The 255,737-nt window shown below is 40.7% G+C and overlaps 5 protein-coding genes and 1 long non-coding RNA gene across 10 annotated transcripts; 3 read left to right on the forward strand and 3 right to left on the reverse strand.

Annotated features, from left to right (window-relative positions):
* Nucleotides 1–4,102: 4,102 nt before the first annotated feature.
* txnipa (thioredoxin interacting protein a) lies at nucleotides 4,103–10,552 on the reverse strand. 2 transcript variants are annotated; one of them, XM_080443141.1, is made up of 6 exons: nucleotides 9,992–10,552; nucleotides 8,341–8,416; nucleotides 8,074–8,221; nucleotides 7,242–7,601; nucleotides 6,039–6,347; nucleotides 4,103–5,244 (listed from the first exon to the last, which is right to left on the reverse strand). In XM_080443141.1, exons 1-6 carry the CDS (start codon nucleotides 10,242–10,244, stop codon nucleotides 5,197–5,199), a joined length of 1,194 nt encoding a protein of 397 aa, XP_080299267.1. In that variant the 5' UTR covers nucleotides 10,245–10,552; the 3' UTR covers nucleotides 4,103–5,196. The 2 variants fall into 2 exon arrangements, with proteins under 2 accessions (XP_080299267.1, XP_080299266.1); XM_080443140.1 differs by lacking the exon at nucleotides 4,103–5,244 and adding an exon at nucleotides 5,454–5,542 and having other exon boundaries at nucleotides 6,001–6,347.
* A 12,743-nt stretch (nucleotides 10,553–23,295) lies between these two features.
* On the reverse strand, nucleotides 23,296–39,308 carry polr3gla (RNA polymerase III subunit GL a). Of its 2 annotated transcripts, none has more exons than XM_080441453.1 (8): nucleotides 39,183–39,308; nucleotides 37,427–37,577; nucleotides 35,093–35,222; nucleotides 31,965–32,033; nucleotides 31,597–31,653; nucleotides 31,201–31,277; nucleotides 27,586–27,711; nucleotides 23,296–23,845 (listed from the first exon to the last, which is right to left on the reverse strand). In XM_080441453.1, exons 2-8 carry the CDS (start codon nucleotides 37,547–37,549, stop codon nucleotides 23,756–23,758), a joined length of 672 nt encoding a protein of 223 aa, XP_080297579.1. In that variant the 5' UTR covers nucleotides 37,550–37,577; nucleotides 39,183–39,308; the 3' UTR covers nucleotides 23,296–23,755. The 2 variants fall into 2 exon arrangements, with proteins under 2 accessions (XP_080297579.1, XP_080297578.1); XM_080441452.1 differs by having other exon boundaries at nucleotides 31,201–31,280.
* Nucleotides 39,309–52,474: 13,166 nt separating this feature from the next.
* LOC308096032 lies at nucleotides 52,475–62,472 on the forward strand. The gene is made up of 13 exons (XR_013934102.1): nucleotides 52,475–52,525; nucleotides 54,435–54,658; nucleotides 55,257–55,329; nucleotides 56,275–56,389; nucleotides 56,866–56,894; nucleotides 57,188–57,234; nucleotides 58,125–58,166; nucleotides 58,745–58,797; nucleotides 59,142–59,178; nucleotides 59,508–59,556; nucleotides 60,503–60,549; nucleotides 61,489–61,553; nucleotides 62,219–62,472. It is a non-coding gene; the product is annotated as an uncharacterized lncRNA (long non-coding RNA).
* A 6,611-nt stretch (nucleotides 62,473–69,083) lies between these two features.
* On the forward strand, nucleotides 69,084–177,458 carry gatad2b (GATA zinc finger domain containing 2B). The gene is made up of 13 exons (XM_080441363.1): nucleotides 69,084–69,235; nucleotides 145,590–145,863; nucleotides 148,483–148,637; nucleotides 155,186–155,315; nucleotides 158,777–158,908; nucleotides 160,973–161,101; nucleotides 162,825–162,992; nucleotides 165,777–165,980; nucleotides 166,232–166,412; nucleotides 167,009–167,211; nucleotides 169,116–169,226; nucleotides 171,626–171,866; nucleotides 174,867–177,458. The coding sequence occupies exons 2-13, from the start codon at nucleotides 145,591–145,593 to the stop codon at nucleotides 174,998–175,000; spliced, it is 2,061 nt and encodes a 686-aa protein (XP_080297489.1). The 5' UTR covers nucleotides 69,084–69,235; nucleotide 145,590; the 3' UTR covers nucleotides 175,001–177,458.
* Nucleotides 177,459–197,799: 20,341 nt separating this feature from the next.
* chtopa (chromatin target of PRMT1a) lies at nucleotides 197,800–212,165 on the reverse strand. Of its 3 annotated transcripts, none has more exons than XM_080443233.1 (6): nucleotides 211,792–212,165; nucleotides 207,288–208,273; nucleotides 206,988–207,141; nucleotides 205,881–206,055; nucleotides 201,256–201,426; nucleotides 197,800–199,899 (listed from the first exon to the last, which is right to left on the reverse strand). In XM_080443233.1, exons 3-6 carry the CDS (start codon nucleotides 207,129–207,131, stop codon nucleotides 199,685–199,687), a joined length of 705 nt encoding a protein of 234 aa, XP_080299359.1. In that variant the 5' UTR covers nucleotides 207,132–207,141; nucleotides 207,288–208,273; nucleotides 211,792–212,165; the 3' UTR covers nucleotides 197,800–199,684. The 3 variants fall into 3 exon arrangements, with proteins under 3 accessions (XP_080299359.1, XP_080299358.1, XP_080299357.1); XM_080443232.1 differs by having other exon boundaries at nucleotides 208,188–208,273; nucleotides 211,803–212,164; XM_080443231.1 differs by having other exon boundaries at nucleotides 208,188–208,273; nucleotides 211,792–212,161.
* Nucleotides 212,166–220,325: 8,160 nt separating this feature from the next.
* Nucleotides 220,326–245,707, forward strand: snapin (SNAP associated protein). The gene is made up of 4 exons (XM_080442479.1): nucleotides 220,326–220,460; nucleotides 224,988–225,034; nucleotides 239,058–239,176; nucleotides 244,806–245,707. Exons 1-4 carry the CDS (start codon nucleotides 220,336–220,338, stop codon nucleotides 244,911–244,913), a joined length of 399 nt encoding a protein of 132 aa, XP_080298605.1. The 5' UTR covers nucleotides 220,326–220,335; the 3' UTR covers nucleotides 244,914–245,707.
* Nucleotides 245,708–255,737: the final 10,030 nt, after the last annotated feature.

Genomic DNA, 255,737 nt, shown 5'->3' on the forward strand with positions numbered 1-255,737 from the left:
TGTCATGATTGATAGGCTCAGGGACTGGGTGGGTGTTACAGGGACTGCTCTGGATTTATTCACCTCTTACCTCACAGGTAGATGAGATTTAAAGTAGCTGTAGGCCCTCATATGTCAGAATCTGTCCCCCTCTCCAGTGGTGTGCCCCAGGGTTCGGTTCTTGGACCGATCCTTTTTGCACTTTATATGCTTCCACTTGGTCATATCATTGACAGTTTTAAAGGCATATCCTACCACTTTTATGCGGACGATATCCAGCTGTATTTTTCTTTTAACCCTGACAGTCCTGATGATTTAAATTTAAATTTAAATGTATTGCAGGGGTGTCTGTCTGCCATTAAGGACTGGTTGGCTAACAATTTCCTTCAGCTCAACGAGGCCAAAACTGAGGTGCTTGTTGCTTCCGTATCGCTCCTAGGGTGGCTAACTGTATTGGGTCCCTCAAATCTAATGTGCGCCCTAACATTAGGAACCGTGGTGTCATTATTGATCAGGCTTTGCACCTCGACACGCACAATAAAGTCGGTGACCTGCACATGCTTTTTCCACCTCAGGAACATTGCTAAGCTCAAGTCTATTGTCTCACACAACGAGTTAGAAATGATTATTCATGCCTTTGTTTCCTCTCGTCTGGACTATTGCAACTCACTTTTCACCTGCCTCAGTAAAGCATCCATAGACCGCCTCCAATTAATCCAAAATGCTGCTGCCAGACTGTTAACCAGGTCCAGCCGAAGGTGTCACATTACTCCTATCCTGGCCTCCTTGCATTGACTTCCTGTTGCTTTCAGGGTTAATTTCAAGGTCCTGGTGTTCACATATAGAGCTCTGCATGGTCAAGCACCAGCATAGCTAGAATGGTATGTGCCGAGCAGGACCCTAAGGTCAGCCGACCAGGGTCTGTTAGTCATCCCTCGAACCAACTACATAACCAGGGGCGACAGAGCCTTTCAGTCTGTAGCTCCCAGACTCTGGAATGCCCTTCTGCAGGCCCTGAGAGCTGCAGCGTCTGTGGGTATTTTCAAGAACCACCTGAAAACACTTCTGTTTGGACATGCTTTCGCAGAATATCTTTGATTTTCTTTTTATTTCTTCTCTGTAATATGTCTTCTGTTTTTGTTCTGAGTTCTATTGTACAGTTTTTGCTGCTGTTTATTTTTAATTGTTGTATTTTTATTGTATCTAAAGCACTTTAGAGTTTTCTCTGTGAGAAGTGCTATATAAATAAAATGTATTTACTTACTTACTTACTGCGACAACTATTATTATAACTAACCTAGTCTCCATTGCTTTGGGGGCATTGCTGTCACTGTACATTTGCACATACTTGTATGTTAAAGTAGTCCTCATTTATCCACCCTCACTATTAGGAGCAATGAGCGCTTTTGGGGGCAGTTGCCGGTGGAGCAGTTAGGGGTTCAATGTCGTGCTCATGGACACTTCGGCACATAAACAAGGGCCGGGGTGGGGGGGTTGTTACCAGGGACCTTCTGGTTCCCAGGCGGCCTCTCTACCCACTTATATAGGATGGCCTTAGCTGGATGCTTACACAGCCATCTGTCTGCTGCATACCACCGATTCTAATTTATATTATTTAGCTATCTCTGGGACCCCCAATCCTGTTTATCCTGTTTATTTAACACTCTCAGAGTTACAGACCTGTAAGGGTCCATTTGGTTCCATTTGTACACTCTCAGAGTTACAGACCCGTAAGGGTCCATTTGGTTCCATTTGTACACTCTCAGAGTTACAGACCCGTAAGGGTCCATTTGGTTCCATTCGTACACTCTCAGAGTTACAGACCTGTAAGGGTCCATTTGGTTCCATTTGTACACTTTCAGAGTTACAGACCTGTAAGGGTTGATTTGTTGATTGAGAACCAGTAGACTACACGCATGGAGCAATATGCTTAAGAACTGTGCTCTGAATTATTAATTATATTCATATCATATATACTGTATCTCTCAAAGATTCCTACATTTTCTGTAATTTTCTACACATGCTCAGTTTTTTTAAGATCACATTTGACTGATTGTTGTCATCACTTCTATTCAGTGAAACAGAGATGGTTGTTGTCTGGTGCTGATGCCACCGCCATATATATTGTGTGTTGTACATATATTTTGGAAACACGCAAGAATCAAAGGTAGGCGAAAGCAGTGGTGGAAAAAGTACTTGCTTAAAGGGATAGTTCACCCAAAAAAAATCTTTTTTTCTATGGATTAGTCACCCCATGGAGACTTGAATTCATGGATATTTTTATTTTTGTCACATTCCTAAGACAAAAATGTGATGACCAATGGACCGGTAGGCAGCGGTTCCGGTAGGAGACACAAAGGAGACTCTTTGTGTCTCCTACCGGAACCGCTGCAGGTCATCAAATTATTGGCTTAGGAATGCGACAAAAAACATTAAAATAAAAAACGATAAAAATATCCATGGGGTGGGTAATCCATAGAAAAAAAGTCATTTTGGGGGTGAACTATCCCTTTAAGTAAAAGTATCAATACTGCAATGTCGAAACAGTCTGTTACAAGTAAAAGTCTGGTTAATAAAAATTTACTTGAGTAAAAGTACACAAGTATTGGCATCAAAATATACTTAAAGTACCAAAAAGAAAGTACTCATTGTGCAGAATGTCCTGTTTCACAAGTTATCTTATGTCTAAAATGTATGAAAAATCTTTTAAAAATAGCAGATCTACAAGCCCACAGCACGTTGCATAGTTGATCGGCTATGTAGATCGGCTATTTTCAAATAGCCAAAGTTTAAATAGGGCTGAAGTGATTAATGTATGTTTTGTAATAATAATCAAAATCTACAAAGTAACTAGCCACTAAAGTTTTATAATTGTGGAGAAACAAATACAATATTTGCATCTGAGATGTAGTGGAGTAGAAGTAAGTATTGAAAAATGGAAATACTCCAGGAAAGTAAATGTACCTCAAAATTGTATTTAAGCACAGTACTTGAGTACATGTACTTAGTTACTTTCCACCACTGGGAGAAAGGGCAAATTTCTTCAAACCATGTGTGTCATAATTTATAGAATGTTTATATGTAAACAAGTTTACATTGGCTTGGGAACTATCAGCAAAATTTCTAACCTTAACCCTAACCTCACAAACACTATGCCTAAACCTAACCTTAACCCTAACCTCACAAACACTATGTCTAAACCTAACCTTAACCCTAACCTCACAAACACTATGCCTAAACCTAACCTTAACCTTAACCCTAACCCCAAACCTCTGAACTCTGCTGTGTACAGGGTGAAGAGAAGGGGGGCCAGCACAGTCCCCTGAGGAATATCTGCAGCACAGGGGACTGTGCTGGCCCCCCTTCTCTTCACCTTGTACACAGCAGAGTTCAGACACCTGAGTTCGGAGATGTGCCACCTGCAGAAGTTCTCAGACGACACAGCCATTGTCGGGTGTATCAAGGGGGAGTACAGGAAAGTCCAGTTCCAGCGTCGTCTTCTACGCTGGTGTGCTTGGGAGGCAATGCCAGACAGAGAGATACAGTCAGACTGGACAGACTGATTAGGCGGGCTGGCAAAGTTATAGGGACTGGGACTGAGCTTGAGTCTGTGGTGGCTATGACAGAGAGGAGGACCTTGGCTAAGGCATTGTCCATTCCGGATGATGTCAGCCACCCACTGCACACAGCACTTTACGCACAGAAGAGCAAATTCAGTAATAGGCTCCTATCACTGCACTGTAGCACGGACAGATTCGGGACAGATTCTCTTTCATCCCAAGGGCCATTAGGCTTTATAATGAAGCACTGGGGGAGAGAGGAGGGAGGGGGAAGGGGTTAACATTTTTTTACCTTGGTTTTTAACCTCTTATAACTGATAACTCTATTCAAAATGGCTTATGTGCAATTATGGTATGTTTGGCCAATATTTACTCTTTTTTTTTTTAACATTTAACTTTGGGCAATTGCATGCCTTGTATGTTCCTTTTAGTCACTGTGGATAAGACTAAATGACGTACATTTCTTGAAATTATCATACACCAAGAAAAGTATTAATTACATTGATTACATCCACAGCAATTGTATGATGATTCTGATTTTCAAATGAAAGAATTGTCAATGATTTTGTTCAAATCTTTATTTTATAGAAAACTCACCCATAGGGTTTCATACAAAAATATTTATATACAAAGTTTAAAAGATGCATAGCATAATGTCTACATTCTCAACAGTGAGTCCATTTAGTGGAAGAACAATAATGTTTGGAGTTAGCAGCTCCAATGAAATGCTTGTGTTGAAAAGATTGCTTTGCTGAAAAGCTCACGTAAGGTGCCTGCTTGTCTGTCTGCGTGGAGGAGTGTGAGGTTTGGCACTTTGTAGTGTCAAAGATCTGTGGCTTTTTACTCCGTTGCTTTGTAATAAAACTTAAAAGTTTGAGGTCTTAACTATTCAGCATCAGAAACATTGTTCATAATGACACACAAACAAAACAGAAACTTGCTCGTAGGCAGTTTTACAGCAACGAAAATGCATCCATTAGAAAGTGCAATACCATATAGGAATCAAACATAACTTGGAAAAAAAACAAAAAAACACTGGAACTCAAGAATATACGGATGCTGCATGGTGAGGCCCTTAATATCTAAGGAAGACATATTTAACATGCAGTAATTCTCAAACGCAATCAATAATCCCTTGACAAAATGTTCACAACATTCTGACATATATTGCCATGTATCCTTTTGAAATCAACACAAAAGTAACAAGAAAGGATGTGCTGGCGAAAATCCCTATAAGAAAAATACAGGGCTCATTTTGGAATGGCGAAAAATTGCAAAGAACAGGCAGCCCTTGGAAAAAAAAGTCATGGAGTGTTCGCATTGGTTTATGCAATTGACAAGCGCAGCCTCGCAAGTCCTCAAGTCCTTGACTTAAAAACGACGAGGTTCCGGAAAGTAGCATCGTATTGACACACAGTGGCACGCCTGCAGAAGAGCTCAGAGCGGCGGTGTTTGACACCGGCCAAGATGGTGGAGATTGATGAGCGATAGCTTGAAGAGCACAGGCAGAGAAGACCTTGACCTCTCGTCTTTTTGACGTCCAGCATGGTGTGATCGGGCGTCACAGCGTCCATTCAACGCGTCTCTCAGTAGTTCGCGGATCTTCTCTCGGGTCGTACGAAGTGGTGAAGTGAGGAGTAGTTCCCTGACAAGCCGTTCAGCAGACTTGGAGCATGCGTGCGTTCCCGTTGTACTCCTCGTCAACCTATAACCACGACAAAAGACAACAAAAACGCTGGTCATATTTGTTCGATTTATTCGTTGGGCCTGTCGCAATTATTACATAAATCGCTTGATCACAATTATTTTTGCGTCATAATCGTTTCCATGTCGAAAGAGGTTCATACATATTCAAACATTTTCAAAAATGGTGGAAATGGTAGATGCTATTTCCACAAAACATTTTAAACAAATGTTGAGTATACAATGATTAAATATGGCCTATTTTAGCATAGTAAGTTATTTATTTTGATATTGGTATTGGTAATTGTCGGTCATGGTTTCTAAACAAAAACTGCACAGTGCAGATATAACAAATAACTAATAAATAAATGCCTAAAAGTTAATTTTTAAGTGCCAATAATAAAAAAAATTATAATCTTTGAATATATATTTTTTAAACGAAACATTTGTAATTTGCCTCTGGTGATTCAACACATGCCTTCTAAATCAACAGTTTTTTGAAAAAAATGTTGGATGCCGTTAGACCCCCATCTCCAAATATTTTGTTCCACCCCCAGAAGTTGTAGAGTTAAAAATGTTCGCTTTAAAGATATTTATATTCAAAGATTTGCAAAAAAATCTCTTCCACAGATCTACAAGTTCTTGTAGATCTGCTATTCTTGAATAGCCAAATAAATCTTAAAATGACACAGATGCGTTCCCGGTCTTAAAGGGTTACATTGTAATCCATGTTTGTGACAGCCCTAGTCGAACAAACAAAAAATAAGGACATTTACACGGTGACGTCTTGGCGTGCGTGCGGGCGGACCCTTTTACCTCGGTGTAGGCGGGCGGGGGTGGGAACTGGAAGGCAGGGGCGTTCATGAAGATGGGGCTGTCGCCGTCGTCGAAGTCGTCCAGCAGCGGTGTGAGGGGCTGGTCCAGGCGGCAGTCGCGCGTCACGTCGCAGTAGCTGGGCGGGTTGGAGGGACAGCGCAGGGACACCCAGCTCTGCGAGGCGGTGCTGCTGACCACCGAGCCGTCCTGGCTGCTCACGCTGTTGCTGCGGCTGCCCAGGCCGGCCGTGCCGATGACCAGGGGCAGCTCCAGGATCAGCTTCTCGCTGCCCGGGATGTGGATGTAGATCTGGGGAGGGAGGGTTGGCGTTAGAGAGATTCATTTATTTTTTATGATTTTTTTGATCAATTAATGCCCTACTTGATCATACTAGAACGTCAAAAGTAGCAGATCCACAAGCCCGAAACGCGGCACGAAGCGACGCGTTTTGAGCTTGTCGGTCTGCTACTTTTGCCATTTTTTTTTTTGAATCCTGAAAAGTAACAGTTTTGAACATATGAAGTTTCCATTGGACAGAGGCGATGTGTCAGTGCATTAGCCCCAGTGGATCTTAAACATTTTTCATTTCAAGGACCCCCAAATTCATATGCAGTATATTTGGCCACGGACCTCCCCATCTGAAAATATGTTGTGCCGGTGACCCCCATGTTAAGATTTGTGAGCTTGTAAATACAAGCTGTGAGCTTGTAGATTTTCATATACAGTAGCTGATCTTTATACAGGGTTTAAGTGGTTAAACTGATTTTGATGCTATATTAACTAATTTTGCTGGGATGGATGGATGGATGGATGGATGGATGGATGGATGGTGTAGATATGTCAATGCTTCAGCCCATACTTATCAATCACCCCATGTGTTGGAGGCAGACATTTTCCGAAATGTTCAAGAATTGTGTAAAACAGTGAAAATAGCCCATCTAGAAGCTCACAACATCAGCAGCTTGTGAGCTCGTAGATCGGCTTGTAGATTGTCTATAACTTGTAGATTAATAGCTTGTTGATCGGCTATATTTCACTATTCATAGGGTTTAAGTGGTTAATTCATATTGTATTTCTTGTAAGTTTGGGACCCGGGGGGGGGGGGGGGGGGGGCTTCCTAGAAATGCTGTGGAGTCAAAAAGTAAATGTACACCACTGGTTGTAGACTAGGCTAAAAACTCTCCAGAAGTATATGGAACTCACCATGAGGGCGTATTCCACACGGATGATGTTGCAGCCAAGCATGGAGGGCTTGATCTTGGGCACTCGGATGCTCTTGCCCTGCCAGGCGTCGCCCATGCCCGAGATGATGTGGTTCCCGCGCACCGACGACAGCTTCTGGCGGAACACCTTGGTGCGTCCGTTGGCCTGGTAGATATGCTTGGAGATGATGGCGGCCTTGGGCACCACGATGCGCGAGCAGGTGTTCTCGAACTTGGCGTTGATGCAGATGTCCTCGCCCTCGCAGAAGCCCTGTCGGTCGATCTTGGCGTTCAGGGACACCTGGCCGTCCGGGATGAACATGCACGTGACCTTCTTCTCCTTCATGCCGCCTGCGGGAGACTGAACCCAAAAAAACACCATTCCGTCAGATGGCTGGTTTAGCATGGACATGGCATTGCTAGCCTCACGGTTGCATGTTTGTGTTACTTAGCTTGTTTTTCCTTGTTAGAAATGTAACTTAGGTAGCATGTTATTTAAACAGATGCTAGGTCCATTGTTTACCTGGTATCCTATAGTTTCAATGAACCAAATGGACCTCAGATATAAATAAATACTGGGGATTTTGCCCTGTAGTTTGGGGTCTCAAAAATGATATGTGTTTGGCCATGGACCCCCAAGATTTGCAAAAATGTAGATCTGCTATGTTTCAAAAATAGCAGATCTTCAAGCTCATAGCGCGGCACTCGCTGCCGCGCTATGAGCTTGCATATCTGCTATTTTTTTATAGCCAAAGAAATCTTAAAATGACACAGATGCATTCCCGGTCTTAAAGGGTTAAATTGTAAATTGCAGCGCATGTTAGGCAACTCACCAGCAGGTCGGGCGTGTTGACGTCCAGGGGCTCCTCCACCTCAAAGTGTTTCTTGCACTCCTGAGCAGGCTGACCGGGCCGTTCCATCAGGGCCTTGACATAGTACTGGACGTAACCGAACTTACCCTTGTAGGAGGACACCAGCTGCCTGCCACGCACAAAACAAAAACTCCATTTAACAAAAGGTCGAACTAATGACCATCGTAGGTTTGCGTTTGACGAGGGGATATTGTTTTGGATGCAATTGCTATAGTGTCAGGGACTTACCCTTGCTGTGGCAGCTCGAACCCGAACATGTATTCATACTTGTTGCCTGGCCTCAGGATGACCGAGCCGTCGGAATCTGCCACAAAAACAATACAAATATGACACTTCATTACAATGGTGTACATTACAATATGTTTTTTTTGGGGGGTATTTCTTTCTTTACAACAAGAAGTCATAGTCCTATCGTTTAACGTGGCATTTAGTTTGAATCAATGTTATGTCCACATCTTAAACTTTTTTGTTTTATTTTTGTTTGTTTGTTTGTTTATTTTACTGTTCCATACTCTTTGACTTACTCTTTTAGCAGTTTTATCTTATTATTATTTGTATTTGCTATTTTCATATGAAGCCATTTGGGCTGCATTTTATGAGTGAAATATTATTATTATTATTATTATTATCATCATCATTACAATGGCGTTGCATTGCTATGTCAGGGATTGCCAAGTAAGGTGAAATGTCAGGTTGCTGCTCCAACATTAGATAAACATTTGATATACTGTCCAATGAGCAATGACACAGTTGAACTTTGGCCAAAAAATGCTTTCAAAGCTAGAAGTGCCCCCCACTGACACCAACACCACGCCAATGTTTACTTCACTTGATACTTGAGTCTTCAACTGCAGCTGTTAATTTATTACATGCATATAAAATAACCTCCTGATATATTACTTGTTAATCTTTCCATTTGCAAACTCTGGCAAGGGTACCAAGTGGAACCATATGGACCCACTTGTACCCTTGCCAGAGTTCAATTATAAACTAGATGCACATTTAAACAATGTTATTTGATCTTAAATAGTTCAATTATTACCGCATACATTATGAAATAATGTGGGTTTCATCTTTAAGTTCGAACCCATGCAAATGAAACAATGTTTTATGTATCTTAAAGAGTTATATGATGCATATTTAATTCATAACATATTGTAAATAGGTTCATTTGGTTCCACTTGTACCTTGACAGAGTTAAATTATAAACCATATTTTTCAAATATGATGCATATTTCATAACATATTGTTAATCTTAACCACTTTTCTTGATGAGTCGAATACACAGGACCACAATGGAAACAAGCCCTTTAATAGGGCTTTTTTTTATCCTTTTAGCATCATTGTATAATCGTACCACTGTACTGTTTGCAAACTGTTGATAAAGTATTCAATCAATCAAAATCCAGTGACGGAAAGTAACTAAGTACATTTACTTAACTACAAGAGGTATTTGTACTTTACTTGAGTAATTCCAATTTCCAATACTCCACTACATCTCAGAGGCAAATAATGTACTTTTACTCCACTACAATTATTTGTCAACTTTAGTTACTAGTTACTTTTTAGATTTTGGTTGTTATTACAAAACCACTGCAGCCCTATATTTCAGCCATTTGAAAATAGCTGATCTACAAGCTCACAATGCGATCTGCTTTTTTCAAAAGATTTTTATACATTTAAAAACTTGAAATGGGACATTCTGCATTTAACGAGTAGCCTACTTTTACTTTTGGTAGCCTACATCAAGTACATTTTGATGCCAATGCTTTTTTGCACAACTCAAGTAACATTTTGAATTTCGGACTTTCACTTGTAAACACAAGTATTCTACATTGCAGTATTGATACTTTGACTTAAAGTAAAAAATGGGTCGTACCAGCAGGCTGATCGTCCAGATGAAGGGTCTCCTCATATCTCAGGTACTGCATCTCCTCCCTGCAGCGCTGCTTGCCCTTAGCATACTCCACCTTGGCGACCCCCAGGCCCAGGACCCTCAGGGCGGACACCCGCGTCACCTCGGCCACCTCCACGCGCACCCTGCCGGCCACCTTGTCCCCGGAGCAGTAGAACGTCTTGCTGGGGTCGGAGAACACTATCTCGAACGTCTTCACTCTCTTCATCGCCACCATGATGACTGCTTATTACAAATAATAATAATGGAACTGTTGCCCCCGCGACCCGACTCCTGATAAGCTGATAAGCGGTTGAAGATGGATGGATGGATAATAATAATGATAATAATCCGACAAAAACAAAGGCTTGGAGAAGTTTCCTAGAGGAAAAAAGAAAATCCAAATTGTAATGCGATCAAAAGATAGAAATGATCGGATGTAATAAAGCAAAGCTGGATAACAATAATAACCACTCCTTATTATAATGAGATCAAAAGGCTGGTTATTATGTATGATAGCAGCGTGTGTCCATTGCTGTGTGTGTGTCAGTGTGTCATAAACAACCACGGCGCTCAGGCTGGGTTTTTATACCAGGACGTGTTGTTGATCACACACACGGCCATGCTCGGCGCATGCACACCGCTCCCATTGGTCGAGGAGCGGGTGTTTGGCTCGGCCGCGGCCAATCAGCGCGCAGGAGCGACGCGTGGACACCGCGTGGCCGCGGGCTGGGCTGCGATGCGAAGCTCTGCCGCAGCTGTCTGGGTGGTGGTGGGGGGTGGTTGGTGGTGGGGGGCGTCTGGAAGATTTCAGACTATATACCTCGAGGACAAAATAAATGCTACATACTCAAGTAAATAAGCAGTGGTGGGGAAAAGTAGGCTAGCCTACTACATGTCTTTAAGTAAAAGTATCAATACTGCAATGTAGATATACTCTGCTACAGGTAGAAGTCCTGTATTCAATGTACTTTACCAAAGGTAAAAGTAATCATTGTGCGGAATGTCCCATTTCACAAGATCAAAATGTGTAAAAAATCATTTGAAAATACCCGATCTACAAGCTCACAATGCTTTACATTGCGACGCATTGTGAGCTTGTAGATCTGCTATTTTCAAATGGCCCAAATATAGGGCTGAAGTGGTTAATGTATGTTTTGTAATAATAATCAAAATCTACAAAGTAACTAAAGTTTTCAAATAATTTTTGTGGAGTAAAAGTACAATATTTGCCTCTGAGATGTAGTGGAGTAGAAGTAAAAGTATTGAAAATTGGAAGTACTCCAGTAAAGTAAAAGTAGGCTACCTAGTAAAATTGTACTTAAGTACAGTACTTGAGTAAATGTACTTACTTTAAACCACTGTAAACAAGTATTAAAAAGAACAAATTACATTTCACTACTGTATAGAAATGCACAACGAATGTGAAAATAGCCCAATCGACAAAGTAACATGTCTATCTGCTATTTTCGCTATACTTTTGAAAAATAGGGTGGCATAATAAAAAAAAAGTTTGGGACCCAAGAGAAAGCTTTTTAGACTAAATACCTTGAGTGTATTTCTGCTCTGAAATAGGTTTGCACTACACTTTTATCACTTAAGTTTTACACGTATCAGTTTAATGTGCGTTTATTGCATGAACTTAAAATTGAGTTAATCATGCTGTAACCTTGAGCACATCTTTGCAGAGTGTATTTAATACTTAACACTAACAGGACTACTAAGTATTTCACTTATCAGTGTTATGTTTCTTAGAGGACGATTGTTTAAAAATAATAAGCAGCAGAAAGACAAAAGACTCTCCTTGAAGGTCAAAGCAGGGCTGAATGTTTGTGACTATATAAAATATAGTTTTGTTTTGTTTTTCGGTTCTGAGACATTCCTAATGAATAGAATTATACAACTTAATACAAACCATTTGAATATACTGTATTAAGAAGACTAAATATTAGTTTGTTTGTTTGTTTTAGGTTAAACCTGCATAAAGAAATAAGTCATAGATGTGTTTGTGCTTCAGAATTGTGCCGCAGTGTATGCAATGCATATACTACAGTATACTTGAGTGTTGAATTTGTCAAATCTTGGGGTGAGTTTAAGTGAAATAGCAGCATTATTGTTGTGGACAGGGGGACAGCTGTGGGTGTGGACATGTCTCTGTAGTGTAAGTGTAACTAGAGTAAGTGTACAGTAGGTGTAACTAGAGTAAAGTCATTTCTCAGAAGCGCTAAAGCAGAGAATAGCAGTCCAATGGACCATTAGGCCATTTTGGGTAATGAATGTAAATTGTGCCTACAGTAGGCTACATCAGTGGTGGACAGTAACTAGTACATTTACTTGAGTACTGTACATTTTTGGAGTATTTGGGTTCTTTGCAAGCTCATGACTTTCACTCTGCTAGGAAGGGACTCTTGCACCCAAACGTAAAAAATATATATATAATTATGAATTAACCACTTTTCAAATATTGTGGAAATAGGCGATCTACAGGCTCACATTTTTTTAATTTTCAAAATTTCAACACATCAATGCATCGATATTGAATAAGTCAATCAGGCTAAATGGGGCCTTTCGCCCTCATTGTAGCTGATGTGCTGTAAAGATGAACACACTAAACTTTAGGATACTTCAAAGAGACAATACCATGTTTAGTAAACAATATGTGAACAGTAAGGGGGGAGGCCGGAGGGTTATTGTGTACTAGAACAGGTGGGCTTGTTGGAGACAAGCCTACGCGGTTGAAATAGTAGAACACTGTGTGTAAACACATTCACTGTCCACTGGGGTTCAGGTTGCATGGAGGGGACAGTTCAGTCTATTTGAGGATGTTTTTTGGGAAGCTTTGTCCAAAACAACACCAGCTGCATGCAGCATGTCCCCAAAAGAGAGTGTCCAGAAATCACATTGACATTCCTTTACAGTGTAAACAGAGTTGTGGGGGCGGGTGAGATTTCACAGGAAACCAGAGTTCACTTTGTTCTCAGTCTTGAACTTTAGCCTAATTTTCCTCCCGAAGAGAAATGGTGACACCTAGAGGCCTGTCATGCATTCAGCCTTCAACGTCACTGTTCAGCAGGCTTTAGCGCCATCTGGTGGGTAGAATGTGTCCAAATAAAAATACCAGTTGAGTGAAACCCGACTATACCAGCGGTTCCACTGACTAGGTAGAATGGCATGGACCCAATCTAGTCTAGATGGAAAGGGGGGTCCACGCGCATAGGGTGGATTTTTTGACGCCACCTGTTTTTTCTTAATCCTTGAAGGGTTTATTTTAAGATTCTGCCAGGTACCAGGCTGAAAAAATTTGCCATGGGGTTCATTTTTAACCCTTTGTTACACATATCCTACCCAAATCCGAAAATGGAAAAAAAAAGGAAAACAGAATAACTATTAAAATAAACAACCTACAGGGACAAATGAACACATGTTTCCATACAATTAGGACCCAGGGAATTCATTAAAATTGTTATTATTAAGATTCAAGCACATCTTGACTCCATTTAGGGGCAAAAACTGCACAAAAATAGCTGAAAATGTTCGGATCACATCTATATTTCTCTTTTTAGTAAATCCTTTAGGTGGATTTTTCCTAGCCAACTGATTTTTCTTGATCCTTGAAGGGTGTATTTTAAGATTCTGCCAGGTACCAGGCTGAAATAATGTCCCATAGTGTTCCTTTTTAACCCTTTGTTACACATATCCTACCCAAACCCGAAAATGGAAAAAAAGAGAAAACAGCATAACTATTGAAATAGACAACCTACAGGGACAAATTAACACATTTTTCCAGACAATTGGGACCCAATGAGTTCATTAAAATGGTTATTATTAAGATTCTAGCACATCTTGAATCTATTTCAGGGCAAACATGGCTAATAGTACACTGGACAAGTTAAATTAGGTTATTATTGGAAATAATAATCTGAACAAGATTCTCTACAAGCTGTTATGCATTATATTGTTTGTGTAATCAAGGCCCAAACCTATTTAAAAATATATTCCTCATTAAAAACTAATGTAATGGCAGTTATTGAGTTAGAAGATACAGAGACTGCAACTAATCATCATCATCATCATCATCATCATTGCCGAGAAAAATCTGGTTTCAGAACAAACCACTCCACTGACACATGCCTTCTCTATTTGAACGACTCTATCAAACAAGATGTCGACAAGGGCAAATATTGCGGCATGGTCATGCTGGACCTCCAGAAGGCCTTTGACACCGTTAATCACTCAATTATGATCAATAAGCTCAAAGCAATAGGTTTTGATGATACGTCAGTGAACTGGATGAGATCCTACCTGGAAGGGAGGGAGCAAGTGGTGGAAGTAAACGGCACCCAGTCCCCCCCCTCCCTGTGACTTGTGGTGTTCCTCAAGGAAGTATACTAGGACCTTTACTGTTCCTGATATATGTGAATGATATGTCATCAGCCTGCGACTGCAAACTGTTCCTGTTCGCAGATGACTCGGCAGGTTGAGAAAACTCTCAGCTCTGAACTCAACAAGATCTGCATCTGGCTCTCTGACAACAAACTTTCACTACACCTGGGTAAAACTGAATCCATCCTCTTTGGGTCCAATCCTAACATTAGCAAGGCAGAGAGTTTCACGATCAAAGTGGGTGATGATGTCATCAAAAGAAAGGATGAAATTACCTACCTGGGCTCCATCTTGGAGGCAAACCTCTCTGGTAACAAAAACGCAGAAAAAGTGATAAAAAATGTCAACCAAACAACACGCTATTTGTGGAGGATTGATCGTCTAGTCAGTAAGAATACTCTGAAGATTCTTGCAGGGGCCCTCATTCAAGGTCATTATGATTATGCATGCACTTCATGGTATCACAACACCTCCAAGGCCTTAAAAACAAGGCTCCAAACATCCCAAAACGTAAGGCTTTTGTGATTGAGGCTACTTCTTGGCCTCAATCACAAAACCCATCTAACCCCTGCTCATTTTGCTAGGATTGGATGGCTTAGGGTTGAGGACAGAGTACAGCAACTTGCTATGGGCCTGGTCTTCAAGATACACCACAACATTGGGATCCCCCTGTATTTGTCAAAATACTTCCAAAATGTTAATGAAGTCCATGATCATAACACCAGAGGCAGCTCCACAAATCATGTTCAACCCAGATTTGGCTCAACTAAGGGAATGAACTTGTTCTCATGCTATTCATCAAAAATGTGGAATGCCCTACCAAAAGGAGTAAAGGAGTGTAAAACCCTACTCACTTTCAAAACTGCCCTAAAGATACACCTTCAGGAGGCTGCAATTCGAAAATGGCCCCTGTCTAAGTCTTAACCTACCACCCCCCCTCTTTCATTTTCTTCTTTTGTATATTTTTTTGTTCTCTCATCATACCAGTAACCTGAAAGCTGATTGTATGACATTCTGTATAGTAGTGTGTATATCTGTCTGTCTCTTATATGTCATCATGATTTGTGTGCATGGGGTTCTCATCTTAAACAAGCTGCGTGCTTAACTGAGTCTTCCAGTTTAGTAGACCTTGTATTTTGAATTTGTACTTCCATGTACTGTGATTCTCATGTCTTACTAAATAAAAGTACATCAATCAATCAATCAATCATCATCATCATCATCATCATCATCATCATCATCACTAAAGAGGTAATTCTCCTCTTCATACTGATACTCTCCATCCTCCTCATCCACATTATTGTTGGAGGAATCTGCTTCTTTCCCAAGAGCTTCTTGCTTTTCTGGGCCAGAACCTCCACAAGAGAAGGAGGGAGGATGGGTCCAATTGTCCAGACAGGCTCTAACACCCCCTCATCCATCGTCTTCTCCCAGGCCACTCGGATACAGCAGAGAAAGAAAGAGAACTATTACTGGAGTGCAGGAAGGTCAGCCTCAAGCTCAATGCCAAGAAAACAAAGGTACTGACAGTACGGACAAAACCATTGCCACTGTGGACGGGACGGTGCTCGAGGCAGTCGAGGACTTCCGACTTCAAATATCTCGGGCCTGGACTGCTTCAACGGAACAGGACCTGAAGGTCCGTAGGGGACTTGCCTGGAATGCCTTGCATGGGATGAGGAGTGTGGAAATCAGACATGGGAGAAGACCTCAAGAGGCGGCTGATTGTAGCTACAGTGGAGCCAGTACTGCTGTATGGGGCTGACTGCTGAGACCTGAACCCTCACAGTGGAGTCAGGACTGCTGTATGGGGCTGAGACATGGACCTTCACAGTGGAGTCAGTACTGCTGTATGGGGCTGAGACATGGACCCTCACAGTGGAGTCAGGTCTGCTGTATGGGGCTGAGACATGGACCCTCAAAGTGAAGTCAGTAGTGCTGTTTGAGGCGGAGACATGGACCCTCACAGTGAAGTCAGAGACCCGCCGCAAGGGTCCATTTGGTTCCTCTCAGGGCGCATGCGCACGCAGCGACCAGCAGCGCGAGTGTAGTTTGGTTTGTTGTTGTGTGTTGTTGTGTGTTTTTCTGTTGTTCTACGTCTTTTTTGTCCAGGCTGACAACGGAGCCTGTGGTGCATCATTAAGTGCATCATTGAGTCAACTTTCTGACAAACTTCCCCCCAGTGTGGCTCGTATTTAGCCTAGATCTGGGGGACACGGTCGCCGACAGGAGATACAGAGATCTGCTAACGGCTAACGGCTAGCCGCTAAACTAGTCGGAGCTAGGCTAACAGAGGGAACTTTCTTCTCACAGAGCCTGAACTCTCTAGCCCTAGAGCAGGAACACTCTGTCGGATCGGACCTGGCCTGGATAGAGCCATGGATCTACTCGCCCTGCTTTCGGCGTTACTGGTGTTTCAGCTTACATGGAGCCTGGGACACTCACTGCTGTCTCCCAATCGGCCAGCTCGAACCCAATACACCACAGAATAGCTACTTCGCTGGAGCAACATTCAGGAGTCACCCGTGGACCTGATCCGGCCGAACCCTGCGGAACTACTGACACCCTGCGACCCTTCCGGAGCCTGTTGGACGGGAAAACGGGTCAGAAAGCGTGGGAGAAGAGGAGGCACTCGCCTGCGGAAGACACAGCCCCTTTCTCGCATTCCGCTACCTTCCATCATCCTCTCCAACGCGCAGTCCCTCCGGAATAAAACCGATGAACTGCACGCCCTAACCCGCTGCAACCACGACTTCAGGGATTCCTGCATTCTAGCCTTCACGGAATCTTGGCTATCCGAACGCGACTTGGCCACCGATCTGGAGATCGATGGCTTCGGAACACCCTTTCGTATGGACCGGGACGCCTCAGTTACGGGCAAGTCAACTGGTGGGGGGGTATGTTTGTATGTTAATGAGCGTTGGTGCAATGTTAAATCTGTCATTGTTAGAGAGAGTTTGTGTACCCCTGACGTTGAACTGCTCTCTGTCTCTCTGCGGCCAGCGTATCTGCCGAGGGAGTTCCCACAGATATTTATTACAGTCGTTTATATACATCCAAAAGCTAATGAGGCTAGCGCCTGTAAGCAGATTCTCAGGGTTGTACAGAAACTACAACTAATCTCCCCTGACGCACCAAATCTCATCCTTGGTGACATGAACCATGTGTCCCTGAAAAAGACTCTCAGAGACTTCCATCAATACGTAACATGTCCGACTAGGTCCAACAAAACCTTAGACATGTGTTTTGGTAATGTCAAGGACGCATACAAATCTGTACCCTTCCCGCCCCTGGGGGCTTCCGATCATAACTGTGTGCACCTTTTTCCCGTTTACCGCACTGCTCTAAAACGTGGTAAAGTGCAGAGCATCCGCATTAAGAACTGGAATGATAACAACGCCTGTGAGACCCTCCGGGGCCTCCTTGAGAGCACAGACTGGGACATGTTCTCTGAGTCCTCTGCCGACATCAATGAACTGACGGATGTTGTTACTAGCTGGTCTTTGTATTGTGAGAACATTGTTATTCCTGAGAAAACCATCAAAGTGTACCCAAACTCTAAACCATGGGTATCTAACTCCCTTAGATCTCTTTTGCAGAAGAAGAATAAGGCCTTTAAGGAGGGAAACACAGTAGAACTGAGAAGTATACAAAAAGAAATTAAAAGAGAGGTATGGGCTAGTAAAAAGATCTACAAGGAAAAAAATCGAGAGCCAACTTAGAGGAAATAACCTGGGCTCTGCCTGGGATGGTATGAATAACATAACCATAACAGGGCTGAAAGAAAATGGCAGGAAAAAGGTCATATTAGCCAATTACAACTGTGACCAGCAACTGGCTCAGAGCCTCAATGATTTCTATGTCAGATTCGACACCCATGATTTCAGCGGAAATCACTCTGAGATCAGGAATAGACTTCTGTCTGCCCCCCCCCCCCAGATCTTTCTTTGACGAGCAGGATGTGATCAACTGCTTCAAAAAATGCAACCCTCGTAAAAGTTCAGGCCCGGACCACATCGGTGGCCGCTTGCTAAATACCTGTGCTGAACAATTAGGTCCCATTTTTAATTATATTTTTAAACTATCTCTTAGCCAGCAGAGAGTACCCTCCCTTTGGAAACGGTCCACTGTTGTACCCGTAGCCAAGAACAGCAAACCTAAAACACTTAACGATTTCAGACCCGTGGCTCTTACTTCCCTGGTCATGAAACAGTTCGAGAGGCTCATCAAGTCAGAGCTTGTGGCTAAAACTGAGAGCCTTCTAGACCCTTTTCAGTTTGCTTATAGGGAAAGCAGAGGTGTCCAGGACACAACTGCCACTCTTCTCAACCTAGTTCTTAAGCATCTCGAGGGCAGTAAAAAGCATGCCAGGTTGCTTTTTGTTGATTTCTCTTCAGCGTTCAATACGATCCAGCCCCATGTTCTGGCTGAGAAATTAATGAACACCTTCAGGGTAGACCCATGCCTGGTGGGCTGGATCCTTGACTTCCTAACTAACAGATCCCAATGTGTAAGGGTGAATGAGACAATGTCTAGCTTTCTGTCCACTTCCACTGGTTCGCCACAGGGCTGTGTTCTTTCCGCTTTCTTGTTTATTTTGTACACGGATGACTGTCGCAGTAATCACGACAACCGTTTTATCATAAAATACGTGGATGACTCAGTCATTGTCAGCCTTCTAGACAATGACGAGGTCGGACATGGTCAGGTCACAGAGGACTTCTTGTCCTGCTGTAGTGACGCGTTCCTTGAATTGAACATCTCAAAAACAAAAGAGCTCTGTATTGACTTCAGACGTGGTCCCCATCCCACCCAGAACACTGATATCTGTGGCCAGCCGGTGGAAATCGTACCCAGTTACAAATACCTGGGCACGATTATTGACAGCAAAATGAAATTTGATGTAAACACTGACATGCTGTGTAAGAAGGGACAGCAACGCCTTTTCTGCCTAAGGAAATTAGCCAGATTTAATGTTGACAGAGACTTGATGAAACTGTTTTACAGTGCCTATGTACACTCTGTTATCTCCTTCTCTATCATCTGTTGGTATGGTAACCTCGCCATTAAGGATAAAAATTCTTTAGGAAGGATAATGAAAACTGCCTCCAAAATCACTGGCATCCAACTGGAGAGCCTCGACCCCTTCTATAGCAGACAACTGCTCTTGAAGACCAGGTCCATTCGACAAGATAGTGCACACCCACTCGAGCCAGAGTATAGGCTGTTGCCATCTGGCCGTCGTCTGAGTGCCCCTGGTGTCAAAAACAATAGATACAAGCACTCATTTGTTCCTGCCTCAATTCGGGCAATCAATGTTGCCAGGGACCGATAGAGGATAATGTTACTGATGGTGATGGTGATGATGAAACAAGCACTTTATGCAGGCACCTTATATTTCTGAATGTAGCCCTTTATTTTATCCTATTTTATCTTATCTCTTGCACTTTAATGTGATGATGATGATGATGATGATGAAACAAGCACTTTATAATTCCTATTTTATCTCTTGCACTAGATGTGCCCAGACCTATGTTTTTATGCTATGGTGTTTCATGTCTGCTGTTGTCCTGTACTGTCTGTATGTTTTAAACCACTACTCTGGCTGTAAACCCAATTGCCCTTCTGGGACATTAATAAACTTGAACCTTGAACCTTGAACCTAAATGGTAAAATGGTAAATGGTGCATTTATATAGCGCTTTTATCCAAAGCGCTTTACATTGATTGTGCCATTAACCCATTCACACACACATTCATACACCGATGGCGGAGGAAACCATGCAAGGCACCAACCTGCTCATCGGGAGCAATTAGGGGTTCAGCGTCTTGCTCAAGGACACTTCGACACTAGCTCTAGGGGAGCGCCCCAGCCCGGGATCGAACTGGGAACCATGCGGTTTTCCAGTTCACTCTACCCGGCCACTCCACCCCTGAGCCACTGCCGCCCCAGTACTGCTGTATGGGGCAGAGACATGGACCCTCACAGTGGAGTCAGTACTGCTGTATGGGGATGAGACATTGACCCTCACAGTGGAGTCAGTACTGCTGTATGGGGCTGAGATATGGACCCTCACAGGGGAGTCAGTACTGCAGTATGGGGCTGAGACACAGGGGAGTCAGTACTGCTGTATGGGGCTGAGACATGGACCCTCACAGTGGAGTCAGTACTGCTGTATGGGGATGAGACATGGACCCTCACAGTGGAGTCAGTACTGCTGTATGGGGCTGAGACATGGACCCTCACAGTGGAGTCAGTACTGCTGTATGGGGCTGAGACATGGACCCTCACAGTGGAGTCAGTACTGCTGTATGGGGCTGAGACATGGACCCTCACAGTGGAGTCAGTACTGCTGTATGGAGCTGAGATATGGACCCTCACAGGGGAGTCAGTACTGCTGTATGGGGATGAGACATTGACCCTCACAGTGGAGTCAGTACCGCTATATGGGGCTGAGGCATGGACCCTCACAGCACAACAGGAAAGGGCCCTGGATGGAGTCTACACAAGAATGCTACGAATGGCACTTGGTGTCACATGGACGGACCACATCAGAAATGTGGTCCTCTATGGGGACCTACCACGGATCACAGACAAAGTCAGAGAGAGAAGGATGAGGCTGGCAGGGCACTGCGTCAGGCACCCAGAACTAGAGGAAAGCAAGCTGACACCATGGGAGCCAACCCAGGGCAAAGCCAGGAAAGGCAAGAAGCACCACCTACGTAGATGCACTGTGGCACGACAGCTTAGCTAACAACACTGTAGAGCACAAGATCCTGATGTTAGATTGGAGAGTGTGGATGGCAGTGATCCAGGAGTCCCGAGTTGGTGTTGGCTAGACCACACTCTCACATTGCATCGCACACTCATCATAGGGGTTGGGCCTCTCAAAGATTGGTTGGTCTGAAGGTGGCATGCTGTACATCTGGGATCAGACAAACCTTGGGGGGAGGCAGGAGTTCCAGGTCTACTTGATCAGCACCCACCATTTTCTTCAGCATTTTAGTCCGCACAGCATTGACTGACTTTATACGAGCATGGTCATACATAATGCATGTGAAGGACTCCATCTCTTGTGGAGCTGGCATCTTTGGGGAAGTCGGGACCAGCTCTCTTGAAAGCCAGCTCTGGTAGCATCTCCGGAGGTGTGAGCTTAAGGCTTCTCATCTTGGATGATCTCTCATAGAGAGGAAGTGTCCTCTCACTGATACTCTGATGGCCCTCCTTCACCTCTTGAATCATGATACTCCCAGCACCGTTTAAACATTTGAGCCATGAACATAGCCCTGGGGGGGGGGGGGATCTGTTGATGTGCTTGTTGATGTGTTGATGTGCTTGAATCTTAATAACAACAATTGACTGGAAAAATATGTTCATTTGTCCCTGTAGGTTGTTTATTTCAATAGTTATGCTGTTCTCTCTTTTTTCCCATTTTCGGGTTTGGGTAGGATATGTGTAAAAAGGAACACCATGGGACATGATTTCAGCCTGGTACCTGGCACAATTTTAAAATACACCCTTCAAGGATTAATAAAAAACAGTTGGCAAGGACAAATCCACCTAAGAATTTAGTAAAAAGAGAAATATAGATGTGATCCGAAAATCTTCAGCTACTTTTGTGCAGTTTTTGCCCCAAAATTTGTCAAGATGTGCTTGAATCTTAATAATAACAATTTTAATGAATTCCCTGGGTCCTAATTGTATGGAAACATGTGTTCATTTGTCCCTGTAGGTTGTTTATTTTAATAGTTATTCTGTTCTCCTTTTTTTTCCATTTTCGGATTTGGGTAGGATATGTGTAACAAAGGGTTAAAAATGAACCCCATGGGACATTTTTTCAGCCTGGTACCTGGCAGAATCTTAAAATACACCCTATGCGCGTGGACCCCCCTTTCCATCTAGACTAATCCCACACAAGTGTATATAATAGATGTATGTTCATTATTACTGGTGATTTATACTTATAGATAGAATACTGTAACGACTGAACCCTTGACCCGGAGGTAGAGATGTATTCCTCAGTCAGATGAATAGGCTTTATTCTCCAATAGAAACTTAATAGCATACCTGGGATAGTGTTGGACAAGTACTCAACCCCAGTACTTGAGTCAAAGTATCTAGATCTACAAGCTCACGCTTGTCACATGGTAATGCAGTGTGAGACAGTGTGCAACGACACTGTCACAGGATCATGTATAAAATAGGGGACTGATTTATATGGTCTGGTAACGCTAACCTCCTGGAGGACCAAAACCTGTGGCGATGGGGCTTTTGCTGCCCCAACCCTGCTCTCAAAACCCACTTTTTTTGTGAATGAAATGTTATTTTGTCCAATCAGTATAGTAGCAGAGTATGTTAATACAACTCACACAATTGGGGTGGTTGTATTTGGTCTCTCTGCTCTTCTACCGAGATATTTACATCCTGTGTCTAGGTTGAACACAACCTTTGACACAATCCTGGTTTGACACACATTTTTACTCCCCAGAGCAAGCAGGGTAGGTAAAAATGGCGCTTGTGCAGGAGACCCGGGTTCCAATCGGGGGTAGAACAGGAAAGTTGCATAGTGCAGTTTTGACACTATGTGACAATTCGTTTTAGGTATTGTAAATTAATGTTGAAATAAGTAGCAACCATCAGCATTTCAATCCAATAGAAATGTATTTATAAAGCACATTTAGAAACAACAAAACGTTGACCACAGTGTTGTAAAAAACAACAATAAAATAACAGTTTAAAAGACAAAAACGGACAATAAAAAAAAAAAAACATAGCAGCCTGGCTGTGTCTTTGATCCCAGCTGTTCCTGTTGTGTACAGCAGTTGTTCGCAAACTTTTTCATGTCAAAGACTGATCTGTCAGGGTCCCCCATAGAAGATTTGGGTTAAAATGCTTTTTTTTCTCTCCAAATAGCAGATTTACAAGCCGCCAGTATGCGCTACAAGTTCACAACACATTGCGATGTGAGCTTGCAGATCGGCTGTTTTCAAATAGCTGATGTATATGGTTAAAGTGGTTAAAATTTACCCCTGGGGCCCCCACTTTGAGAACAACTGCTGTATAGCATTGGTTCTCAAAGTGGGGTTCGGGGCCCCAGCAAAATCACAGCATCACAATCATTTTAACCACTTTATCCATTGTTGGCTATTAAAAAATAGCAGATCTACAAGCTTGTATATCTGCTATTTTTGAAGTTTTATTTAGAAAAATATAGAAAATGTTGGAAGATTTTAAATGTTTTTTTAAACATAAATCTTCTCTTCTGGGGGTCCCTGGCACAAAACCTTTTCAGATGGGGGTCCGCGGCCAAATCAATTTGGGGGTCCTTGACGTGAAAAAGTTTGAGAACTACTGGTGTATAGGACCTCAGGAGTAGGTGGCCTCATCCATATTGTCATCACTGTCTATGTCAAAGTCCTCTCCGTTGTCAAAGTACGACATGATGTAGTCTGTCTCCTGCAAAAACAGAACAGCAACAACAACTAATAAAACAGTGAGCACCAACGGAAGCAGTTATAAGGCTGGGAACCAAAGTTACACACATTTACACACAATAATTAATTTACTGCCTATTAAAAAGGTAGGATAGGTGATATTCCTTTGTTAAAATAATGCTAAATACAAATAGCTCTATATTGTGATAGTAATCATTGCTATAGTGTTTGTTCAGTAACAGGAGTCTCAATGTCTCTGCGATGACACAAAGAAAAGAGCAGACAAAATTGGAACTGGATCACAATAAAATTGAAGAAAAATGGGTACTCTCTCCTGATTGGTTGAAAATGTGCAACCCACCTGAAAATGTATTTTCTATTTATCAAAGAGCTGGAGAGACAGGGAGACCCCTGTTACTGAACAAACTCTCTATAGCATGATTACTATCACAATATAGAGCTATTTAACAATGTTACTGAACAAAGACTAGTAGGGGGTTTTCAACAGGTGGTCCGTGGGGATATTGCACGTGGTCCCTGATCATGCATTCAGTATTGTAGGAAAGTGAAGATTATTATTTTTTATTTTGGAGAAACTTAGTAACTTGGTATTTGAGGACAGAGGAATTAAAGACATCATCATCATTATCAGTGGTCCTTTGAGGAGGCCATATTCTTCAATTCCAAAAGTACTTCAATGCTTAGTAACTACAAAAGAGGATCAGCTCATTGCCATGTCCACAGACTATCAGACTCAGTCAAGATAGTCTGAACACAGTCCCTTGTGAAGTTCTGGATGAGTTGCCAAGGCAGAATTCCCAGAGCTTACAGTAAAAGCAAAATGTATTTGACCTTTGTGTAACTACATATCTCTGTGACAGTAGTATTTTCATGCTGGCATAGGCAACCTGAAGAATATGTACAGGGCAAGGTTCGAGCCAGAAAATGACATGAGACTCCACTATAGCCAAGAAGAGACAGACATGGACCACCTGTAATCATGTCATGGAGTTGAGAAACAGTTCACTCAATGACCTGGTGACCTAAGATGACACCTCAATGCAGTTGACAGCAGTTACTGGCAAGTAGGAGGTCAAGAACTTCCACAGAAAAGGGAGTTAGAATCTCAAGAAGGGGAAGTGTACAGTGTCGTTATTAGGACATGTGCCCATGTAATAGCATGTGTCTGCTCACTCATACATAAGTTACGAATCAGTATATCAGTTAACATGAGTTAGAAGGCTGGATAAAGTAAGAGAAATTCGCAAAAACACTCAAAAACGCTCTGCTAAACTATATTTCAGTCATTATTTAAGAACATGTGTCCATGGACAATTGGTTGAGAAACAGTCTTATAAAGGGTTATGCGTATTTTATTTCTCATAACTATAATCATACAGAGTTATAAGCTGATTATAATGCATTATAGACTTGGGATGCATAGCAAGTGTTACCAAAAACAGTCCCCACCCAACACAACGGTGGTCCCCGGGTTGATTCTTAGTCAGGGTGGTGGTCCCTGGCTCATAATAAGTTGAAAACCCCTGCTCTATAGCAATGATTACTATCACAATATAGTTCTTTAACCTTTTAACTGATAAAATGATAAAATATCACTTACCCTACGTTAAATGTATAATTATTTTGCTGCTACATGACACTGTGCTGCATTGATACCTAGTTAGCTTGCCGTTAAGACTAGAAGGGTTTCATATTACCGTTGCTGTCGGACAGATACCTTGTATCTCCATATTTAATTAATAATTGAATAATTTAAATGAATGCCCTACGTTCTCGTAGTGTTTTGCAGAAGTAGCTAAACTAGCCTACAAGCTCACAAGCTGATAACGATTGTGAGCTTGTAGATCAGCTATTTCCGCTACATCTGGAAAACTGTGAAAAGTTTTAATGTGAAAGTGGTGATGTGTCTTTGTGAGTTTTATAAATATTGAACCAATGAAAAGTAAGAGTTTGTGACTAAATAATATCAACATTGGATCCATTGGAACGCAGGGTTATTTTTTTTACATTTACTTAAAAGTAACCCTGGACATACAAGGTTTTGACCTGACATAATAAACAATGAACTGAACATATACAGTAGCTTATAGATGAACACAGAGAATAAAGTGGGTGTTTTGGGGGTTTAAGGTCAAGGGTGGCCAATTAGAGCTCAACTACAGGTATGTTGATCTCTAAAAGCATTTCAGCTTTAGTAGGTAGTACAGTCATCATCCGTATTTACATCTGGAAACTTCCGTCTAGGACAGGCTTCAGACGCGCCTCCTCAGAAGACTTGGCTCACATTTAAAATATTGATTTGATGCTCATATTAACCTTAGGAAGTATTACGTTGTTTCTTATTTTCACATGAATTCCATAGGGCTGGACCACACATGGACAAATGACATCAACAACTTGCGACGGGCATTGCCCCTATTGAGTGAAAGATTTTTAGTTATAGAGGACAATTATAATGTATAGAGGCATATTTGGCTTATTAGCCAGGGATCATTTTAAAGGCTCTGTTCCATTCTGGTCATATCAGGGTGCTGATATTGTGCATGTTGGCTCACTGGGAACACTCTGCTACCAGTGGTCACAAAGCTTGGGCCAGGGACCCTCATGGTTCCTTGAGGGGGTTCCAAATGGCCCCTTACGGGTGTGTAACTCTGAGAGTGTACACATGGAACCAAATGGACCCGTAAGGGTCCATTTGAGAGGGGGGCAGAAGAACTGTATATGCAGCAGTGTTCATTTTGACAGCAAATATTTATTTAGTTTTAGTCATAATCTTTTGAATAAAATCTTATTTTTGTCATCTGAAATGTTTTAGTTTTAGTCTAGCTTTAGTTGACTAAATATAAGATTTTAGACGACTAAATCTGCAGTTGATTTAGTCAACTAAAACGCATGTTGGTGTGCCGTGATGGCGTCGTAATGCCTGATACTTTTATACTGTGTGCCGAAAATAGCAGATCTACAAGCTCACAACTTGTCTTAGTTCTACTGGATCTCCTCTCCGCTAGTCCCTATACTTAGTCATCATTGCTGAGTTTTTATTTGGTTTTCGTCAGTGAAAAAAGGTAGTGGACGAACATCTTTTTGTCATAGTTTCAGTAAATTAACACTGATGGGCAGGCGGAGGTGTGAGCGATATCCTTCTCCTCTGCATCGAAATCCCGGGACCGGTGGGTTTATTTTTGGATCGTCCGTTCCCACCCGGCAGCAAAGTCAAAATGTCCCGCCCCCCCGTGGGATTAGCGTTGGCAGAACGCAAAGACGGGAGGAGGAGGAAGGTCAGGAGGTACGCTGGAATGTATTAGCAGCAGCAGCAGCTTTGTGAAACATTCAATCCGGGGACGCACGCATCTCTGTCATTTTTTTTATTTCTTTGGGCTATTCAAAAATAGCAGATCTACAAGCTCGAACATTTATAAAATATGTTGTTCCAGGGACCAAGGGATCAAATATTTGAGTTACAAATGTTCGCTTAAAAAAAAAAATCCAAAATTTGCACGATAAAAAAAAATAATGCAGATCTACAAGCTCATAGCGCGGCGCAATGAGCTTGTAGATCTGCTATTGTCGAATAGCCAAAGAAATCTAAAAGGACAGAGATGCGTTCCCAGATTGAATGGGTAAAAAAACAACAGGACAGCTTGACCTTCCTTTATGGTTTTGTATTGTGTGTGTGTGTGTGTGTGTGTGTGTGTGTGTGTGTGTGTGTGTGTGTGTGTGTGTGTGTGTGTGTACCATTACCTCCTCCAGCTCCTCTTCATCCAGCTCCTCCTCCTCGGCCTGCTCTTCTTCCTCGTTGGTTTTCTTCTTCTCCTCCTCGTCCTCGTCTGCAGAGTTGGCCGCCATCTCCTCCTTCTTCTCTAGAGTCTGTGTGGGGGCGGGGCAGGAAGTAGAGAGGACAGAGGCAGGAAGCAGTAAGCACAACGACGATTTGGTGTCATTTCAACCACTGGTTCTCAAAGTGGGGTCCAGCGACACCCCAAGGGTCCTTGAGCTAAATGATGACTAGTTAGGAACCAAATGGACCCTTACGGTTCTGTAACTCTGAGAGTGTACACATGGAACCAAATGGACCCTTACAGGTCTGTAACTTTGAGTGTACAAATGGAAACAAATGGACCCTTATATATAAATACACTTTTTGGCCAGAAAAGAAAATATTTCACCGGAATTAAAACCTGTTTTTGGTTACTCCACAGTGCCCTCTACAGATATGGTCAATGGAATTTTCCTATTGACCAGATTCTTCCTTCCGGTGAATTATTTCCTTTTCTGGCCAAAAAGTGTATTTTAGACGTGAGGTGGGGGCTCAGAGTGTTCCCACTTAGTAGAATAGGCTTTCAACTCCATTAAACCGTCTTTGTTTTGGTGAGTACCAAAAGTGTATTTTTTATTTTTACTACAGACGAGAGGCTGCGCTACCGCGGTGCGAGGGGAAAGAATGGAAAGTACCATAACGTTAAGGAGAACTCCTTCCAACGCTATGGACCAGACCTAGACAGGGATAACTTTGTAGCTCTTGTGTCCTCTGATAAGCGATTAACCCTTTCACACTCCATGGCTTTTCTCGAGTAGCCTAATGTTATGCAAAGCAGCCAGGTTGAGGCCATTGTTTAAGGTGTTAAAGACGGCTCGCCCATGACGGTGCGTTGTTGTGTTAATGATTGACGGCTCGCGGGCGGCTGACGGTGTGTGCTCGCGCGTGCATGTGGAGCACGCGCGAGCCCCCAGCCCCCATAGTGTCAGAACTAAGGGGTCGCCGACCCCCCTAGCACCCCCTTCAGCTCACCCCTGCTTACAGGTCTGTAACTCCTGAGAGTGTACACATGGAACCAAATGGACCCTTACAGGTCTGTAACTATGAGAGTGTACAAATGGAACCAAATGGACCCTTAACACATTGACTGCCTGAGTTTTTTATCCCCTTGCCAGCGTTTATTACCTTAAATAGACAATCGTTGAAAAGGCGTGGAAGCCACGTTGTGTACACAAGGTAAAACAAAGAGTGTCCGGGGGATGGGGGAGGGTCCCGTCTATCCACTGGAACAATAACATTTCTACCACGATAGGCCATTATGGAGCAATCGCCCGTTGAAAATGTCTGGTTTTCATTAACGTTTTCCTAACGTTGGAATGGCTGGAAGTGACGTTTTTTGGGATGACGTCAATCCATCTATTCCTTCTCTGAGTGTCGAGGGATCATTCCTAAGTTGTGTTAGAGCGCCCTCTTGTGGAATTTTTGATTGTTTTTGTTGAAAGAACGCATACTTGCGTTCTTGGCAGGTTTGATTGATTGATTGATTATTTTATTAGGCAAAAGATGTAAACGGCACAACTACATTTGTAATACTTTGTCTAAAAGGTCCGTCCAAAAAAGTCCTTGCGGCCTTGTTTCCATTGGGGTCCTTGGTATTCAATTCATAGACATAAATGAGGTAATGTGTTAAAGGTCTGTAACTCTGAGAGTGTACAAATGGAACCAAATGGACCCTTACAGGTCTGTAACTCTGAGAGTGTACAAACGGAACCAAATGGACCCTTACAAAACCCATAGTTTAAATACTTGGATATCGTGTTGTGCTATGGGGAATTTGTGACGGAGGTATGGAGGTTTTGCCCTTTCTAGTGATAGGTTGTGTTGTGTTTATGAATGGTCACCAAAGAGAGATTTTGTGTTCCTGGAAGTTTTTGCCTGCATTTCACTCACTTCACTGCTGACGGAATGAAGCTGGGCTGAATGCCATAAACAAAACTACATGAACTAAATATATGACATCCAGATGTCTGACCAACGTCTGTAGCCAATCACAGTAGCCAAAATAGTTTGGCTTGTCAAAACATCTTGGAAGCGCAGAACACACAAAATCAGCCCACCCAAGCTCTGAACATGGTAGTGTGTAGCAACCAAAAACATTTCTGTTCTGTTCTGCTGTTGTACGCATTAGGCTTTAGAGCAGTGGTTCTCAAACTTTTTCATGTCAAGGACCCCCACATTGACACTTATTGGCCCGCGGACTCCCCATCTGAAAATGTATGCCAAGAGAAGATTGTTACGGCTCTAGCAGTGATTTTCAACCATTTTAATTTCAAGGACCCCCAGTTTGACATGCATTAGGCTACGGACCCCCATTTAATGGCATTTCTATCTCTGGGACCCCAATTTAAATAGTAAATTCAATATTAATGTAACTCTTAGAGTGTACAAATGGAACCAAATGGACCCTAACGGGTCCATTTGGTTCCATTTGTACACACCCATAAGAGTCAATTTGGTTACTATTATCATTTGGCTGGGGACCCCCTGGAACTCGCTCAAGGACCCCTGGGGGTCCCCAGACCGCACTTTGAGAACCAATGCTTTAGAGGTCTGTAAATTCTGAGAGTCATGGGGGTCCACAGAGATTAAAGCTAAAACAAATCTCGCGACTGAAAATCGTTGTGACGCTAAGTCCCAATCTGCGATTTGTGAAACAGCATAAAAGGAGCCTCCCACGCTAGCTGTTTGTCCTAAACAATTAACACAACACAATATGTAGAATTACGAGGTTTAGGTATTATCATTCTAAACCTCAATCCTTGCTGTTCTGTTGAAGAACCAGTTGAAAAATCACAGATTGAGGCTCTAAACTTCGCCTTTATGAAATACCTGAGACCATAAGTAACCCTAATCCCTAATGATTAAGTAAACCCTAATCATTAGGGTTTATGGAGGATGCTTCTGAACATGCACTCTATTGCTAGTTCGACCAATTCAATGACTGAAATCGGTCGTGGCGACTGAGACATTTAATCCATGGGTCCGTGGCCTAATGCAAGAGTTCCCAAACTTTTAAGGCTGCGACCCCCCAAAATAATCATATTTGAACTGGGGACCCCCCACCCTGACAAGCACTTGGAATTGTAGGCATTACATTTAGTTTGACTCGGTTCCACAGATAAACATTGTGAAAATAGCTGACTTACAAGCACTGCGAGGCGGTGTGAACTTGTAGTTCGGCAATTTTCACAATGTTTACCTCTTTCTTACGAATGATTTGACAATTTGGCCAATTTGGTATTAAAAAGGTCTTCAAAGTCCTTACATTGTCACTTTAGAAATGTGCAGATACCCTGTATACACTTATACTGTATGTTGGTTTACTGCTGAGTGAGAAAACAATGTTGCACATTAAGCTAATCATCTGGGGACCCCCCAAAATCATCTGGGGACCCCCCCCCTGAGGAAGGAGATATATACTTCGGGAGAATATGCGCTGGGCGAGCAACTTCCATTAAAATGAGTGGGCAGGGATTTGCTGTGCTCTCTGCAGTTGTAATATAGCTCAAAGCATTCACACGATTATCAATGAAACCTACCTCCAGTTTGGAAAGAACCTCCTCTTTTGCCATGATGGATTTCTTCACTGCTTTGACTTGAGGTGGACACACTGGACCTGCTGAAATAAACAGACAATTACTAGGCTTAAATTGTAACTTTAGAAACGTGCAGGTACCCTGTATACATTAATACTGTACTGTGTGTTGGTTTGTTTACTGTTGAGTGAGAAAGCAATGTTGTACTTTAAACTAATAATCTGGGGACCCCCCAAAATAATTTGGGGACCTCCCTGGGGGTCCCAAGCCACAGTTTGAGAACCACTGGCGTAGAGGAGTCAGAATGTCAAAAGATTGACTGAAGATGTGTGTCTACGTACATCTCGCATTGTATTCAATTCAAATGACAACAAACTCTACAAACGTAGCAATTCTTACCTTTTCTCTGAGACTTTCTGACTTTGATACAAAGCTCTTTGGGCAACCGACTCCAGTCTGAAACAAACGCACGCACGCACGCACACGCACACACACACACACACACACACACACACACACACACACACACACACAGAGTACAGTTTCAAATCCATCAGTGGTCATCTAGTGCCCTCTGTTAGCAATTCAATATAAGTGAATAATAAAACAAGTTGTCATGCATTTCCTATGTTCAAAGAACAAATAACACACATCCTCCGTTGATTGCAGCTGTGAATAAAAATTGGAGCATTTAAAAGTGAGTTGCGAGGCCCGCACTTGTTTTTCATGCATTTCCTATGTGACGTGTTAAACTTGTCATTCCTCACCTGGGCTCCATTCGATGGTATTGTCCCTGGGCTCTCCGGTGTGGTATTTGTCAGAGTACCGAACCACATCTGAAAACATATAAATATCTATGTTAAGCAAGGGATAATCAACCGGTCATTATTGAGCAATAATGACACAAAGGGTGAATAAACCCAAACACAAAGGGTGATCTAAATCAGCGGGTCTCAAACTATTTTGGCTCATGTCAGTAGGTCGGAGAGGCTTATTGTCGGTATCAGCCGAGAACGCGGGAGTCTGTCCCCGTTACAATACACTAGACCCCTGGGAGATGGATTGCTGAGGTGGAGCGCCACACCTACTATCAGCTTTACCTACTTAGCTACCCCGACACAATGCACCATGACTCATGGTACCAACTTTTTCATCCACGACACCCCCGACTTACATTGTTACATTACAGCACCAGTACATTTATGTCAAATTATGCTACGTAAATATGTAAATCTTTCCCCCAAAGATACAGTATGTCACAGAGTAAAACTTGAGAGAATATCCATTTCCCTTAGGACAGATTGAAAATAACTTTATACTTTAAACCAGCATTCCCATTCTGGGGGGAACATTTGCCAAAAATTGCCGATGCGTTGTGAGCTTGTAAGTCGGCTATTTTTGGTGAAGAGATTTTGTGTACATTGAAAAAGAACGCACCAAGTACAGTGCAACTCACTCAACTCAAGTATAGAGAGGGTCTAAGTGGTTAAACAGATTTTGATCAATTTCAAGTATTCTGCGGCACCCCTGGACTGGCGTCATGGCACCCTAGGGTGCTACGGCACCCACTTTGAGATACCCTGATCAATAATGACCAGCTCCCCGTTGATTATCCTGCTTATTACATTACAAAATTCTTGAGTGTATTAGCTATAAATTGTTGTTTACATGGCTTGCCATGTGGGAAGAAATCAAGCAGCGCAGATTGATATGAGCCAGGTGCTCTAAGTCTTTAATTAGACAGCAGTCTGTTATTAAACCTGAGTTTACCCGATTCTACAAATGCCTTCTAAAACAGTAGTTCTCAAACTATTTTGTAATTCAAAAAATAAATTATATTCAAACACTTTCAAGGTTTTTCAAAAATTATCAAAAATAACAGATGTACAAGCTCGCAGCGCGGCACGAAGTGACGCACTGTGAGCTTGTACATCTGCTAATTTTTAATAGCCAACGCTAAAATCTAAAATGACATGGATGCTTTCCCGGTTTTAACACTTTACCTGCCAATCACGAGTATAACCGTTGATGAAAAATACACCCGTTTACTGCCATCAACGAGTATAACCGTCTTTTTTTTTTTCAATTTATCCACACAGAACCAGAGATATCACGATCCAAGATTTCTAGCTCCATTCACTCCTTGGTTAACTTATTACTTTAAAATCCTGTATCTCGGCTCCTGTGTAAAAAAAAATTAAACACTGGCACTGGGGGAAGTAAAATAAAAAAAACCCTCTGGCAGGGAATGTGTTAATGGGTTAAGTTCAGCAGTCCTTGTACAAAAATAACCCAAATAACCAATTCTGACCAATCAGAATCAAGCATTCAACCAAGCTGTGTAATAAGCATAGTTATAAATGCCTCAAAACAGCAGTAATAACTAAAATAGCTTAATGCACCAATCCATAAATTGTGTGTCTCTCCTGATAGTGAGAAGTAATTGCAGCAATATTTGAACTACAATAAAGGTGGTGGCACAGCTAGTGTCCAACTCATAACGGTACCTGGTTGTTTTAGAGTTTTTCTGATACCAGTATCCGATACTGTCTAAAATGCTGGTATCGGTATTGGCTAGTAGTATTCCGATACCATGTAATTTATCACATGAGATTTCATTTACAGTCATATTTTGAATTGATGTTGCACTACTGCTTTATATTCTTACTATACAATTTACATTATTTTACCAACTTGTAGCTGAACTTTAACTATTATTCAAGGATGTTTTATTTATTCCTAGATCAGTGGTTCTCAAACTTTTTAATTTCAAGGACCCCCATACTGTAACTCTGAGAGTGTAAAATGGAACCATTTGTACATTCTCCTCAGAGTTACAGACCTGTAAGGGTCCATTTGGAACCCCCCCAAGGAACCCTGAGGGTCCCTGGACCCCACTTTGAAAACCAACCACTGTCCTAGATTCTTTTTAATTACACAATGGTATCGGATCGGTACTCAGTATCGACCGATATGCAAGTTATGGGTATCGGTAAGGAGAAAATGGTATCAGTACATCTCTAGTTGGTTTCCAAACTTTTTTTTCCTTTTAGCCCCCCCTGCTTTTCTAAAATGTTAACCACTTAAGCTCGGGCATACTTCTGCTACAACGAATAGGAAAAATCTACAGTACCAAGCTCACAACCTGCCTGCATTGTATTTTTGAATAATAATGTAATGTAAATTAATGTTCACCTATAATGCCATGCCTGTGCTCAGGTAGCGCAGTGATAAAGTCCCTGCCCACCACCACAGAGGCTGTGGGTTCGAATCCACCGTGGTGCATCCGGCTTTGTCGGGGGTCTATGCGAACACAATTGGCCCGTGTTTTAGGGAGGGAAGCCGGGCGGGGAGCCTGATACTGGTCATTGCACATACTCCTACAGGCTCTAAATTAAAGATAATTAATAAATGACATGCCACTAAATAGCAAGGCCAGGTTGAAAGTGTTTTAAGTGTGTGTGTGTGTGTGTGTGTGTGTGTGTGTGTGTGTGTGTGTGTGTGTGTGTGTGTGTGTGTGTGTGTGTGTGTGTGTGTGTGTGTGTGTGTGTGTGTGTGTGTGTGTGTGTGTGTGTGTGTGTGCGCGCGTGCGCGTGTGTGTGTGTGTTGACTAAATAATAACTCCATTGGAACACAGGTTCTTTATTAAAAAAAATTCTCCATTTCCTATAAAGTAATGGTCAGATGTCCAGTACCTTTCCTGGGTGTAAAGGAAATAGGTTACATGTTCAGTACCTTTCCTGGGTGTAAAGGAAAGAGGTTACATGTTCAGTACCTTTCCTGGGTGTAAAGGAAAGAGGTTACATGTTCAGTACCTTTCCTGGGTGTAAAGGAAAGAGGTTACATGTTCAGTACCTTTCCTGGGTGTAAAGGAAAGAGGTTACATATTCAGTACCTTTCCTGGGTGCAGCTCTTCTGATGTAGAAGGGCAGGTTCTTGCAGGCAGCTCTCAGCTCCTGCTTCAAAGCCAGCATGTACTCGACCTCCTCTCCGGTCTGTAAGGGGACAGCCTGGGCTGTCATGGGCTGATGGACAAAACACACACACACACACACACACACACACACACACACACACACACACACACACACACACACACACACACACACACACACACACACACACACACACACACACACACACACACACACACACACACACACACACACACACACACACACACACACACACCTTTTAAAACCGTGTCCCAAACATAGTGTTGGAGAAGAAAAGGAGGGGGGGAAAAGATATAACGGTTACTTAGTTGTGTTTTAACACATTACCCACCAAAGACGCAGATCATCCGCGTTCTATTTCATTAGTGCACTTGCCCGCCAAGAACGCAGATCTGCGTTCTAATATCAAAAAATATATATTTTTTAAATTCCACAAGGGTAGCCCTAACACAGCTTTGGAATGATCGATCGTCACTCAGAGATGAAGTAGTCGGATGTGACGTCATTCCAAAAAAACAGGAAGCCATCCACCCTGACTATGGGATTTTTAGATTTTTGCATTGAAAACCACCCGTTTTCAGCAGGCCATAGCCCCAAAATGGCTGCTCGTGGGGCTGCTCGTGGTTGGAATGTTATTGTCCCAGTGGATACACGGATCCCTCCGCCTACCCACGGAGACTATTATTTTTGTTTGTTTTTTACACAACGTGGCTTCCACGGCGTTTCAACAATCGTCTATTTAAGGTAATTACGCTGGCAAGGGGATAGAAAACAATGTTTAATATCAAGGCGGGTAATGTGTTAAGAGAGCTGTCAACATATATTCCATATTCAAACACATATTCAAATATTAAACAGGAACAAATGTAAAAATTTTGATTTGAATTAGAGATGTCTGATGATATCAGCCCCCCTGATATAATCGGACGATATTAACCTAAACATTTAAAGGAGAATTCCGGACAAATTAAGTGTTATCTTTCATGTCTCGTTACTCACCTAGCGACGTAAAAAGTGGCGTTCTTTTTTTCCATATATTCCCCTGTCGTCATTTTTTAAACACCCTCCGTTGTTATAATGGGAGCGTGTGGCTTAGTGAAGTTTGTCTATTATAACCGACGCAATGTTATTTTTTTCTCTACTACGATTCATTGTAGAGTCTCATGATAGTCAAACATGCGCTGAAAATTCCTGCGAGCCTGCCGTTAACACATTGGGTGCCAGAGGTTTATTAAAATATTATACGTTGAGTGCCAGCATTTCTTCCATCCACTTGCGTTATACATTTCGTGCTGTGAGAAGCCCCGACGAGGAAGTGCATGTAAACAAAGCGTGCGTGCGAGACGGCGGAGGGTCCCGACTAACGCCTGGAACAATAATATTTCCAACGCGACCCTCCATTGCAGCGTGATCGCCGATCGAAAACGGCTCGTTTCCACCACATTAAAAAGAAATGGAGATATTAAGCTTTTAATCAAGGAGATAACATTGAAAACGCCGACCGGAAGGATTTTTTACATGGAGCCAGATCCAGCCTCTTCTTCTCAGAAACTCCTTGGGTGATGTCAAAGTTTCGTTTTAGCGCCCCACGTGGCCCACATGTATAAAAATAGAATTGGGTCAAAAACGGTCCGGACCGTTTTCGGCACTTCTCGTTTGGACCCTCAAAAACGGTCCGGACCGTTTTTGGCATTCAATGTGTTAATGGCGAACGATTTAACACTGGTTGCTTGTTTCCAGAATCTGGCAACACGAGTTGCCAGGTTCTGGAAAGAAACAAGCATCCAGTGTTAAATCGTTCGCCATTAACGGCAGGCTCGCAGGAATTTTCAGCGCATGTTTGACTATCATGAGACTCTACAATGAATCGTAGTAGAGAAAAAAATAACATTGCGTCGGTTATAATAGACAAACTTCACTAAGCCACGCGCTCCCATTATAACAACGGAGGGTGTTTAAAAAATGACGACAGGGGAATATATGGAAAAAAAGAACGCCACTTTTTACGTCGCTAGGTGAGTAACGAGACATGAAAGATAACACTTAATTTGTCCGGAATTCTCCTTTAATATTGCAAAATATCTGTATCGGTTTTTATTTATACATTTGAATTGTCCCTAAGAGTAAAACTTCCTTGTTGTCACATTCATGTCTGCTCTTGTATCTAAACCATTACCATCACCTATGCTTATTAAAATGAGGTTATAGAATGATACATGTAAGGATCATTAATTTGAGGTTTAGTACTTACAGGGAACAGGTTTAGTACTTACAGGGAACAGGGGTGTTGGTTTGATGGCAGTAGGAGGTAGAGCTTCTCCTCTCCCGATGCCCAGATCCTCCAGGTTAAAGGTCATGTTGGTTCTGCCACGCCCCCTGCCACCACGTCCAGCCATGATGATACGGATCAATGATTATGCAATACTGTAATGAAGAACAGAACATTGAATGATGATATTGTAATGGAGGAGTGTACATTACATAACATTGTGCAGAGGAATTGTTAACTCAATGATACTGTAATGAAGGAGTGCAATTTACATGATACTGAAATTAAGAATTCTAGTCAGTAAATAGTAAGTACGTTGGTTGGGAAGGATTATTGTCAGTATCATCAGACGTGGGAGACTTGTAACTCGCCGTTACAATGTGCTAGACCCCTGGGCGATGGATTGCTCCCAATACTTACAGCACGATTTGCCGCACCCAATACGTACTAGTCATTCACTGAGTCCGGGATCGAACCCATGACCATGGGATCCAAAGGCAAGAGCTCTACCGACTGAGCTCAGGTCACAAAAGGGTGATGCTTTCCATTACAAAAATGGCATTATCTTTTTGTGAAATGTAGAAGCTTTTTCTCAACATTAAACTGATGCAACATTGCAATACAACACAAGTTTGACCAGTTTACGTGTTATGAAACATTGTTTCTACATTCAATCCAAAAAACATCGAACACAACCCTCAATTATTAATGCTCATCTTGTAGTGTTTTCCTACAGTTTTACATTGAACAGTGGTGTGTAAACAAAGTACTTTCACTCAACTAGAAGTACTGTATATTTTGATGCCAATACTTTTGCACTTAAGTAAAACTTTGAATTACAGAACTATTAGTTGTGAATATTATCTAAATTGTGATATTTTTAAATTTATACAGTGGTGGAAAATAACTGTACATTTACTCAACTACTGTACTTAAGTACAATTTTGAGCGGAAAAAATCTTCTCTTTTGGAGGTCCTTGGCACATATTTTCAGATGGGGGTCCGGCGTGGGCCAATAAGTGTCCATGTGGGGGTCCTTGACATGAAAAGGTTTGAGAACCACTGATGTAAACACATCATGCGTTGTTGGCAGTGGTGGAAAGTAACTAAGTACATTTACTCAAGTACTGTACTTAAAGGGATACTTCACTCTCGGGCCGGGGACACATTTAAAAAAAATATTAAAAATAAATGAAAAAAGTTATGGAAAATTCATGGCCCCCTCACGCATTAGAGTGTCCTACTAATGCGTGAGGGGGCCATGAATTTTCCATAACTTTTTTCATTTATTTTTAATAATTTTTTTAAATGTGTCCCCCGGCGGGAAGTGAAGTATCCCTTTAAGTACATTTTTTAGGTATGTTTACTTTAATGGAGTATTTTACATTTTCAGTACTTTTACTTCTACTCCACTACATCTCAGAGGAAAATATTGTACTTTTACTCCACTACAATTATTTGAAAACTTTAGTTACTAGTTACTTTGCAGATATTAGTTATATTATAAAAATATGCGTTAACCACTTCAGCCCTATTTTTTGAAGCCCTATTTTTTGAAAATAGCCAATCTACAAGCGACGCGTTGTGAGCTTGTAGATCTGCTATTTTCAAACATTTTAGTACTTTTACTTTTGATGCCAATTTATTTATTTTTTTGTGGTATTGCTACTTACTTGAGTAAAATATGTGAGTAGCCTACTGGGGAAACTAAACTAAACAAGTACAGATCACTAAACAGCTAAAGTGTCACGTGTCCTTACCGTCTATGAAGGATGATAATCAATAACCTATAATATATACTATATCATCTATAATATCTAATAGATGAAGAACTGCGTGTGTTTATTCACAGACAGCGGATGTTTTCGCTGACTGATCCGTCCTCATCAGACATCCGACTGGAAACGTCATAATGCTTATGGTTCCGGCCACTAGGGCTGTGACCATTACAAAATGTAAGTTGACGATTAATAGTCAGTACAATTTTGAGGTACTTTTACTTAATTGTCTATACTTTTACTTCTACTCCACCACTACATCTCAGAGGCAAATATTGTACTTTTACTCCACTACAATTATTTGAAAACTTTAGCTTCTAATACTTTGCAGATATAAATTATTACATTATAAAACATACATTAACCACTTTAGCCCTATACCAAGGCTATTTTCAAACATTTTAGTACTTTTACTTTTGGTACTTTAAGTAAATGTTGATACCAATACTTTTGTACTTTTACTCAAGTACATTTTTAATTCCAGACTTTTACTTGTAACAGTACTTCTACATTGCAGTATTGATACTTTTACTTCAGTAAAACATTTGAGTACTTTTTCCACTACTGTTAATAGTCATAAAGTAATTACAATTAACGATTTAATTGTGTTTTTGGCGTTGAACATTGGAACATTAAGAATACAAATAAAAATTCTGTTTGCCTTTTGGGCTTCGTAATCAAACATTGATCAGGACAGATATGATAACTTAAAGGGTCTACACCATGAAAATCACTTTTTTCTTGGTTTTTTGTATTTTTTTGGGGTCCCCAGTGTCTCTTGTACCCAAAAAATTCAGTCATTCCTTCTCATTTCATGGATTTCCAGAATGGGCGTGTCTGAACAGGCGATCTCAGAATGGAAATGTTCATGATGTCACAAACATTTTTGATGGCAAACCCAATGTTAAATGAAAAGTGCCCGAATCGCTCCGAAACTTTTTCTACCCCCCCTAAGTGGGGGTCTACAAACAAATACTTCGGGCTCGGATTTTGGCTCCGCCCCCCGGAAGTGGGTGAAACAGGCACCTCAAACACTTGGTGGAATTGTTCAAAAATGTTCAAAGTGTTTTTTTTTCGATTTTGTATTTTTCTTAGATGCTTCTTTTTATGCAGAATCTTTCCATTTTTAGTTTTTTTTTAAATAATTTTTTAATAATTTTTAATAATAAAACAGACAGAATTGCTCAGTAGCCCCCCCCTGCCCAAGAGGACGTTTTGGTATTGCAGCTGAAAGTGCTGTATAAGCCAGAGACAATTGACTTGGGATGAGTATATCTGAGTGATGATTTAGGCTCAAACCTTTTGAAAAAGGTTTGAGGGACATACACCATATGATATTAAATATCAAATATATTTTTAAAATTCATGGTGTAGATCCTTTAAATATACAATTATGACGATTATAGCCAACCTACAAGCTCCCAACAACGCATCGCGACCAATCAAATTCTTTATATATAAGATACACATATTTTCTGTATGGATATCTAATTTGGAAGATGCTTAAACTGTTAATCCATTATTCTTATGCATTACAGTTCAATAAAGTTGTAAATAATATCCAATAAGAGAGAATATCTGACAACAACCAAACAACATTGCCATGAATCAAACATTGTTTTATTGTTCTGAAGTGTATTGTACACATAAATACGTTTTGTTAGAAAATTTAAATGACAAAACAGAACATCAATTTAAGATAGAGTTCACATGTTCTCTTTTTGTCCACTAGAGGACAGTGTTTGTTGTAAAATCTGAGTTTGGTTACAGTAGTAGCTATAGTGCATTATTGTTGTCTAAAATGTACAGAAAATTTAGTTAAAGGTAGAGTAAGTGATATTTATTTGGTTAAAACAAAATGTTTCTGTTAATAGGTTAAAGCTCTATATTGTGATTGATTGATTGATTGAAACTTTTATTAGGCAAAAAGAATGTAAAACATCACAATTACATTTATAATACTTTTGTCTAAAAGGTCCGTCCAAAAAAGTCCTTGCGGGCTTGTTTCCGTTGAGGTCCTTGGTATTCATTTCATAGACATACACATAGTGATAGTATTCATTGTTATAGTGTTTGTTCAGTAACAGTGTTAAATAGCTCTATATTGTGATAGTAATCATTGCTATAGAGTGTTTGTTCAGTAACAGTGTTAAATAGCTCTATATTGTGATAGTAATCATTGCTATAGAGTGTTTGTTCAGTAACAGTGTTAAATAGCTTTATATCGTGATAGTAATCATGCTATAGAGTGTTTGTTCAGTAACAGTGTTAAATAGCTCTATATTGTGATAGTAATCATTGCTATAGAGTGTTTGTCCAGTAACAGAGTTAAATAGGTTATTGTGATAGTAATCATATGCTATTGCAAATCGTTGCTGTCCGGGATGAACCAGCTAACTCAATTTTTCCGCTTTTGCATTTTTTTCCCATAAATCAGTGCTATTGAACATTACGGCGTAATATACGTCTGTGTGTTGGTAAAAAAAAATATTGAACCAATTAATGAAAAGTATTAAAAAGTGCTTCTGACAAAACCAGCTAACTCCATTGGATCCTCAAACTTTCTGCTAAACCAGCGACGTCCACCAAAGGGGGGTGGAGTTAGCTGGTTTAACTGACTCCAGGCTCCACCCCCTTTTGACCTCCAACCTCATTGTGAGCTTGGAGGTCCATTCAGCTGTTCTTATCAATGATGAACAAAACCTCCTAACTCCATTTTTGTTTTGTTTTTTTCATTTCCTGAAAAATGAACATTTTGGAGTTAGCTGGTTCCTGCCGGACAGCAGAGAAATATTGTCCCCCAGTGTCTATACCTGCCCCCCCACCCCACTCTATTTTAGCTCTACGCCAAAATTCTGGTGTAGAGGTGGCATCCCCATTTAGGGCATGTCATTATAGGCGAAAGAAAGTTTTTTAGTTAAACTAGAGGATCTACAAGCTCAAAATATGTCGCATTACTGCTTTTGCGTGACTAAGTATAAAATAGGGCAGGGGTCTTCATCAGGGGGTCCGGGCGGGATCTCTAGAGGGTCCTCAGAGTTACTACATTGTGGCCCACCACATTTTTGTGTGCTGGGAACGTTTTTCAAACTAATTAAAATGTTTAAAAATACACGTTAACATGAATCCAACATATTAGCAAAAACAAGGTGCTGAACAAACAAACAAAACATATTTAACATTTTTAAAAACATTTAAACATTTTGAAAATAGCTACAAGCTAACAACGCATCCCAATGAAACGTGCTGTGAGCTTGTAGATCTTCTATTTTCACTACTTTTCTGCAACACTCTTGTATGATGAAGTAGGGCATTAAATTATAAAGAAATATAAAAAGTTGAAGTATGGAGATATAAGGTTTCTGCCTGACATCAACGATATATACATTTATTAATGTACTGTAAGTGTACAAAAGCAATCTATCTCCAGTAGTGTAGATACATATAAACAGCCAATGCACTGTGGAAAATGAGGACTATACAATTTATACCTGATAAATAAATACATTTTAAACTGTTGGCAAGTTTGCATTTGTCAGATGCACAATAAATGTGCTTCCAGGTTCAGGTTGTGTGATTTTGTCTTAAGTCCTCTCCTATAGAAGATATCTGTATTTTCTTTCTTTATCATTCAATTTATGTAATTTCTAAGTTTCTTACACTCACTGAGCCAATGCTCATCCTTAGAATTCCTACATTGGTTAAATAACAATTTCTTGACTTAATGGCCATTAAAATATATCATTAATCCATGGTTCTTTTCTAACTTTAATATCCCAACTACTTTAACGGGGGCAAGTGATATGACCTTATATGGGGCTGTGGGCACCTCGTCATATGAAACATCACACAAAACCCCCTTTAAGTGTGCTCACCTGCTGAACAAACCTCACTTCAACACAAACTATTGTTGCAGAGAACTAGAGTGATAATTCAAAGTCTGACCTCACAGAGAGAAAATGGAAATTACTAATGAAATGGACGGTTTCGTTGACGTTCCAGAGCTCCACAAATCGCCAAAAACCACGACACCCACCTCAAGAGCCAAACGGGGGCCCTCAAACCGGGTCGAACCCTTGGAGAAAGTAGAAGTCTATAAGATAGACTATGACCGCCTGCTGTCCGAGAACGAGGCCCTGAAGGAGAGCAACGCCAAGCTCACCCAGATCATTCTGAAGAACAGCGAACTAGAAGAGGAGAAAGAGGAGCTGATGGCACAAAAGCAGTGTTTGACCCAGGAGTTGAGCTTGGCGAGCAACAACACAGATGAAATGGACCTCTGGACGAACAGCAAACAAGAGAAGATACCGGAGCTGGAGCAGCAGCGCTTAGCCAGGCCGGGACATGGCGCCGAAGAACCAGACATCTGCAAGAACTGCAAACAGGAGCTGGCTACAGAAAATAAGTCTTTGGCTGCGGAGCAAAGCTTATCTTCCTCGTTCAGCTTCGCTCCAGGCAGCAGCACGGATGAAGCAAACATCTTGAAGAAGAACAGACAACTGGAAGAAGAGAAGCACGACCTGTTTGCCCACTTGTTTTCCTATTTTCTAGTGTTCCTGTTTGCCCTCAACGTTTCGTTTATTTGCTTGTATCCCGACCAGGCCATTCAATTCATAGAGGATGTTATGGCCATCACAATGACCAAGTTCCAGGAGGTGAAAGATTACCTCTTACATATCTTGGAATAAAAAACGAATAATGGAAGCTGCGAGAACCACCAATGTCCTGGAAAGGTGCATGCAAACCTATCTGTCTTGGAGAAAATGTGAAACTCAAAGACACTCGATAAATAAAGAGCTCTTTGGAGATGATTCAGAAGAGCTCTTTGTCAGTTTCTTACAGCACTGGTTCTCAACGTCGGGTCTGTGGACCACCCAGAGGTCCAAATGGACCCTTACTGGTCTGTAACTCTGAGAGTGTACAAATGGAACCACATGGACTCTTACTGGTCTGTAACTCTGAGAGTGTACAAATAGAATCAAATGGAATGAGAGCACGGTCAAAAACGAAATAACAAAAACTAAAGTGAAATAAAATAACAAAAACTAAATTAAACAACTGTAAGAATCCAAACAGCTGCTCAAAATGTTACTTGCACAGTGTACATAGACAAGTGAAATAGACACGTGATTTTGCACAGTTGACACTGCTGCTAAATATATCATAACTGTATTAACAGGTTTATCATACCTGCCGTTCTACCTGTACTTTAACTTTATTTATGTTATGTATCATTTTTATTTCTTACTTCATTATCTCCAGTGTTATTACTTTTGTATTAGTATGTTTTATTTTATTATTATTATTATTATTATATTATAATTTGGTTGTGAAAGCACAGTCTTTGTAGAACAGGTCCCACCAACATTTTGCTGCTTATACCTGTATGTAAATGACAAATAAATCCCTCTTGAATCTCTTAGCCACAGAGAGACAGACAGACAGACAGACAGAGTGCCCAGAGAATGACACCTCCATGAATTCAACCTTACTGTGTTCTTATTCAATAAATAATTGATTTTGATCTGATCTGATCGGCTGACACCAGAGCACATCCAGGGGCTGGCAACGGAACAATGTGACAGGACTGTTCAAATGAAGGAGGTGCTGACAGAGATGACCGATGTTCCGATGTTCTCACAGCTGTCAAGACTGTTATTAAAAAGTCACAAATGGACTTAGCAGCAAACTGTATCACCGATGAAGTCATCAAGGAACTCGCTGGAGAGGTCATTGCAGAGTTGAGGCACTACAGACAATGAACAACAAGGCATGATCCTTCACCAGCAAAACAGTCCTTGATGAAGAAGATGGTCAAACTAAGGCTGCAAGTTCCAGACACTCATTGCTTACCGGTCCTATGGTGTTCCCGAGAAGATGGTGCAGATGACAGTGGCAAACTATAGTCGGACTCGAGCCACGGTTCTGACCCACGACGGTAAGACTGCAGATTTCGAGATACTGGCGGGCATCGTACAGGGTGATACCCTGGCCCCTTCCTGATTATTGTTGCGATGGGCCATGCCCTAAGACTTGCAATCAGTAGCAGGGAGGAGACAGGGAGGTTTCACACTGGTCCCAAGGAAGTGAGTATTTCCCACCATGATCACCAACCTCGACTATGGTCTGGTCTCTGACACAGCTGAGAAAAGAAGCGAACTAAGTATAAATAGAGTGCAGGAAGTTCAGCCTCAAGCTCAATGCCAAGAAAACAAAAGTAATGGCATTTAACACGGAGGACAGAACCATTTCTACTGCCAGCTCGAGGTAATCGAGTACTTCAAATATCCGTGCCTCGACTGCCGTCGACAGAACAGGATCTGAATGTCCAGGGGGCACTTGCCTGGAATGCCTTGTTTGAGGATGAGGAGAGTGTGTAAATCTGACATGGGAGATGGCAGCTCCTCATGGCTACAGTAGAATCCGTACTGCTGTACCGAAACAGTGCAGCAGCATGGCCATGGATGGCGTCTAGACAAGAACGCTATTAATGGCACTGCTCACTGGTCTTTTTGGCCTGTAGGCATCTTCCATTTCAGGAGCCAGAGAACTTGTTGCATGGCTGCCAGGGTCTTCCCGAAGATTACCCTGTAGAAGAGTGTACAATTGGATCCAAATAGGTGTGCCCCAGACATTAGATAATATGTAATGGTTTGGCTACTGTGAGACTGAGATTGAATGGTAGCATTGAAACACAGGGATGCAGGGACACAAAACCAGCGGTGAGGATTCTGCACCAAGATGGAGGGGCAGGAAGGAAGCAAAGGAACATCAAAGGAATGGGGCGATCACTAGAGCGTTTTTAAAGCGTTCTTTAAAACATGCATAGATAAGTAAGGATGTCGGAGTGGCTTATTGCTGGCATTAGCCAAGAACGAGGGTGTCTATCCCCTTTTCAATGTGCAACGTTTTCTCAACTTTTCAGTGCTAGGAGCGGGATCACATCCGTTCCTTCCTGTTTTGATCGGTAGATGAGTTAGGAACTGTGGGATGCAAATGCGGATGAAGGTTTGGGCTTCGACTCGAGACTCAACGTCTGCTTGAATCCATCCATTATTTGATCATTTTCTGATCACCTGGTTACGCACGCAGGTCCACTCTACAGGTGCACCACACTGTTCTGCCCGGTGTGCTGTTCTGGCAAGGCGTTTTTGAGGCATCTGCAACTGTAACTTGTTTTAGTGTGTTCACCTCTAGACTGCATCTGCTAACCAGAAGAAGTTTAGGAAACTAAGTGCTTTGTCATCCGGATGGTTGACCTCCTTATCCGAACCCTTCATGAAGGCCTCAGGGCTGTAACCTGTCCTCCCTATTCAAAGATCTTTTTTGTTTGTTTTTGATTTGTGGCCGGGTGTTGTCTTTTTTTTTTTTATTATGGGGGAGTTTACACATAATTTTCTTTTAGATAGAGAAATGGGAAATGTATGGTAGAGAAAGAGGGGAGACAAGCCTTACACGACAGGGGTTGGATTCAAACCTGTGTTCCTCACGACCCACAAGATTGTAATGATGCAGTGCATTAACATACAGGTTTACAAAATAAGGGTTGTGGCCCTCAGGGTGTAGCGGTGAGGGCGTTTGTGTAGGAAAGGAAAATAAAAAACAATTATACAAATATTTACAAATTCAAAAATATGAATAAGTAAATGTTCCAAAATAGCCAATCTATAAGCTCATGCAATATGAGCTTGTTCTGCACTGGCCACGGACTCCCATTACATACTTATTTTTTTATCTCGGCCCCCATACCTGTACGGATCCATTTGGACCCCTGGTAGTCCCCGGACCCGACGTTTAGAAACACAGTATCTTACAATAAATGCACCTAATCTCTGTATGTATGTATGTCTGTAATCCACATATCTCGAGAACTGTTCAACCGCCCGACTTCAAATTCGCCACACGTCACAGACAACCCGAGGGAGTGCAGTGCCCAGCGTCGAGTCGGCCGGATAGGAGGTTGTCCAGAACCGCCAGGGAAGGCTCTGGCTGTGGCCCAAATGAGCCAATTGATTGCCATGGCAACCCCAGCCTAGGCTTGTTTTGGCAAATTTCACACACCTGTCAAATTCCCCACACCTGCTATTTGATTACTTAGTCAGTCCACTTTCCACAGTCAGTTTGCACTCTTCAGACATTCTCCACAGACGTTTACCACTGCACAAGGACTTTCCATAACTGCCCAAATATGGCCATATACTGATAACATCAGGAATCTCCATATATCGGCATAAAAGGGATAAGAACAGACATATATAGAGATTTCCATGTATGGGCATTGTGGTAGCAATATTTATAGACTGTCAAATGTATGTATTATTGTGTATTTGTCTGCCTCCCATTCAATCTCTGTCAATGCTAGTCTGCCACTTTCCACACCAATGTACTCGACTACAGCTGTCCATCTTAACAGGTGACATCCCCCACAGACTGCTACACCTATAGTGCATATGTGCCATCTATGGAAGACTTCTGTTACTATTTGTGTGTCCTTTATCTTTAGCACATCCTTATAAGGGCATTTAGAATAGCATCTCTGGTAGAGTGGACACTATAAGAACGGTCTGAGAATGAGTTTGGTGCTCATGAGGGCTTCTGTCCCATAGGCCAGGGCCCAAGGTCTGGCCATGGAGGCCAGAGCTCTGTTGCTGTGAATGCTGTTGCTCTGCTGAATCTTCCTAATAAAAAATGGTCAACATTTCTCCCTGACTGGATATTCATATTTTCCATTATAGCATGAAAGGGACAAGACAGACAGACAGATACAGAGATCTCCATATATGGGCACAAAAGGGACACAGACAGACAGACAGACAGACCGTTAAAACGGGTGCTATGCCAGCGGGTATAACAGGCATTACATTGCAAAACAGGACAAATAATGGCAACGCCACATTAACACACCTGCATCAGACTCAACAGGATTCTAGAGCTTTCAATGAATATTTTTTCACTTGCTTTTAGCATGCCCCTCTAAATTAGGTTACTGTTATTTTCCTGAACCGTTTACTTTACAAAGTTTACAGTCATTCAAAGACAGTGTTTATTCATCCGTTTGCCTCCCATTTCGGTAAAAGAAGGCAATACGTGACGTGTGTTGACCGTTCCTTCTCTACTCTACATAACTTTGCAGCAGCAGCTCAGGAAGCCCAAAATCCTTAACCTAACTAATAGTAAGGCGGAAATTTGATACCATAGTGCACTTGGTGATACAAGCGTGACATTTGGCACAGATGTCCTTCATATGACCCTAATTGATAATCAACCTCTGGCCACGCAAAAATCCTAAGATTTCAAGATGGCCACCACCAGTTTTCAAAATGGCTGCAACTGGACCAACATTTTGGACTATATCACTTTGCTGGGGCTGTAAATCTTTGATTTCCCCCTTATTTTAATATAGGAGAATATGTTCTGAAGGTATTTCTACCAAGTAAGATAAAAAAATATATATTAGGTTCCAATATGGCGGCATATTTTCCAATATGGCTGCCGATAAATTGCATAAATGTACATTCACATGAGCTTGTAGCACATGTATTTGTATTAATTACCATACACAGATTTGGTAGCTTTTTAATGACCTAGGGCAACAGACTTTTCAATATGTTCACCAATAAATACAAAAACTTATATATATATAGGGATATTTTCTCAAACAGGTGCTGACCTTTTTCTCTTTCCGTGGAAGGACAAAACTGTATGGCATCTTCTGAACGCATGAAAGAAGCAAAGACCTGATGACTTTGATCCAATAGCTGATGCATTTTCATGAAGGGGGATCCATCTGAGGTCCAGCTTTTTCAAGCCAAGTCTTTGTGTCTGGGTAGCTCAGTCGGTAGAGCTTTCACCTTCGGATCACATGGTCAGGATCAGTGTATGAGTAGGTACGGTGAGTGTGGCGCTCCACCTCAGCAATACCATGGGGTCTATAAGACCCCTGCGTTCTCAGCTGATACTGACAATAAGTCTCAGACTTACTTAATATGAACAAGTGCAACTGCTATGACAACAACGTCAGTATCTGAGCGGCGAATCATGATGTGTCAGATGCTATCCTCTGCAGCTCTGCCTCAGATACTGACATTGTTGACATAACAGTTTCACTTGTTCAAAGACTTGGCTTGAATTAGCTGTGGATTGCCTTTGGAAGGAGGGAAGGATCTCAGCTGGATCCCCGTTCATGAAATTGCATCAGCTATTGAATCAAAGTCATCAGGTATTTGCTTCTTTCATGAATTCAGGGGATGCCACACAGTTTCGTCCTTCCATGGAAAGGGAAAAAGGTCAGCATGGCAGACAACTTCTCCAAATTAGGTTCAACACCTGTTGCAATAAATGATAAACATATGCAGGTCATTGAGGAGTTCATAGTACTCATGTACGATAGAACTTCATAGAAGTAGTTCCTACAAGGAAGTGAATGCAAGTGAAGTGCATTCCAAGTAGGACATATATGGGGCCAGTCACTCTTGTGCAGTCCTGTTTGCCAAATTATGCCAGAAGCTGACACGATGTGGATGTAAAAAAGCATGTTCTGGACACTGCAAATGCTTTAAGTTTGGACTTATCTGCACACCCCTCTGTGGTTGCAGTTGCTAGTACACTGGCCTGTCACTTGCCCAGCCAGCCACCATTGTAAATGAGAATGTGTTTATAATGACTTATAACAAAACAAAAAGTAAGCACTAAGCTTTACCAAGCTAATAAATCACTTTCAAATGTTCCATAAATGGATTCTGTGTAGGATAATGAATAAAAATTGTACTACAAGCTCATGTGATGTGGATAAACCATAAGCAGATGCACATTTCTGCAATTTATCGGCAGCCATATTGGAAAACATGCCGCCATATTGGAACCTAATGTTATTTTTTATCGTACTTGGTAGAAATACCTCCAGAACATATTCTCATATATTAAAATAAGCCCCAGCAAAGTGATATAGTCCAAAACATTGGCCCAGTTGCAGCTGAAGTATATCTTCCAGCCATAGTCATACATAAAATGAGCCAGAAATCCACTTATTTAATTAGTACACAGAAATAGTAAAATATAAGTCTGCCAGATATTTCTTAAAAAGGCAGAACAGGTAAAGGGTGGGGGGTTCCTGGCCATTTGCATTGGAAAGTCCACCTCAGGGACAAAGACAACACCTCTCTTTGGATAACAAAAGAAACATGTGTTTACCTCTGGACTACAAGTTTTTGTTCCATTGTATTCACTTCGTTTGAAGCTCAGTACCCTGTGGATCTATTTAACATGTCTGTGGGAGCCATTGTCTCCCACAACCCCGTTTTAAGAACAGAGATACAGACTCAGTTAAAACCTGGGTTAAAATACAGAGATACTTTTAAAGATGTTATTATCTTTTGGTGAAAATATATACTGAAGTTAAAATGAACAAAAGTATTTAACTATGGCCTGTGTAGTTTTAAGAAGCCAGGAGAAGTAAAACGTATTCACTTTGGATTGATGCTGTGTCATTAAAGCCTTTAAAGTTAACTATTGTTTACAGATGAATGGGAATGTAATTCTTGGTATCATTCTAAAGTGTATAATGTGCAAAGTATTAATCTAATAACAAAACTTCATTGGGAAATATGGTTCTGTACTAAAAGCAGATATTGCTGAAGTGATTTCCATACATTGTGTGACCTAGAATATTATGCGCAGTAGCGGTCCGCTCCGGCCACGACGGATCAGCTCCTGATTGGTTGAGAAAGAGGCAGAGGAGGAGCTTTTGTTAAGGAGCGTCTCTTTCGAATCTTTTGTATAAATGCTTGTTGTTTTGTGAGTAGCGTGTGCTGCTATTCTGGACCTATGCAGTAACCATTCTTGATTCTCCTTGTCGACAAATAAAGAAAGGAGAAAAACCTTATCACCTCGGATTTGATGTCTCCTTTGTCCTAACACTCTCACTAGAGGCTTGCGGTTTTCCACGGTTTAATCCACGGTGTTTCCACACATCATATACATCACAGCCATTTTGAAAACTGGTGGTGGCCATCTTGAAATCTTAGGATTTTTGCGTGGCCAGAGGTTGATTATCAATTAGGGTCATATGAAGGACATCTGTGCCAAATTTCACGCTTGTATCACCAAGTATGTATCACCACTATCGTGTATTGAAAACGGCATATTCCCGCCTTACTATAAATAATAACTAACCTTAACCACACCAAACCCATTCCTAAACAACTTAACCCAATAACATGTAATCAAACCCCCCTAACCTCGCGTCACACCCACCTGGCTGCTTTTCATTCCGAATTAACCATAGGCAGTGCCATCTATTAGAGAGTTACGCCAACTCCGTTCACTTCTTCGGGCCAGGTCTTCTACATACACATACATTGGCGAATAGTGACAAATCCCTAAACCGAAAGTTCATGGAATGCATTGAAGTCGACGGCTCCTTGTCACTATTTCCAGCTACATGAACCACGTGACCGACGCTGTTTCTGACCCCTCATTGGCGCAACTCTCTAATAGTTCAAGGCTCTGACCATAGGGACTTAAAGGAGAATTTTGGACTAAAGTTTTCTTACCTTTTCTATGACGTTATGATATCTTAGGATGAATGGTACAGTAGAAAAATGTCATAACTCCACCCCTGAGCCGCCACAGCTTAAAAGGTGCGCGGATAGGCCTTAGGTTAGATCACATATTTTAATAGCTTTTAAAAAAAAAAAAAATGGTGAGATCTGACGTTCATAGTGACAGAACACTATGCAACCAAAAAAAAAAAAACAGAAGTCTCGCTAGACGAGATTGAAATCTCGAGATTTCAATCTCGTCTAGCGAGTCTTCTGTTTTTTTTTTTTTTTTTTTTTTTTTGGGACTGTGTTCTGTCACTATGAACGTCAGATCTCACAAAAAAAAAAGAAAAAAAAAGCTATTAAAATATGTGATCTAACCTAAGGCCTATCCGCGCACCTTTTAAGCTGTGGCGGCTCAGGGGTGGAGTTATGAAATTTTTCTACTGTACCACTCATCCTAAGATATCATAACGTCATAGAAAAGGTAAGAAAACTTTAGTCCAAAATTCTCCTTTAACCCATGGGATCTGGTATAGATCCCGCCTTGCCATATCCGGTCATTTTCACGCACACATACAGGCAAGTATCGTTTCCGTTTCCGCTTTAGATCTAGACCGGATGTCAGCAACCCCCAAAGCCTAAATCGCTAGTTGATTGGTTGGGGGTGCTTGTCTATCATTCCAACGTGGCCCCGCCCTCCATTTTCCAGTATATACGTCCTCGTGTGCACAGAACTGACTCTTCCTCCTCAACCTCCGCGCTGGTCAGTCTGTCACCCTGAAGGTAACGTTATTATTATAAAGAACATAAATTATAAAACACAATTAATTATTCTATTAAATGCATTTGTACATGGGTGTTTTAACCTGGAGTGAAAATACCAGACGTACAAGCTCACAACGCGTCGTGGGGGCGAGTCGTTGTGAGCTTGTACGTCTGCTAACTTATGCTACATGCGGGTTAGCACGTGGTTTGCGACCGTTGGCTGCTAACGTATAGCCGTTGGCTCTATAGGGTTTAGCCGTTGGGTCGGCCACGCGCCATGGTTAAAATGGTTTAAATGAAGTAATTTGACAGCATGGCATGGCGTTGCATGTTTTATGAAACTACCTGGAAACCTAAAGTACTTAAATGTTCTTAATATGACATGTTGGGCCTTCGTGAATATGACCGTGTTGGGCTTGTGTGCTAAGCTAGTTTGCCCTGCCTTCATGAAAACGGACTAACTGAGCTACACACTGCAAGTTACTTGTTAAAAGGAGCCCTGGCTAATACGCCTTAGTTTGTATGCCTTAATACATAAGAGTTGCCCACTATAACATTTGTATTTATTTTATAAATGGCTCATCTGTAATTCAATAGGGTAAACTCCCGTTGCAAGTTGTCATTTGGTCTAGCCCAATGGAATGCTTATGCTAACAAAGTATTTAACATATTGTTTTGATGCTCATATGAACCATAGGAAGCATTTAAGAAGTTTTTTTTATTAGCACATAACATTCCATAGGCCTGTACCACACATGTATGACATCCTCAACTTGCGACGGGAGCGGTCCCTTGAGTAAATTTCTAAAATATTTAATTTTATTTTAATATATAAGGCAAATATAATGTATTACGGCATATGCCTTATTAGCCAGGGATCCTTTTAAAGGTATCAAGCTACTTTATACCTAAAATGTGGCAAGGACGACGTGTTATAGCATGAGTAATCTCTAAACGTGATTGCTTTTGTAAAACTACCAGCTACTTGTGGAAGGAAACCACTTAACAACTTTATCTACGTCATTGTGAAGCTACTGGGAAATGGACCTAAAGGGATAGTTCACTCTCAAAATGACTTTCTCTATTGATTAGTCACGCCATGGAGATTTGAATTTATGGATATTCGGTTTATTTCGCATTCCTAAGCCAATAATTTGAGTCTCCTCTGTATCTCTTACTGGAATCGCTGCCTTCTGGTTATCAAATTATTGGCTTAGGAGTGTGACTAAAAGAAAACAATATCCATGACTTCAAGTCTCCATGGGGTGACTAATGGATAGAAATAAAGGATTTTTTGGGGGGTAAACTATCCTTAAGCTAGTATCTTGGCTGTTTATAGTCATGTCACTGCCCAAGCCATGTGCTGTAGCGTTGGGTAGGTCTGTCTAGTGGTTAAATGTAAACCATGCCAGTGTCATATTGAGTGGAGGTTCCTCTTCAGTGGGTACGTTCCATGCTTGCATTGGCTATATAACTTCAGGTTTTGCTTTCACCACTGCACTGCCAGTTGCTGGATGGTGACAATGAGACCTGATACATGAACACATGTGGGACACTTTGATTCTCAACCTTTTCATTTCAATGTCCCCCAGTTTGATATGCGTTAGGCCGCACTCAATTTGATGTGATTTTTTTCTATCTGAGGGAATCCAATCTAGTCACATCCTCGGTGTTCAGCTTAACTCTGAGCGTGTAAAAGTGGAACCTAATGGACCCTTATGGATCCATTTGGTTCCACTTGTACGCTCAAATTTGTAGTGTCAAATTGCGGACCCCACATTGAGAACCATTGATGCTTTCATTTCTCAGGAAATGACCTTTAGGTAGAATACTGTGTGAAGTTGAAGCGGTGTGGTTGCTTTTCTTCAGTGTTTAGCCTCATTGTGGTGTATATGTTAATCTTAAATGCTGTCTTTTTATTTCACAGGTCAAGTGTCCACGCTGTTAATCCACTGAAGACTGTTGCTTTTTTTTAATGTTTGGAAACGTTATTGGACTGGGATGCCATCCCACAGCAAAATATGGCTAGGTTGGTAACCAGCATGAGGAGGAGCCAAGCTGTTGTGGCTCCCTGTGGGAGAGCGCAATCATCCAATCCACCAAGCAACTGAACTTTTTCTTAAGAGTTCAGTAGCTCCTGGGACAAACAAGGTCGGTATTGATTAGATGATCACTTGTAGGGAATTAAATGATGTACTGTAATCATTGCTAGCCTCTCACAGCCAGACCATCAGATCTTGCATAACCAGCCGATCTTGCATAACCAGCCGATCAGAGATCTCTGCCTACTAACCTACATCTGGGGGGGGGGGGGGGGTCTAAATTCAAATGACTGCATGGGGGAATCTATATAAGACTTTAGGGTGTTTATGGAAATGAAAGGTTAAGAACCACTGGTATTAGTATTGTACTTTGTCAGCACTGCATGGTATCTGCAGCCAGTTGCTTCATCATCTGGTATGTTCATAAGTCGGTGCTAGATAAACTCCGCATTCGCATCGTTGGTCTCCTTACCTCTGCAGTGTTTGGAGTCCTGGTATATCTGTGGAAACAGGGTTAACAGCTCATTGGAATTGGACATCTCCATTTTAACATTCAGATGTAAACATTTTATTTTCCACTTTCAGACACTTCACAGCCCAAGAAACGTTCTCCACAGCTCTCTTTGTTTACATTTTAAACTGCTGGCATTTCTTCAGATTTTAGCCTCCATGTGGCTTACTTTATTCTTAAAATGTTACGTTCACAGGATATGGAGTTTTGGTGCCCAGGCTGTTTTCATCCCCTGGAGACACGTAGCTACAGCCGCTGGGACAAATGAAGTTAGTATTGTATTGTCTAGACCAGTAGTTATTGTGGACAGTGGAATAATGAGAATTAAAATGCAAAGACGGTGAATATGTGGGCCTTTTGTTTCTGACTGGGCCATTAGGGCTGCTAGCCTGCTGCAGTTAAACAAACAAATACATTTAAATTAAATCAATTTAAACCTTTTTAAATTACTGTAGCAAAATGGCCAGGCTACAAGCTTGCAACGTATTGATGTAGGGCCATGTCCGTGTCACTTTGTTGTATAAAAAAATATATATTTAAAATAACCACACTTCTCAATTAATCAAAAGTTATCGCTAGAATAATGCTACGAAAATCATAGTTGGAGCCCTGTGGTCATGTCCATTAGTGTTGAATGCACAGCACCAGCTGAGGTCTTGACTGGGTGGGCCTACAGCATGTGCACAGTGCACAGAACAATTCATTCTCTTGCAACCCACTGCTGTGCTGTTCTCCTCAGCAGTGTTACTTATGAGACTGGACAATCCACCAATCAATAGAAATATAATTAACCCAAAGGTGCTGTAAGTTATGGATTTTGTGTTAAAAAGTTAAAGCTCTATTGAGATGGTAATCATTACTATGGTGTTCAGTAACCAAATCTGTTCACCTGAGGAGACTCCTGTTATTTAACACAACAGCATCATAAAATGAATACTGCTTGTGTACAAAACAGGTGCTAATTGTCATTCAGTTCGGTGTTTCTCAAACCCCCAGGATTTCTTGAGGTGGTTCAAGGGGGTAGCAAAATGAAGAACAGTTTAAACCGTTAAAACATTTTTATATTTCCTTTATAGGAACATGCCAGATCTACAAGGCATCTCATCCCAGTATGTAGTTAGCTCTGTTGTTTTGGAAATATTCTGAACAATCTTTAAATTGTGAACATTTGAGTAATTTTGAAAAGTATTAACCACCCAGCTCTTCTCTTATAGGAGTCTCTGGCATAAAGTTTATACAGATGGGGGGCCTGTGGTGATCTGCATATCAATTTAGGGGTTCTTGACATGAAAATGTTTGAGAAGCCCTGCCTCAGAGCAAACTGCAGTGGTAAGTTGAAGCATCAAGTACATGCAGTATACACGCTACAGCCCGACCCATAACAGATATTTGAAGCCGATCCGATCAATTACCAACGTTTTGTCAAACTACTTTCTAATAATTTGGGGGGGCCTGGTTTATGTTTCTGAAAGTCCATAAAATGACTTCGATCCATGTTGTGAAATGGTTTAAATTAGGATTTATTTTGCATTTGTGAAATATTTGAAAAGAATTGTATGGGAGATTTAGGCTTCAGCTACCTTGATACTTGCCCTGGACACATTTTGGCATTAAGCAAAAAGTCAAATAATGGGTGAAGTATGGGTCGGGCTCCACAATGCACATGTTATGATGATTGGCTTAATATGTTCAACTGCTCTGAAGTGTGAATGAAAGTGGCCTGTCTGAACCAAGTCCTCCTGCATCAAGTTATGTATGAATGTTGTCTTCATAACCTAATGTCCTCATGATGTGTGTCCCTACAGGAGAAGAACATCATGTCATACATGTTCAGGTAATAAGGCCATGCTACCACTGTACATGAGTTTTATTGTCCAGTTCTTGCTGTTGAGGTCTATCCCGTCAACCCTTTCATTGTGGGGTCTCGGCGTTGGAAATGCCTCAAAGAGAAAACCTGTAGTTTCGCTTTACCTTCATGGGCACTGCCATTGTCCTTGTGGGATATGACTGCAGAACAAATCTTTACCCCATAAATAATACTGTTTTATCAAAAATGTGCAGAAAATACTGAAGCAAACGATGTAGTGAGGTAAACATTGTCTCCTGTTTCGTCAAATGTGCTTTTAGGTCCTTAACAAACAAGATCATGTTGTTGAAGCGCAGTGATTCCACTGGTGAGTGATGTTCATATAGTCCTGTCCCAATGCTGGTGTAAGGAAAGTAAATGGTGTAGTATTTATCAATTCTGATTACTGATTCCCCATTCCATAATGGTAAAGTATAAATGTTTAGATGACAATTATCCTCCTTAAGTGTTATTGGTAGTATCTGAGATGGAGCTAGTGCTGAAATGTTGTCCTGAAAATGCTGGTGTCTAAATTAACCCATTACTATTGTCCCTGTAAACTAATGTTGCATCAACAATTGTCAACTTTAGGAAATGTATACTCTGGGCCATATCTTGCACCGCAAGATGGGGGCTTATACCTTACTATTTTGAAAAAGATTTTCAAATGTATTGTATTTTATAAAGTAATCAAACAATTTCCCCTATAAACTGTTACATTAAGATAAGTAATGAAACCCTCTCATACATTCCCCCCCCATGATGACACAATGGAAAGCAGTAAAAGCTTGTTGTAAGCTTTTATTTAGAGGAAGATCTACATTAAGATTTTTGTCAATACAGATTCCTTAGCTTTTATGGGTACCCAGGAACCCTAGTTGTATATGCACTGCATGGTATCTGCAGCCAGTTGCTTCATCATCTGGTATGTTCATAAGTCGGTGCTAGATAAATTCCTCATTGGCATCGTTGGTCTCCTTACCTCTGCAGTGTTTGGAGTCCTGGTATATCTGTGGAAACAGGGTTAACAGCTCATTGGAATTGGACATCTCCATTTTAACATTCAGATGTAAACATTTTATTTTCCAGACACTTCACAGCCCAAGAAACGTTCTCCACAGCTCTCTTTGTTTACATTTTAAACTGCTGGCATTTCTTCAGATTTTAGCCTCCATGTGGCTTACTTCCAGACTTTAACATTTTATTTTCCTTTTTCAGACACTTCACAGTCCAAGACAGGCTTTCTCCACTGTATTGAATGTAAGTTATGTGCCTTAACATCTGTCCAGAGTTCTGTGTGTGCAGAGAGAATAGCTGACCTACAAGCTCACTAAACATACAATTGGGGCATTTTAAATATTTTGGTCATTTGTACAATTGTTTTGGTCATATACCAAGGCTTTTAGGACACTCAGTTCCTGACTCGCTGTGGAAATGACCATAAAGTAACTCCAGTGGGTTTCACCAGCACATCTGCTGAGGTGACCTGCTGGGTACATGTTCAGTCTACTTCACACATGTTGTATGAAAAGACTAATTTTTCACAAGCTCTTAATACTTTTCATGGTTCAATATTTATAAAACCCACACATATACAACCTGCCCTATTTTGGGCATGTCATTATATTTGAAATGTTTCAAAATGACATTGCATGTGAGCTTGTAGATTTCCCCCCTTTTTTGCTTTTGTGTGACGCTGTCATACGACGCATTATAAAATGGGGCACTCATTTATGACAAATTTAAATATTAATTATGGAGAGATACAGTTTCTGTCCAACAGCAATGTATATTGTGTGTATGTGCTTTGTGTAATGAAAGTGTTTTTTTTTGTTCAGGGGTGAGCTGACTGGCTGCCAGGGACATGAACATCCTGAAGGGACAGTTGAAAGTAAGCAGTGTATGTAGGATCTACAATGTATAGAACTTGTGGATCATTTATTTTTCTTATGTTGCATTTGTGAAGTCTTTGAAAAGAACGGTATGGGAGATTTGGGCTTCAGCCACCGAATACCTTGACTGATCCATTTTAGCTTTAAGCAGTCAATGGGTGACATGGGTCGGGCTCGACAATACACGTGTCATGATGATTGGCTAAATATGTTCAACTGCTCTGAAGTGTGAATGAAAGTGGCCTGTCTGAACCAAGTCCTCCTGCATCAAGTTATGTGTGAATGTCACCTTCACAACACAACTGTCGCCTTATGTCCTCATTCTGTGACTTTGTCCCTACAGGAGAAGAACCTCCTTCCACCCTGAAGCATTTGTTCAGGTAATTGATGTTCACGCTACCACAGTACACTAGTTTCACATGTTTTGATATACTCTGTAAGTACAGTTGTTGCTGTTGAGGTCTATCCCGTCAGCCCTTTCATTGTGGGGTCTTGGCGTTGGAAATGCCTCAAAGAGAAAACCTGTAGTATCGCTTTACCCTCATGGTCACTACCATTGTCCTTGTGGGATATCACTGCAGAACAAATATTGACTCGTAAAGTAATGGTGTTTAACATGTAACTGTGCAGAACATACTGAAGCACACATCCCCTAGACTGTGTAGTGGGGTGAACATTGTCTCATCCTGCTTGGTCCAATGTGTTTTAGGTCCTGCTCACAACCGCAAGATCCTGGTGCCGAAGCTGAGTGACTACTGGTGAGTAATTTTCATTTCTTGTAGCAATGCTGGAGCAAGTAAAGTAAATGATATAGTACTGGATGTGTATCCTTCTACTTGATTCAACGTTACGGTTCCATAATGGTAAAAGAAAGTAAAGCGTTTAGATGACGAATACATTTTCATTCTTCAAAGTGTTACCTGAAGTAAAGGGTGTTTACTAGTACAAACTGTATATTAGTAGTACCTGAGACGGAACCAATGCTGGAACCATTTGTCTTCAAAATACTGGAGTTTAAAGCTGCACTGGATCTATCCTGGATTTGAACCCAGTCAAGTCCTGATTTTAATTTTTATCACGGCGTCTGCCTCCTTGCTCAGGGGATAAATTGAATCCTAACCATCAGGTTAAAATTTGTGTCAGATCCTGTGTCTAGCTAATACATGACCTTTTACACTATCTAAATGTCTCCATAGAAGAGCAGGGAGACAAATGCGATCACCCCAATTGTATAAGTTGTATTGTATCAATATACTCTACCATTTTATTCATTTAAAAAAGTAACACTTAACAAACACAATTTCCCCTATAAACTGTTACATTAAGATAATTAATTAACACCTCATATTTCTTTCCCCATGATGACGCAATGGAAAGCAGTAAAAGCTTGTTGTACGCTTTTATTTAGAGGACGATCTACTGATCTAAATTAAGATTTTTGGCAATTCAGATTCCTTATTTTTATGGGTACCCAGCAACCCTAGTATGTATATGCACTGCATGGTATCTGCAGCCAGTTGCTTCATCATCTGGTATGTTCATAAGTCGGTGCTAGATAAATTCCTCATTGGCATCGTTGGTCTCCTTACCTCTGCAGTGTTTGGAGTCCTGGTATATCTGTGGAAACAGGGTTAACAGCCCATTGGCATGAGGCTTTTCTCAATTTTAACGTTCAGACGTAAACATTTTATTTTCCTGTTTCAGACACTTCACATTTCACAGCCCGAGAGACTTTCTCACAGCCGTTGAATGTAAGTAATGTGCAATCCCATCTGTCCAGAGTTCGGTGCTCGCTAAGAGAATGGCAGACCTACAAGCTCACAAAACGTTAAACGTATGCATTGGGGCTTAAGAGTTCATTATGAATATCTTTGTCATTTGTAAAAGTTTAGTATGAGTGTTTTGGTCATATACCAAGGCTTTCAGGACACTCAGTTCCCGACTCGCTGTGGAAATGACCATAAAGTAACTCCAGTGGGTTTCACCAGCACATCTGCTGGGGTGACCTGCTGGGAACATTTTCTTTCTACATGAGGATTACTAGAGGACTAGACAGTTAAGAAACCTGCCTACCAGTGACTTCATCGGTAGGCAGGTTTAGTCATTTAACCGTTTCAAACTAATGCCAGAACAATGGCTTCCATTTTCAGCATGCTAACTTTCCAGGAGGAAAGGCTGTTTCTATTTGCTTAGAATCAATGATGGGCAGGATTGAACATTTAATGAGGACAAACAAGGTTGAAAATGGTACTCTTTTAAGACTTTTCATTGTTCAATATTTATAAAACCTACACTCAACCACTTTCAACATGGCCTCCCCATTTCGGGCATGTCATAGGTGAACATTTTCAGAATAGTCTATGAATTTAATACCAAGGCCCTCATTGGAAACAAGTCTGCAATGACTTTCATGAACGGATCTGTTAGACAAAGTATTGTAAATGTAATTGTGCTGTTTTACTTTTTTTTGGCCTAATAAAATATTCAATCAATCAATGGCTTTTAAAAATGGCATTGCAACATGATGTGTGCTACTAGATCTGTTTTTGCTACTTATGTGTGGTGGCAGTCATATGACAAATTGTAAAATAGGGCACTAATTTATGACGAAACATAAAAAGATGAATTATGGGGAAACTGTCTATCTGACGTGTGTATGTGCTTTCTGTAATGAAACTGTTTTTTCTTAGGGAGTGGATCAGTTGTGAGCTTATTGGCTGCCAGGGACATGAGCCACATGAAGGGACAGTTCAAGGTAAGCATTAATGTATTGCTAGCTTGTAGATCTTTCATTTTCAACTTAGTGGATCACTTTCAAAGGGAGTCATTCAGTTTTGTGGGCTGACTCTTTACGCAGTGATCCTACAACAGCAGCCTCTGTAGAACATCTACAGGCCTGTCCTTAATGGTAGTCTGATATCTACTGAGGCAACACTAAGCTAATAATTCTGTAAGTGATATTGTTTTGTTTAAACTGTTAATTTTGTTTTTGTGATAGTAATTATTGCTAGTATTCAGTAACCCTGTCCAAACAGATTTTTCTGTTGCGTTGCCAATTTCATCCAAACATGAGAGAGAATCCATTATCAGCTTCAATTTCACATTATACCAGTTCCAATTTTGTCCATCACTTCCAATTTCACTATTGTTTATTAGATGACTGGAATTGCTATCTGACCTGATTTTCCGCTAAAGAGGTGTAGAGACAGGAGACTCCAGTTATCAAAATAATCTCACATACACCCCCTTTAATTAAAATGAACTGAACCTTTTATTTAACAAGTCCTATTCAAACGGTCTACAATGTGTTGTGAACTTGTAGATGGGTCAGCAATTTTAGTTTTAAAGGTACAAACAGTCTGAAGGAAACTTAGTGCTCATATGAATGAATGTCTTAATGGTTTCTTTTTACTTCAACAGCTGACAGTAATTAAGCACTGTTGGAGGGGAGAATGAAGATTGCCTCCAGTTCGACCTTTGAACTTCAGAGGAGTGATGTGTTTAGTGAAGGATTTTGTGACATTTATACTTCTATTTTTGATGCATGTGGACACATTTTGAAAAAGAAATGTGACATATTTGAGTATTTTTATTTATGTTAATTATGTACTTAAGTATTTTGATGCCAATACTTTTGTACTTTATCTAATAAAAATGTGAAAACATGTCTTTTACTTGTAATGGAGTATTTCTACATTGTGATATTACAACTAAGTTAAAATGCTGAACTACCAATGGTATTGGACTGCTATTTTTGCCAAATGTTTTCTTATGACATGGCCAGAGTAATGGTGCTTGGCTACCTGCTACTCTAGTGTGTCAAACCAATGGATTCATACTGTTGGTGTTGCTGTAGGGGGGAACCTTATGTCCAAAGCTGTTACTCAACAGGAGGGGTTTTATTTAGACTAGTCAGAAGCGCTTGTTACTAATACTTTCCATTAGTTAAAAACCCACAGACGGGCTGTACCAATTTCAGTTTCACACAACACGTCGCAACGAGCTTGATCTATGTTTTTCTTGTTTGAGTATGGAGATTGGAGGTTTCTGCCCAATAGCGACAATATTCATAAAGAAACTAAAGTTGAATTATGGAGATGACAATATTCATAAATGCCAGTATTGAGTAGAGCTTTTCAAGATGCCATATCTTCACAACACATGAGGACTGAAACTTGGCTCAAACTGTACAAACTGCCCACATTGTAAGACTAGAGGTGAGACCAGATGAAGACATGTTCTCCTTTTGGCCACTAGAGGTCAGTGTCAGTTTTAAATTCGGTTTGGTTACAGTGGTAGTGAGTTTTAGTTGTGTAAAATGTACAGATTGGTGTGCTTAAAATGTTGATGAAAAGAGATGAGTGCTGTTGTCTGAGGATCAGATGTTGGGGTGTTTCCACTAGTGGAAAGTAACAGCCTATATTTACTCTAGTACAATTTTGAGGTATTTTTTTTACTTGTGGTTCCATTTTTCAATACTTAATACATCTCAGAGGCAAATGTTGTACTTTTTACTCCACTACATTAGTTATTTGAAAACTTTAGTCTCGTAATCTTCAAGATTTTATTTTATTCTGATCTCCTTACATTCACCCACCAGCATGGGAATATGTAGCTCAATGATTCTCAAACTTTTTCATGTCAAGGACCCCCAAATGAACTGTCAAATGTATTTGACCGCAGACCCCCACCTGAAATCATTTTGTGCCAGCGACCCGTACAAGATTTATACAGATACAAAATATTCCACATTTGTAACATTCCTTCAATTCCTTCCAAATTTTGGGAAAATGGATGTACCAGCTCACAACGTGTTGCGATGGGACACGTTATGAGCTTGTAGATCTGCTATTTTCAAATAGCCGATGTATATAAGTTGTTACACTGATTTTTATGCTCTATTAACACATTTTGCTGGGTACCCCCTAGAATCCCCTTAAGGACCCCTGGGACAGTGTCAAGGACACTTTGACACGAAGAGGGGGATCGAACCGAACCGCTGTACCTCCAGAACCTCAACACCACCTAGTAGAGCAGGGAGAGACGGGACATGACCCAATAATAAAACAAAAACTTGAATAAGTGTCATGTTTGATGTCGCTCCCTAAAGCCACTAGAGGGCGCCACATAATGCCACATAATGCTTATTATGAATAGGGGATACCAATTATGAGTGATTGCAGTTGTAGAGAATACCAGTGATGGACAAAGTATGTACTTGAGTAAATTCTCAAGTACTTCAAAAGTAACAAATTACAAAGTACATTTTCTTTTTCATATCAATATATTGCTGTATTGAAATGTAGAACATTTCGCCCAAAATGTAAGAATTCAAAATCTGAAGTTCTTCAGACTTTAATTATTCCTTTTTTAAATAGCTGATCTACAAACTCAGATCGGATTTTTTACTGTATTTGAAATACGGCTTGCAAGCACGTGACTTTCACTGATTGCGCTACATGTCAAATAGAAATATTGTACTTTTGTACCCCTTTTGTACCGTATTTTATACCTAGGTTTTTGAAAATAGCCGATCTGCAAGCTCACAACGCGTCAGGACATTTTGTGGCTTGTAGATCTGCTATTTTAAAACATTTTAGTACTTTTACTTTTGGTGCTTATATTTGTAAGTATATTTTGATGCCCATACTTTTGTACTTTACTCAAGTAACATTTTGAACACAGGCCTTTTACAGGTCCTTTGTACTCAATTCATTGAAACATTAATGACAAATATACACTACTATGCAAAACATCATATAAACAGTTTGAAAATAAGAATATGTAAAGTAAACAGTTCGAGGGGGGGGGGTAGCCTTTGACATTAACGGGCCAGGTTCGAATTGCAGTCACCTGTAAGTGCTCTTTTAGAGCGGCTTTGAAGGAGAAAGGAGAGTAGGGATTTGGAGAGTAGGGATTTACACTCCTTTACGACTGTTGGTAGGGTGTTCCACATTTTTGTGGCATAGCAGGAGAACAAATTTAGCCTCTTGTTAGAGCCAAATCTGGGTCGGACGGGATCAGTGGAGCTCCCTCTGGTGTTGTGATTGTGGACTTGATTGACGTTTTTGAAGTAGGTGTCTTTGTGGTGTAGAGTATCTTGTGGAACAGGCCCATTGCAAGTTGCTGTACTCGGTCCTCTACCCTCAGCCATCTGAGTCTTGCAAAGTGAGCAGGGGTTAAATGAGTTGTAGATGTTAGGCCAAGAAGTAGCCTTACCAGTTTGTTTTGGGATGTCTGTAGCCTTGTTTTTAAGGCCTTTGTGATGTTATAGCACCATGAGGTGCATGCATAGTCTAATTAACCTTGGATGAGTGCTCCTGTTAGAGTCCTCAAAGTATTCTTACTGACCAGAGAGGAGATCCTGTACAAAAATATTGTTCTTTGATTACTCTATTTGCCATTTTATCACTGGAAAGATTTGCTTCTAAAATGGAACGTAGGGAGGTAATTTCCCCTTTTCTTGTGATAAAATTGTCACTCACTTTTATTGTGAAGCCGTCGGCCTTGCCGAGGTTAAATTTAGACCCAAAGAGAATGGATTCAGTTTTTCCCAGGTGTAATGATAGTTTGTTATCAGTGAGCCAGGTGCAGATTCTACCGAGTTCAGAGCTAAGGGCTTTTTCAACCTGCAACTTGTCCCTGTCCGAGACCAGCAGAGCTGAGTCATCCGCGAACAAGAACAAGTTGCAGTCACAAGCTGATGTCATGTCGTTTACATTAGGAACAGTAAAGGCCCTAGTATGCTTGGTTGTGGAACGCCACAGCTCACTGGGAGGCAGGGGGACAGGGTTCCGTTCACCTCCACCACCTGTTCTCTCCCCTCCAGATGGGATTGCATCCAGCTCACTGATGTGCTATCAAAACCTATTGCTTTTAGTTTATCAATCAATATAGAGTGATTAACGGTGTCAAAAGCCTTCTGGGGGTCCAGCATGACCATGCTGCAGTATTTGCCCAAGTCCACCTCTTGTTTGATGTGGTCAGTGGAGTGGGATGTTCTGAAGCCAGATTGAAATTCGTACATTAGCTTTTTTTCAGCAAGATACTTTTCAACCTGTTCATAAACTATTTTTTCCATAACTTTCAAGAACTAAGAATAGAAATAGGGCGGTAGTTGCCGGGTCTAATTTGCTTCCTTTTTTGTACAGTGGGGTTACTCTCGCTATTTTGAAATCATGGGGTCCCTGTTTGATGGAGAGGTTTACTATGTGGGTGTTGATTGGAGCAATGGAGGTGGCTGAGTCTTTGAGAAATTTGGAGGGAATATTGTCATGGCCTTGTTTTGTTGAACGGCGGACGGCGCTACATCTTTTAAACACCTCATCTGTTGTCACCATGGTGAGTTTAAAATCATCTTTGTGTACACCTTGATTTTTGTAGAATGCTTGGATGTGCTCTACACCGAAACGCCCTGAGTGGGAGGGCAGTTTGTTAACCAGTGTTGTGGCTATGGTTGTAAAGAACATGTTTAAGCGATTAGCCACATCCACATTACTAGTAAAATGTCTAAGTACTTCTTCCACCACTGCTTATGCGTGTGTGTAGGCTTAGTATTGCAGTCCAGCGTTTATGTGACCATGTAGGACAGTAGGAGGGATGGTGGCATGGTGTTGTTCATAACAGGCAGGTTGAACTGTCCACAGCCCTCCTCTGAGACAGAAATAGTGGCAATACCACAATAAAGAAATACTCTGTCACAAGTAAAAGTCATATAATATTACTTGACAAAAAGCACCAAAGTCTTGGCATCAAAATATACTTTAATATATCAAAAGTAAAAGTATGTAAAGTAAGTATTACACCGCTGCCGGTTATGCAGATCATCCCATTTCACTATTAGTTTAAGTTAAGTTTTAGTTAAAGGGATATTTCACTTTCAAACTAATTTTGGGTCATTTTATCGTCTACTCAGACTTTTGGGAGCACCCCGGACAGTTTTTAAGTTGCTTGATTCAGTATTTAGATATTTGATATTCATTTTATCAGACACGCCCCCTTCCTATACAAACCCATTGTAACTTCAAACTCCATTTTAGATTTAGATGTTAGATTCATCGGAAACACCCGTCCTTGTTTCTGAGACTAATGTTGTCCTTCTAATACGTGAGGAGACCGTATTTTTTCAATTACTTTTTTCATTAATTTTTTGGGGAAATTGAAAAAACTAAATACAATTAAATAATTTAATAAAATAAATGAAAAAAATTATTAAAAAAACACGGTCCCCTCACGTATTAGGAGGGCAGTATGACTCACCAGAACCAAGGACGGGTGTTTTCGACAAATCTAACATGGTTAAACTGGAGTTTGAAGTTACAATGGGTTTGTATAGGAAGGGCGCGTGTCTGATAAAATGAATATCATATATATATATATATATATATATATATATATATATATATATATATATATATATATATATATATATATAAATATATATATATATATACTGTACTGTATATACTGTATATATATATATATATATATATATATATATATGTATATATATATATATATATATATATATATATACACTGAAGTACAACACTCGAGTAAATGTACTTCGTTACTTTACACCGCTGCCGTTTAGCTCCCATCATTTTGTGCCCCCACCCACCGTTCCTCCAGACACAGACAACACTAGTATAATACACCTTCATGGGGGCGCGTCCCCGACACACGCACGCGCGCGCACACGCTTACACACACGCACGCGCACGCACGCACGCACACACACACACACACACACACACACACACACACACACACACACACACACACCCACACACACACGCACACGCACACGCACATGCACAGCCGCCGAGCAAGCCGCGCGACCAATAACCCGTACTGTCTGCGCCCCCCCACACACGGGGGGGCGGGGGGGGGGACGACGACGATGAACGCACGCACGCATGCACGCGCGGCACCGGGGCCCTCCACCAATCAGCGCCTTTGTGTTGCTCGCTGTGCTCTGCCCGCCGCCAGTGTTGCCGTGTCCGCTTATTATAAGCGACTTTGGGCTTATTTTTCAGTTAAGTTGCTTATAAATATTGGTAGTTGTGGGTTGCGTTTTTTTTTGGGCTGCTTTCTAACCAGTGTAGTTACTTATTTGGTCTTGCTTCCTAATGTTGTTTTAAACAAGTGTTTCTTACAAGTGTTTCTTTCTCTTCATTTTCCAGTCAAGGACCCCCAGATTAATATGTCTGCCAACACTTAGCTCCTGCAGGAGTCTCCTTGATTTCGACCACGTCTACTGATAATCTCCTGGATTTCGTATCAAACTCCCAGAAATCACCAGACCACAGGAAATTACATCTACTATGTTAAACAGTTTATGGGGGAGGACCAGACCCCCGCTTGGGGGGTGTGGTGGTCAGTGCATGCCATCATACAGAGATATTAGCTTTTTTAGTAATGAATGGTTATTATTAAAGATGGGTCTTACATTGCTTCAGTTATCAAATCAATTTCTGTATAGGCCTACTTTTAGCGTTTTAAGGAGGTTATAATGGATGAAATTGTACCCATCATGTTCCAATGCTAGCTAAGCAAGCCTGATAAAAGTAGCCTATCAAACTCACAAAATTCACCAAAACACAGGAAATTACATCTACTCTGTTAAAAAGATGGAATGGGGGGGGGGGGGGGTGATCACCTTAAAGGGAGAAGTGATAATGGGGGGTGATCACCTTAGGGAGAAGTGATAATTTACCAGTGGTGTAAAGTAACATTTACATTTACTCAAGTACTGTACTTAAGTACAATTTTGAGGTACTTTTACTTTAATGGAGTATTTCCAATGTTCACTATTTTAACTTCTACTCCACTACATATATTATTTGTACTTTTACTCCACTACAATTATTTGAAAACTTTAATTACTACTTTGCAGATATAAATGATTATATTATAAAATAACCACTTTAGCCCTGTTTTATATGGCTATTTGAAGAAGAAAAAAATGCCGATCTACAAGCTCACAACAGATCTGCTATTTTCCAACATTTTAGTACTTTTACTTTTGGTACTTTAAAGTATGTTTTGATGCCAATACTTTTGTAGTTTTACTCAAGTAACATTTTGAACACGGGCCTTTTACTTGTAACAGAGTACTTCTACATTGCAGTATTGATACTTTTACTTAAGTAGAACATGTGAGTACTTTTTCCACCACTGTAATTTACCTCCCCTTTGGTCTCCTGACAAGTGGATTTTCAGGCCTGATTTTTTTGTGCTTGTTTCTCTCGCAAAACCTGGCAACTCTGCCCGCCGCCTCGCCGCTGCACGGTGCCGTGCTGGGACACAGCTCCATGCACGCACAGCGGACCGTTCACCCCCCAGTAGAACCACACTGCTGCTATACAGCACAGCGGACACACGGTGAAGCCGCAGCCCGGAGCGGAGCGCACCGCGGGGGGAAGGCGAGATCAGGTGAGTGTCGGGGATCCGCGCCGAGGCCTTTGTTATCACAGCCCCGGCGTAGCCTTCAGTTCAGGGACTGCTCTGACTCTGGCTCTGGGGGAGACGTTTGTCGGCTTTATTTAGCTGAATTACCCGCTAAACACCCTCCGAACTTTGTAGTCAACCCGGACCTGAGTTGGTACTTGGATCGGTATTTCTCCTCTACACCAAATGTCTTCGCCAAAAAATAGCCGATACACAGCTTGTACATCGGCTATTTTTTGGCTAATGTCCCCCCCCCCGGAATAAGGAAGGATGCTGGGGTTCAAGTGGCCATTGCCAAACAATAGAATAAAGCTTCTCATGGTCACAAGTGATTTAGTAAGAAAAGCAGCCATAGAAGCAGCCATCAATCTCTCTACCCATCCATCCATCCATCCATCCTTGCATGCATCCAGGCATGAACCCACTTCACTCTCCATTTAGCACAATCATAGAAAAGGTCTCGAGTGTGATTGGAGTAGTTGTTGCTGCTGCTGCGTGGTGCGTTGTTTTATTGCGGTTTATTGTCGGCGTGGATGATGTTGTAACGGCCAGTCAACGTGTGTGGAAACATTGTAGCGATATCTGCTGCTGCTGCCTCCAAAATCCGCGTTTTCATTGTTTCATCCGGTCGTCTCTAGAGGCTGCTGCCGAGACCCAGACATCACACACACACACACACACACACACACACACACACACACACACACACACACACACACACACACACACACACACACACACACACACACAACCCTAGCCCACTTATAAATGTCAGTATTGTAAACGTTTGGCCAGGCATGTATATAGTGAGTGTTTTAGACAGGTAGTTTATTAATTTACATTTTTTAAAACAGAAGGCTATTCTGGTGCGAACGTGATATTTCGGGCTGTGAGCTTTAATGGTAGATACGCTATTTATTGTTTTGTTTTTTCGCCGAATCTAATTTGGTGTAGAGGGAAACAAGTAGGTTGTACTAGTGCAGAGCCCTGGGGGACTCCTTGTCAACTCGTTCTAACGGGTTTAAAGTGGTTAACTGGTGGTAGTGCTGTGCTGCTGTATATGTGATTGTGTGTGTGGAGCAATTAGAAAGAAAGAAAAAAAAACCTGTGAAAATGCATCAGCCATTTATGTAAGAGAGCTCTCTCTCTCTCTGTCTCTCTCACACACACAACTTGTTCCATATGCAGGGTAAATGGCTGCCCACACTCACCTACCTAGTGGGGAGTATAAAGCTATTGATGGTTGATTTGCTGATAATGGATTCGTGGATGTCTGAGTCAAGTTATTATTTTTTTTGACTGCCTTATTGTTGGCTTCCTGCAACAGACAGACATAGACAATAGTTCATTTATCACACTGTTTATTTTATTTTATTTATTTTTTAGCATGAGTTACTTCATAGAGCCAGACCTCAGCTAACCTACAAATACTTGCTTGGAGTTATTATTATTATTACGGGAAATTCTAATTATTCACGTTAAAGTATTTCTAGCTGGTTTCATGAATAACCTTTTAGAGGCATATGTAACAGTTTGAACAGAATTGGATCTAGAAACACTTGTGGGGAACTTCTGCACTACACACATTTTCAACCTTATCTTCATATAATTGGTCCTCTCTAATGCTCATTATAAAATGGCTCCATTACTGTCTGCTCACTCCGTTTTGCATTGGTAGGCTGTGGACAGTTCAGTTTTCAATCAATGTACTACCTGTACTGTTAATAAGCATGTTAATAACATATTCAAACAATCAATCAATCAATCAAAGGTCTAAACTTATCTTACAATAAATGCATGGAATCTCTGTACGTACATACGTACGTCTGTAATCCACATATCTCGAGAACCGCTAGACCAACGACTTCAAATTCTGTCCGACTTCAAATTCTGTCCGACTTCAACAGTCAGCTTGCACTCTTCAGACATTCTCCACAGACGTTTACCACTGCACAAGGACTTTTCCATATGGGCACAAAAGGGACACAGACAGACAGACAGACAGACGGTTACAACGGGTGTTGCATTACAGGATGAGGCATGCATGCATTCCTATTTGCATCGTTCCCAACTTCCATCGTTCCCGAGTAGGCCGGTCCCCAGCGGGCACTGGCCTGCTCTAGTATTCAGAGTGACAGCTCAATCAGAATGTAATGCCTCATGTAAAACTCATGAAGAGAATATCCTGATCCTGTCTGATCTGGAGGAATGTTCATTCTGGTTGAGGGGGGTGGTATAAACCTTTTGATGTTCACATCAACAGGAAACTATCAGCGTAAACACTTATTCCTGTTGTTTCTCTCTGGTTGGTTTGCCTCTGGTTGGAAAATCGACAGAAAACCCCCCGGGGGAGAACCACTTTGTGCATGTCAAAAGTAATATTCCGATTACCTGCTTTGAGGCATGCAAACGAGTATTACTTTTATTTAGTGTCAATGTAAACAGTTCAATATATCAATATAGCTCACAGTCGCGTCTGGAGTGTTAATGCAACTGCCATTTAAGGGTTAAATCAACGGTCGGCAACATTATATTTTAGAAGTGGTCATTCATACACAGCAATTGGACTAGCCCATCCCCATTTATTTCTCGTTGTAAGGCTTTTTACCAGGTTGCCAAACCTGGTCTACATCTACACTCGCTAGTGGTAACTTTTTCCTCATTGGCTGGTCCTTTTGTCCTTTTGCGTGACTTTTGCAAGACCTTTTCCTCATTGGCTGGTCATTTAGCCAATGAGGGCTCAATGTCCTCTCAGAATATGGGATCTAAAGACGACCCACAATACTGTGTTTGGCCACTGTATGTATCTCTATGGTCTGGCGCTGTTGGGTGAAAAAACAGTGTGGTCGTCGCCACCAAACAAACTATTGACTCGACTCCTCATACACACACACACAGCGCCGCCTCCAACAGCGACCCAGAAAAAACAACACAACGCACACAAGCCCTTACTGAGGCACACAAACTAATTTAGCTCCGTTCATAAACTATTTACTATTTACTGCCATTTTGGCCGTTTTTGTTAGTCCGCAAGCGAAAGGGTACAGGACCAACATTTGGTTCCGTGCGGGGACGCTGGAGAGAGCAACCTGGTATAATATGACTGAGTCATATCTTGTTTCTTTTTTTTTTGGTAAAGTTTTTTTGGGGGCTTTTATGCCTTTTTATAGATGGGACAGTAGACTGACAGGAAATGGGGAGAGAGATGGGGAGTGACACGCAGCAAAGGTCGTCGGGAACGGGGTTCGAACCCGCGAAATGCTGTCAGGCTGGCATTGCAGCCTAGGGTGCCTGGACCGCAACGCTGCGGCCCAGGCCGTGAGGCTTTCTTGAAGAGCTAATTTTTAATCCTATGAAAAGTGGGGCGCAACTTTCCTAATTAACTGATGTTTTTATTATGGGATAATAGTTGATAAACTTTCACATTAAAATACTGGGTTAATCCATTTGTAACTCTGAGGGGCTACAGGATTTTTGGTTTCATTTGGTGTGTGTGTGTGTGTGTTTGTGTGTGGTGTGTGTGTGTGTGTGTGTGTGTGTGTGTGTGTGTGTGTGTGTGTGTGTGGGTCCCGGCATTCATCAATGAGTGTGTCTCTCATTGATGGACTCACGTCCCCTTCAACCTGGTGTGTCTGTTATGGGCATGTTCTAAGTAAAATGTTTTCTTCAAAAATAGAATCTACAAGCTTGTACATCTGCTATATTCACTGCATGATGAATAGACTTGAGTTGTCACAATTATGATATTTAGCTTGACAATAAATTGTCAGACAAATAATTGCGATTAACAATTAAACCATATAAATAAAATTCAATTTCTGTTTGGCTTTTAGGCTTTTTGAACAAAAATTTCACCGATATGAAAAATAACTTACAAATAATAACTTACATGCAAAGACATTAACAACTTTATACTTATAAATGTTTACAATTGTGGAAAAGCTCAAACAAAAGGACTTGTTTTAGAGTGTTATTGACTTGTGCGTTGTGTAGTCAGGTTGTGCCTGTGAGGTTGTAGATTCATGTGTCTAGGTTTAAAGTGGTTTAACTGATTTTGATGATGTATTAACACATGTTTCTTGGGGACCCCCTGGAACCCCTTCAAGGACCCCACTTTGAGATCCTCAAAGAGGATCCTTTTGAAGCCCTCAAGCCCTGCAGTGATGGTATAAAAGGAATGGGACAGCACTTTAGTAGAGTCCGTTATTCATGACACTTTACATCACTTTTAAAACTCTTACTGCCCTTATTTACAGTCATTGTTTTAAAGGAGAGATCAGCCCATTTGAAGTGTTATCTTTGATGTGTCGCTAATCACTCACCATCATTGAAAGGGACGTTGAGTTATTCACAGACGCCAGGTTCTGTGGAAGAAACAAGCAACCAGCATCATCTCGTTCTGCACGAACGATAGCTCGTTCGCGACATTCAGTGCAAGTTTGAGTTATTATAGAGCCCGACCGATACATCGGTGAGCCCGATGTATCGGTCATTTTGGACCCCGATGTCAATATCGGACATCGGTCATTATTTCCCCCGATGTTCCGATGTTTTTGTCATTAATATTTTCACTGATTGTGCAATTGCTGCGCAGCTGCGGTAAGGTGTTTATATTTATTTATGTGAAATCCACAAAGATTGCTCGTTTTTCTCAACAATCTCTCAATAATACTGAGAGAGATTAAAGTTATCTACCACTACAATGCCTTCCAGAGAGACCTATAAACCCAATTAATAAATGATATGAATGACTCGATGCGAGGCTCGTTAATTTATGGCTCATGATGCAACGGTTAGGTGTATATTTTTATGGGCAATTGGGCATAGGCTACTACAATCTTCTAAGCTACTTGTATATCGCTAAAGAAATATATATTAACGTCTGTCTGAGTGAGACGTTAATTTAACATCTCCATGCTGTTTCTGAGCGGAGGAGTGCTGCTTGGCAGTCGCACGGAGAATACCAAAACTCCCGCCCCAAAACACAGTCGCCCTAAAACACAGTCGCCCTAAAACACAGTCGCCCCGGGGCAAATCCGGCGGTATTCACAAACGTAACTTCAGTAAACTATGCCTAAACCTACCTAACCTTATTTCTAAACGTAACCCCAGTAAAACTATGTTCTAACCTTATCATCAAAGAACCGTGGGTCCGCGAAAAACAATGGGGGTGAGCGTGATTTGGGGCGAGTTTCATTTACTTTCACTTTTCATCAGACGCGGACAAGATGGTCAGTCAGATGAAGGGATTCCTCTTACAACTTTGTAAAGCATTACCCTTACCTTGGGCTGTTCATTTTGCTCTCAGCAAGACTTTGTTCATAACTAAAATACAAGGAAACCGTTTTGTTGTGCTCAAAGCCTCAAGCCTGAGTGACTCAACGCTCAAGTTTTACAATCCCATAGTTTAGAATAGATCCTATAGTCCGAAGGGACAGTTGTGGGGTTTATTGGTTGTTGTTGGTTGTCAGGGCGATTTCACAACCAATCGATGGACGGGCTCTGCATGTGCACACGTCTGTTGAAGGATGCGGTGACAGCGTCATGTCAATGTAATATGAAAACTAAATCAATTGACCAATACCCAAATCCTAAATTTAGAAGTGCACTACACTCCTTATCATTATGTATGAAAATGTTTTGAAAATAGCAGATCTACAAGCTCACAAAGCACTGCATAGCAACATGTTGTGAGCTTGTAGATCTGCTATTTTCAAATAGCCAGTGGTGGAAAAAGTACTAAAATGTTTTACTTAAGTAAAAGTATCAATACTGCAATATAGAAATACTCGTTACGAGTAAAAGTCTGGAATTCAAAATGTACTTGAGTAAAAGTACAAAAGTATTGGCATCAAATTTCAATCAATTTCAAGTTCTCAAATGTATAAAAATCTTTTGAAAATAGCAGATCTACAAGCTTGCAGATCGGCTATTTTCAAATGGCCCTATATAGGGCTGAAGTGGTTAATGTATGTTTTGTAATAATAATCAAAATATTCAAAGTAACTAGTAACTAAAGTTTTCAAATAATTGTAGTGGAGTAAAAGTATAATATTTGCCTCTGAGATGTAGTGGAGTAGAAGTAAAAGTATTGGAAATTGGAAATACTCAAGTGAAGTACAAATACCTCACAATTGTACTAAGTACAGTAATTTAGTAAATGTACTTAGTTACTTTCCACCACTGCAAATAGCCAAAGTTTAAAAAGGGCTGAAGACTTGTGGTTAATGCATGTTTAGTAATAATATTATTAATTAAAATCTACAAAGTGACTAGTGAGTTTTCAAATAATTGTATTCATGTTTATTTGTAATAATGTGATTGCATTTTATTTAAATGTTCTCAATCTTGTATTCTTAACTTTAATGAAAAAACTAAGTTTATACGTTTTTATTATATATTATAATATTTTATTTAATTACAAAATATCGGTCAAAAACATCGGCAATCGGTGGTCCAGTACTCTCAAAATCGGTATCGGACCCAAAAATCTGGCATCGGTCGGGCTCTTTGATGAGACTCCACGATGAGCAGTAGTAGAGAAACAAGAAATGATGACTGACAGTCATATTATACCAGCTGCATGCTGTATTTTGCATTTGAGGGGGTCCCTGGACCCCTTGGGGGGGGGGGGGTTAACAGCAGGCAGCTCAAATTTCGAGCATGGGGGACCTACAGGAAAAAAAAAAAAAAAAAAAAAATACCCAGGGGGTCCCTGGACCCCCCCCCCCCTTAGCGGTCCCTGGAGACCTTTGGGGGTCCCTGGGACCTACAGAAAAAAAAAAAAAAAAAAAAAATACCCAGGGGGTCCTTGGACCCCTTGGGGGGGGGGGGTAACAGCAGGCAGCTGAAATTTCGAGCAGGGGGACCTACAGACAAAAAAAAAAAAAGTACCCAGGGGGGTGTGTGTGTGTGTGTGTGTGTGTGTGGCTTAAAGACCAACTCGATGCAAATTTCGATCTCGATGCAAATGAGGCAGCAGGGTCTCCCCATTGGCTTAAAGACCATCTCGATGCAAATTTCGATCTCGATGCAAATGAGGCAGCAGGGTCTCCTCATTGGCTTAACTTCGATCGCGATGCAAATGAGGCAGCAGGGTCTCCCCATTGGCTTAAAGACCATCTATGACTCTGAGGTATGGCTGTGTATAGACCAGCGGCTTTGCAGCAGCTGGTAAAAACTAACTTTGCATCGGTTATAATAGACGATTTTCACTCTTACACGGGCTCCCATTATGCCAACGGAGGGGGTCGACAGACTGGACGACAGGGGACTCTCTGGAATAACTCAACGTCCCTTTCAATGTTGGTGAGTGATTAGCGACACATCAAAGATAACACTTAAAATGTCCGGATCTCTCCTTTAAAGGCTGTGATTGTTGATTGTTATTATTATATTTACATAATTCTGTTCGTTTTAATTAGTGTTTAGATTAGGGGTTGTAATATTATTAATTTAAAATTGTATTTCCATATTCTGTATTTACTTTTCTCATTTCTTATCTTGTGTCCCTTATTTTTACTAAATATATCACTTCCATTGCATCTCCCTTTTAGAATGGTGAGAAAGCACTATACTGTTGACTTTCTAACCGCGATGCAATACTAATTTGCATACTTAAATGATTGACGTTTGGAGGATTCCCCTCATTCCCTCAGTAGTAGTAATGCTATGAACTGTGGGTAATTCCTTCAGCCAAAGTCAGCATCGATGCTGACTTACGGAAAGGGTGCATAAAGGGCGCTGCCTAAGCCCTCATTGACTTATCCATTTCAAATGGAACAGCCCTCAAGCCCTCGCAGACTTCAAGTGAACGCGCGCCTAAGTCAGTGCGGGAGCGGATTGGAATTGGGCCAGTAAATGACTATAGCTGCTAAATGATGGCTAATATTGTTTATTAAGCAGGATGCAGGTGACGGTGAAGAGTATATAGTGTACTGTAGACCGGAGCTATAGCTGTCATGTTCAAGTTCAACATTGGGTAACATTGTTTTCTCACTCAACAGTAAACAGACCAACATACTGTGTTTACCTTTTTAAAAATAAATTGGACAAATTGTCAAATATTACGTAAGAAAGAGGCAAACATTGTGAAAATAGCCGATCTACAAGCTATTTTCACAATATTAATCTCTGGAACCGAGTCAAACTAAATGTAATGCCTACAATTCCAAGTGCTTGTCAGGGTTGGGGGTCCCCAGTTCAAATAGGATTATTTTGGGGGGCTGATACATTTGGGAACCCTTGCTGTACAGTAACTTTAGTGTGGATTATTTCATTAAGTTATAGGTATCATCCAATCCAATCCAATCCACTTTATTTGTATAGCACATTTCACAACCAGGGTTAAGGGTTTACAAATTGCTGTACAGAAAATCATGCAAAATACAAGCTAAAATATGCTAAAAACACAGAAAACACCAGCAAAACACACAGAAAACAAATAAGACATAGACCACAGAAAACTCTCAAGCGGGGTTAAAATGCCAAGGTGTAAAGGTGTGTCTTAAGCCGAGATTTAAAAGTCTCAATGGTGGGGGCCCTTTTAACATGGGGGGGAGCGCATTCCATAGGGTGGGGGCTATGGCAGCAAAGGCTCGGTCGCCTCTGGTCTTTAATTTGGTCCTTACTGTGACCTCGAGACTTAGCTGGCCAGCAGACCGCAGTGACCTTGGGGGGGGTATAGACCTTTATGAGGTCAGAGAGGTACTGAGGTGCCAAGCCATTCAGGGATTTAAAAACAAACAATATTTTAAAATCAATTCTGAAGCGAACAGGTAGCCAGTGGAGTGAGGCCAGCACGGGCGTAATGTGCTCACGCCTACTGGTTCCTGTCAGGAGGCGTGCCGCAGAATTTTGGACTAGCTGCAGGCGTGCCAAGGAGGCTTGATTTAGCCCGACATATAGCGCGTTACAGTAGTCCAGACGTGTGGAAATAAAGGCGTGAATGTAGCGCTCAAAATCATTGAAAGACAGAACTGATTTAATTCGGGCAAGCAGTCTCAGATGATAGAAGCTGGAGCTGACCACAGCATTTACCTGTTTATCTAATTTGAGCAGATTGTCAAATTTAACTCCAAGGTTGGAGACAACAGGTTTCACATAAGACTGTAGGGGGCCCAGATTGGTGGGTATAATGCCAGGACCACTAGGCCCAAACACTATGACCTCTGTCTTTTTTTCATTGACACTTAGAAAGTTAAAAGCCATCCAGGTTTTAACATCATTGAGACAATCTAGAGGTGGTGTCACAGAGCTATTACTTTCCTTCTTTAAGGGCATGTAGATTTGAGAATCATCTGCATAGAGATGGTATGAGATGCCATGCTTCTTAACTCATTCACTGCCAGAACTTTATTTTTTTGCGTTTGCCCACTGCCAGAGATTTTTAATTAAAAAAAAAAAGTACTCAGGAGCCGAGATACAAAATGTTTAAGTTTTAAGTTAACAAGGAAGTGGATGGGAGTCTAGATCTTCAACAAATCATATCTCCTTGGTCTTTGGGTTAAAAAAGAAATAAATAAATAAGAAAAAAAAAAAAAAAAAGTCGTTTTAGTCGTTCTTGGCAGAGGGGGCTTAAAGGACAAAAGTCGTTTTAGTCGTTCTAGGCAGGGAATGAGTTAAAAATTAGTCCCAGGGGGAGAAGGTAAAGGGAGAACAGTATAGGTCCAAGGATTGAGCCCTGGGGGACTCCGGAGAACAGGGGCGTGGAGGATGACACAAAATCTCCAAATTTGACTGAGAAACATCTCTCCGATAGATAAGACCTAAACCAGTCTAGGGCAGTGTCTGTGACACCAACACACTGCTCCAAACGGGAGATTAGAGTCTTGTGATCCAGGGTGTCAAAAAGAGTTACCTTTGTCAGTGGTCAATAGCACATCATTGAATACCCTCAACAACGCTGACTCGGTACTGTGAAATGCTTTAAATCCAGATTGAAAGACATCAAAAATATTGTGTTCCTGCAAGAAAGACTGTAATTGAAATAAAACTGTTTTCTCAAGGATTTTAGAAATGAAAGGAAGCTTTGAAATTGGTCTGTAGTTTGCCAAGACAGAGGTATCGAGACTGGGGTTTTTGATTAGTGGTGTCACAACTGCTGTTTTAAAGTATATTGGTACAACACCTGAGGCCAGACTGCTATTTATGATGTTGTGGACACTAGGCCCAATGGACTCCCAGACCTCCTTAAAGAGGTGAGTGGGGATAGCATCAGTGGGGCAGGATGAGGTTTTGAGTTGCATGACCAGTTCACTGAGTTTAGAAAATGACACAGGGTTGAAATGATTAAATACAGTTGTGCAGGTGACAGCCAGAGAGGGGTCTAGGGCAGGGGGGGAGATGTGTGCTCTGATGGTTGTGACCTTATCTACAAAAAAGCAGAGAAAATCCTCACAGACCTCAGAAGATGCCTCCAGACAAGTAGGTTGGGGAGGATTTAACAGCTGGTCAATAGTTTTAAAAAGAACACGCGGTTTATCCACATTTTTGGAAATAATATCAGAGAAATGCCTTGTTTTTTCAGCTTTGACAGTGCTCTGATAGTTTTTCCAACACTCTTTTAGAATTTCATGTGACACATGGAGCCTGTCTTTCCTCCACCTGCGCTCAGCCTTCCGACACTCTCTCCTGGCGGCGTGAGTGGTCTCGTTTAGCCAAGGCTCCGACCTGGGTCTGGGGCGCATGGCTTTAAACGGCGCAACAGTGTCGAGAATGCCAGTACAGGTGGATAGAAAAGAGCTTGTAAGTTGATCAGTGTCTAAGACGATATCTAAACCATTTACAGCCTGAGCTGCACTAGTAAAAGCAGAAGAAAAGAGTACAGCAGTGGCGGGTTTCAACACACAGCGCTGGCGTGCGGGAACGCAAGCGTTAAACGTGTCACAGGGGAGTACAAAGTCGAATGTGACAGGGAAATGATCCGAGCCAACTGGAGCACAGACCTGGACATTAGAAATAGGCAAAGCATGAGAAATGACCAGATCTAGCGTGTGCCCAAGTTCATGTGTAGGCTCAGTGACATGCTGAACAAGGTCAAAGGCATCGAGTACATCCAAGAAGTCTTTACACATTGGTTTAGAGACACAACAAACATGGACATTCGTGTCCCTAACAATTAGCAGTTTGTTGTACTTAATCCGTACACTGGCCAAGAAGTCAGATAGTTCCTTAGAAAAGTCCTTATTGTATTTCGGCGGGCGGTAAATTACCGCACAGTGAACCGGGTCGGAGCGGCGCAGCTCAAACAAACTCAATTCGAAAGAAGAAAACGACAGCGGTGCCAAAGGCTTACGATAAAGACTGTTTTTAAAGATAGTTGCTATTCCTCCTGCGTGGCCTGTCATCCTAGGATAGTTTATAACAGTACAGTCAGGAGGTAATAGATCGGTGAAGGCAGCAGACTCACCCGGCTGCATCCAGGTCTCCGTCAGAAACAGAAGATCCAACGTGTGTGAGGAGAACAAATCCTTCAGGATAGAGGTCTTATTCCTGATCGATCTCGCATTTAGCAAAGCGCATCTGGTTGTAGCGAACACCGGGGCATCAGCCGCACGAGCCGCCCGGCTCAGCGGCTTGAGATTGCCGTGGTTAGCTCCACCAAGACGCCGGGGGCGAGGCAGAACAGAGCGCAAGCCATGGAGCTCTTCATACGGATCAGTAACAGGTACCAGCCAGGTACGGACCAGGGCTGGGGCTCGCCGGGAGATGAGGCGGCGGATACAAGCTCTATAATCCTGGGGAGCGTTACGGGAAAACTGAGTGGGTTCGGGAGCGATCGCAAGCCAGGCTTTGACCCAAACTAGCCGGCTTGCTCGAGTCCCTCTTCGCCTGTGGCGTTTTCGCCTCCGGGGCGGCGGATCCTTGGCGTGCAACAGGTAAGCGGGGATGTCTGCAAGGAGGTGCGGGGGAACAAAGTTTCTTTGTTCATCCTGGCCGAGTTCCACCAAATAGTCCACGGAAACCTTGATTTGCAATAACTCCAGACGGTCATAAACCAGGAGAGAGTCGATGGTCCTTGTGACAGACGCACACAAACAAACAAACAGCAGGAGGGCACACAGCCTCAGACGGCCAGCCAGACACACCGGCGCCATCTCTCTCGTAAGCCTGAGAGCCTGATCATATTCAAAGTGTACAGTATAGTATAGTAGATATACGGTAGATTGGATAATTTCATTAATAGCATGGATCTTCAACAGGGTATAGAGTTACTACAGGGGGACCGCCAAATCTATTTTATTTTCTTTCTTTTTTTTGTGAGGAACTTTAACATTAACCACTTGAACCCTAGCATACCTATTCATCCTTATTCGCCAAAAATAGCAGATCTGCAAGCTCACTACATGTTGCGCAGCGACGCGTTGTGAGCTTGTATAGGTTACATTTTTTTGTACAGAGCCAAAGGTCACGTTTAGTAAGTATTGAGCGTTGAAGTGGTTAAACATGAATCCAATAAATGAATACAAAAGATAATGAAACAAATAAAAAAACATCAATTTACACAACACTGATGATAGTGCTGTCAAACAAGTCTATGAAGCTATCTATTAAATAAATTAATCTGCAACACAATTTATATACAATATGTAGTGGGGGGTCCCTGCTTCATCTCTGTCTCAGCTAAGGGGTCCTTGGCCTGAAAAACATTGAAGACCCCTGAGTTATAGGTATCATATTCAAAGCGTGCAGTATAGTAGAGTTTATACAGTAGATGTGAGTATTTCCCTGTTATGGTTATCATGTTCAGTGTAGTCAGTGGAAAGCTGTTGCATAATCACAGCAAAGGTTGTCATTTGAAATGAAGAGAGAAGAGCTATTTGTTTGTGTTTGATAGGAAATGGAGAATTGTGTTAATGTGTAATTAACTCTTAATTAGAAAGAGTAATTTGAGAGTCCACCCAAGTGGTGGTGATGGTGTGTGGGGGGGGGGGGGTGTATACCTGAACACACGCTGATAATTGATTTGCACAACATTAATGAATTGGTGTAAAATGCAGAAATAAACAATTGGTTGAGCTCCAGTTATAATGTGACTCAAATCAAAGGCGTGAAGAGGAAACATGTCTTCACAGTTTTAGTAGTCTCGCGAGCCAGACTGTTGCCCCCACAATGTTCAAAAGCTTCCGTCATACAATCTGGAGCAATGGAAGCTCTGAAAGTGACCCGTGGATAAAGCGGATGTGACGCCTCCTCCCCGCTTCCGTTTCGTCTTTACAGTGGCGCAAATTTGTCATAATATAAAAATAGAAAATGATCAAAGCCTACATATCTTGCTGGAATATCAGGAATGGAAATTCTAAATTTAAATGTAAAGATATTTTAAAATCTATTTTCGGAACTGAAAACAGATGACGGCTTCCTTTCTCTGCTTTCGGGAGGTGTAGTTCCAGCCTCTATAGCATTCGGAGATGTGGAATAGTTGTCTGGCTACACGAGACTACAGTTTTAGTAGTCTCACACGTATCTCTACAGCACTGGATAGGGCTGGCCAAATATATCGAAACCGGAATTTTGAACATCTGACCGACTTAATCTTGCTCATTTATGTGAATTGATTAATCGAGAAGCAGGTTTTTTTGTGCTATTATTTTGTAATTTCTTACAGATTGACGTGATTTTTTTTTGCTAATTAATACAGGTGTGCATTGAGAGCTTGACTTGCCCGTTGGTGTCCATGACACACAGTAAAAGGTTTGAAAAGCCCAGTAGAGAATAGAGTGATGTTTATGAATAAGCAGCTGTACAGAGGATGGCTGGACTGCCGTGTTGCATTTAGAACAGCTTGTTTGAAGATGGGACACTCCAGACACTGAGAAAGAAAAGAAAAAAAGACACACATGCATCTCTTCAGGGTTTTGTTCAGGTAATTGTACATTGCCTGCATGTCATAGGCTATTGGGAGTGCATGCAAATCCAGCTTGATTTAAACATTACAAAGTCTACATGGCTGTCTTAATGACATGGTTATAAACAGCAGCTATAAGGCGAAAGGGCCAGAGGCTCTGTGCATAACTGTAGTCCCAATTAACATAAAAAGGTAGATGACGTTTTGGGGTCGTGGCCGTGGGCGCCATATTGTGGAGGGGGCTCATAAGGTGCATGCGCATAATTCTGTGGGTATGCGCCGCAGCAGCTTGGAACTTAAGTAAAGATCCAGCTCAGTGGCCTTGTGGTTAACTCATTCAGTGCCATGCTTATTTATGGAATTTTGGCTCTGAGTGCCACAAACATAATTCATTTAAAAAAAAAGTGCTTAGGAGCCGAGATACAGCCTTTTTTAGTAAGTAGTTAAACAAAGAGTGAATGGAGCAGCATATATTCAAATCATCATATCTTGGGTTCTGAACCTTAAAAAAAAACAAAAAACAATATATATATATATATATATATATATATATATATATATATATTTTTTTTTTACGTCTTAGACGTCCTGTGGCACCCAGGGCTATTTAGACGTCCTGTGGCACTGAATGATTTAAGAGTTAAAGCTTCGAACTTGCCTCGCGTTATATTTTTGTGCAACTCCATTTAGGGTTAGAAAACTAGGCGAGGACGCGCTGTGATTGGCCAGTACTTTGCTGTGATTGACAGTTGGGAAGTTCCCTTTTGCAGAAGGTTGTTCCTGGTCAGTTTCTCTTTCTCATCGATCGCTTCGTTTGATTGGCTCAGCAGCAGATTTGATTTGTTGTGTGTTTTAAAGTCTGCTCCAGTCTATAAGCCAGACACAACTAAAACGTCTGATTTCAAACATGTTGTTGAAGACATGCTTCCTGTCCCATGCACATTGATTACAGTGGTTCTCAACTTGGGGTTACTATAGCATCAACATCAGTTTAACCACTTTAACTCTACACAAATATTGTATGGGGGTCCCTGGTACAAAGTATTTACAAAGGGACAAAAACATATTCATTTTGGGGAAAAGGTTTGTGAGCCGCAACAGTCCTACTTCGGTTTCGTCTTTGCAGTCGTGCAAGTGTGTTTGTCCTACTGTAAATCAAATTAGTCGAAGCATATTGTTGCTGTCGGGCAGAAAAGATTCGACAGCATCAAAAGTAGCAGATGTGCAAGCTCGAAACCTGTGTTTCGAGCTCACAGATATGCTACTTTTGATGCTTTTGAATTGGAATCCTGAAAAGTAACAGTTTTGGACATATGAGGTTTCCACCCGACAGACGATATATAGCTTGTTGCTTTGCCGAAACGGAAATTCCAAAATATATTTAAAAAAAAGTTTCTTTTTTTTATATATTTCCGTGAACGGAAATGACGAACAGCTTCTGCCATCGGCATTTAGTTCCAGACTATGTAGCATTCAGAGATGGTGGAATCTGGCTTGAGAAACTATAGCCTTGTTAACACTGTGTGTGTGTGTGTGTGTGTGTGTGTGTGTGTGTGTGTGTGTGTGTGGTGCTTATTAAACCCCACGCAGTAACAATCAGACTGCATGAATGGCTCCCTGTGAAGTTTAATTACAGACCACCCCCCACCCCCCCTCTCAAACATTTCACAGACATCAGAGGAGGAAGCTCCACAACGCATGTGTGCGCGACGTGATTGGCAGGGTGACATCACATGACAATCATGGGCCTTGAAATCTGATTGGTTGGCTGCCCGGTACAGTGATCCGTCAAGATGTGTGCAATATAGAGCGTGCCAACGCGTCGTCACCACGGGGGGGGGGGGGGGGCGTGGCATATATAGCACAGACATGTTTGTTTTGGGCAATGTTAAGTCAATGGGGTCTATTCCATGAAACCTGGATTAGGGATAAACCGGGTTTAATCGGCTATCCTGGCTTAAATTATCCAGGAATCGGTTTCACGAAAGCTGAGTTAGCTCGGCAGATTAACTTAGCCAGTAAACCTGGATATGCTTATCCATGATCCTGTTTCACAAAAGAAAATTGAAGCAATCCTGCCTTAGTTACCATGGCAATTTAGCTGTGAAGTTAGCCTGGTCCGGACCAGGCTAACAGCCAAGCTTTATTAATCCAGTGCCTTGTTCTTCAAGTTTTGTGAAATAGCTGTTAGTCCAATGACTCCAATCATAAACCAATGAGTTTTTCCACACTTATTCAATTCTTATGCGAAAATCAAAGATCTACAAGCCCGAAATGTTTTTGTCTTATGGCGGCCGGGGGTCCCCGGCCCCCCATGGACCCCCGCCCCCCCGTGGACCCCCGCCCCCGTGGACCCCCGCCCCCGTGGACCCCCGCCCCCGTGGACCCCCGCCCCCGTGGACCCCCGGACCCCCGTTTACCCCAGACCTCTGTTGGGGGTCAACGGGGGTCCGGGAGTACACGGGGGCCGGGTACTCCCGGACCCCCGTTGACCCCCGGCACCCCGTTGACCCCCGGCCCCCCGCTGACCCCCGTGGACCGGGGACCCCCGGCCGCCAAAAGGCAAGCTTTTCACTTGTAGATCTTCGATTTTAGAAATTAGAAATTAGAAAATTATTCTAAGTGTGTAATTATAATTCCAACATTCACTTAAACTCCTTATGTTTAAGCCTAACTGAATTATATATTTATGGATTTGTATATAAATTAATTGCATATTTTTGGACAACTTGTGCATTTAATTTGTCTGCAATACTTTGCCACGCTTTCTCCCTGGATCTAAATTTATTGCGGCTGTGTTTCCTCTCTTTGCTTATTATACATTTTACTTCCTTGTATGATTTCATGAGCTGCTGCAGTGCTGCTGTTCAGCCACAGAGAAGAACACCGCTCTGGTTTTGGGCTCCATGATTGGTCAAGTTCAAGGATTCTGCTATCGACTTTCATGGTCTTTTATAGGAATATGTGAACTCACATTCAGCCTGGTTTAACGATCCTGGCTCGACAAACCTCTCCTTCTCAGCCCGGCTTGGCGTTCGTGGAACTGAATAAACCAGGCTGAACAGCGCAGGCTTGTCAAACCTGGATTTGCCTTTCAAACCAGGATAATTTAATTCCGCTTTCGTGGAATAGACCCCTGGTTTATACCTCTCAAAGATGTCCGCTGCTACCAAAAGACACTTGTTGACGCCCCCTTCAGGATTTTTGGCACGCTCTATTGGAGGTGTCCCCTTAGTCAGACCCATTGACCACAATGACGACTTTAAACATGTAGCAATAATGACCAATTGATCGAAAATAGCAGATCCACAAGCTCACAACACTTCGCGACTGCGACGTGTTGTGAGCTTGTACTATTTTCGGCGCAGGAGTGGTGAAGTTACATGCTGGTTAATAATTGTAGTGCATGGTGAGTGACATCGTTAAAGGTAGTGTCAGGAGAGAGAACCCATTTATCAGCTTCCGTTATAAAGTGCTCCAGTTGAAATATTGTGATTGTCTGCTCATTTCTTTGTTTCATCACTTCAAATTCCACTTGTTTATATCCTGTAGCCTATGAGTTCTCTCTCCTTATTGGATAAAATTGGTATCCTGAACTGACAATGTATTATATGTTTATTAAAGAGTGAGGGGGAGACTCGTGTTACTGAAAAACACTGTGTATCAATGATTACTATAGCAATATAGATTTAACACTTATTTTAACAAAATAAAAATGTATTGCACTTTTTAACTTACCCGTGACCTCTGGGTAAACTTGTGGACTTTTAATAGAACTTCAGTAAAAGGCTTTAACCAGAGTTCATGGGGAGATAGTGGTTCTCAAACTGCTGATGGGGACCCACTGGTGTCCTTTAGGGGGTGCCAAAGTTAATGATGTATCAAAATCATTTTTGGCACTTTAACTATATTTTGTGCATTTTGGAGTCCTTGACGTGAAAAAAACTTTGAGAAGCCCTCGCGTTAAGGGGCAGTAAGTACTTTTCTTTTGTAGTACGCTTGTAGTTTGACCTGCGTTGACCACAGGCGTCCATCTTGACTCGACTCTCGACTCTCACAGTGGTCAGTGAGCTCGTTCTTGCCTTGAGACATTGTTCAGGGATAACCCAGCTAATTCTAGCTTATATAATCACACATGTGCTTTTGACTTTGATCAGTCAATTATTGCAGTCGATCGTGTGTGTGTGTGTGTGTGTGTGTGTGTGTGTGTGTGTGTGTGTGTGTGTGTGTGTGTGTGTGTGTGTGTGTGTGTGTGTGTGTGTGTGTGTGTGTGTGTGTGTGTGTGTGTGTGTGTGTGTGTGTGTGTGTGTGTGTGTGTGTGTGTGTGTGTGTGTGTGTGTGTGTGTGTGTGTGTGTGTGGGGCATATGGAGCATATGGGATGATATGAAAATTGTATGTCACAATTATGTGGCAAAAATAATCGTCCCATACTTGCTGCAGCTGCCATGGACCTGCTGGGTCACGTGACCGGTGTGGAAGTCGTGTTTGTCATAAAGTCACCAGTGATGCTCTTTGTAGAATATGTCTTAACCCATTAAGACCTGAGGCCGATTCTACAAATGTCTTCTAAATCCTAAGTAACAGTTTTCTGAAAAACTTGTGTTGCTTTATCAGTGGTGCTCAACCTTTTTCATGTCAAGGAACCCAAAAATGTATTTGGCCACCGACCCCCATTTAAAAATATTTAGTTCCAGGGGACCACAGAAGCAAATATTTGAGTTAAAAATGTTTGCTTAAGAAATATATTTATTCAAAGATTTGCAAAAAAATAAAGTTAAAGTTAATACTAGGCGCTCGGGTGGCACAGTGGTAAAGTCCCTGTCCCTGAATCCACCGTGGTGCATCCGGCTTTGTCTCATCTGTTTATGAAAGTAGGTAGCTGTAGCTGATATATTGCACTTTTACTTTAGCGTTAATACTCTTGGTTGCTTGTTTTAGAAGAGAATGCACTTAATGCTTCTGGTGATTAGTAGTTTTGTTCCCTACCTATGTTGAATGCACTTATTGTAAGTCGCTTTGGATAAAAGCGTCTGCTAAATGACTGTAATGTAATGTAATGAACGTCTACACAAACGCAATTGGCTCGTGTTCGAGGAGAGAAGCCGGCGGGGAGGGTGATAATGATACTCCCACGGGCTGGGGCGGCACCTGTCAGCAGGGAGTGTTGGGCAGGAAGAGTAGGACGAAGGCTCTACGTCCTCCTGGTGGGGGCTCCTCACTGGCAGGTGAGTAAGTAGAATACAACAGCAATTGGCATAACGACTAAATTGGGAAGATAAAGGGGGTAAAAACTTAATTGGCTACTCAAAACTTAGAAGAAAAACAAAAAAACAAACCAAACATATGTACCGTATCTATTCAAAGATCTGCAAAGATTTTCATATTTTTTCAAAAACTAGCTGATCTACAAGCCCAAGCTCATTATTTTTGAATAGCCAAAGTATAAAATATAGCTGTCTAAAGTGACACAGATGCTTTCCCAGATTAAATGAGTTATAGCGTATGGAAATGAATTCAGAACCTGTGAAATGCATTTTTGTACGGAATGGTTACGGCTTAGATCTTGTAGCGGAAAGATCCATTAGTGACACGTGGTGGTGTTGGTGACACTGATGGTCCTCATTGGTGACAGAGAGACCGTGGTCTTCGTCCTCATTGGTGACAGAGAGACCATGGTCTTCGTCCTCATTGGTGACAGAGAGACCGTGGTCTTCGTCCTCATTGGTGACAGAGAGACTGTGGTCTTCGTCCTCATTGGTGACAGGGAGACCGGGGTCTTCAACCACATATGTGACAGAGAGCAACATAAGTTTTTTTTAAAAACTGCAGATCTACAAGCTTGTACATCTGCTTTTTTTTTTTTTCAAAGTTCTTGAAAGTGTTTGAGAACTGTTGCATAATTAAGATTTTTTTAACACAAATCTTCTCTTCTGGTGGGTCCCTCGCTCAAAATATTTTCAGATGGGGGTCCGCGGCCAAATCATTGTGAGTGTCCTTTGCACAAAAACGTTTGAGAACTACTGATTTAGAAGATTTTGAATTTGTATAATGGGTTAATTGTGTTTTTAGCATTGAACATAAACATACGTGTGTGTGTGTGTATGTGTGTCATCTTGATCTGACACACACAGGAGGACCTGATGCAGAAAGCCATCTTTAACAGTAGATCATATTGTGATCAAGCTGAATGATGTGTTTTATGGGTTGAGATGAATACCATCTGATGGGGAGTCCTGGTGTGTCGTGGTGTGTCTGGTCAGTCGTGGTGAGTTCTGGTGAGTCCTAGTGTGTCCAACAAAGGTCGGTTAGCCTCGGGACTCGCTGTCAGGCATCCGAGTCTTATTTGGTACGCGCCTTAACTACTGAGGTATAATACATTTAAGCTGCTTGCAGATCGTCTATATAACAGGGCACGCGTGGCTAAAGTCAGCCACGGGTACCTTAACCTCCTCATGCCAACATTCAAGCCCCATTTTCATATCTCCTCTCTCTTCTTGGTCTCTTCTGCATGTCTCAAGTTCCACCACCCCCCCTCCCTCCTTTCTTTCTTCTTTTTCCTTTTCGATGTTTAAACAACGTGCAGTACGCCCCACCCTGTGGTCTGAAGTTCCGCACTGAGCCCTTTTTTTTTTGTCAAGGTGCCAGGTTTAAAAAATCAGCGCCTCACAAGGAGTATATTTTCCCCTCTTTTCTGGGCCTGAAAAGCACAGGGACTCCTCGATCGCCCCTCCCCCACTCTCTCTCTCTCTCTCTGTGTCTATGGTGTGACGCTTTTTCTTACCACTAACGGCTACATATTAAGAGATAATTCCATACCCTGAGGTTACAAACCGGCTTAGACTGGCTCTCTTGCTGCGTGCGTTTTGACTGCTCTGTACCCTGGGTAAAAGAAAAAGGAAAAAAAAAGAAGCAAATTGTGTCTCTGCCTTTTTTAAAGGAACATGAGGCTAATTTACAGGAGTGACACAGTGTGGCTGTGGCCTCTGAACGACACAAAGACGGCACATTTCTGCCTGTTTAATAGACCACTAAAATGTCACTTTAATGCCATTGTCAGTCAGTACGTTGTTACTTTCGGGCAGAAACCTTTGTATGTCCATATTTCAACTTTGTTATGTTTTTTTTTTTTTTAACCGGGTAAACATCTGTGCTATTTTAGATTTTGGCGTTGGCTATTCATGCTTGTTAGCAGAATCTGTCTTGAAAGATTAGGTGGTCCCTGGTACAAAACATTTTCAGGTGGGAGGTCTTTCAGGTGGAACTACTGATTTAGAAGGCATTTGTAGAATCGGCCTCAGGTCTTAATGGGTTAAGTTAGTGCTAGAGATGTCCCGATACCATTTTTTCCTTCCCGATCCGATTCCGATACCACAACTTGCGTGTGGGCCGATACCGATACTGATAACGATACCAGACTGCTTAAAACAATTATAATAAAATATGATTATTATAATTTTATAATATAATTTTAACGACTAACCTTACATGATATGATTGCTGTCATCAGGTTAAACCCTTTGTAAAACATTAAATAATAAGAACATACAGAGAATGAATGCCACAGAACTTTTTCTTTTATTATCCAACTTTTGAAAGACATTTAAAATGTAAACATTAAGTTTTAAGCTGTTTGTTTTGTTGTAACAGTTACAACAAACAGTAGTGCAATGGCATTTGTAACATTCAAAGTGAGCATCTACTCAGTAAACAAAATAAATCTGTATCCGTTTGCTTCAAACAAGTTGGCTACACATACTGTAGAACTTAGTACAGGAATACAGTTACTTAGTGCAACAATAAAGAGGTAACTGTACGTTCACTTTGAACAAGTAGGCTACAGTACACTACACAATTGAAGTAGCTGTACAGGAATAAAGACATAAATACTCCCTGTTAAAGTGCAACTAAAAGTAAAATAAAAGTAGTTTCTTTTTTTAGAAACACTAACATTCAAAATAAATAAAAATCACAAACATTACAGGGTAAAAAGAAATAGCAGCATCTATGCTAACCCTACACACTGTAAAAAACAAAAACCTTCACTTCAAGTAGGCTTACACATTGTGTCTATAAAGCAGTACTGCTCACAATTCCAAGAGCAATGGCAAGTTCTTATTCAAGAAGATGATCATTTCTGCTCTCTCTCCATCTAGCCTGTTTCTCTTCGCGTCGATAATGTTTGAGGCTGCACTGAACAGTCTCTCGCTATCCACACTGGTACATGGAGCACAGAGAAATTTTGCAGCAGTGGCAGCCAGGGTGGGAAACTGTAGTTTGTTGTCTCTCCAGTATTGGAATGGGCTGTCTGAGCGTGGGATGGTTTGCTGTGACAAATACGTGTGTATTTGAACCTGGGAGCTTGTGCTGCCCCACCTACCCCCCCATGCTCCTGGAGGATTTCCTCAAATGCACTCTTCAAGCCGCTCTTTCTGCCACTGCTGCTTGCCTCAGCCTGTGCTTCCATACGTGGGGCCTTCTGTGCTGGCTCTGCTGCTACCCCAGTTGTCCTCAAAGACTCAGACTGCTCCATCTTCTCCACCTCTTTGGTCAGTGCATCCTTTGCATGCTTGATGCTGTCTTCACTTGTGAAGTATCTGAAATTACAATAAGAGATACTAAGTGTCTAAACAAACAATAACCTCCTTCTAAGTGTAATGATTCATTTTGTTGTAATTATTTTTATTCTGTCCAGGAGGGGGCACTCCTCATTTGCTTTTGAAAATAGCTGATCTACAAGCTCACAACAAGCATTGTGAGCTTGTAGATCAGTTATTTTCAACAGATTACAAATGTTGACAAATTTTATCTTATGGGGTTGCTGGCACAACACCTTATTCAATGGCCAAATACATATCAATGTGGGGGTCCTTGACATGAAAATGTTTGAGAACCACTGGTATGGGGCATTATTACGAGTGTAATTAGATTTAAAATGCTTTGTTGCAATGGAGTTTGATTTCAGAATTCAGAACTTTATATACTTAGCTAGTATCTATTGATGGTGACAAATAACTTAATGCAATATGATGCTGTTTAGCCATTACTCATGTGTTAAATAAATATTAATATTAATAATAATTACATACATATTTAGACTATTACATTATTGTTAGACAATGGACATACCGGTCTTTGAAACGTGCATCCAAGAGAGTGGCAACTGCATACAAGGGCTCCTTTTCGACATGTCCAAATCTTTTATTGACAGCCTCAAGGAGGGTGGTCTTCATAGTCTTTATACCCGTGTCCTCCGGGGTGTCTCGGGCAAGCACCCGTTTTAGCGCGGTAACGAAGGGGATAACTTCAGCTGCAGTTGAGGTGGAGAAGCTGATCTGTTTGGTCAGTTCTTCAAATGGTGCCAGAACGATCGCGGTTTTCTCCAGCAAAGCCCATTGGTTGGCTGTGAGGGTCACTGGCAGTTCGTAGTCAGCTCCATATGATGAAATGGATCTCTTCTGCTCCAACATACTCTCGATCATATAGAACGTACTGTTCCACCTCGTTGCCACGTCTTGGTGCAGACGCTTGATATCCATTTGAAGCTCTGTCTGGACCTCCGCGAAACGTGATGTAGCCAGTGGCGAGTGTTTGAAATGCCCAATAATTTTTCGAGCATTCGCCAGCGCATCTTTAACGCTCCTCTGTGACAGCAGTCCTTCATTCACCACGAGTTGGGTCGAATGGGCAAAACATCCCAAACTCGCCACTTTCATTTCCTCCATTGCTTTCTTCATATTGCTTGCGTTATCTCGCAAAACAACGTGAACTTTAGCCTTGATGATGTTCCATTTCACAAGCATCTCTTCCATTTTTTGGGCAATAGTGATGCCACTATGTGACCCAGGGAATTCACTTGCGTGCAGCACAACACTTTTTTTTTTTCAATAGTATGTTTATTGATTTTTCAAAGACAAAACAAGACAAGACAAAACAGACAAACAGCTCAGCTCAGATACAAAGGAAAAAGGACACGGATACAAATATAGATTCCAAATACTTACAGTGGACCAAACAAAAATATAACACAATATATATATACATGTTTGGTGCTTGACATTACATAAATGGGTGAGTAACTACCCCAAGAACAAAAAGGAAATACAAGAAATACAGATCACAGTACATATATCCACAACAGAAAAGATGAAAAATAAAAATGAGAAACAAAAAAAAATAAAAAAGCAAGGACAATTCAGACATTATATCTCAAGGTCAGCGGTATCACTCCTGTTAAGGAACCCTGTCGTTAAAGTATCAGCTAGTTGAGGGCCAATAAAGTGTAGATATGGGTCCCATATTTTATAGAAGGCATCGGTTGTGGAACGTAGGAGGCAGGTTAAAAATTCCAACGGCATGCATTGCATGATTATTTTGTGCCAGTCTCTTTTTGTTGGTGGTTTCTCATTAATCCAAGACAACAGAATATTTTTCCTCGCAGCGTAGGTTAGAAGATTAAACAAACGTCTATGAAACTTGTTAATAATCTTTTTATCAGGAAGTCCCAGAATCAAACACATGGGGTCAGGTTCGAACTCCATATTGAAGATCTCATTCAACTGCTGCACAACACCCAACCAATAATGTCTAATCTTATGACATGACCATATACAGTGAATATAGTCCCCCTCTTCAATCTTACATTTAAGACAGAGATGTGATAGATTAGGGTTCATTTTATGCCGAAGGCTAGGAGAGATCTGTAATCGGTGTATGGTTCTTAGCTGAATCGACCAGGCTCTATTGCACACAGAAAGTTTCTTTGCATTTTCAAATATTTCATACCAAATTTCGTCTGCAATTTCAACCCCGAGATCTCTCTCCCATTTCCTCTTAGTATCCAGGGTGTTAACAGTCGTATTGGATCTTAACAGGCCATAGAGAATGCTAATAAAACCCCTTGTAAAATCCATTATCAATGCTCTTTCAATTGGAGAGGTGCCTATGTTAGTTGAAAGAGTTGTGCGCCTGAGAATGAAATCCCTCACTTGTAGGAATCTGAAAAAATTGCTGCGAGATAGACCATATTTCTGTTGTATCTGATCAAATGACATGAGTATAGGACCCTCAAACAAATTCCCTAGTGTTGTTATACCACCATCTTTCCAAGAATTAAACCCAAGGTCATTAAGGCCAGGAGGGAAGTCTGGGTTCCCCTGAATTGAGGTGAGAGGTGATGTTATTTTGGCTCGGCCCTCCAGGAGCCTCGCCACCTTCCATGCCCTAAGCGTGTTGGAGACAATTGGGTTTTTACAACATTTCTTCACTGTTTTAGGGTCCGTGAGAAACAAGAGATTCCGGAGGGGACAATCACACTGTGCAGCTTCAATATCTAGCCAAATTGAGGGCTGGTCACCCTTCAACCAGGCCGCTATAAACCGCAATTGTGCAGCTGCCTGATACCATTTTATATTGGGAAGATCTAGTCCACCCTCAGAGCCAGACAGTTGTAATTTTGAAAATTTTAATCTGGGCCGTCTGCACAACACTTTTAAGTGCGTATGTGGAGGTGTCCACCCAGTGTGCTGTTAAACTAATCATAGAAATTGGGCTCACGCCTGAGCTCCAAATGTCGGTGGTAAAGCTTATAGCCTGTACATTATTTAGTTGATCTGCAACGTATTCCCTAACAGTATTAAACAGCTTTGGGAGGGAGGTTTCTGTTAGATAATGACGACTTGGTAAATTGTACCTTGGCTCCAAATGTTCGATTAAACGGCGAAATCCAATGTTTTCAACAACCTGAAGGGGCTGGTCATCTAGAACAATGAATTCTATCAGTTTCTGTGTTATCTGTGTTGCTTTTGGGCTATCTTTGGCAAGTTTCTCCCGTCGTTCAAATGAGGCTTCCAAACTTTGCTGCTGCTGTGCTGGATCCTTTCTTTTTTTCGTGTTCTCGAGGTAAACATCGTGCTCTTTTTCGTGATTTTTCTGCAAGTGCTTAATCAGGTTGCTGGTCTTAAATTTGGCGACCTTTGTGCCACCCCTCGGAACATCCTTCTTGCAGACTGTGCACTTAGCTGTTGTGCTGGTGGGGTTTTCGACTGTAAAATATTGCCAAATGGCCGACATTTTCAACTTTTAAACTCAAACTACACTCTCCAGTCTCCACTAGCAGCACCGGCGAGACCGCATGCTGCGTTGCATTTGTTTGTTTCGCTGGCGCAGCGTAGGCATCACGTGAACAAAAAAAAGGGGGAATCGGATCGGTGCATAGACTGGCGTACTCGCCGATTCCGATATGACCAAAGGACATATCGACCACATTGCCGATCTAGGTATCGGTATCGGGACATCTCTAGTTAGTGCCCGACTTTGTCGTACAAGACTGCCGGGGAAGAAAATCTAAAATAGCATATCTACAAGCTTGTAAATATTGAACCAATGAAAGGTATTAACAAGAGCTTGTGACTAAACACTAATAACTACATTCTTTTTTTCTTTCAATTTCCTGACAAGTAACAGTTTTGGACATAAGGTTTCCACGCAACAATATGGAGGCAAAGTCCTGTTGGGTTTACTCATTGCTAGCAAAACAAGGCAGATTGTGTACCTTTAAAATAACTCTTTAAGCTTTCTCGTATCCAGTACTTGAGTCAAAGTATAGATACTCCTGGTCAAATATTACTCAAAAGTGAGAGTTGCTCTGTCAAATGTGTACTTGAGCTAAAGTACTGGAGTACTTGCTTTTCAAAATAAAGTATTGTCCAGCTTGTAGATCTATTAGTTTCACTATATTTAAAATAGGGCTTAATTATATATTGAAATTCTTTATTAGGAATAACCCCTTGAGATGCAGCGTCTCGTTTTTTATCCTAGGCACATGATACACTGTATACACATTTTCCAAAAAAAGACCGCTGACAGGATACAAATAACAAACAGAACAAACAGACAAGACAAGAGAAGACAACAAAACAAAACAAAACACATAAAACAACAGAACACATAAAGCATAAAATGGATCTTTAAATCAAGACAGAAAGATCAATGTCATGAATGTCAAAAATGTCATGATAGTATACAGTATATTTAGAGTGATTAAAGGTTAAATGACAATGTTAATGTTATAGTTATTCATTAGTTAAAGACATGTACATACACTCTCAAAATAAGAAGACAGCGTATTTTTGAACAGATAAAAAGATTAAATGGAATGAATATTTGCAGGTAGGTTATTCCAATCAGAAGGAGCTTTGAACATAAAGGCTTTCTTGGCTGTTGCTTTTGAAAATGTAGGAACAGTAAAATAGAGCTGGCTGGAATGCCTCAAGTAATAATTGGAAGAAAATTGATCCACATATTGTTTTAGATACTGTGGATATTTAAAATGAATACATTTGAAGATAAATTGTAACCAGTGGCGCTGTCTTCTTACAGTGGGAGAGGGCAGATTCAGATTTTAATACATTAAACAATGATGAGTTGTGAAAGAACATCCAAGAAAAGTCTGCATAATTTGTTGTAAACTGTATTGAGAGGAATAAGATTTGGGTTGGATGCTACCTGATAGACAACATCTGCATAATCCATTATAGGGCATAGCAGTGGCGGCCATTTTCTGGTTCCACTTCAAAATAGTCAATGCATTTTTCCCATTGACATTTCCAAAAATATTTATATCAATTATTTTAAGCCTAGAATCAAGCCATCCAGGGTCCTGGTAATCTCTCAAGAACAGATTCTGCTCTGCGTTGGAATCTGTCGTGAAGGTTCGTCATAACGTGTACACACTGGGCTACAAGTGGGCGTGCCTTCAGATCAGGAAGCAGGCCCCGCTTTACCCAATCAAATGTAGTGGGCGGGATTTACGTGTCCGCCGATCCTTCCCCACTCGAAACCAACCAAAACTCATTTAACAATAGCGTCCGCGGAGCAGACAAAACAACGAAAAGATATTCACATTTTAACTTGCTCTTTCATCATAGAAACAAGTGGGCTTATAACCAAAACGATCCATGTTCTCTGGGAGAAGTGGTGTTGGTGTTCCGTGTAGAAATATTGTTAGTGGGAATAAAAACATGGTCGCACCACCGGAAGTGAAACGCTGAAGGCAGACCAAAACCCCGGTTTCCTTGCGCACGGGTGCTACGTCGTCTTTGTCCCAGAGCCAAGTGAGATAGTACAAACAGCAGAGGGCGCTGTTTTTCCTTCTCATTTGGCTCTGGGTTCCCAGATTGGGGTCCTGGTGAATCATGACCTTAAAACGTTTGATTCTGTGAAAAAACTTTTTGAAAACGGCAAAACAAAGGGTATTTATTAAATATAGTATATCATATAATTAAATATAAAATAAAATCACAGAAAAAAAATGTTTTATGGTCATGATTCACCAGGACCCTGGATGGCTTGATTCTAGGCTTAAAATAATTGATATAAATATTTTTGGAAATGTCAATGGGAAAAATGCATTGACTATTTTTGAAGTGGAACCAGAAAATGGCCGCCACTGTATGCCCTATTGGTAAGATGAGTTGAAGTATGAGCTTCTTTCTAACAGAAAAAGTAAGACTAGTAAGTACTTTCTCCCTTCCTAGAAATGTAGTGGAGTTAAAAGTACAATATTTGCCTTTTGAAATGTAGTGGAGTGAAGTCTACTACTTTACTAAGTATAAATAGTAAAGTAGTACCGATACTTAAGTAGTAAGTACGGTACTCAAGTAAATGCACTTAGTGTCCACCACTGGTATGTGTTATGAGATATCAGTGGGTGGAAGAGGTAGATTATACAGTAGACTCCAGCAGAGTGATTTACTCATGTGTTTAAACCTGCGTTGGCAAATAGTTGGTGTGTTTCATCTGTGAAACCAACAGTGACAAGAGGGACACTGTGACACTGCGTCTGGACTCGGAACTCAACCGTTCTCATTAACTCTCAAAAGCCTAGAATTATCCATGAGAAGATACAGTATTTTTTGTTTTTTATTTAACCTTCATCTAACCCATTAAGACCTGAGGCCGATTCTAAAAAGGTCTTCTAAAGCAGTGGTCAAGATAAAATGTATCCCCTGAGTAAGGCTCTATTATCTCAATGGAAAAAAAATCACGACTTGCGCAGGAAACCGGGTTCAAATCCAGGGTAGAAGAGAAAAGTTACATAGTGCAGCTTTTAAGAAAATGAAATAAACGTCTGAGAGATTGCAGCATTTAGAGTCATGAAGTTTTTAACCACTTAAATCCTCTAGTCTTGTAATTGTGATTCTCTTTCATATGTCCTGTAACAGCGACACGACTTGTGAATGGTCAACCTTTGTGCCTTATTTTATTGGGAATAACCCCTTGAGATGTATCATCTCGTTTTCAAGGGGGTCCGCAAATTACATAATACAGAATTCATACATTTAGACACAATATTTAACCACAGTTTAAACAACATCCACCAAACAAAGAAGACAACAGGACAAAATATACAACGTCAATACACAGAGCACATAAAATGGATCATTGCTTAATAGATCTGTTATAATGATTTAGTCAAAACATGAACAGGTAATCTCAACAATTGATAGATGTTATTGACCGAATATGAACAGGAAGATTGTTTCAGTCAGAGAGAACCTTTTTTATTACATTTTTTTAATCCCACGATTTTTGTTACCCATTTTTTCACCCAGTGCCAATTGCCTAAGTAATCCTGGGCGCTAATCTCCCTCTGCCACCCTGGGAGAGCCCCAAACTGAGCTCATGCCTCCTTCAATGCATGAGGACTGAGGAGTGAGCAGGCCGCTTATCACCTGACAGGGGGGAGTTTTTCCGGTAGGACGTAGCGCGTGGAAGGAACACGTTATTCCAACCAGTTCCTTTCTCCTCCATCAGGCGCACCGGCTGACCTGGGGGAGGCAGTATAGAGACCAGGATTACTGCATGTTTTTTTTTAGGGTACCTACCATAGGGGATACGGGGAGAACATGCAAACTCCACACATAGAGGCCCTTTCGCTAACCCCAACTAGGGTATGGGCACTGAGGTTACATTTAGTTTGACTCGGTTCCACAGATAAACATTGTGAAAATAGCCGACCGAGGCGTTGTGAGCAGCGGGGCCTCTGATTGGCCTACCAAACGTCCCCTTCTGTGAAGCACCTGGAAGTTTTCCAGCTTGCCCTGCGGAAGCGCGCCCGAGATACAGACGCCTCAGAGCCGGAGGAGGCGTCTACCTTTATATGTCTATGCCCAATATGGCTACTGTGTATAGAGCTCATAGAAGCTCATTTCCGGGTTCTCTTAAAGCAGTGGTTCCCAAACTGTATAGCCCATGTGCCCCTTCTACATCTCGACGTAGATGACGCGCCCACAAAGCCTGACAACCTAGTCTATTTATTTCCGTATTTTCGCTTTAATCAAATTAATAAGAAAACTTTGAGCCTATTGAGCTCTCACATAAACACTGTTTAAACACCGGTACTTTTTCAATCGCTAGTTTAAAGTCTATTTTAAATCATCATGACATGAGTTTATTAAATTATGGTCCCAGTTGTTTACGATTTCAGTAGATGGCTGAAGTTCAAAGATGGCGGATTTCAATTCGAAAAAATTGCTTCAAAACGGTCTGTAGAAACCAATGGGTACAGTCTATGGTTGTGAGCTTGAAGATAGGCTATTTTCACAATGTTTGCCTCTTTCTTACATAATATTTGACAATTTGGCCAATTTGGTATTGAAAAGGTCTTCGAAGTCCTTACATTGTCACTTTAGAAATGTGCAGATACCCTGTATACACTTATACTGTATGTTGGTTTGTTTACTGTTGAGTGAGAAAGCAATGTTGCACATTCAACTAATCTCCTGGGGACCCCCCAAAGTAATTTGTTGACCCCCCTGGGGGTCCCGACCCCCAGTTTGGGAACCACGGAATTACGGTATGTGAGGACATACACAGAGACATACCCAACGTCCTAAAAAAATCTGAGTCAATAAATGAAGCTAGAAATGTCCTACTAAACACTCTGCTCTTAACAGCCAAGTGGCCAGTGGTGGAAAGTAATAAAGTACATTTACTCAAGTACTGTACTTAATAAAAAAATTCCGGTGCTGGCTGCTACAATTTTTTTAATACTTAATGCTTCTACTCCACTACATATCAGAGGCAGATATTGTACTTTTTGCTCCGTGACAATTATTTGAAAGCTTTGGTTACTAGTTACTTTATAGATTTAGATTATTAATGCAAAACACACATTCACCAATTTTGCCCTATTTTATACTTGGGCTATAGAAAAATAGCCAATCCAGAAGCTGGATTGGCACACAACGCGTGACAAATTTGAGTACTTTTACTTTGGTACTGTAAGTATATTTTGATGCCAATACTTTTATACTTTTGCTCAAGTAACATTTTGAATACTGGCCTTTTACTTGTAATATTTTATATGTATTCTTATACTTTGCCAAAAATAGCAGATCTACAAGCTCACAATGCGTTGCAACGGCCTGCGATGAAACCGTAACCACAAATTATGAATCGTGCTCAACAGTGCCCCCTTGTGACTCTCCATAGCAGAGAACGAACACACACCATGAACATCACTGAAGCTTATAGTCCATGAGCCAGAGCCCCAAAATTGAGCAAAAATTATCGAAAGAGTGGGCAAAACCAAACCTATATTAAATTGTTCATAGGGTCAATACGAGTAAATAAATATATGATAACCTTTCCACAGGAGCAGCTTTTTCATGGTTATCACACATTTTGTTATTTTCCCCATACGTACATGACAGGTGAAAAAATGACAAAATTTAAAAAAGAGTTATCATAATGAAACTTCCTGAGTTGATTACTTACATGAAGACAATGATTTATCGTATTACAAGTTTTCTGAAATTGTATATTTAAATATGCAAATTAGGCATAGGAAAATATGCCCAAATTTGCATAACTTTCCAGAATCAACATTGGACAAAGCCAGAGTCAACATACTTATTTCATTTTGTTAAGATGTTGGATTCAAAGGTTTTTAACGAGGGAATATTCAATATCTGCTCAATTTTGGGTCTCTGGCTCATGGACTAAATGCCTAATTTGCATATTTAAATATACAATTTCAGAAAACTTGTAATACGATAAATCATTGTCTTCATGTAAGTAATCAACTCAGGAAGTTTCATTATGATAACTCTTTTTTAAATTTTGTCATTTTTTCACCTGTCATGTACGTATGGGGAAAATAACAAAATGTGTGATAACCATGAAAAAGCTGCTCCTGTGGAGAGGTTATCATATATTTATTTACTCGTATTGACCCTATGAACAATTTAATATAGGTTTGGTTTTGCCCACTCTTTCGATAATTTTTGCTCAATTTTGGGGCTCTGGCTCATGGACTATTATGACTAGATACAGAATTTAAAAAAAATATATTTAAAAAAATATGTATTTATATGTTTTTACTACTAGGCTACTAACATGTTTTGACCAACTGGTCTTCATCAAACCTACTTGCCCTGAACATGTTGATTGATTGATTGATTGAATTAATTTTTATTAGGCAAAAGAGTGTAAAACAGTCCGTTGGGGTCCTTGAATTTATTTCATAGACATATATAGTAGCAACCAAACAGTTCAAATCAACATAAGAAACAGAGAAAAAAATACCACTATGTACAAAAAAAGCATCATGAAAAATAAAATAAAAGTATATACAAAAAAAAGGGGGAGGGGGGTCATCTGTCTACAGGGAAACTGGTACTACCTCCTCTTATGGCCTCCAGAAAGATGCGTTTTTAGGGCTGTTTTGAATGAGCCCAACGAACTGCATTTTTTGAGGGATGGGGTTAGGCTATTCCATACCTCGGTGGCCGTGGTGTAGAAGGAGAATTTGCCCATGTTTGTTTTATGGGTGGGTGGTTGGCTTTTAATACTTTTTGTAAACATGATTAAAGTACATTGATTTTGTGCCCTCCCCGTTATTTTGAGTGCTACAGGATCCACAATTGGATCCTGCACGGGTCCAATTGTGAGAACCCGCGCCCGCCCCGCCCGTCAATAATCAGATCCGTAGACCGACCCGTCACCCGTGATTATTTCAAAATACGAACCTGACCCGCCCCGCCCGTCAAATAATGGACCCGTTGTCCGCCGTGATTACATGCAGAAATAACTTACATAATTAAATAACTTTATACTTAAAATAATAAATTAAATGGTGGAAATATAAATTTCCACTAATCTTTTAACATGTTTGAAAGTATATGAACGTTTTTCAACATGGAAATTGTTATAATATGAAAATTATGCAAAAAAATCTCAACTAATTGCGATTATGCAATAATTGTGTCAGGCCTACCCAGATAGTGAGGAAACGGTCCCATGTTCATGTCTGTCTGTCTGTCTGTCTGTCTCAGTCACTCCGGGCTTTGTCTCACAACTTCACGCTCGTGCCCACCGCACCCTCCCACACCTGCAAATCATGTACACGTTGTGTACGTATGCACACACACTCACTCACTCACTCACTCACTCACTCACTCACTCACTCACTTCCTTTCTTTTTGCCTGCTCTCACTGCCCCACCCCCATATTCCTTATGCCCTCATCCCTAAGACACACACACACACACACACACACACACACACACACACACACATAGCCCCGGGGCGACAGCAGAACAGGAATTGATTAGTGGCACGACTTAAAAATAGACAGGCCAGTTGTCATGGCAACGGCCACAATGAGCTGTTGTCTTGTTTAATGAACACCAGAGCTGTCTGTCTGTCTGTCTGTGTGTCACTGTGTCTGTATGTCCGTCTGTCAGTGTGTCTGTCTGTCTCTCAGTGTGTGTGTGTGTGTGTGTATATGTAACTGTGTCTGTCTGTCTGTCTGTCACTGTGTATGTGTGACAGTGACATTGTTGTAGTCACTCTCACCTCAGTGTCTCGTGGCTTTACAGAATGGAGACCAGGTGACTCTGTTGGAGCAGGATTGTCACGGTTCTCTAAAACACTCACATGGCCCGACTTTTAGAGTTCAAGTTGTTTTATATGTTAAAATACGTGTTTAAATGGCTTTGTTGTGATAGCTATAGAGTGTTTATTTGTTCAGTAACAGTGTTAAATAGCTCTATATTGTGATAGTAATCATTGCTATAGAGTGTTTGTTCAGTAACGGTGTTAAATCGCTCTATATTGTGATAGTAATCATTGCTATAGAGTGTTTGTTCAGTAACGGTGTTAAATCGCTCTATATTATGATATTAATCATTACTATAGAGTGTTTGTTCAGTAATAGTTTTAAATCGTGTTAAATCGCTCTATATTGTGATAGCAATCATTTCTATGGAGTGTTTGTTCAGTAACAGTGTTAAATAGGTCTATACTGTGATAGTAATCATTACTATAGAGTGCAGTGATGTTGCTAGATTTTCTATGTAATGGGTCCCGGGGCCCATAGGTGGTCATTCAAATGAGTCCCATGTTTTGTTTTTCATTCTATCGTTCTCTTTGATCTCCAAGGGTTCTAATTATAGCTACATTCATGTATGTTCAAATGATCAGAAAATTAAACAAAATTTTAACTGTAAAAGAAAGTGTGTGTACATTATATCCCAATGCAGTGGTTCTAAACTTTTCAGGGGGTAACCCCCAAAAATAATCATATTTGAACTGGGGACCGCCCAAAATAATCATATTTGAAGTGGCCACACTGAGAAGCACTTGGAATTAGGAGTTGAGGCATTTAATTTGGTTTGACTCTGTTCCACAGATAACATATTGTGAAAATAGCAGATCTACAAGCTCGTATTCCTTTTTTAAATAGGCGATCTACAAGCTCACAACAAGGTTCCATTTTTATAGTCTTTGGTGTGACCCGACCGGGGAATCGACAAACCCCGAGCTCCCAATCTCACAGCAGACTCTCTATCCACAAGGTCACTGAGCTGAGCTGGTTATAAATGTTCAGGTCGGGATACCAATTGCATCCAGTCAGGAGAGAGAACTCAGGATAAACAAGTGAAATTGGAAGAGATGAAAGAAATGACACAATTGGAACCGGAACACTATAAACTGGAAGCTGACAAAAAGGTTCTCTTGACTGATTGGATGAATTTGGTGTATATAAGCTTTAAAAAAAAAAAAAACACTTTCACTACCAGCATTCCAGAATGACCGCAGAGTGCATCCATTACACTCTCTCTCTCACTCACTCACTCACACACACACACACACACACACACACACACACACACACACACACACACACACACACACACGCACACACAACCTGCATTCTGTTGCTCACAGCCAACCAATTACAACTCTGTTGCCATGGGCGCCATCTTCCTAATTGGTCTCATTAGTGTCAGAAACTGGCTGTTAGCAAATGAGTAGCAGCCTGCCTGCCTTACGCGCCGTGTGGGCAGATCAAACCCTACGTCCAATTAGTGAATCAGCCAATGAGCTTAGCTGCCTCTGCCGTGGCCACGCCCAGTGTTGGAAAAAGTACTCAAATGTTTTACTTGAAGGAGAATTTTGGACTAAGGTTTTCTTACCTTTTCTATGATGTTATGATATCTTAGGATGAATGGTACAGTAGAAACATTTCATAACTCCATCCCAGGTCCGCCACAGCTTAAAACGGATAGGCCTTGCGTTAGATCACATAGTTTAATAGCTTTTTTTTTAAAGTTTTTTTTTAGATCCGACGTTCATAGTGACAGAACACTATGCAAAAAGAAAAAAAAAACCTAAGTCTCGCTAGACGTGATTGAAATCTCGAGATTTCAATCTCGTCTAGCGAGACTTCTGTTTTTTTTTTTTTTGACAGTGTTCTGTCCAAGTGTTCTGTCCAACCTTAGTCCAAAATTCTCCTTTTAAGTAAAAGTATGTATACTGCAATATAGAAATACTCCATTACAAGTAAAAGTCCAGAATTCAAAATTTACTAGTAGATGTAGTGGAGTAGAGGTAAAATTGGAAATACTCAAGTAAAGTACAAATACCTCAACATTTTACTCAAAGGGATACTTCACTTTCGGCGGGGGGAAACATTTAAAAAATATATTAAAAATAAATGAAAAAAGTAATGGAAAATTCATGGCCCCCTCACGCATTAGAGTGTCCTACTAATGTGTGAGGGGGCCTTTATTTTGCCATAACTTCTTTCATTTTTTTAATATATATTTTTAATGTTTATTTTATGTGAAAGTGAAGTATCCCTTTAAGTACAGTACTTAAGTAAACCTCCAGTAGGTGTGCCCAATTAGCTGGAGCCTGTTAAGTCCTCCACTCATGAATAATTTCAAATTGTCTAGGCCTGTCACAGTTATTCCATAATTGTCTAATTGCAATTATTTGAGCTTATCGCAATTATTTCGCGTAATCGTAATAATCGTTTGTTTCCATGTTGGAAAATGTTCATATATTCTCTACCATTGAGCTAGTAGAACTGGCTATTTTCCGCAAAAGCTTTCCCCACAATAACAGAAAAACTAGAAAATACACTAGTATAGAGCCTTGAAGGGATACCATCAACCATTTAGGGTTTAAGTGGTTAAATGCAGTTCTTTTATGCATATTTTCTCCACCTCTGCACAGTTTTTGCAGATTCTAATCTGATTGTCAGTGCTGGGTGGATCTCAATCCATACCCCTCCATCTACATTTTACATGTGACAAATGTTATAGACATGTTTTCTTGTAAACAGACAAGACAAAATACAACCACCCCAAGTCGCACATTACCCCAAGTTATATTGTATTAACATACTCTACAATGCAGATTGGACAAAATGTCATTGTATTCATACAAAAAAAGTTTCATATTGCCGCTTTAAGTGGTCAGATGGCTGGACTATAAAAAATCCAGTACATTAGCGGAATGCTGTTCCATATCTCTGTCTTGTCTAGGAGGGTTCGTTCTATAGCATCTGGCAACTTTTCACTCCTATTATAAACAATGTGACTACATAGGAATTTGTGCTGTGTCAGGCAGTGTGGAAGCAGTTGTGGAGTCATGTGGGACTAGTTTAGCCTTTTTTCACTTTAATATGAGTTCAAATGTTTCCCCCCAAAAAATACTTAAAATAGCAGATCTACAAGCTCACAACACGCCGTGCCGTGACACGTTGTGAGATTGTAGATCATAATTTGTTATGATCATATAATTATACAGTCTAGATTGCCTTACTGTTCAAACTATCTCATAGAATGAAACAGTCTGGGAACAACTCACCCAACTACATTTCTCCACAGGCAGTGCATGGTGCAAATCCTTAGGACAGTTGTCTTCAACAGGGGGTCCAGGACCCCTATGGAGCTCTCAGAGATACGGCAGGGGGGCCGCCACATCTTTGTGTGATAGGGATTTTTTTATTTTATTTTTTATTAACTCATTCAGTGCCACATGACGTCTAAGACGTCATGGCCTGAGCGCCCTGAGCGCCACGTGACGTCATAAAAATAAAAATAAATAAAAAACTTTTTTCTTCTTTTTTTTTGGGGGGGGGGGGAAATTTTTTCAGAACCCAAGATATCATGATTTGAAAATATTCTGCTCCATTCACTCTTTGTTTAACTTCTTACTGGAAAAGGCTGTATCTCGGCTCCTAAGCACTTTTTTTTTACAATGAATTTTGGCTGTGGCACTCAGAGCCAAACTGCCATAAATAAGCATGGCCCTCACATCCCTATTCTGGTGGGAACTTTAGCCGAAAATAGCAGATCTACAAGCTGTGACGCATTGTGAGCTTGATGATCGTCTATTTTCGGTGAAGAGGTTTGGTGTAGGGGGGGGGGGGGGGTCAGACCAGGTACAGAGCCAAAGGTCAAGTTTACAAAGTATTGAGGATGTAAGTGGTTAAATGTCTGGAAACACACATTTAACATGAATACAATATGTAGTGGGGGGTCCCTGCTTCATCTCTGTCTCTCACCTAAGGGGTCCTTGGCCTGAAAATCGTTGGCCTGTTTGTCAACACAGGTACCAGTAATTAAACGTAACTTGGAGCCTAATTTTACATCAAGATACTCAACCCACAATGCATTCATTTCTCCATATACACAGATGTGAGACCAAATATACACATTCTAGGAATACAGGAATATATATATTGTACATTCATGAATGTACTATATGACATGCATCTGCCCATATTGATGCATTTAGTGTAGTTTGTTTGAAATTGTAAACAATTGCAACAGGGTAAGTGAAATTGTAAACTAAAATATTTTTGTATAAAGGGTAAAGCTCTATATTGTGATAATAATCATTGCTATAGAGTATTTTTTCAGTAGGTAGTACCTATCTCTCCAGCTCTTTAATAAACGGAACATTACATTTTCAGACGGGTTGCCAAATTCAGCCAATCATTATAGGGTACCCAATTTATCCAATTAAATTGTATAGTGTTCCAGTTCCAATTTTGTCGGCTCATTTATTTGAGTCATCACTTCCAATTTCAATTGTTTATCCTGTGTCCTGTGTGAGTTCTCCTGATTTGATGAAATTGGTATCCCGACCTGAAAATCAATTTTCTGTTTACTAAAGAGCTGTAGAGGCATGGAGACTCCTGTTACTGAACAGACACTCTAGTTAAAGCAACAATCACTATTACAATATAGTTATTTAACACTTATTTTAACCAAAACATATCACTTACCCTACCTTGGTGGCAGTGGCTCAGGTGTAGAGTGGCCGGGTAGAGTGAACTGTAAACCGCAAGGTTCCCAGTTCGATCCCGGGCTCCCCCAGAGTTAGTGTCGAAGTGTCCTTGAGCAAGACATTGAACCCCTAATTGCTCCCGATGAGCAGGTTGGTGCCTTATATGGTTCCCTCCGCCATTGGTGTGTGAATGTGTGTGTGAATGGGTGAATGTAATGCACAATCTATGTAAAGCGCTTTGGATAAAAGCGCTATATAAATTTACCATTTATCTTTTAATTTCAAAGACCCCCAGTTTGGCATGTATCAGGCCACGGGCCCCCATAATTTAGCATGCAATAGAGCATGCCAATTAGATTTTCTTTTATAATTATTTTCTCTAAATAGGGCTTAAATGGTTGAATAGCGTACTAGTAGTGATGATATTTCATTGAACACATAATGCCAGGTTTGAGGTTGTAACAGCTCAATGCAGCCGACAGACCAGGGCTTCTCAAACCAGATTAATATGTATTTGGCTGCAGACCCCCATTTGCAAATAGTTTGTGCCAGGGACCCCCATACAAGGTACATTGTTGTTGAAAATATCAAACTACAAGCTCACATCACAGCCGATGTATATAGGGTTAAAGGGTTAAAGTGATTTCTATGCTGTATTAGCTCATTTTAATGGGGACCCCCCCGGAACCCCCTCAAGGACTCCCTGGACCCCACTTTTGAGAACCACTGTTGTAAGTGATGTGTCAGCAGCAGAGCGTGAATCAGTTAACGGTTAACACAGCGTTTATATTTGTCTCCGTACCGTACAGCCGTCACCTTATGTCGTCGCCCCCCCCCCCCCAAAACGGAACCCTGCGTGTGAAATGCAATAGGCTCTGTAGAGCTGACTGGCTCTGGGTTCAGATGACAGCTCTGGACAACATGATCTTGTTTGGTCTTTGGCACGTCACATGACGTCATTCTCTAATGCAGGGGTGGGCAACTTTGTAGATGGTGAGGGCCACTAAATTTCCATACTCACTCTGGGGGGCCGCATTGTTTATCGGCACTCTCGCCAGTAGTACCCCATTACCAGGGCCGGACTGGGACCAAAATTCAGCCCTGGCATTTTGGTCCGAACCAGCCCACCAGGGAGGGGGGGGGGGGTGGTTTCACTGTTTTAGCCCAGCAACACTATGTTAATTATGCCACTGCTGTAAAGCATCCCAGCCCAAACATTAATGTAACTAATAATTGGCCGCGCGACCCGGTAATGACCGTAATAATCATAACACAGGAGCAAAAATATAAAAAAAAACAATTATAACAACTATTATTCGTTGTAGCTTTGTTTTTATTTTGCATTTAGTAATGCTTCTATCAACTTACTACAGCTGTACTGCTAAACAAAACTTCACATTCCTGAGTATGCCTTTCAGAGTATTGCTGTAACCTTGGCTTAAAAATATACAAAAATGAACACTAGAATTATAATTAATAAGGCTTCTATTAAAATAAACAAGAGCGCGCTCTACTGGTGGACTGTTGTAATTAAAATGGTTCATGGAAAGTTGCATGTTTGGAACAGCTGAAGGCAATAGTTCACCATTTCGGATATGTTTAGATTACTTTGTTTTTCGTTGTGATTTCAAAAGTGCAAAAAAAAAAAGGGGGGATTGGGCCGCCAGTTGCCCATCCCTGCTCTAATGCAAGGGTTCCCAAACTTTTCAGACCGTGACCCCACTAAATAATCATATTTGAACTGGGGACCCCCCAAAATAAAGCGGTTAGGTGGTGCACGCACATCCGAGAATTGCAACGGGTGCTGGATCCAACTGAATAAACATGAACAAAAGAAAAGAGTCCGCACACCGTCTTAATGCTCCCGGCAATTTAATGAATATAGCGGTCAATAACACCCCCCAAAATAACCATATTTGAACTGAGGACCCCCCAAAATAATCATATTTGAGCTGGGGACCCCCTACCATGACAAGCACTTGAAATTGTAGGAGTTGAGGCATTAAATTTAGTTTGACTCAGTTCCTTTGTAAATGTGCAGATGTTTGCTGTTGAGTGAGAAAACAATGTCGCACATTAAGCTAATCATCTGGGGACCCCCCAAAATAATTTGGGGAACCCCCTGCGGGGGCCCTCTTCTCTCTTCTCTTGAGCTACCTCTCAAAACTCTAAAACAGGTTTTTTTCAGGCCAAGGACCCATTAGCTGAGAAGGAGATGAAGCAGGCCCCCACTACGTTGTGTACAATTTTGTTGTAGATTAAACCTTTTCATAGATTTCATAGACTTTCATCAGGAGTTGTGTAAATTCATGTTTTTTTGTTTATTTCAGACATTTACACTTAAACCCTTAATTCTTAGTAAACTTGACCTTTGACTCTGTACTTGGTTTGCTCCTTTTTGCCTCTACACCAAACCTCTTTACCAAAAATAACCGATCTACAAGCTCACAACGCTGTAGATGTGCTATTTTCGGCTAATGTTCCCCTGAGATAGGAATGCTTCATGGGTTCAAGTGGTTCATGTAAAAACGAAAAGTAAAAAAATAAGAAAAACGGTTTCTATCACACAAAGATTTGGTAGCCCCCCTGTAGTAACTCTGAGGACCCGCTAGGGGTCCCGGACCCCCTGTTGAAGACCCCTGCTCTAATTTCTGCCAGTGTGACACAGACAATGTTTGCATCCCAAAGCTTAAAGGCATACTAACTGTTTACATAACAAAACAATAAATACAATTTTACCCATCATTTCACACTATACCCTCAGTTATCAGCCACTGGAGTAGTGTGGTGGTGTTTACCTGCAGAAACACTTAACAAAAAAGTGTACCCGTCGAAAATGGCTTGTTTTGACCACTGTACAAGTTTTTCTCAAGATCCCATCATTGGGGCGGATGCACGTCCATTTTTTGGGGCCTACGTCATATCCGTCCATTACCTTTTTAACTCATTGGCCGCCATTATCGCATTAACGCGATCTAATAAATAGCGCGCTTGGCCGCCAGGATCGCGTTAATGCGATCTATGGTCTTTATTGATCTTTATGCTCTGATCACGCTATTCTGTTATGAATCAGGCTAAGTTTCAGGTTCCACTTACTTCAACCACCACTGCATCCGGTTCCATGACTTGGGTTCCGTTTTCGGTTTTACATTTCCCCCCCGTCATTTTCGACCATAATAGGGAAACAAACGGTTTTTCACACGCTATGAAAAACGATCGGAGACCTCCCCTCCTATAATCTATGGTCTGGGTGACGAACAGTCATCCCCGTTGTGTATCACAAAGTAATTTTCGCCGATAACAGAATCTGAGACATTTCACTTCCGGTTCATGTGTTTCACTGTGTGAGTGGGTCTGGGAGGGGGCGAGTGTGTCAGCGAGCCGATCAAGCTTGGTATGTGCTGCTCTCTAGTGGTGGAACGATCAAAACGATTCAAGTGTCAAGCTAGTATTTGAGCTGGGGACCCCCTACCATGACAAGCACTTGAAATTGTAGGAGTTGAGGCATTAAATTTAGTTTGACTCAGTTCCTTTGTAAATGTGCAGATGTTTGCTGTTGAGTGAGAAAACAATGTCGCACATTAAGCTAATCATCTGGGGACCCCCCAAAATAATTTGGGGAACCCCCTGCGGGGGCCCTCTTCTCTCTTAGACTTTCTATATGTGAATTAAATAACAAAATAACGAAACAAAAAAACACGAAAATCGCTGGCAAGGGCTGCTATGAACGAGGTTTTAACTCTGGCAGTCAATGAGTTAAAGGGTCCTAGGATCATTCCTAAGTTGCGTTAGAGCGCCCCTTGTGGAAAAATAAATACATTGAAAAAAACGTAGATTCTCGTTTATGGCACTCAACGGGTGTATTTGCAAAATGTAGATTCTCGTTTTTGTGTTAATATGTGTTAATTAGCTTTTGGAGGAGCTGAAAACGGGGAGAGAGGAGGAGCGAGCATACATCAAGTGTATCCTTCATTGTCTCCTTTTGCAGACGTTGTTTTCATTGGGAATGTGTGATGTACAAATTCTTCTCTACATCAGTGGTTCCCAATTATTTCGGGGGGAGTTTTCTACCTCAACACGAGTCAACAGTAAACAAACCAACATACAGTACAGCATAAGTGTATACAGGGTAACTGCACATTTCTAAAGTGACAATTTAAGGACTTTTAACACATTCATTGCCAGGTATTAATTAATTAATTAATCCGCCACTGCCAGCGGTTTTACCATATTTTGACGATCCACAGATTTTTTTTCCACCGCGGATGTAAACAAACGATGTCTCGGTGGAAAGACGAGTCTCTTCTTTCCACTGGAAAAAAAACCATTGTGACCGTTCTGTAGTTATCGGCAGTTGAATATAGCTTGTTTTCACCAAAAACCCAATCTGAGAAAAGAAATCCGAGATAAATGTATTTTTATAAATCTGATAACATTGTAGCAGATGGGGTGAAAATGTTTTAGATGACGTCCTAAACGTCCGGGTGTATCCTCCTCTCGAAATCAAGGCATCATTCATAGGTTGGCGAAAAGCACCCTCTAGCGCAGAGGTCTTCAACAGGGGGTCCGCGGAGGTACTGCAGGGGGTCCGCAAAATTGTTGTTTGATTAAAAAATATTTTTGTTTTTAAAAACTTTAAAAACTTTTTATTTTATTTTTCTTCAAAAATGTCAATTTGTCCTTAAACATGACATTTTAATAGCTTAGTATTGAATGCACAATAACATGGTATGTTTATACATATTTTGTAGAGAAAGGTCAGTGGCGTCAGTTGGCGTCAAAAGCTAAGGTATGGCAAGGTTATGGGTTGCCAACTCCCAGAGATTAAAATAAGGGACACCTATCCTTTTTGTTAGGGGGTCAAACCCCCCAAAACCCCCGAAATGCATAGAAAACTATGCATTATACCTATAACACAATTCAAACACAATGGCCTTACACCTGCATTAGGCTACTATTCATGATTTTTTTCCCTTTCTCTTCTTTTTTTTTTCTGGAGCCAAGGTATGGCACCTGCCATACTTTGGCTCCAGAAAGGTCCCCCTGAGAAAGGTCCTTTTGCACACCTACTGGGACAACTCGTGCGTATGAATGAACAGGCAACCATTTTTCATGTTTATTTATATAAAACACAATTTTATACATAAATATACGATATATGTGGTAGCCTACCCCCTATCCTACGAGGTAGGGGGTCCCTGCTCCATCACCAGATCATTTTGGGGGTCCCTGACCTGAAAAGGTTGAAGACCCCTGCTCTAGCGTAATCACTAAAAACTCCGGATGGCACGTAATATTACGTCATTCGCGGTCATGCACATCCGCAGTGAACTAGCAGGAGAAGCTCGCGTTGCAAGGAGTGGAGGAGGAGTGGTTATATCGCAGGTGAAAGTGAAAACATGTCTAAAAGAAAGACATTTTGAGACATTTTTTCACTTTTCACCTGCGATATAACTACTCCTCCTCCACTCCTTCCAACGCAAGCTTCTTCTGCTAGTTTACCGCAACCTTTTTTTATAAAACGACTCCGTCGACTCTGCATTAAACCCGCAACTCTGAGTCGACTCAATAAATCAGGGGACAGCCCTAGTAATATAATAAAATAATAAAATTAAAAAGGCTTAAATGGTCCGGGCTGCTCCAGTGGGGGTCTGCTCATAATTCCGACGTCCCATTATTCCCACATCCCAATAGTCCGACAAACGTTAAGTTAGTGTGAGGTTAGGTAGGGTTAGGGATAGGGTTAGTTATAATGGAGCCAGTTGGACCAACGGGAAATGAAGCGTCGCCACCGCTTCATTTCATTTTTATTTAGTTTTCAACACAAGAAAAGGGTAGTCGACAAAAAATTAACACTGCACCAGAAGCAGCACAGCAGTTATGAGAATACTATCACGATATAGTGCCTTAACCTTTTAACCAAAAAAATAAACCTTTTGTTTGACCAAAAAATATCACTTGTCCTCACTTGCCCTAATCGTCAAGTAAAACGTCATGATGGTGACAGCCCAAGCCATCAGTAGACATGACCCTGTGTGACCCGGCTGTCACTAACCCTGATAGTGTGTCACCACCTAAAGCTCCGTAATGTCACACCACACATGACACTGTTGATCCATATGACACACACAAAACTTAATGTCTCTAAAATGTACACAGATTATAGAGTTCTTTTAGATTAACAATATTACATATTTCAAATTGCCTTGACAATGACTGTGGACCATATTGGGAGTAAAGCTGACCCATATATCGTCACTGCCGGGCAGAAACCGCTTATCTCCATATTTATAACTTTTTGTGTTCTTTCGTATATTAATGCCCTACTTGATCATATGACAGCGTCACACAATAAGCTTGAAAAGCGTGAAGAGATGCGCTTTGAGCTTGTAAATCTGCTACATTTGCTAATTTTTTATTTGATTTGTGAAAAGTAACATACATCGGCCTTTTTTAACTTGTGTCCCAATTTTTAACCCCTTTCCCTATTTTGGTCATGTCATTATAGACAAAGATTTTCATAAATGTTCATAAGCGTAAAAAAAAGGGTGGGAAAAAAGTATTTTGGAAGAGTTTTTGAATAGGAATTAAGAGGTTACGTTATAATAAAGTTCACTTCATGTGTATTTTATATTGACTTGTTTGCTTGTTCATTGTCTAATCCTCCTAATTCTCCAAACCTCTATCCGTCTGTCTAAACCGCATTCTTTCTGTCAGACCGGGTTATTATCCTCAGTGTGTTCAGCAATTGATCTGAAGTTGCACTTGGGCAATGATCATTACCATGTGCAGACACTCAGGACTGATATTTTACTAATGATACTTTTCCCAAATTCAAGCTGTTTATTAGCGTTTTTTGGAAACTGTTTAACTCTGTTGTTACGGTTCCCCCAGGCTACAGTATGGGATGTACTCTGTTAGCTCTTGGTGCTGCTAACAACGTTGGCGCCGTGTTTACTCATTGACATCGATACAAGAGCACAGCACAACGGAGCAGAGCGTCGGGTCCGTGATGACATGCAGCAGAGCGTTGGGTCCACGGACCCCCAAACGGTCCGTGACGCATTCGCTGGGGGTCCGCGATTCCGGTTCTGCGGACCCGAAGCATTCGCTGGGGGTCCACGACTCTGGGTCCGCGGACCCGAAGCATTCGCTGGGGGTCCTCGACTCCGCAACGACCTGCCTTACGGCTGCAGAGAAAAACTTCTCTGTGAATCACAACGTGTGGACCTGAACTGTGTGTGTGTGTGTGTTGTAACTGTCGCAGCTAAGTAGACATCGACCAGGAACACACGCCTTGCCCATACATAACTAAAAGTCTGCAAATACTTTGCCTGCGCACTTCCCCGGGTAATGCAGCATTTGCTGGGGGTCAACCTGCCTAAAAAATATATAGGAAGTCAGCACCATTCACCTGAATGGTGCTAATAGTTGCCACTACTACTTTGTTTAGGCATGTTCAGCAATATAAATGCAATGCATGTACACGGCGCATAACCCAAAGTAAAATACTGCAAATACTTTGAGTGTGCATATCCCCGGGTATGGACTAGTTACATTTAAATGTTCTTTTCATTTATGTTTATTTATTTTGTTTATTATATGCTTAACTCTTTCAATGCCATGCTTATTTATGGAATTTTGGCTCTGAGTGCCACAGCAAAATTCATTGTAAAAAAAAAGTGCTTAGGAGCCGAGATACAGCCTTTTTCAGTAAGTAGTTAAACAAAGAGTGGCACACGGGGCGTCAGGCCACGTGACGTCTTTGACGTCATGTGGCACTGGATGAGTTAAGTGCACTTTGGTGTGACCATTGTTATGGCAGACCTCTGAACAGTGTTTGTGCCACATTTGGTGTGGATTGGAGAAATGGTGCGCCTGTGGCCCCCAGGGGCCCCTGGCATGACTATTGTAATGACAGACCCCTGAACAGTGTTTGACAAGTGATGAGGATTGGAGCAACCTTTCGCCTCGCAAGTCTGTATGTTACGTTTGTGACGTCCACCTTCCACCCATTAGGTCATTTTAATATAGGATAGGATAGGGGTCAAAACATGGATAATGGGTGGTCTAGGACCGGTTCTACCGAAGATATAAAATTATTTAGGAAGATCCGCCACCCCAATTTTCGCCAGGTGTGAAATGGTACACAAAGTCTTTATTGGTGCTAGATCTCGCAAGAGTGTGTCGCTGGGACAGAGAAAAGGTAGATAACGAGGTAGATTCTCTCCTGGTGTATCTCTCTGGAAAAAAAGCCATTTTAGTGAATGTTGGGAAGATTGTGTGGCTTGTGGCGATTGGGTCCAATATTTGGTTCAGTGACCATGGGGCTATAGAATCGTTCAGAAGCTGTGCTCACGTTCAGTACTCCCATTGGATTTAAAGGTAGGGTAAGTGGTTTTCTTTGGTTAGAATATGTGTTAAATAGCTCTATATTCTGATAGTATTCATTCCTCTAAAGTGTTTGTTCAGTAGTCTCCTTGTCTCTCCAGCTCTTTATTAAACAGAAAATGTATGTTCAGGTCGGGATATCAATTTTATCCAATCAGGATAGAAAACTCAGGGTAGAGATAGGCTACAGATTAAACAATTGAAATTGGAACTGATTGCACAAATAAATTAGCAGATTTTTCTGGGAACTGGAACACTAAAATTGAAGCTGATAAATGGGTACTCTCTCCTGATTGGCTGAAATGTTGCAACCCACCTGAAAATGTATTACTATTTTCTGTTTACTAAAGAGTTGGAGAGATATAGAGCTTTAACCTTTTAACATTTTTTTGTTTTTGTTTTAACCAAAAAATATCACTTACCCTATACCTAATAGACTCCAACCTACTTCCGGTCTCCTAAAGAGGTGGGGCCACCTACGTCACGCAGATACAGGAAGTAAATGATGACAGATGACGGTTCTTGCTCTACTAATTTTCTCTGGTTCTATGCTAACCAGAGAAGGGCATTATTTTTCTACCTGTTGGTCATGTCAAACACAGCTCCCTTTGTGAGGTGACGAGGGTCTTACGGAGGTGACGGCAGCATGGCCGCCATTTTGTCTCCTGACAACCTGCTCCATGTGCTGCCGAGGAGCAGGAGGAGAGGGGAAGGATTAATGAAGTGGATTGTGGGTAAATCAGCGGCGGCGGATCGGCAGAGCTGCAGATTTTTTAGTTGGGAGTTTGGCCAAGGATAGCATGATGGCAGAACCCCCTCCCCTCTCTATCCCTCTCTAGCCCCCCCTTCTCTTTACCTTTTCTGGATTGGGGCATGCACTGGAACATCTTTAAAGCGTTCGGCTGCCGTGTTAAGTGGTCAGATGGGTGGGCCGCGTGCATTTTCAGAGCGTGTTTATTTTAATGATCAATCGATTGTGTTCCGGCTTGGATCGACGGAATTAACACAGTATTCCTGTTTACCGGTATCACAAAACAACTCATTTTTCAAGGTTTTAAAGAAAATAATAACTTGTAATTATTTCTTTTTTTTAACATAGGCCTTTATATATATTTATATTAATGTTATATTATTAAAATCTTAGTGTTTGAAAATCACTGCCTTAGAGTCAGGGATGGCATGACGGCAGCACCCCTCCATACCCCTCTCCTCTGCACCATAGAGATAAGCCTGGCAACAACACACACACACACACACACACACACACACACACACACACACACACACACACACACACACACCATGCTTAAAACATGTAAATTATATGATGGGATGCTCTGTGCCTCACAGCCTCACACCGTGTGTGTGTGTGTGTGTGTGTGTGTGTGTGTGTGTGTGTGTGTGTGTTGCATCAGCCAAATGAATTGTCACGATCAGATGATGCGTGAAATGAGCTGCAGATTCCACCGTACAGCCACAAACGCCTTATTACTATTACTGTACCTTATTACTATCATTATACCTTATATACCGTACCTTATTACTATCACTTTACCTTATATACCTTACTACTGTACCTTATTACTATCACTTTACCTTATATACCTTACTGCTGTACCTTATTAATATCACTTACCTTATTATTATACCTTATTACTATGAATGCACCTTATTACTATCTCACTATACCTTATATACCTTATTTCTACTCCGTATTATACCTAAATAATTAAACTGGTTTAAAAATGATTTTAAAGTGTTTAAAGTTTGTGCGTGTGTGCACGCGCATGTGTGCTTAACCCATTAAGACCAGGAACGCATCTGTGTCATTTTAATGTCTTTGGCTATTCAAAAGCAGATCTACAAGCAGATAACGCGGCACCGAGTGCCGCGCTATGAGCTTGTAGATCTGCTTTTTTTGTATCGTGAAACATTTAGCAAATCTTTGAATAATATATTTTTTTAAAGCGAACATTTGTAACTCAAATCTTTGCTTCTGGGGGGTCCCTGGAACAACATATTTTGAGATGGGGTCCGCGCTCAAATAAATATCATTTTGCTGGTCCTTGACATGAAAAAGGTTTGAGAACCTCTGATATTATAGCAACATAAGTTTTTTTTAAAAACTGCAGATATACAAACTTTGTGCGGCACTCGGTGAGCTTGTATATATGCTATTCTTGAACAGTCAAAGAAATCTTAAAATGACACACAGATGCGTTCCCGGTCTTAATGGGTTAAATAATCGCAGAAGTTTATTTCAAGTGTAACTTTGTCATGTGTGCATTGAGCCTTTTGTGTGCGTTAGGTGAGGGTGTTGTGAGTTCTGGTGTGTGGGTGGGAGAGGTGGAGGGTGGGGGGCATACAGAGAAAGTGGACGTTTTTGTAAGCTCCGATCTGATCGACAGGCAGCGGTGGCATGCATATAAAGAAAATGGTGTGTGTGTGTGGTGGGGGATGGGCGGATGGTTGGATGGGGGAATTAAGGCTTGGCATTATGACAAGCTAGAATGTCAGGAGAGAGGGCTGGCGCCTTCCTTTTTAACCTACACACACACACACACACACACACACACACACACACACACACACACACACACACACACACACACACGCTGACATACTTTTGGATAGGATGGCGCACGCTGTACATAAAATGCATTAAAGGCACAATAACAGCAGTGGAAGCTACACACACTTCTGTTAGGACCCTTAAACTGGGGGCCCAACAGAAACCTCCAAGATTGTGTGTTTATTTTTACAACAAGTGAGGGTGGGGGGATGGGGGGGGGAGGTGTTAGGTAAGGAGGCATATTTGGGGGGGGGGAGTGGGGGAGGGGCACATAATACACACACCTCTCCTTTGTGGCGCGAGCATACACACACACACACACACACACACACACACACACACACACAGCTGTAGCAGAATGCAGAGAGAGGCCCTGTACATCCCTTCATCATTCTACCCCCTTTTTTGGAAGGAGGGGGGTAATGCCTAATTTATGTGTGTGCTTGTGTAGATTTGCGTCACATCTTCGTTTTGCTTAAAGGGCCCAGAACACTTTGGTAGAGGTCTGGGTTGAGTTGTTTCTGTTTATTTCACTATTTGAAGATCCGGATCTGCGGATCCAGTTTTCTTCCTAATAAAAATGGCAAAATCAACAGGAAGTTGACATTTTTATAAAAAATAAAAAAACAATACTAGGTTTTGTGGTGTTCTATATTGTCAGAATCAGCTTTGTTTGTGATTGTTAACGTGCTAAATGAGTGAGTGACATTGAGAGCTGTTTCACCGTATGATGAAAGGCAACGAGGAGAATATTTTGAATGATCAATTTTTAATCAATGGAGCAATTATTTTTTATTTCTTGTCCACCTTTGGAGTTACATCATGGCAAGGTAACTACACAAACCCAAACCTCTACCAAAGTGGTCTTGCCCTTTAAGCCATGCCCCCCCCCCCCCCACACACGCTTACAGATCATCACTCTTTTACAGCCAAATGTCGGGTAAAAACCTTTTTTTTTTTCATACGTTAGCGCCCTACTTTATCATACAAGGCTGTCGTGCAAAAAGGAGTGAAAATAGGCGATCGACAAGCTCACAACACGCCGCGACGCTGCGTGTTGTGAGCTTGTCGATCGGCTATTTTCGCTATTTCAAAATGTTTTTTTAAATAATCATTACAAAAAACGGAACCGTTTTGGACGTACAAGGTTTCCACTCCCAACGATATATCCAAACCCCAAAAGTATTTACAGGTATTGTGTGTGTGTGTGCGTGTGTGCACGTCGCTGTAGAATTCTTTTTTGAGTTTGAACTCTCTCTGGTGCTGCGACCGACTTCGGACAGACGAGAGGCTCAAATGTACGTTATAGAAACGTGAAGCGGTGACAAAACCATGTTGTTCTAGTCTCAAATTGTTCCTCCCTCCCCTCTCTCCCCATGCCTCTCGCCGTCTGCTTGCGTCTGCGTGTGTCTCTCTCTCTCTCTCTCTCTCTCTTTCCCCCTGGTTGCTGCTGTGTTGGCTGGCACTGTGCCCAAAGCCGCCAGGCTGTGTGTCCTTGAGTGCGCGTGTGCAAGGTTTTTTTCTTTTCTTATGTGTTTGTGTGTGTGTGTGTGTGTGTGTGTGTGTGTGTGTGTGTGTGTAAGAAGCCAGGGCTTGGGAAGTGGAGGGAGGGGTATGTATTTTTTTGTGTTTTTGCCAGAGTGGGAGGGGAGGGAAGGGGGTGTAGGCGGGGGCATCGGGTTTGGGGTGGGGGGGGGGGTAGGCGTGGGGGCAAAGGGGGCTCTATAGGAGAAGAGAGCCACTGTTATTTTTTCTTGCATTAGCAGCTGACTGAAACAGTCATTATATTTTGTAAAAAAAGACGAGATGGGGGGAGGGGAGGGGACCGACACACACCGCCAAGCCCCCCCCACCATCCACCCACCCCCTGATTGGGGGGGGGGGGTTGGTGGGCGCGGCCGCCCACCAACCCGCCCGCCCGCTGTGCGGCGCGTCCGCAGAGCCTCTCTGCCTTCCTTCTCCTGTCTCTCATTAAGGGGAGGTGGAGACACAAGCGGAGAGGTTGCACTAGGGTGTTAACACTCCTTTTTGTTCTCAGCAAATGGAGACCGCCGCTGTGACTCTCTCCCCTCGAAGCCTGATGTAGGCTTCGTCGTGCGATGGTGTTGTTCGCCCCCGCTGCCCCCCAAAATAGCCGACGTACAAGCTCACAACTCGTGAGCTTGTACGTCGGCTATTTTGGGGGGCCGAACGGCACTGTCGCGCGGCGGACCACAAATTATGCATCTGCCTCCGCAGTGCCGCATCACAAATGAATCTCAGACGTACTGTGTGTGTGTGTGTGTGTGTGTGTGTGTGTGTGTGTGTGTGTGTGTGTGTGTGTGTGTGTGTGTGTGTGTGTGTGTGTGTGTGTGTGTGTGTGTGTGTGTGTGTGTGTGTGTGTGTGTGAACCATCAATCTCCATGATTCAGAGAAAAGGGGGGCAACAGTCTCGCCATCATTAAGATAATTGTCCTACATTTCGTTTTTGTCTTCTTCTTATAAGAAAAGAAAAGGAAATATCTGCTTGAGATGTTGAATGTTAGAGATGTTTTTTTTTTTCAGAACGACAGTGTCGAATAGATTAGGATGGTGCCAGCCAGCCAGTGCACAGATAATACCAAGAGATGAGGGGAGGCGATACAAGCGGCACCACAAGGAATAATCCGCTAATAGGGAAGTGATTAAGCGATAAAAGGAGGCCAATTAAATCTCTATTTGAAATTCCAATCGAGGGATGCCTCAGTCAGCGACAAAAAAGAAAAGAAAAAAAGAAACCAACTACATTTTGGTTTAGGTCTGATGGATGGATGGATGGTTCGTTCTAGGTTGTAGGTGCATTATGTATAGTGCCCTAGCCGTAGAATACGACTCTCGTAGATGTATTTTATGATTCTTACATTTTCAGAGAGTCGTAGACACTATTCCCCATGGCCAACTGAACTTTCAGCTCCTAGCCTGTCCGGGGTCCAAACATGTACAAATGCAAAAATAAAGGTGCTTACCCCCACGCCCCAAATGTTAACTAACTGTCAGGAGTTCTAGTGCAATGTAATAATCCATATTCTTCAATAAAGAAGTGTTTTAATGCCGTCTGTGGCCGATTCTGTCGGAAATTCACAATCGGCGGTAGTGACGAAGCGTATCCGTAAATACAAAGAATTTAAACAGGAAGTCAACGAGGGGCGGAGAAGACGGACGGCTAAAAAAAGGGCAATTTTCTTCGAATTTTCTCATTATGCTTTCAACTACGCGTCCCTACCGGTTGGAAGGTGCACTTTGATACATTAAGAAAAAAAGAAAATGGCCGTGATGAGATTAAAATGCTTTTTATTTTATTGGGCAGTGGTGGCCTAAAGGTTAGAGGAGCGCCCTCGTTGCCGGAAGGTTGCCGGTTCGAATCCCCGGACCGGCAGGAAAAATCTGGGTGGGGAAGTGAATGTTCACCACTTCCCCAACACCGCTGAAGTGCCCCTGAGCAAGGCACTGACTGAACCCCAACTGCTCCAGTGGAGCTGCTTAGTGGCCAACAGTATAAGACTGTGGTTGTACTAGTCAGCTCCCAGGTTTTAATGTGTCTGTCTGTCTGTGTGTTTCTATGTGCAGGGCGTTGCTGAAAATGAGCACTTGTGCTCAGCTACTACCCTGGGTAAATAAAGAAAAAAAAAAGAAAAAAATTGAACAATACGGACGATACGGGTACTTAGACCTGGGCGCTTTAACTTTTGCGCTTTGGGGTAAGCACTTTATATTTGAAATCTGAACGTTTATTGAGATGTACTGGTTGTAAATGTAAGATGTAAAAAAAAACAGCAACAAGTAGCGCATGACGCTTGTGACAGACGAGCGCCATGTGAACCATGGCTAGATCAAGAACGCTCATCTGTTAAATTCGGCACAAGTCTTCAGAAAACGAATGTAGCCTACAACCAATTTAGAATTTTTATGCCATCTTTACTAAAGACACATGTGGAAACGTGTGGTTGACTTTGCCATACAACGTTCGGAAACGGGTCAAGAAGACCCCGCAGCAATTCTGGATGAAAATGATGTTCGTCTGATGCGCTTTGGTGATGTGGATCTGACTATGACCAACAGCAGTGAGGTTTCTGTCTCTGCCTGACTGTAATATAGGCAACAGTGTACAGTACAGTACAGGCCAGGGTGTGAGCGTGTTTTGAGCTACAGTCTGATTATATTGTAGCCTATTAGCTACTGTATGTGTACAGTCAGCCTGCACGTGAAATTCAATCATTTATTCTGTGCGTAATTAATACCAAGCGCAAGCGCCAATCGTGCATTATGCTACATCAAAAGTGCGCGAGTGACATCTCCTCATCTGTCTGCATTGGTGTGTAAAGTAACTGTACTCAAGTACTGTAGGCTACTTAAGTACAATTTTGAGGTATTTTTTACTTTACCAGAGTATTTCCAATTTTCAGTACTTTTACTTCTACTCCACTACATCTCAGAGGCAAATATTGTACTTTTACTCCACTACAATTATTTAACAGCTTTAGTTACTTTGTAGATTTTGATTATTAATACAAAACATACATTAACCCTATTTAAACTTTGGCTATTTGAAAATAGCCGATCTACAAGCTCACAACGCCTGTCGATGCGACGCACTGTTGTGAGCTTGTAGATCTGCTATTTTCAAAAGATTTTTGATACATTTTATACATATGAATATGATACCTTGTGAAACGTGACATTCTGCATGAGTAGCCTATACTTTCTACTGTAAGTATATTTTGATGCCAATACTTTTGTACTTTTACTCAAGTACATTTTGATTACCAGGACTTTTACTTGTAACAGAGTATTTATTTAATTTAATTTAATTTTACTCAAATAAAACATTTGAGTACTTTTTCCACCACTGTCTTATTATTAATTATTATGACATTATTTTGCCATAAATGAGCATGCCTTGATTCATAGACTATAAGTGTTGCTCTCTCTATCTCTCCATTTGGTATTATAATGACCATGTGCGAATGCACGATGACGTCATCATTTCTCAAAACCTCCGAATTACGTGTCCACACAGATCCACTGAACCGGATCTTTTGGAAAACCTTCACTTATTTATCCGTTTAGAAAATTCTCTGTTTTAGCAGCCAAAAACACCATTTAGGATTACTGTAATTATAGTAAGCTCACATTTCATATAACACACACCATACACTAAGAACTCCTGTAACTTTCATTAGCCCCCCAAAAAAAAAAAAAATGTACATACGATATATATCACGGGACGATATATCGGCACACCCCTAGTTCAGTGTCTTGCACAAGGACACTTCGACACTAGTCTCGCGTAGAGTCTCGCATAGCCAAACAACTATTCCTCAATCTCCGAATGCCGCTGTACATGGAGCCTGGAACTACACCTCCCAAAAGCAGTAAACTGAAGCTGTCAACCGTTCGTCATTTCCATTCACAAAAATATATTTTAAATGAATTGAATTTCCATTTCTGATAAGCAGCAAGATATATAGGCTTCTATTATTTTTATTTATATTAGTACAAACATTGCGTGGCTGTAAAGACAAAACGGAAGCGGGGAGGAATTGTCACATCCTCTTTATCCCGGATCATTTTCAGACCCTCCGTAGCTCTTGATTGTGTGAACATTGAAGTGAACATTTTAACACCCATTTTTGCTTCTGGTGGTCCCTGGCACAAAATATTTTTGAGATGGGGGTCCACAGCCAAATACATATAATTTTGGGGGTCCTTGACATGAAAATGTTTGTTGGTTTGGTCAGTGGTTCTCAAAGTGGGGTCCGGAGGTCCTTGAGGAGGTTCCAGGGGTTCCCCAGCTAAATAATTGATAATTAGGAACCAAATGGACCCTTGCAGGTCTGTAACTTTGAGAGTGTACAAATGGAATCAAATGGACCCTTATGGGCAAATTGATGCTAATCTGGGACATTCTGTCACTTTCATTTAATATCTGTAGACAATCAGAGGTAGAGCATGTTGGCTTTAAAGGTATATTTCACTTTCAAACGTGTTTGGGGTCATTTTAACATCTACTCAGTTTTTTTTAACACCCCAGACAGTTTTTAAGTTGCTTGATTCAGTATTTAGATATTTGATATCCATTCTAACAGACACGCCCCCTTCGTATACAAACCCATTGTAACATACTAGAGGGTCGGGGCGCTGCGCGCCACTTTCCGCTGCGCAGGGCTTTGTGCTTGTTGGTCCCTCCGTGTCCCTCTCTCTGTATGTATTGTGGAGTCTCGCTAGGAGACCGCCTGGCAGGTAAGCGCCGCACCATGGGGAGACAGTGGATGAGAGGCAGAGAGAGGACCAGAAGACAGCGCTGCAGCCTAGGCCGCGTCATCGAGGGGCGGTACCTTCCAATCTACCTCCTCGATCAGCCCCAACTCAGCGCACCTGTGTGACAGGCCGGGCGTTGGCTACAAACACTCTCTTCTCTCTCTCTCAGTAGTACTGACTCTCCATGGTGAACAGACGGGCGCCAGGCGGTAAGCGAAACACTCCACTATTTCCCTTCCTAAACTCTGTGTTGTTAAGTGAAATGACCGCTAAAGCTTGTGTCTTTTGTATGTTATAGGCACCGTATGGAACGTTTAAAAAAGACCCTATTTTGATGACAGAACGGGGCCTTGGACCTGGGGAAAGGTCTTCCCCCTAAATGACCTAACGGTGTAAACAATGCTCTCTGAGCTAAAGGTGTGAGCCGGCGCTTCACTGCCCCCCCCCCCTTGAAACCGTATCAAACAATGCCTGAATAATTGATGCCTGAACTGAGCCCCAACCCTGGGAAGAACCTTTGTTGACAATTATTCACCATGCTTAGATACTCACCTGTTATGATTTGAAACGTTATGCAGTGACTCTGTGCCATTCATTGAATAAAACACCCATATTTGGGCTTGTACCACCACTGTCTGACTCTTGGCTTTGATCGATACCCCACAGTATTAACTCTTTGACTGCGGACGACGCGATAACGCGTCAAGTGCTACTTTGTCCAGTTGGCCGTCGACGCGTTCGACGCGCTGGACGCGCGTTCATTGTTTAATCTCTGATTGCGCTATGCTGCTTAATATTCAATGTTATTCTCGAGTTCCACTTACTTCACGGACATCTGCATCCGGTTTCATGACCTGGATTCCGTTTCCGGTTTTTGATTCTTTTCCCCAGTCATTTTCGTCCAAAATAGGTAAATAAACGGTCTTTCACACGGTATGACGGACAAACGGACAGTTTCTCTTCTATAATCTATGGTCTGGGTGACGATCAGTCATCGCCGTCGTGTATCACATCGTAATTTTGGCGATCAAAACAATCTGGGAGGACGTCACATCCGTTTTCATGTTTTTCCCTGTCTAATCTATCAAGAAGGGTGAGAGAGACCCAACGACCTGATCAAGCAGTCATGTGCTGCTCTCTAGTGGCGGATTTGTCCTGGGTCTTTATATTATGTGCCCTTAAATTATTTTCATGAGAAAAATTCAAAATATAAAAATAAAAAAACACGAAAATTGCTGGCACTGGGGGAGTACTTTATGAAAATACTCTGGCAGTCAAAGAGTTAACACAAGAGAAAAAATAAAAATAAAATACATGGGGGCCCCCCTGGGGGTCCGCGGACCCCCTCGCGGAACCCCTGGGAGTCTTGGGAGCCGCGCGAAACATCGCGGAACCCTTCAGACCCCATATAGATCCACCGTCTTGCTCCGTGTGGCTTTAGTTTTTTCATGAACCTGCTTGCTTGTTTCTGGCGCTTGTTTTTCTCCAACCTGGCATCCTGACTGACTGGCGAGTCGGTTAGGGTGACTGTTAGAGGCGCGTAGACGCTGCCGCGGGTAACTAATTATGTATTGTTTGGGAATTGCATGGCACGAAAATGAAGGCCATATTAGCGTGAGTGTGGTGGGATAGAGACATGAGCAAACAAAAAGGTAAGCAAGAGCGGGGGTTGAAGCGAAGGGCTCGCGTCTGTTGTGAAGCTGGAAAGATTTCAATGGCGGGCGCGTCGTGTTGGCTCGGGGTGCTTTGGTTTCGCTCGGCGGTGCCCATGCTAAAGGGAACGAAAGGGTGTCCCCGTAATGTGGTCAGTTTGTGCTGGGTGCAATTAATTATGCTCCGATGAGGCAAATGTGTACCGGCAATGAAAAGTAGCCTACGCCACCCGTAAATTAGTCGTGCACGTTGTGGCTTGTCTTGTAGTGACATGTGATATGTTGTTGTTGTGTTTAGTCCGAAACAATGCGAGGGGAAATGAATGCTAATGGAAGCTGGGACTTTTGTCTAATGTATAATAGGATGTCCTTGGTTCTGGTGACTGATATTGTCCTCCTAATGCGTGAGCAGACCGTGCTTTTCAATTACTTTTTTCTTTGTTGGGGGTGGGGTGGAAAAAATGTGTAATGAAAAAATAAAATAAAATAAATGAAAAAAGTAATTGAAAACAACACAGTGACAAGGAAGTGTGTTTTCAATGAATGCATCATGGTTAAAATGGAGTTTGAAGTTACAATGGGTTTGTATAGGAAGGGGGCGTGTCTGATAGAATGAATATCAAATATCTAAATACTGAATCAAGGAACTTAAAAACTGGCTGAGGTTTTCACAAAAGCCTGAGTAGACGTTAAAATGACCCCAAGCATGTTTGAAAGTGGAATATCCCTTTAACCCATGCACAACATTGAAGCTGTTGGCAAGAAATTCTACAGAAGTCAATCAAAAGCTTCATTAGAACAAATGTTTATGCCAGTAGCTAGGCCTGTCACAATTATCAGATAATCTAAATTGCCTAATAGCAATTATTTTGCATAATCACCATAATCATTTCCATGTTGAAACATTTTCATACTTTTTCAAAATGTTTCCAAAATGTTTTTTTTCCTTCACAGCACCAGGAGATATCATTTTTCGAAGATTTAGACTCCCATCCACTTCCTGGTTAACTTCTTACTTTAAAAGCCTGTATCTCGGCTCCTGTGTACTTTTTTTTTTTACTATGTATTTTTGGCAAAACATGCTATTTTCAACTGGCTGCAACTACAGTATGGATTGCCGAATGTTAATTTTTTTTCTTCTCGATTCTACGAGACCCCCTGTGAGTGTAATGAGAGGATCACCGTGAGGACGGTGATCACAGATTTTCTTTTTTAACGATTGAAAAAATCGTTAAATACGTTTTAAAAAACCTCTGGCACTCAATGTGTTAATGGTAAACTTAAATGGCAATTGTGACAGCCCTACCAGTGGTTTGATTTCAATGACATGGCTCTCGTCTCTCGAGACATGACGAATGTTCAAGTGCTTCCGTCATACAGTCTGGAGCAACAGAAGCTCTGAAAATGATCTGGGGGTAAAGCGGTGTGCCTCCTCCCCGCTTCCGTTTAGTCTTTAGTGTAGGAGGTGTAGTTACAGACTATGAAGCATTCAGGAGGTGTAGTTCCAGTCAGACTCTATATAACATTCAGGAGGTGTAGTTACAGACTCTATATTATGGAATGCCAAACCTGCCGTATCTAGATATAAATACATAAATAAATAAATAAATGAATTTATTAAGCAAGAAATGCTAAAATAAATAAATAATTGTGCAAAGAAATATGCAATTAAATATTGAAATGTATTCATTTATGTGACCATTTATGTATTTATTTATGTATTCATTTATTTTTATATTTATGTTTTTATTTATGTTTTTAATTATTTATGTATTTATTTATTCATTTATACATATATGTATTTATTTATGTATTTATTTCCTTATTTATTTAATTATTTATTTAAACATTTAATTATTTATTTATGTATGTATTTCCTTATTTATTTACGTATTTATTTATTTAATTATTTATTTAAACATTTAATTATTTATTTAAACATTTAATTATTTATTTAAACATTTAATTATTTATTTAAACATTTAATTATTTAATTATTTAATTATTTAATTATTTAAACATTTAATTAATTAATTATTTCATGCCGTATTTCATTGACGGTATGTTAATGAGGGGGCGTGTCTTGCCGTCCCATTCAGGCTTTAGCAATCAAACCCAGAGCGATCAAACACCAAAAAAATAACTTCCAGCCCATAGAGCTGGTCAGTGGTCAAATGTATTAATATTTTGTTGATGATGATAACTGCGTTTGTGTTCATAATAATTTGGTTTGATTTGTTAAATTAACAAATAACAATGAAAGCCATAATATATTTAAAAATATGAAGCAAAACTAAATAATATATAACAATAAATAAATGCTTGGGGATAATCCCCAACATGTTCAAAAAGGAATAGGAAGAAATGAAGACGTATTTACTCCTACCCCCTTCGTATATATCCTTCCTGATTCATATAAACAAATTTAAATCTATATCATAAATCCTATGATATCTGTATAAATTAAATATATATTTCAAAAAATCGTATACATATGATATTTACACACACATATTTATTACAGAGAAAACAGAACCGAATGTTTGTGCAATCATCACACAGTAGCCTACTGTTACTGTATGTATATTAAACATATATTCATCTGCAGTCATCCATCACACAGTTGTTCTATTAACACTTGCATGACTAAGCCATCAATATGACCGATTTTGAGAATTTAAAGTGGATTATCTTCTCTCATGAAGCTCTGAGAAAGTTCCCCTTTCATGACTTTTCCTAAATATTTGTTTCAAATCATCTCCGTTTTTTTTTCTTTCTGAAACGTATTATAAATATGAAATATATACCATATATGTGAGCGGGTACAGTGCTTTAGGCAGCAAGGGGGCATTTTTCATTTTTCATTTTATTACAGATTGTTGAAGTACAGAATATAAGCTTTCATATGATGTATCATTCATTGAAATTGGAACACATTTGAAGAAGATGTGATCATTTGAATCTTGTCATCTTTAATAGTCTAAACTGAGATAATCCCTTGTAAAGAATTTCCACTTTCTAGCACCTCTCAGCTCCAGGTAATGGGCGTGAACAATGGGTAATTTATTCAACCTAGCCACTCCTCTAACCACTCCCCCATTTTCGGATTTTTACTGTGGAAAGCAACTAAGTACATTTACTCAAGTACTGTACTTAAGTACATTTTTTTAGGTATTTTATACATAGGCTATTTGAAAATAGCCGCTCTACAAGCTCACAATGCGCATTGCAACGTGTTGTGAGCTTGTAGATCAGCTATTTTCAAACATTTGAGTACTTTTACTTTAGGTACTTTAAGTATATTTTGATGCCAATACTTTTGTACTTTTACTTTGCTTGAACGTAACATTTTGAGCACAGGCCTTTTACTTTCTATATTGTGGTGTTGCTACCACCAAGTGCTTCTTCCACCACTAAATTTGACCCACTGGTAGTCGACTATAGTCGAGGTTTACCTACTAATGATAAAGACACGCACAAGCTAGGTCCTGGATTAACTCCAACCTGGTGTTTGCACTCTCCATTTACAACCCGTACATCTACAGAAACGTTCAGATTTCAAATATAAAGTCCTTACCTCATGACAACGGATGTTACCATTCACTTCGGGTGGGTCTAAGTACCCGTATCTTCCATAAAAAGCATTTTAATCCGATCGGCGGCCATTTTCTCATAGAGTTATAACGTATCAGGAGTGCAATACCCCCCCCAACCGATACGGCCGGTTAGTTGAAAAAAAAAACGGAGAAGGCCATCAATCGGATCAAAATGCTTTTTATTTAACAATACGGAAGATACGGGTACTTATGAGGGCCCGTACATAATTATAACACCCGTGGTCATGAGATAAGAACTTTATATTTGAAATCTGAACGTTTATGTAGATGTACGAGTTGTAAATGGAGAAATGCAAACACCAGGTGTACGTTCTGCCATGACGCCTGGCGACGAGCTAACAATGCTAAAGCTCCTAGCCTCGTTACTCCACTGTTGTTTTGGCCACATCTTCAGTGAAATACTTCCATACGAACGTCGAGCGGCCTGTTGTTTAGCTGGGGCTGACCTCACCTAGCTGCTGTGTTCGCTACAATCTTATATTGTTTATACAACTAGATTCTGTCCCGAAAAAGACTAACGCAAATGGCCGCTTCCTAGCCCTGGTCCAGAGCGTTAGTGAGATTATTTGTATTTACTCCACTGCGCCCTCTACAGATCTGGACAATTTGAATTTACCATTAACCAAATCTGTAGAGGGCACTGTGGAGTAAATAAAAATAATTTCCGTCTTGCGGACATTTTCTGCCCAAAAAGTGTATTTTACAGAGTAGCTGGGGTGCTGAGAGGCTTCCCACCTCCGAGAATAGACTTTCAACAACACAAAACAGCCTTTGTTTCAGTGAGTAGCGAAATGGTTTTGTTTATTTTCACTACTCTTGAGTCTTCCAGGGCGTTAGAGGGAACTCACTAACGCTCTGGACCAGGGTCCACCGTGGTGAAGTTAGTTTCAGCCTCAGTTTGAATATTCACCCAGTGGATATTACTCCAGTAAAGTAAAATACCTCAAAATTGTACTTAAGTACAGTACTTGAGTAAATGTACTTAGTAACTTTACACCACCACAGAGAGGAGCGAAACTGATGGGCGGGGATTAGGCTTGTAACCGGAGTACAATGCCTAGCTATGACCAATCGAAACCTCTCGGGTTAGCAACTCTCTACCAAACTCTCCGCCCACAGGACTCACAAACAGGCACACAGACTAGCAGAATAGGAGCCTACTTTACTATACAAATTTAACCATTTAATGACGTTAAAATGGATATCTGTTGGGATTGAAAGCTTGCTCGACATTCGAACTGTTTTAATATGGAAAAAAACGAAAATCAGCCAAAAAAAAAAAAAAGTTATTTTGCTTAGTTTCTACCGTTTCTCATCTCGCGAGTTGATGCCCGAAACACCAGGCCTGCTCACATACACCATCCCAGCCGTTATATTTCGGCTAAATTGACCGCTCTCACCCTCTCTCCCCCAGGGAAGAGCAGTTGACACCTCCAGACCCCCCGCAGAGCGGCCCGTAGACGAGCAGACTCCCTGCGAAGCAGCGAGTCTATGTTGCCATGTCTGCTTACTATAAGCGACTTTGGGCTTGTTTTTCGCGTCTTTCTATTATTATTAATATTATAATTATATATATAATTACATTATAATGGTAATACTTTTCTACTCCACTACAGCTCAGAGGTAAATCTTGTACTTTTACTTCACTACAATTATTTGAAAACTTTAGTTACTAGTTACTTTGCAGATATAAATATCTTTTCATACTTGTTTAGATTAGAGCTTCATGCATTTTTATTAGGTATAGATTTATATAGAAAGGTCTAACCAGGGACTGGTGTTGCAAATTAGCCTCGGCTATTACCCCATACATGCCTCACTGTTTTCTCAGGGCACAACGACGCATGCAGTAACATTTTCATAGACCTGACTGCTTATTTCTCTCGCAAAATTTGGCGACCCATTTTCCACTTTCCCTTTCACTGCAAAGCGGTGGAAAAAGATAGGATCTACAAGCATACAGCTTGTCACGCAGCAACTGTTTTATGCTTGAAGATCAGATATTTTGCGCAGGATTGAGCACATTTGAGGAACATAGCATTGTGTTCACTTGTTGCACTGAGGGAGGAGACGCGTTTGTCAGCGACGTGGACAGCTGATAGAATGAGAGCTTTACGCTCAGACAATAATGTGAATATTATTATTATGAATAATAATAATAATATAGGTTTGTCACTGGGTTGTTTACAAGTTACTATAGTTCGCTTGCTGCTACTAAATTTAAAGCAGCATTACATGACGGTCATATTATGACAGTCATGACGAAACTTCAAACTGTTTTTTGCACTTTCTCCATTTACAGCTCGTACATCTACATAAACGTTCGGATTTCAAATATAAAGTTTTTATTCCGTGGCCACGGATGTTATAATTTACTTCGGGTGGGTATAAGTACCCGTAACTTCTGTATTGTTCAATAAAAAGCATTTTAATGCGATTGGCGGTCATTTTCTCATAGAGTTATAGTGTATCAGAGTGCAATTACACCTCCCAACCGATAGGGTCACGTAGTTGAAAGCATGGAGAAAATACGGAGAAAATGGCCACCGATCGGATTAAAATGTTTTTTATTGGACAATACGGAAAATATGGGTACTTATGGGTTACCCGAATATAATTGTAACATCCCTGGCCATGAGGTAAGCACTTTATATTTGAAATCTGAACGTTTGTGTAGATGTACGGGCTGTAAATGGAGAAAGTGCAAACACCAGGTGTAATGTTACGTTGTAAACAACCACCACCAAACCTTTTGTTAACTTATAACTCGATCTCTTTGTGGTGAACGCTTGTGTCTCTTCAAGTTGAAATAAATAAATAAAATAAAGCATTGTGTTTTGTTCTCCACATCGATGTAGCGAAAATGTGTCCATATCACCTCTTCTCTTTCTCCCGAGCCCCGTGCAAAGCATTTTACCTTTTTATTTTGTAAAGTTTCGCTATGAAATCTGAATCCTCCTGCCATTCATTTGACGGTGGTGTGACTCTGTGTGTGTGTGCGTGCGCGGCTGCAACTTTAAAAGGGGGTGTGTGTGAGTGAGGAACAGCATGCCCTGCGCTGCGCATCAGAGGAGACAGGGAGTGACAAAATCATATAATAAATATATGATATAATATTTCGTCTCGTCTTTGTTCGTGAACTAAAATGACCATAGATTTTAGTCCAGTCTTTATTTAGTGAACTACATTTTTTTTTTTCGTTAACGAAATCAACACTGCATGGAAGTAAAAATGAGATCCCCACATACACAAATCACAAATCATGATGACATATAGGAGACAGATAGAAATACACACTAGCCTACTGCTTCATTTTCTCAGGGCACAACGCATGCAGTAACACTTTCATAGACCTGCCTGCTTATTTCTCTCTCAAAATTTGGCAACCCATTTTCAACTCTCAGCTTTTTAGAAGACAATGGAACCCCCCACTGTTTGGGGGAGAAAGTGTGAACTAGTCTGGAACACAGAGGGGAGACAGACAGTGGCCAATAGGATAGCCTTTTTCAGGCATGGTGGAGGATAATGAAACCTCAGTCATGCGAGTGTTAAATAAATTATATTAATGTCTATGGCTGTTTTGGACGACTGGGCACCTGGACATCTGGGCACTATGGTACATGTGGGCACCTGGACAACTGGGCACTGGGGACATGTGGGCACCTGGACAACTGGGCACTATGGACATGTGGGCACCTGTACAACTGGGCACTAGGGACATGTGGGCACCAAAACCATCTGGGCACTAGGGACATGTGGGCACCTGGACAAGTGGGCAATTAGGGGTGGAGACATCTGGGCACTAGGGACATGTGGGCACCTGGACAACTGGGCAATATGGACATCTGGGCACTATGGTACATGTGGGCACCTGTACAACTGGGCACTAGGTACATGTGTGCACCTGGACAACTGGGCACTGGGGACATGTGGGCACGTGGACAACTGGGCACTATGGACATGTGGGCACCTGTACAACTGGGCACTAGGTACATGTGGGCACCTGGACAACTGGGCACTGGGGACATGTGGGCACCTGGACAACTGGGCACTATGGACAACTGGGCACTAGTGACATCTGGGCACCATATTTTTGGGACGACTGGGCACCTGGACATCTGGGCACTAGGGATATCTGGGCACTAGGTACCAGGCAGCGAATCTTATGCAGATCAGGGGGTAATTGGAATGAGTCCATTGTCTAGACAGGCAGCGAAGTTTTGTGGTATTTATTTAGCTCTCCAAGATGAACAATATAGAAAAAGGATGTTGAAATGTTTGCACATTATAATCACAACACTATAATAATAATAATAATAATAATACTAATACTAGTACTACTAATAATAATTACCATTATTATTGTTATTATTTTATGAATTACTATGAATTCTTTTGTATTATTATTATTATGTATTATTAGTAGTATTAATAATTATTATTAACATTAGGCCAATACATGTATCCACACAGCTTACAGCATTCAGTAACACTAGGTATAACTGCAGAATTAAATAACCCCTGTAGGCCTATTAATCATTAGCCCAAAGTGTATAATTGTATTATCTAACACAATAATTATTATTATTGATTATTGAATATTGATTATTATTGTTATTATTATAAAAAATAGGCCAACACATGCATCCACACAATAATGAATATGACCATTCAGTAAAACTGGTATAATTGAAGTAACCTGTTAAATATGTATTCATTATTAACCACCCACTATGTATAATGAAATCTTACTGCATGTCTTCATACTATCATAAAGGCACACAGTTGCTCTAATCCACACCAAACTGGGAACAAACACTGTTCAGGGGTCTGCCATGACAGTTAGTCCCAGCAGGGGCCACGTGTGCCCACCACAAGCCCCAAGGGGAGGGAACCCATGGGGCCAGAGAGGCGCACCATTGCTCCAATCTGCACAAAATGTGGCAGAAACACTGATCAGGGGACCACCATGACAATAGTCACACTAAAAATGCACATAGATGTGGCACCATAACAGTGTTACAGCAGTGTTTGACTCAAATGGCTATAACTAGTAGTCTGTCTGTCTGTCTGTCTTGCCCTAATCTTTGCAAATGCATTATGTATTGTATTTTGTGTCCATGATAATAATATTTCAGGTAAGGGGGTGCCTGATTTATCTCCATCTTAGCTATGGGAGTCCCTGTTTCATCTCTTTCTCAGCTAAGGGGGGCCCTGCTTCATCTCTCTCTCAGCAAAGGGGGTCCCTGCCTCAACTCTCTCTCAGCTAAGGGTTCCTTTCCAGGCGAGGGTCCCTCGCCTGGAAAAACGTTGAAGTCCCCTCTACACTTATGTAATATTACTAGAGATAATATACAAAGGCAGTCTGATTGAATAAATGACAGTAATAATGTGTGGGTATACTTTTGTGTTTTGTAAATGATTGATATGCAGTTTGGGTCCCAAGAGTCCCTTCCTTCCTAGAAATGTAGTGGAGTCAAACTGAACAAACTAAACTAAACTAAAGTAAATGTACTTAACTGTCAACCACTGAACAGTATTCCCATTAAAATACAAAACTCCAATTGATTAGATTAGGGTGTATTGTGTATTAGGCCTACTATATACATTTATAGAGGATGCTATTGATCTTGTGGAAATGTCAACAGTATAGTAGGCATGTGTCGTAAAGAGAAAATTATCATTGTATAGCTTACAATGTCTGTTTCAGGTGCTACTGCATATAATACAATATGCGTGCTATGATATGATATTTGAGAAATGAGTAGCCTAAAGTTTAGTAGATCTACAAGTTTGTAGATTGTCTATTTTAAAATCTATCTATCTAAAAACTTTAGATACTAATGCATTTTATTTGTATAGCACCTTTCATGACATGAAATGCAGCTCAAAGTGCTTTACAGAGCAGGAATAAGCAACAAGTGCTTTAAAGAAACAGTACAAATGATTAACAATACAGCAACAAAGAAAAGCATATAACATTAAAAACATAGCAAAAAAGAAACTGTGAGGAACCCTCTTAGCTGAGAGAGATTGAGCAATTTGCAGGTTCTTCATTTGCATTCAACATGATCAACATTAATGTGTAAAGTGTGTTGGGGCGTGTTATACAAGTTGGCTGAATTGTGATGAATAGGCCAGGTAGATAGACCATTAACAGTTAACTACTACCACCACACACACACACACACACACACACACACACACACACACACACACACACACACACACACACACAGGCCCTAATCCCGCTGATTCACTAACGACAAATTTAAGAAAATGACTGGTTATTTTATTCCTTGATTAAATTGCCAATACTAGATATGCAACATTCCCATTTTTGCAAAGATTAGGGCAAGACAGACAGACAGACGGACAGACTACTAGTTATAGCCATTTAAGTCAAACACTGCTGTAACACTGTTATGGTGCCACATCTATGTGCATTTTTAGTGTGACTATTGTCATGGTGGTCCCCTGATCAGTGTTTCTGCCACATTTTGTGCAGATTGGAGCAATGGTGCGCCTCTCTGGCCCTATGGGTTCCCCTTGGGGTTTGTGGTGGGCACACGTGGCCCCTGCTGGGACTATTGTCATGGCAGACCCCTGAACAGTGTTTGTTCCCAGTTTGGTGTGGATTAGAGCAACTGTGTGCCTTTATGATAGTATGAAGACATGTAGTAAGATTTCATTATACATAGTGGGTGGTTAATTATGAATACATATTTAACAGGTTACTTCAATTATACCAGTTTTACTGAATGGTCATATTCATTATTGTGTGGATGCATGTGTTGGCCTATTTTTTTATAATAATAACAATAATAATCAATATTCAATTATCAATAATAATTATAATTGTTAGATAATACAATTATACACTTTGGGCTAATGATTAATAGGCCTACAGGGGTTATTTAATTCTGCAGTTATACCTAGTGTTACTGAATGCTGTAAGCTTTGTGGATACATGTATTGGCCTAATGTTAATAATAATTATTAATACTACTAATAATACATAATAATAATAATACAAAATAATTCATCGTAATTCATAAAATAATAACAATAATAATGGTAATTATTAGTATTAGTATTAGTATTAGTATTATTAATATTATTATTGTTATTATTATTATTATAGTGTTGTGATTATAATGTGCCAACATTTCAACATCCTTTTTCTATATTGTTCATCTTGGAGAGCTAAATAAATACCAAAAAACTTCGCTGCCTGTCTGGACAATGGACTCATTCAAATTACCCCCTGATCTGCATAAGATTCGCTGCCTGGTGCCTCAGTCGCTTTTGAGTTTTTATTGTTGTTGACAAATAGCCACTACAATAGTGTTATTATAGATAATTATATATAAAACGACATACCATTTAAAAAGTGGTACAAACCAATTTTGGAACAGCATACCACTCCCAGGATCGGTGCATACCGGTTCGGAAAGGCACATACCGTTTTGGAAAGGCATACCATTTAAAAAATACGGTATATGCCATTATATAAAACAACATACCATGGTATTAACCTTAAAAAGTGGCATAAACCATTTTTAGAACGGTGGTTGCCCAGTTGCCCACATGTCCCTAGTGCCCAGATGGTTTTGGTGCCCACCTCTCCAGGTGCCCACATGTCCCTAGTGCCCAGTTGTCCAGGTGCCCACATGTCCATGGTGCCCAGATGGCTTTGGTGCCCAGTTTTCAATGCGCCCACCTGTCCAGGTGCCCACATGTCCCTAGTGCCAGTTGTCAAGGTGCCCACATGTCCCTAATACCCAGTTGTCCAGGTGCCCACATGTACCTAGTGCCCAGATGTCTCCACCCCTAATTGCCCACTCGTCCAGGTGCCCACATGTCCCTAGTGCCCAGTTTTCCAGGTGCCCACATGTACCTAGTGCCCAGATATCCCTAGTGCCCAGATGTCCAGGTGCCCAGTCGTCCCAAAAATATGGTGCCCAGATGTCACTAGTGCCCAGTTGTCGAGGTGCCGACATGTCCATAGTGCCCAGTTGTCCAGGTGCCCACATGTCCCCAGTGCCCAGTTGTCCAGGTGCCCACATGTACCTAGTGCCTAGTTGTACAGGTGCCCACATGTCCATAGTGCCCAGTTGTCCACGTGCCCACATGTCCCCAGGGCCCAGTTGTCCAGGTGCCCACATGTACCTAGTGCCCAGTTGTACAGGTGCCCACATGTACCATAGTGCCCAGATGTCCATATTGCCCAGTTGTCCAGGTGCCCACATGTCCCTAGTGCCCAGATGTCTCCACCCCTAATTGCCCACTTGTCCAGGTGCCCACATGTCCCCAGTGCCCAGATGGTTTTGGTGCCCACCTCTCCAAGTGCCCACATGTCCCTAGTGCCCAGTTGTACAGGTGCCCACATGTCCATAGTGCCCAGTTGTCCAGGTGCCCACATGTCCCCAGTGCCCAGTTGTCCAGGTGCCCACATGTACCTAGTGCCCAGTTGTACAGGTGCCCACATGTACCATAGTGCCCAGATGTCCATATTGCCCAGTTGTCCAGGTGCCCACATGTCCCTAGTGCCCAGATGTCTCCACCCCTAATTGCCCATTTGTCCAGGTGCCCACATGTCCCTAGTGCCCAGATGGTTTTGGTGCCCACCTCTCCAGGTGCCCACATGTCCCTAGTGCCCAGATGGTTTTGGTGCCCACCTCTCCAAGTGCCCACATGTCCCTAGTGCCCAGTTGTACAGGTGCCCACATGTCCATAGTGCCCAGATGGTTTTGGTGCCCACCTCTTCAGGTGCCCACATGTCCCTAGTGCCCAGATGGTTTTGGTGCCCACTTCTCCAAGTGCCCACATGTCCCTAGTGCCCAGTTGTCCAGGTGCCCACATGTACCATAGTGCCCAGATGTCCAGGTGCCCAGTCGTCCAAAACAGCCATAATAGACATTAATATCATTTATTTAATAGAACAACTGTGTGATGGATGACTGCAGATGAATATGATATGTTTAATATACATACAGTAACAGTAGGCTACTGTGTGATGATTGCACAAACATTCGGTTCTGTTTTCTCTGTAATAAATATGTGTGTGTAAATATCATATGTATAAGATTTTTTTAAATATATATTTAATTTATACAGATATCATAGAATTTATGATATAGATTTAAATTTGTTTATATGAATCAGGAAGGATATATACGAAGGGGGTAGGAGTAAATACGTCTTCATTTCTTCCTATTCCTTTTTGAACATGTTGGGGATTATCCCCAAGCATTTATTTATTGTTATATATTATTTCGTTTTGCTTCATATTTTTTAATATATTATGGCTTACATTGTTATTTGTTAATTTATCAAATCAAACCAAATTATTATGAACATAAACGCAGTTATCATCATCAACAAAATATTAATACATTTGACCACTGACCAGCTCTATGGGCTGGAAGTAATTTTTTTGGTGTTTGATCGCTCTGGGTTTGATTGCTAAAGCCTGAATGGGACGGCAAGACATGCCCCCTCATTAACATACCGTCAATGAAATACGGCATGAAATAATTAATTAATTAAATGTTTAAATAATTAAATAATTAAATGTTTAAATAAATAATTAAATGTTTAAATAAATAATTAAATGTTTAAATAAATAATTAAATAAATACATACGTAAATAAATAAGGAAATAAATACATCAATAAATAATTAATTGTTTAAATAAATAATTAAATGTTTAAATAAATAATTAAATAAAAAATATACGTAAATAATTAAGGAAATAAATACATCAATAAATACATATATGTATAAATGAATAAATAAATACATAAATCATTTAAAACATAAATAAAAACATAAATATAAAAATTAATGAATACATAAATAAATATATAAATAAATAAATACATAAATGGTCACATAAATGAATACATTTCAATATTTAATTGTATATTTCTTTGCACAATTATTTATTTATTTTAGCATTTCTTGCTTTATAAATTCATTTATTTATTTATGTATTTATATCTAGATACGGCAGGTTTGTTATTCCATACTATATAGCATTTAGGTGTAGTTCCAGACTATATATAGCTTTCAGGAGGTGTTGTTCCAGACTCTATATTAAATTCAGGAGGTGTAGTTCCAGACTATATATAACATTCAGGAGGTGTAGTTCCAGACTCTATATAACTTTCAGGAGGTGTAGTTCCAGACTATATATAACATTCATGAAGTGTAGTTCCAGACTCTATATAGCATTCAGGTGTAGTTCCAGACTCTATATAACATTCAGGTGTAGTTCCAGACTCTATATAGCATTCAGGTGTAGTTCCAGACTATATAGCATTCAGGCTCTATATAACATTCAGGAGGTGTAGCTCCAGACTCTATATAGCATTCAGGAGGTGTAGTTCCAGACTCTATAGCATTCAGGAGGTGTAGTTCCAGACTGTATATAACATTCAGGAGGTGTAGAATTCTCGATCTTCATCTTTTATTCATGAGTGGAGCTGAAAGTTCCGTTTTGAAGCACTGCTTGCATTTCCCTCATCTCTGTGTGCTTGTGTAGTACTGTGTGTAGTACTGTGTGTAGTATTGTGTGTACTGTGTGTAGTACTGTGTCTATTGTGTTTTTCCCCCTAACTAATTAGTTAATTGTTTCCTGTCAGGAATTTCATATTGTTAAAAAGTGTGTGATTGATCATGTGTGAATGTGGTTTTAGGCTTGTTAAACTTGAACACATTTCCATGTGCAGTCCCACCATAGCATCATGGCAAATGACACTGATTTGCATACAGGATAGTTGAATAGTCTTCTTCAAAGATGTGTAAATCAGTTAACCCAAATTATTGTTCCATTTCACTTTATTTTCATACAGACTATGTCAATTAAATTGAGCTGTAGCCCATTGTTAAACTCAACTAATAACTAAACCCACCAAATATATATACCCTGTCAGAAGAAAAGTAACTCTTAAAATGTGAAAAATATTGAAGAAACTCAACTCAACACATCAAGTAACTACACCGCCAGGAGGGTGGAGAGTCTAGGACGTGTGGAGTGTTGTCCAGGGTGTTTTAGGGAAGGGAGAAGAGTCTAGGATGTGTGGAGCGTTGTCTAGCGTGTAGTTCCAGACTGTATATAGCATTCAGGAGGTGTAGTTCCAGACTGTATATAGCATTCAGGAGGTGTAGTTCCAGACTGTATATAGCATTCAGGAGGTGTAGTTCCAGACTTTATATAGCATTCAGGAGGTGTAGTTCCAGACTCTATATAGCATTCAGGAGGTGTAGTTCCAGACTCTATATAGCATTCAGGAGGTGTAGTTCCAGACTCTATGTAGCATTCAGGAGGTGTAGTTCCAGACTCTATATAACATTCAGGAGGTGTAGTTACAGACTCTATATAGCATTCAGGAGGTGTAGTTCCAGACTCTAGTAGCATTCAGGAGGTATAGTTCCAGATTCTATATAGCATTCAGGAGGTGTAGTTCCAGAATCTATATAACATTCAGGAGGTGTAGTTACAGACTCTATATAACATTCAGGAGGTGTAGTTACAGACTCTATTTAACTTTCAGGAGGTGTAGTTACAGACTATATAACATTCAGGAGGTGTAGTTCCAGACTATATATAGCATTCGTAGATATTATTATATATATTATATAATATTAACAATTATGTTCACAGACATAAATACATAGCTTCTATACTGTAGAGATAGATACAGACAGACATATAGATAGATAGATATGTAATCTATTCTTTTTTATTAGCCTTGGATCAAGGCTATCATAGATGTATTTTATTGATTTTGACATTTGCATATCTATACGAAAGTCAGACTCTATAAAATAAGTCTATGATAGTCTTGAACCAAGGCTAAGTTTTCATGTTGCTGTTCTATCATGTCATGTGACATCCGGTGCAGGCTACAGCTGCTGTGGACGGCTGTGTTTCCCAAAAAAATGCAAGTGAGTAACTTGTAGGACTACTGCTGATGAACTATTTTCAGCAGTTTCATGCAATCCTCATTTTCAACGGTTTCACCATACAAACGCAGCTTTTCTTTTTCAATTATGTTGGGACCCCTCGCTGTTTGTTTGAACGCTGAACGGTAACGGTAACGTTGTGCAATGGAGTATAAGTTAAGGTATAGAACTGCAACTCATAGAATGTGCACTCGCTGTAGCTCAAACTATACGATCTCTCTGAAAAGGCAGATCGTGGAGACTGGATTGTGGAGACTGGATCGAGTTCACCGGTTTTATCGTCATATTGACCACCAGCCGACGTGTATAGGTTTAAAGTGCTCATGTGTTAGTCGCTTCTTTTGGGCTTGTTTTCATAGACCTGGTTGCTTATGTCTCTAGCCCCCCCCCCCCCCCCCCACACCTGCACTTTGTCTGAATGTTGGATGGACGCTCTTCCGTCTTTAATTGGGACCATTTCCTCACAAAGCGCTGCTTTTAGCCGCGACGTGGTGGGGGGTGGGTGGATGGGGGGACGGGGGGACGGGGTGAGGTGGGAATAGAAGCTGTAATGTCTGACAAACATTTTGACATCTTATGATGGGCATGTGCTTTTTGTGGAACGCTGTGTTGGTAGCTGGCAGCTTGTGGAGTATGAAACGGGGGGGGGGGGCGTTGGGTTGTCTGTTTTGCTTTTGTTTCGTTGCAGCTAGCCTGTCACTATTATTACATAATCGCCTAATCACAATATGTATTTTGCATAATCGTCATAATTGCTTCCATGTTGAAATGTTTTCATATCTTTGCATTATTTTTTTTTAAGAATTGTGGAAATAGCAGATCTAAAAGCTCAAAACGCGACACGATGTGACGCGTTTTGAGCTTCTGCTTGTAGATTGTCTATTTCCACTGTTCATGTTTTATTTTATTTATCTTTAAGTGTAAACTAAAGTTATTAAATTATGTATTTTGTTTTGTTTACAAAGCCTAAAAGCCACAAACGGAAATGTTTTTTTTTTATTCATAACGTTCCAATGTTCAACGACAGAAACGCAGTTGAACCGTTAATCGCGATTATGTGAGCGACAATTAAATCGTCAAGAGTAACATTTGGTAATCGCGGCGGCCCTATGTGTTGCAGCTGAAACCGAGGTGTCCTCTGCCTGCCATGCTAACCAGCAGACCGCAGCGCACTGGCACACCTTGATAGTAATGCACTTAATCTGAAGCACGGCATCTCAGCTGACTGGAATACAAATGTAGCACACTCCAGGGGGAATACACACACACACACACACACACACACACACACACACACACACACACACACACACAGACAGAGACACACCCATTGTGTGTAGTTCTGTGTACGTTTGTGTGTGCGTGCATGCGCCTCGGGCCATGCAAGGACGCGGCCAAGCATGCATAACCCGAAGCAACCAGGCATGCACGCACGCACGCACACAACCACTAAGATCACATGTATGTGAACTTACCTCCATGCATTTCATCCACAAAATTTAACTCTGGACACATGGAACCCACCTGACACCCTGCCGAAAATAGCCGATCTGCAAGCTCACAATGTGTCGCGAAGCGAAATGTTGTGAGCTTGTAGATCTGCTATTTTCAACACACAGTACCATTACATGACGAAGTAGGAATCAGGATTTTACATGGCGTGCACATACACAAAGAAACATCATTCATATTGCATGACGTATTCATATTACGTATGAGCAATCGTTAATGGCTTTTTTTCCTGCCGTGTCATTCGCAGCGTTTAGCTGGCATCCCCGCCTGCCAGCGGGCGTTTTGATTGGTTCACTGCACAGTCAGCCTACTTGACTTGACCAGTCATATGACTCAGCTGACGGCTTTAGTGAAGACATCTTTGGTTGCCATCCGAAACGAAAAGTCTTCCTGTTAACAGCGATGGGGAAGCTCAGTTATCTACATGTTGTTCCCAATGGGACAACAGTGTGGGGAATGCTTCGGCATCATGTTGTCCCTATTGGGAGTTGGGACAACAGTGTGGGGAAAGCTTAGGCATCATGTTGTCCCTATCGGGACAACAGTGTGGGGAATGCTTCGGCATCATGTTCTCCCTATTGGGACAACAGTGTGGGGAAAGCTTAGGCATCATGTTGTCCCTATTGGGACAACAGTGTGGGGAAAGCTTCTAGCATCTACATGATGGGACAACAGTGTGGGGGAAGCTTAGGCATCATGTTGTCCTATTGGGAAACCACAGGCCATCTATATGTCCCTAAGTGGGTTTGGGGGGATGTCACGTATACAAGGGGCTGAGCGCTATTCTTAGCTGCGCACAAGTCTTTTTAACCCACTTCCTCATGGATGCCTTCATCCTCGCTCAGGATGGCTGTGTCATCATCGTCATCGTCATGGTCTGCTAATTAATTCATGTGATGATCTCTAAAAATCTTTTTTCAAGCATGAGACAATTAAGTTTTTCGTGTGCGGACCTGAAAGAAATGGTCCTCATCATAATAATAATAATAAATGTTATTTGTAACACTTTATATTTGACACCAATCTCAAAGTGCTACATGGCATAGAAAGTCAAGAAAAAAGATAACAAATGAGAACAATGAAATTAATAAAAGTCAGATCAATGGTAAGAGACCCCCTCCCAACTATACACAGCTAAGAAAAAGTTCAAGTTTAAAAATACACTAAGGCATCAATAAGACACAATTGACTACCTGGTATCCTATAGTTTCAATGTACAGATTGCTATTTTGATATTATATTGTTTAGACCAATGCAAGGTTCTTGGTTTACCTGTGGTCCTAGTTTACTGAGGCACTACACTGTCTCTCTGCATTCTATGTGTGTTTACCTTGCTTATTTTAAGTTGCTCTGGATAAGAGCGTCAGCTAAACGCCTACATTGTAAATTGTAAAAGCAGCTGTAGTACTACACATCCTGATAGGATATAGAACTAGCAGTGCTAGAGGTCCTGGTAGGACATAAATCCAGCAGTACTAGAGGTCCTGGTAGGACATAAAACCAGCTGTACTAGAGTACTATCTATCTCTCTATCTCTCTATCTATGTGTATGTATATATATATAGATAGATAGATAGATATGTTTTTCAGAAAACTCTTAGACTTTGTGGTTCTCAAAAATAGCATACAGCACATAACGCTGCGAGCTTGTACATCTGTATTTTTTTTACATTTTGAAAAATCTTTAAAGTGTGAATAATTTTGTAATTTTTTACACAGATCTTCTCTTCTGGGGTTCCTGGCACAAAACATTTTCGGATAGGGGGGTCCGCGGCCATTACATATCAATGTGGGGGTCCTTGGCATGAAAAAGTTTGAGAGCTACTGATTTAGAACGCATTTGTAGAATCTGCCTTTAATGGGGTTAACGCTGTTCTTACCGCACGTTGCTTTATGTTCTTCCCAGGATGGAGCGCATGTCAGAGGAGGTGCTGCGTCTCAACCTCCTGAAGCGAGGCCTTGAGGCGTCGGACGAGCGAGAGGAGGCGGCGCTGGCCAAGCGCCTCAAGATGGAGGGCCACGAGGCCATGGAGCGCCTCAAGATGCTGGCGCTGCTCAAGCGCAAAGACCTGGCCGACCTGGCAGCGCTGGAGGGAGCCGCCGCGATGGCCGGCGCCTTGGCCGGTGACGGCGGGAAGGGACCCGGGTTGAGCAGTCACCACCACCACCACCATCAGCAGGTTAGTAGAGTTTGGCCTTTTTTCCATTCGTTTTTATTTTTAATTGGTTTTGACTTTGGCCCCGTTTACACGACAACATGCTCTGCAGAAAACTGCAAAACATTTTACCAGGTGTGTCTTCCATTACACGGCAATGGTGTTTTGGGGGGTTGATAGCACATAAGAGAGAAACCACCTCCCAGAGTGGAAATCTTTGAAAACACTCCACCTCTGTGAAACTGTCAGTGAACGGGGCAAAACCTGTGACGTCACACTGCCACCTGCACACTACAGCGTTTTCAATCACTTCTCTGTCTCTGTCTGCACGCAATTTGTTTATCGCACAACACACTTTTCTGCAGGTGTTGCCGTGTAAACATAGCTTTTTAGTTTTCCATTACAGTTAAGTTTCATTTAGTTTTTAAAGTTTGCCTGTTCAATTTTTTTTTTTTTTTTTTGTATTTTGTATATTTATGTTTAGTTTTGACTTATTTTTTTTACGTTTTAGTGTTATTTTACTTTAATAAAAAATTGCAGATCTACTGTTGCGAGCTTGTAGATTTAGATTTTTGATTTATTTTACAACTTTTGACAACAGGGCTTACTTTTTTTTTTTTTTTTGCTCAGTCGAGTGAGTTTTTGTCAGTTTTGTAAACACAATACAGTTTCATTTATTGTCTGTAAAAAGCGTAATTTTTTGTTTTATTTTAGTCAACAGAAGAACCTGCGTTTTAAAAACAGGATTCTCTACTGAGCAAGAAGACGGTCTTTTTGCTCAGTAGAGAAAACTACGTTTTGGTCTTGGACATTCATCAGGCATCTGGTGCCTGAGGAAGGTCCAGGATCAAAACGTTGCCTTTTTAATAATAAACTACTTGATTTTTGTGGTAATTTCATGAGTTTTAGTTGAAGGAGCACTTCACCCATTTTCAACCTTCTCTTCATATAATTGGTCCTCACTAATGCTTTGCATTATCTCCTAGTTCCTTTGAGATTTTTTTTTTTTTTTAAGAGATGTCAAAAGACGTCTTTGGCACTCAGGGCTTACTATAAAACAGCCGTCAAAAGACGTTATTGGCACACAATGCGTTAATGGGTTAAGAGAAGTGGGGCGGAAATTCCTCTGAAGTGTCATGTCGCGCGACAACGATTTCTGATGACAACAACACAGGTGATAGGCCCCCTCACTTGTGGGGCGTTATATTGTCAATTAGATGGGCGGGATAATCACATTTACTTGTGTTTGCGTGAAGTAGGTGGACGCTTTTTTAGGAGAGCGGAAGCTAGTGATGTGTGGGTCGGGTTTTTTCATGACCCGCCCCGCCCCGCCACGGAACCCAACCCGCCTCAACCCGCCCCGTGACCCATATATAAATCTATGGCTCAACCCGCCCCGTGACCCGCGGTGGGGAAAAAAAGATAATCATCATCATAATAGCTCAGATTTATATAGCGCTCTTTTAAGTACCCAAAGTCGCTTTAAATGTCTACAGTAGCACAACATTGTCATGGGCTAAATAAACAAGCATGTTGTTCAAAATAGGGTTTTCTTTTTTTTTTTTGCTTGTGAGAGCGGCTGACCCGCTCACCCGCAGCCCGCATAATTGCCTCTGAAATCCTGACTCGACCACCCGTAACCCGCGGGTTGACCCGCGGGTTACGGGTCGGCCCGCTCATCACTAGCGGAAGCAGTCTATTGATTCCAATGGAAGAGTGAACGTGAACACAGCTTCTGAACCATTCTTTAGCTCCGTGGTCATTGAACTAAATATTGGACCCCATCGTCACTCACAAGCCACACAATCTTCCCAAGATTTTCATTCTAAAATAGCTTTTTTTCAGAGAGACAAATCAGGAGAAAATGTACTTTAATATCGACCTTTATTTGTCCCAGCAACACACTCGTGGGATCTAGCACCAGTATACAGAGGACATTCGCGAGACTTGCCGTCAGATGCCGGCGCCCACTTAGGAGACCATTTGTTGGATTTGTGTACCATGTTGCCTATAGTGGCTCCAATCGGGATGGTGTATCTTCCTAAATTAACAATCTTTGGTTCAGCTTGGAAAGACTTCCTGGTTGGAAGCTCTTGGGTTTCCTACGTCCTACCTCCTCATTGATGCTTTCTAATTCTATTTCCTATGTCCTTCGAGCAGGAATAAGAGACTTGACACGAGGAGAAAAATGGCTGACCGAATTCTACTTCCTGTAGGAGCTAGGATGTAGGAGATAGGACAGAGCAGACCTGAGACGCAGCCTGTGTCTCATTGGTGGGCTGTGGACAGTTCAGAAACCTGCTTACCAGTGTCGCGCTATGAGCTTGTAGATCTGCTATTTTTGAAAAGATCCTGAAAATGTTTGCAACTCTTACTGTACATATTTTTTTAAGTGAATTTTTTTTACTCAAATCTTTGCTTCTGGAGATCCCTGGCACAAAATATTTTTGAGATGAGGGGGGTGCGGACCCCCCTCAAAATACAGGCCAAATACATTACAATTTGGGAGTCCGTGGCATGAAAAGGTTTGACAACCACTGACCTAATAGAAAAAAACTATGCCATCTTGGAGCAACTATATGAATATACGTTGGAAATGGGTGAAGTTGTCCTTTAACTATAATGACCTTGCATCATCCACAGAGCCTGATGGGCGCGGTGGGGGCCTATGAGGAGAAGATGAACGGCAGCCTGAGGCTGGGGGGTCACGGGGGTCATGGGGGCCACGGCGGACCCAGCAAGAATGGCAAAGAAAACATCCTGGATGAACCAGTGGACATGAGTGCTGGCAGGAGATGGTGAGAGCGCTGATATCAGCACTAATAATAATAGTAATCATAATAACAACCACACACACACTCTGCTGTTCCATAATCTTTCCATTTGGTTCTAAACCTTTCACAATTTTTTTCAAAAATCTTCCACTCGTTCTCAATTCATTAGCATGAATCCAACATATTAATATTAGAAAAGATGAACAAAGAAACATAAGAAACAAACATTAATTTCCACAACACTGATGATGATAGTGCTGTCAAACAAGTCTATGAAATCTATGAACAAGTTTAATCTGCAACACAATTTTATACAATATCTAGTGGGGGTCCCTGCTTCATCTCTCTCTCAGCTAATTGGCCTGAAAAGCTTTGAAGACCCCTGGTCTACAGGATAAACATTAAAAGTCATAGGCATCACATGCTGTAGCAGGGAACCTTTAATCCCAATTCATACTTTCACGCGCCCCAGTGTTAATTTTGTCGACTAAAACTATGACGAAAAATGTTAGTTTACTACCTTTTTTTCACTGGCGAAAACTAAATAAAAACTAAGCTATGATAACTAAAACTAAGACTAAATATATTGACAATTTCATCAACAAATTAAAACTAGACTAAAATGTTAGGGAGGAACTAGTGGAGAAGAGATCCAATAGAACTAAGACAAGTAATTTTATGTTTGGTTGTGCTCGGGTGTTGCGCTCTGAAAATAGCAGATCTACAAGCTCACAACATGTTGCAGCGCGACGCGTTGTGAGCTTGTTGATTTAAAAATAGACTAAAACTAAAACATTTCAGATGACGTAAGATATCACTAAAACTAAATATTTGTTTTTCAAAGGACTATGACTAAAACTAAATCAAAATTTGCTGTCAAAATTAACACTGACTTGCCCAAAATAGCCAACCTACAAGCTCACAACGCACCGCAGATACGTTGCTTTGTGAACTTGTGGTTTAGCTATTTTCAGTACACCGTTACACGACAGAGTGTAAATGTAGCTTTGGGAAGTGATGTATGTGTCTAATGTTTTGTGTCTTATCCATAAATCCATCAGTTTGTATCCATGTGTTAACACATAGGGTGCCATAATTTTATAATAACAGAATACGTTCGGTGCCAGGAATCTCACCGTTGCGTTCCATTGTGCTGTTTAAAGCTGTAGACTCCATGACGAGCGATCCATGGGGAAAAAAAGCATGCCTCCATTTTGCCCGATGGGCCTGGCTAAAGGCTGGAACGATAACATCTTTCACGCGGGTCACAATGGCAAAGCGATCGCGGATACAAAATGTTTCGTTTTCCCCCAAAACGCAAAACGCAGAAATTTAGAAGCAGGGCTCCGCGCATCATAAATAGGCATAATTAATAGCCTAATTTGTTTTATGTAGGCAACAGTGTAGTCACTAACAACAGTTAATAATTAAAACGGCAGAGTGACAAAAGTTGTAAACTACTGGTTACCAAATACTCATCTTTCTTCAATCTAACCAAGATTCAATGGGTTTCGCACATGTAAGTTGAGAACACTATCCATTCTGCTACCACTACTACAGATACTACACTGTGCATTTAGCAAGACTGACTACACTAATGTTCTAATCAATGCAGAAAGCAAAACATCGGACATATCAGTTTTAAACGTCATGTTGTATTTGATGGGGAGAGTTAGGGGTGTCAAGATACACTAATTTCATGATACGATACATTATGTTGGGCATATGATATCGATATGATACATTATTAATGTTCTTTTCTCATGTATCATCAACATTGGCCATCATCTTTAGTTTAAAATAACTTTATAAAGCACTTTAAAAAACAATTACAAAGTGCTTTGTACACACAAATAAATACATTTGTGCAAGCTTAAGGGAGAAGTGAAGTTCTCATTAACTATAAACCCATTGTTTCAGAAGACAGATAGACACTAATATAACAAATATAATATAATATAACACTGCATAACTATAAATTCCACAAACCTCATATTTTTGTCATCTGGACCAACCAAGTGCAGCCTAGTTATTTCCAACAGCTAAAAAAAAATCTATAATACCAGATACAGTTTAAAACCGTGTAAACAATCTTGGATTAGATGTAGGCCTATTTGAGAGTGCAGAGGCATAATTGCTTTGATGCATGTCACATTAACGAGCGTCAACGAGCATCAGCTGACACACTCCCCTCTGCAGTGCTTTAAACTGAAAGTGACTGGAGTCTGTTTCATTTCTCTCCAAAATACCTTGAATATGATGGAAGACATGATTAATAATTACTGTGATTATGATAAGCTTTACATTTCATATCATACACCATACAGGAAGAACTCCTATAACTTTCACCGGCAAATGACTATGTATTAAATTAGTTTATGAGGTGTTTATCATTTATTAACAAGGTTACTTTGACGCGTTAATGAGCTTGTACATCGATTCATTTCAGTGAAGGAATTTGGTGTAGAGGTATCCCGGTCAGCTACTGAAACTATTCAATGTTTAAGGGGTTTAATGACTATTATTTTGAGTGAAATAACTTTTTGTTCATGTAGACATACTGGATTATCATAACATATTTGTCATTTGACATATCATATGTTTGCCTGGATTCCAGTCTGTTGTTGGCACAGCGTTAATTTTCACAACACATTTTGATCTAGTTTTAGTCATAGTATTTTGAATACAATTCTGTTTAGTTTTAGTCATCTGAAATGTTTTAGTTTTAGTCTAGTTTTAGTTGACTACATATAAGATTTTAGTCGACCAAATCTACAGTTGATTTAATCGACTAAAATGCGTTCTTGGCTGGCCTTGATGTGGTCGTAATGCCTGATTTATAATTAGCTGCGACACCCGCACGCAACCAAGCATAAAATGACTTGTCTCAGTTTTACTGAATCTCTTCTCCACTAGTCGCTCCCTAACATTTTAGTCCAATATTTATTTGTTGATGAAATTGTCAGTATATATATTCGTAGTTTTAGTCATCATAGCTTAGTCTTTTTTTTTTTTTTCGTCAGTGTAAAAAGGTATTATGTTCCGTCATAGTTTTAGTCGACGAAATGAACACTGGCGCCACAATAGAATGTCACAGAAAGGAAAGTATGTCGCGTTATAATGTCCATAATGTGCACCCTGGTAGAAACTAGGAATATCTACTGTAGCAGAACTCAGCGTCTGATATTATTAACTCCTCTATGTCTTAGGATGAGTCATCGTAACACACAGAAAGCTGGTCTAGACCAGGGTTTCTCAAAGTGGGTGCTATGGCACCCTAGGGTGCCGTGGCGCAAGTCCAGGGGTGCCACAGACTACTTTGATCATTGGAATGTATCAAGACCCTCTATACTTAGTAAAATGGACCTGAGTTGCACTATACTTGGTGAGTTATTTTTCGATCTACACCAACTCTCTTCGCTTCACTGGATCGTTGGGGGAAAGATTTGCATATTTACATACCGTAATAAGACATAAGGTTCTAAAAATGTACAGATGGTAGAGTTAAAGGTTTCATGACATTCAATAATTTTTGTTCCTTTTTTTTATGATCTCAATTTCACCCAAAAAAACTGAATTTTGAACATTCAGTGGATTTTCTGTGGTCTGGGGTTTTCTGAATAATTAGGCGTGGGATAAAAGTGCTGGGATTGGCCCCTGTACTTTGACAAGCTCTCAGCTTGTAGATCAGCTATTTATACTACGTCTGACAATTTCCGTTCCATTTCCTCAAGTAAAGATTTTGGACATGTGCGGTTTCTGCCCGGAAACAGCAATATATACTGGTGTGAAAGTGTTCCAACGCTGCACCAATGGTTGCAAATCTTATAATGTGATTAGGGCTGTCAAAAGATTATATTTTTTTAAATCATAATTAATCCCAGTTTAGCTGTGATTTATTTGGATTAATTGCCATTTGTAAATATGCCCATTTTCTCTGTATATTGTCGTGGGAACAGAAAGATAATTGAGGGCAGATACATACATATATATACATATTATATTTGTTTATTAGGGCAAATCTAAAAACCAATTGTGCAGCCGTGGTTGTGCTACTGAAGGAAAGATGGATACTAGTAAGGTTTATTAACTAGCCCAGCGATTTTCAAACTTTTCAGGCCGTGACCCCCCCAAATAATCGCATTTGAACTGGGGACCCCCCCAAATAATACAATTTTGTAATGGTATAGTAATTTTTTCTGTCTTTATTTTTATTTGTTTCATTTCAGAGGTAATAACAAAGTTCTTAACTCATTCACTGCCAGACTTATTTCTGGCCGCGTTTGCCCACTGCCAGCGATTTTTCGATTTTCTTACTTTTTAAGTATAGTCACAGAATATTTATCTCCATTATGATCGATCCCCTTATGGTTTGTCAACGAAGTCAACGAGGTCATCACGACCGTGTTGACATTAATTGTCTGCCTTTGAAAATAGCATGTCTTGACCAAAAATACATAGTAAAAAAAAAGTACACAGGAGCCGAGATACAGGATTTTTAAGTAATACGTTAACCAAGAGGTGAATGGAGCAGCAAATCTTCGGATGACGATATCTTGGGTTCTGTGTGAGGAAAACGAAAAAAAAATCTGTTTTTTACGTCAGTGGCAGCATTGGTAAACGGGAATAATAAAATGTTTTACGTCAGTGGCAGTGAATGAGTTAAAAGTCCTTAAATTGTCACTGTAGAAATGTGCAGATACCCTGTGAAATGTTGCTGGAGTGAAAATACGTGAAACTTAGTAGGACTGTGTGTCACTATTATAACATAATCGCCTAATCGCAATTATTTATGATAATGGCAATTCTTTTTGCACAATCGTCAGAATTGTTTCCTTGTTGAAAAATATTCATACATTTAAAAAATATATATCTATTTATTAAGTATAAAATGATCAAATCCAGTGAGCTAATAGAGCCTGACTGCTTGCTCAAGGGATAAATTGAATCTTGACCATCAGAAACGACTCATATGTCTCGAGGGCAATAATCGATGTGTCGATTGATTTTTCTTTTCTTTTTTTTGCTGCGCAGCAGTTAAGTGGAGAGCCAAACTGAGCTTTCCTTTAATTCATTCATCCGTCTACTGTCTGTCCCCTTGCCAGCGAAAACAGCGATTTTACTGTACCTTTTCAAAAATCATGGAATATTTTCCGTGACCTCCGTCCTCACGGAGATTGGCTCATTACACGCACAGGGTGTCGTAGTAGAGGGGGGGGGGGGGGGGTTTGGGGGGAAATGTCCGGTGAGCTATGGCCGTTTGAATGTGGCTTGTTTTTTTTTAAACAAACAGAAAAACAGCAGAAAGCCGAGAAAAATTTGCTTTTATAAATCCTTTAACATGAAAGTTGCCTAGCCTTTTTTTGTCATGATCACATGATTTCTGGGTGTACTCTTCTTCAGTGGTGCTTGGATCATTCACAGGCTGCATCGTTTGGTAACCTCAGCGAAGAGTGCTCGCCCTAATACACGGTCGCCCCGGATCAAATATGGCGACCGGGCACGGTGTATTCTGGAAATGCCATCAGCTCACGGAAGCCTTTCCCCTCAACAACGCTAATAGTAGGCATAATATCTTCGGCTATCATCTTGGCTGTCAAATCAATGATCTTTTCACTGGTGAGGTTTCACGGTGAAGTCTGCCATTCTGTTTGCTTGGGTGAAGGGCAGGCGTTGGGACCAGGTGTCTTGCATTAATGTGATTTGACATCACTGATGTTGACGACGAGTGATACGCATACTTTGTGTTGCACAATTTGAATTTCACTGTTTTATCGTCAATCTTGACAAAATCATCCCACGCCGCACTCTCTTACGTGAAGCTGCCCAAGCAGGACTAGTCGGTATCTTATTCATTAACCACTTAAACCCCCCAGCATCCTTATTGTGGGGAAGACTTTCGCAGAAAACAACAGATCGACAAGCTCACAACGCTCACAACTCAATTTCTTTGTATATTTTAGTTATTTGTATATATATATTTTTTTACAAAGCCTAGAAGGCAAACATAAATACATTATTTATTCATAATGTTCCAATGTTCAATGCCAAAAACACAATCTAACCGTTAATCGCGATTATTTGTGTGGCAATTTATCGTCAACAAAAATGTTGACAGCCCTTGGACTGTGCAGTCTGAATGTCCGCACGCTGTAGCTCCCTGAAGTGCATGAAATGTTCCCATCATCCACACGTGATGTTTTGGACTTAATGCTCTAGTTCAAACGCAGCTATATAGAGACAGACACCACATAGTTGTGTCCCTAAAGACACAGTGTCAATGTCACCTCCTCTACCAGGACATGTCCTGTCCTCCATGACAGTGGATCTGAGAGTGTACCATGTTATGTTGAGATTTAGTTTACTTTAAATCAGGCATAACAACGCCGTCATGGCCAGCCAATACATGAAATGACATTTCAGATGACTAAAATATGACTAAACTAAATGGGAACTTTAATCAAAAGACTATGACTAAAACTAAATGGGAACTTTAATCAAAAGGCTATGAACTAAAACTAAATCAAAATGCTGTCAAAATTAACACTGGGTCCCATCTCTGTTTCTTCCAGCGAGGCGGAGAGAGAAAGACGTAGCCCGTCCCCGGACGTCATCATTCTGTCGGACAACGAAGCGTCCAGTCCCAGGAGCACGCCGCGGCCAGAGGACCGCCTGCACCATGCCAATCTGGACATGTTCAAGGTACCAGTAGTGTAAAGTAACTAAGTACATGTACTCAAGTACTGTTCTTAAGTGCAATTTTTAGGTATTTACTTTACATTACTGGAGTATTTCCAATCTTCAATACTTTATACTCAACTGCACCTCAGAGACAAATATTGTACTTTTTACTCCGCAAAAAAAGGGTACTTATTATATTGTTATATAATTAGATATTCAAATATGTTTTGATTCTGGGTTTGTTTTGTTTGCAGGCACATACAACAGAAAATGTACACAGGCCGATCTACAAGCTCACAATGTGTCGCATTGGGATGCTTTATGAGCTTGTACTGTATATCTGCTTGTAGATCTGCAAATGTTGGCTCTTTCAAAAACTTCCACCTATAATTACATGCTCAAAGATAGGAAGGCCAGATTGAAAGTGTTAACAGAAAGCTGTAGCCAAGGCTATGATCTATGCCATGTTTGACACAATTCACACACGTCACACGTACCATGATAAATGATACACATGGGCTGAAGATCTCAACACGCCACATTGGAAAACACGCTCTTGAACTTGTTGTGTTTGATCCTGACAGATATGTACAAACAATACGGTAATGTACACGCACATTTTGTCAACAAAAAACACCCATCAATCCATCAAAGGTGGAATGCTGGAATGAGTCACAAACACTGTTTTATTAGAGCAGTGGTTTAAAACAGTGATTCCCAAACGTTTTTAGCTCAAGACCCAAAAGAGAAATGCGATGTCTCCCCGGGACCCAAACAAGTGAAAATAGCCGATCTACAAGCTCACAACACGTTGCGACGTGTTGTGAGCTGGTAGATCTGCTATTTTCACTACTTCTTAAACATTGTTTTACTTATTTGCGACGTGTTGTGAGCTGGTAGATCTGCTATTTTCACTACTTCTTAAACATTGTTTTACTTATTTATGGAATTTGATTTTATATTCGATTTTTTATTTTGATTAATGAAATACTTAAAGGTAGGGTAAGTGATATTTTTTGGTTAAAACAAAAAGTATTTTGTTTAAAGGTTAAAGCACTATATTCTGATAGTAATCATTGCTATAGAGTGTTTGTTCAGTAACAGGAGTCTCCCCGTCTCTCCAGCTCTTTAATAAACAAAAAATACATTTTCCGGTAGGTGTCAAAATCTCAGCCAATCAGGAGAAAGTACAAATTTTTAAGCTTAATTTTTATAGTGTTCCAGTTCCAATTTTGCCTGCTCATTTCTTAGTGTCATCACTTCCAATTTCACTTGTTTAATCTGTATCCTGATTGAGTTCTCTATCCTGATTGGATAAAATTGGAAATGAAACTGAAACTGAAACGAGAATATAGAGCTATTTAACACTTATTTTAACCGAAGAAAATCACTTACCCTACCTTTAAAAATGTTTCATTAGAATTTGAATTGGTTTAAATTTATGAAATGTAGTTTTTAACATGGAAGTGAATGTGGCTGTTTTTTTGGCGATCACGTGAGTTGCTGCTTCTTTGCTTCACTGGGAGTCAAATGGTGACTCATAGGTTAGCGAACAGCGCCATCTAGCGTAAAACCACTGAAAACACAAAATCTCGTCATTCTCCTCATTGGCGGTCTGAGCCTTAGCAAAATATGACGAGAAATCTTGGCAGTTGGCAGTCAAAGAGTTAATAGTTGTTTCTTAATTGATGAAAAGTTGTGATACATTTTTTTAAACTTTTAAAAATCTTTTAAAATAATATTATATATGTTTTAATGTAGGAATAAAAAAGGGGATATTTACTCGCTACCCATAAAAATGTATCCGCGACCCTTAAACCACTGTTTGGGAAACAGTTGGGGTCTTCAATGTTTTTCTGAGAGAGAGATGAAGCAGGGACTCCCACTATATATTGGATTCATGTTAAATGTGTGTTTTCAGACATTTAACCACTTAAACCCTCAGTACTTTGTAAACTTGACCTTTGCCTCTGTACTTGGTCTGCTCTTTCTTTCCCTCTACACCAAACCTCTTTGCCAAAAATAGGCTACAAGCTTTTGCCTCTTTGCCGAAAAAAATATCTGCTATTTTCGGCTGATGTCCCCCCCCCAGAATAGGGATGCGAGAGGGTTCAAGTGGTTAATGTAAAAATGCGGCCCCCCCTGCAGAGGACCCCCTAGGATTTTACTATTTTGAAAAACGTTTTAAAATAGTTCAAATAGCCGATCTACAAGCTGTCTTTTGAATACAATTCTATTTAGGTTTAGTCATATTTTAATCATCTGAAATGTTTGTTTTAGTTTTAGTTGACTAAATATCATGAGATTTTATGACATGAAAATGTTTGATGACCACTGTCTTAGATAAAGTGATGTCATAGACATAGATAAAGTGATGTCAGAATCAGAATCAGAATCAGTTTTATTGTCACATCACAGGTTTACAAGGTAAAGAAGTGGGTGAAATTCGTTTTTGTGCATCGTTCCCATCGCAACGTTAATTTCCATAGAAAGAAGAGGGGGGGGGGGAGAAGAAGAGGGGTGGGGGGCAAGTGGGAAGGAGATCAAAACAAGAGAGCAACAGAAGGCCAGACAAGTTATCTACATATTTACGTAGATTTACGTATTTATGTCATAGATAAAGTGACATGAAGTGTGAGATCCACATTGGAGTCACACTGTTTCTATGTGGATCCTGAAATCCTTTTTATATAGTATATTTCAAATAGTGGTTTTTAGCATTCGAATTATTCGACCTATAAGTATTCGAATATTCGATTAATCGATTTGATTATAGAAAATAACATAATTGTTTTTTGCGCATTTTGCAATGGCATTGACGACTCGACTCAAGGAATGCGAGTTGACGTCACACCAGAGCTCACAGCTGCGTGTCTGCTGTAGAAAAGCCACTGAATCCTTCATAAAAATACCTACTCTAGGTGTGTGTCTGTGCTGTGTGGTCAGGTTGCTATTCAGTGAAATTTGGCATTATGACTTAGAAGTCGTATGTATGTACCAAATGACCATATTCAGTTTGTCTCTGTATTGTCCTGCTCTCTATAAACCTCCATAACTGCACAATTCAACAGCAGTGTACAAGGTGAATAAACCGACAGAGCTGGGGAGGAAATATGTATTTGTGAATTAATTTATTTTCTCATAATAATAATTAACATTTTGGTTTTATTCTATGAAGTCATTCATCCCAAATTCCATAAAATATTGCTATTATAAAGCATTTATTTGCAGAAAATAACTTGTCTGAATAAGTGTTTTTCACCTTGAAAGTTTTCATTTAGGGCGGGTTCTGAATTCTACAATAGAATGGCTATATTTCCATCCATTCCTTTCGTCGCTGCGATGAAAGGAAACAAATCTGCTACTTTTCGGCTTTTAGGCTTATGGTTAAAATGCCCCAAAATGGCATTCATAAAATCTACGTCCTAAAACATTGATGTCCTCACAAGTATAGTAATACAAACGTGTATGTGTGTGTTCAGGGTAAAACGGGCGAGGAGCGGCAGCAGGTGATCAAAGCCCTCAGAGAGGAGTTGCGTCTGGAGGAAGCTCGCCTGGTGCTGCTGAAGAAGCTCCGACAGAGCCAGCTGCAGAAGGAGAACGTCGTGCAAAAGGTGATAGCCTCCTTCACATGGTGTCACGGCTTGGGATGGGGATCGCACCAGTGTTGATTTTGACAGCAAATTTTTATTTAGTTTTTATGTAGTCTTTTGAATAAAATTCTATTTAGTTTTAGTCATATTTTAGTCATCTGAAATGTTTCAGTTTTTGTCTAGTTTCGTCGACTAAATATCATAAGATTATAGTCGACTAAAATGTATTTTGTATGTATTCTGATTTTACACTTGGTTGCATGTTGAAAATAGACGATCTATTAACTCTTTGACTGCGTAACGCGTGAATAACGCGTCAATTGCTAGTTTGTCCAGTTGGCCGTCGACGCGTTAGACGCGTTGGACGTTCATTGTTTAATCTCTGATCGCGCTATTCTGCAAACTCTAGGATTCGAGTTCCACTTACTTCACCCACACTTGCATCTGGTTTTATGACGCAGATTCCGTTTCCGGTTTTCTATTTTTTTCCACGGTCATTTTCGGCCAGGATAGGGAAACACACAGTTTTTCACACGGTATAAAAAACGAACGGAGAGGTCATCTTCTATAATCTATAGTCTGGGTGACAAACAGTCATCGCCGTCGTGTATCACATCGTAAAATTTTGCAATCGGAGAATCTGAGAACACGTCACATCCGGTTTGACGTATTTCACTGTTTGGCTCTGTTGGGGGGGGGGGGGGGGGCAGCGAGTCAGCGAGCTGATGAAAGTGTCTATTTGCTGCTCTCTACTGGTGGAACCATCGTATGTGTTCAAAACCGCAGCTAGACTTACTATATGAAAATTAAATAACAAAATAACAAACAAAAAAAAACACGAAAATCGCTGGCACTGGGGGAGTACTTTATGAAAATACTCTGGCAGTCAAAGAGTTAAGCTCACAACGCGTCGCATTGAGACGCGTTGTGAGCTTGTAGATCTGCTATTTTCAGACCGCAACACCCGAGCGATTCAGAAGAGAATGCACTTAATACTTCTGGTGATTAGTTGTTTCGTTCCCTACCTATGTTGAATGCATTTATTGTAAGTCGCTTTGGATAAAAGCCGTAATGTAATGATTCAATACAGATATACAAGCTCATAGCACATGAGCTTGTAGATTTGCTATTTTTAAAAAATCGTGTATACGGTACTTTTTTAAAGTGCAATTGTTTTACTCAAATCTTTACTTCTGGAGGTCCCTGGCACAAAACATTTTTGAGATAGGGGCCCACAGCCAAATAAATATCAATGTTTTCAAAATTTTAATTGGGTGAAGTGCTCTTCTAATGTTGAATTCACACCAGCAGTGTTGTGATGCTGCTGTAAGATTGTCAAAAGTTTTGACCCGGAATTGTGCGAGTTGAGGCATTACATTAGGGCATTCACGAATGCAATGATTTTTAGCATTCGACTTATTCAACCTTAAATTAGTCGAATATTCGATTATTCGCCAGTGAAATATCATATTTTTTTCATCCAATACAAACAAGCATATTATCATTAAAATGCTGTGTTGCAGTCTTGAAAACAATCAGCGAGTAAAGGGTTAACTAATAGACAGGGCTGTGAAAGACAGCTGTGCGTTCTGATTGGTCTAAACCCAGAGCAGCTGTTCCAGGAATGGCAGATCTACAACTTCACATTGCCTCACGGACGGACGCGTTGTGCGCTTGTAGATCTGCTATTTTCGGTACAACACCCTTCTACTATGGAGCATAGGATAACATGCGTTGCTGCTGCTCTGCGTTGCTGCTGTTCTGCTCTGGTTGAAAAGAAACGTGGCAAATGTATTTATTCAGTTCATTTAACTTGGAATAAGTCAGAAAGGATAGGCTTGAACAATCATTTTCTATGTTCAACAACAACACACCACAGTATATGTCCATCCTTCGGTCCGGTCGTTTACAAGGCTATGATGCCGTATCAGTGGTGGAAAGTAACTACTAAGTACAATTCTGAGGTATTTTCTACTTTACTGGAGTATTTCCAATTATAAATCATTTTACTTCTACTCCATTATACCCCCCCCCTGCATATCAGTGTGTTAACAGTAGGGGGTGCTGTTGTGTTTGTGTCGTCAGGTTCCGGTGGTCCAGAACACGCCGTCCTCGGCGCAGCCCCCTCCCATGCACAGCTCTGGTGGGCTGAGCAAACTGCCGGTCCGTCCCGGAATGCACACCCCAGAACCCCAGAACCTACGCACTGCACAGGTCTCTGTGTGTGTGTGTGTGTGTGTGTGTGTGTGTGTGTGTGTGTGTGTGTGTGTGTTTGTGACCATACTTGTGAGGCCCAAATGACCCTCACAAGTATACTGTAGTAGAATTTGAGAAATAGACATTGTGAGGACCGTTTTCCTGGTCCTCACAAGAGAAACGGCTGTTTTATGGTTGAAGGAGATGTGGGGAGTTAGGTTTACAATTAGTAAAAGATTCAGGTTGGGATTAAGATTAGACATTAAGAGGTTGGGTTTAGGGGTTAACGTTATGCCTAATGTATACTTACTGTAGTTGCGCATCCGGGTCACGCACCAAAAATAACAGATCTACAAGGTCACAACATGTCACAGCGTGACATGTTGTGACATGTTGTGAGCTATCTGCAATTTTCGGCTTTAGGTTTAGGATCAGAAATGTTGAAAAATAACATTTATAAAGTCGTCCTAGCCAAGTGTGCGTTTCTTTGTTCTGTGATCTGCACATCCCCCTCCCCCAAAATCCATACCTTTTTTTTATTGATCTTCATTGTCTCATTGGAGATGGAGTGTCTGTCTGTCTGTCTGTCTGTCTGTCTCTCTCTCTGTCTCTCTGTCTCTCTGTCTCTCTGTCTCTCTCTCTCTCTCTCTCTGTCTCTCTCTCTCTCTCTCTCTCTCTCTCTCTCTCTCTCTCTCTCTCTCTCTCTCTCTCTCTCTCTCTCTCTCTCTCTCTCTCTCTGGTCCCCCTCCCCCCAAAATCAATAGCCTTTCTTTATTGATCTTCATTGTCTCAGAGTGTGTGTAAGTGGAGGACCACTGTATCCAATCTCTGTCAATTCCCAGTTCCTTTACCAGGCCAGTTAAAGTGCATACTGCCCCCTGGTGGGACAGTGAATCCTGCACCATATATAGATTGTTTTAATGCTGATGGAAGTTGTAAAAAATATGTTCAGCTAAGACAATATACATGAAGAAGATGTCAGAAACTGTGTCTTCCATGTCAGGAACATTTTGGGACAGTTGACATTGAAAAGCTGCATGAAGTAACATGTCACACTTTGGGACATTTCACACCCATCAACAATGAAATTGTTGCCCACATGCCAAATGAGGTGTGTGTGTGTGTGTGTGTGTGTGTGTATCACACACACACACACACACACACACACACACACACACACACACACACACACACACACACACACACACACACACACACACACACACATAGCCTGTTCATCTGTACACCCCCCCCCTCTCTCTCTCTCTCTCTCTCTCTCTCTCTCTCTCTCTCTCTCTCTCTCTCTCTCTCTCTCTCTCTCTCTCTGTCTCTTATCAGGCCAAAAAGTTGTCCGATTTGTAAGTGAGTGATGTGTGATTTGTAAATCATAATTACAGTATGTATTTGTACAATTTGTGTTTTGGATTCCTTTACTAAATAATGCCATTTGCTCAGACTTAAGTGACTAACTAATGTAGATAACTAATGTGCCTCTATTCCTATGTCACCTTCACATTTTTTGATTTTGATGCACCTATTGTGTCCTCTTTTGTGGTGTATTTGTATTGTATTCTAGTATATTATATTAAGAGGTATTGTTATATAATTCTTCATATTTTTACTAGCTATTTTAACTGTACTACTACTTCTCGACTGATTTGAACGGTGCTATATCAATAGTTTATTATCATTATCACATAACTGCATAATGAATATTAATATTGAACCATGTGTGCCACAGGGTCACACGGTCATCCGGTCGGCTCCCAACGCCACGCTGCCCCCCATGTTGCTGTCACAACGGATCATCGCCCAGAGCCCTGCCCAGATGCAGGGCCAGCGGCTGGCATCCAAGCCTGGCATGACCCGCACCTCTGGTACCATGGGCAACGCTGTCACCTACCAGCAGGTACAATGCTACGGCAGTGTCAATTCCGTCAACTGAAACTATGATGAAAAAACTGACATAAACATAATTACTAAAACTATGACTAAATATATTGACAATTCCGTCGACGAAAAAATGAAAATGATGGGGAGGGAATTGATTGGCTTGCCCGTAGTCCACTGTTTTCATTCTCCGATTTTAAACGGAGTTAAACCACAAGTTTGCTGTGCAGAATCTACACTAGGTGTCATTGAGTCGTTCTGTTCAGAACATAGACCAGGCTGGTGATGCCCATGATGACATTTACAAAGTTGTAGTTAAGGGGTGTGACTTCTAAACATTGCATTGAATCCTAAAATTGTAAGGAAAATAGGAAACGTTAAGTTATAGTAAGGTAATTACTTGATACTGTAGGTCTGAACGTTGCAGGCGTCAGTGTGTGCATGGATTCAAGTTCGCAGTCGCCACGACTGATTTCAGTCATTTGCATTCTATAGAAGCCAGCATGTCTTCTATGGAAGCATGTTGCGCAGCGAAAGTAGCAAAATAGCTCTATATTCTGATAGTACTCATTGCTATCGAGTGTTTGTCCAGTAAAAGGAGTCTACATGTCTTTCAGCTCTTTATTAACTCTTTAACTGCCAGAGTGTATACATTAAAAAACTCACCCACTGCCAGCAATTTTCTTATATTTATCTCCAGTATGATTGATCCCCTGATGGTTGCTAATCACAGAGGGTTTCACTGTGCTTCCGCGAAGAAAAAATGTCATCGCGACCGTTCGCTTTTATACGCCTTTGAAAATAGCATGTCAAGGGGCACGGTGGCGCAGTCGGTAGCGCTGTCGCCTCACAGCTAGAAGGTCCTGGGTTCGAATCCCGCAGGGGGACGCTGGGGGTGCTGGGGGCGTGTTCTCTCCTCCGCGTCATCAGTGCCCATACTCCTCTGTGTGGAGTTTGCATGTTCTCCCCGTGTTCCATAGGGTAGGTACCCTCACAAAAACATGCAGTAATCCTGGTCACTATACTGCCTCCCCCTGGCCAGCCGGGGCGCCTGATGGAGGGGAAAGGAACTGGTTGGAATAACGCGCTACGTCCAACCAGGGAAACTCCCCTGTCAGGTGATAAGAAGGCCAGATATTTCATAAAAGCAAATGTTAAGCCTCAAGCTGTGATTTGTTTACCTGGTTGGCAGTATGTAGAACAGCAGAAAGGATATAACTAAAACATCATAATTTTACATATTGTGTAGGAACCGGCGCTACTTTCACACTGTTTCACAAATGGCACACTATAGGACAATTCTTCAGTGGTGAGATTTAATTAGCTTTAACCAGTGGTGTAAAGTAACTAAGTATATTTACTCTACTTAAGTACACTTTTGAGGTATTTTTACTTTACTGGAGCATTTCCAATTTTCAGTACTTTTACAAATATTGTACTTTTTACTCCACTACATTTATTTGAAAACTTTAGTTACTAGTTACTTTGTAGATTTTTATCATTATTACAAAACATACATTAACCATTTCAGCCCTATATAATTTTTGGCCATTTGAAAGTAGCTGATCTACAAGCTCACAATGTGTCGCCATGTGACGCATTGTGAGCTTGTAGATCTGCTATTTTCAAAAGATTTTAATACATTTTATACATTTGTGAAATGGGACATTCTGCATAATGAGTACTTTCTACTTTTGGTACTTTAAGTACATTTTGATACCAATACTTTTGTACTTTTACTCAAGTAAATTTTGAATTCCGGACTTTCACTTGTAACAGAGTATTTCTACATTGCAGTAGCGATACTTTTAATTAAGTAAAATAATACTTTTTCCACCACTGCCCATGTGGGTGTGTGTGTGAGTGAGCACTATGGACATGATGTCCAAAGCACTCCTCTGCTCATAAAGCCCTGTATGTGGACACAGTCCCTTACGGCAATGCTTCTCAAATGTTTTCAAGTCAAGGACCCCCAAAATGATATGTATTTGGCTGCGGACCCCGACATCTCAAAAATATGTTGTACCAGGGACCTCCAGAAGCAAAGATTTAAAAATGTTTGCTTTAATAATTTATTTTATTTTGTATTCTTTTACTTTTTCAAAGAATTACAGTACACAATTTTCCAAAAATAGCAGATCTACAAGCTTGTCTATCTGCTATTTTTGCTGTGCAGCCAAAGTATAAAATATGGTTAAAGTGGTTAAGATGATTGTGACGCTATTTTAACTAATTTAGCTGGGGACACCCTGGAACCCCTTCAAGGACCCCTGGGGGTCCCTGGACCCCACTTTCAGAACCAATGCCTTTACAGTCCTGTGGATGTTAATGAGAGACACTGTGGAACATTTGAAAACTGCAAATGATAGCTCATATACGACAACATCTTTTTGTCATGTGTTATATTAACGTTTTATCTGCATATCGGTAGTGAAGGTTCTAATTGATTCAAGATTGATTGAGATTCTAATTGATTTGATATCTAACCTATCTTGTTTGCTCTCTCTCTCTCTCTCTCTCTCTCTCTCTCTCTGTGTTTCTCCGTTTCTCTCTCTCCTTGTCTGTCTGTCTGTCTGTCTGTTTGTCTGTCTGTCTGTCTGTCTCTCTCTCTCTCTCTGTTTCTCTCTCTCTCTCTCTCTCTCTCTCTCTCTCTCTCTCTCTCTCTCTCTCTCTCTCTCTCTCTCTCTCTCTCTCTCTCTCTCTCTCTCTCTCTCTCTCCTCTCTCTCTCTCTCTCTCCTCTCTCTCTCTCTCTCTCTCTCTCTCTCTCTCCCCTGTCTCAAACTGTGCACTGTGCACCTGCAGGCCTCCAGCCAGCAGGTGTCAGCGTTGCAGCGCTCCGGCTCCACCACTGCGGCCATGTACATGAACCTGGCCCAGATGCAGGCGGCGGCTGCAGCGGCCGCCCCCGGGGGTCCCCTGGGGTCCGGGCCGGGGGCCGTCAGCCCCTCCACCATGTCCAGCACGCCCGGGGGCGGGGCCTCCTTGCAGGGCTCCATGGCCGACCAGGTACGTGCCTGGTCACAATCATTATGCACTTTAATCGTCTGATCGCAATTATTTGATATAATCATTTCCGTTCACTGCATCTCTCTCTCTCTCTCTCTCTCTCTCTCTCTCTCTCTCTCTCTCTCTCTCTCTCTCTCTTGATTTATATGTTCCAATGTTCAATGACCAAGACACAATTAAATGATCAATCGCAATTATTTGCGTGACGATTTAATCGTCAACTAAAAACAAATGTTATGTTGGTTGAGCAGGCCAGCAGCCAAGCTGCAGCCAAGCTGGCCCTGCGAAAGCAGCTGGAGAAGACCCTGTTGGAGATCCCCCCGCCCAAGCCCCCCGCCCCGCTCTTGCACTTCCTGCCCTCTGCCGCCAACAGCGAGTTCATCTACATGGTGGGCCTGGAAGAGGTGGTCCAGAGCGTCATAGACAGCCAGGGTGAGACACCCTTGGACTTCATTTTCATGTCAAGGACCCCCAGATTTAGCTACTACGTCTGCAAACTTCCCATGCAAACTGCTAGCCTAGCCACTTAGCCGGCTCTGCTCTGCCGATACTCCGTCTGATCAGCACATATCAGATCTTTACTTTGATTGGTTTCATGCTCGTTTAAGCATGGGTAGAGAGCCTATTTCAACCAATCAGATTGCTTGGTCGGAACTACCTCTTGTATAACCAGGTTCACAAGGTGCTTTATGGTGTAAAAACAACAAAGTGTTTAAGAAGAAACTCCTGTTAAGTTCCAAACTATATATACATATACACATTAAATATGGTTTTGTTCTTGTTAAGATTGGTCTCCTATGAACTTAAATTAGTCAAATATTGGATTATTGGCTCAGGAATAAGACAACAAAAATAAATAAAACATCTCCATGCGGTGAGTTTGAGTTTGATAGGAAAACATTTTTGGTGAACTATTCCTTGAAATAAAAGTGTGCAAAGTGAGGATAAACACATTTAGTGTCTTTTCAAAGTGCATCTGCCATATATCACTATTCTCAGTGACTAAGCTCAAGCTGTGTGTTCTGCAGGTAAACTGCGGGGGGCGCTGTCCCGCATGGAGCCGTTCTTCTGTGCCCAGTGCAGAACCGACTTCACCCCCCACTGGAAGCAGGAGAAGAGTGGGCGGATCCTTTGTGAGCAGTGCATGACGTCCAATCAGAAGAAAGCACTGAAGGCAGAGCACACCAATAGGCTGAAGAACGCTTTTGTCAAGGCCCTGCAACAAGAGCAGGTCAGCCAATCATAATGCATGCACACTCACTCACTCACTTTCACTTTTTTTCTATTACCATGAAAGGTAATGGACACTGACAGTGTTTTGTTGTGTTGAAAAACCAGTATGATCGAAAAAGAAGCACTCGTTTTGAGGCGCGAGCCGACGCCACCGCGATCCGGCCGGGCAGGGCAGGGCTTGCTAGCCTTGTTCCAGATGAATCTGCCATTGCAACAAAACAAAAAATCCTTGGCAGATTAGGTCTGGCCCCTCTCAATAGAGATTGGATTTCTCTCCCTCTGAAGTTGTGAGGGATCGATCGCTTCTTCTTTTTTGATCGTACTGGATGTTCAAACGTACTGTAACACATACATTCTAGTGAGAATAATGTCGATGTACGGTGGATGATGATCTCACTGTGTTCTTTGCAATGTTATTCTAGTTTAGCATTCTTAATTTTATTTTATTTTTTTCATTCTGACTTTTTGTTTCTAATTAGTGTGGTTGCCCTAACAGGGCAACCAGACTATAGTAATCCTTACACTTTATTATTATGGCGTGTAGATAACCGTTATTTTGCACCGCATCTCCTCCCAGAGTTTATTTTTCCCAATTTAGTGCCATATGTCAAAATGACCGGCCTCACCGGGACTCGTGTGCTTGTATTTTGCTAAGAGATTAGTTCCATAGTTTAATTGATATTGATTTATTAGTGCATTAAATTTCCCCATCCACTTTAATGAAAAAATGAAAAAACTCCCATTCAAGTATTTTTTTCTCAGAAACCGTAAGGGTTAGAGTTACAAGACTTTGTGGGAAGGTTCATAATTTAGTGCGAAATTATTAAAAAATTAATTACACCAATTGGCTTAATGGTGGCGCTATAACAGCCCACTTTACGCTTTGACCTATAACTCTTGAACCGTTGGTCGTAAAATAAAAATTTGTTTCCCCAGATTCCTTGGGTCATTACGCAACTCCCTATATAGGCCACGCCCATTTGCGTCAGGATAGATTTTCCGCCATTTTGAATTTTCTTCAAAACACACTTTTAGCTCCTCCTCCCACATATTTTCTCCAAATTTCACAAAAATCGGTACACATGATCTCAGGACCCATGCAATAATCTGGACCGAAACAGAATTTTGATAGTCCATACCGTTTGTCCGTAAATGGCTTCCAAAGTTAGCGGAAGGGGCCCGTTTTACAAAAAAGCCCACAAATCACGAACGAAACGTCCAGTCAATCCCAAATTTGAATCACATGTCAAGGGTGGTTTACTCAACAAATCCCCAAAAGCATTTCCACTTTGATCCATAGGGGGCGCCACAAATGCTCAAAATGTAACCGTTTGATGCAAAAACCTTATGTTGGGGGGATCAATCCTCTCAAAATGAAACGCAAGTGATCTCAGGAGTTACGTGACAATGTAATTGGCGCAGCCTCCGATGGTATTCCTCCCAGCGTATTCCTCGAGTCCCGGCGGCAGCGACCCGCGACTCGCGTCGGCGCAACCACACTCTGCAATTGCCCTGAATTGCGACGCGTCTAGTTTCAGTTTAGTTTTCATTAGCCTCTAAAGCGGGTTTGCTAGCTTTGTTTGTTTGTTTGTTTGTTTATTTATTTGTTTATTTATTTGTTTATTTGTTTATTTGTTTATTTATTTATTTATTTATTTATTCATTCATTCATTCATTCATTCATTCATTCATTCATTCATTCATTCATTCATTCATTCATTCATTCATGTATTTATGTATTTATTTATTTATTACCTTTTTTTGGGGGGCGGGCTGGGGGTAAAGCCTAGTGTTTTTTAGTAGTTTTCTTTAGTTAACACTTAGTTTTGGTTATTTTGTTTGGTTTTAGTTAGCATTAATAACTGTGGTTCTTGGGGTGTTTGTGGTGACCCCTGGTGACAGGAAATAGAACAGCGTCTCCAGCAGCAGGCGGCGCTGTCCCCCAGCACCGCCCAGACCGTCCCCAACACCGGCAAGACTGACAACATGATCCGACACCACGCCCTCAGACAGGTACCTTTGATTTGTTTGTTTATTATAGGGCATAGTAGTGGTGGCCATTGTGGGTTCCACTGATAGAAAGCCCATTCATTTTTCCCATAGAGATTTCCGAAAATATACATATACATTATTTTAAGCCTGGAACCCGGTGAATCATGACCATAAAACATTTGATTCTGTGTCAAAAAGTATTTGAATATTTAATTATATTATATACTATATTTAATAAATACCCTTTTTTGCCGTTTTCAAATTTATTTTGACATAGAATAAAACATTTTATGGTCATGATTAACCACGAGCCTGGATGGCCAGGTTCCATGCTTAAAATCATTTATATGAATATTTTCGTAAATCTCTATGGGGAAAATGAATGGGATTTATATCGTTGGAACCACAAAATGGCCGCCACTGCTATGCCCTATAGTTGTTTAGCCTCTGTGGTCCCTGTGTGTGCTTTGTAACGCCCAATTCACAGCAGCAGCGGCACGACACTGCCACGTTCTGAGTTTCAATGGAGGCGAGTGACTCCATGCTTTTCCACAGCATCAGTGCACTCCACAGCAAAACGTGTGGCGTCTTTGCTGCAAGTGCACTAGCATAAAAACCAAGCATAGGCCCCGTTTACACGACAACGCTCCCTGCAGAAAACTGATAAAACAAAATCGACATTGATGTGCCTTCCGTTTACATGGCAACGCTGTTTGTTTGTGGGGGTTGAAGACGTGAAAACAAGTTAAAAACTCTTCCCAGAGTGGAAATCTTTGAAAACGCTCCGCCTAGCGTCTCTGTGTAACTAGACAAAACGTGTGACGCAGCAGCAGCTCACGTACGCTTTTACCTCACATTTCCAGTGACAGGCTCTTCAATCCTTGAGAAACAGAGGATTTTTAATGTATCCATAACAACTTGTCCCGACAAAATGATCTGTTTTGGAGCGAGTGTTTTCACCATACTTGCTATTGTTTGTTTACACAGTGCTGTGTTTACGGCATGCACAGCGTTTTCAATCACTTCTCTGTCTCCATCTGTATGTGATTTTTATTTTATTTTTGTATCGCAGGGAGTGTTGCCATGTAAACATAGCTATAGTCGTCCTCTTAACCCCATTTCTCCTCCCACCAGGGACAGAATATCCCCCCCCCCCATCTGTCAGAGAACACACCACACCGTATTATTTTCCCCTTTTTTTGTTGTTAATCTGTGTATATAAAATATATATTTTGAATCTCTTAGTTACACCGACATAGTTTCTTTATGCTTGATTATAAAGATTGTTGTGTAATTTTGACAGCAGGCATTTTGTACTTTACATGTGTGCTGCACTGTTGTATACAAGGCATTTAACTAGCAGCTGTATTTGTATCCATACAGCTACGTATAAATCAGGCATTACGATATCTCAGCCTGCTCAAAAATACATTTTAGCCGACTACATCAACTGTAGATGTCGACTAAAATCTTATGGTATTTTGTCGACTAAAACTATACTCAAACTAAAACATTTCAGATGACAAAAATACAGTGGTGGAAAGTAACTAAGTACATTTACTTAAGTACTGTACTTAAGTACAATTTTGAGGTATTTGTACTTTACTTGAGTATTTCCAATGTCCAATGCTTTTACTTCTACTTTTACTTACTACTACTGTACATCTCAGAGGCAAATACTGTACTTTTACTCCACTACAATTATTTGAAAACTTGAGTTACTTTTGATTTAGATTATTATTACAAAACATACATCAACCACTTCAGCCCTATTTATATTTTGGCCATTTGAAAATAGCCGATCGACAGATCTACAGCTCACAATGCGTCTCATCGCGACACATTGTAAGCTTCTATTTTCAAAAGATTTTTATACATTTAAAACTTGAAATGGGACATTCTGCATAAGGACTTTTACTTTTGGTACTTTAAGTATATTTTGATGCCAATACATTTGTACTTTTACTCAAGTACATTTTGAATTCCGGACTTTTACTTGTAACAGAGTATTTCTATAGTGCAGTATTGATACTTTTACTTCAGTCTTTAACTGCCAGAGTACAACTAAATAAGGCCCAGACTGCCAGCGATTTTTCGATTTTCTTACCTTTTGAAGTTGTCACAGAATATTTATCTCCAGTATGATCGATCCCTGATGGTTGGTAATCACGGAGGGTTTCACTGTGCTTCCGCAAAAAAAAGAAATGTCATCGCGACCTCCCGTTCGCTTGTTATACGTCGTAAAATCTCAACTCCTGTGTTTTACTATACTACATTTTTGCCGAAACATGCTATTTTTAAGTAATAAGTTAACCAGGAAGTGAATGTGGCAGTTCTTTGGATCACGTTATCTCCTGGTTCTGTGTGAAAAAAACGAAAAGAGAAGAAGTACTTTTTCCACCACTATGTGTTCCCGCTAGGCTCCCCAGCCGCAGGCGTCCATGCAGCGGGGTCTGTCCAGCTCGGCGCGGGGCGTGCTGTCCACCTTCGCCCAGGCCTCCCAGCTGTCGGTGGCCAGCAGCCTGATGGGCATGAGCGCCAGCGCCAAGCGCTGCGCCGGCGGAGGGGGAGGGGCCGGAGGAGGGGGAGGAGGCGGGGCCGGCGGGAGCAGCGGCGGCAGAATCCAACACGACAGCAGACGTCAAATTTACAACATCCCCGGTTAGAATACACACACACCCCATTCCCATTTTCAGTACTTTTACTTCTACTCCACTACATCTCAGAGGCAAATATTGTACTTTTACTCCACTACAATTATTTGAAACTATTATTTGTTACTAGTTACTTTGCAGATATAAATGCTGATATTATGAAACATACATTAACCACTTTAGCCCTATTTTATACCTAGGCTATTTTCAAACATGTTAGTACTTTTACTTTTGGTACTTTAAGTGCATGTTGATGCCATTACTTTTGTACTTTTACTCAAATACATTTTGACAGACCTTTACTTATAACATAGTATTTCTAAATGTTCTATATCGCAGTATTGGTACTTTTACTTAAGTAAAGCATTTGAGTACTTTTTCCACATTACATTACATTACATAACAGTCATTTAGCAGACGCTTTTATCCAAAGCGACTTACAATAAGTGCATTCAACATAGGTAGGGAACGAAAACTACTAATCACCAGAAGTCTTAAGTGCATTTTCTGCAAAAACAAGCAACCAAGAGTATACCTAGCGCTAAGGTAAAAGTGCAATATATCAGCTACCTATTTCCTTAAACAGATGAGGCAAAAAAGCTAAATCAAATGAGCAGGAGCTAAAACAAATAATTGTATCGACTAAACAAGATCCAATAAAACAATAAAACAAGCGTTCGTACAACTAGTTAACAACAAGTAGGCCAGGCAAAGAGGAAGGGTAGTGTTTCCTGAAGAGGTGGGTTTTCCACCGCTGCGCACACACACACACACACACACACACACACACACACACACACACACACACACACACACATATTTTAGTTCAGCACCTGTGAATGTTTGTTGGGATGTGCATGCTTCCCTCTGGACTCTGTTTCTAATGCGTATTTTCAGACATAGAAAATGTGTACTTGATCAAATCTTTTCTTCCCCCTACAACAAACCTCTTTGCTGAAAATAGCAGATCTACAAGCTGCTATTTTCGGCTAATATTCCCCTCAGAAAAGGAATTCTAGGGTTCAAGTGGATAATGTAAAAAAAAAAAGTTCCTATCACACAAACATTTGGTGACCCCCCTGTAATAACTCTGAGGACCCCCGTTGAAGACCCCTGCCCTACTTGATCATACTACAGCGTCACACAAAAGCATCAAAAGTAGCTTGTAGATCTGCTACTTTTGCTATTTTCTTTATTTGAATCCTGAAAAGTTAACAGTTTTAGACATAATTATGAGGTTTCCATCCGACAGAGACATATATTTAAAGGGATATTTCACTTTCTCAAAAAAATTGGGTAATTTATCGTCTACTCAGGCTTTTGGGAGCACCCCGGACAGTTTCTGATTCAGTTGCTTGATTCAGTATATAGATATTTTGATAATATAATTTTTTATTAGACACGCCCCCTTCCTATACCAACCCATTGTAACTTCAAACTCCATTTTAACTATGTTAGATTAATCGGAAACACCCGTCCTTGGTTCTGGTGACTGATATTGTCCTTCTTATACGTAAAGGGCCGTGTTTTTTCAATTACTTTTTTCATTAATATTTTATATATTCTTTGGGGAAATGAAAAAAAAAAAAAAAGAAAAAAAAACTCAATAAAATAAATGAAAAAAGTTACAGAAAAAACATGGCCCCTCACGTATTAGGAGGGCAGGATGAGTAACCATAACCAAGGACAGGTGTTTTTGATGAATCTAACATGTTTTTGAATTTGGATTTTGAAGTTACAATGGGTTTGTATAGGAAGGGGGCGTGTCTGATAAAATGAATATCAAATATCTAAATACTGAATCAAACAACTTAAAAATGTTCTGGGGCTCTCACAAAAGCCTGAGTAGATGATAAAAATGACCCAATAATGTTTTGAAAGTGAAATATCCCTTTAAGTCTGTGCCTTTTTCCCCCCTACATCTAAACTCTATCTACAACCATACAATGCGTCGTGTTGTGAGCTTGTAGATCAGCTATTTTGCACCAAATGGTTTTGAGCCCATTAACACATTGGGTGCCAGAGGTTTATTAAAATATTATACTTTGAGTGCCAGGATCTTTAACAATTTTTGAACCTTTTTCAAGTAGTCACAAAATATTTTCAGTGATCACCGTCCTCACGGTGATCCCCTCATTACACACATACAGGTCTCGTACAATCGGGGGATTTTTTTTAAAAACATTCGGTAATCCGTTCCATAGTTGCAGCCAGTTGAAAATAGTTAAATTAACATTGTAAAAAAAAGAAGTACACAGGAGCCGAGATACAGGTTTTTGAAGTCATAAGTTAACCAGGAGGTGGATTGGAGTCTAAATCTTGTAGGAGTGATATCTCCTGTTGCTGTGAAGGAAAAAAAAATATATATATATATTATTATTATTTTTTTCTTTCAAAAACCGTATATATACGGTTTTGGCACTCAACGTTAGTATGGCCAAAACCGTATATATACGGTTTTGGCACCCAATGTGTTAAGACCTGAGGCCGATTCTACAAAATGTCTTCTAAATCCTAACAGTTTTTTGAAAAAACCTATGTTGCTAGTTCAGCGGTTCTCAAACTTTTTCATGCAAGGACCCCCATCTCAAAATATGTTGTTCCAGGGACCCCCCCCCCCCCCCCCCTCTGCCCAGAAGTAATGATTTGAGTAAAAAATGTTCGCTTTAAAAAATATATATTCAAAGATTTGCACAAATGTTCACTATTTAAAAAAAATAGCAGATCTACAAGCTCATAGCAGATCTACAAGCTCATAGCGCGGCACCGAGTGCCGCGCTATGAGCTTGTAGATATACTATTTTTGAACAGCCCAAAGAAATCTTAAAATGACACGCATGCGTTCCCGGTCTTAATGTGTTAAAACAATAAAAAAGTAACGGTTTTGGAGACATTTGGACATGAGGACACAAGGTTCCCCGCCCGACCTTGACAATATACTGTACTTAAATTCCTCTCTCTCTCTCTCTCTCTCTCTCTCTCTCTCTCTCTCTCTCTCTCTCTCTAGGGTTAAACATAGCCTATCTGAACCCGGCGGCGGTAGGTCACAAGGGGTCCAGCCTAGCGGACAGACAGAGGGAGTACCTGCTGGACATGATCCCGCCGCGTTCCATATCTCAGTCCATCACCGGGCAGAAATAATGAAACCCCCGCCACACACACCCAGCCAGCCCCCCCCCCCCCCACCCGGCCCTTCGCATGCAGTGCCTGTCCTTGTGCCTACAGTTACCGAAAAAAACTAAACCCCAACAACCCATGAGAATCATGCAATCAAGCAGAACAAAAAAAACCTGGGCGCACCCACCCCCACTTTGTCAGCACATCCAAGATTTTCTTACTATAGCAAAAATGTGTCAATCATTATAACCGTTTTAAACTCCCCTTTATTATTATTGCTGTCAACTCGCTTATTATTACTATCATTACTTTTTTATTATGTTACAATTACTCATGTTATGCCTTTTTTGTTAAGCTAAGTAGTGTTTTTCCCTATTTTTCCGCTTTTTTTTCTCCTTTCTCTAACTTCACTTGTATTTATTTTTGGGGAAGGGAGGACATGCTATTAGAGATTAGCTTTACAATGCTCCTGAGTTGTTTTTTTTGTCATTACGCACCCCATGAAAGGTTAGCTATTTCACTCTCTATTTGCTTTTAAGTTGGCCTCCACTACAGAATGTTTTCATTTGAACCCAGCTAATAGAGGATTTATTGTAGTGGTTCTCAAAGTGCGGTCCAGGGATCCTCAGGGTTCCTTGCGGGGGTTCCAAGTGGACCCTTACGGGTCCATTTGTGTTCCATTTGTACACTCTCCGAGCTATGGAGGTCCTTGACATTAAAGCGCTTGAGAACCACGCCTCTACTGTAAACGGGACAGAAACAAACTAAACCAGATCCACGATGTCCAGCGGTCAGTGTACGTCCATTCAGATGTAAACGGACGACTAGTTTTTTTTCACAGTGACACCATGCAGTGGTGGGATGAGGACCCTGCATCCACGGACCCCCCCTCAGCGTCTCCTGTTAAACCCCTTCAAAATGCCTTCGCTTACCGAGTTATGCAGACTTTTCGAAGCCTTTTTACCCAGCAGTTTCCTTGCGGTACCTTTTTTTCTTTTCTTGTCCAAAACCGGAGGAGACTCATCTTATCTGGAAGTGACAGGTGTCCATATTTGTGCCACCTGAACCACGGACTCTGTACCCACTTTTTGTCCTTTTCTTGTCATAGCAGGGTTTTCTTAACGTATTCTCTATGTTTTTGTTATTTTTTTTTTGTTTTTCCCCCCCTTTTTTCATTTGTTTGTTTTGTTTTCGTTTTTCGCTGCGTCTCTACATAAAAGCGGCGACACGCCTCAGAGGTAACCTGTCACCGCGGAGACGATAATAATTGAAATAGCAAAAAAAAGGAGAAGAAAAGAAAGAAAAACTATCTCTTTGGATAATGTATAGATGCATAGCTTGATGGATGTCGGTGATATCTTAATAAAAAGGAGAGACATGGGTCAATCATTTTGGGGTGTGAGCGACGCACACACCAGTCACCTCACTTAAGAGGAGCACTTTTCATATTTCCAATTGGGAAGGAAAAAAAAACTTTTTTTGAGAAAGAAAAAGGACACAGGAAGGAGTGTCCCCTAGGTTTGGATGTTTGTCTATGAGAGAGTTGGGACAGAGATGTGTGGCTTGTATCTGAGTGTTTGTATGGCTACTTTCTGTTTTCTGTTATTGTGGGGAAAGCTTTCGCTGAAAATAGCCAATCGACAAGCTCACCTGTTGTGAGCTTGCCGATCTGCTATTTTCAGCAAAATCTTTCCCCACAATACGGATTAACAAGTGATGAACCACTGTGTCCACCAAGGCATTGTTTTCCCCCTGAGGCCAGCGTCAGGGTTGTCGATTATCACATTTGAGTTGACAATTGAATTGTCATTCAATATTTGTAATTAACAATTTAATTGTGTTTTTGGCTTTGAACATTGGAACATATTTATTTGATAAAAATTGTATTTATTTTTGCCTTTTTTACTTTGTTGCACAAGGCAGATCTGACAGATAACTTAAATACAAAGAAATGGCCAGTACCAATAATGATAATAAATAATATGCTGTGGCCAAAACTGGTCATATTTAATATTTGTATAATTTCTAAAAAAATATTTTAAATAGTGGGAATAGCCTGAGCTTGTAGATCTGCTATTTCCGCTATTTTTTTCAATAGATGAATTTATACAGATGCATGGAAACGATGTTGCAAATATACATAATTGAGACTATCTCAAACGATTACAATCAGGCGATTGTGTAATAATTGTGACAGGCCTAGCCAGCCTACGTTTTGAATTGTTTACCATGGGAGCGGTGAGTGTTCACAGCACGACGAGGCGCTGAGCGCCAATTCTGCACTTGCGCGTTCACATCTGGTGATTTTATCTGGACGGCCAGGGTTGAAATATTTTCATATTTGGCCGTTTGGAAGAGAAAACCTTTTTGGTGGACACAGCCTGAGGTGTTGTTATTGTAAAAAAAAAAATTGCTCTTGTCGATCTTTGAAAACATTAGCTATGAGCTAATGGAGTCGTCCGCTCATACTGTACGTTCGGACGGGGGAAAAAAATCTAGGGTTCACATCCCATGCAGAAAAGCACTCCTCATTCCCTCTCCTCTCTACGTTTGCAGTTATGTCAGACATTTCCCGCAGTGTTCAGTCAATGTGCAGTATTATTATTTAGACATTCAGTCGGCGAGTCTCTCAGAACAAGGCTACACTGGAGTTTGTAAAGCTCCTAATGGTAGGTTTGAGACAGGACCCAGTTCACAAACTTTAAACTAAATATTGCATGGGACCTTTGATTTACCACGTTCAACTCTTTTCCTTCTCCTGTTTGTCTGTGTTAGCCTTGGACCAAGAGATAAAAGTGTAATCGATTCTGACATTTGTGCATCTCTGACCACCCCCCACACATTCACTGGAATTCCATGTTTAATGCCCATATTCCTCTATACATTTTCAAATTCAAAGTATAGAGTGCTAACCTTGAAGCCACATATGTTAGCCTTCCCGGACGTCCAGGACGCTTGTTTTCCATAACGCTCCATATTGTTCAATAAATACGTGTTTTAATCCCGTCTGTGGCTGAATGTTACTGTATTTCCTTGTTTACAAGATGTGCAATACCGGCTTTCACCTGCTGCAACAGCGCCACTGCACTCACTGAGGAATACAGTGAACTTCCGGCACAAACGGGATTAAAAGAGTTCCTTATATAACCATACAGAATATTATAGACAACAAGCGTCCTGGAATGACGGGGGTAAGCACTTCATATTTTGAATTTGTACATGTATGGAGAAGTACGGGCATGAACCACTTGAACCCTCTATACTTAGTAAAATGGACCTGAGTTGCAACTCAATTGTACTTGGACTGCTCTTTTTCCCTCCCATCTGCACCAAACCTTTCGCCAAAAATAGCCGATTGTGACGCGTTGCGAGTGACCATGTCGGATCTGCGATTGTTGGCTAATGTTCCCCCTTAGAATATGGATGCTGGGGTTCAAGTGGCTAAAAACCATGGAATTCCCAGTGGATATTTGGAGTTGGCATCCAAGACGAGATCCAAGATGAGTGACACACCTATGTCGGAATCGATAAAAGAAGTATCTGTCAGTCTTGGTCCAAGGCTTGATTCTGTGGCGATTGATGTTCACCAAGTTGTCTGGGATGAAAGCTGTGCCCTTGACAGTTTGGGCTGCAGCCAAGCAAATTCTGTCAACTCATCAGGTGAATGTTGGGTGTGGATGTCTGTAGGACACACCATTTATACTTCGCCACGCGGCTACGTTGCTTGAAGACGGTAACTGGTAATTTTCCACTAAAAAACGACGTGTCTGAGTGTGTTTTCCGAGTTGAAAACCAGTCAAATTTTGGCCTACTGGTTGTAAAGACCCAGATGCAAATCCAAAGGGTTGTGAGAAAATCCATGGCAGCGCTGAAATAACAAACAGCACTTCTTCAGTTCTGACGAACGCCTGATGTATACTTAATTGCTGTGTCGCTCGCTGATAATAGCAGGTCTACAAGCCCACAACGTGTCGCAGTGCGACGTGTTGTGGGCTTGTAGACCTGCTAATTTCAATGCACGACAACGATGCGCAAGCAAGCATGGATGAGGCATGATCGTTTCTCCTGGACATCCGTTGGGAGACGGATGCTGGTAGATCCAGCTATCTATCGTGGCTAGCTTCTACCCGTTAGAATTATTTTTGCTACGGGGACATCACGCAAAAAGCAATAGCCAATAGGGGGAAGGGAATCGATGTCAGGTCACTGTGTTGGAGGAGTGAACAAAACTACTTCTCACATGGGTTTGGCTCCTCTTTGTGGCTCGGGACCATGGGGAAAAAAAAGATTTGGACGTCCCATCGTCATTTACCATTGTGCAGGTGCATTGTGCACTATGGGTCTACGATACGTAGGCCATCATTTTGCGCTAGACATAAAAAATCTCTCACGTTCTATGTCACAGATTCAATGGTGATACCTGTGTTGTTTGAACCTACAACACAATGGAGGACTCAGTCACGCCCCCTAAATACCTGTGTATGTGTCTCTAAGAATCCCTCCTTGTCGGCAAGAAACAGGTGGTACGAGTATAAATGAGTCTTAATGTGTATTGCTATGGGCATGGTTCCAAACTAGGGTGAATGTGTTGTGGACTTTGGGTCCGTTCACGCCGGCTGACATTTAGATTGAAAATCACAAAATGTAACAGTAGCTCCAAAACTTAGCGAAACTACCTATAGGATTGAATTCATAGGTGCAATATGTAAATTGAAGTTTACATTTGAAAGATATTGGTTTTGTTTATTATATTTATATATATTGAAAAAATAAAATAAAAAATAATAATCAGCAATCAATTATTTTCCCTTATATGGTTCAAATTGGATGGTGAACTATTTTTCATGAACTTTAATGTTGGGGTAAGTTTTTTCTACCTCGTATTTTATTGTATTTTTAATCCCCCACCCATCCCCATTCAACTTTTCTTTCTTCACCAACCTGACCATTAAAAAAAAGAAGAAAAAAAGATATCGCTCCTGTCTCTCCTGTGCTCTCTTTTTGCAGAATGGGAAAAAAAAGAAACATCCGGGACGCCTTTGTATTTAAAATGCTTTTTATTTTCAAAATGTCATTTCTTAGTTTTTTTTTTTGTTTTGTTTAGTTTTTTTTGCAAATGTCAATTATTTTACTGAACTCAGTTAAGTTCAGTTTTTTCTGTTTTGTTTGTTTCTAATGAAGTAAAAAAAAAAAAAAAATCAAACATAATCAAACTGAAAAATGTATTGACTATGAAATGAAAAATGACACGATATTTGCTAGGTTTGAAGTAATAATGACTTATTGTACATAAGCTTTTTTTTTCTCCCCTTGTACTGAAAAAAGGTTCCAATTTAAATGGTTGTATATTGTGTAGAAAAGCCAACAAAAAGCCATGAATATTGTGAAGCTTGTCATTTCGTTTTGTGATCACTGTGTATTATTGTGTAACAAATGTGCAAAATGTATGGGATTATAAATCTAGCCCTCTTCTTTGTTTTCCCCCTTGCACAGTAAAATCTTCAGTATTCTGTTTGTAATGCTGAGTGTGTACAAATGAAACAGAATTGTACCCTCTCAGCTAGGATTGGGATCCTTCAGGATTTTAACAATTTCCGATTCCTTAACTGTACGATTCCTATAGGGGGTTCCAAATGGACCCTTACAGGTCTGTAACTCTCAGAATGTACAAATGGAACCATTTTTACACTCTCAGAGTTATGTTCGTCCTTGAAGTTTCATAACCACTGGTATAGTAATGGTATAGCAGACGTGAAGTCCACAAACCAACTTCCAAAATGTGATGTTGGATCCAGTTCCTCCGGTTCTTCCAGCATCCCAACCCTACTTTCAGAGTTAAACGAACAACTGATCATTTTGACTGTGTTTTTGCTTTCTCTTTTTACTCTCGGACCAGTTAGCGGTTGCAGGAACGTGGTCATTGGTTCACATGAGGTTCTGGTAGAACGGTGCGGGAGGCCATTAGAACCCTGCTACCATACGCACGGCTGTCCCCTTCATCACATTTTAATTGACCATTAATTGTCATACAAATAATAGCAGTTAATGAGTAATGCCTAACCCATGATGTTTGTCATGGTCAACATTGGAACTGTTAGCCAGCTTTGTAAACAAAAATTGTCAAAAGAAATATCTTAAATATACAAAGAAATGACTGACAATGACCGTTACCAGTAATCAAAATAAATAAATCACAAGCAATTTTTAATAATTGTATACTTTCAAGGCATTTCAAAAGTCCTGAACATAGGTGCCCGATTGTCTGTTTCCACAACATTTCAACAGATTAATTTATGCAGATTATGATGATTATGCAAAAAAATAATTGTCTCAAATAATTGTGATCTGGCAGATTCACATCATCATGTCCGCAGTGTTTCCCAAACAGTGGGTCGGGACCCATGTTTGGGTCGCGGACCAATTTTTATGGGTCACGAGTAAATATCCCATTGTTTTTTGTTTCCTACATTTAAAAAATATATATATTTCAAAAGTTTTAAAAAGGTTTTAAAAAATCACAACTTTTCATCAATCTAAAACTATTCTAACTTCTAACTAAGTATTTCATGAATGCAATTCGAAAAATCCAATTTCCATAAATAAATTGGAAGAAACATTTAAGAAGTAGTGAAAATAGCAGATCAACATAAGCTCACAACGTAGCGCGAAGCGACGCATTGTGAGTTTGTAGATCTGCTATTTTCACTAGTTTAGGTGTGTGTGTGTGTTGAAACTATAATGACAACAATATGTAACAACTACATCTATTATTTGTATGGCACAAAGCCCTCACAGCTGTATTCCTGTCGATCAGCGCAACACATGGGTGGAACTGAGCAGGCCTTGCAAGAACATCTATGAAAGATTGTCCCATATCGTTGCCGTCGAGCATAAACCTTGTATCTCGATATTTCAACTTTTTCGTAAATGAATGCTCTACTTCATCATACAAGACTGTCACACAAAAGTGGTGGAAATAGTCAATCTACAACGTATCGCAACAGCTGTGGATTGGCTATTTTCACTACTTTAAAGGAGTAGTTCACCCAAAAATGTTCTTATTTTCTATCAATTACACACCCAATGAAGCCTTGAATTTTTGTCGCATTCCTAAGCCAATAATTTGATGACGAGGTGTATTTCCGGTAGGAGACACAAAGAGTCTACTTTGTGTCTCCTACCGGATACATTAGCATCTTTCCGCCGGTAATCAAATTATTGGCTTAGGAATGCGACATAAACAAAAAAATCTCCATGTATTCAAGGCTTCATGGGGTGTGTAATTGAGGGTGAACTACTCCTTTACATGTTTTTAACCGATTAAGACCGGGAACGTCATTTTAGATTTATTTGGCTATTAAAAAATAGGTGCAAGATGTACATTTAAGTTTACATTTGAAAGATATTGGTTTTGTTTATTATATTTATATATGTTGAAAAAATATAATAAAAAATTATAATCAGCAATCAATTATTTTCCCTTATGGCGGAATGGTTCAAATTGGATGGTGAGCTGATGGTTAACCGATTAAGACCGGGAACATCATTTTAGATTTATTTGGCTATTCAAAAAATAACAGATCTACAAGCTCATTGCCGTGTTATGAGCTTGTAGTTCCTAAAAAAAATGTAATCTTAAATTTGTGCAAATCTTTTAATATATATATTTTTAAAGCGAACATTTATAACTCAAATCTTTGCTTCTGGGGGTCCCTGGAACAAAATATTTTGAGATGGCGGTCTGTGGCCAAATACATATCATTTTGGGGGTCCTTGACATGAAAAAGTTTGAGAACTACTGATCATAGCAACATAAGTATTTTCAGAAAACAGTGGATTTAGAAGACATTTGTAGAAATTGGTCTCAGGCCTTAATGGGTTAAACAAAAAAGGAACGGTTGTTTACATACAAGTGAAACGTGACGTCTGTGACCTCTAGCAGAGCTATCTGGACCGATGATCAATGTTCCTGGCAAGGCAAATGCAACAATATCTTATGTTCTTTTATTCTGGCAGATTTAGTTATCATTTCAAATGCAGGGACATTTATTTGCAAAAAAGAAATTTAAAATGTTTTAAATTCAGTGTGACATTTTTTTTTTTAATTTCTTTTGCATAATATTGCAAATAAACATTTGGGGAATGAGTGAGGTGATTACATTGATTTTGATCTGACAATAAATGGAAGTCCTTTTTTTTCTGACCATCAGTCCTAACCTTTTGCACATCCTTGATATTTAACTGTCTTAAAAAAAAAGTTTAAAAAAAGTAAAAGAAAAATATTAATGCCGTTTGATTACTGCCAGTTGATTGATAACAATTATGCATTGACTGAAAAAATAAGCTAATTTTGGAGGAAATAACTTTGTAATATTTATCTCTTGCAAGCTATGTTTAATAAAGGTCAAAACAATTTACTTCTTGAGTGTGACTTGTATAACCATTGCATCATCAGAGCATAAGTGTACTTACGGTTTTATAAGGTGCAGTAGGCCTAAGTGATATTTATTTTTTGTTAAATGGCTCTATATTTCAATAGCAATCATTGCTAGAGTGTTTGTCTCTCCAGTTCTTTATTAAACAGAAAATACAGAAAATTTAACTATAAAACTGAAGCTAATAAATGGGCACCCTCTCCTGATTGGACGAGATTGGTGACCCACCTTGAAATGTATCTTCTGTTTACTAAAGAGCTGGGGGGGGGGGGGGGGTTCCAGGGCGTCTCAAGTAGTTAACATAGCATCACAATCATTTTAACCACTTTATTCATTTATATAAGTTGGCTATTTAAAAATAGCAGATGTACAGACTTGTACATCAGCTATTTATTTTTTATATATATATTTTTTTAATGTCAAATGGTTGGAACATTTTGAATTTTCTTCTGGGTGTCCATGGCACAAAACCTTTTCAGATGGGGGTCCGTGTGGCCAAATACTTGGTCTACTGGTCTATTAACTAGGGGTCCATGAAATGGCAAAGAGTTTGAATCACATCTCTGAGCCAGTTCTTAGAAACGAACAGTCATTGTTGTTCTGTAACGTAATAGACTGCAAGACTCAACACACAGTCCAACCAATCCACACCTTCTGCTAATCACAAGGTCACCGATTCAACCCTCGTGTCCGTTGGTGGTAATAATGAAGTGGAGGAGAATAGACAGACGTCAGGTTTCCAGGTCATTCATGTTCATTTATTCAGCATTCAAGTACAGCATCATAGAATCCAGGGCAGAGCCCTCTCCTGCAGCCTACGAGCACATCCCAAACAAACATCTTACACGGTTCTTATAGTAGACCATTTACCAAAGAAGCCATTCTAAATAGCCATATAAGGTATGTACCAAAGATAAGAGCAACGCAATGGCCATTTGGCTCAGCTGTTAGATTAACAGCTGTTGCTGCGTTAGAATTAGCCCATTCACACATTCACCAGGCATTCACCAGTCACACACACTCATGATTACTCTTCTGACTTTAGATTAGTATAGTATCATTTCTTAATATGTTTTGACTTGCACACTGTCCATATACCACACTCACTCAGCAGTAAACAAACCAACATAAAGTATAAGTATACACAGGGTATCATGCACATTTCTAAAGTGACAATGTAAGGACTTACATTGAGACCATGCGCCCATCCTCATCGACGGTGCTGCAGTGGAAAGGGTCAGCGAGTTCAAGTTCCTCGGAGTACACATCGAGGAGGACCTCAAATGGGAGACGCACTCCACACACGTGAGGAAAAAGGCTCAGCAGCGACTGTACTGGCTCCGCCGCCTGAAGAAGCTCGGAGTAGGACGTCGCATCCTCAGGCTGTACTACAACAGTTCTGTTGAAGGCATCCTAACAGGCTGTGTCACGGCCTGGTACGGGAACTGCACTGCCCGAGAAAAGGTCAGCCTACAACGAGTAGTGCGATCGGCAGAGCGGATAATGGGAATCGAGCTCCCAGCGCTCCAGGAACTGTACAAAAAGCGGTGCGTGGTCAAAGCCAAGCGCATCATCAAGGACAAGCACCACCCAAGTCATAGACTGTTCAACCCCCTACAACGACCGCGACCGGGCAAGGGGCTCTACCGCAGTATCAAGAGTTCCACCACCAGATTTTGGTGTAGTTTCAATCCAGCCGCTGTCAGAATGCTGAATGGGGCATAAGCCTGGATGAGTTCAGCAGCCTGACAGCAGGCGGCGCAGACTTTTCTGGCTCTTCCTGAACACACCTGTGGATTATACCAGGGACAATGACTTGGACTTTAGCCCCCCCTCGGACACACCTGTGGACTACACCAGGTACAAATGACTTTTTGTTGCACTCCCTCATGGAGCTACATGCGGATTATACTAGGGTCAGTCCACTCTAGGTGGACACGCACTGACCTTTTGCACCTTAATCCCTTGTATAACGCACTGACTTTTTTTGGGTCTTTTTATTGTGCTCCTTTTCCTCTAAGCACCTTAACGTCCTTTGTCTATCATGCACAGTATAAGTATAACATGCACAGTACAATACATTGCTGCTACGCTCAGGCACCTTAGTTTAGTTTTTTAGTTTTTATTATCTCAGGTAATTTGTAAATATGTAGATAACTTGTCTGGCCTTCTGTTGCTCTCTTGTTTTTGATCTCCTTCCCACCTGCCCCCCACCCTCTTCTTCTCCCCCCCCCCTCTTCTTTCTATGGAAACTAACGTTGCGATGGGAACGATGTACAAAAAAGAATTTCACCCACTTTTTTACCTTGTAAACCTGTGATGTGACAATAAAACTGATTCTGATTCTGATTCTGACTTTGAAGACCTTTTTGATACCAAATTGTCAAATATTACTTAAGATCTGCTTCCCATTTTTCCTTTGTATACAGAATATTAGCTGGAAAAAGCCTCAATCAGACTATAAACAAGTTTAGACAGTCATTTTGTTGTTTATTTTTGTTTGCATAGTGTCTTCTCTATTACAGAGGTTTCTGGTTCCTCCAGTGTTTGCTGGCTAGACTGAATACAACTTTGAAGATTGTGGATTAAGACCAAGCACACCACTCAGGTTCTGACCCATCTCTTACAATCAATGCATCTGAGCCCAGTGCCAGTGAGCAACCTTTAAAAAAGGCCCCAGAAAATAAAGCACCAAATGTGTTGAGAATGAGAAACAGAGGCTTGTATTTTTGAGGGAGATGTCCTAATAGTCTGGCTTCATGAATCCTGAAGATGCAGTGTCTACATTTAGACAGCAGGTGGCAGCTGAGGTTATATTAGACATGACAACTTACTTCAATGCCCTGGAAGTCCTGGAACATAAGAGTGGCCATCAGTGGTGGAAAAAGTAGGCTACTCACATTACTTACTTAAGTAAAAGTGTCAATACTGCATTGCAGAAGTAAAAGTAAAAGGCCAGAATTCAAAATGTATGGGCATCAAAAGTATACTCATTATGCAGAATGTCCCATTTCACAAGTTTACAAATGTATAAAATGGAGATAATAAAAAATAAAAAGCAAATCTACAAGCTCACAATGTGTCACATTGTGAGTGTCAAATTGCCGATCCAAAGTATATATAGGGCTGAAGTGGTTCATTTGTAATAATAATCAAAATCTAGTAAGTAACTAGTAACTCAATTAAGTTTTCAAATAATTGTAGTGGAGTAAAAGGATAATATTTGCCTCGGAGATGTAGTGGAGTAGAAGCAAAAGTACAGAAATTTGGAAATACTCCATTAAAGTAAATATACCTCAAATTTGTACTCAAGTACAGTACTTGAGTAAATGTACTTAGTTACTTTACACCACTGGTGGCCATCAGACAGTCTCCTGACTTGAACCTCATAGAATATCTCTGGTGGCATTTGAAGAAGGCGGTTACAAAACACAAACCCAAGAACATTAGTGAGCTGGAGGCCATTGCACACGAGGATTGGCCTAAGGTTCCCAAACTGGGGTCGGATCCCCCAAATTATTTTGGGGGGTCCCCAGATGATAGCTTAATGTGCCAACATTGTTTTCTCACTCAACAGTAAACAAATCCAACATACAGTATACATTTCTAGTGACAATTTAATGACTTTTAAGACCTTTTTGATAAAAATTGGCCAAATTGTCAAATATTATGTGAGAAAGAGGCAAATATTGTATATTTTCACAATTTTAATCTGTGGAACCGAGTCAAACTAAATGTAATGCCTACAATTGCAAATGCTTCTCAGGGTGGGGGGTCCCCAGTTTAAATATGATTATGTTGGGGATATAGACTATAGATGTTGCTATTTTACCTTTATTGTAAATCTTACTCTATAGGGCATAGCAGTGGTGGCCATTTTGCGGTGCCACAGATAGAAAACCCATCCATTCTTCCCATAGAGATTACTAATAAAAACACAATAAATAATTTAAGTGAGGGAGTTTCAATGCTGGTATGACCAAGGAAATGGTTGTGGACAGTCACAAAGAGGAAACTAGAATTCTGAATTTCCTGACACCAAATCTGTTCAAATGAGGGTCCACAGCTTAATACATAACAATGTGAGGGTCCTTCACATGAAAATATTTAAGAATAACTGGTTTGGAATACTAACTGGATCACAGTGAAAGTGTACCACCCTGACTGAATGGCACAGGAGGTTATTAATTGACACTTCTGCATCCATTATAAGCAAGGAACACCTTTAATAATTATTTGCCGTTCTAATGCCTTTGCAATCAGGATGTTCAGCACAAATAGCTAGCCAGTGTAATAATTCACCATCTAAATGTTAAATATATAGTGTATTATTTTTATATTTGTAACTGCTGGTCTGCTGCATCTCAGAAAACATCCTACAGAAGTTGCATATTGTCACTGTCAGGCAGAAAAGTAATGCCCAATTTTATAGCCTACTTTGTTATACAGTGTCACGTAAAAGTAGTGGTGGCATTGTGAGCTTGTTTTGCTACTTTTGAAACATAACAAAAACCCAAAATAAACTGGCATGTCCAAAATAGGGAGGCCAGGCTTAAAGTGTCTAAATGTTTTTAAAAATGTTATTGAACCAATGTAAAGTATTAGCAAGAGCTTGCAAATAACAAACTACAGGTTCTTATTTCCATTTCCTGAAAAGTAAGTTTTGGACATAATTATAGTCAGGTGGGATTTCTGAAAGATGTGAATGATTTAGAGGCATTTGGGGGTAAAAGTAGGTTACCAGGCCATTTTACATAATTCAAGGGTGCTGAATCAGAAAAACCTGGTACCCGAGCAAAATGTTTAGTTTTTGATCTTCTAATTTGCATAACAAAATGGCTGCCAATTCTGCACTATTTCTTCAATAACTCTATAACAAAGCAAGCAAAACTGACAAATAAAGTGTATATATCTATGTTCTGAGGGTCAGACAACATGTGTAAGGTATTTCTTATGTAATTAGTGGTAAGCTTACTCCTAAATATACAAATTAGAGGCCACCATTACAGAAAACGGTTTAGTACTCAAACGGGTCCATACGAATTCCCCTTATTGTCTCCGCCGGAGGCGGAGAGTAGGTTTTCGCTTCGTCCCGCCGTGTGTTCACCTCCCTCCTAGCCAAGCTAACATTGGTCAAGCTCCACGTGACACGTGTCAATATGTCGACACCAATGCCTCTGATTGGCTAGAGGGACGCATGACGAAATAAAATCCTATAAATAGGTGTGTCACTTCAAAAAGCCATTTATGTTTTTGAAGTGAGGTAAGACAGGATCAATCAGTCTTGATTGGAACAGTACCTTCCAGTACAAATCACCCGTCCGTGCGTGTGTGTGTCCCTCTGAGAACACCTAACATTGGTCAAGCAAAGGCGCAGAAGGCCAAAGCTAAGAAAGCAAACTCATCTACAACAGTAACACAGAAGAGGACTATAGAGTTGAATTGATCCCACAACAAGGCCGAAGTCTTAATACTGTAACAATTGGCCACCTTGATCAAATACATTATGTAGCACTAGAGAAAACTGACATAGATCAAACACACCAATCAACTGCTGAAACTGTTCAAGGCAATGACGATGAAGAAGACAGACAAGCATTTGAACAAACCAGTCAATTACGACGACTCCCATATGACACATTGCTTCAAGAAGAACATTTTTTAGATGCAGACACTACATATTCAGTCGCCCCTGCAGAACACCAAAAACCACGCGCATTCTACCAAGACGACCCGTTCTACCAAGACGACCCGTGCTATTAAAATAGCACGGGTCTGCTGGCGGAGACTTGTGCTCCGAGGAGCACATTTTCTAGTTTTATTTTATTTTCTACTTATCTGTATTTTTGGCATCCTTAGGACATCTAAAATACAGATTTAGATGATCCCATGTAAAAATCCTGGGAAAAGTATACATTTGGTCCCTGATGACCAAAAATATCAATGAGTGACATTCCATAAATTTTCTGCCTTGTATAACTCACCCCCAGAATGAGTTACAGCCACAGAACTGGTACTGACACCTGGGTCTGGTCCTCTTGAACACGGGGATATGAGAACCAAGATGGTGAGTGGTTCCTGGGCCGGGTTATAGGAGGCGGAAGTCCCCTAAAAATATGGCACTCCATTGACATCAATACATAAATGAGGGCTTTGGGGATGACGTAACCTTCAAACCATAGAGGCTCTAGTTTGCCATTTTCGGAGTTCATTTGAAATCCATGGTCAATATGGTATTGCTGGGTTGTTCTCATGAGCCCTCTTCCAGATGCATACCTGGAAGTTTACTCTTTTGATGTGCTGAAAGAGGACCCTCTTGCATGGTGGAAAAGTTGAGAGGTCAATGGAGACCTGGGCCCTATTCCACGAAAGGTGAATTAAATAAGCCTAGCCTTAAGTCAAATCCAGGCTTGACAAAGTCTGGTCCGTATAGCCTCGTTTATTCCGTTCCATGAACGCCAAGCCAGGCTGAAAAGGAGCGATTTTGTCGAGCTAGGCCTTGTCAAGCCAGGCTGTGTCGAGCCAGGATAATGAAGCCAGGCTTCACGTATTCCTGTAAAAGACCATGAAAGTCGATAGCAGAATCCTTGAACTTGACCAATCACGGAGCCCAAAACCAGAGCGGCGTTCTTCTCTGTGGCTGAATAGCAGCACTGCAGCGGCTCATGGAATCATATGAGGAAGTAAAATGTATAATAAGCAATAAAGGAAACATGGTCGCAATAAATAGATCCAGGGAGAAAGCGTGGCCGACAAATTAAATGCACAAGTCGTCCAAAAATATATACAATTTATATACAAGTCCATAAATATATATAGTCCATAAATATATAATTCTGTTAGGCTTAAACATGAGGAGTTTAAGTGAATATCGGCGATATCGCCTACTAATCTACAATGCTATTAAATGCGCCATGCATGCAATTTTGAGATTACATGGAATCCATCTATTTATATATCTGCAGTGCCGTCCACGGGGGTCCCCGGGGTCGCCGTTACCCGCGGCGGTAAGGGGTGTCCCCGTTGCGGTAACGGCGACCCCCATTACCGCAGTTGCAGTAATGGGGGTCGCCGTTACCCGCGGGGGTAACGAGGGTCCGGCCGCCAAAAGGTATAGCCTACATTTTTTTCCAGGCTTGTAGATCTTTGATTTTCCGCATAAGAATTTAATAAGTGTGGGAAAACTCATTGTTTTTCAGATTGACTGCTTAAAGGCAAAACATATATATGTTTATATATATATATATATATATATATATATATATATATATATATATATATATATATATATATATATATATATATATATATATATATATATATATATATATATACGTACGTACGTACGTATGTATGTATGTATGTCAGACATTTTTTATAATCTAAAAAATATATATATATTATCAAACATCTACAATATGAACTATAGTGTTAACAGAGTGACAATGACATATCACATGAGTCATTGTGAAACAATTATGATTCATATAATTAATATAATTACATTGAGTATATCTTATTGTATTGATTTCATTTTATTTGAATGCAGGGTCATTCAAATGAGTCCATATACAAACACATGTGTTGAATTAACTGTGGAAAAACTTGAAGAACAAGGCACTGGATTAAGTAAGCTTGGCTGTTAGCCTGCTCCTGACCAGGCTAACTTCACAGCTAAATTGCCATGGTAACTAAGGTAGGCTTGCTTCAATTCTCTTTCGTGAAATCTAGTCATGGCTAAACTTAGCCAGGGTGAACTGGCTAGACTAATCTTCAAGATAATTCAGCTTTCATGAAACCGATTCATCCCTAATCCTGGCTAAATTAAGCCAGGATAGGTGTTAAAGCCAGGCTTTAGCTCTAATTCGCCTTTCGTGGAATAGGGCCCAGGTCGAAGCTTGAGGCTTGAGCCACACATTTTCTTCACCTTAATCTCTCTTGCTTCATCCACATGCTTCACCCGAGGACCACAGCCATAGAGGCGACAGGTAAACTATTCAACACCAGATAGCACAAGCTCATCAATCTCCCAAGAGTTCCCCACTGCAGCAAAGATAGGCATGAACTTTGAATGCTGATTCAGAAGCTTGATGGAGCGCACCTTTCCTGTTCCTTTGGATGCTGAGGTGAAAGTGATCCAGTATAAGGCGACAAGTGGATTTATCTTTCAGATCTTCGTCTAATCACAGCTACTAAGGTCACAAATTAGTATCTCTGACCTGATGTCCTACCCCTGACTCTGACTCCATATTCCATCCCAACAATTGATGGCTTCTTTTTCAAAAACAACAAAGCACAAGGGATGAACTACTCAATTGAAGATGCTGAGAATGTGGAGCTCCCCTCTCCTAGTCAACGTGATCTCATTGTAGATGGCCACATTCTATATGAACAATGTACCCCAGACAATGAAGACTATATCAGAACGCATCTTCAAACGTCTACCTGCTGCAGCAGAAACAGTATTCAGTACTGGCTCTTGTGTTGACCGACTTCATTCACCAAAATCAGCTGAGAGGGATCGTAGAGGTTGTGGTGAACGGTTCATAGTTAGTGGTCTGAATGTCCACCGACCTGCAGATTATCTGGAGAGCTCCAGTGTTCCGAGAAGTAAATGGATGAATTACTTCTTGTTGTCATCATTAATGAGGAAACCTTTCCAATCTGCAGTACAGTACAATACAGAACAGTACAGTACAGTACAGTACAGTACAGTACAGTACAGTACAGTACAGTACAGTACAGTACAGTACAGTACAGTACAGTACAGTACAACGCCAAAGTGCAGTAACTACGTTTTTGGACAGACCGACACACCTTATTTGTGTATCCCAAAAGTCAAATTAGCCTTCGTGATTTTAGGGGATAAACAATTAGGCTACCTCAAGAACAGATATACAATTAGTGTAATATCACTTATAAATGTGATATCTCATTCGGCTGACCAATTACAATACTTTCAAACCCATTTATCAGTTATTTTTTTCGTAGCTACTGCACTTTGGCTTTGTAGGGCAGAGTACAGTACAGTACAATTGTTCAATATCTAAATATTGAATCAGCAAACAAAAGTTAGAGTAGACGCCAGAAGTGTTTTAAAGTGAAACATCTCTTTAAGTCTATGGCGCACCATGTTTTGGGGTCACTTCCGTCTTCGATTACCAGGATGGTCTTGGTTCTTACATCCCCGAGTTCAAGGGGACCAGGGGCCTATTACACGAAAGGTGAATTAAATAAGCCTGGGCTTAAGTCAAATCCTGGTTTGACAAAGTCGGGTCCGTACAGCCTGGTTTATTCCGTTCCATGCTAGACCTTGTTGAAAGCTCCAGTGGCAAAGTATTGCCGACAAATTAAATGCACAAGTCGTCCAAAAATATATATAATTCTGTTAGGCTTAAACATGAGGAGTTTAAGTGAATATCGCCTACTAATCTACAATGCTATTATATGCGCCATGCATGCAATGTTGAGATTACATGGAATCCATCTATGTATGTATATGTCACAGGTAAATTGGCATTCCAGGTAAATTGGAAGTGGAGCGCTTGTTTTTATGCGCGGGGCTGCGAGGCGGCAACAAGAATTTAGCAACCAGGAAAAGCAAGCACCTGCCTCAGTGGCGCACTTCGATAATCATTGGACTCCCCATCCACTACCACTGGGAGTCTGGGTTTGACTCCCGCTTGGGACATTACTTTTTCAAACAACCGCGGACTACTTTTTTTCACCGATAAAGTATAGTTTTGGACCATGACGGAGGCACGCCGACTCAGCAGACCTTGAGGCCAAGGAGTCGCGCCCGAGCGCCTCCAGGCGCGAGTGCCCGCGACGACCGGCCGATGGTCTGTTTGTCGACTAAGCGCCGTCCGAAGAAACCGACACTTGACCCCTCTGAGATCAAGAACTACAGGCCGGTTTCCCTTCTATCCTTCCTATCTAAAACTCTCGAACGTGCTTGTCTTCAAACAACTGTCCTCGTACCTCCACCAGAACAACCTCCTGGACTCCCACCAGTCTGGGTTCAAAGTGGGTCACTCGACCGAGACTGCTCTCCTGGCAGTGACGGAGAGTCCATATACAAACATAATGTGTTGAATTAAGTGTGGAAAAGGTAATTGGTTTAAGATTGGAGTCATTGGACTAACAGCTATATCACAAAACTTGAAGAAGGCACTGGATTAATTAAGCTTGGCTGTTAGCCTGGTCCGGACCAGGCTAACTTCACAGCTAAATTGCCATGGTAACTAAGGTAGGATTGCATCAATTTTGTTTCGTGAAATCTAGTCATGGATCTTAGCCAGGGTGAACTGGCTAAACTAATCTGGCAAGATAATTCAGCTTTCATGAAACTCCAAATCCAGGCTTAACCCCTAATTCTGCGTTCGTGAAATAGGGCCCAGACCCAGGTGTCAGTACAAGTTCTGTGGCTGTAACTCATTCTGGGGGTGAGTTGTACAAGGCAGAAATCCCCATGATAGTCTATTTATGGAATGTCATTCCACTGACTTCAATATATTTTTGGTTGTCAGGGACCAAATGTATACTTTTCCCAATATTTTTACATTGGACCATCTAAATCTGTATTTTAGTCCTAAACTATGCCAAAAATACAGATAAGTAGAAAATAAAAGAAAATAAGGGGGATGCGTATGGACCCGTTTGAGTACTAAACAGTTTTCTGTAATGGTAGCCTCTAATACGTTTTCCACTAATTACATTAAAAATACCTTACACACATTGTCTGACCCTCAGAACATAGATATAGACACTTTATTTGTCAGTTTTGCTTGCTTTGTTATAGTTATTGAAGAAATTGTTCAAAATTGGCAGCCATTTTGTTATGCAAATTAGAAGGTCAAAAACAATTTTGCTCGAGTACCAGGTTTTTCTGATTCAGCACCCTTGAATTATGTAAAATGGCCTGGTACCCGACTTTTACCCCAAAATGCCTCTAACCTCCTTATAGAAGGCTTTTTTTCAGAAATCCCACCAGACTAATACAAGGTTTCCACTTCTCCTTTCACTCCATCTCACTTCACTGTAGCAACATTTTATTCCAACAATATTTCAGGGTCATTGAACTAGGGCTGCAACAGTTCAAACTAATCGATTAGCCGTAGATGTACTCGTTTATAAAACATGTCATAATCCTTCATCTTTCTTACCTTCATCTACTCCTCTTCCCTCCGCCTCCCCCTCTCTATCCCACTTTTCTCCCCTCTCCCCTAACGAGGTCCTTCTCCTTGTTACCTCTAGTCGCCCCACCTCATGCTCCCTGGACCCGGTCCCATCCACTCTGCTGCAGTCCACTGCACCTGAACTTCTTCCCTTCTTAACTCACCTTATTAACACCTCTCTGACGTCTGGCTACTTTCCCTCTGCTTTCAAGACTGCCAGAGTCACCCCCCTCATGAAGAAACCGACACTTGACCCCTCTGAGATCAAGAACTACAGGCCGGTTTCCCTTCTATCCTTCCTATCTAAAACTCTCGAACGTGCTTGTCTTCAAACAACTGTCCTCGTACCTCCACCAGAACAACCTCCTGGACTCCCACCAGTCTGGGTTCAAAGTGGGTCACTCGACTCTCTCTCCTCCGTCCTGATACTCCTGGACCTGTTTGCAGCGTTCGACACAGTGAACCATCAGATCCTCCTCCCCACCCTTGAGGGGATGGGTGTCTCAGGCTCTGCACTCTCCCTGATTGCATCCTACCTGACAGGTCGCTCCTACCAGGTGATGCTGAGAGGGTCTGTGTCAGAACCGCACAGGCTCACTACTGGGGTTCCCCAAGGCTCGGTTCTGGGTCCTCTTCTTTTCTCTCTCTACACTACATCTCTTGGTTCTGTCATCCACTCCCATGGCTTTTCCTACCACTGCTATGCCGATGACACCCAGCTGATCCTCGACGCACCACCTGAAGCTCAACCTGGACAAGACGAGCTGATGTTCCTCCCGGGGAAGGGCTGTCCGCACTGAGACATGGCCATCACCATTGATAATGCTGTGGTGACGTCAACTCGGACTGCGAAGAATCTGGGTGTGACCCTGGACGATCAACTGTCGTTCTCGGCAAACATTGCATCAGTGACACGGTCCTGCAGATTCCTCCTCTACAACATCAGGAGGATTCGCCCCCTCCTCACGGAAAAGGCAGCCCAGGTGCTCATTCAGGCTCTTGTCATCTCCCGCCTGGACTACTGCAACTCCCTCCTTGCTGGTGCTCCGGCATCTGCCATCAGACCTCTGGAGCTTGTTCAGAAAGCTGCGGCTCGTCTGGTGTTCAACCGCCCCAAGTTCTCCCACACAACTATCCTTCTCCGTTCTCTACACTGGCTCCCCGTAGCGGCTCGCATCCAGTTTAAAACCCTGGTGCTAGCCTATAGGGCAGTGAAAGGAACAGCTCCTTCTTACCTCCGGGCTATGGTCGATGCTTACACCCCTGCCCGACCACTTCGGTCGGCCACCTCGGGGCGACTGATTGCCTCGTCGCTCAAGGGTCCTTCTGGCCGATCTACACGGTCACGACTTTTTTCTGTTCTGGCCCCACAGTGGTGGAATGAACTCCCCACTGATTTCAGGACAGCAGAGTCACTGCCCATCTTTCGCCGCAGGCTGAAAACCCAACTCTTCAGGAAACACTACCCTTCCTCTTCGCCTTGCCTACTTGTTAACTACTTGTACGAACTCTTGTTTTATTGTATCTTCTTTATTCGTTACTTATTTGTTTTAGCTCTTGCTCTTTTGATTTTCCTACTTTGTCTCATCTGTTTATGAAAGTAGGTAGCTGATATATTGTACTTTTACTTTAGCGCTAGGTATACTCTTGGTTGCTTGTTTTAGAAGAGAATGCACTTAATGCTTCTGGTAATAAGTAGTTTCGTTCCCCACCTATGTTGAATGCACTTATTGTAAGTCGCTTTGGATAAAAACGTCTGCTAAATGACTAATGTAATGTAATAATCGATATAGTAAAATAATCAATCATCTATCCCTATTTTGGCCATAGGCAAAACATTTTGCGCTTGTACATTGGCTATTTTCACTATTTGTTGCATGGTACCTTTGTGCAATTAAGTATAAAATAACACTTTAAGCGGTTAATCAATTAGTTGATTAAAAACTAGAAAAAGTGCTCCTCGGAGCACAGGTCTCCGCCAGGTCAGGTAGGTTATTGTGGGCCAACAATGTTCGGAATTTGCCAATCAGGATGGAATATGAAAAATCGGACAGAACCATCTTGATCACTTGACTATAGAGATAATGGGTACCGATTTGCATGATGATTGGACAACATTTGTAGGAGTAATACAACAAAGAAAAGTTTTGAAAAAAAACGGCCTCCTGGTGGCGCTATAATAGGGCAATGTTAAAGGGTGGCATTTGTTCTTCAACTTAGTGCGAATGTGCTTGTAAAGTGTCACCTCAATCGGCGTTCATGATTTGTGGCATTTTGTTCAAAATGGGCCACTTCTGCAAACTTTAGATGTCATTGTTAGCCAATCAGGATGAAATATGAAAAATCTAACAGTTCCATCTTGATCACATGACTATAGAGATCATGTGTACCGATTTGTGTGAAATTTGGATAAAATGTGAAGGCTTAATATCCAAAAATGTGTTTTACATAAGTCGGCCTCTTGGTGGCGCTATAAAAGGCAATTGTGAAAAATGCAGGGCGGATGTTTTTCCTTGGCCTCTAGGGAGTGTGCGTGCAAAGTTTCACGCAGATCGGTGCAGTTATAGTTAAAAACACAAAATCAGCCTTTTATAGCGCCACCATGAGGCTGATGTGAAAAATGTCAGGTGGCATTTCTTCCTCTGCCTAGTGGGAATGTGTTTGTGAAATTTCACAGAAATCATGATTTGAGGCATTTTGTTCAAAACGGACCAATCCTGCACATTTTGGAAGGCAACCTTAGCCAATGAGGATGGAATATGGGAAATCGGACAGATCCGTGTTGATCACATGACTATAGAGATACTGTGTACCGATTTGCATGACGTTTGGATAAAATCTGTAGGAGTAATATAAAAAAATGGGTTTTACACAAATCGGCCTCCAGGTGGCCTAAGGGTTAGGGTTATAACAGGCCCATGTGAAAAATTTGAGGCAGAGGTTCTGAATTGGCATCCAGGGAGTGTGTGTGCACAGTTTCGCAGCAACCGGGCCAACGGTGCCGGAGATTAGCTGGTAACACACGGACAGGACACACACACACACACACACACACACACACGGACGGACGGACAGGGGGTAAAACATACTCTCTCGCCATGCCTTTCGGCCTGGCGGAGACAATAATAATCACAAAGAAGACTAAGTCAATGGATAGTTGCAGCCCTACATTGAACTGTCAGGAAGAAAAGGAGAAATGCCACCACTTGCATGTTTTCTTTAAAACCTATTTTACTTGGTACAGTTACATGGAACATGAAAAGGTTTCTCAGTACATGTCACCATCAATATTTCATCTGAAGAATGCAAACAGGTAGAACATATGGAAATTCAAACATTACTGAGACCTAAACTTTGAAATTCAAAATATTTAAATACAGAAAAAAAAACTTGAATTTGATTAAAGACTCCCATGACCTACATTGTTAAATTTCTTTTTTAAACAAATAATTTACACGGCTGTTGTATTCAGGATGGTTAAAACAGACACCAATACAATCGCAACAACAAAGAAAAAGAGGGTAAAAAAAGGGTTTCTTTTTGACACGTTCGATTAAAACAGGTGAACCATGAAAATACGCCGCCACCTCGGCCTGGGCATTAAAACAATCTGACAAACCATTTGGATCTTCATAAACCTTCCCATTTCAACCTATAAAAATAAACATCAGCCTTGTATTGGAAGAGCCTTTTTGGGAGGATAAAGTTCATCAGTTGAAGTCCTGTGGAGAGAGCTGTCCTTCAAGAATGCAACGTCTGCTGCACAATCACAGTTTGACGAGACCAGCGTTGAGTCGTGAGCTTCTGCACAAAACCATGTGCTGAAACCCCACATTCTGTTGTTCACACTTCCAAGCCCGACGTGTCCCCATATCTGACACCCATGTGGGTCATTTGACCTGAACTAGAGCCCGACTTGCGACAGATTTTTGTGAACGATTGACGATCCTGATTTCGGGGAGTCCTAGACCAGTCTCTCAAACTTCTTATTTTTTTCCATTTTAATCTCTGGGACCCCAAACCACACTGTAAAATACTTAGTGCTTAATTTAACTCATTTGTACACCGACAGTGTACATCAATTTGTACACCGTCAGAGTTACAGACCCATAAAGGTCCATTTGGTTCCTAAATAGCTATCATTTGGCTGGGGGCCTCCTGGAAGCCCTTCAAGGAACCCAGGACCCTACTTTGAGAACCATTGTCCTAGACCTGCGATTAGCAATATTTTCACTGACAGCCATTTACAGTTTGTTCAAAACAAAAAAGGCTGCGCTCACATGGGTCAATCTAAGGACACATGAATTTTTAAGTTTGTGGCAATTTTAACCACTTCTCTAGTTGTGACACGTAGCAGCTGGCAGATTGGCTATTTTTGAAAGATTTTGAAAACTTTTAACATTTTCATCGTCTTAGATGAAAATGTTAAAAGTTGCCAAAAATGGGGACTCCGGGTTGAAAGTGGTTACAAATGGGGACATATCGTGTCGTAAAAATTATCAAGTAATAGCCGATATATCAGTTATATCAGACTGGTATATCGGTCGGGCTCTACTGTGAAGCAGGCGTCACAATTTCCACCCATCCCTTTGCTATTTTGGACACGTTTGCGTAGTGACTATGATTGAGTGAGTGAGTTCATCTTTTAAAGGAGAACTTCACCAATTTTCAACCGTATATTCATATAAATGGTCACACAAATGCTAATAATAAGATGGCACCATTTGTGTCTACTCACTCTATGTCTTATTGGTGGGCCGTGGATAGTTCAGAAACTTGTGTATACCAAGCTAATAGAAACTACAGCCTTTGCCTTCCTGGAAAGGTAGCATGCTGAATTAGAATTTGTTTAAAGTTTGAAATAGCCAAACCCGTCTACCGATGATGTCACTGGTAGGCAGGTTTCGGAACTGTCCACAGCCCCCCTCTGAGACACAGTGTAGACAGAAATGGTGGCTTTTTATAATGAGTATTAGTGAGGCCCAATTACATTAAGATATGGTTGAAAATGGGTGAAGTGGTCCTTTAACGATAAAAAACTATCCGCTTCCCTTTAACAGAGCTTCATGTAAGCGGAGGGGGGTGTAGGGGTGGGGTCACTCCATCGCGTCGGGGTCTGCCTGGGCCATGTATGCGTCCAGCTCAGCGTCCAGGTGGCCTTTGGTCTTGGACATGTAGGCGTCCAGCTGGTTGTCCAGCTGCTCCCGGGTTACCACCGGACGGCCCACTCCTCCTCGGCCCCCCCGCCCGCGACCACCGCGCCCACCTCGGCCCGGGAAGCCACCGCGCCCGCGCAGTCCTCCACGACCACCTGCACACAGGGGGAAAGACGACATGGGATTATGAGCTTCAGACGGTATTCCCAACATCAGGACCAGACAGCTTTACAAAGCCTGTCACAAATGTGACGTAAACGCCTGATGGGAATTATTTGAGAAATCACAATTATTTTCCATTATCGTTAACGGTTCCATTCATCTGTATGAATTCATCGCCTGAAGGATTTTTTTTTTTTTGGCCCATAATACTGCCTCCAATACTTCCATTTTCCCTGTCATTGTCAGTCATAGATATGTTATTTGTCATATCTGCCCTGTGCAATTTCTGTTTACAAAGCCTAAAAAGAAATATCAGTATTTATATGTTCCAATGTTCAATGACACAGACCCCCAAACAAACTATGCAAGGGGTTAAAGTGGGCATGCCTGTTTTCATTTATTCATATTCTGGGCTAGTCTAGTTTATACCCTGGGGTATAAACAGACTAGCTTGATTGAATACTTAAATCAACAGTTTGCAAAAAGTACAGAGGTACAGTCATACAATAATGTTAACAAGGATAACACAGGGGCGCCCGCTGTCCTAGCGGTCCAGGCGCATACCACATACGCTGGTAATCCAGCTTGACAGCGTGTCGCGGGTTCGACTCCCAATCCCGACGACCTTTGCTGTATGTCACCCCCCATCTCTCTCCCCATTTCCTGTCAGCCTACTTTCCTATCAATAAAGGCAGAAAAAGCCCCAAAATATATATATTTAAAAAAAAAAAGGATAACACAAAAAGCCCTGAGGGCTTGTTTCCATTGTGGATTTATGTATTCAATTCATCAATACATTTAAAAATGTTTCCATTGTGGATTTATGTATTCAATTCATCAATACATTTAAAAACATACAATACTATACAAGAAACCATCAATAATAGGCTAGCAGCAGTACAAGTATATTTACAGAAAAACAGCTTGCCAGAGTCATTTATTTTGGCAAGCTAGAAGACTGGTCTAGGCCCAGTTGCAAATTTCTGACAGGGAGTCACACGTTTTGATGGCTGTTGGTTTATTTTGGTGCCATAATAGTAGAAAGAATTCATCCCCATATGTGTGCCGAAACTGGGCTGAATATGATCAGTGGAGCTCCCTCTGGAGTTGTTCCCGCGGGCGTTTCTCTATCTTTTGAAGTACTTTGACAGGTACGCAATAGCAGATATACAAGCTCATTTGGGTCCGCGGCCAAATGCATATAATTTTGTGGGTCCTTCACATGAAAAAGTTGAGCACCACTCATATAGCAACATAGGATTTTCAGAAAACTATTAGAATTTAGAAGACATTTGTAGAATGGGTTAAATCAAGGTCATAAGGATGTAAAAGCAGTTCCATCATCTCACCTCTGGCTCCCACACCTCTCCCTCCTCCTCCACCTCCTCCTCCTCCTCTGAGGGGTCCTCCCCGACCGGGACCTCCACCTCCTCTCTGTCCCCTCATGCCTCTACGCAGACCTCCACGCCCTGGACCCCCACGACCTCCATGCATCTGTACCCCTGTGGACAGCCTCTTCCCTGTAGAGACAAGGACAATATTGTCATTACTGTCAACAAATATTGTAGTAGTAGTTTCTCTGTTATTACAAAACAGACATTAACGTATTTTATAATAGTTATTCGAAAACAGACGATCTGCAAGCTCACAACGTGTCACATTGGGATGCCTTGTGAGCTTGTAGATTTGCTATAAAAAATAAAAACAGTGTTATTGACACGGGCAACGTTCAAAGCGATCAACCGTTGCTGTGCTGGAATGTCGTATCATCTGTGTTATTAGCACAAATAGCTAAGCTGAAACATCGGTAAACAGGGACTTCTCATTGTTGTGATAATGTCGGGTGGTGGATTACCGGGTTGTCACACACAGCCAGGAGGATCAAAGGAGCAGTGCTCCTCTCCAAAAGTTGAAGCTAAATAAAATCTCACGACTGAAAAATTTTGTCCTAATGTGCGATTTGTGAAACGGTGTGAAAGGAGCCCTAGCCCACACTAGCGCTGGTTCCTAAACCAGTGTTTCCCCTATACTATAGGCATTAAAGGGATACTTCACTCTCGGGCCGGGGACACATTTAAAAAAATTATTAAAAATAAATGAAAAAAGTTATGGAAAATTCATGGCCCCCTCACGCATTAGAGTGTCCTACTAATGCGTGAGGGGGCCATGAATTTTCCATAACTTTTTTCATTTATTTTTAATAATTTTTTTAAATGTGTCCCCGTCGGGAGAGTGAAGTATCCCTTTAAGCAGTGGCGGGCCGCCACCCCTTAAAACTGACCGCCACTAGGGGAAACACTGTAAACAATGAATACTAAAATGTAAAATTGTGTTTTAGTAATATTGTTCCTGCTGTTCTACATGCTGCCAACCAGGTGAAGAATTCACAGATTGAGGCTTTAAAAAGGGATATTTCACTTTGAAAAAAAATGTTTAAAAAAATGTCATTTTATCGTCTACTCAGGCTTTTGTGAGCCCCACGGACAGTTTTTAAGTTGCTTGATTCAGTATTTGGATATTCATTTTAATCAGACACGCCCCTTCCTTTACAAACCCATTATAACTTCATTCAGTATTTAGATATTCATTTTATCAGACACGCCCCCTTCCTTTACAAATCCATTATAACTTCAAACTCCATTTTTAACAGACCCAAATCCACCCAAACTGCGGTTACCCACGGCATCCGCGGGTAAAACCGCGATCCGCGCATCTCTAAGTAAAAAATTTCATTTTCCAAAAAAGTATTAAAAATAAATGAACAAAGTAATTGCCGGTCTCCTCACGTATTCGAAAGACAATGTCAGTCACCAGAACCAAGGACGGGTGTTTCTGATGAATCTAACATGGTTAAAATAGAGTTTGAACTTTGTATAGGAAGTGGGCGTGTCTGATAAAAAGAATATCAAATACTGAATCAAGCAACTTAAAAACTCCCAAAAGCTTGAGTAGACGATAAAATAACCACTTTTTTAAAGTGAAATATCCCTTTAACCTTTGCTTTGGGACCTTAAAGGAGAATTTTGGACTAAGGTTTTCTTACCTTTTCTATGATGTTATGATATCTTAGGATGAATGGTACAGTAGAAAAATTGTATAACTCCATCCCGGGTCCACCACAGCTTAAAACGTGCCCGGATAGGCCTTACGCTAGATCGCATGTTTTAATAGCTTTTTTTTTTTTTGAGAGAGAGAGAGATCTAACGTTCATAGTGACAACACTATGCAAAAAAAAATTAAAAATCTAAGTCTCGCTAGACGAGATTGAAATCCCGAGATTTCAATCTCGTCTAGCGAGACTTGTGTTTTTTTTGTTTTTTTTGACAGTGTTCTGTCACTATGAACGTCAGATCTAAAAAAAAAACTAAAAAAAAACGTATTAAAATGTGTGATCTAGCGCAAGGCCTATCCGCGCACGTTTTAAGCTGTGGCGGACCCGGGATGGAGTTAAGACATTTTTCTACTGTACCATTCATCCTAAGAAATCATAACCTCATAGAAAAGGTAAGAAAACCTTAGTCCAAAATTCTCCTTGAACCTTTGTTTTGAGACCATTAGATGCATCTGATCATATTGCTAGTTTGACTACTTCAAATGCTCCAATCTTAAAATAATAACCACATAGCCCAACTACAAACTCTCAATGTGTCGCGCTGCTTGTTGATGGGCTATTTTTGAATGCGCAACATGCTTCCATAAAAGCCATGTTGAAATCCAAATGATTGAAATCAGTCGTTGCGACTGACAACTTTAATCCATGTAAATTATTGTCTGCTTGAAGCAACCAGGGCGCTGCGCCAAAAACTGCTGGGCCCCAAGAGCACTTATGTGTGGGCTCTGGTTAGAGAAGCACTGAGTGAGTCTTTACCATAGAAATACATTGAAAATGTTTTATACAGGTTTTATACAAACAAGGGAACCAGGGGACCTGGTACTGCCAGACCCCTAGTGGTTGAAATCTGAATGGCCGGAAATCTGAATGGCCGACAGAGCACTACGTCACGCTAAGCTTGGCCAATCAAAAAGAGGGACATTTAAGCACCATATATGGACAAAAACGTTGAACCGGGAGGAAAAGAGGGACCGACAAAGCCTCATGTAGGCCTGACCCCCTGGGTCTGGCAAAAATTTATAATGTTTTTAACAGAGTATTTTTGAGCGGTGCAACCGCTCCTATAAGAGGGTTTAGGACCCATCCGTGGTGAAAGTTTCTTTCCGTCGTGAAAATTTGTCTTTCGCTGTGACGCCATGCTGTGGAAAACACGCCCATAGGCTAAGCTTTGCAGGACGTGCTGTGATTGGCTAGCGAGACACATGATGAAATTAACTTCAAACTTCGCAGACACGCTGTGATTGGCTAGCGAGACGCATGATGAAATTAATAACAATGTAAAAGTGGGCGGTGTGGTCACAGTGGTCATCACAGTGATGGAAGTTCACTTAAAGAAAAGTAATATTGTGGACCAACCATTGTACACCCCTAACTTAAAAAAAAACATAAATGTGTTTTTTTTAAAGTGCATAGTCCTATTTATAGGGCTATGCACATGTGTCATGTTACACTAGCCAAGCACAGTCCTGAATAGACTGTGATTGGCCAATCACGGTGCAGGGGGGTACACTGGTGGCCAATCACAGCGCAGGTTTGGGGGGTGCAAATGTCCAAACCTCACATATAGGGGCGGTTTCACCGCCCAACAATATAAGCACATCACTTCGCAGGACGTGCTGTGATTGGCTTGATGAAATTGATAACTCATAAATAGCACCGCTCACTTCACACTGGGTGTGATTTTTGGGTGGTGTAGCCGCCCCTATAAGTGGGGTTGGGACACCTCATTAGTATTAGTTTCCTGCACTGTGATTGGCCCATTAGTAGACCCCTAGCTGTACTGTGATTGGCTGACTCTATTGGCTGACTCTATTCAGCACTGTGATTGGCTAGCGAGACACATGATGACATTAATAAACCTATAAATAGGATTATATAAAAATCCATTCTTTTTGGAAGTGAGCTTCCATCACTATGATGACCACTGTGATGACCACACCGCCCACTTCACACTGGGTGTGATTTTTATCCTACACTTAGGATAAGGCGTATAGCGTTTATCCGTTCGCCTCCTAATGGTGCACCAGTAGTGCAATTTCCTCCTAACTTTGCGCAAACATAATGCATGCTTTGGTAAATCCAATAGGCTACCCCCAACTTTAATATGTTCCTTTAAACTTAGATTAGAACTGAGATTACCATATGCGGTGTAACATCACCTGATGTCACATATCATATAAGGACTTCACAATGTAGCTACGCCCAAATATGGAGTGTGTCGTCTAACCTAAATGTGCCGTGATGGCATCCGGCGCTAACAAATCAGCTCTATATATGGCCACAAAAGGAGGCATCCCCATATATGGGCATATACTCAGGGGTGCATATAACTGGTGCGCAGGTGAGCATGCGTCGTCAAAATGCATGCTGCGCGGCACATCAGACGAAGGGAAGCGCATTCGCGCACCAACAGCTGGGACCGCTGTGACAGGAATTTACTTCCTGAAGCCACACTCACACAATCACGCTAAAGCAAGCGTCGGCTCCAGGACACCCCCCACCGTTGACAAAGCGGCACCGGACCTTTTATTTACCATTTATTTGGTGAGCACCAAGTAACATCTCCAGGTGCTCTTCTGAGTACTACACCAAAAAAAGTTATGTGCACCCCGGCATATACTCATGACATCAGGGATCTCCAAATGTGGGCATAAAAGGGACAAGGACTGACATATACAGAGATCTCCATATATAGGCATATTGGTCGGATCAGCGGTGCGACGTAGGTGTGAGGGCCGTGTGTGGCCCGAACCTCTAGTATTGAGGAACCTTCACTTGAGTAAAAAACTATGTGTACTTCTTCAACCACTGACATTATCTTGGAAATACATAGTAGTATTAATCCAGCTTTCCTCTGCTCACCTCTTAGAGAGAGCGCTCCTCTCATGGCTCCTCCTCGGATGCGTCCTCTCAGGCCTCCTCTGAGCCCCCTCATGCCTCCTCGTCCTCCTATGTTGACTCCTCCTCTCATCAGAGAGCCTACAGGACGGCCCAGACGAGCCTGGATATTGCTCTTACCCAGACGCTGTTTAAGACTCTGGAATATGACACCATCACAACTTTACATCAACTGGGTCTAGGGGTGCAATTAAAAAAAATTAAAAAAAATCTATGGAGGGATTATTTTTTCCCAAAATGTTTAGAAAATAACAGATCTACAAGGTTGCGATGCGACACAGTGAGCGTTTAGATCTGGGGCGTTGTACACCGCTAGTCCGCTACCATCTCAAGTAGATAAAAACGAGACAGCAAAGTCGTTTCAGTTTCCCGTAACACTATACTACGCCTCAAAAATAGGCATTGTACAGTGCCAACGCAGCTCTGCTGTGCTCTAAAAGAGCAAAAACTTCATTATATATACGTGGCTAAAATAATCTGTTTCTGTTAATGACATGTCGGCATCCATAGCAGCATGTTTCACTTCAGTGAAGCATATTTGGTTCACTTCAGAAAAGCATATTGTCTTCAGTGTCTGCAGGTATCAGGAAGTTAAATTTAAGGCTTTTAAATACTTTTTTAATGCCGCCTAGAATGAGATTCAAATGTTTTGTCACAATACATAAATTATAACTGAATCACTATTGCATTGAACTAATGCATTATAGTGTTATGTTATCAGCCACTATAAGTGGTGATTGAGCACTTGAAGTAAAGTGAAAACATAAATTAAATACACAGTATGCAGGAACAACATTCTGATGTTTAGATTCAGCAGAGTAGCACCGCCCTCTAGTGTCTCCATAATGAATCAGCTCTGTTTGGAATTGGAAGAGGGACATTGAGCTATGGGATTGACACATTATGGGTCCATTTGTACACTCAAAAGTTACACAGGATTGCACATTGCAGATTCGGGTCCCAGAATAGTATCAGATGAGGGTCCGTGGACTAATACATATTAAATTGGGGGTCCTTGAAATGAAGGAAAAAAAACCCGACTTCTGCCACCTTTAACCCTAGAAATCTGACCTGCTTGTGGTGCAGTGCTGCCTGCACACTGGGCCTGTTCTCCATCTGCTGGGCCAGCCGTCTGTTGCGTGCACTGGCCATGTGCTGCTGCTGCATGGTGGCTCTTACACTCACCGCCGTTACCGGCGTCTTGTTCTTCAGCATGTTAGTGAAGCTTCAGGGTGGAGGAGAGAGAGAGAGAGAGAAGGGTGGGGGTGCAGAGGAAGAGGAGAAAGAAGGAGGAGGGGTTTCCAAATCAAGTCATTTGGCTTACCATGGATGTTGGTGGCTCTTTGTGTCAATGCAAGACTTATGGCCCACCTTGTTGGCACCTTGTTGCTACGTTTTCTCTCTCAATGCATACAGACAATCCCAAATGCCTTTTTCAGCAGTAATTCAGCACATTTTGTCAAACAACAAAAAGAAAAAAACAGAACAGATTGTAGGACAGCTTGAGAGAGAGAGGCAGAGGACAGGACAGCGATTTCAGCCACTTACAGACAAACCCATCGCCCTGCTCAGTTGGCAGGGCAGGCTGTCCCGGGCAAGAGGCTTGGTTTTGGCCTCCCAGCCACTTACAGCCCGGACCGTGCGACACAGGGGGGGGGGGGGGCATCGTTGAGTGAAAGAGGTGGGGGCGCCTGTGGGTCACGTCCAAGCTAGGACTGGGTGCCGAGTGGGTCTCTGCAGGAGACTTCCAGTAGAGAGAGGAGAGCGAGATGATGAGGGTAGAGACAGAGACATGCTGAACCTTTGATTTCAGAGAGGTGAGAGATTGGCACTCTTTAAGAAGAGCACCTGCTCATTGGATCTAGAGGCACTCTTTTCCTCTCATATTTCAGGAGCATTACTATGCCCTGTTAATAAGCAGGGAATGCATGTGCCAAGGCATTTTCAAAGGGGCAATTTGTGCCCCCTCTTCAGGACTGCTGTTTACCAAACATCACCTTAACCTTTTTTTCATGACAACATTGTGTGCACTGCTCACACAGGATGTTTGACCAAAGCAAGCCCGTGGCTCTGAGCATTAGAAAACTAGCAACGCTAGCGGTGGCCAGACATTCTGCGTAGGGCAGTGCACACAGAGCCCCAGGCAGAAACACATCCATGTCGGGTCCAGTTCTCCGCAGCCAGGCAGCGCCAGAGCCTTCAGAACCAACGACTGGCCCCTCCCCTCACATCTGGATCAATAATTGTTGCTGACAGGGTGCAGCGCCTCACCGCTCGTTCAGGGAAACCTTGGTGGTGCTTTTCAGCACGACTTTTTGAGAAGAGGTGGCACTCATTTTAGCTTCGGTGGCAGACTCCTAGAAGAAAATGCAACACAAGCGGGGGAAAGGATGACGTTAGCAACACAGAAACCATCCTATATTTAAAGTAATTAAATACGTTAATAGAATAGACAAGTCATTCATAGTTTCCCAAAGAGATTCGTAGAGATACTGCGCAGGTCCTACGACAGGTCTTACGTACGTCCACACAGGCTGCGCAGTATCTTAACAGGCGCGTAGATTTCAGGTCATGCGTAGCCTACGCAGCTTGCGTAAGAGCCTCCTACACAGCTGGGACTCGGCGAAACCTACGCTCTACCCTTATTAGTAGCAGCTGGTTGTGCCCTACGTGCCATCTAAACTGGCTTCAGGAAGCACCATCGTCGTAGGTTCCCAAGTCCACGGCGTTACGTGTCTGCTAAAACTACATTCGGGCAACAGCATGCACGTATCCTACTCTCCTCCTACTCCTGGGAGAGGCGTAGCCCTGAGTGCTGTCCTACGCAGCAGTTTGTTACGAGCTCGTAACACCCATCGTAGCGAAATAGATCTATGAAAAGACCGACCACACACACACATAATTTTTATATATATATATAATATATATATATATATATATATATATATATATATATATATATATATATATATATATATATATATATATATATATATATATATATATATATACTGCGACATGCCGTGTCGATAGCTTGCAGATAGCTTGCAGATCTGTTCTTTTGGGTAGGGCGAGCAGCTGCGCTGCTTCGTCCTCTATGCATGAACCCGAAGTTTACAAATTGTACTCTCACAGATGATCCGATCGTCTGATAAAAATATTAAGCATATGCCAAGTTAACTAAAGGTATATAAATGATGCTGAGCTAAACATGTTTCCTTAATTTCGAAGTTTTATAGTTAAACGTTATGATGAAAGTCCCCAGTTCCTCTCACAAAGTCACAGCTGTTGCGCTCGCTATGTTTATGAATGGTTAAAAAATCTTTTGAAAATGGCAGATCTACAAGCTCACAACTGCGCAGCTGCGTGGAGGCTCTTACGAAGCTTCTAGGCTACGCACAAGCTGAAAATCGTTTGGGAAACCCGGCCATTATTCAAATCGATTATGAAAAACATAATAGATTTCAGTAGATAGATTTTTAGTAAATATAATACATTTTCAAAAGATCACATATTTTCAATTATGGGTCCTCTGCCAAATACATGTATCTGGGGGTCCTTGACATGCAAATGTTTGACAATGACTGCTGTACATCCTTCATGGTAACCAGTAACCACACTGGCATGAAATAGCAGTGTCACCTATTGAAGGTTGTGTTCTATTCAGATCAAACAGTCAAGGTGCTACTGTGCATGTTCGAAAGACTCTGCTAACACTAAATGGAATAGAGCCTTAACTAGTGTCATTAGTAACACCTCTGACGGAAGCTTCAGTTTCAGGAAAACTCAAGCTGTTGTAAAGTACTCTTCTGCCATGAAGTGTAGAATTGTTCTGGGCCGATACTGCCTAAAATACTGGTAGCATGCCAGTCCCATACCAAATAATGCTGGCATGCTACCAGTATTTTAGGCAGTATCGGCCCAGAACAATTTGATAATGTCATTCATAGTCATCAATTATTTTGAATGCTTCAGTTGATGTTGCACTACTGCTTTATACTCTTACTGTGCCATTTACATTATTATTGTACCCTTTTACCTGTAGCTGCACTTTAACTATTATAAATCTGTAAGGGACCATTTGGAACGGCCTCAAGGAACCCTGGGAGCCCCTGGACCCCACTTTGACACCACTGTCCTACATTAGATTTTTTTAATTACACTCTGGTATAGAGTACCTCGGATAGGTACTCTGTATCGACTATTGATTTTGAACTCACAGATCTAACTCTTTTATGTTCTTTTTCTCCAATTTTAATAGATTTGTGTGACACCCCTAGATGCTATTAGGGCTGAGGTGTATACCGATGCAATACTAGAGTGCGTTATAGTGTTATCCAAACAGTGGGTCGGGACCCATTTGTGGGTCGCGGATACATTTTCGTGGGTTGTGAGTGAATGTCCCTTTATTTTTTGTCAGTTATTATAAAAGACTTTCTAAACATTTCCACAAAAAAAAAATCACACATTTTCATTTTTCAAAAATTATTTCATGAATTTCCGTAAAATAGAAAGCAAATGTTTAAGAACTAGTGAAAATAGCAGATCTGCAATTTTCACTAGTTTGGGTCCCGGACAAATGTCTAATTTCTCTTTTGGGTCTTGAGCTAAAAAGTTTGGAAACCAGTGGTCTAGCCAACACCAACTGGGGTCTCTCACTGCCCTCCACACACCCTGCTGTGTCTAGCTAGCATCAGGGTCTTGAGCCGCAGTGCAAAGGACTATACACCTAGAAGAGGTGTTACATTGATATTGTGATATTATACAATATATCATCTGGGATTTGGGATATTGTCATAAGGTGATACTGATATGACAAATAAACGTAATGTCTTAGCCTGGTTTTAAAGGCTGCCATTAAAATCATGTAAGGTTCTAACTTGCCTGGATGTTCTTGTTCTAATATCTGCCGCAAATAATAGAACAAGAACATCCAGGCCTCTTTGTTATATTGATAGACAATAATAATAATAGTGATTATTATTGATAAAAAATCTATCATTATTTTTGACATTTTGCAAAAGCATCAATGGCAGTTTTGCAAAGAATCTACAAAGTAACTTAATGTCTTAAGTGTTAGATGTAGTGGAGTATCTAAAAATGTTAATACTCAAGTTAAAAAATAAAATACAATACAGTAGGCCTATTTAAAATTACTTGGTTACCTTCTTCCACCATTGATCAATAGTCATCCTCACAAATAGCCTTGGATCAAGACTATCAGATGTATTTTTGATCGATTTTGACATTTTTATATCTATCATAGGTACGAAAGTAAAAGTTAGGCTCGACAAAATACATCAAGGCTTCCTCACAACATCATCGATTGGTGTCAAGCCAGGTAACTTGGTCAAATTAACAACATTTGATATGGTCAATATAAAACAGCCCTAGGCACTACTTTAGTATGAGATGATTAAACATTGTGATTAATGGTCACACTGGAACAGTCATTTCATTTTCATGCTAATGAAACATGGCAACAATGACAGTGTTGCCATGTTTTTAAGAAAAATAAGCAACCAGGTCTAGGAAAATGTGGATTTATTTTTTGTTTAATATTCTAACATATATGCTCCCTGACAAAACTTTATGAAAATATTTAAAAACCACTGGTTTAAAAAAAATGAAAGCAAGCTTAATAAATAAGCACGTTAGAAACAACACCCAAAAAATCGTAACTACCAATTTTTACAAGCAACTTTACAGAAAAAGAAGCCCAAAAGTCGCTTATAATAAGCCGACATGGCAACACTGCTAGCCCCCATAGTCATTATGCGTTTAAATCCACCTTTAAAAGCTCTGCATCGACGCCATTCCAATGTAAAGTTACCAGTCACATGGTTTCAATGTAAACAGTTAGGATCATACTCACAAATAACAAACCGTTTAAAGCACAACAGATAGCCAGAGCATTAGCATTAGCTGGCTAGCTACTTGTTGTTCGAGGCGTGTAGTTTGCGTTGAGCCTTGTTCTTCTTCTTCTCGTTGTTTGTTTTGTTCTCTTCTGGTTGTTTTCTTGCTCTATAGACGTCGTGTATGAACATAAATAGAGTAAATGAGTGATAATAGTGAGTTATCGTATCGTGTGTGTTAGAGTGTAAAATGGAGCAGCTTATGGAATGAAAATGGAGAGCCGTTTGTTCTTCTTCTTTCTTCTTTCAGTTTTATAATATATGCCTTCAAAGGTATGGACCTCTGCAACCATGGCGCCACCTACTGTCCCGGAGTATGTAGTACAGCCCAGTGGTGGAAAAAGTACTCACATTTCTTACTTTAAGTATGTAGAAATACTCTGTTACAAGTAAATGTCCAGAATTCAAAATGTACATGAGTAAAAGTACAAAAGTATTGGCATCAAAATGTACTTAAAGTACCCAAAGTAGAAAGTACTCATTATGCAGAATGTCCCATTTCACAAGTTTTCAAATGTATAACAATCTTTTGAAAATAGCGGATCTATACAAGCTCAATCGCAACGCATTGTGAGCTTGTAGATCTTATATTTTGTAATAATAATAAAAAACTACAAAGTAGGCCTAACTAGTAACTAAAGTTTTCAAATAAGTGTAGTGGAGTAAAAGTATAATATTTGCCTCTGAGATTTAGTGGAGTAGAAGTAAAAGTACAGAAAATTGGAAATACTCCTGTGAGTAAAGTAAAAAATACCTCAAAATTGTACTTGAGTACAGTAGGCCACTTGGGTAAATGTACTTAGTTACTCAAGGTAAATGGCATGCTCCTGTTAGCAGAAAAAAGCTACCTCGATGACAAAATTTAGGAAAATCAAAACAAACCACGAGAGCTTTGGAAGCTATTCAACAACCAACTAGGCTGCAGCAAAAAATTGAAAACCAGGTTTACAAACATAAACCTCAAGGTGAAGGAGACTCTCACTACAACAAATCGGGAAGTGAGTAAAATCCTCAACATATTCTTTACGACCGTAGCCTCAGAACTGGTTGAAAAACTACCCCCTCACTCTGGGAGCTATGGTAAAGAGTATGTTGAATCATTTTACGAAAAACAAGGTGTACGCAAAGATGATTTTAAACTCTCCCTGTGACAACAGATGAGGTGTTTAAGAAATTGAGTGCACTTCAACAACACAGAGCCACAGGACTCGACAATATCCCCACCAAATTTCTAAAAGACTCAGCCGCCTCCATTGCTCCAATCATTACTCACTTGATGATACGTCGGTGAGCTGGATGAGATCCTACCTGGAAGGGACGGAGCAAGTGGTGGAAGTAAACGGCACCCAGTCCCCTCCCCTCCCAGTGACTTGTGGTGTTCCGCAAGGAAGTATACTAGGACCTTTACTGTTCCTGATATATGTGAACGATATGTCTTCAGCTTGCGACTGCAAACTGTTCCTGTTTGCAGATGACTTGGCTCTGCTGGTCTCGGACAGGAAATTACCTACCTGGGTTCCATCTTGGAGGCAAACCTCTCCGGTAACAAAAACGCCGAAAGAGTGATCAAAAAGGTTAACCAAAGAACACGCTTTTTGTATAGGATTGGACGTCTAGTCAGTAAGAATACTCTGAAGATTCTTGCAGGGGCCCTCATACAAGGTTATTATGATTATGCATGTACTTCATGGTATCACAACACCTCCAAGGCCTTAAAAACAAGGCTCCAAACATCCCAAACAAACTAGTAAGGCTACTTCTTGGCCTCAATCACAAAACCCATCTAACCCCTGCTCATTTTGCTAGGATTGGATGGCTTAGGGTTGAGGACAGAGTACAGCAACTTTCTATGGGCCTGGTCTTCAAGATACACCACAACATTGGGATCCCCCTGTATTTGTCTAAATACTTCCTAAATGTTAATGAAGTCCACGATCATAACACCAGAGGCAGCTCCACTAATCATGTTCAACCCAGATTTGGCTCAACAAAGGGAATGAACTCGTTCTCATGCAATTCATCAAAAATGTGGAATGCCCTACCAAAAGGAGTAAAGGAGTGTAAAACCCTACTCACTTTCAAAACTGCCCTAAAGATACACCTTCAGGAGGCTGCAATTCAAAAATGGCCCCTGTCTAAGTCTTAATGGATTACATAATTAACTATAGTCTTTGCACTGTGATATCAGTACTATGGTAAACCTTTTAACTATGTTGAAAAATACAACAGTTACATTTATGTTCAAATAAAATCTCTTCGCCAAAAACAGCCAATCTGCAAGCTCACAAATCTTCACAGTGCAACGCGTGAGCTTGTATAGCTGCTATTTTAGGCAAAATGTTCCCCTAGGGATGCTAGGGTTTAAGTTTTTAAAGTGAAACAAACCCTGTTCTTAGGATTGGGGGGGGGGCTGTTGTAACTCTGAGGACCCTCTACGCTACGGGTCGTGACCCATGCTCTATATAGCAATGATTACTATCCCAATATAGAGCTATTTAACAAAGAACATGACTTACTGCACCTTTAATGGGGTGTGTGTTCCATTTAGGTGTACGTTCTAGTTAACAGCTTAGAGCAGCTGTTCATGCTGGCACCCACACACTCACTGTTGTTACATTCAGCTGTCTCTACAGACAAATGTCTGCTGCCTGTGAGAACACTATACTGTATCTCTGCCAGTGGTAGAGATACTTAAGTAAAAGTAACAATACCACATAATAATTAAGATTGTTGGATACAGCCAGGATATTCTTTAACATTGTCGACATGAGTGGAGAAGATCTGGATAATAATACACAGAGGGAAGGATTCACCCAAATCACTTTAGGTCAGTGGTTCTCAACCAGTGGTCCGGGGACCACCAGTGGTCCTTGAGGGGGTTCCAGGTGGTCCCCATGCAGCTAAATGAGAGAGTTGGTAACCAAATGGACCAAATGAAATCAAATGGACCCTTACGGATCCATTTGGTTTGATTTTACATTCTCAAGAGTTAAATAATTGTTATTAACATCTGCATTACTTGATTAAAGAATTGTTATTTTGATCAACGTTTGCCTGTTATCTCTCCTTTTGGCAGTGGTGGAAAGAGTAATCGCATGTTTTACTTAAGTAAAAGTATCAATACTGCACTTTTGAGGTGGAAAAAGTAATCGCATGTTTTAGTTAAGTAAAAGTATCAATACTGCACTTTTGAAATACTCTGTTACAAGTAAAAGTCCAGAATTCAAAATTTAATTGAGTAAAAGTACAAAAAGTATCTGAATCAAATTTATACTTAATGTACCAAAAGTAAAAGTAGTCATTTAAGTTAAAAATTTATAAAGATTTAGATTTTTTTTTTAAATAGCCGATCTACAAGCTCACAATGCATCGCGAAGCGACCTATTGTGTGCTTGTACATCGGCTATTTTCAAATAGCCAATATATATATAAAAATTTGATTATATAGTGGTTAATGTATGTTTAGTAATCTAAATCTAAAAAGTAACTAGTAACTTAAGTTTTCAAATAATTGTAGTCGAGTAAAAGTACAATATTTGCCTCTGAGATGTAGTGGAGTAGAAGTAAAAGTATTGGAAGTTGGAAATACTCAAGTAAAGTACAAATACCTCAAACTTTTACTTAAGTACAGTACTTAAGTAAATCTACTTAGTTACAAAATCGTATCCAACGATAACAAAATATTCGAAATCTTGGGTCTGAGATGCTAAATCTCATCAAATGGTGGCCCGTGGCTCAAATGCCAAATAAATAATGGCCCTTGATATGAAAAGGGTTGGAAACCACTGCTTTAGGTGGACAGTGTGCAGTGTAAACATATCACAATCCGTAGATTGCGGTAATGCAACACTACGGATGCCAACCGCCATAAGAAGAACGAAGAAAACACAGCAATGTTTATTATGTGCAACAGTGTTTATAAAGGTAAAATAAGCACCCCATGTATGCATACATAGATTACACATACAGACAACAGTGTTTTTAAAAATAAAAGTAAAAGTACTCCATGCAAAAATGTAGATAACAACAGTGTTTTTTTTTTAAGGTAAAATAAGTAACCCATGTAGCATTCATACAGTAGTATTCCTTAAAGGTAGACTGATGATTATCAGACTGAAGTGTGAGGCATTCCACTCAGTAAGTGGGCGGGGTCTATGGTCTGGAGCCAGGCTACATTGAAGGTTCTATAAATACCCCATGCAGCATACAGACAATAGTGTTTTTTAAAGGTAAAATAAGTGCCCTATGCTTGCAGTATTATTAAAGTGTTTAGGTGCAGCAGTCGAGCAGTTTTAATAAAGGTAAAATCAGTACCCTGTGCAGCAGTATTCTTAAAGGTAAATTAATTACCCCATGCAGTATACATCAGACAGCAGCCGTAGTATTGTTACAAATAAAAGCATGACCTCATACAGCAGTATTATTCAAGGTAAAATCAGTACCCCATGCAACAGTATTATTCAAGGTAAAATCAGTACCCCATGCAGCAATATTGTTCAAGATAAAAGCAGTACCCCATGCAGCACACACAGAGCAACGATAGGACGTCCGGTTTTTGAGCTAGCAACAATAAGGTTTCTGGTTGCCTTCAAAATAAGATCGAAAATTTGTAATGTTTTTTAAAAGACACAAATCTATTTTGAAAATACATTTATGATGTATGTCTTTTAAATGGCGCATACTAGAACACTTCTAAGTGCCAATTGTCTTTTTAAAGACACAAATGTAATTTAAACTGGCTATTGATCCTCATTAAAATGTGCACTTAGCACAGTTTCTGATCCTGTTTTGCACTTTAACTGGATATTCATTTGTCTTTGTTACATATGTATTGTTTTTGTATTGTTTGTCCATTTTGTAATAATGCTGCCTCTAGGCCAGGCCACTCTTGGAAAATTATCATGATATAATATTGTTTATTGCAGAAGCAAATAAACAGTGATAAAAGCAACAACAAAATATGCTAAAAATAATAATAGTAGTGTGTGTGTGTGTGTGTGTGTGTGTGTGTGTGTGTGTGTGTGTGTGTGTTTGTGAGAACTGTTCCATAACTGAGCGCCCCTGAACTTGATAGAAAATTGATACAGACCAGTGTTACAGAATGTTGGTGAACATTGAGAGATAATTTGTAAAAAAACATTTTTAAAAAGTGGCAGGCCGTCCAGTGCGGCCAGAGGTCAGAAAAGTGCCGTTTTCAGACAATAGTGGACACTGGACAGGAGACGGCTGATGATGCCAACACTTCTGACATACGCACGCGTGCGGGGACACCTCCCCTACAACGCCACACTCTCAGATAAGCCCGAGAGATGTAAAAAAAAGAGTGGCGGACCGTCCAGTGAGGTCAGAGGTCAGAAAGGTGACGTTTTCAGACAACAGTGGACACTGGACAGGCGCCGGCTGACGATGCCAACACTTCTGACATACGCACGCATGCGGGGACACCTCCCCTACAACGCCACACTCTCAGATAAGCCCGAGAGGTGTAAAAAAAAGTGTGGCGGACCGTCCAGTGAGGTCAGAGGTCAGAAAAGTGCCGTTTTCAGACAACAGTGGACACTGGACAGGCGCCGGCTGACGATGCCAACATTTATGACATACGCACGCATGCGTATGTCAGCCAATGGGAAGGTTTGATTTATTATGGAGTCATAAGGAGGTAGTCTCGCGTAGCCAGACAACTATTCCACAATCTATATAGAGTCTGGAACTACAACTCCCGAAATCCGATTGAGGAAACTGGCACTTCCGGTCACAAAAATATATTTGAAAATATCTTTACATTTTCTTTTTTTATTTCCATTTCTGCTAAGCAGCAAGCTAAATATACTTAAATGATTTTGATTTATAGTCGGATAAATTTGCGCGGCTGTAAAGACGAAACGGAAGCTTCACATCCGGTTTATATTCTAATCATGATCAGAGCTTCCGAGTTCCCAGAGTCCCATTTGAAAATTGTGGGAGGCAACAGTCTGGCCACGCGAGACTAAGAAGGAGGTGACATCAATAGGACTTTTTAAAAGGTATTTTATTTAATTTGATACGTGAAGTCAATGGAGAGGCAAACTCCATATTTAGAAGTCAATATGACTAGAGTGGGTTGTCAAACTGGCGGCCCGCGGGCATTTGGCGGCCCGCGGAAAGGTCCATGGCGGCCCGCGAAATACTTTTAAAAATAGTAAAAAAATAAAAATAAATCCAGGCTCCAGGTGGTGCTGTGGCAGAAAACGGTGGCGGCTCTGTCAGACATAGGATAGGCTCCTGTCCTCTGTATTACTTTCTGTTTAAAGAGACTGAGGTGCTCTTATTATAAAATGGGGGGGGCGACATAGAGTCGCAGTTTGCATTGCCTTGCTGTGCGTCCAAGCTGCTGTGAGGACGCTCCTCCCTCCCCCACTCGCTGCTACTAGGCTGCAGCCTATCGATGGCCCGCTGTAGAGAAGCATTGTCTCTTCCCAGCTGTGGAATGTTCTGGCTGATTGGCTCGTTAACAGTCTATTCAACTACTAGTCGAGTAGTAATGGCTATACTCTCTGATCCTCACACAGGAGTCAGCCTAGCACGGACGTGAATTTTGTCTGTCTGTCTGTCTGTCTGTCTGTCTGTCTGTCTGTCTGTCTGTCTGTCACACACACACACACACACACACACACACACACACACACACACACACACACACACACACACACACACACACACACACACACACACACACACACACACACACACACACGTGAACGTAGTGCAGTGTTATGAAAATAACTGGTCCCTGACATTGACAAGTTGGTTAAAGCAAAGAGATGTCAGGTGTCTGGAAGCAGCAAGTGATTTAGATGAAATTTCATGCTGGCTACACCATGTAAATTTGCCATTTTGGATATTTTTGAAAATATAATAATGGTAATAGGTAGTTAGAAGCATTAATCATGTGTTAAAAACTTACAAATGTATCAAAGCTGCTTCTTTGATACATTTGTGCGGCATAGTGCGGCACTGAGTGCCGCACTATGAGCTTGTTTTCTGAAACACTTATGTTGCTATAATATGTGGTTCTCTAACTTTTATATGTCAAAATTATATTATATTATATATATATTTAATCTAAAATGACACAGTATGCGTTCCCGGATTGAATGATCCTTACAAATTGCATTTTGTTTTTAATGTCAATAATTAAAGTAGCTATTCTTCTTCATAATAACATGTTTTTAAAGGTGATATACTGTAGTTAGTAGCAGTGACTGAGACAAAAGACTGAAAAAGAATGCTGTATAACTGAATGCGCGTGAGCGCACATGCGCGTCCGCAACTGGTTTCGGCCCCACATCAAGTCACCATTTGACCAATGTGGCCCGGACCCCAAAATGAGTTTGACACCCCTGGGACTAAAAAAAACATTTCAGGTGACTAAAATATGACAAAAACCAAATGACATTTTATTCAAAAGACAAAATGGCCCTTTTCTGACCCCTGACCTCACTGGATGGCCCGCCACTTTTCTAAATACACCTGTCTGTCTTAGCGGTGAGTGTGGCGTTGTAGGGGAGGTGTCCCCGCACGTGCTTGTTGTATGTCAGAAGTGTTGGCACCGTCAGCCGTCTCCTGTCCAGTGTCCACTATTGACTGAAAACGGCACTTTTCTGACCTCTGACCTCACTGGACGGTCTGCCACACTTTTTCTTTTACACCTCTCGGGCTTATCTGAGAGTGTGGCGTTGTAGGGGAGGTGTTCCCGCACGCGTGCGTATGTCAGAAGTGTTGGCATCGTCAGCCGGCGCCTGTCCAGTGTCCACTGTTGTCTGAAAACGGCACTTTTCTGACCTCTGACCTCACTGGACGGTCCGCCACACTTTTTTTTACACCTCTCGGGCTTATCTGAGAGTGTGGCGTTGTAGGGGAGGTGTCCCCGCACGCGTGCGTATGTCAGAAGTGTTGGCATCGTCCGCCGGCGCCTGTCCAGTGTCCACTGTTGTCTGAAAACGGCACTTTCTGACCTTTTCTGACCATTTATCCATTTAGAATCTAGATAAAGTATTAATGTTTTAAAAACCGTTTTTGTTACATAAACCAGTGGTGTGATCTAGTTTTTTTCGGAGGGTATACGATAATTATTCCCTGCACGACATGCGCGATACGCTATCGCGTTTTCAATGGATGAAATGGTTATTAGACTGTACTAGCCCATACCCGGTCGACCCAAGACACCAAGACAGACAGACAGAGGTTACTCCAATTATATAGTAGGATACGCTTTCCCCCAAAAAAATCTGCACTGTATACGGCGTATACACCGTACCACGGTAGAACACATCACTGACATAAACATAATATGTGTTGTATAGCTTCGTTTAAATGCTTAATTTATATTTTTTTAATGTGCAAATTAACCGTTTTTCAATGGCTCCTTTTTGCTCTAGAGGGTACTCTTATTCTGAAGAGATCGTCCACCGGAAGTCTTATCTTTGCTCCGTTGTTGTTGCTCACGGAACACAGCTCAGACAGACATGGCGGCTGTAACAACGGTGTGTACTCCTTCATCCGCAGATCATTCAGATCCTATCGCAGAGGGTCTGTTAGATCTGTTAAAACCTGCTGTACAACAACTAGATCTGCACGTGCACTCCGTCAGGTAACACATGTGATCATTATTAATGAATAATAACACTAAAGCGGTTTGTTATTATGGTGGCTAACTGTCTCATGATAGTCATGTGATCAGTCGGGCCTTCTCCATAAATACGTCCGTCTGATGGGTTATCATCTTCTCTTGTCGATTATCTTCTTATTGATAACGTTTTAGATTAAAGGTGCAGTAAGTGATATTGTTTAGTTAAAATTAATGTAAAATGTCTCTTTGTTATCCCTGTCATCCCCCGTCTCCTGCTATTTGTAAACAGAAAATACATTTGGTCGGTCAGGTCGGATACAGTGTTGCCAGGTTTTGTAAGAGAAATAAGCAACCAACCAGGGGTCTATTTCACGAAAGCGGAATTAAATTATTCGTTAAACCAGGCTGAATTTGAGTTCACATATTCCTATAAAAGACCATGAAAGTCGATAGCAGAATCCTTGAACTTGACCAATCATGGAGCCCAAAACCAGAGCGCCGTTTTTCTCTGTGGCTGAACAGCAGCACTGCAGCAGCTCATGGAATCATACAGGGAAGTAAAATGTATAATAAGCAAGAAAGGAAACACGGCCGCAATAAATATAGATCCAGGGAGAAAGCGTGGCAAACTATTGCCGACAAATTAAATGCACAAGTTGTCCAAAAATATGCAATTAATTTATATACAAGTCCATAAATATATAATTCAGTTAGGCTTAAACATGAGTTTAAGTGAATGTTGGAATTATAATTATAAACACTCAAGCCTGAAAAAAAATTCAGGCTTGTAGATCTTCGATTTTCGCATAAGAATTGAATAAGTGTGGAAAAACTAATTGGTTTACGATTGGAGTCATTGGACTAACAGCTATTTCACAAAACTTGAAGAACAAGGCACTGGATTAATAAAGCTTGGCTGTTAGCCTGGTCCGGACCATGCTAACTTCACAGCTAAATTGCCATGGTAACTAAGGCAGGATTGCTTCAATTTTCTTTCGTGAAACCGGATCATGGATAAACATATCCAGGTTTACTGGCTAAGTTAATCTGCCGAGCTAACTCAGCTTTTGTGAAACCGATTCCTGGATAATTTAAGCCAGGATAGCCGATTAAACCCGGCTTAATCCAGGTTTCGTGAAACGGGCCCCTGGTCTATGAAAACAAGCCCAAAAGAAGCGAGCCCTTCGCCCTTTAAACGTTCAAATAGCCAACCAACGAAAAATAGCCGATCTACAAGCTCTACAAGTGAGCTTGTAGATCTGCTATCTTCCAAAGAAAAAACTTGAAGAAAGTAAAAAAAAGTGGAATATGTTTTTGAAACATGTGAACAACACAAATCTTGTATGGCATACAATATTTTCAAATGGGGGTCCTTGACTTTTGTTGTTTAAGAACCACTGGGTTATAAATAACATAGGAAACAAGTCCAAATAAGCTACTACACTTTAGAAACAAGCCCAAAAAAACGCAACCACCAATATTTACAAGTAACTTCACAGATAAATAAGCCATACGTCGCTTATAATAAGCGGACATGGCAACACTAGTCGGATACCAATTTTATCATATCGGGATAAAGTACAGTATTGTTTCAAAGAAACCAGCAGTCTGTGTAGATAAGGGCATTTGCTAAATAATAATAATAATTAAATTTCAACAAGTCATGTACCCATGGCCTGACCCCTCAGTGCCATGCCTTCAGTTCACAGTATAGGTCAGTGGTTCTCAAAATTGGGCCTCAAGGACCCTTGAGGCGGTTCCAAGGGGTCCCCAGCAAAATGATGATTTCACCTAAATTAACCCAATCACAGAATATAAGAATGACTTCATATCATATAATTCAATTCAATTTTATTAAAGTGTCAAATCACAACAAGTTGTCTCAAGACACTTTAGATGTAGAGCAGAGACCCGACAGTCCCACCCTGAGCAAGCAATTTTGCGACAGTGGCAACGAAAAACTCCCCCTTAACGGAAGAAACGTCAGGCAGACCCTAGGCTCTAGGGTGGGGGCCTTCTGCCTCGACTGTGTCGGGGGGAAAGAAGACAGAGAGAGGGAGAGACAGAGGAGCGACAGAGAGAGATACAAGTAGTAACAATAACAATAGTAGCAAATATGATAGTGTAAGATAGTATATGATAATATAATATAGTACAACAATAATGTGTATACAGTATATCTCTGCTGTTCGGCCGGAACCAGCTAAATCCAAAATGGTAATTGTTCAGGAAATGAAAAACAAAATATCAATTTTTCAGAAAATGAAGAAAACCTTATATTTTTAAAACAAAGCAATACTGCCTCATTAAACTTGGTATTGTGACTTTATATATTATCAGATACTTGCATGTGTCATTATATTATCACCACTTTACCCAAATCCAGTGCAAGTGGAGTTTTGTCCATCATTGATAAGAACAGCTGGCAATGGATCTCAAAGCTCACAACACATCACAACGCATTGTGAGCTTGGAGATCAGCTATTTATGGTGAGCGCCATTCTCATATACTATAGATCAAGCTGAATTCTGTACTTAAACAACTTTTATTTTAACATGCATTGTAAACAACCATGGATCTAACTGTTACCACTGTTGTTCTTCTACAGTTGAGTGCAACAAACAATTCTGCCTCAATACTCAATCATGTATTTAACAAAAGCGATCATGGCACACCAACAATAAATAAATGGCATATAAATACAAAATACATTCATGAAAAATAGAATCTGTCAAATCTGTAGCCTAATGCACTAACAATAACAACCACAGTTGAATTTACCTATCATATACCTATCAACATTTTATTATCACACTGTTGTGTGTTGTGTGTTGCGTGTGTGTGGTGGGTGTTTCTTAGTGCTTTAGATTGTCATAAAAGCTGTGAAAGTCTTTTGGCATGATCTCCTTGAGCTCTTGGAGATGTTTGAAACAAACTCCTGCACACACTCATTCTCTGTCCATTAACATTTAAAAAGAAAACACGAGCAGATGACCTTTGTGAAGACACCCTTCTCCTCTTTACTGGGGTGACATCTATCAAACCTTGCACATACATTCTCTTCTCTTCCCAGTTTATGTTCTCCCAAAAGCATTGAAAAATCTTCTCCCTGTCTGCCTCATACAGAGCAGAGCTTCTCGAGAGCCTGAGAGGAGGGGGGAGTTGTTTGTTTTTGACGGACAGTTTGAGGGTCCAATGGAGTTAGGAGTTTTCGTCAGAGGCGCTTTTTAATACTTTTCATATGTTATTATTAAAAAAAAAATTACACAGATGTAGAGGGGGTTCAATAGCGTTGATTTATGAAAAAAAAAATGAAAATGGAGTTAGCTGGTCCCGGCTGGACACTGACGATATAATGGTATAAGAATGTTAAGATAATGTGTGTATAGTGTAATGTAGTAGGAATCCACGGTCGTGCTCCATGGAGAGGCCCGGTCCGCAGTCACACTCTTGATCTGCAGCTGGGGGTCCGTAGTGACAGTCCGTGGAACTGCAACGTGGGAGATAAAAGAAACTCCGGGGAGCGGGTCCACCGGTGTGGAATTGATGGCAGGCCTTACTAGAGCGTGAATCCGTACAGTGTAAATTACAATTGCACCAGTGGGACACAAACCCACACACGTGTGTGTGTGTGTGTGTGTGTGTGTGTGTGTGTGTGTGTGTGTGTGTGTGTGTGTGTGTGTGTGTGTGTGTGTGTGTGTGTGTGTGTGTGTGTGTGTGTGTGTGTGTGTGTGTGTGTGTGTTCGTGTTCAGGATTTTATCGATTCTGGTTCCTTAAAGATTCCCTATTAACGGTCTGATTCCTTAACAGTTCCCCACAGTTGGTCCATGGATCCTTACATGTCTGTAACTCTGAGAGTGTACAAATGGAACCTTACATGTCTGTAACTCTGAGAGTGTACAAATGGAACCTAATGGACCCTTATATGTCTGTAACTCTGAGAGTGTACAAATGGAACCAAATGGACCATTACGTGTCTGTAACTCTGAAAGTTATGGTGGTCCTTGAAATTAAAACGTTTCGCCAAGAAACTGGTTCCTAGCTTGCGTGCAACGTCATTGTCTCATTGATGGATTTGACCATCCTCCTATAATTTGACAAACCTCTGTGGTGGTGGGTGGTCGGTCGGTGGTGAGACCAAAACTGTCTGCCCGGTTCTCCTCAGTGGCTGGAGCAATTGATCTGAATTTGCACACAGCCATTGACCATTACCATCTGAACGCAACTGCGAAGCCCGTTTTTCGATTTCACCTAATCTCGGATGTTTATTAGCGTTTTTGTGTCAACACACACATCGACGGGACGTGTGTGTGGGTGGGAGGGGGGGGGGGGGCAATTATTAACTATAATAATAATAGCAATAATGCTAATCTATTGGCTCGCCACCAAGACATGATGTCACAGAGTGAACAAGCTAATGAAATCAGCTCCTGGCCATAAGGTGGACTGACTTAAGGTAGACCAGTAATTATTTTGCCTGCGCACTTCACCGGGTAAGGACTAGTTCTTATAATTCTCTGTTTTCTGTGTCTGTTTGTTTCCCTAGAGAGAGTCAGGTGGAATTGAGAGAACACATCGACAATTTGGCCACAGGTAAAACCCTGCTGCATATACTGTATACTGTTTGTTGTATTATTAAAGTCTCACCATATGGATAAGATTTAAGACCAATTGAGATTTAATTTTGGTCTTAAGCCCTATTCACATGGGACTGCTATTACCTGGTCCCCCATCTGGTCATTTTTTAATAATTAGAAGGACATCTGCGATTTTAACCACTTAAACCTTCTCTAGTAGAGATGCGCGGATGGCCTCTCACGTTACCCGAATCCGCATGTACAAATTAATTATCCGCCCGTTATCCAAAAATAATTATATTATCCAATTTAAATATCCGCACCAACCGTTTTTCCTGTATGTCAAAATATTATTATTTTCTGGTATTCCCTGTTAGTTTTAGTAGCCTATTAGTTGTGCGATGCGATCACAAAATGCATTGATTTAGCCTATGGAATGTCTGTCTTTTTTCTTTTTTTTAAACCGGTGCTGCGCTGAACATACAGAGTGCACTGCTCTGCTGCGCTGAACATACAGACTCTGTGCGGCATCCAACATACAGGCATCCAACATACATGCGGCATCCAACATACAGAGCGCAGCACCGGTTTAAAAAAATGAAAAAAGACGCACCGACATTCCATAGGCTAAATCAGACTTGTCAAACTCGCGGCCCGCGGGCGTTTTGCGGCCCGCGGAAAGGTCCATAGTGGCCCGCGAAATACTTTTAAAAATAGTAAATTGATACTACATCTAACAGACATAGAGTCGCAGTTTGCATTGCTGTGCTTCCAAGCAGCTCGCCCCTCCCCCACTCGCTGCTACTTGACAGAGTACCTCTGATGGCCCAGGCATTGTCTCCCCATCTGTGGAATGTTCTGGCTGATTGGCTCGTTAACAGTCTATTCAACTAGTCGAGTAGTAATGGCTATACTCTTTGATCCTCACACAGGAGTCAGCCCAGCACGGTCATGTATTCTCTCTCTCTGTCTGTCTGTCTGTCTCACACACACACACACACACACACACACACACACACACACACACACACACACACACACACACACACACACACACACACACACACACACACACACACACACACACACACACACACACACACACACACACACACACACACACACACAAACGTAGTGCAGTGTTATGAAAATAACTGCTCCCTGACATTGGCAAGTTTGTTAAAGCAAAGAGATGTCAGGTGTCTGGGAGCAGCAAGTGATTTAGATGAAATTTCATGCTGGCTACACCATGTAAATTTGCCATTTTTGAAAATATAATAATGGTAATAGGTAGTTGGAAGCATTAATCATATATGTGTTAAAAACGTATAAATGTATCAAAGCTGCTTCTTTTATTTCTCAGGAGCTTGCCCAGTGAAATCCTCAGTATTAATTGAACTCAGAGCGTATTTAACATTCAATCTGGGAAAGCATCTGTGTCATTTTAAGATTTATTTGGCTATTCAAAAATAGCAGATATACAAGCTCATAGTGCGGCACTGAGTGCCACACTATGAGCTTGTAGATCTGCTATTTTTGTAAATGTAAATAATTAAAGTAGCTAATCTTCATAAAACATTTTTTAAAGTGATATACTGTAGTTATAGCAGTGACTGAGATGATGTGTAGTGGAGTAGAAAGTTCTGGAAATTGGAAATACTCTAGTAAAGTAAAACTACGTCAAATCTTTACTTAGGTACAGTACTTGAGTAAATGTAATTAGTTACTTTACACCACTGTTCTATAAATGTAATTATTTAACCACCCACACACATTACCAGGTATTGTTTAACTTCAAATTATTCTACTTAAAATGGTTTATAATAATAATTATAATAATAATAATAATTATTATTATTATTATTATTGTTACAAATTGCATTGTTTGTTTTCTGAGACAAGACAACAGATTGAAAAACAATGCTGTATAACTGAATGCGTGTGAGCGCGCATGTGCGTCCGCAACTGGTTCCTGCCCACCTCAAGTCACCATTTGACCAATCTTGCCCGGACACCAAAATGAGTTTGACACCCCTGGGCTAAATCAATGCATTGAATCGCACAGAGGCTGCTCTACACACTCACACAGACACAAGCACGCAGAGATTTAGCTATTTTATGGATAGATATATTAGATGTCATTAATTTATTTGCCGCAATATTTCACCCGCGGTTTATCCGATATTAATTAATAATTATATTTGATTGACCCGAATCCACCCAAACCGCGGTTAACTGCGGCAACCGTGGCTAAAACCGCAATCCGCGCATCTCTATTCTCTAGACTTAGTAAACTGGACTTGAGTTGGCTCTGTACTCTGTACACCCACTCTCTAGGTGGACAGTTTGCAGTGTAAACCTAAAAATGGCCCCCCCCAGAATATGGATGCTGGGGTTTAAGTGGTTAATCCTGCGTGAATCAGCTATGTCCGTAATTTGTTAAGTAATAATTCCAGGGCAAATTAACCTACATGGAGGTCATGCGATTAGAGTAGGTCCCGTGTGAATCGCCATGTTAGTAACGTTTGGTAACTTAAAGGGGTAGTTCACCCCCCAAATAACTTTTTTTCTATTGATTACTCACCCCATGGAGCCTTGAATTCATGGATATTTTTTTGTTTTTGTCGCATTCCTTCCTTTATTATTTGATTATAATAAATTTAGCCCCATTGATTCCGGTAGGAGACACAAATGCATTTGTGTCTCCTACCGGAATCAATGGGGACACATTTATTATAATCAAATTATTGGCTTAGGAATGTGACAAAAACAAAAAAATATCTATGAATTCAAGGCTCCAGATGGTCAGTAATCAATAGAAAAAAAGTTATTTTGGGGGTGAACTACCCCTTTAAGATTTTGGTTTTAGCAAGGGTTGTGTTTTCTCTGCACCTTTCTGCAATTTTGAGAAACTCTGGAGAAACACAATTAAATAATTCATTTTTTTTTTTTTTTTTATTATTATTTATTTGCACATTTAAAACAACACAACAAACAAAGCAACAGCATGATATTGTGTTGGATGTGCAGGTGAGATTTAGAAAACCCTTTCGGGTTTATAAGGTTAATCTCACCTCACTTGAGAAATACAAGAAAGAAATACAAAGTAATAGAAACCAAAAATAAATTATTTGGCAACATACATACAATTTTACAAAAATACAAATACAACAATAGATACACAGTATGAATACTAGAGAAAATACATTTTAGTATAAAATGGTGTAGGTGCAAGTGTGTGTGGGTGGGTGTAAGAGTGGATGTCTCTGTGAGTTGTTAAATTTGATTAATCAAATGGGTTTTTAGCTTATATTTAAAATGATTTGGCAAAGCAGCCTTCGATGAGATTTTAATATAGCTGTTCCATAGCTGAGCCCCCCTATACCTGATGGAAAATTGACACAGACCAGTACGGAACTTTGGGATATGTAAATGATTTGCCTGTCTTGTATTAAAATGGTGTACATCACTGTTGAACTGGAAGAAAGCTTTACAGGGCAAAGAAAATGAATCTGGCTGAAGCAGTATTTTGAAAATAAAGTTACAGGTTTGGTATTTATGTAAATTAAAAATGGATAAAATATTAAGTTGTTTGAAAAGTGGGGCAGAATGAGCAGACCAATCACTACACGTAGCAATCCTGCAGAATCTTTTTTGCAACATATGGAGTTTGTTTAGATGTGAAGGATAAGTAGCTCCCCAAATGATATTGCAATATATAAGATACGGATAAATTAAACTATAATAAAGGGTTAGGAGACACTTATGATGAACACAACTACGGAATTTGCCAATAATGCCGACAGATTTAGATATTTTTTTACAGACATGGCTAATGTGGCTTTTCCAGCTTAGTCTTTCATGGATAATTACTCCAAGGAAAGTTGTTGATGAAACCTGAGTAATTGGGTTATCTCCTATAGACAGACAGGTGTTAGATTTACAATATTTTTTGTTTTTTGATGTAAATATAATAAAATTAGATTTTTTTATATTGAGAGATAATTTGTTTAATGTGAACCATTTTGAAATATTTCCTAAATCGTGATTAGCTTTTGCCATAAGAACAGAAAAATCAGGATGTGAAATAAATAAATTTGTATCATCTGCAAAAAGTACAGGAAACAAGGAGGACAAAGCTGAAGCCAAGTCATTGATATAAATAAGGAATAAGAGTGGACCTAGTATAGATCCCTGTGGGACCCCACATGTTAAAGTGGCACGATCTGATGACCTTCCATTAATGATAACAAATTGTTGTCGGTTATGAATATAATTGTAAAACCATGTATGAGTGATTCCAGCAAATCCATAATGTAACAGCTTTTGAAGTAAGATGTCATAATTAACAGTGTCGAATGCTTTGGATAAGTCAAGAAAAATTCCCAAAGCATATTCATTATTATTGAATGCAGTATGAATTTTATCAACCAATTGAAGTATGGCCATTTCAGTAGAATGTTTTTTCCTAAATCCATATTGGTGTTCATACAGAATGTTACACTCCTGCAGATGTTCCATCATTCTGTTATAGACCAACTTCTCCAGAATCTTAGACAAACATGGGAGAACAGAAATAGGGCGGTAGTTGCTAAATACACTACGGTCTCCAGATTTGTAAACAGGAACTACTTTAGCAATTTTAAGGTCATTGGGTATTATTCCAGTTTCTAATGATTTGGTGAAGATGTGGGTCAAAGGCTTAATAATTGAATGACTAGTTTTGATGATTAGGTTAGACCTGACCTCATCATGACCAGCAGCTGAATCTTTCAGACACATAATTATATCTATGATTTCCTTCTCAGTAGGAGGCTTGAAGGTCTGAACAGAAGGATGACAATCTGTCAGAAACTCAGATGGAGACCCGGCCATAGGACTTATCTTCTCTGATAGAACTGAACCAATATTGACAAAATAATTGTTAAAAGCACATGCAATGTCAGATGGATCAGAGTAAACTCTATTTTCATCGATAAATTGGGATGGAAGAGTGGCTGAAGCCTTTTTCCTATTTAGAAGCTGGTTGATGACACCCCAGGTGGTTTTGATGTTATTTGAAGCCTCACTGAACTTGTCTGAAAAGTACTTTTTCTTAGCAATTCTAATAACATGATTGTATTTATTACGATATTTCTTATAATTTGCTATATTAATTGGGGTTGGATTACAGATATATTTCTTATACAACCTATTCTTAGCTTTCAAAGATTTGTTGAGATCTGGTGTAAACCAGGGTTTTCTGAATGCACTGACCTTATTTGCTTGCTTATTAACAAGAGGAAAGCACCTATTGAATACAGAGTTAAAAGACTTTAAAAATGACTGATATGCTTGTTCAGCATCATCATGAGTGTATACATCATCCCAGAGGATGTCATCAATCAGCTCCTCAAACCGGTCAATGTTTCTTTTGTTAAACACTCTAAACCTTATAACTTTGTCAGTCTCCTGATGGTTAGCTGAGGTTATTGATGTGAAGTGAAATACAGGATAATGATCAGATATATCAGAGTGAAAGACACCAGATTTCCATACATTATTGAGAGAGTTGGTAAATATATTGTCAATAAGGGTTGCAGATGAGGCAGTCACTCGAGTAGGTTTAGTAATTAAGGGGTATATGGAATTTGCATACAGAGTATTCAAAAATTCAGCTGTAAGTGAAGAGGACTCACTGTTAAATAGATTGATGTTATAGTCACCCAAGAGGAAACATACTTTACCTTCTCGGTTAATTTTGTCCAAGACACAAGCGAGACTAGCATTGAAATGTTCAATGTTTGAGTCAGGGGGCCTATAAATGCAACCTATGACAACACATTTACCATTAAAAATGTCACAAGAAGGTATTTCAAGAAACAGCGATTCAACATCATAACCCTCAGAGTTTAGAGCAAGATCATCTCTATGTTTGAATTGATATTCATTGTGCAGGTATATAGATACACCTCCACCAGATCTTGCCATTCTACAATGGTGTATAGCATTATAATTTGGGATGTCAAAAAGAGATGTCAACCCATCAGTCAACCAAGTTTCAGAAAATGCTAAGACTGAAAATTCATGATTTAACAAAGACAACAAATGATTAAGTGTCTCATAATTCTTTGAGAAACTACGGATGTTTAAATGAAAAGTAGAAAATAGCTTAGGTTGGGGCTTTGGAATATCAAGTAGTAGACTATGAAATTGATCTATACTAAAGTAGTCACAGGATAGTGACTCAGGGATTAAAGAGCTAAAGAAATTTGAATCAGGATCAAGAGAGCCCATAAATTTAGAGTCGCTACGTAGGCTCCAATCAAAGGGATTAAAATGCATAAGATTTGAGTCAGTTGTTAACCTAAACTTGCATTTTATATCCTCAACCAAGCCATCATCATCAATATCATGATATGGGAATATGGAGACACACTCAGAACAAGTCCAAGAGCTCCATAACCATTTATTCATTTCATATTCATTTATAGGTGAGCATCTCAGATGGTAAACCTTTGTACAGCAAGTACAACAAACAGTTGGGTTAGAGAGGATATCATGGCAGTGACAACAGTGAGAGCTGTAGTCCATGAAAGGGTATAGAAGTGATTAGTGAATTAAACCAGGAAATATATTCCCTTACTCAAACTTTTTCAGTTCATCCAGGTTCCGAACTACTACCACCTTGGCTTGCTCTGGGGACTGGCCATTCAATTTAATAAATACTTTACAATTTGCAGTCCAGGTTCCCTGGATCTTGCCTTTCTTTTTGAGGAATCTTGCTTTCCTAGCAATCTCACCATTTTTCTTTGTCAGGTGCTCATTCAGGTATACCTGGGATCCTTTAAGGTTTTTTCCCTGTCGCAACAGTTCCATCTTGTGCTTCCTGCTGTAGAACCTCAGGATGACAGATGGATTATCCATTTGATTGACTCGTCTGGATTGCCCTTCCACATCTGTCTGCTTCCTGCGAGGCAGGGGATGACAAGCCTCAATCTTATTTTTGTCAATGATAATGTTCCTAGAGTGGAGAAACGCCACCACCTCCTCCTCCACTGTGACTCTCTCCTCCTCACTAGGCTCCATTTCATGACCCATGGCCTGGGCAGCAGCCTTGGCATAGGTCTTTGGTTTAATGTTCAGTCCTGAGACAATAATATCATTAAGTCTCGAGTACTGCTCTAGCTCATCAACCCTATTTTCCAGTGTGTCAATCCTGTCATTTTGTTAAGCATTCCGGGTTTTCAGTTTTGCCATCTCTTTAACCAAGCTATTTATGACCTCTTGTTGATTAGATATTTTATCAATAGTATTTGAGAGTAGACTAATAGTCTCCTTCAATTCATTCACCTCCACATGGAGTTGTTTCAGAGTCATTGTAACAGATCTACTGTATATGGTACTTATATAACAGCAGAGGGTTAGAAATCCACAACCAGCCTACTCAGCTCTAGGCTAAAAACGAGCCACACTGAGCAAAGCAATCTTAAAAGTTAAGTATAGCTTATCAAAGCTATAGCTTATCAAAGCTATATATCAAAGCTTATCAAAGTTTGTGATTATGTGTATGACAATTCATTGTCAAGTAAAATGGGGTGTGTGTGTGTGTGTGTGTGTGTGGGGGGGTTGTAGTTTTGGAGCTTGAAATACACACACGTTTTAGCATCAAAATACACTTTGAGTACCAAAGGAAAAGTACTTAAATTTTCAGAAAATAGCAGATCTACAAGCTCATAACGCGTCACATTGTAGATCGGCTGTATGTGGTTACTGTAGGTTTTGTATTAATAATCAAATTGCAAAGTAACAAGTAACTAAAGCTGTCATATGCTGTAATTGTAGTGGAGTAGAAGTAACAAAAATGGAAAGGAAAGGAAAAGTACCTCAAAGTTAAACTGTGCATTGTAAGCACTTGTACTTGAGTAAATATACTTAGTTACTTTGCAGCACCACTGAGCAGCCAATGACTGACAAGCTAGCTAACACCATGTGTACTGATTGCTAGAGTGAAGAGAGACATGGGTTTATATTAATGATCTTAACTTAAAATGTATACATCACACAGCTTACACTTTGGATTAAATTGGAGAGCAGACCCGTGCCATCTTGGTGATGTAAAAAACATGTCTGTAGTGTTAAAAATGCGGCCACAGTGACTTTACGAAAACACAGGGCATTTCTCTTCTGTCCTTCTCTCTCTAGGGGTTTTCAGTTGAAATAACATTGACTTTCCCATTGACTTTTTGGGGTGTTTAAAGTTAAATTCAGGGAAAATTGCAAAGTGTGGTTGCGCCGCCGAGACTCGAGGAATACGCCGGGAGGAATACAGTCGGAGGCTGCGCCAATTACATTGTCATGTCGCTCCTGATATCACTTGCGTTTCATTTTGAGAGGATTGATCCCGCCCAAAATATTGTTGTTTTCATCAAACGGTTACATTTTGTGCATTTGTGGCACCCCCTATGGATCAAAGTGGAAATGCTTTTGTGGATTCGTTGAGTAAACCACCCTTGACATGTGATTGCAATTTGGGATTTTTAACCTTTTTAGTAAAACAGGCCCCTCCCGCTAACTTTGGAAGCCAATTACGGACGAACCATATGGACTATCAAAATGCTGCTTGGAGATGTTTATCGCATGGGTCCAGAGATCATGTGTACCGATTTCTGTGACATTTGGACAAAATATGTGGGAGGAGGAGCTAAAAGTGTGTTTTGAAGGAAATTCAAAATGGCGGAAAATCTATCTTGACGCAAATGGGCGTGGCCTATATGGGGAGTTGCGTCATGACTCAAGGAATTTGGGGAAAAAAATGAGATTTTTATTCTACGACCTACGGTTCAAGAGTTATAGGCCAAAACGTAAAGGGGGCTGTTATAGCGCCACCATGAGGCCGACTGGTGTAAAATGCTGTATAATAATTTCGCACTAAATTATGAACCTCCCCTGCAAGTCTGGTAACTCTAGCCCTTACAGTTTCTGAGAAAAAAAATCATAAATTTGAGTTTTTTCATTTTCCCATTGAAATTAATGGCAAAAATGTAATGCACTAATAAATCAATATCAATTAAACTATACAGCGTATCTCTTAGCAAAGTACAAGCAGTCGATTCCCGGTGAAGCCGGTCAATTTGGCACGAGTGTGTGCCGCAAAAACTGTGGGAGGAGTTGCCTGCCAAAATAATGTGTACGTGGAGGAATAAAGTTTATCTACTGTATTACTATTAGATTGGGCAAAACCTATAACAATTCGCATATTTGCCACATGGGCAAAAATAACAGGGAAAACCCTATAACAATTTGATAAAAGGGTTTACCAAACTTTTCTCAGTTGATTCTTATGTGTTTTTCCCTGTAGAATCCATTTCTGCCATGTACATGTTTGTATTGTGCATAATGAATTAGATAATTAACATATTTGACACATGGGCGGAAATAACAGGGCAAACCCTATAACAATTTGATAAAAGGGTTTACCAAACCTTTCTCAGTTGATCCTAATGCATTTTTCCTGTAGAATCCATTTCTGCAATATACATTTTTTGTATTGTGCATATTTAGTTGGATAATTAGCCTATTTGACACATGGGCGGATATAGTTGTACAATACATTTGTGTGGATAATTTGGCAATAGGCAGACAGCATTATGTGTTTAGGCCACAGAACATTTACACTTGATCAAAATAATCTTATTTGTATATAAAATGTACAAATAAGTTTTTAGATTAGATTTGCAGAGCAAATATGCAAACTAGGCAATGAAGTGTATTATATATTCCGACTTAAAGCAGACACATTTGTGAGATAATAGTTACGCATAACAGACAGATCAACTGACAAGTCTTATTAAAAGTCATCTGAGTATCACTCTCTCTGTCTGATGTATCTGGATCACTACTGGGCACAAAATCTCTGTCACTCTCTGATGAGGAAGAAGGCATTTCTGAAGCAGATGTAAGATCATGTTCAGTGGATGTAGCATCTTTCGTTTTCCGCCTCTTTTTAGCAGGTTGACTCTTTGGTTTCTTTCTTTGACTTTCCGGTCTCTCATCATCACTCATCATCAGCTTCCTCTCCGCACTTTGCTTTCCTGGGAGTTTTTTTGCTCAGGCTTGGTGGAGACTGTTTGCAAGTGAACCAAACTGGGACAAGACAATTGTCTGTCTCTTGCCAGCCATTGTTATCTTGATTTGATCCTCTGTTGCTCATATATTCTGACTCGTGTTTCCACATAGTTTTCACTCTCTTTTCCTGGATACATCTGCATGAAGATGAGCATTTTCTCAACCTGAAATGAGACCGGAAGAATTCTTAATGAAGTCAGCAGGGTGAACTTGCTCTGTGTCACCATTTTCTTGAGTGGTTTGACTTTTCCTACTTTGTAGGGAGACGAGGTTGTATCACACCCTGTAACACTATGATAGGCAGGCAATACCTCACATACTTCCTTCCCATAAGCTTTACACACTTCGCTGATGTCCACATATCGCTCTCTGTCAATTTTCATGAACCATTTCTCAGCAGGATCACCTTTGCTAAAGGCATAAAATAAATATATCAGTATCTGCAGCAACAACCACTACAGGTCTGTCAGATAACGATGCATGCCGAACAACTCTTGTATCTGCTTCATGGTGGTTGGATTGCTCTAAGAGCATAACTTCTTCAGATGTGATTGACCAAGCATTGTTGGATGCTGTAAAGACTAGTGGGATGTCAAACCTTGATCTGAAATTAGCAAGGAAGTTAATCAGTTCCGTCTTGTTTTCACTACTAGAAACGTAGTCCAGTTTTGGCCCTGTGGCATAGATTGCCCCTTTTCAGTTATCACAACCTTCCTTCCTGCTTGGCCCCTTATCTTTTGTGTCAAGTCTTTGATTCTGTGTTCCCCATAGGTATCCATGACTATCACTAGTTTTGTTGGATTCAACAGCTTTGGGGGCATGCAAAATCGAAGCAGACTATCAGCATAATAATAATAATAATAATACCTGGGATTTATATAGCGCTTTTCTGAATACTCAAAGACGCTTTACATGTTGAACTAAGTAGAGCAAAATAAAAACAAAACAACTTTAATAAGAGAAGCATATTCCCCCCATGTCTTCTTTGGGGAAACGGACTGAACAGCAGCCATGCCATCAATTACCCACTCTGCCCTGATGGGTGCTTGTTCAGTAACTGCCCCAGCCTCCGTGATCATATGGTTCCGTAGCATTGCTTTTGATCCTTGCCTCAGATCTTTATCTTCTGTGGAAAGGGCTAATGGTACAGAGGTCAAAGGATATGAGTGAGCTTCCCTTGCACTGGTAGATTTGCCCACTAGACTGCCAAATGTCTGCTTTTCCTCTTTCAGTATGTTCCTCTTTCAATATGTTTCAGTATGTTAACTCTTGGTGCTTTCTTTGTTTTTTTTCCCTTCATTTTTTCACAAATGTGTTTGCTTTAAGTCGGAACATATAATACACTTCATTGCCTAGTTTGCATATTTGCTCTGCAAATCTAAACCTTATTTTATATACAAATAAGATTATTTTGATCAAGTGTAAATGTTCTGTGGCCTAAACACATAAGTCTACCTATTGCCAAATTATCCACACAAATGTATTGTACAACTACATCCGCCCATGTGTCAAATAGGCTAATTACCCAATTAAATATGCACAATACAAAAATGTATATTGCAGAAATGGATTCTACAGGAAAAATGCATTAGGATCAACTGAGAAAGTTTTGGTAAACCCTTTTATTAAATTGCTATAGGGTTTGCCCTGTTATTTTCGCCCATGTGGCAAATATGCTAATTATCGAATTAATTATGCACAATACACAAATGTACATGGCAGAAATGGATTCCACAGGAAAAAACACATAAGAATCAACTGAGAAAAGTTTAGTAAACCCTTTTATCAAATTGTTATAGGGTTTTCCCTGTTATTTTTGCCCATGTGGCAAATATGCTAATTATCTAATTAATTATGCACAATACAAAAATGTATACAGCAGAAATGGATTATACGGGAAAAAACACATAAGAATCAACTGAGAAAAGTTTGGTACACCCTTTTATCGGATTGTTATAGATTTTGCCCAGTCTATATAGTCTGGTTGCCCAACCACACTAAATAGTGACAATATCTAGTGTGCTCGCTGCTGCTGCAGCGAGCCCACAATGATTACTATTACAATTTGAAGCTTTACTTGGATATTGAGATGATGTTGCAAATGATAAACATGCAATGGGTCACGTATACCATTGGTTCTCAAAGTGGGGTCCGGGGACCCCCAGGGGTCCTTGGGGGGGTTCCAGGGGGTCCCCAGCAAAATGTGTTAATATAGCATCACAATAATTTTAACCACTTTAACCTTTTATACTTTGGCTATACAAGCTCATAGCTAGAGCTTTTAGATCTGCTGTTTTTGAAAATGTGTGCAAACCTTTTGAATATACATATTTTTTAAAGCGAACGTTTGTAACTCAAATCCTTGCTTCTGGGGGTCCCGGGAACAAAATATTTTGAGATGGGGGTCCGCGGCCAAATACATACCATTGGGCCTTGGGTCGTAGGGGCTGTGTCCACTAAGGTATTTCTTCCTGAGCACAGCGTATGTGTTTTTACGTTGTTTTCAGTTGGGAGCACCATGCATTCATTCTATGCTATAGGCGCCAGCGGCGTGCAACAAGGCACTGAGTGTGGATCTTATCTTGTGCGGCACCTCATCTCTCATGGCTAATCTTATAGAGCAGTGGTTCTCAACCTTTTCAGGCCGTGACCCCCCAAAATAATCATATTTGAACGGGGGACCCCCCATTTTGTTTGACTCCGTTCCATAGATAAATATTGTGAAAATAGCAGATCTATTGCGAGGCGTTGTGAGCTTGTAGATTGGCTATTTTCAATTTGTTTGCCTCTTTCTTATATTATTTGACAATTTGGCCATTTTGTTTTATAGTATAGTTTGTTGATAACTTTTGTTGCAGTAATGGTCTTTTGCTTTTATTTCGTTTAAAAAAAATTTAGGTATTAAAAAGTTGTCACTTCACTATCATCTGGGAACCCCCCAAAATCATGTGTGGACCTTCCTGGGGGTCCTGACCCACAGGTTCAGAACCACTGTTATAGAGTACCGTCCTGAAGTCACTCCCACTATGCCTGGGTCACAGCGTTATTTTTGGCAAATCTTAGATCGCGTCATATAAGAACTGTGTTTAAAAAATAAACAAACCACTCCTCTTTTGATAAATTTGTACTTTTCCACTTTCACTCATATCCATATGAGTAAAATCGCCAGAGTGATTTGTTTATTTCTGGAACACAGTTCTTACATGACGCAATCTAAGATTTGCCTATGGGAATTCCAATACAAAAAAATAACTGCATGACCCAGGAGGATAGCGCCCTGTAGCGGCAGTGATGTCAGACTTCGGTAGGCTTTTTTTAATTTTATTTTTAAAACCATTTTAAAATAGTGAAAATAGCCGATCTACAAGCTCACAATGTGAGTTAAAATGTTAAAATACAAAAAAGGGAAAAAAAGCCTAATAAGATTAGGCATAAGGGATAAGGCGCCGCGCAAGATGGGGCTCTGAGCATCTATTCTCCGTTGTGCATTCACGTCCAGTGTTGCCAGATTCTGTGAGAGAAACAAGCAACCAGGTCTAGGAAAACAAGTCCAAAAGAAGCAACTATGGGCCACATGAACTATGGGCCACTTTAAACATATACTTCAGCTGTTTGAAAATAGCAGATCTACAAACACACAACGTGAGCTTGTAGATCTGCTATTTTCAAATAATGTTTTGGGGGAAAATTATAATAAGCAGACCTGGCAACACTGTTCACGTCTGTCATTTTCTGACTCTCACCTAGAGTTCATCTCTTGGCGAAACGTATCACTTTCACCCCCATTAATTACCATGTCATTCCCATACAATCCAGCCTCTAATCAATGTTCATCAATGAACATTATCTTTAATAGTATGGTCAACAATATTAACTTTTGATCCATATAGCCTGTTTTTTTTTTACTGTTTTCTAACGTCCATTGTTTACAGAGCTGTGTCGAATCAATGAGCACCAGAAGGTGGCGCTAGACCTGGATCCTTATGTGAAGAAGCTGCTGAATGCACGGAGAAGAGTAGTGCTGGTCAACAACATCCTGCAGAATGCTCAGGTCAGTGCCGGACAGTAACTAAGTACATTTACTCTAGTATAAATTTGAGGTACTTTTACTTTACTTGAGAGTGTCCATTTTTCAATTATACTTCTACTCCACTATATCTCAGAGGCAAATATTGTACTTTTTAATCACTTATTTCTGTACAGCTTTAGTTACAAGTTACCTTGTAGATTAATATTATAATAAGAAAACAAACATTAACCAAAAAACAAAAATTAAGACATATTTTGTAAGTTGTCTGTCACATTGCTCCGCGCTGTGAGCTTGTAGATCTGCCATTTTCTAAAAAGTGTTTGTGTCAACAATAGTTTTAAGATCTATTGTAGTTTAGTCCTGTCACAATTATTTTGCATCATCATCAGGTTTCCATTCATCTATATAAACATATATAAAAATAGTGAAAATAGCCGATCTACAAGCACACAACATATTGTGATGTGAAGCGTGTGAGAAACTCTGGAGAAACACAATGATCTTGTAGATACTTTTCAGCTCGATCCAGCTGAGGTGGTCATACATAGCACGCAGGGGAGCAATCCAGGGATAAGAACCTCACTCGTGGACAGCTCAACCTATTGCCATTGACAGGAATCGGACCTTCGGTCTCACAGGCTGTAATCTGAGTTCCCAGAAGTTTTTCGCCTCGCATACAGCCCTGGTATTTGTGGGCGGGATGTAACTTACGCTCAGAATCTGAGCGGACACGCCTCTTACCGGTCTACTCGTCTAAAAAGTCAGACGAGAGGCAAACAGCAGTACACAACAATGGCGGCCGCAATTTCTCAAGGGGAAATTGCTTCCCGTCGCTCCTATTTACATGTAAGACCCACTGCATGTGGATCCCGCCCCCTTTTCTTCATTGGCTGTTGATTTGAATCAGAAATCAGTGGCCGCGCCCCTGCTGTCCAGGCTTTGAGCCGAAGCCTCCCAGACTACACAGGCTGCAACACTACCTGTAGTGCTATAGCTTCGTCCAGGCTGATGTTGTCTGTTGAAGATCATAAACTCTTGCCTTCTGTCATGAACCAAGCCCCTGTTTCACTAACACTAAGATCACTCGTTTACAAACCATTTACCAATAGAGAAATTGTATGTCTCCTCGGAACCGAAACTAGTGAAAGTAGCCGATCTACAAGCTCAGAAACACGTTGCTATCTGAAAAGTTGTGAGATTGTAGATCGGCTATATCAGAATGAAGTATGTCATACATTGAAAAAACATACTCTCAATTGCACATGAATTCATTGATACAGTCATGTTGTTTGCAATGCAATTCAAATTAAGACTGTATGAGGTCAGGCTTGAACCGGCGACCTTGTGGTTGAAGCCTTTCAACAGATGCTGTAGAGAGAAGCCATTGGACCAACAGACCAGAACCAGTGAAAAAGGAGCTCACACAGATGATACAGCAGGGCCGGAGTGGGGCTCCAAATCGGACCGGGAGATACACGCCCACCCAGGCCACCCCGTGCCCGAGCGCGCGAAGCGCGCGCGCAGACATTTTTTGGGGGGGCCCCCCATTTTGGGGGGGGGGGGGGGCCTTACATTTTTGGGGGGCCTTTACAGTTAAGTTACAACAATTTCACATGAGAAATGTATCATCTGATGTTATTGTTATTAGCCTTTGGGGGGCCTTTACAGTTAAAGGGATATTTTTTGGAAAATGAAAAAAATAAAATACAATAAAAAAATCCTTAAATAAAATAAATGAAAAAAGTAATCGGAAAAACACGGCCCCCTCACGCATTAGGAGGGCAGGGTGAGTCACCAGAACCAAGGACAGGTGTTTTTGATGAATCTAACATGGTTAAAATAGAGTTTGAAGTTACAATGGGTTTGCATAGGAAGGGGGCGTGTCTGATAAAATGAATATCAAATATCTAAATAATTAATCAATTTTTTTTTAAAGTGAAATATCCCTTTAAGTTACAACAATTTCACATGAGAAATGTATCATCTGATGTTATTGTTATTAGCCTTTGGGGGGCCTTTACAGTAGTTAAGTTACAACAATTTCACATGAGAAATGTATCATCTGATGTTATTGTTATTATGAACGTCTTCCCTCCATTAACATAAGACACACAATGTACTACAAAAGAAAACAGTCAGACAATCTACAGCACTGTAGCAGACAGCAAAATAAATCTACAATGGATAAAGCTTTTTTGACAACTAATACCAAGGTTGTTATTGTTGCAGCTATAAGAAAAGCCATGTCAACTGGTGTTCATGTTATTAAAAGGGTCTAAGTCTGATGGTACAAAATGGAACAAAGTGTTCAATTTTGTATCAATAAAATCAATAATATCAATCATTTATCTGGCCTCCTCAAGCTCCCCTGGGATGTCCCTGATGACTACCCCAATCCACACGTATGTTGAGAAGAATCAGTGGTGTACAGTAACTAAATACAGTACTTGTACTCAAGTACTGTACTTAAGTAATTTTTTTAGGTATTTTTTACTTTACTGGAGTATTTACAATTTTCAGTACTTTTACTTCTACTCCACTACATCTCAGAGACAAATATTGTACTTTTACTCAACCACAAGTATTAGAAAACTTTAGTTACTAGTTACTTTGTATATTTTGATTATTATTACAAAACCACTTCAGCCCTGGCCCCTATATACATTTCGGCCATTTGAAAATAGCAGATCTGCAAGCTCACATTGTGAGCTTGCAGATCTGCTATTTTCAAAAGATGTTCATACATTGTGAAAATGGGACATTCTGCAAAATTAGTACTTTCTACTTTTGGTTGGTAGTACTTTAAGTACATTTTGATACCAATACGTTTGTATTTTTACTCAAGTACATTTTGAATTCTGGACTTTTATTTGTGGAGTAGCCTACTTTTTTGCACCACTGAGAAGAACCAGTGTTTATAAACTTACTTGTTGTTGCTGGAGCAATGACTGCACGCTGGGGGCTCTGAACATTTCAGTCAGTTTGTAACATTTAGCTCCTTCCTTGGCTCTTTTTGTCTTGTCCCTTTCCCTTTCAGCTCCACCTGCCCTCTTTTTCTCTGACTTTGAGGGAATGGGGTTGGGGTTGGGATCCATAATATAACGTAACGTTACACTAGTTTATTTATTTATTTTGTTGAATAAATCCCTCCAGCTGTTTTTTCTTTCTCTGACTTCTCCACTCTCTCCTCTCTTCCTTAGCTCCGCCCCTCTACTCTCACAGACCATGCTGGCTTGCTGTGTGTGTTAGCGCAGGGGTGTAGGGGCGGGCCAAAAAGCCAAACAAACCAATCACGTATTGATTCTTAAAAAAAAAACGTTCAGTGCCGTCATTTTGACCAATCCCTACCCCTCTGGTCACAGAGCAGTGTGAGAGCAGGGGGGAGCCAGGCAGGCCACTAAGGAGGCAGGCCACCGAGAATAGTCCCGGTCCTCCCGACGGCCAATCCGGGCCTGTGATACAGTTTCACGCAAATAGCTGAAAAATCCTGGGTTTAAGTGTTTTTCAAACTGCTCAAAATTGTGGACAATCTAAGGGCGGAGCTTACTGGTCAAAGTGATGGATGTGTTCCTCATAAGTCAAGGCACAAGTGTAGGCAAGTTTCTTGGCTGTCGGCCAAACGAGGCATGACTCATGCCTGTTTAAAGTTTGCATGTTCAAAAAATTGCTATAGCGGCCCCCTTTGGCCAAAACGGAGCCTTGCTCTGTGCCAGAGCCTGGCTCCGTAATAATGGCAATAATAAAACGGAGCCTTGCACTGTGCCAGTGCTTGGCCCCGTAAAAAGAATAATCTCTTCACAAAGTAATTTGAAAAAAAAAAGAAGTCTCACATTCTTTTTTCAGAAAGGTTACTATAAAAAAAATAAGGCTTTAGTGATTAATTCATCATTTATTTTTGTAAGTTTAGATCCTGGGAAGACACCACATTTCTCTTTTCGGTCTTAAGCTGAAAAACTTTGAGGTTGCCTGAGCTAGACTATTGATGACTGGTGAGGATCTGACAACACTTCAATGAAGAACTTGACCAAGTGCAGGTCTGTCATGATCATGACATTTAGTTTGACCATCAATTTTCAAATAATTGCGATTAACTGATGAAGGATATAGGATATTGTGCTGGTGGTTGGTTAGCCTATTTATGATGGGTTATCGATCCGATAAATACCCCTTTTTTGCGGTTTTCAAATATGTTCAGGCCGCCACTGCTATGCCATACAACGATAGCGGAGAACGATACCATTGGATCACTTTCAGAGCGATTTTCATGAACGATAAGAGACACTGACATCCAATCAAAATCCCATCTGAATTGACAGGGTATCAACGTTCTACATGTTTACATAACGTTATGATTCATCGGTGTGCATTATCACATTATTATTTAATAAAGCAATAAGCCACAAGAGGCTGTGGTTCACCATGGATTTTATAATTGCTCAGAGGAGTACTGAGGCAATCACGGTTAAACCACAGACGCTTATATCTTTTCTAAAACAGTGACCAGATATGGCAAGAGGGACGTTTTTCAGTCCTAGGACCCCTTAGCTGAGAGAGAGATGAAGCAAGGACCCCCACTACATACAGTATACGAAAGAAAATATGTTGCAGATTAAACTTTTTCATAGATTTCATAGATGGCTTCATAGACTTGACAGCACTATCATCAGTTAAGTAGATTAATGTAAATTCATGTTTGTTTGTTTGTTTACACATGATCTTTTCTATTAATATTTTGGATTAATGTTAATGTGAATTGTCAGACATTTAACCACTTAAACCCTCAATACTTAGTAAACTTGACCTTTGGTTCTGTACTTGGTCTGCTCCCTTTTCCCTCTACACTAAACCTCTTTGCCGATCTACAAGCTCTGTGAGGCGTTGTGAGCTTGTAGATCGGCTATTTTTTAATGTTACCCATCGAATAGGGATGGTAGGATTCAAGTTCAAGATGCTAGGGTCCCGTAACCCCTGTTGAAGAACCCTGTCATAGACACATACCAATTAAAATCGTTTTTAATAAAAATGTCACTACAAAAATAACTTCTGCAAGTAAGAAGACCCTGCTACTGTCAGCATAAACCAGAACAAATGAAACACATCTGTGTCCACACTCGGTGCCGCAGTATTCGCTTGTATATCTGCTATTTTTTAATAGCCAAAGAAATCTTAAAATGACACAGATGCGTTCCTGGTCTTAACTCTTTGACCGTCGGATAATAATACATCATTTGCTAAGCCACTGCCAGCGATTTTTCGTTTTCCTTACCTTTTCAACTAGTCACAGAATATTTATCTCCAGTATGATCGATCACCCGATCGTTGCTAAACACGGATTTCTCTCTGCTTCCACGGAAAAAGAAAAAAATCCTCGCGACCCCCGTTCGCTTGCTATAGGCCGTTGAACATCACGTCAAAAATGCAGAGGAAATCCAGGGAGGCGAGAAAAAGGCATTTTTTCAAAACGAATAACAAGGAAGTGAACGGTGGATCTCGTTATTGGCAGTCAAAGAGTTAATGGGTTAAAGTGATTGAACGCTTGCACTTACACAGGACAAAAATGGAGCACTCCTCTTAAATGGTTTAAGTGGTGAGGAGAATGTCAAATGAAGGTCGTGTCTCATTGTAAAACACTGAACTCTGTTTCCTGCAGGAGCGACTGAGGCGTCTGAACCACAACGTTGCCAAGGAAACGGCGAGACGGAAAACCATGCTGGAAGCATCCGGAGCCTTCACCACACGCTCCCCTAGTAAACCATGACTCCTCCCACTGGAGCCCTGGCCCCTAACCCCTGGAGCCCTGGCCCCTCCCACTTCTTATAAACAGTGGGAGCGTCTGTGGTGGAATCATTCAGGTTGTCACCATGGTGGGACATATCGGTACAGGACCGTAGCAGTGAGTGACAAAGGCCTCACTTGCTTTAGTGCCATTTGCTAGCAAAAATTATGTGCATTGCTTGCTGTACTGCCCTACTTTCTCGTGCCTGGTGATATGATGCACGAATGAATGAGTGAACGAATAATGAACGAACGAGTGAATGAACGAAATGCTACAGAAGGCTATTCCGCTTTCCCACTGCAGGCTATCAGCTCAAACTGACTCCTGGCTTTACTTTGTTTTCCGCTGCAATTAGGACCATGTTAGGGGAAGGGGAGCCGGGCAAAGACGGCAATGTTTTGTCATGAATGTTGCAACAGGAAGAGTAGTACGGAGGCATTAAGTCCTCCCGGCGGTAGCTCCTCACTGGCAGGTGAGCCAGTAGGATAAAACAGATGTGTGGGGAGGGTTAACTGGTATAACAACTACATCAGGAGGGTAAAAAAGGTCAAAATAATTGGCTACTCTAAATTAATGCAGTGGAATAACGCCATATTTATTTGCAAATGTGTCTTGTTTGTTTTTTGTATAACCCATGATTGGCCACAAGTGGGCGATTTTTGTTTTGCTAATTAGATTTAACGGGAGAATATGAAGGCAGGCAGTTGTTCCCTATCTAAGAAGAATGAACATTCGTTAATTGTATTGTTGGAGACGGAATAAACATGTGAACATGAGCAACTGATTGTGAGTGTTAAATTGTAATATGTAGGAGTGCGTTTGGAAATCTGGAATCAAACTTGAGACCTCTCTCTGGCTTCCCAGGTGGGGGCTCTAACCATTCAGCTATGGCCGCCCTTTTAAAATTCACTCACATGAACATGAATTCTTCCCATGTCTAACATGATTATAAACTGTTTAGTAAGTATGTGTGTTGAATACATAGTCTTTATAATCAAAAATTCCACAGGGCAAATAACTGAAATATACAAAGATTACTGCTATTTTCGGCAATTTTGGGAAAATGTTTAAAATGTATGAAAATTTTTCAACATAGAAACAATTATGAATATTATGATTATGCAAAAATAATTGCGATTATCTAAAATTATTGTGATTAGGTGGTTATGTAATAATTGTGACAGGCCTAGCTATACATTGCAAGTTTAAAGGGATTCATTGGTTAACATGTCTGAAAGGTGTGCGTATTGTTGCGTGCACGTGTGTGGGAGGTCTCAGCTTCTTTCAGATGTAAGGGGGGCTCCAAGGAAAACGGTTGGGAACCACTGTAGAGTACCAAACAAGTTGCAACCATTGCATTTTGGAATGATTTCCTCCTCCATTGTTCAGTCGTTTGGGACAACCTGGCTTTTCAGTCAGAGTGGTCAGTGTGCCCTCTGAACCCAATGCTCTCACCGCTCAGAATTTTCAGACGCAACACTCTGACCGCTCGGAACAACCAGAGAGCGGCCCCGGTGCTCTCATGTATGTTCCAAACTAGATCTAGATCTTCTCCATTGGTGGTGGAGTTGGAAAAAGTTATTGTTAATACTTTTCATTGGTTCAATATTAATAAAACCCACAGACACACTTGTGTGACAGTCTTGTGCCCGAGGCAGGGTTTTAATAATAATAATAATAATAAAATAAAATACATTAAGTTGAAATATGGAGATACAAGTAATCTGCCATGAAATATGAATTGGACTGCCTGAATACATAAGTTAAATTAGTGAGGTAAATGCAATTGCCAGAAGTAAATACATATTTCTTGCCTTTAATCGTGTGATTTATGCAATATAAGAGGAAACACACACTTATACAAAACATAGCTAATGTGGTCTACTTGTGATTAACGTTAGTAGTGTTGAAGTGGAAGCAAGCAAGTCACTGGCATTGATATGCGGTTGGTCTCCTCTTTACTACTAGAACATTATCCACTGTTAGTCAGTGGTGGAATAAGAACTCACAGTACGCAATATACAAATCAGAATCGGGTTTATTGTCACATCACAGGTTTACAAGGTAAAAAAGTGGGTGAAATTTGCTTTTGTACATCGTTCCCATCGCAACGTTATTTCCATAGAAAGAAGAGGGGGAGGAAGAAGGGGGGGGGGCAATTGGGAAGGGAAATAAAAGGCCTGCATTAAAAACATTTCTTGAGTAAAATACATCAAAATCAAAATAATACGTGTGTGTGTTGGGGGTTTTCTGAAACAGGAAAAGGTCTTCTGCAAACTATTGCCACAGAATTGAAAACACACCATTGTCTAGAATGTAGAAATGCAGCTGCAGCATTCAGATTAGATCAATCATACAATGCAATTAATAGATAGAATTTGTAACAACTACCACTTTTTTAATAGTTAATTTTTGCATTATATTGAATATAAAAATACACCATAAAAGACATACTATTAACTCAATTCAACTCAACTTTTTTCTTCTTTTTTCTGCTAACGGCAAGAAGCTTAATATCAATATTCAGTGTGTGTGTGTCAGAATCAGGTTTATTGTCACATCACAGGTTTACAAGGTAAAAAAGTGGGTGAAATTCGTTTTTGTACATCGTTCCCATCGCAACGTTAATTCCATAGAAAGAAGAGGGGGGGGGGGGGAGAAGAAGAGGGGTGGGGGGCAAGTGGGAAGGAGATCAAAAACAAGAGAACAACAGAAGGCCAGACAAGTTATCTACATATTTACAAAGTACCTGAGATAATAAAAAACTAAGGTGCCTGAGCATAGCAGCAATGTATGTATACTGTGCAATTGTGCATGATATATACTTATACTGTGCATGATATACTTATGGACGTTAAGGTGCTTAGAGAAAAAAAGAAAGAGAAAAACAGCACAATAAAAAAGACAACAAAAAAAAAGTGTGGCATTGCTGAAAATGAGCACTTGTGCTCAGCTACTACCATGGATAAATAAAGGGAGGAGAAAAAAAAATCTACAAAACATTATGAATGATCCTTTAATTTACTATTATCATCATCACATTGTGTGCACTTGAGTGTGAGGAATATAACCAGAATAAAATCTTTCCTGTCACTTGCAGACATTGAGAAGGTCATTCATGCTTTTATTTAATCACATTTAGAGTATTGTCCCCTACGGTGTACTCAGTAAAAAAAATTATCAGCTGCCAGACTGCTTACTATTTGTAAGAAACGTGACCACGTCACCCATATGGTATGGGTGCAGTAGGTATATATGGAATACCGAAGCTGCCATATCTAAAATTAAATACATAAATAAATAAATGAATTTATAAAGCAAGAAATGCTAAAATAAATAAATGTGCAAAGAAATATACAATTAAATATTGAAATATATACATTTATGTGACTATTTATTTATTTACGTATTTATGTTTTTATTTATTGGTTTATATATATGTATTTATTTCCTTATTTATTTCTGTATTTAATTATTTATTTAATGATTTAATGCCCTATTTCAGGCCCTTGTTGAAATGTTATGTTAATGAGGGGGCGTGGCTTGCCTATTCAAGCATTAGCAATCAAACCCAGAGTGATCAAACACCAAAAAAAGCCCATCCAGCCCATAGACCTAATCAAATGTATTAATATTTTGTTGATGTGATAATATGATAACTGTGTTTATGTTCATAATAATTTGATTTGATTTGATAATCTTTATTTTGAACTTGCAGGTGAAAAAATAAAAACAAATAACAATGAAACCCATAATATATATAAAAAAAAATAAGCAAACAAAACAAGAAATAACAATAAAAAAATGCGATCATTGATCATCCCCAACATGTTCAAAAAGGAGTAGGAAAACAATCCTTCTTATATAACATTCATAATTCATGCAAACAATAACAAATAAAAAATTATATCATAAATAACCAGTAATTCATCTTATGAATATTAGCTCCCCAGTAGATATTTAGATATATTGTAATATGTATTTGTTTTGTTTACCACCGTGTGTGTGGGTGGGTGACCGGTCAGGTGGGCACCATAACCATCTGGGCACTAAGGATAACAGGGCACCAAAACCATCTGGGCACTAGGGACATGTGGGCACTAGGGACACGTGGGCACTAGGGACATGTGGGCACTTGGTCAACTGGGCACTGGGGACAACTGGGCACCAAAACCATCTGGGCAGTAGGGACATGTGGGCACCTGGACGAGTGGGCACTTAGGGGTGGAGACATCTGGGCACTAGTGACATGTGGGCACCAGGAGAGGTGGGCACTTGGACAACTGGGCACTAGGGACATGTGGGCACCTGGACAACTGGGCACTAGAGACATGTGGTTACCTGGACGAGTGGGCACCTGAATTAGGATTTGTGTTAGCATGCTACTTTGTTACATAGCATCCTGCTTTGTTGTTGGTAAGTGATATTTAACCCACAGTTCTTTAAAACCCCAAACACGACACAACAACAAGGTCAAAAGTGCAATATAAGAGTTTATTTGCCAAAATAGTACTGAGGGCACGCTCCCACCAAAACATGGTCGGCTAGCGTTAAACGCAGGTTGTGCGCGGCCACAGTTTTTTGCAGCCAGCGGATTCTAAAAAACGGGAGTGACGCGCCTGTCACTCACTTTCAGGACTCTCCCCGTAGCCCGCACCGCCTGCTGCCTTGAGCCGCTTGAGCACCATGTTGCTTCCTGAGTCTTGGGGCGGTCCGCCTTCGACTCACCCGATTGGACAGAGGGGGAATCAGCTCCTGCCTCCAGCAGTTTTCTGCTTCAAATGGACAAGTCGTGTAGAGCAGATAAACGCAAGGTCTGCGCGACAGGCGGAAAGATCCGCTCTTGCGTGAATCCACGCATTTACATTGACAAAGCATTGGCAGATTCTGCCCCAGAGGTAAAATAAAAGTGCGGTGGGAGCGCGTCCTGAGGTCAAAATTACATTATAACAGAGTTTCAAAGTACAATATAAGAGTGTATTTGCCTAAATAGAAGTACTGTTAAAATAGAAAAAGTGCTCCTCGGAGCACAGGTCTCCGCCAGGTCAGGTAGGTTATTGTGGGCCAGCAATGTTCGGAATTTGTCGCATCGCGATGTGTTGTGAGTTTGTAGATCTGCTATTTTCAAAATATACGAGCGCTTATGCAAGAACATTTTCGAGAGTCGGGACTGGTGCGGCTGCGCTGCTGTAATCTTGTCATGGACAGTGAGGTCTCCAAACTTACAGTAGCGTGCGTGTCCTATGGAGTATTGGAGTTATGTACAACTTCGGTTGAGGATATAAGCCCAACGCTCCAAACGTGTGCCGCGCAGGTGATTCTTCATGCTGTGGATTTATTTGGGCCACTGGGAGATTGGACATTTAACCCTCCCAACACACACCATTCTTCATCCATTAATGTTCATGCATTCATTCATCAGTCACTCCATAAATGTTCAGATTATGAGTGGCTCTCCAGGTTATCTCTCATTAACGTGGCAGCACAGGACTCACTGCAGCCCGCTCGAGTCTCACATGGAATTACTTTATTTTAGTGTAACTCTGCACGGTATGGGTTAAATCATTTAATATACAAACGTATTCCATTGGTGGCGATGTGATTGATGTCATAATCTGTCATAATCTTTCATTATCTGTCATTGCGAACGCGGAAGGAGGCGCCTCCGACCAAGTGGAGCTTACTATGTAACCCTGCTCAGGTTGTGTGTGTGTCTGTGTGTCTGTCTGTGTTCATGCTCTCATAATGCTCTGATTACAATGCACAACAGCCTGCTCTGATTACAATGCACAACAGCCTGCAAAACACACACACACACACACACACACACACACACACACACACACGCACAATGTCAATGTTCTCTCCCCATCACGGTGAAATAACACGGATTACAAGTCCGTAAATACACAATATTTTCGAGCTGCGTTCGCTTCCAGCGTTCGCGCGTCTTACTTGTTCATCTACCATTACGGAACGGAAAACACGAAAGACACAGTTGGGTTTGCAAGTAGGTAAGTGTGTTTGTGTGTTTGTGTGTGTGTGTGTGTGTGTGTGTGTGTGTGTGTGTGTGTGTGTGTGTGTGTGTGTGTGTGTGTGTGTGTGTGTGTGTGTGTGACGTGTGTGTGTGTGTGTGTGTGACTTGACGTGTGTGACTTGACGGGCAGTGAGGTGGGCGGGGTAAACTCTTCTCAATGCTTTTTTTGGGTCGTATTCCGATTCTTCATTCTTAAAATCGGGGCGTTTCGAGAATATTTAAGGGTGTGTTATTTAAATGACGCTCGGTTTCAGCAGATTTATCAAAGCTCCGACCAAATGTACACTAGGATTGGCTGTATAGGATCCTTTGATAAATCTCACTTGGACGTTGAAAAATATTTAAAAATATTTTACTGCAAAAGTGGTGAAATTGATGTATAAAGTTATACAACCCAAACTAAAAAATAAAGCCAGGCCATCTGGGTGTTGAGGCATATAAAATCATTCAGATTGACAATGAAAGCTCTGATAGGTTTAAAATGTGTCATACTTGAAGTCAGGACATCCCTCTACATTCTAGAAAAGACTATGTCAATATCTGAATGTAAATAGGAGATAGTAATTTGAACACATACCTACATTTACATACCGAAATTTAAATATGTAGAATATTCTCTTTACTTTGTAGTGACTCTGACATGGATTGTCATAGCAAGACATACTGAATCCAGCAATACCAATTGTGTAAAAGTAGCTTTAATACTCATGGAGTTACTGTATGTCACTAAATGTATATGGTGTTCCAAATGGGGAAAACATGAAACAGTCCTACTGAATTCTACAGTATCACAAAGATTAGTTTTATTTTCAATTCACTTATTAAGGGTGGAAACATATGAACAAATTCCCTTGAGTAGAAGTCCCTAAAATGTATGAAATGTCCCAATCTTGAGAAAATGAGAAATTGTTCAAATATTTATAAAATATATGCAAGTTCAACAATAGTGCAGAGAAAATTGCAGGCTTACAGAACTACTAACAATTATTTAGCAAACCTGGCTGAGGGAAACTTGTAGAGTTTATATCATCCAGGTGCCCACATGTACCTAGTGGCCAGTTGTCCAGGTGCCCACATGTCCCTAGTGCCCAGTTGTCCAAGTGCCCACCTCTCCTGGTGCCCACAGGTCACTAGTGCCCAGATGTCTCCACCCCTAAGTGCCCACATCCCTACTGCCCAGATTATTGATTGTTGATGACTTGTATTCTGCGTTTACTGTACTAGATTCCAGTGGTGGAAAAAGTACTAACATTTCTTACTTAAGTAAAAGTATCAATACTGCAATGTAGAAATACTCTGTTAAATTTACTCGAGTAAAAGTACACAAGTATTGGTAACAAAATGTACTTAAAATACCAAAAGTAGAAAATACTCATGCAGAATTGAAAATTTTCAAATGTATACAAATCTTTTGAAAATAGCAGATCTACAAGCTCACAATGCGTTGCATCGCGACGCATTGTTAGCTTGTACATCTGCTATTTTCAAATGGCCAAAATGTATAAAGGGCTGAAGTGGTTAATGTATTTTTTGTAATAGTAATCAAAATCTACAAAAGTCTACAGATGTACGGATCTACGGATGTAGAAGAGTAGAAGTACTGAAAATTTGAAATACTCCAGTAAAGTAAAAATACCTCAAAATTGTACTTAAGTACAGTACTTGAGTAAATGTACTTAATGTTACTTTACACCACTGCTAGATTCTCATAATTTCCTGGGAAACAGAGACACAAATACACAAATACCTATAGTATAGGTATTTGTGTATAGGTCCTATACACAAATCTCTACTGAAAATAGCCCATCTACAAGCTCACAATGCGTTACATCACATTGTGAGCTTTAAGATCAGCTATTTTTGCAGAATGTTCGCTTGTTTTCGCCGAATGTTCACCTATTATGCCATGGCCAGAATAGAGACGCTATGCATGGCTCTTGGAAGTCAATGAATGTCACATTAATTTCACAACATTGTTTTGAACCAGCCTGTAACTGAAGATGAATAGAATAATGAAACAATGAAACATGTTCTGAGTCAAATACCTTGTTCTGTGTCCTTCTAACCTTCATTAACTCTGTGTCATTTTAGACTTCTTTGGCTATTCAAAAATAGCAGATATACAAGCTCATAGTGCGGCACAGAGTGCCGCGCTTTGAGCTTGTAGATCTGCACATTTCTAAAGCGATCATTTTTAACTCAAATTTTGCTTCTGGGGATTCTACAATCCTCTTCCAAATCCTAACAGTTTTTTGTACGAACGTATGTTGCTATATTTCAGTGGTTCTCAAACTTTTTTCATGTCAAGGTCAAATTATATGTATTTGGCCACGGACCCCCATCTCAAAATATGTTGTTCCAGGGACCCCCCAGAAGCAAAGATTTGAGTTTAAAATGTTTTAACTTTAAAACACTTTAAAACATATATATATATATTCAATGATTTGCACACATTTTTACGATTTTTCAAAAATAGCAGATCTACAAGCTCATAGCGCTGCACTATGAGGTTGTATATCTGCTATTTTAGAAAAGCCAAAGTATAAAATAATGGTTAAATGGTTACACAGATGCGTTCCCGGTCTTAATGGGTTAATTCACTGTTTCTTAATGAACACCATAAATCACTCTAACCTACTGCGAACTTCCTTCTCCTTGTCTATAGCAGTGTCCTGTTGACCCCTGCTCCTCTATGAAATCCCTGCCTTGCATTCACACGTGAGAGAAGGGTCACCTTCACCCCCCCCCCCTCTGTCCGTATCTCATTGCAAAACATTTATTATTGACACAGCTGGAGACACACATACCATACTGCACATCCAATTATGGAGCAAAGCCAGGGCTCTGCTGAAGCTATGTAGGTGAAGATTTCTTTTTAAAGAGGGATGTACTGTATATCATTGGTCAGGTAGAAATCTTGTATCTCCATATTTTTTATGTTTTTGTTTTGTTTTTGTAAATGAATGACCTACTTTAAGTCGTACGGCAGTGTAAAAAGTGAAAAATGTCAGTCATGTCTTGGTGTGTTTAAGTTATTTGTCATATCTGCCCTCCGCCACCTTTCTTTACAAAGCCTAAAAGCAAACAGAAATGTATAATGTTGTATAATGCCAAAAATACAATTAAATTGTTAAGCACAATTATTTGTATAATTAATCGTCAAGTAAAATACCATGATCGTTAGTTTCGTTACAGCCCTACTGAGATGTTCCTGCCTGGATGGATTTCCTGTACTAGTAGGAATACTGCTTTTGACACAACATTCACAATTGATCCATGAACAAATAAGCTGTTGAGCCATGCTGTGAAGTAAAGCAATGGATCCCAAAGTATGATCCGGGGACCCCTCAAGGATCATTGAGGGCGTTCCGGGGGCATCCCTAGCAAAATGTGGAACAGTTAATTTACTTAATTTGGCAATTCGAAAGTAGCATATCTACAAGCTCACGACGCATTGTGAGCTTGTCTTTTACTAAGCGCTTTAAAAATCTCGAAAGATTGTGACAAATTTGGAAAGATTTTGAAATGTTTTAACAACACATATCTATTTACTTTCAGATGGGGGTCAGCAGCCAAATACGTATGAAGTGTGGGGGTCCTTGTCATGAAAATGTCTGAGAGCCATGAGTAGAGGAAATGACATGTCTCACTAGTAGTGGTTTTCACACTTGGGAAATGTCCAGGGAATCAGGTCGGGACATTGTCCGGTATTATCCTTCCACACACGACAGGAGAATGTCCGTTTCAATGACTGCGTTTACATTGACCCTAATAATATTCCACTTATATTCAGAATGACTCAATCAGACTGTAAATGCCTCAATTGGAAGAGAATATTCTGATCCCGTCTGATCTGAAGGAATTTTCATTCTGGTTGAGAGGGGTGGTATACAGGGGTACACCCCTCCATTCCTAAACCCCCCCACTCCTACACCCCCCCATTCCGAAACCCCCCCCCCCCCACTCCTACACCCCCCCATTCCGAATTTTTTTTTTCGGAATGGGGGGGTGCAGGAGTGGGGGGGTTTTGAAAACTTGGAATAAACCCTGCCATTCCGAAAAATAGATATAAATCCTAATTTATTTATTTTTGCGGGGGGGGGGGGGGGGGGGGTGCATATGGGGCACCCCCCCGAAAAAAAAAAAAAAAAAAAAAATTAAAAAATAATTTGTGGACTGAAGTTGGTTTGCTTCCACAATCCATAATGATGCATTTTCGAACGAAATTAATTAGGCTATCTGCACTTCCACAACGTGTACTGTACATATATACAGCCCACTGTAGGCTGACATTTTTGGGGGTTTTAGCTATGGACCCCAAAGCTCCAAGCTCCACCTTAGCGCCGCTAATGGAGCGGTTTCAGAAAAGAAAAATGAAAAAAAGAATTACAGAAAAAAAAGGCGTGTCTGTCTGTCTGTCTGTCTGTCTGTCTGTCTGTCTGTCTGTCTGTCTGTCTATTAATCTATCTAAATATGTATCTATCTATCTATCTATCTATCTATCTATCTATCTATCTATCTATCTATCTATCTATCTATCTATCTAACTATCTATCTCCAGCAATGTACCGCTCAGCAACATGTTGTTCAACAAATAGCAGATCTACAAGCTCACAACAACTGTTATTGTGAGCTTGTAGATCTGCTATTTTCAAATAGCGTATGTATAAAATATGTCTGAAATGGTTAGTGATTAATAATATAATAATTTATATCTGCGAAGTGTAGGATTATTATAATTATTATATTACAACTAAAGTAAGCGCATC

Source organism: Gymnoscopelus braueri (assembly GCF_963280865.1).
Source record: "Gymnoscopelus braueri genome assembly, chromosome: 11".
NCBI lineage: Eukaryota > Metazoa > Chordata > Actinopteri > Myctophiformes > Myctophidae > Gymnoscopelus > Gymnoscopelus braueri.

Excerpts from the sequence above, each read along its gene's own strand:
- polr3gla (XM_080441452.1), bottom strand. The coding sequence starts at position 37,549 with ATGGCTGGACGTGGTGGCAGGGGGCGTGGCAGAACCAACATGACCTTT. Across the intron at positions 32,034-35,092 it reads AAGAGCTGCACCCAGGAAAG|ATGTGGTTCGGTACTCTGAC; the intron begins GTACTGAATATG and ends ATATGTTTTCAG. Across the intron at positions 31,281-31,596 it reads CAGAAAGTCTCAGAGAAAAG|CAGGTCCAGTGTGTCCACCT; the intron begins GTAAGAATTGCT and ends TGTTTATTTCAG.
- txnipa (XM_080443140.1), bottom strand. The coding sequence starts at position 10,244 with ATGGTGGCGATGAAGAGAGTGAAGACGTTCGAGATAGTGTTCTCCGAC. Across the intron at positions 8,222-8,340 it reads TTCGAGCTGCCACAGCAAGG|GCAGCTGGTGTCCTCCTACA; the intron begins GTAAGTCCCTGA and ends TGTGCGTGGCAG. Across the intron at positions 5,543-6,000 it reads ACGCACGCCAAGACGTCACC|AAACCATGACCGACAATTAC; the intron begins GTGTAAATGTCC and ends GTTTTTGTTTAG.
- snapin (XM_080442479.1), top strand. The coding sequence starts at position 220,336 with ATGGCGGCTGTAACAACGGTGTGTACTCCTTCATCCGCAGATCATTCA. Across the intron at positions 220,461-224,987 it reads CTGCACGTGCACTCCGTCAG|AGAGAGTCAGGTGGAATTGA; the intron begins GTAACACATGTG and ends TTGTTTCCCTAG. Across the intron at positions 225,035-239,057 it reads CATCGACAATTTGGCCACAG|AGCTGTGTCGAATCAATGAG; the intron begins GTAAAACCCTGC and ends CATTGTTTACAG.
- gatad2b (XM_080441363.1), top strand. The coding sequence starts at position 145,591 with ATGGAGCGCATGTCAGAGGAGGTGCTGCGTCTCAACCTCCTGAAGCGA. Across the intron at positions 162,993-165,776 it reads ACGCTGTCACCTACCAGCAG|GCCTCCAGCCAGCAGGTGTC; the intron begins GTACAATGCTAC and ends GTGCACCTGCAG. Across the intron at positions 169,227-171,625 it reads GACACCACGCCCTCAGACAG|GCTCCCCAGCCGCAGGCGTC; the intron begins GTACCTTTGATT and ends TGTTCCCGCTAG.
- chtopa (XM_080443232.1), bottom strand. The coding sequence starts at position 208,252 with ATGAGTGCCACCTCTTCTCAAAAAGTCGTGCTGAAAAGCACCACCAAG. Across the intron at positions 206,056-206,987 it reads CAGCACTGCACCACAAGCAG|AGTCTTAAACAGCGTCTGGG; the intron begins GTCAGATTTCTA and ends GTCATATTCCAG. Across the intron at positions 201,427-205,880 it reads AGGAGCGCTCTCTCTAAGAG|GGAAGAGGCTGTCCACAGGG; the intron begins GTGAGCAGAGGA and ends TTGTCTCTACAG.